The sequence below is a fragment of the Diabrotica undecimpunctata genome, chromosome 6 (genome assembly GCF_040954645.1).
Source record: "Diabrotica undecimpunctata isolate CICGRU chromosome 6, icDiaUnde3, whole genome shotgun sequence".
Taxonomy (NCBI): domain Eukaryota; kingdom Metazoa; phylum Arthropoda; class Insecta; order Coleoptera; family Chrysomelidae; genus Diabrotica; species Diabrotica undecimpunctata.
In genome coordinates, this window is record NC_092808.1 from 107,931,131 (window position 1) to 108,146,978 (window position 215,848).

The 215,848-nt window shown below is 33.4% G+C and overlaps 3 protein-coding genes across 3 annotated transcripts; 2 read left to right on the forward strand and 1 right to left on the reverse strand.

Moving 5' to 3' along the window:
* Positions 1-317: 317 nt before the first annotated feature.
* LOC140443707 (acyl-CoA:lysophosphatidylglycerol acyltransferase 1-like) lies at positions 318-128,277 on the reverse strand. The gene is made up of 5 exons (XM_072535090.1): positions 127,762-128,277; positions 61,051-61,259; positions 33,804-34,018; positions 18,573-18,837; positions 318-10,056 (listed from the first exon to the last, which is right to left on the reverse strand). Exons 1-5 carry the CDS (start codon positions 127,782-127,784, stop codon positions 9,650-9,652), a joined length of 1,119 nt encoding a protein of 372 aa, XP_072391191.1. The 5' UTR covers positions 127,785-128,277; the 3' UTR covers positions 318-9,649.
* Positions 128,278-131,376: 3,099 nt separating this feature from the next.
* LOC140443708 (uncharacterized) lies at positions 131,377-135,004 on the forward strand. Its single transcript, XM_072535091.1, has 2 exons — positions 131,377-132,063; positions 134,169-135,004. The coding sequence occupies exons 1-2, from the start codon at positions 131,859-131,861 to the stop codon at positions 134,699-134,701; spliced, it is 738 nt and encodes a 245-aa protein (XP_072391192.1). The 5' UTR covers positions 131,377-131,858; the 3' UTR covers positions 134,702-135,004.
* A 16,156-nt stretch (positions 135,005-151,160) lies between these two features.
* On the forward strand, positions 151,161-192,249 carry SrpRalpha (signal recognition particle receptor alpha). Its single transcript, XM_072535092.1, has 8 exons — positions 151,161-151,356; positions 152,064-152,466; positions 156,713-156,833; positions 168,790-168,937; positions 173,102-173,539; positions 176,258-176,560; positions 186,054-186,263; positions 191,099-192,249. Exons 1-8 carry the CDS (start codon positions 151,240-151,242, stop codon positions 191,222-191,224), a joined length of 1,866 nt encoding a protein of 621 aa, XP_072391193.1. The 5' UTR covers positions 151,161-151,239; the 3' UTR covers positions 191,225-192,249.
* Positions 192,250-215,848: the final 23,599 nt, after the last annotated feature.

Genomic DNA, 215,848 nt, shown 5'->3' on the forward strand with positions numbered 1-215,848 from the left:
AGAATGACAGAAAATAGAATAGTACGAATAGCAAGAGACAAATCGCCAAATGGAAGAAGATCATTGGGACGACCGAGGAAAAGATGGTCAGACATCGTCGATTGAGGCTAAAAACTGAAGTAAAACAGGCATTGTGCCTATTTATAAAGTAGGAAGAAGAATTATTAACAACAAACGTCATTTTTAAGTCTCAATATAGCAAATAGTATAGCAAATTAGTTTGTATTTAAGTTTGATAAGTCTTCAATAAAATTTATTACTTTTGTTGTTGCCATTTTTCACTATGTACCTTATTAACAAAAAAGAATTAACAATAATAATCTTACATTTTTATTTTTTCATAGTTTCATAAAATATGTACTATCCTGACATTATAGCACCGCTTTGCAAAAATGACATGAAATTGGATGACGTGCAAGAGATAACGTGAAACTTTTAAATATTTAGGATGAACATAAATAAAAATAAAACAAAATTATTGTATCACTTATTTAATCATGTCGTTACAGTTTAAGCATTTTTTGTTGAAACACAACAGTCGACACAACAGTTAGTCATCGTATTGACATCGATTTAGTAAATACAAACGTGAGCCATAACTATATGTTCGGGCGATATAGAATCATTACAAAATATATGCACATTTATTCTCCGGTTCAAATACCGTACACATATTTTATGCCTACCATAAAATTAATCGTTTTTTTCCATAAACTATACAATATAATTATGTATAGCAAATTTGTTAATAAATAAGTATTGTGAGTTTACCTGTACGGATATTAAACAAGTCATTTATTTGAATTTATTAATTAATAAAGCGTATTGGAATAAAAGTTAGCGGTTTTTTCTCATCGTGTTTTTAATATAAATTCTACGAAAAGGACGTACAATGCTACCGACGAAAACGACAACGAGAAATTACAATTTTGACATACTGTTATTTATCGTACTTATTTATTTTTTAGAATATAGGTATTTTAGAATGAAATCAGAAAAAATAAAGAGAGACCTTTAGTGGTGATACGGGAGGAATAGTTTAGAGAGGAAGACAACGATATATGCTTGTAAAAATTTGCAGAACTAATACACTTCTAACAAATACAAGTTCAATCAGGCATTAGATATAAAAATTTAAAAAAAAATGTCTAATTCACTTTCCTTATACACAAAAACATCACTAACGACTATTTGAATATTAAAACTTTTTCTCTACAATACCCTGGAGAATGAAAATCTGAAGCAATATAGACTACAGCGGCGATTCAAGGGCACTGAGAATTTTAGAAAAAAATAGATTCCTACTAAATCTGGTGATTTCCATGAAGACTACATAAAGTATAAAAATTCAATTTTTAAAAATTAATGATAAAAGATATTGTTAAACTAATAAAGAGATCTGTAAAAATCCATTCATTGGTAATATCGAAAAGGCAGAATAGTAGCAATAAATGCTGTTAAAATGAAATGGTAAATCTCATCGCAATTCCAACACAATAAAAGACTGGCTTGAGGAACATAGAAACGTACACAATAGCAGTCGACGCTTAGTGCAAACTTAGTATTGTTTAACTTAATATTTGTAAAATGGTTCTGTGCATTTCTAGTTGTAATAACGAAAAAAAAAATTCGATTTAATGATAAATGCTGTAACGTTGACATTGCCAGCTCTGGCCGCCGCCGGCTTGCCACCGCTATGAGCGCACTTACTCCCACCGAGACCAACCACTACCATTCGATGCGCGCAGGAGAGGAAACACCGGCATAGGTATCAAAAGCTTACATATTGACAGAGAATCGAGTTCTACCAGAGTACTGATCTGGTGTAAACTCCAAACCGGGCCTTTGAGTAGTGATCGTAGGCCAACGTTCCGGAAGTTCAAGCTGGAGTACTGATCTAGTAAATTGATCTGTTGATTATTGTAAGTATTGATTGGTCACTTTCCGTTCCTCGTCCGGAACGAGTAATAATCGATTCGGCCGCCTCTAACCTAGACTAACTAGTGATGAGTCTATTTCTTTCATGTTTGGCTACTAAAGTTGAATTTAATATTGCCTTCATTTAAACATAAATGGCTGCGTATTGTAACAGAAATATTTACAAGCCATTGTCAACTGAAAAAGGCCCTAAAACATTGGAGGTAGATGTAGCAAAATGCAAATTTTGTGAGATAGGAGATCCATCCAATATATGGTCCACTGGCTTCCATCAGCAAACTTCTTCATTCATTACGGTATATATAGCCATCCTCCTCCACGATCTACTGCCAAGGAGAGAAAGAGGTAGAGAATGAAACCTCAATAAATATACTTTTAAACTCCAGAGCACATTATCTGGGAGTACTTAATCGACAAATCCGAACCAAAATCACCAACAAGACCACAGAGTTCAGGACAGTGAGGCCTTAAGAGTAAAGCAGAATAATCAGATCACCATCGACCAACCTGTAGTGGCCAGCATCTACTTCAGATAAAGAATAAAGAGATTTATGATTCCTCTTCAGAATTAGGATATGTACAGACAATTTCTTCTGATGATGATAATGGACACTGGAGCCTCAGGGAAAAGAAGCTACTTGTTTTTACTTTAAAATGGAAAAGTCTTGAAAGATAAAAAGGAAAAGAAATAGACTTGGGATGTGAAACTGATACTTTCATTTAAGATAGAAGCACAGAAAATTAATTTTGCTAATAGACATTTACTACTACGTTAAAAATTAGAGAACCTTTATTGTACTTAGGTAGTATATGTGTACTTTATCTTCAAACTTTATCTAAATCTACTTTATCTAAAGTTCAAAAGAAATTAAATACTTTTGTCTTAAAATAAAACATTTTATTGCTACTTTATTCATATTATCGTATTTAACATTATAATTATGGCATATTGCACATTAGGTACATATTCCACACTAGATACAAAATTCCCCTTTTCCAAATATTATTTTTGAAGATCCCTGTATCAAATTTCTCATTTTTAATATTAAAATTTAATAAATATAATACTAAAGCATAGATTTGAAAGAAAAACTAATTTTTTAAAAACAAATAAATTACAAGGCAAAAAAACAGTGCCGTCCCAGGGGTGGTAGAACCGGGCGACAAATTTTTAGGTGCGGACCATTGTGCTACCATTTTTAGAGGACAGCCAATTGTTAAAATTGAAGAAATAATAAATTATGTTTTAAAGATTATAAAAAATCAATACCACGAGCAGTAGCGGCCAATATACGACTGTAAAAACAAGAATTAAATAAGTAAAACAACAATAAGCTTCATTCGACCGAAAATCAGCAACATCGCCTTCTCATTCATCGCAGGACATGTGGCTGAGCCGGAGCGGAACTACCTTTGCCCTCCGCCTACCCTCCCTTTAATGTGTATTGTCTGTGTTTCTATCTTAGATAATTGTCTAGGCTTGTACTTCGTTGTAGTTTTTAAATCCATTTGGATCAATTGTTGTACAGTGAAGTTTACGTACCCGTATGTGCTAGGTTACCGTCGATTTAAGCTGACTATGAATTTCTCCAGATTAAGTGTTATTATAAAAATAATTGTGTAAGTACAATCATAGACGGTAGAAAACGTCTATCTGGTAGTCAGTACAGGTAAGAGAGAGAGAGGGAGAGAGAGAGAGAGATTGGAACAAAAAAGCTTAAATTCTCCTTAGATAAATTTTTCAAACTGTTACATACTGATATTGACAATATTGCTCAACCTAAAGAGCATACAGCTGCTACAGCTCCCTTTGAGTTTGATAACATTCACCTAGACATAGGCCTATCATCAGCATCTGTCTGCTGCCGCCTCCTCAGTCGGGCGACAGTCACCTAGGCCTATCACTAGCATCCACGTGTGCTGCCCGTAATGTTTTAAAGCTTGTTGAGCTCTTTGGAAAATTTAATTCTGTTTTACAAGAGCACATTAGGAGAACTAGTGGTAGTAAAAAGCAGCACCACTACTTGGGAAAACGTATTCAAAGCAGAATTATTCAGCTCCTCCATGACCAAATCAAAAAGAAAAGTTTAAACTCTGAATCAGCCAAGTATTACAGCATAATTTTAGATTGTACACCTGATATTTTTGGGGTAGAACAGATGACTATTGTTGTACGTTTCATCGTTTTAGGTTCCTGATCACAAAGTGTTAAACTTGTAAAACATTTTCTAGGATTTGTGCCTGAAATGGATACCACTGGCTTGGGACTCACAGAAGTTATTTTGCAGACACTGAATGAACTGGGGTTTGGAAGATATAAGAGGACAAGGGTATAATAATGGAACAAACATGATAGGGAAGAAGTTGGGAGTCCAAAACAGAATTTTACAAATGAATCCTACAGCATTTTTTGTCCCATGTTCTAGCCATTCACTCAACTTAGTCGTGAACGATACTGCTAAAGCGACACAGTTTGCAGTTTCTTTCTTTTCAGTAGTGATAAAAATTTACAACTTTTTCTCAGCATACTACTCATTGTTGGGCTATTCTGAGAAATCATATTTCTAGCCTAACATTGAAACCTTTCATCTGATGCAATTACTCCCATCAGATACCAGATTGAAGAAATCTACGATGCACTTGTAGAAATCATGAAAAATCAAAACACCGATAAAATGGTTGCTCACGAAGCAAACTGTTTGACAAATCAAATCCGTGATTTTACTTTTCTTTGTTCTGTGGTAATATAATATATGATATTTTACGTCACATCAACGTAGTCAGCGAATCACTTCTTCTTCTTAGAGTGCCATATCCCTACGGAACGTCGGCGACTACCATGCTTATAATATTTTTATACTGATCTCGGTCTTGCGCTACGTGTAGCAATTGGTCCGCTGTCAAACCTGTCCACTGCCGCAAATTCCTCAACCAAGAGAGTTTCTTCCGTCCTATCCATTTCTTTCCTTCGATTTTACCGTTGAGAATTAGCCGAAGGAACTCATATCTTGGTCCTCTGCGAATCACTGCAGAGTATTTAATATGTAGTGTCACGAGCTATCAGTTTGTTAGAAAAAAACGGAAATACATTTCAATAGGAGTCAAGGATCGACCAAGTGAAGGGGAGGGGGTCGCCGATCTTGCCCAGAGCGGCAAAATCTCTAGGACCGGACAAAAACCAAACGGTATTTTATATATGGTACATTTAATATGCACCATGTCAGTTTTATTTGAAGATCCCGACTGTAAATGATTTACAATGAACAATACGGAAATACATATGCTTATCTTTGAAAGGTATAGAATTTCAACTGGCGGTATATCTATGAAGTGGACTATACAATCATTAGCAGATTAATATTTGGTGGACCTTTGAATTAATTTATAAAAATCTGAATATTTATTAGATATTCAAAGAATGCAGTTTACAAAATATTGTGGCCGTTACGGGATGCTAGGAAGATGAAAAACATCGTCATAATGTTCTTTTAAAAACAATAATATTAGAACGAAAGTTAATGTATATACAAGCAATGAAAGTGTCCTCTAGTCAAATAGAAAGGCACTCACACAGCAGAGAAAATAAATAAGATGGATCATACCGTTTGCTGTCATGACATACGACAAACGAGTCTACATTACCTCGAAGGTGCGCCAATCGATGCGTCACATCAATAAATGTTAATATAATTTGTTTAACAATTCTTATATAATCCAAACATATACTCGTTAGGGCTCGTATAATAGATTTTATAGAACAACAAAATTATTAAGAAAATAACAATTTAAAGATATGAACGTGCTACTGATCATTGAATCATACAAATAAAACCTTCTGATGTAAACAGAGGTATTTTAGTTTTTACACTATGCTATAAATCACACTGTTATCAACCCACTTTAAAAAAATATCAGTCCTTTTTCAGTTTTTTACATATTTAGCATATTTGAATGTTTGGCGAGATTGATATTCCTTAATGGATATAACTGGAAATGAGTGTTATAAATATTGCTTAAATACACCAATAGTTAAGTATATTTTGCACTTTTTGAAACAAAATTAGTCTTATAGAGTAGCAAATTATTGTAGTTGAATACTTAAATTAAAAATTATTAAGATAAATGAAACAGTTGGTACTTTGCCAGTGTGTCATGTAAAGGGTGCTTATAATCCTTCCTAGCTCGAAAAATGGAAAAAAGTCTGTAGATCAGAAGGTAAATTTCAAAACAACAAGATGCTTTTTATCTTTCTGAACATTTATTTACTTGTATATATTCAATCTTTAGCTGTTAATATCATTTTGTAATTATTTGGATATGTAACGCACACTATACTTTCGTTTATAGGTTTCGCTAAAATACATAACTTCAATTTCTGGTTTTAAGAATTGGTTTGCAATTAACCCCTTGTGGCATTTTTCAAATAATTCATGAATAACATAATAAATATGAAGGGTGGAAAGTACTGAAACATACACGTGGTTACCCGGAATGGAAATTGTGATGGGGCAACCTATCGATGCAACAGCTACGAGATATAGCTTTAACAATAAGTTCACAATTAAAATACCAGGCAGGGAAGGCTAGAATGAACGTGTATTCACAGAAGCTGCTGCTACCTGGTACACAGATGGCTCAAAAACATCGGAGGATGTGGGAGCCGGCATAGTAGGGACAAATCAAGGGATACATTTCCCGGTAAGTCTATCTAAGGATGTGGCAGTTTTCCAGGAGGAAACAACGGCAATCCATTACTGCGTGGAAGAAATAAAAAAGCAGGAAAGAACATTCCGTTCAGTTGCCATCTTCACATATAGTCAGGCAGCGCTTAAGGCACTCAATTCTGTAGAGGTCAATTCTAAGCTAGTATGGGATTGTGTGTGTGCCCTAAATAAACTAGGAGACCGTAGCAAGGTTACGGTAACCTGGGTACACGAGGGTCATAAGGGCAATGAAAAAGAAGATGAAATGGCCAAACAAAGCTCATCAATGCCATTCATTGGACCGGAACCCTTCTGCGGCGTTGCAAAGACAGTAATAGGAACGTCTACAAGGAAGTGGGTAGCTCACAAATCTCTGGAATGGTGGAGGAATTCACCAGGACAAAGACAGGCGAAACAGTTCATTACAATACATTCGCCAAAATTTACGGCAGACCTAATAAGCAAAGAAAGGAAAACAGTCAAAGCCATAGTAGGTCTTCTAGCAGGGCACTGTAAGCTGAATATGCACTTAAAACTGATGGGATTATCAGAGATGACCTGTGCAGATTCTGTCACCTCGAAGAAGAAACAGTAGAGTACATTCTATGTCAGTGTGACAGTCTGGCAAATGTGCGGTTTTTTGCATTAGGAGAAGAAAGTCCACCGTCAAATAGCTACATGGAAGGTACAGTCTCGAAGCTATTAGACTTTTTAAAAAGATTCAGGCTAGAGAATGTTATCTAGGACTAGAGGCCCACAATAGATCTGAAAAGGTCGCAGTGGAATAGGCCAAAATGCCACCTATGGCTTCCTAGGACTTCTACATATTCCCACAACTGAAGATTGTTCCCGCTAGTCAAAACATCAATTTAAGAAGACGTTAGTCGGTCATTTTTGAGAAGTTTAATTCTTTCATTTTTAGCTAAGACAATCATGCCAACATGGTCATCTACAGATTTTCTACTATTCTTTTGCTAGGGGGAAATTTTTAAACATCCCTTATGTTTAAGTACAGCAAACTTTGGAGAATTCAAGGTTGTCTTTAGTATACTTCAAATAAAACAATCGAAACCTATATCACAAGTTTATACTATACTTTAATTTGGAAATTTTACACGCAAGTAATTATTCTTCGAGAACCTACTTACTGTCCACAAAGAGAAAAGGCACATTCAGTCTCAATGTTACTACTTTAATAGAATATACTATTTACGAAAATATTAATGTAAAATAAGGAGGTAAATGATATGTTATAAAACAGGTTCGTCATTAAGAGAATACCATAATATTAAACAAACACGTTTGAATAATTGAATATAAGGATTCCTTTTAGCAAACACATAATGGTCAACTCAAGATAATTGAGTTTTTTTAAACGATGGTATACAGCCAACTACTGGGATTTTCCCATTAATTTTCAAGATAATAGCTTGTGTGAATTTTCTTCATTTTCTTTAAATTATGTTTTTCAAAATATCTTAAATAATAACAATTATTTGTAACAACCTTAAAATCCCTTTTATTGCACAGAATCGATTTATTGATTAATTGGCACTGAAATTAAAACTACAGTCACTAGTAAATATAAACTATATACCTGACAATCATTGTGGTAAAGTGTTTTTTAAAGAATTATTTTATACAGTAAACTCTCTCAAATAAATTTTTTCTAAATTATATTTTTTTAAACTGAAAAGTGTGCAAAGAGAACAGCGAAATTATTTATTCAACTTCACTACTCATGTATACTAAAACTAGTTAAAAAATTTCACGAAACAGGATCAGTAGCTGATAAAAAAAAAAAGTGTGAAAAACGTGTTAGAATTGAAGCAGCAGTAGTAGAAATTGTAGGTTATGTTAATATTCAATATATTTCAAGTAATAAAAAAAAGCTCAAGAATCTGGTTTTCATTTAAATTTCTTCCCTACAAGATAAATTTGCTACAGAAACTAAATGAACATCATTCAGAACAACGACTACAGTTTTGTGAGATTGTGACTGAGAAAAAATAGTAATCCAAACTTTCTATTTAATATTTGTTTTTCAGATGAATGTTCTTTTTTCTAAATTGTACTGCAAATCGACACAATTGTCGTTATTGGGCTGATAAAAATAGTTTTCCACGAAAGACGTACACAATAGTCATTTGAAATTAAACATATGGGCAGGAATTTATGGAGATCGTATCGCTCGGTGATTCTTTTTGCAACAAAATTTAAACATAAGAAGCATATCTAGAATTATTAGAGGACACAGTTGATCCAATTTTGACAAATATAATCGAAAATGAAACAGTTACTCAGAAGATGATTTGTTTTTCGAACAAGATGGTGCGGCGTGCCTTCGCATTATAGCATAAACGTAAGGCGATACCTTAATGAACGGTTTCCTAGGCAATGGCTTGAACGAAGAGGTTTTATCGAATGGCCAGCAAGATACCCCGATTTAACACCCCTGGACTTCTTCCTATGAGGTTACTTTATAAGGACGCTTTATGCAGCATAATTACTATCCGGATATAAAACAGCTATCTGTATATAAAAGAGTGTGCCATGTTCACAATAGACAATATGTTATCGGAACAATGGCGGTGGAGGCATACAGAAAATGCCAACGATCTATAGGACGCTCTAGAATCAGGACTGTCAATAGCAAAGGATTGATAATTCATGAATCAAATATGGTTTATATTACATGTGATGTTGCGAAATCATTTTTAGGTTGTACTATACTTTACTGCTTTGCTAGTATATGCGTACCAGAGAGTCGAATGTGCGTAATTGACACTTTTACCACCAATCACTTTTTTTTATACATTATGACTTATATAATATGTAATTTACATTTGTCTACGTTTACTCTTAAAAACGAACAAAAATTAATTTTCCGACTTAAACAATAAAGATAAACGTTTTATGACACTCCAGTATACTTCCAGTAGATCCTTTAAGCTGATTCTTTACAAATAGTATCTCACCAGACACACCAAATATGCCAGGACGGAGTGCTAATAAACTAAATAATTACAATAATTGTATACTGTCACGAGCATCATTGTGTGCAGATATGTTGAGGCGATAAAAAATATGTGCACTATCGCGAACCTAAGATAATCTTGCTGCACCAATCTTTTAGGACCGATACTTTTTTTACTAAATTCGCACGTAAAGGTACCAGTCCGATAATAGCTTTCTAACATTTTTTCTTTCTCCACCCAACGATCGAAGAGCCAAGTAGTAAGAGTTTCGGTGTCTTGAGGAACATCCTTCTGTGGGTAGAGGCGGTAGAACATGATTGTTTCGCAAGGATCGCGATTTCCAAAGACGATATGGCTTAAGTCTATGGGCCAACCTTTCGGGTACGCTATCGTTATGTCGAGGAACCATTCAATTACAGGGGTCTCCGACTTGTCATCTAAAAATTACAAAATTCTAGATTACAAAATTTTCATATAAAATTTATACATTGAGACGCTTCGTCATGTACTTTAGAATATAAAATATTTGCATAACGCCTAAGACAGATTTGATTTCATTAAAAAATAATTTTTGAAAAATAAATAACACAAGGCGAATTGTTATAACTTGTTTGTATTCAAATTTAAAACCTACTTTATGGTTATCAGAAAATGTTTTCATGAAAATAAAATAAACAGATAATTCTTTAATTATAAAGAAAAAGATTAAAGAAGCAAAAGAATCATGGCTACAAGGTCAATGCATAGAAATAGAACCCCTGGAATAGAAGCATGACAATCTTAACCTACATAAAAAGATCAAAAACTTAACGGGAGGAAACGCATCACGAAGTCATAATTTAATACTAGAAGAGCGCAACAATCTGCTCTACGAAAATGAGAGAATACTTGAGAGATGGAGGCAATACATGGAAGAATTATTCAAGAAAGAGCAAGAGACAGAAGTCAGTGTTTCTGGATGTTCAGGACCAGAAATAACGCTCAGTGAAGTAACATATGCAATAAAAAAGACTAAAAACCAACAAAGCACCTGGACCTGATAACATACAAGCTGAAATATTGAAATTATTTGAAAACAACCAACTCAAACTCCTAACAAGTCTACTAAACAAAATCTATGAAACTGCAGAATTTCCTACAGATTGGCTAGTTTCCACCTTCATCCCAAAAAGGCAAATGCCACCAGATGCTCTGACTACAGAATTATAAGCTTAATGAGCCATGCACTCAAAATCCTTCTTTCTGTTACTCACTCTCACATATATAGAAAACATGAAGAAAACACTAGCAGTGTTCAGTTTGGGTTTAGAAGCTGACTGGGAACGCGAGAGACCCTATTTTCCATACAAGTATTGATACTAAGAGCTCGAGACGTAAATTGCGAAGTTTACGCATGCTTTATAGATTTTGAAAAAGCATTTGGCAAGGTGCAACATCAAAAATTATTTCAGATACTGAAAGAATCTAGTATTGATGACAAAAATTTACGCCTAATTAAAAATTTATATTTACAGCAAAGGGCAACTGTATGAGTAGACAACGAAACCTCACAAGAATTCACGATAAAACGGAGAGTACGTCAGGGCTGCATTTTATCGCCGACGTTGTTCAATACTTACTCGGAAATGCTGTTCAGGGAAGCTATTAATGGTTTAAGAGAAGGTATAAAAATCAATGGTGAAATCATAAACAATTTAAGATATGCGGCGATACGGTTTTGATTGCTGATAATGCGGAGGATCTGCAAACATTAATAGACCGTGTAGTGGAAGCCTGTGACAGATACGGCATGAAATTAAACTGTAAGAAGACCAAAATTCTCGTAGTAAGTAAAAACGACGTAATACAGCACCAATTCACAGCTAATAATGAACCCTTAAAAATAATCGACAAAATTACATACCTTGGATGCAGCCTAAATAAGGAATGGGACCACTCACAGTAAATAAGATGTCGTATAGAAAAGGCGAGAGCTGTCTTCAATCGCCTCAGGAAGATTTTATGTAATATGCATCTGAACATTGATATAAGAACACGGGTCTTGAGATGCTATGTATTTTATATCCTTTTATATGGAGTCGAAGCCTGGACCTTCTTGTCCTACCGCCGCATGCTCAGAATTTCCTATATCCATCATGTTACAAACAACACCGTGATCCAACTTATGAATAAAGATCTGGAAATTATGCGTATCGTGAAAATCAGAAAGATGACATAATTAGGGCATGTGATGCGCAATGAGAAGTATGAACTAATTCAACCAATTTTACAAGGCAAGATAGAAGGCAAAAATCTCAAGGGCGCAGAAAGACATCGTGGTTGAAGAACATCAGACAGTGGGCAGGAATGACTACCATACATCTATTTAGGGCAGCTGTCAACAAATTTGTATGGACCAACGTGATTGTCAACATCCAGAGAGGATAGGCACCAAGAGAAGAAGAATACCTATAATTGGATCCAAACTAAAAGATCTCCGTACAAATTTATTGAGATAACGAGACTGTCCCTCTGAAGATTTAGACATTTACTGTGCACAGAAATCGGAGTGTATCAATTTTACCCTTGACCTTAAATAATGTATTTCTTAGTGTGGACATAAAGAATTCGCAGATTAAAGCTTGATTCTCATTATCCATCTGGACGGCGCGGCGACAGGTAACCGACCATCAGATGTCAGTCAATTTTATGTTGGTGTTTATGTGGGTTTCGCACTATGCAACAGCTAACCATCAGTGTTTCAACAACTTTTATACGAGTAGTGCGGTTTGGCGTGATCTTTAAAAATTATTCACTTACCGATTTAGCCGTTATTGCTGTTTTGCTGGAAGAAGAGGATGAAGGGAAGGAGATATCTAAAAGGAAAGCTAGGAAGACGGGAAAAAGAAAAATATGGTTACATAAAAGTTAAAAGGAAAGGAAAACTGAAGAGGAATTTTTCACGTTATACAAAGAATTATTAGATGATGAAGTAAAATTTCATCAATACTTTAGGATGTCGAAATATCAGTTCAATGATTTGTTGTCAAAAGTCGAACATTTATTAAGAAAAAGAAAAATTGGCACTTGGTTTGAAGTAAGTTTATTTAAAAAAAAAAAAAATAAGTTTAAGTACAAAAGTATCACATAATATATTCTATATATTCTAAATTAAGTTTTATAAAAAAGTATAGGTATCATTACTCGATAATCTCAGTGTGTGAACTTGTACATGACGACAGACTCGAGTCTGTCGTGACTGATGAAAGTTGCTGGTAATAAAAAGTAATGCATGGAAACTGTTGCTGAAGCAAATGAGGACTCGCAACACCCATGTCAACGTAATTATGGTTTTGGGTACTTAGACTTTGGGTCCTGGTTGCTGATACCGATCGTACGCACTTGATTGTTGGTGAGGCCTTACTGGAGTTAAAAGTTGTAGTCCTATATCCGATACAATATTAAATATTTTAGTCTTTGCCACGTGTTGGTACATTGGAGGAAACGTTTTTATGGTTTCGCTAATACTATTCAGAAAAGCGTCTATTGAATTAGTGGTAGTGGGTTGCTCATTTTTGCTTATAACGTATTTCATCAAAGCGGTTGGTGGTGATTTAATGGTTTCAGAATGAGATACTTTCGCTCTTCTCGATTTGTGTGCTAATGGACTTTTAAATGTTTTAGCACGGTTTTCAGGATGTGAAAGCTCTCCCTCCAGTCTCTAATTGAGTACTTGACTCTTGCTCCCTGCTAGATTCTTCTTCATTTTGATTCTCCTCTACAACTGTTAACTCGTCAGATTCATTTTCTGATACAACATTGGATATTGTGTCTCGTTCTTAAAAGTATGGTATTGAAAAATTTAGCTCATCTTCGTATTTCCATTTTTTTTTTCGCTGCCGCGTGACCAGAGACAGTCTTCTTAGTTCTCAGAGCTCTACGAAACTCGTCTCTCAGGCTGAACGATCTTTGTTTACAATCGTTCGCTAAAAAATAAACTTTTATTAATAACCTATATTAACAATTACTTATTAATTATACTTAATAAGAATTTTACAAATTCAAAGGTCATTGTTTTTCAGGTTTTTAGCTTCATGGAATATAATGCGGTCATTAGCTTTTAGTTATGTTGGGGCATTCAAACAGTTTGGTCTATAATCAAAGAAGTTTGCAATGCTATAAATAGTGAAATGCTGAAGGAACAAATGCCACTACGTAATGAAAATGATTGGATAAAAATTGGTGACGACTTTTGGAGAATATGGAATTTTCCCAATTGCCTTGGTGCCCTAGACGGTAAAAACGTCCAGATACAAGCTCCCGCTAATAGCGGATCCCAGTATTTCAATTATAAAAAAAACATTTTCTATTGTTCTTATGGCACTTTTAGATGCAGAATATAAATGTATTTCTATTGATATAGGAGCTTATGGAAACAATAGTGATGGGGGCATGTTTGCAAATTCAAGTTTAGGTCACCTATTCCACAATAATACAATGACTATTCCACCAGGAAGACCTCTTCCAAACACCAATACTAAAATGCCATTTGTAATGGTCGGCGACGGGGCCTTCCCATGGAAAACCTATTTATTACGACCTTATCCAGCATCGCAAATTAAAGTCGAAGCAAAAATAAATTTCAATTACCGTTTATCTCGAGCTCGGAGGCTAGTTGAGAATGCCTTCGGTATATTAGCTCAACGGTTTCAGGTATATCGTTAGAATACTAAAGTCAAAACCTGAATATGCTGATAAGATCATTTTAACCACTTATATTTTACATAATTACATAAGAGACAATTAGATAAGAAGGGGTAATGCTCAAAGAACAGCTTACGAAATACGAGAAACATTTAAAACTTTTTTCTCCTCCCCACAAGGAGCGTTACCTTGGGAAGTAAGATACATCACAGTATGATCGGTCACACTATTTTAAAAAAATCTTGCCAGCGAATAAATTAAAATTAAGTAGTTTCATTTAAAAGTGTGTAGTAAAATTTATGTAGGTACTTAGTAATATAATTTGTAGTTAAATTACTTTTAGAATTAATAAATTTGAAATGAGTAGTACAATCTTACAAGACTTACCTGGAACTCAAAATTCCTCACAATTTTTTTTTCCATATTTTCCCCTTAATAATGCTGTCACTGTAATCTTTATGGCTTAAATTAAACAAGCATTCATGAGTTTGCACTAGAATAATTAATTTTTCATCATCCATTTTCATAGTAATAATCGTTTGCTTTTCACTGACGAACTGCATAATATTCTCACTATCCTCAAGACACGTCACCAACAGGCACCGACAAGTCAAAACATTCTTTCCTACAATTCCGGCTGCCGGCAGGCGGGGGCTAGCCGCGACATAGACGGATAATGCAATTATATGCATTTATATAATCTATGCAACGAGATACCCAAAAATAAAAAAAACATCAATTTTCGTTGATTAGAACGGGAGATATTGCCACTTTTATAAATTTGAAGATATGAATTCAGTTTTTGAAATAGTGTGAATTTTTGAAAAGGAATGGCTAACTCGGGTTCTTAGGATCATACACCATTGCATTTTGTTTTAAATTCGTGTAAAAATGCCAACATTTCGAATAAAAAAAATTAACTTACTATGTTGATGCGTTGAGTTATTTTAAATAACTTAAAGCTTAACAATTTAAAATCGCAGTACTTTTGTACTTAAAAATGGCGTGCAATCTTTTGCATGTTTTGTTATATTATATATTGTTATTAACAAATTTATCAAAAGCAGTTGTAGATACCTGTATCAAAGAGTGTCCTGGAAAAATCGTTAATTCCCTTCGTTTAAAGTTGTTGTTGGTTAAGTCAGCAAAAGTTAAAACACAAGAATTTCAAAGAATTTGACTAATATTGTCAACTTATAACAATATTAGTCAAATACGAAAAGGCTTAAAGGAAAGTTAGATATTCAGCAAACGCCAAGTATGATGTAATAACGTAAAAATGTTGCTAAATAGTATCCTGCGATTCAGAAACACTTGCGCAAACCACTTTCTCACCCACTTAACCCATGCCAATACACTAGATCCTTTTAAACATGCGGAACGAAACTTTACCATGATTGGCGTTTGTTGTAATCGCTTAAGTAAAATATACTATAATGGCATTGCTGATCTTATTTATACTTTTTCCTAATAAGAAATAGAATAACAAACCGGATATGGGTTCTACAAGAACTATAGAGCGTTCCACGTTAAGAAAATAACATTGCGGAGATAGGGCCATGTATTTCTTATGGGCGATAGAAGCGCGGCGATGCCACGAAAAACACAAGCACGTTTCAGGGTTGTATTATTTGTATTTTCGTTTCCGCAGACATGAATTCAATTAATGTTTTTTAACGTAATTGACCAAAAGTGCCCATTCGAAATAAGATATGAAAAGTAGGGAAAATGATTTTAATTAAATAAAGAGTATTTACAAAAGATAATTTTATTTTATCTTATTTTAATTATAGTAACGACAGTTTATTTATTTTTCAGTGAGAATACCATATGCCATGAATCATAGAAATCAGTAGAAAATATTGGTTAGCTAAATCATGCATTTTGTCGGCTATTAAAGATAAGCAATTAAACGGACCGCTTGGAATGCATATATCTAATTACTAATTATAACTTAAAATAATACGGTGTGCGTATGTCGCGATTTTGTCGTTCTCTGACTACATAATGATAATAAGGCTTTGTGGTTCTTTATTAGTTATTCTGACTTTACAGTTAAATGTTAATTGTAAATGGAAATTGAACAATTAAGCCAAGGGAATATCTTGGACATCCGTGCAAAACAATTTGTTTTAAATGTATTTAATTATCATCTAAATTTAAGAAGTGGTGAAAGTGTTAGAAGTTTAACCAATAAAGTAAGTGCTATGACGGGAGTAAGTATTAGTACTATTTCTAAGATACGTAAAGAAGCATACGCGGCTACGTGCCATTGTGCATAGTTTTTTCTTTAAAAATTACCGCCGACATTGAACAAAGTTTTTGCACTGGTTAAAAAAGACAAAGATTTAGAAAACATGTCACGCACAACAATGTGGAGAATACTCCATGAAATGAACTTTGTTTTTTGCAAACGAGGAGTAAAGTCAAGCATGATTGAACGGCCCGATATTCTAAAATGGAGTCATCAGTATTTGCGTGAGATAAAAAAATTTCGTTCTCAAGGATACACTGTCGTTTATTTGGAAGAAACTTGGGTGAATGTTGGACATAGTGTTTCCAAAGACGGTAGTACCTCTCAGTGACTTCAATCAGGGATGCGTTTGTCAAGGGGTTGTCAACAGGCCTAAAACAGCCGACACAACGAGGCCCCGATTTATTATAGTGCAGGCAGGTAGCGAATTGGGTTTTGTAGAAGGTGCCGCTTTTTGATTTTTAGCTAATAAAAATTCAGCGGACTATCATGATGAGATGGATGGTCCTATATTTGAACAGTGGTTTAAGGAAAAGCTGCTTCCTAATCTTCCAGAGAAAACTGTTGTGGTGATGGACAACGCTTCCTACCATTCGAGGAGAGAAGAAGTAATACCAACACAAGCCTTCAATAAAGATCAAATTAAGACGTGGTTGCTGGAGAAAGATATCTTTTTTGAAGAAGATTATTTAAAATCAGAGCTCATGGAAGTCGTAAACACATACAAAGAAAAATACATAAAATATAAAATCGACGAGATGTGCAAAGAGAAAAATGTTGCCATTCCGAGACTACCTCCATACCATTGTGAGTTAAATCCAATTGAAATGGTATGGAGTCAAGTCAAAAGACATATTGCCTCACACAACACAGAGTTTAAGACCGCCGCTATGGAACAATGAATAAGAAATGCATTTGGTGTAGTAACAGTGGAAAACTGGAAAAACTATTGTAAACTTGCTATTAAGGAAGAGCAAAAATTTTGGGTTATTGATGGGTTGATGGACGATATTGATCCTGTGGTAATAAATGTGACAGTTGACAGTGACAGTAATGAAAGTGATAGCGATGATAGAGAAGATGAGGATGATGTTAATATGCAGTGAGTAAATTATGTGATAGTGTGCAAATCGGCGGACACAAAGTGCCAAATCCGAAAAGTCTGTAAATAACAGTTCGACAAAAGTGAAAATTAGCAAATAGTGCGAAAAATTTCATATAATATAACATATATATATATATATATATATATATATATATATATATATATATATATATATATATATATATATATATATATGTAATTGTTGTTATTACTTACATGAAAATAAAATTAAAGCTGCACTTGATTTTTTTAGTTATATCTTATGTAAAGCGTGTTAATAAATATATGTAATGTTAAACAATAGTGAAATTTAACTATTTTTATTAGACCTACATATAATAATTACATACCTATATTTGTCAATTAAAGAAACAAGTATTTATAATGCATTATTTTGTATTCAACTATACATATCTCCTTTTGATGAAATTGATTAACTAGAACTACTACACAGTGCTGAATACGGCTGTAATTAGAATGAATCATATATCGACAATCTAGTAGCAAAACCGGCCTGAGAGTTTTGGCAACACTGATCTCCATAAGCGCAATGTTATTTTCTAAACTTGAAACAAAGTATATAAACACTTTACTGGTGGTCAGTGATTATTCTAATAAAAATACTGCTTCTATAAATGTTTGCTAAATTCTCAATAATGCAATATAATTATAATAAATTTTATTATGACATTATTATTTGTTTTATATTCATCTTTTGTCTGGCCTCGTAGGCGTCACGTTTCACTATATATTTGATGATATGGGTATAAATTTATATAAAACTTCAACGTTTCGGGAGTGAGGTTATGTAGAGTTCAGTGAAAGGATATTTTTTTGAGCAGCCACATTAATTAATTTTACTTAATAATACTACTAATTAATTTTACTAAATAATTTTAATAAATACTTACTATTTACACAATTAGAATTGTTATTCATTGCCGATTTTTTACTAAAAGTGTCCATTATAACCTGCATGGCACCAACTCTCGGCAAAGTGACATTCTCAAATCTTGGTAAGTTCATTTTTTCACAATACCTTTGGGAAACGGCTTTCCTTTTTCTTAAAAATCCACCCTCTGGGAAGAGTACTAACCATTTCCTCTTTAACGGGATGTAGTAATCAAGTAGATGTTGTGCAAATTCTTGGAGGGATTTATCACGTTTTGATTTGCCCTGAAAAAATTGTAAATAGTCAATAATTCTAATTAATATGGTTTAATCACATTTTTTCACTGTTTATTTGATTTAAATCTAATTTATAAATTACAATTGGTAGAAATATCAGCCCATTCTCATTGTATTTATTGTTTATACAACATTACTTATAAGACGCTAGTTGATATTTTTCTGTTGATCTTGATAAGTGTGATCTGGGTATAACAATTACCGAATATTTTGTAACTAAATCCCATATACCCCTAAAATATTCTTCGAAAACGTCAACTGTCATGATACAGTAATTGGATTGAAATAATACGAAAATAAGGTCCGATCCTATAGATTATGTTTGTAAGTCCGTTCATCCATATTTCCAGTCTCAGATTAAAAAAAAAAACTGTAATATATAGCGAAAACTGACGAGGCATTCCGATTCAGCACTTAAAGTTATTACGGCAAAAATTATCAAAACGAAATAGTTCAGATTTTTGAGAAAATTAATAGAAATGGTACCTATAACTAGCAAACGACGATAGATACACTTATTTTGACAGCGGATTTTTGACCAGCCTGCAAAAATGCGCCTAAAAACATGTCTTGGTTAACTTATAAACCGGTTATAAAAATTTTTCACTTCCAGTGAAAATGTTTGTTGACTTTCGAACATGCAACAGTTGTTAAAAATTAAAAATTCTCAGTATTTAAAAAGATTCCGTATTGGATTGAAATAATTTCGAAGGCCACAAATTTGCTTACAAAATAAAAATTCGCACAGAAAAATTCTAGTGTGTAATGTGTGTTGTATAACCTATTTGTACTTTAGTTTTTTTGTTTAGGAAAATACTCAGTATAGGTTATGTACTGAATATGTTATGTTCATAGATATATAATACAAATTGACTGACTGCTGCCATACAGCCACGTTCCCCAGTACGACAGAGAAAACTGACGTAAAGCAGTCCCTGTATATCTTTCTAATGGGCCGAGTTTATCGACTACGTGACCTTTTCATTGGTCATTTAGGTCACGTGGTCGATAGACCTGGCAAATTATAAAGAGATGCAGGGACTGCTTTGAGTCAGTTTTCTCCATCGCACTGGGGGAACAGGCATGTCTTACAGCTATCAGTCTATTTGTATTATATGTCTATGGTTATGTTATGATATATACCTACATATTATGTAATAGGTTATGCAATTGACTTTATTGCTGTTTTTGTTATGGATAATTACAATTAAACAGACAATTACAATGGAGTAAGTAAATATTGCTTAATCATATTATAAATGTATATTATAATTATATGAGGTTTGTCATTTTAGTTTTACGTATATCCGCTTAGAGGGCGCCACCAATAAAACCTTTAGACACAAATGTAACCTCATCTTTTTTGTTGACATTAATCGTGAGTTTTATTTCGATACAAGTCTTGTAAAACCAGTGAATTTTTGAAATTAGCAAGTCGGTCGAAAAATGGATCTAAGCTGAGAAAATTTTCTAGCAATAATTTTTTACAATTTTCGGGGAGGATTATTCCAACAGCAATGTCTCGCTGAAATGGTTTCTGTATTTGGGAATGAAGCATCACACTAGACAAGTATTTCCCGATGGTATTGCGAATTTCAACGTGGTCGCTAGAGTCTCAGCGACGATTCGAGGCCAGATCCACCCAAAACAGTGCCACACAGCAAAACATTGATGCGGTTCGTCAGCTAATTAAGGATAACCGCCGTGTAACATATCGGGGGAAATAGGCATCTTTGAACATTTCAAAGACCTCGATCCAAAAGATCCTACAGGAAGAACTGGGTCTTACGAAGTTGGTTTCCCGTTGGATCCCTCATTTGCCCACAAAAGAGCAAAAAGCGGTTAGCGTCAATTGTTGTCGAAAAACATTTGAACGGTTCAACAAAGGAAGCTCAAAAAACGTTTATAGTATTGGTAGAAGAGATGAATCTTGGATTTGCTCCTACAAACCGGAAAATAAACGCCAATCCGCTGTGTGGGTGTTTCAGGATGAGGAAAAACCAACAAAAGTGATCCGTTGTCGAAGTGTGTCAATGAAAATAGACACAACTTTTGTATCAAAATCTGGTCATGTGGCAACAATTGCTTTAGAAGTTCGAAGAACGGTTACTTCTGATTGGTATATATTTGTTTACCAAAAGTTACCGCGAAACTCCGACAAAGCAACACACAACGGCGAATCATCCTACATCAGGACTATGCAAGTGCTCACGCTGCCCAAAACAACAAGAGTTTTTGGAGCTTCAAAACATCGAATTGTTAAACCATCCACCGTATAGCCCCGACCTATGTCCCAACGACTTCTTGCCGTTCTTAAAGATCATGAATTCAATGCGTGGGCAGCGATCCAGTCGCCAGAAGAAACCATCGATGCCTTTAAAACAGCGATTTTGCAGGTGTCAACTCAAGACTGGAATAACTGTTTTATCAATTGGTTTGAACGTATGCTAAAGTATATCGATCTTGGTGGGACATATTTTGAAAAGCAATTAAGTGTATATATTTTTTGTCTTTATGGCTACATGCAAAACTAAAAAGACAACCCTCGTATCATGTTTTTCATATAAAAATTCTTCTGTGATTTATTTGACCATACAGTGTTGTAGCGTGGCATAGATTTATCCTACAGTGTTCAGTGATCTATATAGAAAAATCTTTACTTTTTAATCCTTTTTCTAGGATGTTTCGGAAGCGAAAATTAAGAGAAAACAATCGTAACACATTGCTGATAATTTATTTGAGATATCAGATATATAATCTGAGCTAGATCTGTTTTAAGAAAGTGACAACCGTGAGGGCTATGATTATGATGAAGATACTTCTCAGTCTTCTGACTATGAACCTAGAAAGGCAGACAGTGAAACGTCTAGTGAATCTGATGAGAACGAATTTAAAGAGATCCAGGAAGTACCTTCTGAAGAATTTATGGAAAACTTGGCTGTTAATCCAATCCTTTGCAACCATGTCCAATGAAGAATATTCCTGTGTCTGAAATGTGAATAAATTTGTACCTACCAATAAAAACTATTCCGGTTGAAAAGGACTGTGCAATATTCGCTAACGTAAATAATCTACATCTGAAAACATTTTTTAAACTGTTTCACCGAAGTCTTATTAGTCAAATAGCTAATTACACAATTCTAAGCCTAAATAAAGCATCGCCCCCACAAAAAAGGGGGAAGCCAATGTTGGTTAAAAAAATTTCATCCTCTAAACTCATGATAGCTTTTAGAATTTTAGGTGTATGCTTATTACGACCTACAATAAAGTAGGGTCATTTCATATGTACTCGCCTTCGAATGAATTACTGAGCAAAAGATCGCTTTAAATTAATTGTTTCTCACTTGTATTTGAACGTGTCTAAAAACCCGATGGCGCATCAAAAATTTATTATTTAGATGTTTCAGCTTTAAAAAAACATTATTCTCAGCTCATACTGACAGAGCTATCCAAAGTATTGACGAGACAATGACCAAATTCAAAGAAAGATCTAGCCTGAAGCAGTATATACGCAACAAACCTATCAAAAGAGGAATTAAATTATCGAAAAGATCGGATTCGGTAATAGGATACGTGTGCGATACAAATATTTATTGTGATAAGGAGGAACAAATATATTATACAGGAATATTACCAGGAAAAGAAGAATCACGGGCTTAATACCCCCAAGGATTCTAAACTACAGTCTAAATTTTTTGACAGAAAGTTAACATAGAACTCACACTTAGATGGTAGAGCTAAAAGAGCATATATTGCCTATGAGCAGTGTCGACGAACGGTCGGACGCACCTGGGGCCTCACGCCCAGGGTGATCGCCTGGGTCTACACCGCTGTCATTAGGCCAATGCTAACTTACGGAGCTATTGCTTGGGTACCAAAAGTGCTACAGGCAACAGCGATTAACAAACTAAACCATATTCAGCGGATGGCTTGCATAAATATAACAGGTGCCATGAAAACAACACCAACTGCTGCAATGGAGTTGATCATTGGCATCACGCCTCTAGATATATATGTCAAAGAGGTGGCTCTAGTGACAATGATGTGACTGTGCTCAGCTGGTGCAAACCTTGATGTAGGAATGGGACAATTGAGAACTCGTTTCTGGCGGGGAGAGCTGGATGCGTTACCAGTACTACAGGCAGGCTGCGACTCAATTGAACCAAAGTTTGTCTTTAACAAACACTACAAAATTGAAACAAGACAGTATATGGAGATAAACGTGGCAAATGCCTATTGCATATACACCGATGGCTCCAAAATGAAAGAAGGCTCAGGATGCGGGATATACTCCAGATCACTGAACCTAAGAATAAAGTGGGGTATGGGCAAAAATGCCAGCGTAGTTCACACAGAACTGACTGGTATCTCCATAGCCGCAAAAGAGATAACCCAAAAAGGTATAGCAGGGAAAACTATAATGATCTGCACAGATAGCAGACAAGCGCTACTAACCTTGAATAGACCACATGTCACATGAGGTTTAGTAATGGAGTGTCACGAGTCACTAACTCAAGCTTCGGATGGTAATACCATCATCCTGAGGAGGGTTAAAGGACACAATAGGAATAAAGGCAACCGCATTGCTGACCAATTATCTAGGAAGGCGGCAGGCCTAAGACTCTTAGGACCTGGGGATCTTTTTGGTTGGTCAACTACAACAATCGCGGAAATTGTCAAATGTCACTCCCATACGCAAACCGTAAAAATATGGGAAGAAGGGAAAGGGTGTAAACTTGCCAGGGTAACACTAAGTAACCTTGAAGAGTCAAAATCAAAGAAGTACTTGGGAATGACCAGGAAGAATCTACGTTTGGCAGTTGGTTTTTTAGCTGGTCATTGTCAACTAAGCAAACACCTCCACACACTGGGGCTAGCAGACACACCTCTATGTAGGAAGTGTGAACGAGAAGACGAAACTGTAGAGCATGTCCTATGTGAATGCCCAGAGTTATCGCTAATACGAGAGTACGCGTTCGGCGAGTCCTGGCCCACACCTGCCCAGATAAAAGAGATGTCTCCTGGTCACTTGTCCACCTTTCTAGAAATGGCAGGATGGACAATGAGCTAAGGGTGGCAGCTCCCTGGGATCATGCACAATGGGTCAATTGTGGCCTAAGTGCTGTGAAACTCGCCCTCCCTACTCTACAGATACAGATACAGGAATATTAGGTGAAAGAGTTGTAAATACGTGTGCAGTTCTATACGCAATAGAATTACTGCTTTATGCATCGATAGATCTTTTACATTAGCTACTCTTTTAAAACAGTTACCTTTTGAGATGTTAGAACCTTCACAAAAAATAGACAAAACATTAAAAACTTCAGTTCCAAAGTCTAGAAAGGGGAAAGTGAAGTCGTGGTATCGAATAACAGGTTAATTGTATTTCTCTGACAAGATACGAAGAATGTTCTGGTTCTTAGCAATTGTCATACAACTGAAATCAACTTTATAAAAAGAAATGATGAAAAGAAAGATTTTACATGATCGGAACCAATATTTTCTAATAAAGTTATGGACGGAGTAGACCGCACTGATCAAATGGTAGGCTTGTAAAGTTTTTTTTTATAAACTGATATTGCCAGCGTTTTCTAAAGCCTATATAGTTTTCTGTAAAATATAAATTAATTGAAGAATCACGTTTATAATACTACTGGGATAAATTTATCCCACACCTTAACACTGCTGGGATCAATACACACCAGCCCTGATTTTTGTATTAAATTAAAAAATATTTAACTGATACATTTTGCAGTTACTAAGGATCCTTACATATATTAATCGATGCCATAAAACAACAAAAAAACTTAATATTTAAAATTGAAAGGGATAAAATATACACAGGTACTTTTATTAATTTTGTTCTGAAACTACTTTTGTCGTGACAACTTAATCATCATTATTATTTTCTTTGCCTTTATGCCTAGAAGGGATCGGCTTGCCTAATTACATTTCTCCATCTCAACATATGCTCTCTCATCTTGGCAGTGCTACCCCGACCCTTTCCCTAACATACTCTTTCTTAATTGTATCCTTTTTTTTACTTCACTCTGAGTGGAAGTTATGTAGAGCAGAACGGTCAATAAATAACAATCCCGGTGAGGTGGGAACCACCTAAACAGCGTGTACAGAGCGGTGTAAAAAGCCAAGGGAATGACTACTACTCTATTTTTCCCAGGAATATCCTTATGACTGAGAAAATAAATGATGGCCCTGAGTATAGGCGCCTCTTAAATGAGGGCAGGGGCAGGGGTGCCAAGAATCTCTCGCTTCGTAAAATTTGATAACTAGTATGAAATGAGTTATAGAATAGGCGCGGAGTTTATATGAACCTGGAAAAATACATAATGATATAAATGAGATGAGAAGACTGCATATATCAATTTTGAGTATAAGTGAAATGAGTGGCCCGGATCTGGCAAATGCAACATGGATAATCATGAAGTATATTATTCAGGAGAAGATAGTAATTATCATCGTAATGGTGTAGGATTCATAGTCTCTAGAGAGGTTAGCAAATCTGTTGGCGCTGTATGCCAGGTATCTGAACGAGTTATAATGATTTAGTTGATAGCGAAACCCAGAAACATAAATTTAATAAAAGAGTATGCACAGACAGCGGAAAGTGAACTAGAAGAACTTGAAAAGTTCTACGCAGATGTAACAACTGTTACTGACCAACTCAAGACTAGAGATCTCACCATTCTGATGGGTGACCGTAATGCTTAGATAGGAAAAGGCAGACAAAGTAAGATTATTGGAGATTTTGGACTGGGCGATAGAAATGAAGTGGGAGACTATTTCGCAGACTTTTGCAAAGAATATAATCTATGTATAATGAATACCTTTTTCAAACTACCTAAATGGAGATTATATACGTGGAAATATCCAGCAGATACAGCTCGTAATATCGTAAGAAATCAAATTGACTACCTAACCATCAGTGAGCATTACAGGAATGCAGTAAAATCTGTAAAAACTTTTCCTGGTGCCGATGTTGAATCTGACCACAGTCTGTTGTTGGAAAATGTGTAGCAAGCAGCTCAGAAAACTGAAAAATTAGAATAGTTGAGAGTCTTATGGGTGAAGTCGTAGACTGGCTGTGTGGATATAAAGATTTGACATCAGTTGCATATCATTAAAAAAGTCTTTTTAGCTAAATGTGCACCAATTACCTTAAAATTACTTACATTAATGTAATAAATACATAATAGTTTGTGCTATTATTAAAAGTTTAAATGTAACATCATTCAAATTGTTTTTATGTTTTATTTAACACGTACCAGTTTACGTGACGATGACAAACTTATGCAATATTCAAATTAGAACTCATCATTAAACCGAGCACGTCCAACATAGTTTATTAACAATGTCATTGCCAGCACAGGTACAAATATTAATGATTACAGAGATTAAAGAAACAACTAATGAGGTACAATTTGTTAAAAAGCACATTTTTTTAAATGGAGTCCAAAAAAGGTGATAGGATTATTAAATCAATCGCGATTTTCTTTATATTAAAGGCCTTTCTAAATCCTTTTTTAACATTTGCAAAAAGCGCCATTATTGTTATAAAAAACAGTCGGTGCAACATATACTAACAACTCAAAGATGATCGTTGATATTGTTTACAATTATGTAATCTTTTCTTAATATATTGTTGGGAATAAATCATAAAATGAAAAGTAAATTCGTTATTTGACGCTTCGACCTCCATATCAGAAGCCATTCGATTGTTATCATGAATACTGTTTAGCCATGCCTTAAATGGTTTAGCCTGGTCGAATATCAGTTCGGCGTTCGATGATCTAAGGTTGTCGAAAGAATTCGACTGGGTTGTGGGAGCGATTCGAAAAGATAGGCCAACCATATATATAACAGTGATTATAATTCAAATAAGTCATTCGAAAATATAAATTTGTACGGTTTTACGGATTATAAGTAAATAAATGTTATAAATTAATTGTGTTTTTAGTGTTAATGTTAAAGACTGTAAATAAATTAATATAAACATTAAATTGCTGTCAGAAGTGGATATTTTAAAGTGGATAAATTATGTAAAAAATAGCTACGAGCGTCAGTGATTTAAAAGTGACCGATTTACGAACTTTAAGATAATGAACTAAATTCTGTCAAAAAAAGGCTGAATTAGTACAACGGCTAAAGGGCGCCCTGAAGGAAAAGAATCTTGTTCCAGTAAGTATTATTTGAGAATAAGAATGCTGATGTGATTTCGTCGATTACATAGTTGAAAAAAAGTTCTGAGATTAGTAAATCTCTAAGATCACTTCTGAGATTTCCTCTATTAACGATAAAATATCTTCGTTGGAAAGCAAAGTTGCCGCCGAAATGTCATCTTAAAAAAAATAAAAGAGATCTAAAAGAAGATGGGGGTAACAGGGACAGCAGACGGAGGAATTCGATCAATTACACTAGAGACAAAATGACGACTTTCGACGGAAAATCGTCATGGAATATTTACATGAACAGTTCAAAACAGCTGCAAGAGCGAATGGATAATCAGAAAAATAAAAGGCCGTAAACTTGACTAGTGCTTTTCGAGGAAATGCCTTGGATGTGCTTTAGACAATAGCCGAAAAGGAGAGGGATGATTTCGAACAACTTGTCATCTTTGGGATATGGTCATGAACACTTGGAGCATGAAGGGCGGTTAGTGCGGTATGCTTATCTAACAGCTCCTGAAGACATGGTGGAAAAGTTAGCTGTTTAAACGTTTATTGATGGTCTTTGTGATCATGAAATGCACCGAACATTGCGATTAGCTTGTCACAAGATGCTCGCCGATGTTCCACCGCCCTCGAATATGAATTAGCTACGGCGGGTACAGTAAAGTTAGGACTGTGAAGATAAGGATAAACTTGACCAGCTCGTTAATCTGATGAAAGCAATTGCATCCAAGAAAACGAAGACCATAAGTTGGTGTAATTGTGATGAGAGCGAACACGTACGACGTTCAAGTAAGCACTCTAGGTACAACAACGGGTAGGCCTTAGGGGAACAGCTTCGACACGGAACTTCCCAAAGATCGTCAAATACTAATAGCTTCTTTGAAATGTCCTGAAGATAGTGTATATGTAGATGGAGAAAAAAAATGGTAAAATTTATACATTGTTGGTGGACATCGGAGTGACCAGGACCATTATACGCCCGATAATTATAAACATCCGTAAGAAACTTTTACCAATGAGGTTTTGACTGCGGGCTGTCACAGGTGAAAATACCAAAATTCATGAAGAAATTCAGATCCAATTAGGAATTGGAACAAAGAAGTTCGTCCATACTGCCATAGTTGCTGACATCGAAGAGGGTTTTATATTAGGAAAAGTAATAAATTTGCACGAATTTTAATTGGATTTTAAGAAGAGGGTAATCAAAGTTGGTAACGAGGAGGTAGTTCTTCATCCACATGATGACAGCACTGTGCAAGCAGCCGCTAAAGAAGATACTGTTGTAATTGTGAGAAGTGAACTGTGGGAGAACGAACACCTGTTATACGGAGCCTTGGAACCATGACGAGGAGTTCGGCCGAGAAATCATAATTATTGGAAAGGAATTGGTTACTTCTGCTGAAGAAATTTTTGTAAGACTTATTAATGTCAATGATTAGCCAGTAACCATCAAGAAAGAGATAAAGGTAGGAGCCTCTTTGCCCGTGACGTCCGTAATCCGTCAGACGACAACAACATCCGATAATTCCAACGACAAATTCTCTCACTTTGTCTCTCTCCAGTGGCATCGTTGCAGTTTTATTTATGATTCATTTAGTTGTACGTTTAAGAAGTTTCATAAATATGTCAAGGAAAAGAATTATAGTCTGTCCCTCCTTGACTTTACAGTACACAATGCAATCTTAATGGGAGTTTTTAGCGCGGCGATGCCGATTTTCTTCAAAACCCTACCAGGGTCCTAAAAATGTAGGGCCCTCGAAATGTTAAATTAAAACTAACCCGTTACAGTCAATAGCATTGTAGTAAAACGATTTTTTTCATTGTTGCAGTTTTTTGTTATTCTTAACGACTGATTTCCACACTGAAATGAATGTCATTATAATGTGTTTACACCTTCATTAAAATTTAGTATAAATTCTAAACTTGAAATTAATTTTAGTTAGTTCATTTTTTAGTTAGTTCATTTGATTCGCTGAAGTTCATTAATTGTTAGTTAGTTCAGTAAGTTCATTTTTTAGTTAGTTCATTTGATTCGTTGAAGTTCATATTGACTATAGTTATTATTGTGTTTTTTTGTGTTATAACGATTGAATTTATTAATGGAGAACAGTACTCTGAAACATCCCCAGGGGAAGGTATTGTCATTAGAGGAGAAACAAATATTAGTGAACATGGTGAATTATCGTGTAAATCAAGAATATGATTCACTTTCAAAAATAGTACAAACAGTGGCAGTAGAAAGTAGAAACCGTCGGAAAAAACAATTTACTCTGTAAGAAAAGAATATTCCTCGGCACTTAGATTACAACCAGCAAAGAGACGATCCAAGAACAAGCTAACTTCATTATCGCGTGATAAAACTTACGATGAAGGAAAAAAGAGTAGCATTCGTCGAATAGTGCATGATTTTTTTCGTAAGAGTACACCCCCAACATTACATTCTTTATTAGCAGTAGTAAATAGAGACGAACATCTACCTAATTTTTCTAGAACTACACTGCATAGACTTATTAAGGACATGGGCTTTGTGCACACAAAACGGGACAGAAAGTCAATCTTGATAGAAAAACCCGAAATTATTTCTTGGCGCCATCGATATTTGCGAGAAATTCGTACATTTCGGGAACAAAACTACAATATTGTATATTTGGACGAATCATGGGTAAATATTGGTCACATTAGTAGTAGCGAAGAGGTTGACACTTATTTAGTCTTTGACGCTAAAGATCAGGGAACTTTTCGATCTGCAGCCTGGAAACGAGAATACAACCCAGACCTATGCTTTGTCTCCACAAATGAAAACAATCAACCCCTGGCAACTTCACGTACAGTACTCCCAGATTTTCCACATAGCCAACATAGACCAGTTGTAATAGAAGTTGGCATCAAAATACCAATAATAACATCTTTTCCTCGACCTAGGTGGAACTTTAAAAAAGCAGACTGGACAACTTTTACTGAGAGATTGGACAAATGTTTGGGATGGATAACCCCAACACGTGAAAACTACATGAGATTTGTTAGCGCGGTTATCTCTACAGCGAAGAAAACTATACCCAGGGGATATCGTAAAGAGTATGTCCCAGGATGGGATGAAAAATGTGAGAAATTATATCAAGAATACAACGAAAGCCAAGACCGAGAAATTGTGGCCGAACTACTGCACAGTTTGGATGTAGCCAGACGACAAAAATGGATGGAAACTGTGGAAAAACTAGACTTTAGTAAATCAAGCAGAAAAGCATGGTCCTTACTTAGAAAACTTGGTAGTAGCAGACACACAACTAGAGATAAAGTACCAATAGTTCCCAACAGAGTGGCCTCCCACATTGTAGCTACCTCAAGAGCACCTAGAGATCGTGACCACACCACCAAAGTAAAGCAAGAACTAAAAATACTGAAGTATGAATGCCCGCTTACATCTCAATACTCTGAAGCGTTTACTCTATAAGAAATTAACTCAGCAATATCAGAAGTTAAGTCTGGAAAGGCACCCGGCTTCGATAAAAATCATCCAGAATTTTTACTCCACTGTGGCAAATATGCTAGGAAATGGCTGGTTGATTTCTATACAGATATGATAAAATCAGGGGAAATCCCCCACTCACTAAAAAGGGCCTCCATTATAGCCATATTAAAACCGGGAAAGGCACATGATCAGCCTCAAAACTAACGACCGATTGCACTGCTGAGCGGTGTCTATAAACTGTTGGAACGATTAATCTACAACAGAATTAGTAATAACATATTTGAATTGATACCTATTGAGCAAGCAGGGTTCAGACCTAACCGCAGCTGCACAGATCAGATCCTATCCCTAACAACACATATTGAAGCAGGTTTTCAAAGAAAGCAAAAAACATCCGTTGCTTTCATTGACCTATCAGCTGCATACGACACCGTCTGGAGACAAGGATTAATCTGCAAACTAATCCGTGCCATCCCGTGTCAAAAGATAACTAGACTCATTGATAGCATGCTCACCGACAGACCTTTCCAAGTCACAATGGGCAACTCAAAAAGTGTCCAAATGAAGCTCAGCAATGGACTGCCACAGGGATCTGTTTTGGCAACCTTACTGTTTAATTTATACATCGCGGACCTACCTAGGACAAATTCGCAGAAATTTGGCTACGCTGACGACTGGGCCATTGCAGCAAGACATAATAACATGGCAGTTACAGAAACAATACTAACGGATGACCTTGCCATTATGGGAGAATACTTTCGCAAATGGAGGCTACGGCCTAATGCGACGAAAACCGAAGTGTGCTGTTTCCATCTAAATAATGCCCAAGCCAACAAAAAACTGTCCGTTCACTTTGAAGACAGACTACTAACTCATAACTCAACACCAAAATATCTTGGAGTGACTCTTGACAGAACTTTAAGTTTTAAAGAACACCTACAAAGAACGGCAGCAAAACTGAAAACGCGAAATAATATAATCCAAAATCTATGTGGTACCACATGGGGGTCCTCAGCCTCCGTACTCAGATCATCTGCTATCGGACTTGTATACTCGACAGCTGAATATACTTCCCCAGTATGGCTCAATAGCAAACACACGAAGATTATTGACACCCAATTAAACCAGACAATGCGAATGATTTCAGGTACAATTAGACCAACACCCAACTATTGGCTTCCCATCCTGAGTCACATTCCACCGCCGAAACTACGAAGAAGTCACTCCCTTCTCAGAGAATATCGAAAAATCCAGTCTAACCATCAACTACCCATCCACCATGATAGGCGTGATATCTAAATGAACAGACTGCGCTCCAGACATCCTGTCATGTTAAGGGCCACTTCCTTACATCCGGAACATTTCGACCTCACCAACGCTTGGAGAAGACAATGGGAGCGCGACTCACCACAGGAAGCACAGCAAATGGCCTGTATCGATCAGAAACCGCCAGGCTTTGAACTGACCCGTAGTACATGGACAACGCTAAACAGAATAAGAACAAGAAGCGGTAGATGTGCTGACAGCTTACATAAATGGGGAAAAGCCCTTACTCCGGAGTGTGACTGTGGTGCGCAACGACAGACCGTCCGTCACATTGTTGAAGAATGCCCCCGAAGACGGTTCCCTGGAGTTTTTGACGAGTTCCTGAATGCGACCGAAAATGTTTTAGACTATATTAATGCATTAGATGTTCGTTTGTAATACTCCATGTAATGTTTTATATTGCTTTTTAAATATGTGTTCTTATTGTATGCCATACGATAAATAAATAAATAAATAAATAATTGGTCACAGTGTAAATTATGAATGGAAGGACACTTCCGTATCGTCACATAGAGATGCATTTGTTCGTGGACTCACTACAGGCTTGAAACCCTCTACTGCACGTGGCAGTAAACTTCGTTTTCCTGCATGGAGGAAGTAAAGATGGTTTTATTAATGGAGCCGAACTAACTTTTTTAGCAAAGAAAAATACAGCAGACTATCATGACGAAATGGATGGACCTCTTTTCGAAAATTGGTTTAAAACTAAACTTCTTCCAAATATTCTCGATAAAACTGTAATAGTAATGGATAATGCGCCGTATCACTCCAGGAAGTTGGAAAGAATTCCGAAGAATTCTGACAATAAGGAAGAAATAAAGGAGTGGTTGCGTTGAAAGGAACTGTTGGACGTTGTAACTCATTATAAATCGCAGTATAATGAGTAAGAATGTGAAGTTGCTAAGATTACCTCCATATCACTGTGAGCTAAATCCGATAGAGCTGGTATGGAGTGAAATAAAAATATTCGTGGCAAGACATAACACAAACTTTAAGAAGGAACAAGTAGAAAATCTAATGCATGAAGCCTACTTTCAAGTTACACCGCAAAAATGGAATAATTACGTGCAACACGTAATTAGCATAGAAAAACAAATGTGAAATATCGATAATTTACTGGATAATATCGACCCAGTTATAACAAACCTTAATGACGACAGTGGCAGTAAAAGTGAGGAAGACGGGAGTATAGAAGAAATGTAAAATACACAGTTTAAATATATTTTAATTATTTATGTAGGTACCTACGTATTTATTAAGGTTTAACATATTTATGCGCTTTAATACATTATTATACAAATATTTTATACAAAATTATTTTTATTTTGTTCACATAACGGTATTTTTCAAAAAAAAAATGTTTAAAAACCCCTGACAGCCACAAAATGTCAATAATATTAATTCCTAAGTTATTTAGTTATCACTGGCATCAAAATTTGGCATCACTGTTCGTCATAAGAACCTGTACTGTAAAGTCAAGGTGGGACAGATTATAGCAGACTCCTTGTAACAGCAAGACTCGATGGCCCAGAATCATTGAAATTCAAAAGTGAGTGGAAAGTCATAAATAAATTAATCCATTTGAATGAGTCAATGAAGCATGGTACAGGAAATGCGAATAGAAGTAAGAAACTTTCAAACATGTCCTTTGTGGATGTGATCTAACTAGTGATATGAGGCGAGTATACAGCGGTCAAATAAAAGTTGCTTGCAGGAATTGGTTCAAAGGTTCCACGACCTTCCCATAAATCTGACACTGAATAAGTCTGGCACTCAAACTATCATGCAGATTAGAGGCTAGGGTAAAAATTTCCTTGTTCAGCAGTTGTTATGTTGCACAAATCTAGATGATTTTTAGAAAGAGTAGCAAACAGCGTTTTCGTGCAAATCGATATATTTTCGTGTGAAAATTTTTAAATAAAACGTAATACAGTGAAAATAAATTTTTTACTTAGCAACAAAATACTTACCGACATTATAAAAAAATCCTTATGCAAAACGCTAACAACACCAAAATTGGTATATTTAAACACACTATCCATTATCCACATGATATTAGGCAAGACTTGCTTTCTCGGGTTGAAGCAAGAAAAGAGTAAAGGCACATCAGCTGTTGACTGGTGGTTTGCTATCACAAGTGTCCTGTCGTTCAGGCATGGGGCTATGTCATCTCCCAACTCCACGACTAAAAGACAGAAGAAGATGATTACAGTTTGAAAGATGAAGTTTACCGGTGATTGAAAAAATAAATAATTGTAACACAAAATGACGTATTGTATTATGTTTGGCACCAAAACAATATTTTTCATTAGTTATATAACAAAGGAATTGGTATAAAGTAGTTAACCGTATACAGAGTTTAGCACAATTAATTAATTAGCTAAAGGATCATAACTGACATCAAAAAAGTGTTTGTGTTTAAATGACTAAACCAAAATTTTGCTTGTTTCGGGATAGAGTGGATCAAGTCCAGTTGACTGGTCAGATTGTGCTCAGTGTATTTATCGTAATCGTTTATGATTAAAAATGGATTCAAATGAAGACATTATTTATAGCAGAACAAAGAATCCTGAAAGAAAGTATCTTAATCCTGATTTAAATATCATAAAAATGTATGATCTGTATGCAACAACGAATGCAAAGTACCTCAGAAAAAAAACAATGGTATCATGTATTTACAACTAAGTTTAATTAACATTTTAAAATACCATCGAAAGATACGTGCGCCAAATGTGATCAACTGTCCTTAAAAATAGCTACAGCAACTGAACCTGAGACATGCAATCGACTTATTGTTGAGAAAAATGTTCACCTAGCAAAAGCACAACAAATTCGAGATGTACTAAAATTGTCTACGTCCATTGCATATTACAAAAGCAATATGTATGTCTATAACCTAGTAATTCATTCCTTCAACAAAAACAACGGCTTTGTGTATGTGTGGGACGAAACAACAGATTGGTGGTAGAGGATCTCAGGAAATATCTTCAATATTGACCATGCATCTGAAAAAACATGCCAAAAATCATAACCACGTAACTCTATTCAGATTCATGTACAGAACAAAACAAATTTTAAAGTGGCTGCCACGTTACTAAATCTTGTTCAAGATCTTTACATAAACATAAGAAAGATAGATCACAAGTTTCTTTTATCTGGCGACCCCTTTTTGCCAAACGACTGAGATTTTGGAGTTATTGAAAAGGCTACCAGAAAATCTTCTCACATCTTTGGGCCAGACGACTGGATTTGTAATAAAAACTTCAAAATTGACAGTGCCTTTCGAAGTAACTAACATAAAAAGGAGCGACATTGTGTGTGCTGATGTCAAGCAGATGTATAGAGCGAGCGATATAGTCCAAGAGATTAAATCCCAACGTCTAATATGGGCTGGCCATGTCCATAGACTTCCTAATAACCGCCTTGCCAAGTTAATATGGGAGGAAGCCCCCACAGGAAAAAGGCACTTAGGACGTCCATGAATGCGATGGAGAGACAATATATGGTCAGATCTAAGAACAATGGGGCTACCCACTGACCCAACTATTATGGACGACCGTTCAAGATGGAAGCAAGTTGTGCAGCCAGCCAAAACCCACCCCGGGTTGTAGTGCTACGAGAAGAAGAAGAAGACATTGTGTCGACAAAGAACATGGAAGATGTGCTTGTAAATAGAAAAAAAAATAGTGATGGAGCACCTGTGAAGTGGTTAGAAATGAGATAGATGAGGTACGAGAGAGAAGATCCTTGGGCTTTAAAGTACAAACTTTCGCTGAATGAAGATTTTCCGTTTTTTACTGTCCCGATGGCCAAAATAAATGTCTCAAAATTCATTGGTAATCAAAGTCATCTGTACTCCACACCTAGACTCGTGACAGAAGCAAAGAAAAAGGACATGCTGTGTCTCCTTCCATATCTGCCACCAGTCACACACTATCATTTTAAAAATATCTGCATCAACACAGGAACCCGTTCACGAATCCAGCAACAAGGTAAAGAAGACGACATAGACGATAATGAACTGGTCTATGATGATTAAAACTAATGCCACTTACGCTGTGAGAGTACCTATTATTGAACATTGTTGTAATAATTTTTTTATTTGTTATTATTTTTTGTAACTAAAATTCCAGTTTTGCCATACTTCGTTTTTGAATCCATTTGTTTCCATAAAATATTTCAGAGTAATAATGGATCAAGTCCAATTTTTTTCAAGTGTCCAGTTACTTCCAAAAAGGTTATCTATTTAATATTACACATAGTTTAATTATTTAAACAACATATTACATAAGAGGTTTTCACTTAGATTAGGTTTATTGGTGTATTATACACACAGCAAGTCAAGAATATGGTTTAGAACTCAATACAACCAAAACTAAATGCATGCTCATCAGCAGAACACAACAACCTCCGATGCAACTGACATTAAACAACCGAAAAATAGAACAAGTGGAGACATACACATACCTTGGAACCACAGTCAACACAAAATGGGACCAGTCAACAGAAATAAGATCTCGAATTGAAAAAGCGCGAAACGCGTTCAACAATATGAAAAAGTGGTTCACGAGCAAAATCTCAATGGAACTAAAATTAAGACTGGTGAAGTGTTATGTCTTCCCGGTCTTGTTCTATGGAGCAGAGGCATGGACCACAACGGAAGCCACCCTGAAGAAACTAGAATCCTTTGAGCTGTGGATATATCGCCGTATTCTTCGGATATCCTGGACAGACCACATCACTAACGTGGAAGTAATGCAGAGAATAGGCAAAAGCAAAGAAATAATCTTCACCGTAAAGAAACGGAAGCTTGAGTACTTCGGACATGTCATGAGGCATACTAAGTACCGGCTGCTACAGTTAATAGTCCAAGGAAGAATCGACAGTAGGAGAGGACCGGGAAGAAGACGACACTCATGGATGCATAACCTGCGACAATGGTTCGGACTAACATCGACCGAACTGTTCAGAGGTGCCGTAAACAAAGTCAAAATAGCCTTGTTAATAGCCAACGTCCGAAACGGATAGGGCAAAGGAAGAAGAAGGTGTATTATGTAATAGTGGAGAGCTTGTTAACTTTAACTCTAAATATCTCTGACTTATGTATTATGGATATGATCCACTATGGTTCTGAACGCCTCATATGTGAAATGAGGCTCAATTTCACACAAAAAATGTATATTGTTCTAAATAAGAGTACATCGTTTTCGAAGTAAACGTATTTTTGTAACGTCATGCATGTCTGTATTTAATTGTTCGTAAAATGGTAAAATATCTATGGTAATTTACTATCACTTGTCAAAATAAAGTTTTATTAAGCTATAGTTCCTCATTCATAAAAATTTTTCTCATTAAGTCAGTAAAAATTTTGTTCTCACAGCCTTATCTCGGACTATTTGAATATCAGGCACCCAAACCATAAAACTATTAAAGCATTCTATGACAGATTGGCAAAATTATATTTTTGGTATCCCAAAAACAGAAATGCAAAAAAATCAAAACTAATTGTTGCGACCACAGAAACCAACACACGGCGTGTTTCTGTTTCGGAATAATATAGTTTTACTAGAATTCGATTTCTCTTACCACGGGACTTTCCGGCAACGATGCCAGTTTATTAGATAGAGATACTTCTTCTTCTTCCTCTTTATAAGCAATTCTGCTTGTTCATTGGCGGATTAATATCGCTATGGAAGGTTGTAACTCCATCTTTTGCGCGGTCATTCGATACTTCTGCCGATTGGTGACTTATTTCTTTCTATTTTGACGACACGGGTCTCCCCCATTCTGCTTATGTGGTTATTCCATTATTTTTTTCTATTTAGTGTCCATTCATTTATACACTGTACATTACATTTTCTTCTAATGTCTTGACTTCTCTTTCGATTTCTCAGCGTATTTCTTGTAATTCTTCTCAGTACTCTCATCTCTGCCGTTTCTGTAGCCTTTGTGTTGTGGCTGCGTCTGGTCTTGTTTCTGAGATATATGTCATTATTGGCTTTAAATCTTACACTGGTTTTATAAATTCTTGACTTCATCTCAGTGTTAATGTGTCTGTTTCGCCATATAGTATTAAGCCATTCAGTATTCTGACTTTCATTTTGTTGTTTTGGCAGATGTTTTCGATAATTTTGATAATATTAAGGGAACTTCTCTATTAACGAATGGTCCTAAAGTTTTGGGAAAAATTTCACCTGGTCTGATTGACTTTCATTTTGTTGTTTTGGCAGATGTTTTCGATAATTTTGATAATATTAAGGGAACTTCTCTGTTAACGTATGGTCCTAAAGTTTTGGGAAAAATTTCACCTGGTCTGATTGAGAAGCAAAATGCATTTAACAAAGAAGGCCATGGAATTGAAATGTCATCAGTTATTGACATTTAATAAACAAAGCAGAATATTTTGGTTTGTGCTCTGCAAAATGTCTTATAAAATTGATATTCGTCGAGGTGTTTATAACATGGTTGGGCGAATGTCGAAACGAGATATTGTTCATATAAGAGAGGCAAGACTGATTGAAGCAGCTAAGAACAAAATTGGGGTCTCACAGCGAAAACTGGCCAGAAGATTTCATGTTGGAAAGACTACAGTATACAGGACCCTATCGAGTAACAATATTATCTACCGGAAAAGAAGGAAAGCTCCAAAATACACAGAGGATCAATTAGAGAAAATTCCGAGATGTTGCCGCGCGTTAAGGCGAGTGCATTTCGTCAACAAGTTGATCGTGATGGACGATGAAAAATATTTTATTTTGTCCAACTCTGAGATGAAGGGTAACGATGGATTTTAACATGAACGATTACGAAAATGTACCTGATGAAATAAAATTCAAAAGTAAGAAAAAATTTGACGACAAAATTTTGGTATGGTGTGCAATTTCTGAGGCTGGCTTTATCTCACAGCCCTACATTGGTGTTGTTCGAGGCGAAGCCTTAAACGCAAATATTTATATTCAAAGATGTCTCTCTAAATTGCTTCAGTTTGTGAACACACATCATGCAAATGATCAAATAGTCTTTTGGCCAGATCTTGCTTCATGTCATTACGCGAGGATCGCAAGGGACTGGTACGAAACTAACAACATTACCTTTGTACTGAAAGCAGACAATATCCCACACCTACCTCAGGCTCGTCCAATTGAAGAGTTCTGGGCAATATTAAGTCGGAAAGTCTATAATAACGGATGGGAAGCACAAAATCAGGAACAGTTAAGACGCCGCATATATACAAAAATTAGAGAAACTGACGCCGAGGTCGTCCAAAGGATGATGAAACGTGTCAGGGGAATTATTAGGCAAATCGAAAATAATGGTCCCTTGTCTGTCATTTGAATTTTGATTTATAATAAGGATAGTTAAGTTAAATTGTTGAATAATTTAATAAAAATATAAGATTATTGTAGTCAGAGTTATATGCTTTTGAAATTTTTCCCAAAACTTTAGGACCATACGTTATACAGATGATGGATTACGTCTTTGAATCTTATTTTATCATATGCTTTCTTTAAGTCAATCACACACAGAAATGCTAGACTACTATAGTCTAGTAATTTTTCAGTAATTTTACTACTAAAACCCTGTTGTTCATCTACTAAACTTATCCTCTGACTCATTAGTTCTTGTAAAATTTTAGTTGTATGTTTTAGGGTAGTATTTAACACGTTTATACCTCTGTAATTGTCTGGCTGTTTTTTACCTACTTTTTTGAATAGTAGAATTAGTTCGCTCGTTCTCCATTCTTCCGGTATCTTATTGTGTTTTATAATTATATTAATTAATGTTAATTGTTCTGTAATTGCTGCTCCACAATATTTTAGTAATTCGTTTGATATTCTGTCTTTACCTGCTGCTTTTCTGTTCTTCAGCTTTTTGAGTATTTTACGAACTCCCTGTATATTTATATTAAGTTCTTCATTTGTGGTAATTTCTGGTGTTTGTATCCTTTTGTATGTGTTTTGGTTTAATTAGTTCCTTTATATCCGTTCTTAAAAGCGCCATATTTCCTTTTACAGACCATACTTAATCGATATAATGTTCTACGATATTTTGTTTACCAATTAAACGACATTTACCAGAAGAGCTGTGTTTAGTTGGCGAAACAGACATATCCAAGGGCACCATTTTCAAAATGAGTTTTCTATTGGTGTGGTGTTCAAGTATTTGGTGTGGAATATTGGATGATTGTATTTTAGAACCATTCGAATTGCAACTAGGTACCTATCTTAATTTTTTTGACGAAACATTTACTAATTTTATTAGAAGATTTGTCTCTAAATTTAAGACGTGACTCTTGTTATATAAATGTAGCTGCCCCACCAAATTATATCCTAAAAGTTGGGAAAAAACTTCATGAAATTTACTATCATACATGGATTGGTAGATAGTTTAAACCCGTGGCTAGTACATAGTCCTGATATAGTCTCCTAGTTTTTACTTTTGAGTCTACCTAAAGTCACCTAACCTAACGTCACTAATTTGTATAGACAAGATAAACAAATGTCACACACTATGGCAGAAGATTGTACAGTGATATGATTCTGAAACCAATACTGAGGGAATAATTTGTTTATAATGCAAGAATAACATCATAACACATATCTAAGAGTAGATATGAAAAGATTAGAATTTGATGTCAATCTAGTGTTACAAAAACACTTAAAAACAGAAGTACGTCGAGGAAGTCGAAACTGTAAACATTTTATAAACATATTTTAGGTTTTATTATAAAGTTATAAAGTTGTTTGAAAATCCAGACTGAAAGTCGAAATATCAAAACATTACAATAATTATCCTGGTATATTCTCCTAAAATATAAAATATTCACTATAGAGGAAGATGCCGTTTTCAGGATCTAGGGAAACTCATTACTGAAAATAGAAAATTTAAATAAAATATTTATATAATGTATTCAACTAAATTGTGAACATTTTCAACCATTATTGTAATTTGTTGTTTTTTTTTAACTATTCGTGTTGTCAATGATTTTTCATTTAATTACCTTTTTGTTTTGTTTTTTTTTATTTATTCTGTTTACTTTGTATGAGTTAATAAAAATAATTGTCGCAATCCGTTGCGTTTTATTTTGCAAAAAGTAGGTATCTACTTTTATAACATACCAAAGAATAAGCGTCTATATTCTTTGAACATACTTAGCACTCCGTGAATTCCGTGCTGCTCTATTATAGTCCAGAAAATGAAGCATTTTGGCTCGCAATTTTTTTTCCAGCATGGATTTACTTAAAATTTTCACAGAAGGTAGGGAATAGCCGAAGGATCATTTTCTATATAATACCGCTAGGGTGTGGGGGGTGGTTGTCACCCTATCTCGGGGGATGGGAAATTTTTCATTACATTTTAACCATCGAAATCGATGGAAAAAGTAATTCTAAGAAAAAAATGTTTTTTACATTTTCTTCGAAAAAACTAATATGTATTTTTCGAGTTATTCGCGGTTGAAAGTAACAGTTTCTCGATGAAAAAATCGACTTTTTTAGAGGGTTTTTTGAGAATAACTCGAAAAATATGCATTTAACCAAAAAAACTGTAGATATCAGAATTGTATATTTTAGAAACACAAACAAAATATTTTTTTTATATAATTGTAGTACGACCAATACAAACCGAGATACGGCATATTATAAGATTAGCTTTTTTCGTCATTCATAATTTGAAATATTCAAAGCCAAACAACGGGAAAACTTTTTTGAGAACATATATCTGTTGCCAGTTTGACCTACATATTGTTTTTGTCAAATGAGAAGCGATATTAAAAGAGAGGTTACGCTCAGCAATAAAACAACCTATATTTACATCACCTTTTTTGGCTGCACCCAGTTTGCAGCCAGCTTCTGAATCTGTCTACGTCCAACCACGAATCAAGAACTTCTTAGTCTAACTTTTAAAACTTTTCTTCCTAGGATGAGTTTTATCAGAATATGTATCACTGCTCATTGTCTTGAATATAAATGTTTTTTCCCGAATAAATCAGCGAAATAATATTACGAACTTTGACCGCTTGCTAAAACTATCTTTTTTACTTTGCCTAAAAGGTTATTTTGTTTGACAAAATATCAATATAAATGTAAGTTTGACACGCTGGTTGTGACCTATTGCGATTTGGAATTAATTATTTTTTACGCAGTTTGAAATTTGGCTACATCACCAAAAGCTAGTAGAAATACTAACTAAAACAGAAATCAGGGGTGTCAATGGCGAAAACAACTAATCTACTGTTAAAACAATAGAGTTGGCAACAGTGCTTACAAAACGAATCAGTTTGGTCGCCCCGTCTAATGTGTAAAATCGTCAGGACTCTTAAGATATGTGTTTTTGACAATAAAATTATTTTTAATTAAATAAAAAAAATGGTGGTACTTTTTACGTAGAAGATTTAAATTAGCTTTAAAATAGTTACTTCCAATTTAATTATAGAAACCCCAATAAAGCCACAGTAATATACTTGAGCTTAACTTTTAAACCGGAAGTATAAATCATTTGCAAAATGTAACAAATATTTCGCCATTGTGAACCACACGCAAATAAAAGATTTATAAACTTTTTTTCTCACGGCAATTAAACTAGTGGAGTCGTTTTCACGGATTAAAGGTTTAAGTGCCAACTAAAGTAGTCTTCCTTCTCCACCTCACTCTAGTAAATCGAGAATCATTCCAATTTACCTAATATACTACACACAAGCTATACAGTGTGTCCGTAAAGTATGGGATAAATTCGATATTTTCCAAATGAAAAGCCTTTTTAAAAAAATCTAAAACACGCCGATTTTTAAGTTTATTGTTCTACATTTTACAATAACATTTTATTATTTACACATTAAGGTGATAACGTCATCGGCTCTTTTTTAAATGTAACACCCTGTATTTTAGGACATTTTTAGATTGATAAAAATGAGCTGATTCCAAAAAAGTATAATACTAGGAGTCTAAAGGATATAATTTGAAAAATATGCGCTTAGAAAATTAATTTTTATTGATTTCTAATATTAATCAATTATAATAAATAACTTGAAAGTAATATATATATATATATATATATATATATATATATATATATATATATATATATATATATATATATATATATATATATCGGTTTCAAAACGTCTTGCGTCGTTGTCCGATGCCTAATTTCCACGAATTTCTATCATTCCATTGTTCTTCGGTCAAGTCTCGGGAGCTCATTGCCTTTGTTATTCCCTCCTTCCATGTTCTTTTTGGTCTTCCTCGTTACGATTTGGTGGTATCCATTTCATGGCGATTTTTGGTAGTCTTGTTTCTGGCATTCTTTGAACATGGCCATACCATATAAGTTGTTTCCTTTCTTTGTCTGTTGCCAGTGATCCATCTACCCCCATCCGATTTCTTATTATACATGACTTTATCTTAAATTTTAGAATTGTAGCCCTTGTTGTATTTGACAGTAACTCAAGCGTTGTACAAATTCTTGTGGAACCGTGTTTAAGGTTTCTTGAGTAATATTGTTTATTTCTTTACGACTTCTTACTATTAAGTCTTATTATAGTCAAAATTACTTACTTAACTCCATATTTGCAGGTTTCGTTTTGTAAACAACATTCTTCAAATGACTCCACATAAAATAATCCAAAGGATTGAGGTCTGGCGATCTCCCTGGCCATTCAATATGTCCACGTCTTCTAATCCACCTGTTCGGAAAAATTTCTTTTAGGTACCTTCGAACATCTACAGCATAATGCGGAGGCGCACCATCCTTTTGAAACCATAAACTTTCATCAAAACCTCCAGGATTAATTGTACTGGGGAATAAATTAACTAAAGTAGGTACGAGATATCCACTTGAAAACTGAAGGTATGCTTGCCTATTTAAATTACCTTCGAAAAAGTAGGGTCTGATGATTCTATTTCTTACAATTACAGCCCATACGTTTCCTTTTTGCGGGTATTGTGTATGATGTTCCCGCATCCAGTTGGGGTTTTCTTTTGCCCAGTATCTACAATTTTAATGGATGACCTCGCCATTTAATGTGAATATAGCCTCATCAGAAAAAATAAATTTTGAATCAAGACAGGGTTTCGGTGGCTGATATCTATTTCGCAAAATTGTATTCTTTTATCTGGATCATCCCCGTTTAATTCCCATTCTGTACAAGTGTGCATCTAAAGGGGTGCCATTTTTCAAGTTTTATTACTTTGTGTACCGTTGTTTTGCAAACATCGATATCACTACTAACCTTACGAACAGAAGTGTGCGCATCTTCTTCAAAAGCAAGTATAACATCTAATATTGTATCATAATTTACAGATAGACAACCTGATTTTCTCGAAATTTCTTTTCAATTTTACTTACTTTTGACTGCGTTATGGATTTTTCTGGATATTTATCATTAAATAAATTACACATTTCCATCTGAGTTCGCGATTTGTCTTCATACTCAATCATCATGAGTATTTCAATTCTTTGCTTGACACTCAATTTCATTTCTACTTCAAATTAATTCTAAGCAATAATACAGAACATTCACGAATTAATACAATTATTTTACTCCTTAATTGTTATTGAACGTTACTAAAAATAATTACATTTCACTAAAAACTAGTAGTAGGCTACTTTTTTGGAATTGATAATAAATAATTTATTTTCTAAGCGGATATCTTTCAATTTATATCCATTAGACCCCCAGTATTATACTTTTTTAGAATCTGCTCATTTTTATCGATCTAAAAATGTCATAAAATATATGGTATTAAATTTAAAAAAAGAGCCGATGATGTCATCACCTGAATGTGTATCACCTTTTATAATAAAATTTTGTTGTAGAATATAGAACATTAAACTTAAAAGTCGACGTGTTTTTGATTTTTTTTAAAAAAGTCTTTTTATTTAGGAAAATTCATAAGGAAATATCGAATTTATTCCATACTTTATGGACACACTGTATACCTTGACCATATCCGCCGCATCCACCAAAAATAAAATTGTGTTTAGCTTTTTAAGGCTTTTCATTTAGGAAAATTCATTAGGAAATATCGAATTTATTCCATACTTTACGGACACACTGTATACCTTGACCATATCCGTCGCATCCACCAAAAATAAAATTGTGTTTAGCTTTTTCAAAATGTTTCAAGATTTATTTAACCCTTTCATTGCTGATTTCATTGTAGCTAAATAAAACTGTTTAAAATGGCTTTAATGATATTCGTTGTTACCTAGAGACCTAACAAAGCGATGGAATTTTTTTTACAGTGTTGAGTGTTCTTGTATATTATGTCTCATTAGTGTTGAATGGTGGGATAAATAAATCATATCAGTAAAGAAATAAACTTTAATAAATAATCAAAATAAAATAATCAAAATAAAAAAAAAAGCAAATTACACAAAAAAAACATTACTTTTTAAGAATAATATGGTAAAAAACTACAAAAAAAAAAGAAAATAAAAAACTTGTGCATTTTGGACAGTAATATACCTGACAAATGACAAAGTGCTGAGCTAGTTCTATTGTACAAAAAAGGAGATCTCCATGAATTAAAAAACTACAGACCTATAAGTTTTCTTAGTCACCTATGCAAACTCCTTACAATAATAGTAACGAATCGTCTCGAGAAAAAATTTGATTTCTACCAGTCAATAGAGCAAACAGCATTTCGTACCGGATTTGGAACAAATGATCATCTACAGAGCATTAAAACGGTAATAGAAAAGACTATCGAATTCAATCGACCACTCGTTCTGGCTATTGTAGATTTCCATAAAGCCTTTGACACGGTAGAATTTTTATATCGATATATAAGGTTAATTTCCAATACATACAAGAATGCAACTATGTCGGTGAAACTATATAAAAACACGGATTACTTTCTTACATATATATATATATATATATATATATATATATATATATATATATATATATATATATATATATGTATATATATATATATATATATGTATATATATATATGTATATATATATATATATATATGTATATATGTATGTATATATATACAGTAAAAGCTCGATATAACGGACTACTTGGGGGGAGGGGGTGTCCGTTAAAGCCGAAAGTCCGTTATATAAAAATATGGTTAAAATAAATCAAAATACAAACTAGAAACAAAATTCTATTTAAGTAATTGTCTTCGGACATTCGTCGTGAAGTGAAGTTGCTGTGGATATCGACGCGCTTGCTGTCGGTAATCCCGTTTTGAACAAGTTTCGTTTGCTCTTTCCATGTTTGCTGTTTTTCTATGATCAACTCCCTAAATACACTTTAATTTAATAATCAATAAATGTTGTTAGATCGTCGATATGCGATCGTACCTCTGATCTTCATTTTAACAGTCTTGTTTTGTCGTCTTGTTTGCTATCTTTACTTCCGTCCTCATTTTTAAGGTTCATAACTTCATCTGCTATTTCACTTTCAGTCATGATGGTATACCCAGGGTCACCTTCATCTACTTCTAGCGATTGTAAAACATCTTCCTCAGCTACATGTTCTCCGGCATTATTACGTATTGTCCTACAGAAATTAGTAACTTCAACCCTTCTAATCTATGTCTGCATCTTGGCCATCAAACAAATTCTTCCAACCATTTTTTAATGTTTACTCTTTCACATTATTGTTCTGAAGCTATTTTCTTGTGGCATTTTAAAGTAATTACTATTTAAATGGGAATAAGCCACAATTAAAGGTTAAAGTACGTTTATTGACGTTTCAATTTCCACTTCGGAAATCGTTCTCAAAATACAAACATTAGTAAATTAAACAAATGTTGTTTTTTGTTGTTTAAAATTTGTTTAATTGACTAATGTTTATATTTTGAGAAAGATTTCCGAAGTGGAAATAAGGACGTCAATAAACGTACTTTAATTTTTTTAATTGTGGCTTATTCCCATTTAAATAGTAATTGCTCTTTCACCTCCTCCCATGCTGCAGTAAAATTAAAAATTGATGATTTTAAATTGTAAGACCTTAAGTTTTGCAAGGTACGTACTCTTGTATCTTCTGCATTATCTCTATCGTACAATACAACCATTACTTCGTCTAAAAACTTTCTGCGATATATTCGTTTGGCTGCCAAAATTATTCCCTGATCCATGGGTTAAATAAGCGATGTTGTATTTTTTGGCAAAAACATACACTTGAAAAGCAATAAACATTTTGCCTCTTCTGACGGTATTCCCAATTTCTCCTCTTGAAATTTTCTCACTGAAGGTACAATTTCTTTGAAAAACCAATTTTTGAAAATATCTGAGGTGAACCATGCCTTCTTAGAGCTATAATATGAAAGGGGCATATGATGCATTATATCTTTTAACACTCTAGGTTCACGAGATTTGCCAACCACTACAGGTATCATGTCCTTGCTGATTTTTCTTCCAGAATCCGATTTTCCATATTTGGAGGCTTGTGCGTTTTCAGGCGAAGTGCGCCATAACAAACTAGTTTCGTCAACATTGTAAATCTAAGATTAAAATAGCATTTCGTTACTTACTTGCTATATGTGCTACTAATTTTTACCTAAAAGGTTCTGTTTCTTCATTAGGTGCAGTTGAAGCTTCACCGTAAATTCTTTTATTCATGATTCCATGCCTTTTACGAAAGCGTCAGAGCCATCCATCACTTGCTATGGTATGTCCATATGATTTGCTAATTTAATTGAAGCAAATTTCAATTAGACTGCTCGGACCAGGATCCCACTAGAACGTTGTTGGCCATACCATTTTAAGATTGCTTCTACCAGGGAAGTTTCACGAGCCAATTTCATTCGTTTTCCAAGATTGCTATGCTCTCATACATCACACATGAATGCAAATTTATTTATTTTGTTTTTGTTTTTTTATGTCCGAAAGTTTGCTTTTTTATGCCATACATATATGAGACGCATGTGTAATATTAACAGTATGTTTTTATTTTTTTTTTACATTTGACCGGATTTTTTGTACGTTATATCCGAAGTCCGTTAAATAGAGGTCCGTTATATCGAGGTTTTACTGTATATATATATATATATATATATATATATATATATATATATATATATATATGTATAAATGCTAAAACATGTATTAAATATTTTTCCTTAAATAAAGAGAAGTCGTACATGAAGTTGTTAATAAATAATGTATGATATGTATAATAAATAATTTTCAATCTATTCCTTTCATTTGTCAAAGTTGGTTTTTTATTATTTATTACTAATAATTTAATTATTTATTTATGTCCTACGCAAATAAAATTTTCCGCATTCATGCGATCTTTCTGTTCGTTTTTATTTATTATTAATGTATTAAAAACTAAAATGCTATATTGATAAGTTTTCATGATTTTTGTGATATGTATATACCTACTAATCAACTTTTATGGCAAAGTCCAGTATGTCTGTTATTATAAGAGATACTAAAAAAAGTTATTTACAAAAATAAGAGGTACAAATATACAGGGTCTTCCATGGCATTGTACCGGATCAGATGTTTTTTTTTAACGAAACACACTGTATTTTATTTCAAATTTAAAATACACTTCACTTCCTCGTTACAAGAATACAACATTGTTTGTGTTATTTAACCCTTTCACCGCTGTGAGGAACTTTATTTCCCGACCGCTAGTTTACGTTTCATCATCATTCTAGCTTTATAACCCTGCGTCAGTCCCTGCCTCCTCAAGAATTTCTCTCCAGTCGTCTCTACCCATAGCCTTCCTCCTCCAGGCACGTATTCCCATATTTCTCGTCTTCATCGATGATATCAAGGGGCGTTTTTATAGTTGGGTAATTTTGTTCCATCCGTAAAGTAGGGTCAAAGTTGACCGGCATTTGCGACGAAGCTGTAAATAATAGGATGATAATCTTTAAACCATTATCTTTTTCTTCCAAAGCTCGGTCTCGAAAAAAAGTTTCATACCTTCAAAATATTTATAACATATATTATAATAACGACTACCCGTTTGTACCTACGGCTTGGAGACAGTAGCCCTTACCAAAAAATCTGCTAAAAAATTAGAAACAACGCAAAGAGCAATGGAACGAATCAAGCTTGGAATATCAATGAGAGACAAGATTAGAAACACCGAGATAAGACGTAGAACGAAGATTAGGGATATTGTGGCAGAAATTACAAAAATGAAATGGCGCTGAGCAGGTGACGTAGCCCGATATAATGACAACAGGTGGACACAGAGGATTCTAGAATGGAGACCAAGGACGACAACAAGAAGCATGGGAAGACCTCAAAAAATATGGATAGATGACATAAGAGCAGTGGCAGGCAAACAGTGGATTAGATTGGCGCAAGATAGAGAAAGATGGAAGCAATTGGGAGAGACATACATTCAGGGATGGATGTAAAATGGTTGACAGGGAGAGATTGTAATAATAAAAACCATCGGTATTGCGCATGAAAAATACCAAAAAAATTAGGCTGAAGAAAATTGAATTTCAAATTTCAAAATCGGTATACGTAATTTAAACTTTCACATTAAAAACGATTGCACGTCACGAAAAATACATTCCCGAAGACGGTATTAGGGCCGTTAAAAAAAAATTGAAGCTGGAGTTGTCTAGTTTAGAAAAACGTACTTGGGTAATCGAAAAGAAGCAGTTTTAAATGTTTTATATCGTTTGTAATGAGAAAGTTTTCAGCGTTTTTTTAGGCATATTTCAAATGACTCATGTTTGTTGCCCAAAATCAAAACCGAAATTTCATGCCCTTTGAAAGTTTGGCGTTAACAATGGAAATTCCATAGTGAGAGGTTAATGGAAAAGTGATTTTAATGATCTCATGAGTAAAAAATGGCAAAAATCGTTTATTTATTTAAAACTTTTATAGAAACTGACTTTAATTGTAGCAAAATTCAAAAACTACATAAGAAAGCTGCACTCTTCACTATAAAAACGATTTGTGATTTTTGCTGACACTTTGATCAAAAGATATATGATCAAATTTTATTTAGAACTGATTTATTTTATTATTTTATGTCATACTAGTTTATTATTGTGTTTTTATTCCTTAGTTACCAACTACGTAATAGTGTACTTTACGCCCGCGCGGGCATAAAGTGTACTTTATGGCCCGCACGGGCGTAAAGATACAAACTTATTAGAAACATCTTTTATTTAACAATATTTCAAATTGGCAATGTTAATATTCTTATTTACGATTAGCGTCTTCTTTACCATTGAATATTTGGACCACACAGAACTCGGAGAAAAGGTTTCGGCTAGATCGGCAAAGTATACAAGTAGCAAGTTTCACTAATGTGTTCTACATGGTTATCTGTCATCCAGTGCTGTAATTTTTCATATTCCTTGTCGTAGGCATCTCTCGTGGTAGTAACTTTTGCGTTCCTTTTTCCGCTTTTTTTAAATTTCGTTAGGGATCTCAAAAATATCTTGCATTTTCACGGTTTAAGCACAGAATAAATAACAATCAGAATGCCCACTCTCAGATGCCGCCTTGGAAGTTCGTCAGTACGCGATCGCCATATTTTAAACGGAAACATAGACTCGAATTGAGAAATTTGTGACAAGCTACGACAGAACTGTAATTTAAATTTTTGAGATTAATAATTTAGTACATTTGAAATAATTTAATCTATTCTTCAACTAAAAGTACGAATAAAATAGTGCATATTATGTCTATAGTTGCCGTAAATAAATTAAACCTGGTTCATTTTTCTATGCACACAAGATAAACTGTCAATGTAGCTGATAGTCCACAATGTACTTGTGGTTAGATGGGTAACCTACAGCATAAAATTTTGGACTGTTCTCTTATATCTAATAAGATTAATAATTTTTTTAAATTCGCTGTATTCTTTGACCGATGTCCACCATCCCATTAATTTAAATTATTTATTAACATTAGAAAACAATGAGTTTTTATATAGATTATTGTATAAACATGTTTTAGATATTAAACTCAAATTGTAATTGTAAATATAGAGTAAGTATTTCTTTGTAATTTGTTAGAATATAAACAAAAAATAAAAAAAATAATAAAAAAAAAGAAAATAAAAAAATAAATAAAAAAAAAGAAGTAAACAATAATAAAAAAAAATAAAAAAAAATAAATAAAAATAAAAAAAAGAGAAAAAATGAGGAACTTGGACAGTCCACAGTAAAGTAGCTATTGAATTAAGTAGATAGCTGCAGAAGAGTTTGCTGTGGAACTCTGAGGACCTCATTATCTATTTTATATATAAATAACTAAAAAGCACTAATAGAAACAAATTACCAAAAAAAGACTATGTATTAGAGATCAATACTACTTAGTAATAGATTTAGGATAAGATTGTATAAGAAACAATGACTAATGAACAAATAAGTAAAAATTGTAAGACTGGCGAATGGATTTAGTGTCCGCAGTCATATAAACCCAAACAAACAACAGAAGTGGTTCCGACTAAAACATGGCTGATTTCGTCTGCGCGAACGAGATGCGCGTATTTTAAGCAGAGTGGGCATTCTGATTAGTTTATTATTCTGTGGTTTTAGTTTGACACGTTTGACAGCGTTTCCGTAGCGTAGCAATATAACACGGAAGATAGAATGTCTATTAGTAAATATATTGTCAAAATGAAATCGAATTTTCAGATTTTTTAGAACATATTTATTTGTAGATGCAATAACGAACTATGACATAAAAGTTTATATGCACCGCGGCTATTAATAGATGTATATGCCCTCGGGCGACTTACAAACCCTTGGGCCAGAGCCCCTCGGGTTTGCAGCATCGTCGCCCTCTGGGCTAAACATCTATTTAATACCCTTGGTACATAAATAACTATTGTTTTTGTTATTTTTGATAGAACCGTTCATTTTACAAAAAAAAGTGCTAATAAATTGGGGAGTAGAAGTAGTAAACTTTTTTTGTATATTTTTGGGGTCCCAAAGTTAACATTCTTAGCAAAACTCAGCTTGTTCGTGTGGTTTTTAGAGGTTCAGTGGCATTTTCGTCTCTGACGACCGAAGTATAAATAAGTTAATTTATTTATAAGAAAACAAAAGCATCTTTATAATTTGGTAAGGCGTTTTTTAGGTGTCTCTATTTAAATAACATTGGATTAAAAAAAAAATGAAGAAAGTTGCTTTATTGGTAGCCGACAAAATATATTTTTGACGTATACCGATTTTGAACTTTTAAATTCAGTTTTCTTCAACCTAATTTTTTAGTATTTTTCACGCACCATCTTGAAGATATGAAAATTGTTATCGAGAACGAGCTCCGAAAGAAAAAGTTAATGGTTTAAAAAGTTTAAATATAAGGCTTTAAATGAGTTAAATCCTATTGTTTATAGCGTCGTCGCAAATGCCGGTCAACTTTGACCGGTTGTATCTCAGGAACCACTGCTTGTATTTCAACTTTTTTCTTTTAAAACAAACGTCTTGCCGGGTCTTTTCCAAGTCCGTTCTCTGAATTTAATTTAAGCTAACAGTTACAGAGATATTCTATTTGTTTATTAGCCAAAAAATTGTTTTTAATTTTAAAACATTCCTGAGGCCGCCCAAATAATCCGATTTCAATTCCATAAAGTACGTTAGATAGAAAAGGTGCTTTTTTATGACTAAAAAAATGGCGAAATTCTATACGGTCTATTTTTGGTTGCGCAAGGTTTAAAAAAAAAATTAAATGTAGATTGCAAAATTATTATTCGAAATCTATTTAATCGATTTTAATGAAATAAAGTTGCTAATTTGTAGTAAGGGAAGTAAACCAAAACATTTTCAACTAGCCGTATTTTATAGAAAATTTAATTGTCGAAATTGAAAACTTCTATATGGTCTATTTTTGGTTGTGCAAGATTTAAAATTAATTTTTTTTTTAATGAATTTTTTTTTGTAAAATTATACTGCGAAATATACTAAATCGGTTTGGTGGGCGGTTTTAATATGTTATTAAAATTGTCTAGGCGAACTATGTAGGTCCTAACTGCAAGCTAAGTGGTTGAAAAACATTGAATAAGAAAACGCTTGTTTCCCCCTCTTTTTTGTATTTATTGCTATTTTGCTGCAAGGCTGGATAAACCGAAACCGTTTCAACCAGCCGTATCTTATAGAAAATTTAATTATTACTATTTTATTTTATTACAACTTTTCTCCAAAATAATTACTATTTAAATGGGAATAAGCCACAATTAAAGGTTAAATTACGTTTATTGACGTTTTTTATTGATTTCCGAAGTGGAAATTGAAATGTCAATAAACGTAATTTAACCTTTAATTGTGGCTTATTCCCATTTAAATAGTGATTACTTTAAAATACCACAAGAAAATAGCTTCAGAACAATATTTGCTCCAAAATGAATCGTTTTAACGTTAAAAGCAAGGAAAGTAGAGAAAAATCGATGTTTTTAGTAATTTTAAAATATTGTAATAGCTTAATTAATGTTCCCGACCTATTTAAGAGAAAGGATAAGTCAATTATTATTACTGAAGTTGTCACACAACTTTTTCTGTAAAAATACGAATGCCACCTCTCACATGCAACTCACTACAGATCCGTCCTGGTATATTCTAGTACAAATTAAGCGATGTCCAGCGAGTCCAAAGAACTAATGAGAACATACGAAACCCTCTATTCCACTGACCCTTTTAGCCAAGAAACGGTTGACTGCGGAGCAGTACTACTCCAACAGCTAAGTCAAGCCAGACAGGAAAAGTGGATTGAGACCCTGGAAAAAATGGACATGACACATATTAGCACAATAGTATGGAACCTTGTAAAAAAACTTAGCGGTGATCCAAAAGAACATAAACCACCTTGCAAGGTTACAGCAAACCAAGTCGCTGCTCAACTCCTTATGAATGGAAGAACTACGAGCCGATATAAGGACCCAATACTAGAAGAAGATTGGTTTCGGAGACAAACTACCTAGGAACTCCGTTTACACTAAAAGAACTCCACGACGGTATGAACAGGTTAAAAAACGGGAAAGCTGCAGGTGTGGCTGATATATGCAGTGAACAAATAAATATCTAGACCAAGGAGCAAAAAACTGGATCTTGCAACTTTATAACACGTGCTGCAAAGCCTGCGAAATTCCAAAATCATGGAGGAAATCTAAAGTAATTGCCTTGTTAAAGGCAGGAAAGGACCTAGAAAATCCCAGTAGCTACAGACCTATTTCGCTGTTTTCGCCACTTTTTCAAACTATACGAGAGACTCATACTCGCTATAATAGAAAAAAATGTCGACAAGCACCTCATCCCACAACAAGGAGGATTCAGACCCGGCAAATCTTGCACCGGTCAAGTCCTCGCACTAACACAACAGATTGAAGAGGGCCTTGAAGAAAAACTTATAACAGGGGCTGCTTTCGTACATTTGACAGCAGCCTATGAGACAGTAGGGCACAAAACATTGCTCCGCAAATTATACGACACTCTCAATTACCACCATCTGGGTAAGGTCGTATATTCCTTACTGCAAAACAGACTGTTTTTCGTTATGCTATGTAAGTAGTTCAAATGAGTTCAAAAAAACGGCCTCCCACAGGAAAGTGTTTTAGCACCAATGCTCTTCAATATATACACAAACGACCAACCTACGCCGACCGAAACCAAGCACTTCCTCTATGCTAACGATCTTGCAATATATGCTCAAGGAAATAGTTTTCAAGAAGTGGAGGAGAAACTCAAAACTGCCTTAAAAACAATGACAAACCCAAGTCTGCGCTTTCCACCTTCGCGCAAAGGAAGCCAAGCGAAAACTCCAAATTGCGTGGAATGGTAATACATTAGAACATACAAACCAACCTATATATCTTGTTAGTAACTCTGGACCGGTCCCTCACCTACAGACAACACTGCATAAAACCGAGAGGGAAAGTAACAACTAGGAACAGCATACTCAGAAAGCTAACGGGAAGTAAATGGGGTGCACGTCCTGGTGTTTTAAGAACAACACCGCAGGCACTGTGTTTCTCAACTACTGTATACGCGTGCCCCGTTTGGGACAGATCTGCCACACCAAACAACTTGATACTGCGCTAAATGTGACATGTCGGATAGTAACAGGGTGCATGAAACCAACGCCACTCTCAAATTTATACAAAGCAGCGGGTTTTGCAGAACCCTCAACACGCAGAGGCGTTGCAGAGCACATAGAAAAAATTAAACAGATCGCGGACGAGCGGCAAGCCCTATACAAAACTCGAACACCACGAAAGCGACTAAAATTCAGGAAAAGCTTCCTTGGAGCAGTGCAGGATGAACCGCATGAGTATTTTCCTCTTCCCCAGGTTCAATGGACCGGCCAGTCCCTAGACTTAAAAACGTGGAAAACTATGAATAGGATAAGAACGGGGGTCGCTCCAGTAAAATCAAACATGGCAAAATGGGGACACGACAAAGTAAAGTAAGTAGTACAAATTAAAGTACATTGAGCTAAGTTTATGATGGTGATATAAAATACAGAAAGATGCATTTAAATATACTGAGCAAATAATACATTTGTGTTTTATCTTACCCTGTATTAGATCGGAAGAGTATGGGGAAAACAATTAATGTTATGAATTTTGACGATCATTTAAAAACTATGGATACAACAAGTCGTTGCTTTTTGTACCCCTTTTCAATTATACAGGGCGTTGAACTTGTTACTATTTTCATTGAAATTTGGTTATAATTTTTTTAATTCCCTGAATACCACAAAACAATTTTGTATTTTTGTAACGAAGAAGTGAAGCACATTTTAAATTTAAAATAAAATATAAGCTGCTTCATTAAAAAAAAAACATCTTTAATGCGGTACAGTATTATGGAAGACCCTGTATATTTGTAACTAGTTTTAGAATGTGAAGCTTACAGCTACCTCATACTTTTGTAAATACCTTTTTTGGTATCTCCTATAATAACGGATATAAATATATCTAGTTATATATACAGGATGATCAACTTTGTCACAAAAGTTTCATCATCCTGTATATATCATCGAGAAACATCATATTTATAAAATCTGTGCACTGATCACACGATCGAAACCAATAAATATACCAAACAGTAAATTATCTAAATTCTATGAAATGAGGGCAAAATATATATTTATAAAGTAATTTTGTAAATGAGCTTTGAATTGCAAAGCACATAATACAAAGATAACCTTTAGTAATATCGATAGATTACTCATTGTAATTATTTTAGATTTTTATTTTAATTTCTATGATAAGTAAGGTTAACATTTTATTTATGTAAATAAAGACGCAAAACAGTGTTCGCCTAATTAATTTTGTGCTTTTTCTTAATGCATGTAGAAAATAAATTGCTAGAGAATTAGTTATAACGTCACGCTAGTACTGATAAGAAAAAAAGCAACAGCGATCCCAAGGAAAAAATTCTTTTATGAAATGTTAAGTAGTAAAATGCTAACGAATTGTTATATGATTGTATAGTACATTATACATAATTTTAGTACATTTAAAAATTTCTTTTCTTCTGTGTATTTTTGTATACACACTTGAGATAAAGTATGGAACCAAGTAAATATCTTTGAAACGAAAACGACTACTATATTCATGAAAGTACAATTAGTCAGGATATGATAGTTTTCTGCTCAGAATTCTTTTTAAGCGAGGAAGCAATGGTTTAACCCAGCCTGATAGACTTGCACACCCCTTCAGTATGACAAGAGGGTAATGCAATTGATTGGAGCGAGTAGGATTAACTCGTGTAACTAGGATCACTTCACCCCGCCCCAATGTTCCAGACCATCCACTTCTATAGGGGCTCTCTTATCAGTAAAGTGCTTGTCGTGTGGGAGTCCTCGGTATAAGGCCTCCCACACGAAATCCTACCCCGAACAATGCAGGCCAGCGTAAAGCACTCTTTCCCGCTATCTCTAGTGACATCATCGATCTGTATAGCTTGCTTGAGCATTGAGTTCCCGCTCTGGGCTACGCCCAGTTCGGTGACTCGGCACTCAAGGATGTGGGCCCCTCTTGCCCGTATTTTTGGGTTTTGTTAGTATTTTTTGTGGCTTGGGCCTTTTTGTTTAGTATTTTATTCATTTTTTTTTGGTGGCCTAAGCCGTTTTTGTGTTTTTTTGTAGATTTTTTTGAGGACTGTCTGAAATATATAAAATCAACATTATTAAATATACTGCCATGCCAAAGTTGAGCGCGTTGTCTTCTTTTGATAGAGCTACGATAATCTAGACTGTATTATATGCTTGCTGTTTGGGTTTTCTGTGCTTCCATCTATGATACAAATTATACCTTAATATCTTTCACAGGATCCGGTTTGGGTGGTCTTCTAACTCAGCGAATTTTGTTCTAGTTTTTTCCTCCATCATATCCAGTACCCTTCAGCGTTCAGCGAAGTATTTGGACACGTCTGCAGCTTCTCTAAGACAGTTGTTGTGTGTTGCTTGAATTTTCTTTTTGTTGCTGGGACTTGTGTGTCCCCATGCAAAAGATGCATATATAATTATTGCTAGTATGATGCTGCTCAGTCGTCTTAATTATGTGTTTATAGCTAATTTGCTTCTTCTTCTTGTAAGTCCTCTTATTGCTGCTCTGGCCATTGCTGTTTTCTGGACTGTCGCGTTAACATGTGGTGTGAATGTTAGACCTTGGTGGATTATCTCCGGTGGCTTAGGTACGAGGAGATGAGTTTTATCATGGCCCCGCTGTACCCATAACTCTCCGTCCGGCTCGCGGAGATAAGAATACGGCCGGGGTCAGAAAGCCCTGCCTGTCGTAAGAGGCGACTAATGGGTAGGAATCGGGAGGTGAAGAGCCGTCGCTTGAGGTGTCGGGTTGGTAGAAACGCACACGGTCGCTTCGGCGACACGGTCACCGGTCTACATTCCTAGTATCCGAGACGAGACTCTCGTGGGACCACTCTACTCCAATTCCAAAAGAGCCTGGTGAGGTTGAACGAGCTGGGCCCGTATATACCTCTCCTGACCTTGGTCAGGCGTGGTGTGGGTGCCCCGGCACGTACCCACCGGGAGATCCAAGAGTGGTAGAGGAGAGATCCTCGGCGGCGACCTGTCTACGCGTGAGGTGGAAATTCCTCCGCCTGCCGAACCTATCCGCCCGTGGTGTGGGAATAACGGGTAGGCAAGGTACTCACAACACAGGTACTACGGGGAAGGTGGAGCCCCCACGGGACGTGTATAGTAGACGTGTCGTGGAAACCCCACGGGGTAACCCCACGGGACGTTTTTGGTATGCGTGGCGTGGCACCTTCACTTTGGTGTCGGACTCGTAGGGGCAGAGGTCTCGCTACGGGCGTATGCCGAAAGGTTAGGTAGCCCAGGGTCCTGCCAAGTCTTTATACTTGGAGGGCACGCACTATAGCAATGTACCCATAACTTGTCATTTTATATGCCAGTCCTTCTTGCCACACTCTGTCGAAGTCTTTACTTACATCCAGAAAGGCTACTCCTATATATAAGTCTGAGTACTTGTAGTTCGCTGGAATGTTGAGCTCTGAATCCAAATTGTGCTTTTGGGATTAACCCTAGCCGGTCTGTCTCTGATTGGAGTCTGGTTTGAATGATTCGCTCTATTATCTTACTGACTGCTGGAAGTAAGCTAATCGGCATGTAATTTTGCGGAAATATGTAGTTCTTTCCTGGCTTTGGTATCATGATTACATGGGCTTCCTTCCATCTGTTTGGTATTATAAGAAGATACTTATAAGAAGGTATTGTATCTATACCATACTTCAGAGCTCTGTTAGTGATTTCATCTTTACCAGGTGCTTTCTTTGGTGAATTTTTTCTGATCAGCTCACTTATTTCTCTTGGTGATGTGGGATTTATTATTTCTTCTTGTTATTCGGGCGTTTCTAGTTATTTTTCTTCGACTTCTTCGATAAAGTCTATGTGTTCGTCTTGGTGATAATTCAGTATACACTCTCTCAAGAATCCTTGTCATCACCTTGGCTTTCTCTTCTACAGAGTAAACGATTTCGTTTTCTCCGTGTAGTGGGGAATAGGTTTTCTATCATTTCTTAAAGTTCTTTGGATCCTCCATAATTCTTGCATATTTTGGCCCCCTTCCTCCATTTTTTTACGTATTTGTCCCACTTTTGGCTTGTATGTAGTGCCTGTTTGACTTGTCGATTCAGTCGGTTTGTCCTATTTTTATCTTCCTGATTTCTTGTTGTTCTGGCTCCCTTTTTGGCTCTGTTCTTTTCCCTTATCATTTCTTTTATTTCCTGGCTAATGTCTCTAAATCTTCCCATGTGAATTTCATATTCTTCTTGGGTATTCCTTAGTGCTTCTTTCTCACTAGTCGTTTGAAGTTAGACCACTTCCTTTTCTTTCTTTTCCTTGTTGTTTTGTAATCTTCTTCCCACGTGCCTATTTCTAGGAGTATAGGGTTGTGGCCTCCTGATTCTTCGTTTAAGGTTCGGATGTCTGTTTATAGTCCTAGGTTTTTAGTAACTACTATATCCAATTTTTTTTATATGCATTCTTTTTATAAGCATGAATTTGCTTGAAACTTTGACGATAGGTAAAAAATAGCTCAAAGATCAAAATCTACCCAATGTCAATATGTGCTTTTCCTCTGAGAGTGGTTACTACCCCAGCTCAAAGGGCGGAACTTTGTTATTAAACATCGTTTTAAAACATGCAATTAGAAAAGCACAACACCAGAATTATTAACAAATGGTTTCGCTGCCCAGGAAGCGAAGGCGCTGTTAGATTTTACTAACGATGTCGACACAATTGCACAATCCACCAGAGATGCGAAAGAAGTTTTTACCCTTTTTGAAAGCGGGGCTACGGTAATAGGCCTAAGTTTAAAGAAAGATAAGAAGAAGTACATGGTAGTTAACAAAAATCCAAGACTAAGAATTTCGAAGTTGTCAAAGAATTCAATTACTTGGGAGCGATGATAACTCCAATCACTCTATGGAGAAGAAAATATAGTACAATACATTAAGGCAAATCGGATAAGATAGGCAGGACATGTACTGAGATCGAATGATGAAAGATACAACATTCTGGGAAAGGGCTGATAGCAGATCAGTTGGTCGCCTAAGAAAAAGACGGAAAGATGCAGTAATGAGTGGTCTACGTAAGATGAGGGTACAATAATAGGAGATTGCTGTACAAGAGTGGCAAGAGTGGAGGAAAATGGTAAACGCTGTAAAGACTCACTTAGAGTTGTAGAGCCAAGAAAGAAGAATTGGTCTTGGTAAATAAATTTACCTATTTTTTAACTTTACTCATGTAACTCATGAACATAAAAACATTTTTGACAAGCTTAGCCCTTAGTCTACAGCTCAGAATCCGAAGAATCAGATGTTACGTTTTCTCTGTTTTGTTATATGGCTGTGAAAATTGGACAATGAACTCTGAAATAGAAAATAGAATAGATGTATTTGAGATGTATATATACAGACGGATGCTGAGAATTCCATGGGTACAAAAAGGTATCAACGGTGAGGTGCTTCGGCGCATCAGAAGCAAAAAGAATTACTAAGCATAGTCAAAAAGAGGAAAATACAATAATTGGATCATGTGTTGAGAGGTGAAAGATATGAATTACTCTAAATCCTATTGGAAGATAAAGTACAGGGAAGGAATATACTCCAATAATCCAAAAATTAGCGAAAGCTTTGCCTTTGGGAGGAACTGCACCGTTTTTCAAGAGTAAAAACAAAAAATGTATGGACAATTAAGAGGAGACTCTGTTACTTTCAGGACATAGCAAGCGAAGGACAAAGCTACAATTGCCATTTGGATCGCCAACCTTCAAAAGGAGACGGTGCAATAAGAAGAAAAAGAATTTTTTAAATGGAAAGTGATTTATTTCTCGTTTTAGCACATTTTTTGTACCAAACTTGATACGTATGAATTAAGAATGACAAAAGTTTTTTAAAACCTTCAAAAATATACAAGGTGTCCAATTTAAATAAACAAATTGTGGGTATTTCCGGTGAAACCGGAATAGGGTAGTAACAAAAAATAAGACATCAGAAGCGTTATTGCAGACAAAGTTTCATGAATATCGTCTTTTTCGTTTCCAAGATATTTACTTTATTCCGTACTTTATCCCAACCCTGCATGCAAGATCGTTTTTTGAGTAATGAAAAATTTGTATATATTATTAAATATCCAAAATCTAATATAATACACCATTTACTATTTAAATGTGAAATATTGAGATAAGAGACAAAATTTAAGATTACCAAATCAAACTTGAATCTGCAATTAGTCTTATAGATATCATCAATTTGAAGAAATTGTGAACTTACTGTCATATCCCGCACTATTACTCCACAGCGTTACCACGGAGAGAAGCCAATGGAAAAACTGGCCCTCTATTTTATAATAAATATCTGGATTAACTTTTCTAAGTGGTAACAAAAGGATCATCCACATTACATACGTAGGTATACAATACAAATTGTTTACGAGAATAAAACACAGCCTTAGGACACTTCTTGGTATTCTGTACCAATTACTGAAAAATAGAAAAAAATATATTAAAATTTGCTATTGGACGATACTGAATTAAAACTAAATATTATAAAATTAATTATAACATAGTAGCTCCTGGGGGTTCCAAATAAGTGAAATAAATCCATCGCAGAACAAATGCATCAAGAGCAAAAATATAAACATATATATATATATATATATATATATATATATATATATATATATATATCCACAGTGGTAAAACGTTATACAGTGCCCTAATATATGAGTGTTTTGAGATACGAGCCGCCGAGCGAGCGATAATTTGCTTTGAGATAAGAGCAAGATTTGAGATACAAAGAATCGTACACTACACCGCTGCACATGACCAAACATGCGTTCCGCATGGGTCTTGCAGCCTCTAATGGTTTCTAATACCCCAGACTAGATCTCAGCCTATGTGTTTGTTTCCCTCGTTTCCGAAGCATTTTTGATAAGTTGGGTTTGCGTTTTTTACTTTTTGTACATTTAAAAAACATTATCACATTTGTTTTTATAGCCATGGGTACCAAAAAGAAGATGATGAAGGTGTGCGAGTAATTGATTTGGCGAGTCATCAATGATATGTACTGTGCTTAAACAGAACAGTTGATAAAGGCTATAACGCCAGCTAAGGGCGTTACAATAATTTCTAGGTTCCGGTCCTCTCTCCATAAAAAAATGGAGAAACTACTGATGGTGTGGGTGACAGAGAAGCAGCTGCAAGAAGAAACCTTAACACAAAGCATCATATACATATGTGAGAAGCTGAAGCAGATCCCACACACTTCCACAAACGAAGAATCGAAAAACTCTCGTTTAAAGCCAATCGGGGCTGATTTGACAACTTTAGGAAAAAGACCTGACTCCATCGCCAGGCAGGGTGAGGCAGCAAGTTCTAATTCGAAGGCAGCTAAGGTTTACATCAAAACGTTTTCCGAACTGATAGAAGCCAAATAATACATCCCCCAGCAACTCTTCAACTGTGACGAGACAGGGCTTTTCTGGAAAAGGATGCCGAATAGGACTTACATAACGGCAGAGGAGAAGACGATACCAGGTCACAAATCCATGAATGATAGATTAACTCTAGCACTTTGCGCCAATGCGATTCGTGACCGCAAAATCAAGCCTGTTCTAGTATACCATTCGGAAAATCGCAGAGCCTTTCAATTCACATAAGTTGGTAAATAAACCTGGTGTTTGGCCATTCTGTTAGAAAATAACTATCTTATTCTCGTCATCGACAATGGCTCAGCTTCTCTACCTACCACCCATCACCACTCCTATCCTGCAGCCCATTGATCAGCAAGGATTTCTAATTTTAAGAAGTTGTACACCAAGCACATTTTTCGGTGCTGCTTTGAGGTGTCGGAAAACACAAGCCTTACTCTTCGAGAGTTCTGGAAGGACTATCTTAACATCGTGATATGCCTAAGAATTATTAATCAGGCCTGTTACAACGAGGACCTTAACATCTGCATGGAAGAAGCTGTGGCCTGAGGCTGTAGCTGAAAGTAAACGTGCTGAAAGTACGTGTTGAAAGTGAAGTAAAAAGCTGAATAGTATTAGTGGTAGAGATTGTTTTTTTGGGAAAATCCATGGGTCTTTAGGCGGATGAGAGAGTTGTGATCAAACTCGTCGAGTCGATAACAGTCTCAGGAGCTGACAACCAAGAAGTTACACGATCTCCATTGTTTCGCAACAGCATACGATGGTTCAACGAAAAAATGATTTTGAAGAGGAGCCAGAGATGGAGGAGGTTATCTCGACAAGAGATATAAAGGAGATCTTGGGAATGTGGAAGAAAGTTATAGAGTTCGCGGATAAAGATCATCTCAAAAAGTTGCAACTTTTCCTGTATCGGAGTTGTTCAACGAAATTTGCTTCATTTTAAATACCCTGAAAGGAGGGAAGAAAAAACATCCTTGGACAGTTTTTGTAAACGATCTGCAGATGAAAATGAGCAAAGTGTGACGTGCCGTTAAAAGGTAGCGAAAGTAAGCTGTATAAAAGCTAAAGCGGAACGAATAATTTAACACAAAACTATTTGAAATAGCCAAGACAATAGTAACAATGGTTACATACAAGTCTTACAAAAAATACAGAAGGGTGAAGCAGTTGGATCAGCCGATATCTCTGGAGAGAGGTAAGGGCAGTGATAGCAGTGTCAGAAACAACTTCGCTAGCAGGTTTGTTAACATAATTATGGAATTTGGATAATGCAAGATGAATGGAAAAACAGTATGTTAGTATTTCTGTACGAAAACAAAAGAAATGTTGAACAATATGCAAACTACAGGACCATAAGACTACTTAATCCCGCCATTAAAAGATGGAAGAGAAAAAACTAATGGTGGGGAAAGTCAGATAACTGAAAATCAGTTTGGAATTATGCAAACGTTAGATGCAATTATAATTATAAAAACAAAAGATAATTGGATAATTAGTAAGATAATTAGAGCAAAGATTGTAACAGCGAAGAAAGCTTTTAAAGCAAATGTTTAAAGCTTACAAACCCAGAGTATCTAGTGTTCATTTAAATACAGAATTAGTTCAATAAAGAGTTTAATTCAGTAGTATTATTTGAAATTTATTTACATAAAATGCTCGATTATCCGGAAAACTCTCATAGAAGTTTTTGAAAAGGAATAGGAGACAAGGACTAACACTTCAATAAAAAGATAGAATTTTCATTTCAGTGTTCGCAAGCATTAGTTTCTTGGTAAAATAAAATATAAAGTAAGAATCACTTTCGTTACTTAGAATGTTTTGCTGTAAGTTTAGTTTGTGGTACCATTTAAATATTCATTATTCGAATTTGTCTATCTTTTAATTATTCTAGAACTAAGTATATACATATGCATCATGAATCTATTAACCATTTCGAAAACAGGTGGGAATGAATAATTAAAAAATTAGTATAAGTACTGTTTGCATTAATTAACATTTGTCACAGATAGATTAATAATACACCAAAAAAAAATCTATTTTTACAAGGCTTAACAGCCCAAATAGTAGCCTACAAATGAGATATCACAATTTTAGAATATTAAATTATATTATAAAAATATGACTATTTATATTTCGTTCATGTTTATAATAATTAAATTATAAAATTACAAAAATGTAATATGTACGGTACGTAGGAAGTTCATAGATGTCCTTTTTGCAGTAAATGGAAAAATGCTTCCGTTCACAAACCAAAGCGAAGAAAAAAATCCGTTAAATTACTGTTTTTTAAATAAATACACAAAAATATCGAATATTTTGGAATTTTCAAATTTTTGTATTTTCAAAATATATTCTGGTCAAGCAAGTCGTTTATTGTAAAATAGAGTTTATTTTAACAATGTTTAATGAACAATTTTAAGTTTTTATGCGGAGAAAATTGTGAAAAAAATAAATGTTTAATATTAGGTAAATAAGGTTATTTTACTCTAAACTTAAATGATAATTTAAATTGCTTAAACATCTGGTTTAAACTGAAAGAAGTGCATGATTAGTAACGAGTATTCCCCCTCTAGCTCTTATTACTGCTTGCATCTTTCTCAACATGCTTGCAAGTAAATTTTGGACATATCCTTGGGAAATTGCATTCCATTCATCCTGTGCAGTAAGCCGAAGCTGCTCTATCGTATTTGGAACGGGATTTCTTTGTCGTATGCTGCGTTTTAGGTGATCCAATATGTGCTCTATTGGATTTAAATCCAGGCTAGACGGTGGCCAATCCAATCTTCGAATTTGGACCTAATCAAGATAATTACTCACTATGGCAGCGGCATGTGGTCGAGCATTATCGTGCATTTACGTGAATCTTTCATATCCAATGTAATCAACATATGACAAAACATGATCTTGCAAAATGTTTTAAATGTAAGAATCGCCAGTCATCCGTCCAATCACTTCTACAAGTGCGGTACGTACCTTCCGACTAATACCTTCCCAAAGAATTATGCCATCAACTCCAAAACTAACGGTCTGGGCGAGACTGCAGCTGGCGAATCGTTCTCCAACTTTTCTGTAGACGTAGTTTTGACCATCTGGCTTCCGTAATAGGATTCTGGTCTCATCAGTGAAAAGAACGTCTTTCCAGTTGTCGATATTCCGCTAAATATGTGTTCTTGCAAATTCCAAACGACGAGATTTATGATTTTCTAGAAGACGTGGAACTTTGGCGGGGCGTCTGGGCTTTAAGTTTGCTTCTTTTGATCTTCGTCTAACTGTTTGTGAACTCACATTAACTTGTCTAACATTTAATATCTCATTTATGAGGTCCATCGATGTCAATGAACGATTTCGTGTAAAATTAAGAACCCAAAAACTGTCATCAATTGCGGTTGTGCACCTTGGGCGTCCTTGACCAGGCCTTCGTACAAAATTTCCTGTTTCGCGGTACCCTTTTAGAGTATTTGAAACTATAAATTCAGTTCTGCTGAGAGGTCGTGCGATACCTTTTTGTGCATATCCTTCCTCGTATAAAATTACAATATGTGCTACTTGGACTTCATCGCAGTGCCGAATTGGTTGGATGCTTGTTTTAAACTTAAATAAATTAAACTAAAAATAACCTAATTAGTATGATTTTTCCTTTACGTGAAGAAGGATTTTTATGATAAAATGTACGAATGACACTAACCACTGAGTTAACGTCAAAATAAACATCAACATATTTCAAACCAGTTGAGTACATCAGCCTAATACATGAGTATTATCAGTAATCTAAAATTATTTTGAAATAATAGTGACTACAAAAAAAAATTCCAAAATATTCGATATTTTTGTCCATGAGTGTATAAGTAATTTCATTATTAAGGAAATTTATAAAATGTATTCTATAAACCATTTTTATTTTATTGTTATTTTAATGTTCTTTATTTTATGACCAAATCATTGTATTTTAATGCCCCATAAATGATTAATTATTGTAATTATGTGGAAATTTAAAAATATATTTACAAAAGGAGTAATTATTATACGTATTGTACGAATTTTATTTTAAATATCTAACTTTGGAATTTCCAATATACTATTATACTCCAAGACCGTTTTGGAGTGTAATTTTTCTTGTCACGGCGGATTTGATTGAAAATTTGTGTTTAGGTTCCTCTTACCCTATACTACACTTTTGTACTCAAGCCCAGAGTTGTTTTTACTTGGGTGGTGAAAGCCACCACTTCTCTAGCAACTAGGGCCCTAGGCAACATTGTAATTCCGGGCCTATTTTTCAGTCATGACACATATTTTGCGTTTGGTAGTTTGGTTTCAAAGCATATAGTATGTAGTTCTATTTAATTATTGGATTCCAAGAAACAAATTGGAATGGTTAAATAAATTCTCAGAATTGTGTTTAAATTTGCTAATGTGGCAATAATATTATGTCTCTTAATAAATGACTACATGGATACAGGAGAAATAATATTTGAAGGGTACAGGTGAAAAACGGGCAAGTTAATTTTTGGCGAATTTTAGATATTGGCGTTATCCTATAGAAAACACGATACGTCAGGAAATATGTAATAGGAAAAATATCATGTACAGGAGAATAACGTGATAAGTCCGTGCGGTACCGGGCAAAAACGGGTTTCTCACTTCTATTCGTGCCACGTGTCGCTATTGTGATGGTTTTCTGTATTTTTGTCAGTATTATTCATGTTTTTCGTTAGTAATCATTGCTAGAAACATTGTTTTACAAACAAATTTTATTACAAACGTTTACAGTGTTCTAAAAAGATTCCAGCGGAGGGTAAGCAAAACATTATAAGAAGTTTTAATCTTTTGGAGTCTACCGATAAACAAAACTCCTATTTATGTGGACTCATTAGTATTGTTCCAGTAATATGCTCGTTTAAGAGATGTTGTAGCTTTTTATAAGATTAGATATTTACATGAAAACAAACTTAATGAAGTAGCAGTTTGTCGAGAGATGAGTTTGTAGCTTTACACGGTATCACAAAACGTATTTACTCACATCTTTAAAAAATACCAGCATGCCTCCAATCGACAAAAGAGGAAAACACTTAAACAGACCCTTAAAACTGTGTGATGATACTCGTAATAAAATTAAATAGCATATATCATCATTTAAAAACAGAGGCAGTTATTACAGTACCAACGACTCTCAGAAGAAATATTTACCCGAAGAACTCAATGTTAAGGAAATGTGGGAAATAATTAAAAAAATGCATTCCGGCAGCGAAGTATCATACGAAATTTACAGAACCATTTTCGCCACAGATTTTAACATAGCTTTTGGTTACCCACGCACAGACACGTGCAGCATATGTGATGAATACCTAACTAAAATGAAATGTCTCAAGCAAGAAAAACAACCAGGTAGGAAGGAAGACATAACTAAAATTAAACAACTGAACACATTACATGATCTTCATTTACGTAAAGCAAAATCATTTTATTCAATTAAAAAGCAATCAAAGCTTTTAAGTCGTAAATCCAACGTAAAAGAGTCAATCTGTATAGACTTTGGTAAAAATGTTCCAATTCCCAAAATTCCTACTAATGATGTATACTACAAGAGGCAGCTGTCCATTTATATGTTCAACGTACATGTTCTCTCTGACTCAAGAACTATCTTTTATGTGTACCCAGAAACCATTGCTAAAAAAGGTAGTGATGATGTTGCTTCTCTACTGAATCATTTCGTATATAACTATTGTGATTCAAACATAAGAGAACTGGAATTGTTTTGTGACTCCTGTGGTGGGCAAAACAAGAATTAAGTACAAAATTTCGGCGCAAAAATTTGCTAACTTACAAAGTTTGAAAAAGTTCTGTGGAAAAGAAGTTCAGGATTATTTTACCTCACTGGTGCACAATTAATTAAGAATATGGGAGACACTTTTTATTTTGTTCGATGAAAAAACCTTTTATAAAATAATCGAAACAATCTTGTTATTTTCTTATAATAATGGATCTATTAATTTTTTAGTTTAACTATTTTTGTCGACGTAAAATTGTTTGTACAATAAAAATATACATAAAAAAACAAAATTGTTATACATTCAGGGAAAAAACGAGCTAAGTCAGAACGAACTTTGAATAACTTCTTGATTTTTCTATCAAAAAAATTTTTTAATGCTTTCAGTTTTTAACCTAAGGATCTCAGATAGTTTAAAAACATAATGGTAAAAAAAACAAATTTTGACTTCAAAAACTTTAGTGTTTGTAGCGTTTTGAACTTTAAAATTGCTTTATCTTAAAATCATAAAATGTAACTTAGCCTGTTTTTCCCCTGTACCCTTCATTTTCTTTACTTATAAAAGTCTTATTGTAATACTTCATTTTTTAGTTCTGCTAGGTTTGAATTTTGTTCATGTAGTCCATTTCCATCATATTGATAGTACATTATGTATGCAAATCCCTAAACTGTTGATACGGGTGACTCAATGAAAAATAGATATTTGTCAACAAGTTTACAGAAGTACATAGGAAAACAATTTTAAATTGAGTATGACCACTAGGTATAAAGGTTGAAGCAGAATAGAATACAATAGTTTTGAGGGTTACTAATCCCTAAATAAAGTTGCCAGTGTCGGAGTCATGGAGATTAACAGGTACTAATGAATTTGCAAGAAATGTAAGATGTTTATTTTATTGGTTATATATAAAATAATTTATGGCCGTAACAGGGGCCGATTTGTAAAAAAATGAATATTATTTTAATCAAATTCCATTTCAGATTCACTGCTTTCTTCAGAATCTAAGGAATCTTCAAGTCCAATGTTAATTATTACCGGTTCCAGTATTGCATCAGTCATATTATCCAAATTCCACATTTTATTTTCTTCCTTGTGAGCATGACTAACAGCATTTTTCCAATTTTCTGGAGTTACTTTTGATAAGGAATGTTCTAATAATTGTTGTAAGTCTTCTAATTTAAAAGTTTTATATAATTTTTAATTATATATTTTTTATAAGCTGCTTTATGTTGCCTTACAATAGGTAATAATTCCTTTTTTGTCGAATTCTCCTTGTACTCAATTGCGTGTTTATCCAACCATTCGATTATCTCTCCTTTTTTCCATGCCGTTGTTGGCAAATTTTCTGCTAGTCTTGAATGGTTAACTAGCATTATCCATGACTATGACAGAATTTTTTGGAATTAAATCCAACATTTGCTCAAAATATTCTTCAAAAACGTCAGCAGTCATTTCCTCGTGGTAATCTTTGGTTGATTTTGAGGCAAAACTTAATAATCCACCATTGGCAAAACCGTATTCGTTTCCAGTATGGGTTATTATGAGTCTGCGTCCTTTTCCAACGGGAATATTGTTTATTCCAGTAGATACACCTTCGATGAATGCCTGACGGGAACTTTTCACATTTGTATCAACCCGTAGATATGGTACAGTATGACCTTCATTTAGCCAAGTCTCGTCCAAATAAAAAATTGTTTTCCCTTCTTCTCGGTACTTTTTAATAGTTCTTAGATAATCTCGTCTCCAACATACAATGTAATCTTTTTCAATTAAAACGGATTTTCTTCTATTCTTTTGCCAACGAAATCTCATCTCTCTCAATAGTCCCCATAATTTTTTGTTGATTATGATTGGTAACTCTTCGTTTTCTCTAATTAATGTTTGGATTTTGTCCAATGTTGGAAATTCTTTGTTAAAAAAAAAATGAGTGGACGCTGCGTCTTATCATGTTTTTATGTATTTCTTCAATTTCCAAGGGTTTACTCCGTCCACTCTTATTGGGAGATGAAACAGTTCCTCCTTTTCTTTCTTTTAGGAATCTATAAATTGTTGCTTCTCCAACCCCTGTAATATTTGAACACATGTTAACGATTTCACGAACATTACTTAAAGGGCGTTGAAAGCACCTTTAAAGCTACACTTAACCGGGATAAAACCTGTTGTCGACGTCATTTTTAAATGCAAATAACAAAATATCGACACCAAAAACGTAGGTAGGTAAGACATGAACAATGTACATCTACAAACTAACTGGAAGATGCAAACAATTTCTAATTTATATTATTGGCATAAGCTGTAATGTGGCATAAAAACTACTTAAACTATCATTAGCCTTATCAGTAATTCCACGTAATCGTTCAAAGAAGGTATTCTTTTTGTGTCAGGCGATAACTTGTATAGAAAACAATAATCACCTTTAAATTACTGTTTACATTAATTTATTTCGTAAAACATTGAATTCTCTCGTTAATCACCCGTGTATAATTAACAATAATCGTGTGGCATATATACCGACGTTTTTTACGCACAAAAAAGGTATAGTGAGATTAGTGGACACTTATTTTACAGAAGATTTTTTAAAAGATAATGAATTGTTGACGGCATCTTAAAATATTAATTTTTTTTATTTATTTCAAAACAAATATAGGGTGACGCCTATGGTTTTTTGACCTGTTGAGGATTTGCATACATAATGTGCTATCAATATGATGGAAAAGGACTATAGCATTTTTATTCCTCTATTGAAGAGTCACTAACATCACTATCATGAAAATTGTTTCAAATTTAATATTAATCACAGCAGATAATGCAGTCAGTGAAGTTTCATGTTCTGACAATTGTTTACGTACATTTTACCAATTAATCGTCCGTTTTGTTATTAGTGTTGTTTGCTTGAAAAATAATTTACAGACCTAATAGTACAGTAAATTGTTGACTTCAGTATAATCGGACTAATCTAATGTAACTAATTTTTGTTGACCCTTCGTTACATCGAATAGATGATTCCAAAGATTCATTCATTTATTGAAGATAAGAACCACCTCTTTTTGATTTTTTGCCTTCTTTTCATTTTTGGATTGTGAAGATGTTTGTGGCGTTCCAGATTCCAACGTAGCCGAAGTGGCTCATGATTGGTTTTCTATATTTAGGAATTTCACAAAGTATTAACTAGGAATCCAAAACAATCTATTTGCAGTCAAGTCTAGGACTTAAGTCTTAATTGTATAATATTTAATCAAAACTAATATTAAATTCAAAAATTTAAATAGCTAGGTTTGACTTTTTAAACTCAATAGGCGCGAGACTATCGTATTTATACACATCGACATCGACACTTGCGGGTGTGGATGCATAAGCGCGGGAACGCTCGTCCACACTGTAGACATTATCAAACAACGATTCGGCATTATTAATTATAAAAATTCCTTTTTTTCAAAATAACTTAATACGAAAAATCTTGAAGACTAAAAAAATATAGGCTTTGTTTTTCTGAACATTTTGGTTATTTTGTTTTTCTTTAAGATAAAAATTGGTTAAAATATTGTTGTTTAAAGTTTGCATACACTCGTGATTAGTGACTCATTCAAGCCCTTTCAACTACAACTCTTTTAAAAATAAGGGTCTAAAAAATATTAATTTAATTGACTTTATTGACCTTAAAAACCTTTTTAAGTCCAGTCGTCAGAGATTTGACCCCTAAAAATCATACGAACAAGCTGAATTTTGCCAAGAATATATTCTGGGACCCCAAAAAAGATTCAAAGTGTTTACTACTTTTAGTCGGAACCAGTGCTGTTCAGTGACATTTTATTATGTGTGCATAAAAAAATTAAGCAGGTTTAATTTATTTACGGCAACTATAGACATAATATGCACTATTTTATTCGTACTTTTAGTTGAAGAATAGATTAAATTATTTCAAATGTACTAAATTATTATTCTCTAAAAATTTAAATTACAGTTCTGTCGTAGCTTGTCACAAATTTCTCAATTCCAGTCTATGTTCATTCGAGTCAAAGGCGGCATCTGAGAGTGGGCATTCTGATTGTTATTTATTCTGTGCCTATACTGTGTCTTATATCTCTATGACCATAAACAAAAAGAAAAATCAATAAAACCTCATTGTCACTCATATCATAAGTCATAACTTATCATTCAGTGTAAACACGATTTTTTAAAACATCATAGAATCGAGAAATCATAACAAATCTCATATGACATTGTCTTATGATAACATCATGTAGTGTAAAGTCGATTTAAGACAACAAAAGGAAAAGTAGTGCCGGGTAAAATTTTTCAAACAACTGTTTTTGCAATAAAAAATGTTTTGAAAAGATATCATGCGAAGATAAAAAAAAACATTTGAATCATTCTGGAAATTGAAATCATTTAGAGCACATAATGCTTTTATTTGTGGTTTGATCAAGCAAAAGAAACCTTAAGTAAAACGTCCTAGGAATCAGTCACGACCAGGTAAGACAATGTCTAGCCAATATTTCATTCATAAACAAGGCGAAACCACGAAAGTATGTAAAAAATACTTTCTTGGAACCTTTCAGATAGCTGATGGACGAATGACACAGGCCATTAATAAGATAAAACAAGGGGAACCACCTGGTTCAGATAATCGAGGCCATGGTATACCAGCCAATAAAATATCTGAAGAACGTATGAACTGTGTCCCGAAAAATAATGAAAATTTTCCATCTTACCAATCGCACTATACAAGGAATAAGACGCTCAATCGTAGGTATCTATCTTCTGACCTTAATGTTACCCTTCTATATTGTTTGTAAAGTGACTACTGTCAGGAACAAGGCACTGTCCCCGTTTCCTGTGATATTTATCGCCGTACATTCAATAATGAGTACAACCTTCATTTTCATGTACCACAAAAAGATACGTGCTCTAAGTGTGATGATTGCAAAATAAAAAAAGCTACAATAACAGATGATAATGATATAAGACAGATTGAAGTAGAGCACGAATTTCATCTTAGAAAGGCCGAGCTTGCACGTACTTCTATGAAAAATGATACAGAAAAGGTCCAGACTGACGATTCTTACTATGAATTCACTTGTGACATCATCATGTCATAAATGAAAAAATGTTTGAACGGAATAAACGTACTATCGTAGGAAATGATGATGAAGATCTTAAGAGCGTAGGCGCAAAATTTCGGGCCAATGATTTTTAAATGCAATCATTTTTTTCGAATCCTGAGAAAACTAACAAATATTTTTGAAAAATTTAAACGCAGAATGAAAGATTACATTATTACCGAGGGCCAAAAGTCCCTTAGAATGAACAAAAAGTTTTTTTTTTAATGAGATATTTGAAATTAAAAATCACACTAAATTTTCTCTTTTTTTTTCACCCCTGTAACTTATTAAAATAAACATAGAAGTTTTCAGGGACTATCGGCCCTCAGTAATAATGTAGTCTTTCATTCTACGTTTAAATTTTTCAAAAATACTTATTAGTTTTTTCAGGATTCGAAAAAAATGAATGCATTTAAAAAGCATTGGCCCGAAATTTTGCGCCTACGCTCTTAACACTTTGCTTTACTTTGAAGGTAAAAATTAAATATTAAATAATAGATTAAATCCATAATAACATTTTTATTTTAGAAAATTCCAAAAACTAGTCTAAACAATGCTACTAATGCATTAGAGAAAAGCCGTGCGAAGATACATAGAGTTTTAAAAAAGCACAACTATAAGCCGTACAAAATTTACCGATGTTCATAAGAGAAAGCGTTTACAATTCTGTCAAGACATGCTTACAAATTTGAACAATGATCCTAATTATTTTTTGATCATTTTAACAGAAAAATAATAGAAAAAGAAAAATTAAGCAAATACAAAATCAGGAAAAAACAATAAATGTGTGGTGCGGAATATTTCAAAACAAAATAGTTGGACCGTTGTTTTATGATTATAAATTAACTGGGGAATCATATTTGGACACAGTCATTACAGAAGTGGATGAGTTATATAGTATGATATGGCAACAAGATGGAGCACCGCCACATAATGTCGTAGCCGTTCAAGAACATTTAAATAATCAATTTAATGTGTGGATCGGCAATAAGGGTACCATTACATGGCCACCAAATAGTCCCGACTTAACACCATGTGATAGCTTTTTATGGGGGTTTTTAAAAGAAAAAGTGTATTTCGATTCAAATAGAAATATTAACACTATCACGGCAAAAGTTAGCGCGGAAATTGAAAATTTAAATGGTCATAATAACTTTGGGGCACTTTGAGCATCTATTGTAATCTTAAATGTAGTATTGTATCTATTGTATCTTAAATGTAGTATTGTAAGTCATTAATTTTGTTAACATTCTAAATATATTTTTTTAGTATAGTATAGTAGTACCATATGCCATTATAGAACAAAACTAATGCTACACTATGTTATATATTTGTAATCAGGAAATGCAGGGCTATTCAAAACTATAAAAAAATACAGGGTGTCCAATTTGAAATATTGAAGATGCATTTTATTGGGCACTCCCTGTATACAAAATTTGGTCTGGTGCTACACTGTTGGTCGGTACAGATAAAATAATACAACTATTATTTGAAACTTGTTTTTGTATTCCCGAAATTAAGGAAAATAAGTGGGGGGTCAAAATATAATGAGAAACCCTGTACATTTACAACTTTGGCTGCCATGAGCTATCTTCTGGCTTAGGCTACATGTATGGATGGGATGAAATAACAGCTTCGAGAGGATCTCAGGAAATCAGTGTCTGTGTCACAAAGCACATAGAATTACGTGCAGCAAATTCAAAACATGTTGTATTGTACAATGACAGCTGGACCGGCCAAAATATAAACTTTAATTTTGCCTTGGCCTTGTTACAGTTAGTTCAAAGTGAAAATAGTAGTATCGAAATAGTTGATCACAGGTTTATGGTAAGAGGACAATCTTACTTACCAAACGACTTGGACTTTGGTTCAATTGAAACTCACTCTAAACGTAAACAGATTTATGTGACTAAAGATTGGTTTTCAGTCATAGTTCGGTGTAGAAAGAAAAAAGCTTCCATTTTCACAAAAATGCTTAGAGAAGACTTTAAAGATATGACACAACTCACTAAATCAATTACAAAAAGAAAAACCAATGCGGATAACCAATCAGTGTCATGGTTAAAAATGCAGTGGATTAGAGTCAAAAAAGATGAGCCATTTTCACTGTTCTATAAAGAAATACTAAATGAAGATTTTTACTTTTCACAAATTAATATCCTTCGAAGCAAGCAGAAAGGAAGACCAGCATGTTGAAAAATATTTAACGGGATTGCCTGTACACAGCACCTCGACCAGTCATGCCAGCCAAAAAACGAGATATGCGTGATTTACTACCATACATTCCTCCAGTCCACCATTCTTATTTTAGAAATCTTACATCATCTGATGAAGTCAATGACGAAGCTGGACCACTTCCTGATGTAGAAGAAAATAATGACTAATAAACTAGTGAATTTACTTTTGATTTTCTAATGTAAAATCAATAAGCATGTTTTGCTTTCTGTACCGGGGTTCTCATTATATTTTGACCCCCACTTATTTTCCTTACTTTCGGGAATACAAAAAAAAGTTTCAAATAAAAGTTTTATTATTTTATCTGTACCGACCAACAATGTAGCAACAGACCAAATTTTGTATACAGGGAGTGCCCAATAAAATGCATCTTCAATATTTCAAATGGGACACCCTGTATTTTTTTATAGTTTTGATTAGCCCTGCATTTCCTGATTACCAATATATGACATTATGTAGCATTAGTTTTGTTCCATAATGGCATATGGTACTACAAAAGGGTAGCCATAGGTGGCTATGCAACTGACATTTCAAAATGAAACAATTAATAATTTATTATAAACTGTCAGTCCTCATACCGAAATGGATTATACTGCAGATGAAAAAGTAGATATATTCTCAATTTATGTAAAAAATAATAAAAACAAGCAAGGGGCAAGAAGAGATTATAGGCTGATTTATCCAGATCGACAGACTCCTTCTGCAAATACATTTTTATATAATTATCGTCATGTCATAAATGAAAAAATGTTTGAACGGAAGAAACGTACTATCGTAGGAAATGATGAAGATCTTAATACTTTGCTTTACTTTGAAGGTAAAAATTAAATACTTAAATAATAGATTAAATCCATAATAACATTTTTATTTTAGAAAATTCCGAAACTAGTCTAAACAATGCTACTAATGCATTAGAGAAAAGCCGTGCGACGATACATAGAGTTTAAAAAAAAGCACAACTATAAACCGTACAAAATATTACCGGTACAAGAACTTACCGATGTTCATAAGAGAAAGCGTTTACAGTTCTGTCAAGACATGCTTACAAATTTGAACAATGATCCTAATTATTTTTATAACATTTTATGGACAGATGAATCAAATTTTTCAACTTTAGGCATTTTTAATAGAAGAAATAGGTATCCGTGGGAACAGAAAAATAATAGAAAAAGAAGAATTAAGCAAATACAAAAGTCAGGAAGAAAATCAATAAATGTGTGGTGCGGAATATTTCAAAACAAAATAGTTGGACCATTGTTTTATGATTATAAATTAACTGAGGAATCATATTTGGACACAGTCAGTACAGAAGTGGATGAGTGATTAAATCAAAGTTATACACAAAATTTATGTGTGGATCACAATTTAATGTGTGGATCGGCAATAAGGGTACCATTACATGGCCACCAAATAGTCCCGGCTTAACACCATGTGATAGCTTTTTATGGGAGTTTTTTAAAGAAAAAGTGTATTTTGATTCAAATAACAATATTAACACTATCACGACAAAAGTTCGCGCGGAAATTGAAAATTTAAATGGTCATAATAACACAATATCTGACGCATTAGAAAATTTGAGACGAAGATATTACTTGTGCATTAATAACAATGGAAGGCACTTTGAGCATCTATTATAATCTTAAATGTAGTATTGTATCTTAAATGTAGTAATGTATCTTAAATGTATCATTTTATTGGGCACTCCCTGTATACAAAATTTGGTCTGTTGCTATACTGTTGGTCGGTACATATAAAATAATACAACTTTTATTTAAAACTTTTTTTTGTATTTCCGAAATTAACGAAAATAAGTGGGGGGTCAAAATATAATGAGAAACCCTGTACATTCTCTTAAAGGAAAAGTGGTGTAAGTCATTTGAACCCTTAAAAACTACCCTTTACATAGTTTAATTTAAACAAAAATGTTAGTAGAGTTACATGTTCTTAATAAATAAAAAAAATACCACAAGCATGTTTATAAATGTTACGTAGATTTAATTAAGTACAATATTTCTAATAAAACCTTTTGTATCTCAAAATGATGTTCAGATGACTTACACCACTTTTCCTTTCACCGCCTCCTTTAAAAAACGCTAATTTGAAGGTTTTTATATGACATAAGTTTATTACTCCCAAATTTGTTTTAAATGCTTCACTTTTTGCTGATAGGCTGATAGACAAAACTGTTGCTTGCCTGGCCGGTTCAGTGTCACAAACAGGGTACTTTTTTGCTTATTTCCTGGCCTATAGACTGAATAAAACGATCGATACGTGAACACGTTTCGAAAAAAATTTTAATCTAGGGAAGATTAAATCTTTTGCTTTTGAAATTTTTTCTCAAATAATAAACATCGATCTAATAATAATATGTAAAAGGAAGAAAAATATTTTCAAATGAGATCTTTTTGATATTTATGATATAAATATATGTTTATAATTATTACGCAAGTTTTTCCTTTTTAAGAAAACATTACTCCAAAATATATCTATTTTTTATTTTTTTAATTGATTTTTTTAAAATAAAAGTTTATAGGTATAAAATCAATTTTCTTCAGTTTATTACAAAATAAAAAATATTCCTGCCTATCTGTCGCAGACAGATTGGTTCGTATTTGAATACATTAGTTATTTATCATCTAACAAAACAATTGAACATTTCACATCATGGCATTCATTTTTTATTGCAAGGTAAAGCTAAAGTCAAGGTTGTTTCGAGGTATTATTAGTCTGATGTGGGAGACTGATGCAAGTTAATATTTTTTTCGAAATATTTGTCAAATTATGTAATGAATTAATCGTCACATAATATGTATCTCAAAACATTTTGTCACATAATAAATCTGTAATGGTTAAGTATTACTTTATGTAAGTATATTATATTAAGATCAAAAACTAACATCCAGTATATTTTTAAGATTAGGAATAAATATCATGTAAATAAAATCTACAAATTGAAAGTTAACGATGTACCGGGCGTTTGTTTTTAATGAATCAGTTCAGTTTCACTTCTAATCAAAATCCATTTCTTGAATTCGTTGATAGTCCAGTGATCAGAGACTTAATCTCTAAAAACCAGACAAATAGGCTGACTTTTGCTGAGTGGCAGCCGTAACTCATTGGCTATGGTACTGGCTTAACAAGCTGTAGGGCCCGGATTTGAATATAGGCACCGAAAAATTTTTCAATTTCTAATTTAACTAAGGTGTCACCGTGCTTGGGAGGGCACGTAAAGCGGTCGGTCCCGACTAAGAAAGTCATGTTAGGGGCGCTTGCGCGACCTGAAAACCCTAACTCTAGACCTTAGACAGAAGGTTACATGAACTTACTTACTTTTTTTGCTGAGAATGTCAATTTTGAGACCCCAAAAAAATGCAATAATGTTTGCCACTCTAAGCCCCGTGATCCTTCCCTAAACCCCACCCCCTAGTAGGGGGAAATAGAAAACGTCGATTTACCAAGAATCTGTCGGCTGTAGAAAAAAACAAGAAAAGTAGCCGAGATAATTTTGAACAAAAATGTTTAGTAGTAGTTTTTTCGTAGAATGAATTCTCTCACGAAACAACGCTTGAAATAACCGAAGATTTTAAAAGTATTACGCGCGCGAAATCAATTTTTTAAATAAAACTTGTATCGACTCGGCGGAAAATTCGATATCTTTTGATCAGAATGTCCTATCGACAAAATTCAGTGCATATTAAAGGAGAAAAGTTCAGCAAATCGTATGCGATTTGCATTTTGCTGCAAAAAAGTCAGTTTCTGTAAAGCTGTTAAATAAATAAAAGTTGCTTGAGTTTTGTCATTTTTTACGATTCTCATGAGATCAATAAAATTTATCACTTCCATTCCATTCCATTTACCATATCCATTGACTCAGGAATTTCCATTCTTAGAGCCTAATCTTTTCTATCGTAAATGGAGGAGATATGCTATTAAATAAATTATCATCATCAGTGGCGTTACAGCTCTTTATGAGCCAAAGCCTTCTTCAGAACAATCCTCCATTCGCCCCTGTCTCTGGCAACTCTTCTCCATGCTCTAATTCCGATAGACTTCAAATCGTTTTCTAGGTTGTCTTGGTACCTAAGTCTCGGTCTTCCTCTTCTTCGTTGTCCGATCGGCCCTCTTCGGTCAAAAACTTTTCTGACTATGGCATCTTCCTCTCGTCTGATTACATGACCTATCCATCTGAGGCGTGCTACCTTAATGAATTTTACAACGTCAGGTTCTCCAAATCATACTATTACATACCATTCTATACAACTCAAAATTGTAACACCTGCGCCACAAACCTTGTTCTTTTATGCCTCCATATATTCGTCTTAGTATTTTTCGCTCAAAACGTTTGAGCAATTCTTGGTCATTCTGTGTTAGTGTCCAAGTTTCTGAACCACATGTTAGCACTGGTCTTATTAGTGTTTTGTATACAGTCAGTTTAATTTTTCTAGGCATTTTTGAGGCCATCTGTCTTCTTAAGCCATAGTAACACTTATTGGCGAGCACTATTCTTCTTTTTATTTCTTCACTGACGTTGTTATCTTTGGTTAGCAGCGACCCCAAGTATATGAAGGTGTCAACACCTTGCAGTTCTAGGTCATCAATTCAGTACAAATTGTCGGATACGCAGATGACATAGACATCACAGGTAGGTCCACAGAATCTCTGACTGAAGCATTTCGGTCGTTAAGAGCATCTGCACACAGAATGGGACTAAATATAAATGTTCAAAAGACCAAATAAATGTGTGAAACTATTTAATCTATGTTTGCAGCAAAGAGAGGTGCCCAAAGAATGGAACAATGCTATTACCATTCTTTTGCATAAAAAAGGAGATAGAACGGACATAAAAAATTATAGACCTATTAGCCTGTTGAACCACATATACAAAATCAAGAATGGAGAAAAAATTAGATTTCTACCAACCGAAAGAGCAGGCAGGATTCCGATCAAATTATGGTACCAATGATCACCTCCATACAGTAAAGACACTCATTGAAAAATCTATAGAATACAACGAACCTCTTGTCCCCACTTTCATAGATTTTCATAAAGCGTTCGACACGATCGAAATAAACAGACTTATAGAAGCAATAAATGACAGCAGGATTGACCATAGATATAGTGAACTTATTTACAATATTTACAAAAATGCCACTATGACTGTTAAGATACACGATGAAACCGACCAATAAAAATAAAACGTGGGATAAGGCAAGGAGATACATTGTCACCGAAATTATTCACAACGGCATTAGAGTATGCCTTTAAGATGGTCAATTGGGACCACAAAGGAGTAACAATAGACGGCGAAAAACTTAACGATCTCCGTTTCGCAGATGACATTCTCCTTACTACAGATAATTTATAAGAAGCCACAGATATGTTGAATGAATTAGACTTTGCATGTTCGAAGGTGGGCCTCAGAATTAACTTGACCAAAACTAAGTTTATGACAAATATATGTAGTCTATAACCATTTAACTATTCAAGGCGAAATCCAAAGACGAATTACTTTAGCGTGGGCAGCCTTTGGAAAACTGCGAGGCACACTTAGGGCCAACATACCAATTAGCCTCAAAAGAAAAGTATTTGACCAGTGCGTATTACCGATCATGACCTATGGGGCGGTAACTATGACTCTAAACAAAAGAATACGGCTTCGAAATTGAGAGTGGCCCACGACGAATGGAACGGTCTATGCTGGGAGTGACGTTGCGGGACCCAATAAGAAACGAAGATCTGCGAAGAAGGACGAGTGTTGATGATGTTGTGGAACGCATGGCGGAACTAAAATGGAACTGGGCATGCCATGTAGCGAGAATGCATAACTCACTTAAAGACCAAGAGCAGACAAACGTAGTAGAGGAAGACCACCTACACGTTAGGCTGACGACATCAGGCGTATCACGAAAAATTGGCAACAAAGAGCACAAAATGTCCAGCAGTTGATGTGATAAATGAAGGCTAAATGATGATGATGATGAGAACCTAATCTTTAACACCTATAACATGAAATTTCTATTTTGACTTTTGGCTACAAATATGAGTCAATTGAAATATGCTAAATTTAAACTTTTACCTTAAAAACAATCTCACGTCATGGGAAATGTTTTCACGAAGACGGCATTGGGCGGAATTTGTAGCTAAAGTTGTGTAGTTTTGAAAAACTATGCAATCGAAAAAATGTGAAAGTTTAAATTCGGTGTTTTTTAGGCATATTTCAAATGCATATTTGTTGACAAAACTCAAAAACAAAATTTCATGCTATAGGTTTTGAAGATTAGGCTCTAACAATGAAAATTCCATAGTGAAAGGTGAATGGAAATGATAAATTTTATTCATCTGATGTAAAAATTTTCACGACTTTAGTATGAATTTATCCATTGAATTATAAAATTGCTGTAATCATTTTTTAAATTTTGTCATTATTGTTTATTTGTTGTTATGAATCATTTTATTGTAATTAAAATTACATATTTTGACGTCTCGTAGTTAATGCAGGGTGTTCCAAGATGCTTTTAACAGCCTATAACTCTAATTCAGGAAGTAATGAATATTTTTACTTTGAATATTTGTATCGGTCAATGAGACCTACAAACAGTCCATCTAATTTACAAACCGTTGCACGTCATCGGCGTCATAGCCCGTGACGTCACATGATACCAACACGAAATATTTAGGCGGTATTGTGTGTTCCCGAGTACACTGGCATTACAGCCACTAGACATATTTTATTATATACGCGTAGAACTAATATTTAAAGATTTCTATTAATGTTAACTTAAAGAAATAGACAACAATATGTTTCATTTAATTTGTATAAATGCATTAAAAAGCGTTTTTATGAAGAACATTTGTTCGGAACACACTGTAACTGTAATCGAACGAAGGTGAAATTTTGGCATAAATTGGTAACACTTATTTGACAGTTGCGGTGTTGACACTTTTTGTACTTTATTATTTTAAATTTTAAAGTGAATACCTCTTGTTTTATATTTTTACCTATTTAATAAAATCTGTTCTTTTTAGAACAAAATTAGTGTTTTATTTCAAAAATGTCACGTAAGAATTTAAATAGTCGTTATAAAGAGTATAATAATAATTATGTGACCTATTTGATTTAAAATGGATTCAGGATTTTTTTATACTTTGGCAACTATGTCAACTTCGATCTCTGACGTAGATAATGACGTGCAACGGTTTGTAAATTAGATGGACTGTACAATCCTATCAATTGATGTATACATGAGATCTGTGACGTCATCACGGTAGCTGTGACGTCATTACAATGGAAAAAATTAAATGGATCATGGGGGCAAAGTTTAGGTCAAACGAAAGTCTTTTTATCGCAAATTCAACGGTGTACCACAATGAGTGTATTAATGTTAATAAATAGGCTACATTTTCAATTTAATGGCGCATTTATCATGTCCAAATTAACCTAAAACTAGCATACTTTTATAGTTTTTACAAATTCACAAGAAAAGCAAATTATCATTGAGATTTTGTTTAAATCATTTTTTGGCAACTGTAAACAGTAACAGCTAATGTCATTTCTTGTGTTCACTCACTAATACATTAATTTTTAGTTTTAAAACAAAATTTTGAAATATCGTGAATTCACGAGCCCTTTCCCATGTCAGTTGGCCCACCTATGGAATTTGCAGTTTAAGTCGATTACCATAAACAAATTATACTTTGCATGTTTTTATAAGCTCCCATATTAATTAATATGGCATTTTTAGTAATATTTATTAAAAATATTACCCTTATGATTTTTTATTTATTTTCAACAATAAAAAATTTCACTAAAACCTGGCTATGTATTCGCTTATGACAACACGTTGATTTTTTCATAATTATGTTAAATCCAGAGGTAGCTATGAAAAAATGACATCAAAATAACAATATTGTCAGTTAATGTCAAATTTATTTTGTAGTATTGTAAAGCTTTTTGCCGTTTGTGGATTGTACAATGGGTCGATGTAAAGTTATCGATGAGAAAATTTGTTCAATCATTATTAGATTTTTCAATTCTGGAAAATCCAATTCGGAAATCGCGAATATGTTGCAATTGTCACGCTATAGTGTAAGAAATATAGTCAGAAGATACAAAACTACAGCTTCAGTCGTCACAAACCCTAGAAATGTACGAAAAATTAAAATAACCGAAGCAAATTATATGGAGTTAAGCGTTTTTTTGGAGTGACGTTATTGGAAGACACGTTTCTAGATCAACATGTCACCGAGAGGCCCACAAATTAGGATTTGGTACAAAGTAAGTTTTATAGTTAAAAAAATTATTACGAATTGTTTTTAATAAATTTCATTTTATTTTGGGCTAAGGAAAAGCCACTTTTAACATTACAGCAAAAGAAAAATAGACTAAGATAGTCAAAAGAGCATAAAGATTGGACTTAGTCGCAATGGGATTCAATACAATGGAGTGATGAGTCCAGATTTGAAGAGTGTGTTGGAGACAGTAGGAGTCGCGTCCTTCGCAGGAAAAATGAAGCTTTCCATCCCGACTGTCTGAAGAGAAAAGTCAAATTTCCTGAATCTGTCATGATCTGGGGCAGCATGTAGTCTAAAGGTGTGAGAAAGTTACATTTTATCGATAGGATTGTAAACACGGACAAATATTTGAATATTTTAAAAAAAATCTCTTTTAGCGATTATGGAACACCGTTTAACATTAGCGGAAGATTTTGTCTTCCAACAGAACGGCGTAGGTTGTCAAACTTAAAAAAAGACTTTAAAATGGATTGAAGACCATTGCATACCACTTCTCGAATGGGTTTCTAACAGTCCCGACTTATCCACGATAGAGACTTTGTGGCGCGAAATGAAAAAGCTTTGAGAAAACGTCCTGCCAGGTCTGTCAACGAATTGAAGGAAAAATGGCAAGAAATATGGGATTCGTTTACATTAGAATTTTGTCAGAACTTTCTAAAAACTATGCCTCGAAGAATTGTGGATGTCAATAAAAATAAAGGGGATGTAACTCCGTGGTAAACTTTCACATTTTTTTTTTCGTTTTTTTAATTTATTAGTATTCTGTTTAATCAATAGTTTTCATTACGTTATAAAATATTTTCTGTAATTGGGAAATTCAAAAATGTTGTTCGATGCATTAAAACTTTACGATGCGCTCTTGTTTTTGTTCTACAAAATTTAATGTTCTTATCAATCTAACGTTGGGCCAACTCATATGGGAAGGAGCTCGTATACAGTAGTAACAATACCTTTCCTATATAATGTAACCATGTGTAACGATTACTCCACATGTGTCCATAAGGTCTATTGCTGCAGAAACTGGAGTGTCTTCAACTACAGATCAAAGGATTTTAAAAACCACCATTACCATCCATTTAAACTGTGTTTGGTTCATGAATTGCGACCCACCGATTTGGATCCAAGACTAACCTTCATCGCCAAAATGCAAGTGATGATGCAAGACACTTTTTAACTATAATTATGTGGAGTGATGAAGCTAGTTTTCATGATAATGGGATTGTAAATCGCCATAACTCCCATTATTAGTCAGTGGATAATCCACGGATTAATAGAAACTTGCTTTCAAACTATATGGGGAATTAATGTGTGGTGTGAGTCATTTAATGGGCATTTAATAGGTCCATATTTTTTTAAGAATATTTAAATGGTCAGAGATATCTGAATTTTCTGAAAAATTAGCTACCTTTGTTACTGGAAAATATTCGTTTACGCGAAAGAGGAGTTATGGTATGGCAACAAGATGGCGCACACCCACAAAACAGCGGTATCGTAATCAATTACCTTAATGCAACATTTCCAAACAGATGGATTAGAACTAATGGGCCCTTCCGATGGCCTCCAAGATCGCCTGTGCTATCACCCTTGGATTCTTTTGTATGGGGCTGTTTAAAAAGAATCATTTATAACGAAGAACCTACAGACAGATGTACACGATTTAAAAAGTAAAATTAGACAAACATGTACCCTGATTACGCCAGAGATGATAAATGCGGCATGTACACGTGAACTGCTAGACGGTTTGACGCTTGTGTTGAGGCAGAAGGAGGTCATTTTGAACACCTCCAATAAAATTATTTCACATTTTGAACGCTATTGATTATTGCTGAAAATAAACATTAAATTGAAAATTTGGCTTACTTTTTTAAATTAATACCCTCATCGTGGTACAACTTTGAATTTGGGATAAAAATTCCTTTCATCTGACCTAACCTTCACCCCCTGATCCATTAAATTTTTTCCATTGTAATGAAGTCACAGCGCTCGTGATGACATCACAAATCTCATGTACAAATCAATCCTTAACTTAAAATTCTGATCTCTAGATGCCTACTGTTAGTTATGTGTTGTATTATTACATTATAGATAATGTTCCTCACTTTACTCTATTCTTTTGAAAACTATGAATGAAAAAGAAAAGAATGAAAAAATTAATTCCTACTTAAAAGGTTTAATGGATAATAGTAGAACTGATTATTCTTTGTGGAAAAAAACCATCGAGCAAAAAGACAAAAGAGTGAATCTAATCGTTATGAAAAGTAGACCAAAATTCAGAAAAGTGGCTTCTTAATAAGGCGAACATAGCCGGGAATGCAAAGGCGCGAAATTTAAACTTTACGACACTTCACAATAATCATACTGTGTTGTAGGGGTTCTAATTTATCTAATGGAATTAGTACAAAGTTTAAAAATTTTAATATAATGATAGTTTTAATTAGGAAAATATTTCATGTTTTTTATAAGGTCATAAAACAGTAGCTATAAAATATTTTTCAGAATGTGTCTTCGACGAGAAAGTTTTAATTAAATAATAACGATAATAATCTAAAATGTGACACACTTGTTAAAAAACTTAATATAAATAAGTTTTCATGTGACAGTTGGGACAAGCAATGACATAACCCAACTAAATTTGATTTCTTAAACAAGGAAAGAGACTCTCTTTCCTTGTTTAATGTGGCCTCTCAAAATGGCACTTCCCGTCTAACAATATTTTTGCCCCCACTACCCTTACATTCCCTCTTCTGTCTTTTTGCTCGAAGAAAAAAACTAATTCTACAAAAAAACTGAAAATACCAAACAAAGTTGGGAAGAACCAGTTCAAGTAGAAAAAGTAATAAGACAAACACAAGAAGTAATAACTGAAATAAAAGAAAACTTCAACACAAAAAAGATCCACGCTATGATTTAATCAATGGTGAGGTAATAAAATCTACCTTGTAAAGGTTGTGCAAAACTTACTAATCTTATTAATGCTGAATTTAGGTTAATGTATGTCCCCCGTGTGAAGGTTATACCTTCACAGTTTCTCCTGCTCATCGTAAAAGGCGATAAATTGGAGCAGCTGTCCGCTGACCATTACCCAAGTACTATCTTGTCTCTCTGTGAAAATAAATACTTCCATCATACGACACCAACCCGTACCCGTCATATATATCCCGATAGCCAAACCTATAGCCAAACCTATACCCGAGGAGAAACCGTCACGAATATAAAAACCAGTGGAGGAAACCACTGAAAACAAACGGATATGCATAGGGGAGGTGGCGAACCTGAGGGGATAATAACCTAAGGTGGGGTAAGGGCGCACTGCCCCATTGTCATGTCATTTACGACCAATAAGCAAAGTATTATTTCACAAGTTGTAGTTAGTCCAGTTACTGTGGCATTTTCCCTTTAAATTTTTTATAACTGCACCGATTTATCTGAAATTTTTACAGTGGGTAGTAAATAACTCAAAAAACATAAGTTATATGGTGCCGATGTGTGCTTCTACCCCTGGGGTGGTTGGCACCCAATCTAGGGGGTTGAACTTTTTACACTCAAAATAACCCCGGGAATTGATAGAGAATCAAATTTTAAACAAAAAAATGTCATATAAATTTTTTTCGCTAAATCAATACTTTTTTGAGTTATACGCACTTGAAAAAGTAAACTTTTCGCAAAAAAAAACATGTTTTCCAATGATTTTGTACGAATAACTCAAAAACAAAGCGTTTTATTGAAAAATCTATAGTGAACAAAAATAAAGCTTATAAAAAAACAAAGAGATTGTTTTTTTATTAAGTTTTATAAGTACAATACTAAGCGATTTGTAATTGTTTGAAGATGACTTTTTATTTTTGGGATACTATACTCGATGCATTTAACATAAAATATCGGAAAATGGACATCTTTTTTGATAAAAACTCATACAATACTTTTTAAAAAGCTAGAAGAAAGCTTTAAAATGAGCTATGTTAAAAGCCATTTCGATGAAAACAAAGCGAAATACGAAGAAAAGAATTTGAATTACTCTAGCGTTAAAAAAAAAACGAGTAGTATAAGTAACACTATTTCGATCAGAATTGAAATTAAACGTATATCTTCTACAATTCATTTTTTTTTAGTGTTATTTATAAGTTTTAAAAGTTTAGCCTGTTAAAAATGCGTATTTTTTGAAAAAATCGTTTAAATTAAAAAATCTTTTTTTTTAATTCTAAAAATTTACATTTTTTCAAAATAAATCTAAAACTATAAGAGATACGTGAAAAATAGTTCTATACCGAAATGTAGTTTTTTTCTTAACAAAAATTTAGATTTTTTTATTTTTGTTGTAGCTCGAAAAATAATAGAGATATAGCCAATTGAAGTTTGAGATACAGCGGCTGACACACCTGTAATCAGCACTTTGGCCCTTTACTATTTAAAAAGAAAGAATTTTAATATATTTTAATCTACTTAGTCTTGTAGCTTTTGAAATTACCTTCAAAATATTTTTTTAATGGACACTGTAGCTTAAAAATTAACGGAGTTATTCTAAAAAAAAATTGGAGCATGTTATTTATATTTTGGAGCATCAACTTATTTTCTGTATATATAAATGCTTTATTCAAGTATATTCGAAAAACTGGTAACAGACACACTAACACTCACACAAATATGTATATAATACATACATACATACATACATACATATATATATATATATATATATATATATATATATATATATATATATATATATATATTGATACGATTAGGGATTATAGAAAATAATTTATAAGTTATATACTACATAATATTAGATATTTGGTTGTTTTAAATAAATTATATACTAGAGAATTTAATAAAAATATATTTATGTGAGGGCATTTTAAGAAATTAGCATATAATAATTGTAAAAATATAATAGAAAAATATAATAAATTGTAAAATAATAGATTTAAGTGAGCCATGTGCCTAGGCAACCAACTATACATACTCCAAGTGTCAAATTAAGAATCATAATACGAATATAAGTGGGGTTATTATAATAATATATTGTTTGAAATGTGTATTTTATTAAATTAGAGTGTTAGTTACTAATTTAATTATATATTCTGATCTGAAAAGCCTAAATGTAAACAAAATTATTAATAGAAAAGAATGGAATTCTCTGGATCTCCGGAGATGGCCATGTTTGCGAAATGGTTTGTTCCAGAAAATTCAGACAAGTATTTGATAGAACAAATTGGAACATGATATCTTACGAGATGGTTCTAGAAATCCAGAAACATATAAATACCCGTGATTTGGATTCAAGATGGCAGTTTTTGGCAGTTTTTTAGAAGTTTTTATTCAGAAGTCAGCAGTTTTAGAAAGTTTTTAGTCTGAAGTCAAGCAGTTTTTGAGTTAGAAGTCAAGCAGTTTATTATGAAAGTTAGTAGAAGATAGACACAATTAATTAGTGAAGTCAATTGTTCACAGTTTTAGTAAATCAGTCAAGCAGTTTTATAAGAAATATGAAAGTTAGTTGGAGGTAGTCCAATTGTTTAATATAGTGAGTTAAATGAAGATTAAAAATTATGCATATAATTTAATGCACATTTATAATTATACACAAATAATTATTGAAGATAAAAAAGGTATATTGGAAGAAATTAAATTATATTATGGTTGGAGATTAGTATAAATCAACTTATAATAATTGGATATTGGTATATTGAAAAGAAGAATAAATATAAATGGTGTTTGCTGGTTTGGTTGGTGGTATATAAATGCTGGTGAAGAAAAATATATCTTAAATTGGTAGAAGCTGATAATTAAAAAAAGAAATTTCACAAAAACAAGGATAACCGAAGTACAAAGACTTTCAGTGGTGATTAGAATATATATAGTGGAAAACAGTTCATTTAGGCATTCAGTGAAAGAAAGGTACAACATTTTGTTAATATAATTTAGTTAGTGTCATAACAATTTCAATTTTGAAGATAGTTTTGTTTAAAATTTAGATTGTCTATAGAATTTAATTAGTTTTATAAGAGTATCAATTTAAAGATAGTTTATTTTAAATTTACATTGGCTAGGTTAGATATATATGTGTGTTTCATAATAGTTATAATAAAGATAATTTAAAAAGTACTTACAAGCTAATTCTTTGAGAACCGCGATAAAAACCCTATATTATTAAAAATACTCATTGCTCATCATTCAAACAAAAAACACATCATAACAATTTGGCACCCAACGCGGTGGCTCTCTATTTAAAAGAATTAGTTTGGGAAGATAAGTGCTCTCATATAATTAAATTAATTATCAGTAGAAAGGAAAAATAATAGATTTTATTATTAATTATATTTGAACAAGTAAAGTCTCAAAATGTCTCAAGGAAAGAAAGGTACAAGAAGCAAAAAGAATGAAGAAGATGTGGAAGTAGAAACACAACCTATACAAGAGGAGAGTTTAGTACAAGTTCCACAAGATACTGCAGAAATGAATCCAGAAAGAGAGGAAAATGTCAATATGGCAACTTTGATGTCATTAATAATGCAGATGAACAAGACAATGGAAGATAATTCAAAACAAATCAAAGAAGCCATAAAAAAAATGGAAGATAATTCAAAAGAAATCAAAGAAGACATAAAAAAATTGGAAGAGAATTCAAAAGAAGTCAAAGAAGACATGAAAAAAATAGAACAAAAAATGGAACAGAATTCACAAGAAGTCAAAGAAGACATGAAAAAAATGGAACAGAAATTGGAAGAGAATTATAGAAAATTAGAAAAGAAAATAGAAGATAATAATAATAAAATTGTAAAACAAATGGAAAAACAAATGGATAAAAAACTTGAAGCTGCAGAGAAAAAAGTAGCAAATGAAATAAAAAGTATACGGAATGACTACAAGAAAAGGATAGACAATGAGAGGACAGAAGTAAAGAGGATTATTCAAGATAATAAAATAGATATAGAACAGAAAATAGAGTTACAGAAATGTAACTTAGAAGTAAAAATTAACGAAGACAGGAGAAACACAGAAGAAAAATTAGACGATATACAACAAAATATCCAAATAAATAGTAATCAAATAAGAAATGTGGAACAGAGAATAGATGATATTTCACAAATGAGAGACATAGGGAGACCTTACTTAAATTTAACAAATGAGACTGGGATTAAATTCTCTGGTAATATAAAAAATTTGCATCCTAGAGTATACATAAATAGTTTAAAACATAAATTAAGATTTGTGAATAATATTAATGATATTAAAGATTATATTAGAATGACATTAAATGATAATGCAGCAACTTGGTTTGCTAGTATTGAGAATGATTTAGATAATTTTCAAACATTTGAAAATAAATTTTTAAATTATTATTGGGGTGAATTAGAGCAAGCCAAGTTTAGAGAAATTCTATATTTTGGAAAGTATAATCAAAATTTAAAATCAAATATGGTAGATTATGCATTGAAATTGATAACAGTTGCAAAATATTTAGAACCACCACTTAGAGAGGATGAAACAGTCTTAAATGTATCTAGACATTTTGATGCTGATGTTGTGCAAACCGTAACTGTACAAAATATTCAAACAATAGATAGTTTTATTAATTTTATTCAAAGAATACAAAGAGGCAATATGACAAGTAATAATAATAACAGAAAAAACAATAGTAACTTTCAATATAATAGAAATGATAATCAACAATATAGACAATCATATAATAATTATAGATATGTTGATAGTTTACAAAATTTTAATAATAATAATAGTAATCAAAATAGACAGAATTTTAATAACAATACTAGTTATAATAGACAACATTTTAATAACAGTACTAATAATAATAGACAAGATTTTAATAATAGAAGAAATACAGAGCGACCTAACTATAACAGACAGGTAAATTGTGTTCGAAGGAATAGAAGCTGCGAAGACAGGGAACGAAGTAGTACAAGGCAGGAAAATGTGAGTAGAAGTCATAGTAGGGAAAGACATAGGACATCAGATCCAAGTGGTCAGATACAATCTGACAATTCTAATAATCAAAATTTTGTGCAGTAAACTTTCTGAATTACAAGTTAGGCCATTGCTATTATGAAAAACCTTCTGAATTTATTTCTTTAGATGAAGAGAAAATTATTGAATCTATTAATTTAATTTATATAAATGCTTTGGCCAAAAATAAAATGATTAAGATTATGATAGATACTGGTTCAGAAAGTACTTTAGTCTCGGAGAATTTTATTTTTAATACATTAAAACTATCAGATATAATAAAGATTCCAAAAATTACAATTATTGGTGCAAATAATAAGAAGTTGGGTGAAATTGATAAACTAGCCAATTTTAAAATTAATATTCTTAATAAAGAAATTAATATGCAAGGATTTATTGTCAAGGATTTATGTGTTGATATATTAATGGGAAATGATGAATTGGAAAAGAAGAAAGTAAAGATAGATTTTGAAAAAAAAATGGTAACTTTGGAAGGGCAAATAATTAAATTTATGCAGAAAGATGAGGTGGAAGAAGGAATAAGAGTTGATAGGATATTATTAAAAGAAAATAGTGATGTTTATGAAGAAGAAATGTATTTTGATGATAGGGATATGTCCCAAAAGAATGTAAAGAATAATTATTGTAGTGAATATTTAAGGAATGGAAATTTTAAGCAGATGGATGCCTACGAGGCGGAGTGCGTAAAATTGGAAGCAAGGAAGAATGAGTACATAATGAAGAATAATGTTATTTGTAAAGAAGAAGATATGATGAAAGTTTTAAATTGCCCTGAAGAATATAAATCAATAGTCATTTCCATATTGCAGCAACACAAGGGACTTGTCAATAAAGAAAATAGAATTGCACAGAATTATATCCATAGTATAAGAGTTAAGGAGGAAAAAGATTTTAAAACAAAATCATACCCAATACCATATAAATACAGAGAAGAAGTAAACAAAACAATTAATAATATGTTAGAAGATGGGATCATTGAGAAGGCAGACACACGTTTTATTAACCCCATAGTAGTAGTACGAAAAAGATCAGGTGAAATCAGGTTATGTTTGGATGCAAGGAATATTAACAAGATTACTGAAAAGCAATTTGAAGCACCAATGAGTATAGATGGAATATTAGGAAGAATTACAGGAATGTCATTTTTCACTAAAATCGATTTACAGCATAGTTTCTGGTTAATACCTCTAGAAAGAAAAAGTAGACAGTATACAGGATTTCAGATAGATGGAGTAGTATATCAATTCAAAGTAGTACCATTTGGACTTCAATCATCTTGCAGTGCTCTATGTAGATGTCTTCATGATATTTTGGATCAATATGAACATTTTGTAATTCACTACATTGATGATATATTAATTTTTTCTAAAACGGCTGAAGATCATGAGAAACACCTAAAAATTATAATAAATAGATTAGACAAAGTTGGACTAAAAATAAATCAAGAAAAATGTACATTTTTTCAAAAAGAAGTCATATATCTAGGTTATAAACTTAACACTAAGGGAATCGAAATGGATCCAGAACGGACACAAGTCATTCAGGAATATAAAACACCACACAATTTAAGAACTTTAAGAGGATTTATTGGAATAATTAATTATTATAAAAGGATGATACCAGATCTAAGTATAAAAGAAATTCCATTACTTGAACTACTGAGAAAAGGTGTAAAATGGAGATGGGATCAGAGAAGAGAACTAGCATTCCAAGAAATTAAAAACATTTTTCTGTCAAATTTGAAAATATACTATCCTGACTACACACAGCCATTCATATTAAGAACAGATGCATCAATAGAGAGATTATCAGGGGTATTATTACAAATACATGATGGGGTCGAATACCCAATACAATTCATTTCAAGAATAACAAAGCCACATGAAAAGGGTTACTCAGTTTCAGAATTAGAACTAGCAAGTATAATACACTGTGTCACAAAATTAAGATTTTATTTATTGGGTAATGAATTTACTATAGAAACAGATCACCAAGCTTTAACGTCTATATTAAATAACAAATATGGAAACAGTAGAATACATCGGTGGAGTCTAATACTTAGTGAATACTGCTTTGAAATCAAATACATTTCTGGAAAATCCAATATAGTGGCAGATGCTTTATCAAGGTTAGAAAATACACCACAAAAAGGGCAGCGAACAATAAAAATTGGATTAAATCAATTAGTAGAAAGTACTGAATTATATTCTAAAGAAGAAATTATAAGAGATCAGATCAATTTGAGTGAAAAACAAAAAGTCCTTAGGAAAGATGGGGTATATTATAAAATAATAAATGGCATAGAAGTATATGTAATAACTAGAACTTTAGCAAAGAAAATATTGAAAAATTTACATAACAATTATATGCATATTGGTTCAAGAAAGCTATGGATGCTATTTAGGGACAATTATTTTGCAAAGAATGACATGAGTATAGCAAAAGAAATTACTACCCAATGCCCAATATGTCAACTAAACAAAGAAAAGAATGTAAAAAAAAAAAAAAAAAAAAAAACTTACTGATAGATCCATTTCATAGATAGATGGTAGATTTCTTTGTTGTGAATAAATGTGACATCATACTTGTTAATTTTGTAAATATGGAAATTGTTTGTGCCCTAAAAATCATAATTTTGGGGTTAGATACAGAATTGATTGTGTAAATGTCTTTCTAATATAAAAAGTGTAAAACTTACCAATTCATATGGATAAAAGCCTGTTGAATTGAAATAATTCCTAGATTTTGTCTATAAATAAACAGAACACAATATAGATTATATTTTTAATTAAGTTATATTTATTCTCTGATAAAGCATCCATTGTTCCATTTGACATGACAGTTTGACCATAGAATAGCCGAACTGTGCTCCGTTGTTCTCTGTTTTGACATAGACAGCGAACAGGGATGTATTTAACACATTTTAAATAAAAAAAAATTGAATTATTAATTTATTAAATTTAATAAGGTATGAGAAAATTAATATTTAAAAAAATAATAAGTAAATTATTTATTTTAAATATTATTTTGGGGTATTGATACGATTAGGGATTATAGAAAATAATTTATAAGTTATATACTACATAATATTAGATATTTGGTTGTTTTAAATAAATTATATACTAGAGAATTTAATAAAAATATATTTATGTGAGGGCATTTTAAGAAATTAGCATATAATAATTGTAAAAATATAATAGAAAAATATAATAAATTGTAAAATAATAGATTTAAGTGAGCCATGTGCCTAGGCAACCAACTATACATACTCCAAGTGTCAAATTAAGAATCATAATACGAATATAAGTGGGGTTATTATAATAATATATTGTTTGAAATGTGTATTTTATTAAATTAGAGTGTTAGTTACTAATTTAATTATATATTCTGATCTGAAAAGCCTAAATGTAAACAAAATTATTAATAGAAAAGAATGGAATTCTCTGGATCTCCGGAGATGGCCATGTTTGCGAAATGGTTTGTTCCAGAAAATTCAGACAAGTATTTGATAGAACAAATTGGAACATGATATCTTACGAGATGGTTCTAGAAATCCAGAAACATATAAATACCCGTGATTTGGATTCAAGATGGCAGTTTTTGGCAGTTTTTTAGAAGTTTTTATTCAGAAGTCAGCAGTTTTAGAAAGTTTTTAGTCTGAAGTCAAGCAGTTTTTGAGTTAGAAGTCAAGCAGTTTATTATGAAAGTTAGTAGAAGATAGACACAATTAATTAGTGAAGTCAATTGTTCACAGTTTTAGTAAATCAGTCAAGCAGTTTTATAAGAAATATGAAAGTTAGTTGGAGGTAGTCCAATTGTTTAATATAGTGAGTTAAATGAAGATTAAAAATTATGCATATAATTTAATGCACATTTATAATTATACACAAATAATTATTGAAGATAAAAAAGGTATATTGGAAGAAATTAAATTATATTATGGTTGGAGATTAGTATAAATCAACTTATAATAATTGGATATTGGTATATTGAAAAGAAGAATAAATATAAATGGTGTTTGCTGGTTTGGTTGGTGGTATATAAATGCTGGTGAAGAAAAATATATCTTAAATTGGTAGAAGCTGATAATTAAAAAAAGAAATTTCACAAAAACAAGGATAACCGAAGTACAAAGACTTTCAGTGGTGATTAGAATATATATAGTGGAAAACAGTTCATTTAGGCATTCAGTGAAAGAAAGGTACAACATTTTGTTAATATAATTTAGTTAGTGTCATAACAATTTCAATTTTGAAGATAGTTTTGTTTAAAATTTAGATTGTCTATAGAATTTAATTAGTTTTATAAGAGTATCAATTTAAAGATAGTTTATTTTAAATTTACATTGGCTAGGTTAGATATATATGTGTGTTTCATAATAGTTATAATAAAGATAATTTAAAAAGTACTTACAAGCTAATTCTTTGAGAACCGCGATAAAAACCCTATATTATTAAAAATACTCATTGCTCATCATTCAAACAAAAAACACATCATAACAATATATATATATATATATATATATATATATATATATATATATATATATATATATATATATGTTATGTATATAATATAGGCACCTCTAAACTGAACATCTGCTTCTGAGAACTAACGAACACAGAGAAGCGACACTCCTTTGAAGTTGCGTGGGCAAGCCGCCAATGAGTGCCAATGACAGGAGTACTTCAGATCTCGAAGACATTTTAGAAGCTGGGAGATACTGTACAATTTTGCTGTATGGCCTTGCCAAAGACACTCACATGAACAAAATGAATAAGGTCGAAGATTATTCATCATTACTTGAACAAATGCGATACGAATCCTTTATAAAGCCACAACTAAAAATAGTGCAGTTAAATTATCATCTCTTGTACCAACTGTAAGTGCCCTAGATGAGCATATCAAAAGAGTTTATTTACAAACTCAGATATGGCTTGGAAACAAAGAGATTGATATAACGGATTGGGGATGGTTCAAGAGTGATGATATTTTACAATATCATCACTCTTGAACCTGCACCAGAAGAACTATTGAAAACGATTTTTTGCAATTGCAAAAAGGGTTGCGGCTCAGCGTGTGGCTATCGTAGACTAGGTCTATTTTGCAATGCTACGTGTGGAACATGCTCTGGCGACAATTGTCAAAACTGTCGTGCAATAGACGAAGAGGTGGAGTTAGAACATGACGAGAATGACGTTTCAGACAATGAATAATTTGATATATTTTATATAATTTTTATTTTTGTATTTTGTATTTAAGTATTTTCATGCATAATTTTTTACAATAAAAACATCATGAGTATACTTAATTTTTTTATGTAGACATTTACCAAAGGGGAATTTGTTTCGTGAGCATAGAGGTGGTTTTTAAGGGTTGAAAATAAGCAACCAATCAAAAAATATTTTATTGATAAGAAAGGAATTTTTGAATATAAATGTACATTAAAAACTTTTGAAGTTGTTTAAAAAGATTTTTTATATATTTTGACATAGGGGGTAGTTTTTAAGGGTTGAAGTGTTGCAATCAACCACAATTATTTTATATAAGCAGAGAATTACATTGTAGATGATATAAATGCACTACAAAAGCGTTTGAACCTGTTAAACGATTTTTTACAATTATTTTTATTAAAAGGGGTGGTTTTTAAGATTATTTAAGGGTTGAGAATGTACACAATATCCATTATTATAATTGACAATATTTCAATTACCTAATTTAACACGATTTAAATCCATAAAATGCTTTAATATAATTATTTTTCATTATTTTCAATAAGGGGTGATTTCACCCCTTAAAAATAAAAAGCTCACCTAGCGCATATATAACTTTTGAAGAGGGAGGTAAGATAAGCCTAATTCCAAATTTTTAGCAAAATCGATTTAGTTATAAAAAATTTAGAGGTATTGACCTCTTTTCCTCCACAGTATCTGGAGTAAGTGTATTTATTTCATATCCTTCCCGTTTTTCTGGTAATCATTTTATGTATGGTATTCCTGCTTTCATCGAATCGTTTCTTTTAAGTGTTTCAGGATCTTTTTGAATGTTAAGTTGTTTATTTTTTTCTATTTTCAGAAATGCTTATTTATAAGTGACAAAGGATAACCATTATTATGTGAATATGTTTTTTCCAAAAGAGCGTTTTAACTGTAGCAAATATTTTTGGTTGTATCATAATGTATCATGATTTTCAATATTTATGTTGTAATTTAAATGTTACTTTAAGTATCAATTGGTTTTTATTAGTTTTTATATGTTGTGGGTTTGATGCAAAAACTCATGAGGTCGAAATAGTTCATTTCGAAACAAAGATGACATTTAAATGGCAACTAAATCATAAACAGGGTTGTATTCTCTAACTTTTCTGACAAAAAATTTATTCACTGGTGTGTTTATAAAAACTTGTTCCTCCAAATTTTCTCCATGTTGTAAATAATCTATGCATTTAATGAGGTTATCGGTATCGAATTACGACAAAAAAATAAACTCTAAGGACAACAGCAATAAATTAATCAAACAAAATACAAAATTTTTGATCTTGAATGTTGAATTACTTAAATCTTACAAGTATGACAGAATACAAATTCAATGATAGCCATAAAATTTTTAATGAGTAAGTAGTATTATTGTTAACATAAACCTTACCTTTATATTATCAGGTTATGTCATGTTTACTGGATGCGATAACTACGTACAGAAAGTATTAAGTATTGACAGTTTACTAAAAAATTTGCATTGTTCAAATCAGAAAAATAATTAATTGAGGCATTAAAATAATACTAAAAAGTTAATTGCTTTTCACTGCCCATATCAGACTGTAAAAATGGTAATAAACAACTTTTTATGAAAGGCACGTATTTTGGAAAATTCTATAATAGTATATTGTTTTATTAGGAGTAAAAATGATACTTTTTGTGGCGAGGTTGTACGTTTGTACATTAACCCGTCATTGGTCGCGTTGTGAGCGCAGCGCTCAATTGGAATAAGGCTACAAAAGTATTTAGAAAACAACCAGCATTCAGACTTGCGTAATCTCTATATAGCCCAGTCTGGTTAAAAAAAAAGGTGGAAAAATGTTTCGCAGATATCTGAAGCTTTTAAGACATAGGTGGGGGATACTAGATGATGAATATATGAAAAGATACTCCTAGTTTTACCTTGCGTTTTTTTAAAGCAATAATTTATGGTCACAATTTGATTTTTTGTCTATAAATTTTTTCCCTTATATTTTAAATAAACAATATTTATGTCATTTTTTTATGTCAAGAATATCTTTATTTTCCCGTTTTTTTAATTAAAATTAATAAATAATTTACAGAGATATTTGCAAAAAAGCAGTTTTTTTGCACTAATTTATAAGTTTTATTAATTTTTTTATTAACAAAATAAAATGGTTTTAATACATTTAAACATCAAGGAATTACCATCTTTTAGATTTGTGCGAAATTTCCCCCCGATCAGTCAAATATTTTATAAGTTATTTAATTTATTTATCCCTGAGGCTAATTATTTAAACTATTGAGCTTGCCCTATGCATGATACTAGACACATTCAGCAAATTTCATAGGATTGTTTAAGACTTAGACTATCTCAGAAGTTAAATGCATATTGAGTTTTCATCGAAATTATTTACAAAATAAACGTTTGAAAAAGGGGTATGTTTTTTACTTATAAACAATTGTAATAACTTCTATATTTTTCAAGCTACAGACTTATACGTACAACCATTGGATAGCTGGTAAAAAAGCTCACATTAAAAAATAAAACCTATGACCAATAGGAACGAAGTTAGTGACTATTTTTAAAAAAGTCATATCTCCATTGTTTATAAACATTAGGAAGTAAAATTTGCACAAATTTTGAATGAAAATCTAAACTTTATATTGAAACTTATAGCTATAAAATTTATCTAATTTTTCGAAACGACGGTACTTTCGAAAGATCGACATAGGAAAGTGGAGAGGATATCTGTTTCAGCTCCGTTTTTTTTCGGCATCGGAAATTCAAATTGCAACACGTAGGAAAAATTTACATTATCTCGGCTTCCTTTGCAGCTGCAAGCCATTTTTTTTTATTCTGGGGTAGCTCGTCGAAATATGAATAACTTCATAGTTTTCACTGGCCGGAAAATATGGGAAAACTCGGAAAAATTGAGTCCATTTAAAATTCACTCTAAATACTTACTGTTTTTTTGCTCGAATTTGCTCGAATAGTCTGTCGCAGTATTAATAATGATGACATAATTTTCACCCCCTTAAATCTCGGAAAATCCCGGAAAATCAACATATGTTTTTTGTATAATGATGTAATAATACTTATATATTTTATAAATTAAATTTCTGGTAATTTTTTACACATTATATTATTATATTCCTTATATTAATTATAATTGTTTGTATTTTTATAATTAACAATATTGATTTTTATTCTATTTTTCTTACAGATATGATATACAATATTAATCGAATCTGCCTTACTGCTTTGATAATATAAGTCGATTTTTTTATCACTTGCCTTATTAAATTTTGCAATATTTATTGAACTTTACTTTTTTTATTTTCTTTACATACATTGGTTTAAAAGTTAAAATTTGGTTCATTTATTCGACTTCCCTGTCAGGTCTGAACCTTTTTGTTGCAGGTTGTTTGTCTTCACTTATTAAGTCAGTCTTTCCATACATTAACATATTAATGGACGATCTTAATGCCAAGGTGGGTCAAGATAAGGTAGGAGAACAAGTAGGAAAATATGGGCTTGGAAACAGAAATGACAGAGGAGATCGATTGATTGAATTTTGCCAAAGTGAAGACTTCGTAATAACAAATACCTTTTTCAAATTACCTCCTCGACGGTTATATACATGGACATCTCCACAACATACCAAAGAAAAAATAGTGAGAAATCAAATAGACTACATTATGATAGCAAGGAGGTATCATAATGCTGTTAAATGTACTAAGACGTACCCAGGAGCTGATATAGGCTCAGATCATAACCCGGTAGTTACTGTGATAGAGGCTAGACCAAAAAAGATTAGAAGACCACACAGAAAGGCACTAGATTTAAATAAACTTAGAAACAAAAATATACAACAAGAAACAGGAGAAGAAATAAATGAAAACCTCCGTTCAGTGCAGCAACAAATTAACGATACAAACAACGTTATTTAAAAATTAAAGTACATAAATACAGCTATACAACCAGCAGGAAAGAAATATGTTACAAAAACAACAACAAAGAATAAGAGGTGGATGACACAAGATATACTAGACTTGATGGAACAAAGAAGAAAGATGAAGAATTACCCAGACAAATACAAAGAAATAAATAAACACATAAAAAAGAGAATAAAAGAAGCCAAAGAGGAGTGGATTAAAGAACAATGTGAAGAAATGGAAACCTATGAGAAAAAGTACGATGCGTTCAATATGCACAAAAAAGTAAAAGAGATATCAGGAAGCATAAAGAAATGCCAAATAGGTAAACTTAAAGACAAAGATGGAAATCTTATTGTAGATCTAGAGAATAAAATAAAAAGATGGACAGAATACCTGAATGAATTATTTGAAGACGATAGAAACAATTTAACTCAGATAATCAATGCAACTGGGCCAGACATATTGAAAGAAGAAGTAGAATACGCAATAAGAAACGCTAAAAATGGAAAAGCAAATGGACCTGATGAAATTCCTACAGAACTGTTGAAGCGTTTGAATGATAAATCCGTAACCATAATATTAAATTTTGCAGCGAGGAGCTAAAACAGTTTCCCCTCCACTTTCCTATGTCGATCTTTCGAAAGTAACTTCGTTTCGAAAGGTTTTAAGTTTCGAAAAATTGGATGAATTTTATAGCTATAAAATTCAATATAAAGTTTAGATTTTCATTCAAAATTTGTGCAAATTTTACTTCTTAATGTTTATAAACAATGGAGATATAATTAACAAAAAAATTGTCGCTAACTTCGTTCCTATTGTTTATAGAAGGTTTATTTTTTTTGTTAAATGTGAGTTTTTTTACCAGCTATCTAATGGTTGTACGTACAAGTCTGTAGCTTGAAAAATGTAGAAGTTATTACAATTGTTTATAAGTAAAAAACATACCCCTTTTTCAAACGTTTATTTTGTAAATAATTTCGATGAAAACTCAATATTCATTTAACTTCTGAGATAGTATGAGTCTTAAAGAATCCTATGAAATTTGTTAAATGTCTCTAGCATCATTCATAGGGCAAGTTCAATAGTTTAAATAATTAGCCCAGGGATAAACAAATTGAATAACTTTTAAACTATTTGACCGATCGGGGGGAAATTTCGCACAAATTTAAAGGACGGTAATTTCTCAATGTTGAAATGTATTAATAACATTTTATTTTGTTAATAAAAAAATTAATTAAATTTATATATTGCTTTTTTGCAAATATCTCCGTAAATTATTTATCAATTTTAATTGAAAAAACGGGAGAATAAATATATTCTTGATATAAAAAAAATGGTATAAATATTGTTTATTTAAATTATAAAGGAAAAAACTAATAGATAAAAAATCAAATTCTGACCATAAATTATTGTTTAAAAAAAATGCAAGGTAAAACTAGGAGTATCTTTTTATCTATTCGTCATCTAGTAACCCCCACCTATGTCTTAAAAGCTTCAGATATCTGCGAAACATTTTGCCGTGAAATCGATGATTTTTGTATAACCAGACTGGGCTAATAGCAGTAGTATGTAGGAGACACTTACGTTAAGAACATTGCCGGCAGTATATATCCCACAACTAAATATTTATTTCTTGTCCGGTCATAAGCTGAGCCTGAGCTAGAGCTTGCGCGCTCATTACGCAAACAACCGTTCAAAGAGTTTGTTGTGTTTTAGTCGTGCGGAGATATAATTGTACTACCTGCGATTTTTATTGTGGATCCAGCCCAAGAGAGACAACTTCTGGTGTGGTTAGATGAAATTGAAGCAGAGAAGAATCAAAATAAACCTGGTTTACAAGATAAAGAAGACACTGATATAGACCAATGTGAAAATTTAGGTTATAATACAGACTCCGAATTGTCAGCACATTCTGATGACAATGATGTGGTTTCTGTTTGTCGTAAAGGTGATCCAGTTTATCTTGGAAAATATGGTATAACAAAATGGGCTGTTCATTCACAGCGAAAAACCAGTCGCACACGTAGGCGCAACATAGTTACTCGTCTATCAGGTGTAAAACAAATAGCGAAAAATATGTTAACATCAACTGAATGCTAGAAATTGTTTTTCTCTGACGAAATGATTAACGAAATTATGCAAAGAATCAATTTTATATCCTCCTTCGTGCACTACGCTTTGACGATATCCAGTCCAGAACAAAACGACGAAAGCAAAAACGACAAATTTGCACCCATTAGTATAGTTTTCGACGAGATTTTAGAAAAGTGCATGTTTTGCTATACAGTTGGGATGCGTTGCTGCGTTGACGAGATGCTTGAAGGTTTTCGGGGAAAATGTAGCTTGCCGATATATACCCAGTAAGCCAGCAAAATATGGAATAAAAATGTTCGCAATTGTTGATTCGCGAACTTTTTATACAGCAAAACTGGAAATATATGATGAATGGTAATAGAATCAATTGCCTATACTGGACGCAACATTACTTGCGGCAATTAGTTTACGTCTATTTTACTGGCTTCTGACTGGCTACATAATTACAGGATAACTCTAGTAGGAACCCTGAGAAAAATGAAACCACAAATTCCTCCTATTTTTGTAGCTACAAAAGGAAGACCACTAAACAGCAGCATTTTTGGTTATTGTAAAGACTGACTTTTACTATCATACGTTCCCAAGAAAACCAAAAAGTTCTGATGTTATCTACGTTTGATGATGATGACACAATTGATGAATATAGAGTTACAAATGCAGAAGTGTTAAGAAGGCTACAAAAGTATTCCGAGGCCATAAAGCACATCAAAACAAGAAAGCTGGAATATTTAGGCCACATTACCAGAGGTGCGAAATATGAGATATTAAGGCTCATAATGCAAGGTAAAATCAAGGATAAAAGATCCATAGAAATACGAAGAATTTCCTGGCTAAGAAACCTAAGAGAGTGGTATAGTTGCAGCTCAGTAGATCTTTTCAGGGCAGCCGCCAATAAGGTACGGATAGCTGTGATAATAGCCAACCCCCGATAGGAGAAGGAACTACAAGAAGAAGAATCTTTTGAATTATAAGCACATTCGAAAAAATTGCATTTTTCGTACTAAATTGTTAATAATTAAAAACCCACGCTGACATTTCTGCAAAAGCCGTATAGGTTTGCTTAATATAGGATGTATTAAATGGGAAAACTCGTCAAATACTATTGAGATAATTGATGGATTCGACCGTTACTTGATGGAAATTCATTTTATGTAACAATAAAACACTGAAAACTTTGTTTTCAAAACTTCCTTTCTCTGAAGAATGAGTTGCAACAAGCATTATCTCTGTTCATTCCTCATAACATGGCCAAGATATTCTAGTTTGCGCTCTTTGATGGTGTTAATAATCTCGCATTCCTTGCCTATTCTACGTAGGACCTCAACATTAGTCACACGATCCACCCATGAAATTCTTAAAATACGTCTGTATTGTCTTTCAATAATAGAAAAACAGATTTTACATACGCACTTCACCTTCTAGATCATAATCATTCTTTTAATGACGAATTTAAAATTCTACACATTCAAAATAAAGGCCTTAAGCTATCTTTGTTAGAATCTATGAAAATCAACAAATTAAAAAACACAGATATAATTCTGAATGACCAGCTTGAGACAAACAGTTGTCCCCTCCTCAACCTATTTCATTAGAGACTATAAAGTGTAAACCCATGCCAAAAACAGATCACTTGATAAAGGCAATCAGCCGAAATAGCTGTAGTGATAAGAATTTAAAATAAATTTTTTGGAAGTTTTGAAAACAAAGTTTTCAGTGTTTTATTGTTACATACTATTGAAATGTTCACTTATTTCCTTGGACTAATTGGTTTTCTAATGTTTTAAATATACTTCAGATCCTCATACGTGCGTTTCTCATTTGGTTAATTTATTAATTTTTTCAAAGAAATATTTTTAATAGGTAAGTATTTCGGGAGTTCATTTTACTTTATAATCATTATAAATTTAGAATTCTTACATTTAGTAATTTTTCTGTAAATTACCACAGGATTGATAAGAACATTCAAATAAAATAATTTTGCAGTTAGTATTCATATCATCTACATATTCATATCACACAATGAATAACTTAGAGCAAGGAATGATAAGAAAAGAGTGTTTTATGTTAGACAAAATATCTATTTTTTTTATTTGCTTCTTTTAACCCATATCACTCCATATTTTCTACGTTTCTAGACAATTAGAGATTTTCCTTTAACCAACCTTAATACACTCGCATCGTCCATTCCGTTATTGGTTCTTCTTTTTCTAATCAATGCCAGGTTATCTTTGGATTCAACTTCGCTTGTTTACAACCGTTCCCATAGATGAAACTATTCCCATAGTGGAAAATTTACTTATTAATAAGAATATTAATAGAGACCCAACTCGTCATATTTTGAGTCTACTTAAATTTTGTTTATCACAAGATTTCTTTTCTTTTATTAATGTCATTTACAGGCTCATTTACAGCTAAAGAAGACCCCAACAATTATAGAGGTATAAATCTACTGAACACCGCACTTAAGCTTACCACAAAAGTCCTAACCGACAAAATCAATAAACTTACAACTTTATCAGATGAAAAAAAAGGATTCAGATCCGAAAGATCCTGCGTAGACACCGTATTTGCACTAAGACAAATCACAAAAAAGGCCAACGAGTACAATAAACCAGCATATCTATGTTTTACAGACCGGACAAAGGATTTCGATCGCATTCAAGTCGAAGACGTCTTACACCTACTGTATAAAAGAAACATAGCAATCAATATTATACAAACCATCGAAAGCATCTACTTCCATAATCGAAAACAGGCAAAGATAAATGGAAAACTAACACAGTGTATATCAGTACAAAGCGGAGTCAGACAGGGTGACTCGTTAAGCCCATTTCTCTTTAATATAATAATGGACGAAATGGACAAGCAGTACGTAAAGGTCATAGTTACAGAATGGGGAACAAAGAAATCCAAATATATGTTATTAAGTAAGTAATTTGTAAGTATTTTTAAACAAATTGTAACAATAAACTTTTTCCAGTCAGATTTTTGTTTTTTGGATCATTATGAACAAAAAAGGTCTGTTTTCTCTAAAGTGGATGGGTTTCGAGTTACAAATAATTTAAAACTTGAAAAAACTCAAAATGGCGATTTTGAGCCTTGTAAAACACTGCACCATGTCTCTCATACTTCTGCCCACTATACGTGTATCGTCAGCGAATGCGAGAATTTGCGTCGATCTATTAAAAATAGTTCCATTCATTCTAATATTTATTTGTCTGATGTCCTTTTCCAAAGCAATATTAAAGAGGAGAGCCGCCAGCAAGTCCCCCTGCATTAGACCATTATTAAGTAATGTCAAAGAACGTAGAGTTTTCTCCTTCAATTCTAACGCATGAGCTTACTTTTTGCATTGTTAGTTGGGTCAACTTAACTAACTTAGGTGGGATCCCAAAGTCTATCATTGCAGTATATAATGCAGTTCTTTTCACTCTGTCATAGGCTGCTTTGAAATCGACGAAGAGATGTGTATCTATGTTATATTCTAGTGACTTTTCTAAAATCAGCCTAAGTGCTTGAATTTGATGTGTAGTTGACTTTCCAGCAGTAAATCCGCATTGATATTGACCAACAATATCCTTTGTAAAATATTAAGTCTTTCTATCAACATATTGTCGAAGATTTTATACGCAGATGCTAATACAGTAATGCCTCTATAGTTCGTACACTCCAGTTGATCACCCTTTTTATGCAACGAACATATTATTCCCTTTAGCCACTCTTTTGGTACCAATTCATTCTGCCATACAAATACTATTAGTTTGTGGATTGCTGCAAAAAGTTGATCGTCACTTTTCACGATTTCATCAATTCCTGTGGCTTTATTGTCTTTGAGTTTCAGGATGACATTTGACACTTCTTCTCTTGTTGGATCTTCACTGTGTAGTTGACATTGTATATTTTGTTCATTTTCTATATTGTACTCTCCTTCAATATCGTTTATATTTAGATGTTCGCTGAAATGTTGTGCCCATCTGTTAAGAACTGAGTTTTTATCATGTAGAATTTCACCGTTAGTGTCTTTACAAATTTTTAATCGTGGTTTAAATTCTCGACGGCTATTATTTAAGGATTTGTAGTATTTCCTCGTTTCATTTTTATCGAATAAACTTTGTATCTCATTGAGAGTGTTCTGTTCCTATTCCCTCTTCTTACGTCGATGGATACGTTTTTACTCTCTTCTAAGATATCTATACTCTTCTTTTTTCTCCTTGTACAACTTACGTCCATGGTTTTTTGATATGCTACGTTCTTTCTATTTGTGGCCATTTTGCACTCATGATCAAACCAATGATTTCTTTTTTCTGACTTGGTTTTGCCCAATCTTTCAACCGATTTCTGTAACACAATATCTCGTATATTTGCCCATAGTTGGTTAATGTATTTTTCTTCTTGTTTATTAATGTCGATTTTTTCTCTTCTTTTCCCGATCTCCTTTTTTATAGATCTCCGATCTCCGATCTCCGATTATATGATCTATTTGGTTAATCGTTTCATTATCAGGAGATTTCTAAGTTCCCTTATGTATATCTTTATGAGTTCGTGTCCCAGCTGTTACCATGTTATTAGACATCGTAAAGTTTTAGGTTCTGAGACCATTATAATTAGAGTCTAAGTGTAGGCTCTCTTTTATTTTGATGTCATTTTTGCATCTAAACATTCTGTATATGTACTTAGCACCTAGGACTTTAACATTGGTATTTTGCGGCACGCGGTCATAATTCAACCAACAGACGGCGAAGTGCTAAACACGTATATGGAATATTACTTTGATGCGAAATTCATATGCGGAATGTTAAAAAATATTCCTGAACCAAAAAAGATCATTTTTATTAAAATCAGTTAAAAGGAGATTGATTAAAAAATATTTGTAATGTATGATTAAAGAAAACTAAAAAAATGCAATAACGTAAGAGCACCGAATTCCGACCGGTTATAAGTGGTATATATAAAATTGTTTGAAAGATCAATTCCGAATCATTGAAATTTAAAGTAATACATTTCTATAAGCTATTTTGTATTATTAATTCTTACTAGAGCCAAATTTATAATAATAACACCAGTCATTTCAACAAAATTGCTTATTTAAGAAACCAAACGCAAACATTTCGCAAATAGCCGTTTTCCGTCCACATGAATGATTTTTTCCCAATACCGTCCACAAGAGTGCCGTTATCCGTCCTATTTATTTAGTTATGACAAAAAACCCTTTAAGAATCATTTTTTAATAAATTTGCAAAAAAAAATGGCCAAAAAACCAAACAGATAATTTAAAAATAAGTTTTATTTAAGTACAAAGTTTTGAAAAGAACTTAATGCCTGCAAATTAATTAAATAATAAAAAAGACGACTTTATTTTTTTAGATTTTCAATTTCTGGAACTTCATAGGCGCCGCGTTTATTTATGAGTAAAGGTCTCGCAATCTGACAAACTACATCATCAAAGTCATAATTTAAAATGTCATTTCTATCTGACCATTTCCAGTACTCATAGTCATACTACAGCCACTCATAGTCATACTTTTAACTCTCAAAGTATCATTGCTTCGTTCCAGAACTACACCAGGGAAATATTCATTGTCGTACTGCACCAACACAAAATCGTCTTTTAAATATATTTCTATATTCTTTTTATTTATGTTTTCCGTATTATTATTACAAGTATTTATGCCGGGTGTGTGTTTTGGAGGACAATTTTTGTTTTTTGCTTGTTGGATCTGTTTTTCTTTTCTCTTTCGGATTCGTTCACATTTCTCATTTTCTTTTTCCTCTTTTTCTTTTTTGAGTCTTCGTTGATGTTCCATAAATTTATCACTTATAGCTACTGTAGGATAAATCTTTGGTTTTTCCTTTCGTTGGTCTTCTGTGCTATTATTTTTTTTCCTTGCATGTTGTTGTAATTTGCTTAAATGGAGTTTTTTCTGGATTTTGTACTTGTCTTTTTTGACCAGAATGAACTATAACTATTGAATCATATTTTAATGGCCTATTGCAAGTAGTTCTGTTTACTACTTTGTTCTTAAGTGGTGTTTTTTCTTGTGGTAAACTTACTGGTAAATAATAGTCTATTTTCTCAGAATCATTGTCCTTGGATAATGATGGACAAGGTTTTGGCGAACTAGAATTGCTATTCTATGAAGGAATTAAGAACAATGCTCCATCTGCTTTGACTGTAGCTTCAATTGTATCATTATTGCGAAACCAAGTTTTCATCGAGGTGTATGTTAACAATGGTCTCGTTAGCAACATTAGTCGGCAAATTGTTTTCCAAAGTTGTATCATGATCGACATTTTGTGGATGAAGACTCTTCCAGAAATCATACAATGCTACATATTTTTCTTCTAGTTGAGCCGCTGATTCAGCAATTCTAAAACGGTTAACAACTTCTGGATTTAAGCGTATATCTACCTCTCGAATTAGTTCGACATCATCAGAACCTTTTTGTTCTATTTGTTTTATTAATTTTAAATAATCAATGCCATTTTCGTTGAACGGAAAGAGTCCACATGATTCAAATTCACTTTTTATTATCGATGTACAGACTGTAGCCTTCAAAGTTTTGTCTAAGAGTTTTGCAAACCCAGCCCGTTGAAGTTTTCTTCCGTTATTCTCCATACGCCAAGATCGAACATCTTTTCGCCAGTTATTTTTAATTGGATTAAAAATACCAACATCTAACTGCGGTAAGTTGCGTTGGGGTAAAATGCTGTTAAAATGATACCTTTTTCTTTGTAGAATTCAGTAATAGGCAGATTGAGGTGGGAAGAGTGTCCATCCAGAAACAATATCACTGGGAGTGGAATACTTAAACGTTTCAAATTAATATCTTCTATAGCTTTTTGGATATTCTTTCGAGGATACTTCATACGATTTTTGTATACAATAGTTGCAGATATTAAAAAACTGAAACAAAAATCTTTTATTAGTAATATTTTATGGGGTCGGATACAGGAGTTTAAAATAGCTCTGTCCGTCCACCCTGGACGGATATAGGACAGAAGGTTCCTGTGTCCGTCCAATTCCTTTAAATGAGTATTTTAATAATTAGATAGTCATTTTAACATACTTGATAATACAAACTGCGAGAAAGAACTACCATAAACATTTTTTACAAATAAAAACTAAACCAAACTTACACATTAAATCTAGAATAGTTAATAAATGCATCCTTCTTGAGTTAAATTTTAAATAGAATTTTCGAATGCACTTAATATTTGACATTAATTTTCTTAAAATGAGTTGTATCTATTATAGGTCGTATTCAGGTTTTTAAACGGAGCAAAATATATAGTATGTTAAAAATATGCTGGATTATATTATTTAACTAAGACTTATATTTAAAAAGCGTTTGAAACTGAAGAAGTTAATTCCTAATACCGTCCGTTAGGACGGTATCAAGGATTCCTTGATATTCTAAATTACCCTAGTCCGTCCACTATGATTTCTGTAAAAAAATCTATTGTTCGAAAATAATGACAAAAATATATGTACATTTACAATAAATAAATATGTAAGATTCTAATAAAAAAGTAAAAACATAACTGTTAAACGTAGTATCTATAAAATATGGAAAATAAGTATTCCTTACCTTTATGCTTTTTTGGAATCAGTATCTCTTGAAACAAAACATGCACTTGCAATGAACCAAGCCACACTGACAGCAGTGAACGTAAAATGTCTGCGTGCTAAAGGTAGGATGAGTTGAGAAATAACCTATCAAAAATTCTACTCGGCCGTCTGATGAGACGAAACTCTGAGGTATAGAGGGCAATTTCTTTGTCGGACGGAATTGGGAGACCGGACGGAATACGGTGCTTTTACGTTAGGAAATAAAACAAAATATATTTAAATAAATTATAAAAAATTTTAAATGTTTAGAATGTAATATTTATGCGAAATTCAATGCCCTTCGCCATGTTTAGTTGCATTTGTTTGATTTGCTGCGATGTTGGATGAAAGATTGTGACGCCTTAAAAATTGCTAAAAATGTCACGCTCAAGAAGTGTCACCAGAAAAATGACATTTTGGGATACTGTTCAGCCGTCGGTCATATATTTGAATCATTTCTGTAGGGCATAAATAATTATTCTCTATTTTATTAGAAATTATTTTTTATTTTCAATAAGAGTATATTTTTTGTTTTATCTTTTTAAAGAAATGAGCTTTTATTTTTAATTCAACCGAAAAAAATTGTTCACATTATTAAAAACCGATACAAATGCACCGCTTTATAAATGTAAGAGTATTTTTATCGAGTTTATGTTCTCTACGAAATGAACCGGGCATAGGAAATAAAAACAAACATCGAGTTCGAATGACAGAGATGTACATTCCATGCGTTGTTACGTGCTACGTGCTACTAAATGATTTTCTGTCTAAAATCTGTTACAACTTGGGTTCTAACAATCAGATCAAAATTTACCAAACACCATTTTGTTCATTTTTTCAAAAAGAACAATTTTCATTTTGGTAAAATTAAACATCTGTAATAGTTTAAAAGACACAATCATCTAAACAATTAAGTTGTCAATAACAAATTATCTGGCAAGTTTTTAGTCTGGTACCCTAGAAAAATAGAATCTACGCACCAAAAACATAAAAAACATCAAGGCAGCTAGAAGACATAAATGTGTGTACCCAACCCCACCTTTCCTGGAGACGATGTTTCTTAAACTAAACTTAAACTATATCTATATAGTATTAGATAAGTTTTCATTATCCATTTTGCAACACAATCTAACTGCTATAAAAACACCAACACTTTAACATGTATGAATAACAACAGTTGAGTTAATGCAGCACATGTCTATTTTTTATTTTGGTTGACCTTGAACTGCTAATATTTTTAGTGGAAATGTTTTGTTTGAGAGGAATATCATAATATAAAGGCTTATCTCTTGCAAAGTCATATTATTAACCTTTTCTATTATTTGTTGCAAATTTATTATCATTGTAAATATAAACCCAAATTATAAAAATAAACTCTGTTTGATATGTCTATGAAATCGTCTGAACTAATAATAAGGTACGAATTTAGAAGTAAATACTTCTTATCGCTCGGTATGATATTTTTGCACAGGTCCGATATATTATTTAGCGGGACGCGTAATATCGAGACTGGTGAAGGAACCTTGCGGTATACAGTAATATACATATAGTCTAGGCGAGATCTGTTTTCGATTGGACATTTTCCATAGGAAGCTATTTTTTTTGCTGGAATCCCTTCAGGATGTGTCCAATATCGATAATCACGATATGCGCCAGTCGCAAACCCTGTGCTAAATTTTTTATTTAACAAAATCTGAAAACAATTGAAAATTTCTCATTTTTTTGCTCCTATTTTCGTTTATAATTCGGAAAATATTGATCCTAGAGAAAAAATTATAACAAGTTAAAAGTTTCGTTATTCAATTCTACACAATATTTCGTTAGCTAGAAATTGAAAATTTAATGTTTATTGTTGAAAAATAGCAATAATTGAAAAAAAAAAGTACAAAAAAATGAAGTTAATCCTTTAAATGTTTTCGACTTTCTAAACTTGACATACAAGCTCCATATTCCGCCTAGAAAAACCTTTTAATATGTTTAAAACGTGTGCTAAATTTTGTTAAGATCGGTCGGATAGGTTTTGCATAATAAATTTGCAACCCAGCCTACTGGAAAAAATCGCAAATTTTCAAATTTATAGTAGGCCCTAAATAAGGCCCTCAGATATGTAGTTGCAAATTTTTTTACACATAAAAGAAGGCTCAAACTTTCAAACGCTTTTTATAAAATTCAAATCGGTTCACTAGGAGAGCTTAGAAAATTTTTTAAAGTTTTAAACATTTTTTATATATATTAGGCTTATAAACAAATTGAATAACTTTACGAGCTTTAAACATATCAATTTCAAAATGTATACACTTAAAGAACATTAAAAGACGCTTCTTTAACCTTTTCACAAAAAAAGATACATTCGGCTTACTGGTTGCCGAGATATTGAAGGTCAAAGTTGACATACATTTGCCGTGTAACCATTAGTGATAGAGGGCTCGTTTTTAAACAAATACCCTCGTCTTGCCAAGTACTTTTTATATGAAAAGTTTTACGTAGTGCTTTTTATGGCAACATCAATAAAAAAGACAAATAAAAAACCGTTTTCGCGTAAAATGTCGCTCGGAATGCATGAGAGGTGGTGGTGGGGGATATTCTCTCGAAATGTGAATCGGCGAGTTCAAAATCATAGCGCGCGCTAAAAATTGCATTATCTCGGCTTCTTGTTAACCAATTTTGCTCTTTTTTTTTAATCGATGTCTCGGACGACAAGGATTTCAAATATCATATTTTCAAATACCATTTTTAATTGCAAAATTGGGAAATTTGCAATAAACAATTGTATGTTAAACAAGTAATTGCATTTTTTCTTCATGCATTTTTTTTGGGCTTGCAATTTATACATTGAAGTAAATTGTTACTTTTAGTAAACAATTATGTATTTTTAAATTGTTAATAAATAATTTAAATTGTTAAAACAAAGGCGAACGAAAAAAAAAATTTTTTTTCATAAATAAACTTTATTTTGACTCAATCTTCAATAATTTTTTTTAAAGTCTTTTTTTTTTGGAAGGACAAGAATGTTCAGGTCTCACCTTGACCTTCAATATCTCGGCAACCAGTAAGCCGAATGTATCGTTTTTTTTTAAAGAAGCGTCTTTTAATGTTCTTTAAGTGTATAAATTTTGAAATCGATATGTTTAAAGCTCGTAAAGTTATTCAATTTGTTTATAAGCCTAAAAAATGTTTAAAACTTTAAAAAAATTTCTAGGCTCTCCTAGTGAACCGATTTGAATTTTACAAAAAGCGTTTGAAAGTTTGAGCCTTCCTTTATATGTAAAAATTTGCAACTATCTGAGAGCCTTATTTAGGGCCTACTATAAATTTGAAAATTTGCGATTTTTTTCCAGCAGGCTTTATTGAAAAATTATTATGCAAAACCTATCCGAACGATCTTAACAAAATTTAGCACACGTTTTAAACAAATTAAAAAGTTTTTCTAGGAGGAATATGGAGCTTGTAAGTCAAGTTTAAAAAGTCGAAAACATTTAAAGGATTAACTTCATTTTTTTGTACTTTTTTTCCAATTATTGCTATTTTTTCAACAATAAACATTAAATTTTCAATTTCTAGCTAACGAAATATTGTGTAAAATTGAATACCGAAACTTTTAACTTCGTATAATTTTTTCTCTAGGATCAATATTTTCCGAATTATAAACGAAAATAGGAGCAAAAAAATGAGAATTTTTCAATTTTTTTTCAAATTTTGTTAAATAAAACATTTAGCACAGGGTTTGCGACTGGCGCATAGCGTGATTATCGATATTGGGCACATCCTGAAGAGATTCCAGCAAAAAATAGATTCCTATGGAAAATGTCCATTATGGTCTGAATTTCTACAGATCCCGCCTAGTCTAATACATTATACGCTTGACGTTAAAAAGTCATTTTATTTTTTTATAACTTTTTTTATAACTACTCGAGAATGACTGGATCGATTTTACTAATTTTGATTTTGAAATATCTATAGAAGTCCAAAGAAGGGTAAAAAGGTGAGAAATATAATGAAATTGTAAAGTAATTGTAACAATTTTATATGGTTTTCACGTGAATGACTAGAGTTCGATTCCCCGTCGATGCGAAATTGATATCATCATTATTATATATTATATACTATATCTACCGCTGCTCTAAAGAGTTCTATTCTGCATTTAAATCTGTAATCATCAACTAGCTTGTATTTGTCCAGTGCTGAATGTAGGCTTCCTGTAAAATTTTCCGTATCTTAAACTTCTTGCGTCCAATATGTGGAGATTCGCTTTACACGAGCACTAACAACTATATGTTGGAACAAGCAGTTATTTTGCGAATATAATACCAATGTACCCAATTTTTTTTTATTTTTTTTTTTATTGTTACTTAATATGAAATTAAAAAAATTTTTTATGATGTATGAAATAATTTTTGCGGCTTAATTATATATTTTATATTGAATACTATTTAATTAATTGTTTGATAATCGAAAACTACTGACAACTAAATATTGTAACCTTTTTGCTTTTCCTCACATTTCTTAAATTGTATCAGCCTGACGGAAAGAAGGCTTTGAAATCAAACATACGAGTAGGTAGTGTGTTGTCAACAATAATTGTCACGCGTCATTTGAGTATATATAATTAACAACCGTCGGTTTTATTACGAGGAAAATATAATAATGGCACGTGGAAAACCTACTGCTCCAAAAGTTCGAGAAATTATTATTTATCAGGAGGTACCATAAAAGGTATGAATCACTAGAAAATATAACATAAGTAAATACATATATGAAAATGTCACCATGCAGATAAAGATGGACGAAAGCACAAAAGCACAAAAACTAATCCCATAAGACTAGAACGGGGAGTAAGACAAGGAGACACCATCTGTCCCAAACTATTTACCCTTGCTCTAAAAGACATTTTTAAGAAACTAGAATGGAACAACAAGGGTATCAACGTCGACAGATCATACTTAAACCACTTGAGATTCGCAGATGACATAGTTTTAATAGCTGATAATATCCAGGAACTAAATGATATGTTACAACAATTAAATGCAGTTTCAGGAGCGGTAGTTTTAAAAATAAACTACAGTAAAACAAAAATACTGAGCCGAAACCAGACAAATATAACAATACAAAATCATACCATAGAAAATGTTGAACATTATGTATATCTAGGTCATGTCAACAAACTAGGAAAACCAAATCAAGATGCTGAAATTAAAAGAACACAACTGGCATAGGACGCTTTCGGCAAACTAGCATATATCTTGAAAAACACCTCCATTCCTGTAAACTTAAAGAAAAAGGTGTATAACACATGCATACTACCAGTTTGTACCTAAGGCTTGGAGACAGTAGTCCTTACCAAAAAATCTGCTAAAAATTAGAAACAACGCAAAGAGCAATGGAGCGAATCATGCTTGAAATATCACTGAGAGACAAGATTAGAAACACCGAGATAAGACGTAGAACGAAGATTAGGGATATTGTGGAAGAAATTACAAAAATGAAATGGCGCTGGGCAGGTCACGTAGCCCGATATAATGACAACAGGTGGACACGGAGAATTCTATAATGGAGACCAAGGACGACAACAAGAAGCATGGGAAGATCCCAAAAAAGATGGGTAGATGACATAAGAGCAGTGGCAGACAAACAGTGGATTAGATTGGCACAAGATAGAGAAAGATGGAAACAATTGGGAGAGACCTACATTCAGAAGTGAATGGAAATTGGTTGACAAAAAGAGAGACCATAAAAGGAAAACAATGCGAGAAATTTCCGTTGAATTGACTGTAGCAACAACTACTGCGTTTAATATAATTAAGAAATATGGTGAAATTGACAGTAATGATGTTCGCGGCAAAAACTCAGGTCATTTTAAAAGCTGTTTCTCAAAGGAGTGTAAGGCATTTAATTAGAATATGTAAGTCGGGAAGAAGAAATACACTACGAGAAGTAACTGCTAGGTGGAATAGAAAAACTGGCATGAATGTTTCCAGAGAATGCTGTCGCAAATATATCCACAAAAGCGGTCTTAGTTTTTATAAGATATGTTTGATCTTTGTTCTTCTTTACGATATAAATTTTATATTTTTTTCGAGTATGCCAAAGAAAAACCATTGTTGACGGAAACTCAAAATAAGAATCGGTTACATTTGGGCTAAATCAAAACTCTCGTGGACCAAACATAACTGGAACAAAGTTATCTATAGCGACGAAAGCAAATTTGACGTCTGTGTGGTAGATTATCGAAAGCGTGTAATTCGGGAAAAAACAGAAGTATTCCATAAAGATTGTCTCAAAAGGACTGTAAAGTTTCCACAGAGCATCATGGTGTGGGGTTGTATGTAGGCCAAAGGGTTGAGAACTTACATTTTATTGAAGGCATAGTATACGTAGCCATTTATCAAGATATTCTTAAACTTCGTTTCTACCAAGTGCGGCAAAGTTAAATTAATCTGGGGATGAAGGCGACGTGACGCCTTATTATTTTATTTTAATTTTTTTTAAACTTCTTGTTCCAATATTTAGTTATCAGCATTTTTTGAATATCAAACAATTAATTCAATAGTAATCAACATAAAATATGTAATTAAACTATAAAAATAATTTCATACATCATAAAAAATGTTGTTAATTTCATATTTACAATAAAAAAAATTTAAATAAAAGAATTTTGGTAAGTTGGTATTTTATTTGCAAAATCACTGCTTGTTCCAACATATAGTTGTTAGGGCTCGTATCATCCGTCTATCTAGTCGGTGGTCGTCCTCTGTTTCGATATGCCTCTTGTCTTGGTCGCCATTCCAGAATCTTTCTGGAACATGTCCGGCTAAAGCCCATGTAGCCATGGCTATTTTTTCAACTGCATCCGAGACTCCTGTTCTTCTTATTGCTAGGTTTAGTACTTTATCTCTAATGGTAATACCTAATATTGATCTTTCCATAGCGGGTTGTGTAACTCTTATTTTATTTATTGCACCTGTGTCAGAGTTAGTGTTTCTGCACCATATGTAAGGACCGGTAAAACACATTGGTTAAAAACGTATCTTTTTAAACAAACTGGAATATTAGACTTGAAAATGTTCAATCTACCAAAGGCAGCCTATGTGAGACCTATTCTTCTTTATATTTCAGTTGTCTGAAGCGAATATGTGCCCTAGATATTTGTGAACTGTTTATTAATCGATGTTATGGAGAAATTTTGTCGTTAAGGTGTTAATTTTAAGACCAATTGTTTTTGATGCTTCATAGAGCGTTTCCGGCATTTTTGTAGCTTTATCAACTTTATTGATTAGAGGTGTCATCGATGTCATCGGCAAATCTTAGGTGGTTCAGATCCTCTCTATTTATATTAATTCCCATATTATCCTCTCGTAAAATTTGCTTGAACATATATTCGAGTAGAACTGTAAACAATTTCGGGGAGATAGTATCACCCTGTGCTATTCACCCGTTCTATTCCGAACTTTTTGGTATCTTCATGAAGTCGGACACAAGCTGTACCAGTTGCGTACATACTCTTAATCAAGACAATATATCGGTAGTCGATGTGACAGTCAGCCACTGCTCGAAGCATTTTATGATCTTTAGTATCAAATGCCCTTTCATAGTCTACGAATATAAGAAAGATAGGCTTGTTGTATTCTGCGCACTTTTCTATTACCGTTTTAATAACTTGTAGATGATCATTTTGTCCAACAAACATTGAATTTAACACATTTATTAACGTTTCTCCTCCCTCTTTGATTTGTTCTATGACTATCACATCTTCTCCAGGTGATTTATTGTTTGTCATCTCCGAGAGAGCTTTTTTATTTCCTCTGTTGTGATATTCGGGATGTCTTTTGAGCCTACATTTTGGACTTTTGGTATTTGACTTTGATTAGGATCTGGAAGTTCTTCTAGTTTATACAATTTTGAGTAAAAAATCTTAAATAATTTTTAAAATGTCTTCCTTATTTGTTTTAGTTTCTCCCTTTTTATTTACAGTTTGCAAATATTTTTCGATCTTTCAGTTATTTTTTTGCACAGAACCTTTAAACTTTTATTTTTATCAATGGTTTTAGTTATCTGTTCAGTGTTGTAATTTCTGGCATCTTTTCGAATTGGTTTTGAGATATCTTTGTTTAACTGTCCAAGTGCTACAAAATTATTTGTGTATTTGTCTTTCAATTCTCTTCTTTTGATTATAAGATGTTTAGTAGCTTCTTCTTCTTCATGTGCCTTGTCCGTTCCGGACGTTGGCAATCAACATGGCTATTCTGACTTTGTTTGCGGCAGATCTGAATAGTTTAGTTTAGTAGCTTGAGTGAGTTTATCCTCCTTGTTTTTTCCATTTTTCTTATATTGTCTATGAGTGTTTTCAATCGCAGTATTTATTCGCATGATTGTCACCTTTATGTCTAATTAATTTTCAATTAGATGTCCTACTTCTTCAAGTTATGAAGTTATGAGATTCTGATAAGGTAATCTTCTATCGATGTCCATTTATTAGAATGCCTCTCTGTTATTATTGCTCTTCCGTCTCTTCTAATGTTGATCAATATTTTTGCACTAACCAACCGATGGTCACTCCCAACAGTGATTTTATTAATTACTGTAACATCTTGGACAATATTGTTTCTGTTTGTGATTATGAAATCAATTTCGTTTTTCGTTATACCATCTGGAATAAGCCACATCCACTTACGTTGTTGGATCTGTTAGAAAAATGTGTTCATAACAGAGCCGATGATGCAACAAAAATTTAGTAGCATATCTTTCGCTCATTGTATCTACCCATAATACCATAGTTACTTCTGCGTTATCTTCTTTAAATCCAAGTTTAGCGTTAACCCTTAAGTACTAACGCCCCGTCTCTCAGACGGCATCGCTTGTCGAAAGTGGGATATCTCCGTACCTTTCGAAAAATTTTGAAGGTCCCCGTTTATGACTTTTCAAGTTGGGTTGTTATTGATTAGCATTGAGATCGGCAGTTTGCTGCAGGTTGTTAATTCCAAATATATTTAGATTCAAAGTGTGATTTCCGTCTAACAGACGGGTTGTTAGTGTTCGTATTTATTTACTATTTACCTGAAAATGGATGAGGGACCCAATACGTCAAATATGGGGATAAAAACTATGAGGAAACTCTTTTGAAATGGCTTGATGATGTAAATGACGACATCAGCGAAGTTGAATCAATTTGTGATGGAAATATTAGCCGATTAGCGAATTAGCCGCACATGTATACAATACCAACAAAAACAATCTTCACAAAGTGAACAAATGCAATCGCATAATGTAGAATTATTTATTGAAAGTATTGATTTGTAAAATTAAAATAGAAATTCTTATTTATGCGTTTTACTCACTTTGTAAGGATTTTTTTGTCGAATACAGCGTATACACCGCATTCCTGGATAGACCGTAAGCTATAGTAGACACGCGACGGTAGACCGCAGAGTATAGCATTACCTAAAATTCTCTTTTTAGTTTCAGAAAATGAAAATGAGGTAGAACAGGCTTATAGGGAAGATAATGTTGACCAAAGCAGTGAAGAAGACGATCCAGAGGAGACAAGGAATTATTTCTATGGTAGAAATAGATACAAATGATCAAAAAATCCTCCCATTTCAAATAGAGACGTGCGTCCACAGAAGAATATAGTTTTGCAGTTACCTAGATTAAGCCCTGCAGCTGAAATTGGAGATAGTGCAGACCCTTTGCAAGTTTGGAAGTTATTATTCAGTGATAATATTTTCAACATAATTCTTAGATGGACGAATGTGAAAATCGGCAAAGAAAGAGCCAAGTACAAAATTCACCTTCTCTCAAACAACTTGACATGACAGAACTTTACGCATTTTTGGGGATATTTAGTATTTACATGCTTATGTAAATCAAACAATGAAAACTTGGATACTATTTTTGCTACTAATGGAACTGGTAGAGAAATAATGAGATGCATTATGTCAAAAGAGAGATGTGCGTTCTTTTTGCCATGTTTGCGATTTGACAATCCCGAAGACAGAAATGAGTGAACAGTGTTGGATCCAGCAGCACCGATTTCAGAAATTTTTAGTGAATTTATTAACAACTGTCAGGTATGCTATACTATAGGAACTTCAGTCTGTATTGATGAAATGCTAGTGGGATTCAGAGGTCGATGTCGCTTCAAAATGTACATCCCGAGTAAGCTCGTAAAGTATGGTATAAAAAGTATGTACTGATGCTCGAACTAGCTACTTATTCAATGCTTATATATACGGGAAAAAATTCTGACGGTACAGGACTTACAAAGATACAGAAAAGATACAGTAAGCCGACACAGGCTGTTATGCGCTTAACTACTCCTCCCTATGGAACCAACAGATCTATATCATTTGACATCTGGTTTACATTGTATAGAGCTGGTAGAGGTATTGAGAAGTAAAGGTCTAACTTGCATTGGAACGCTCCGCAAGAATCGTAAAGAAATTCCTCCTATCTTCTTACCCACCAGACGACGAGAAGTAGGAACGGCAATTTACGGTTTTACAAAACACATTACTTTACTTTCACACACAACACATAAAATTAAGCCCTAATTTTGGTACCATCATCTCATCACGCAGCCACTGAGGATACAGACACTAAAAAACCACACATAATAGTGGATTCTAATTCAACAAAGGGTGGTGTCGATTCAATGGACAAAAAATGGTCCAAATTTACAAGCAGTCGTCGAACTCGCCGTTGGCCTATGGCTATATTTTTCAGAATGTTTGATATAAGTACAGTAAATGCTTATATTCTTTACGAGTCTTTTAAAAATAATACTCATTTAGAAAGGCCCAATTTTATTGAAAAACTGGCATTTCAACTTATCCAACCTCAGCTAAACACAAGACTAGAAAGTTCCTCTTTGCCTAGAAACCTAAAGTTGAGCATATGCGAGATACTTTGTATAGATGAACCTCAACGGCGTCCAGAAGTAAGAGTGGAAAAATTAGAAAAAAAAGGACTGTTCTTACTGTCACTATAAAAAGAAAAGAAAAACAGCTTATGTATGCTTTCATTGTCTAAAACCAATTTGCTTGGAATGTGCGAAAAAGATTTGTTTGAAGTGCGCTACACTATACCAACTTTAGTGACTGTCAGTTTTTTTTGTGTTAACATTTTTTAAAAATCTTATTATTTTAATGTTTCTTACTCGTTGCTTTACCCGATATCAAGATTCTTTATTGTATTTAATTTTTATCAACTTTTTTTCAGGCGTAAAAATGTAGACAAAAATCGATTCATTCTTGTTATAATGTTATTTATTTTAATAAATACAGATAAACTATATTAATTACTGTGTTTTTTAGATAAAAGCTGTGATTTTAGCGATGGCATCCCAGCAGAGTTATTTAAGCACGGTGGAGAGCAGCTCACCAAGGTGATGCGAGAAATTGTTTGTAGAATTTGGTCTGAGGAGCAAATGCCTGAAGAATGGAGCTTAGGCTTAATTTGTCCGTTACACAAAAAGGGAAACCAACTGGAATGCAATAATTACCGCGGAATAACTCTCCTAAATACAGCATACAAGATATTGTCAAATATTTTGCACGAGAGATTAAAGCCTTATACTGCAATGTTTCTAGGAGAATATCAGGCAGGATTCAGGCGTGGACGTTCAACCATTAACCAGATCTTTACACTACGACAGATCCTCGAAAAAGCGCAAGAGTTTAACATAGATATGTATCATATTTTTGTCGATTTTAAAGCGGCATATGACAGTGTCTTAAGACCAAATCTTTACAACGCTATGAATGACTTAGGAATTCCAAAAAACTCATATGTTTGATAAAAGTGACAATGGCGAAGATGGTATCAGCAGTAAAAATTCAAAACGACTCGTCAACCCCATTTCCATTACATAGGGGGTTAAGGCAGGGAGATGCGCTGGCGTGTCAGTTTTTTAATGTCGCCTTAGAAAAAGTTGTACGAGACGCTAATTTAGATAGCAGGGGAACAATATTTAATAGATCAGTCCAAATTCTAGCATATGCAGACGACGTGGACATTATAACAAGAACTAGGGCGAGAACTGCGGAAAACCTAACCGAGCTAGTAGCAGCAGCAGAACGAATGGGGTTACAGATAAATCAAAATAAAACCAAATTCATGGCGACTAACACAAACACAAGAGCTGGAAATGTTGACACAAATTTAATCATCAATGACCAAAACTTCGAAGCAGTCAAAGAGTTCATATATCTAGGGACATCGGTTAACCCCAATAATAACACATCTGAGGAAATAAAAGGGCGAATAATAATTGCAAACAGGTGTTATCAGTACTTAGCTAACAAACGTCTGTCTCAAAAAACTCGTATAAGGCTGTATAGAACACTGATAGTCCCCGTTCTCACATATGGATCAGAGGCATGGACGCTAACGAAAACAGATGAATCCGCTCTATCCATTTTTGAAAGAAAGGTGCTACGCAAGATATTCGGAGCGGTCTGTGAGAACGGAATATGGATGCGTAGATTTAACTTTGAACTGCAGAATATCTACAAGCATACGTTTGGTGGTAAAGATATTACCACTATAATTAAGCTAAACCGCCTGCAGTGGGCAGGACATGTAGCCCGGGCCCCTGAGTCAAACATGATAAAAAAGATTCTAACAGCGCAACCCGTGGGAATGAGAAGACGGGGTAGACCAAAGCTGAGGTGGATGGACGGGGTAACACAAGATGCCGAGAAGATCGGAGTCGGTAACTGGAAAATACAAGCGAGGGACATAATAGAATGGCGTAGAGAGCTTGAGAAGGTCGAGGCCCTCTAAGGGATGTAGCACCAAGACGATGATGATGATGTTTTTTGGATAACTAATACTTTCAATAAGTCACCGCAATATTTTTTTGCATTAAAATATTTAACAAAAAAACAATATCCACTAAAATGTTAAACCCGTCTGTCAGGCGGTTAGTTAGTGTTTACGCCATTGATTTAAGGTGTTAGTACTTAAGGGTTAAAATCGCCCATTAAGATGGTGGTGGGTTTTATGTTTTTCCATAGCTCTATGTATAGCTTCATAAAAGCTTTAGATTTCTTCATCGCTATGGCTCGTCGTGGGTGTATATACTTGGATAATTTTAATAGAGCGTCTCTCGGACCTCGGAAGCTCTGAAGAAGACATCAGACAGGATGTCGAAAGCTCGGCGGAATAACAATCGACGCGGTTCAACCGGGAAGCATGTTGAATTTAATATTAATCCTTGTAATAGTATTAATCTTAGTTATAGGTAGAAGGTATCGGCATAGCTCGCAACAAAGGGAAAAAATATAATAAAATATGTGTATAAGGTGGAAGACAATAGACAGTACGGTGCAGCCAAGTTAGAAATGGAGCATGTTAACTTGGGAAAGGATCACAACAAAAGCAATGCGACCAATTTGTGGCAATAATGTTGGAAGAATCTGACGTTTCCAGAGCAACAACTAACATATCCACGGAGGAAGCTAAGCTACCTGAGGAAAGGAATGCCAAACGTTTAGAATGTTTTAAACAACAAGAAAAAGGTTAATGTGAGTTAATAGTAAAATAAAGTAAATAAAGGTAGAAGGTAGCTATGTACTTAACTAAGCAAAAAACAAAATTAATAACATAACTAACAGTAACGAAAATTCAAAAGCTTTGTTTCTGAGTTTGACAAGCAAATAAATTTACATTTAACATTATATTGTAATTACACCGGTATTTAGGCGGTACGCCCTTCCGGTAGGGATCTATGGAGGAGTATCACCGAGCCGCAAGCCCTTATCTCTTGCTGTACTGCTCCACCTTAGACCGATCAGACACCAGCATATTCTAGTCTAAGCCGCAGATTCATTTAGAATTTTGAACTGTTGCGTTAGCCTTGTTGTTTTCTGTACGCCGAGCTGGGGATCGAACTCACATCCACTGAACCACTCACAGTGAAGCGAATGAGAAGCGGCCGCCCAGCCCGCTTGGATATCTGACCGATTATTGCAATTATCTCCAAAGTATTAATTTTGGGTACAGGAAACGAAATAGTATTTGAAAGATAATTGATTTTTAGTTAAAATCATAAAGAATAGATTGGTTCATTTAAAATTATTGACTTGTGAAAGTTGGGAAAAAATTTAATTTTAAAAATGAATTGCCTATTTATCTACAGATACAAAATAGATAGGTACATCAAAGCTCACTGAATATTTTCCTTGATGAAAAAGTTTGGTTAACATTTTATTAGTATCTATAAGTGAAAAGTACTGTCATAGACCAGTCTATCTGTGAAAAAATCATTGATTTCATGTAAAAATTTGAGGATTCTAAAAAGTATATGAGGGGTAGCTGATGACAAATCCGTGAAGACATATAGCTGATTTTGCTTTATTTTTTTAAACAGCCTTAAAAAGTGAAAAAAATATTTTTTGCCTGTAAAATGTTTCTTATACATTTTGGAGAAAAATGGTACAAATAAAAGTTGTAGATCATAAAAATTTTCTTTACTGTTAAGGGGTTCGAAATTAAAACACATAAAAAATTAATAGATATAATTCCAAAGACCATTATTTTTACAGTAATTTGCAAATGTTAATATCTTTGTTTTTGCATAATGGCATAATATAACAACTTGAAATTGTGACAGTTAATGTGTTATTAAAGAGTGCTCAATTTCAACTAGATCTACCAAATAGTTTATGTTATTTAATTTGTTTATCCTGGAGAGTGATTATTTAAACAACTGTACTTGCCAAAACAGTGACTTATAGGTATTTTGTAAATTGTAATCGATTCTTAAAGCTTCAGTTTTAAGATATATTAAAAAATATTCCAATTTATTAAATTTGTTATTAAAAAACAGTTTGAAAAAGGGCTGAATTTTTAACTTATAACTGTTTATAATATCTTTTTTTTATACCATTTGTGACATTTTTTATGTCACACGCTTGTAAGTAGGCTCACTGAAAAGCTGGTAAAACACTTTAAAAAAAAAACAGAACCTTCATGACCAATAGGAACCAAGATAGTATTTTTTTTCCTAAAATCATATTTCCATTGACTATTAACATTAAGAGCAGAAAATTGAATGGATTCTAAATGAATATAGGTATAAATTTTATGATGGCATATAGAGTGAAGAAGTAAAAGGTTATATCCCATTAGAGATACAATACTCCTAAAATACTGCCAAGGAAAACTGGAGAGGATAACAGTTTGAGCTCCATTTTTTCAAATGGAACTTTAAACTTGACAGGCTCTGGCAAAATTTGCCATATATCGGCTTCTATGGCATGTACAACCTTCATTTTTTTATCTGGAGTTGCTCAACAAAATAATAAGAATTGTGCTATTTTGAGCTCCTGGAAAAATCGGAAAATCCTGGAAATATAGATTAATTAAATTTTTTCATAAAAACTTTATTAAATTTTACTATAATTTCATAATATTTTAATTTTATTGATCAGTGTAGGTATATTATAATAATAATAATTGTAAATTTATATACTTAATATATTTAATTCTTTTATTTAATTTTATAGTTTTTTTTATAATTTAATATAATTGCATTTAATGAAGCTTTTAATATTTTTATACTATTTATCAGTCTGTTTGTAATTTTACTACTTACTACTTACAAACTAAACTTTAAACTTCAGTTCTTACATCCAGTTTAAAAAAAATAATGGTTCTATGTGCCATAGTAACCGAGATATACCAGCAGACAATTCCGCCCTCCATTTTTCTATGGCAGTTTTTTTTCGAATACCATCACTCTAATGTGTTATAACTTTTACTTATTCACTGTATATGCCATCTATAAGTTGGATCATCAAATTTAGATCTTCATCAAAATTCATTCAATTTTCAGCTCTTTGTTAATGTTAATAAACAATGGAAATATGATTTTAAAAAATATGCTATCTTGTTTCCCATTGGTCATAGAAAGTTCTGTTTTTGATTTGTTTTTTGGAAGGTGTGTTTTTTCACCAGATTTTTATTGAGCTAATTTGCAAGTTTGTGGCATACAAAATGTTGAAGATATTATAAATGTTTATAAGCTAAAAAGTCAGCTCTTTTTCAAACTGTTTTTTAATAACAAATTTAATAAAACGATAATATATCTTAAAAATTAAGCCCCTAATAATCAATTGTCATTTACAAAATACCTCTAGAATCACTATTTGGACAAGTCGGTTGTTTAAATAATTGCTCTCTAACATAAAAAAATTGAATAGCTTTAGTGTTTGGTCAATCTGGTTAAAATTTAGGACAGTTTAATTTTAATAACTCATTAGCTGCCACAATTCCGAGTAGTTATATTAAGTACACATCATTATGCAAAAACAAAGTTATTAACATTTAAAATTACTGCAATAATAAGAGTTTTTTGGAATGATCCAGTCAATTGTATATGTATTTTAATTCAGAAACTTCAGAATTAAGGAACTTATTATGATCTATAACTTTTATTTGAAAATTGTTTAATAAAAAAAAACAAAGCAAAATTAGCTGTACCTATGTCTTCACAGAATTGTCAGTAGTTACCCTGTATATATTTCTTCGAGCCTTTAAATAACTGTATAAGATTTTTTAGCTTTTTTTTTCTTTCTTGACAGGGGTATCAACAGTCTTTAATCTTTACTAATAGTGGACAGTAGCTTCTTTGAGCACTTTTGAATCCTAGATGTGCAGTTTTCCATCTCTAACTATACAATAAATTATATAAATGACTAAAATCTTACTTTATTTGGCTAATACATTATAAAAGAATTGTTTTTGTAAACATATTTAGTTATATTCTATAAATATTAATAACTCCCTTTATAACCCAGGTTTTTTTTGTTTTCATTTATTATTTAAGATACTAACTTTGATAACAGTTGAAGTATATTGATTGTAATTGTTGAATTAAAATGCTTATCTCAACCCAGGTACTGATATCTGGCATTTATTAAAAGTAGGTATATTAGTAATTTTGCAGAATATGGAATAGTTTAAAGAACATTATATTTCCTATTGAGTAATATTAGATATGGCAAATCAATAAAACAATATAAACATAAAATAACTTGTATACTTTAAACTTTAGCCTGCAGTTATTAATAATGTGAGAATGTGTTGATACCTCACTTTTTTCATTCAACAATAATCTATTTTTAGGACATTTATTAAATGAATGAACTGGCTACAAAATAAGTAATTATTTTAACAATCTTTTCCTTTAGAGCCGAACTGTTAGACTAGTGTGGAAAAAATTTTATTATATAATGACCAAACACAATTAAATGCATGCTTGAGTAATGTATACAAAAGTGATGTTTAAATAAATAAAAAAAAAATAACTTACCTCAAGGAATTTTGGTTATCCATGTTGCAGATTTTTAATGTTTTCTTAAGTTCATACCTTAATAATTACGTCACCAATGAATTAATAAAATTTTCAGTAAATAATGCACATCCTTGTTTTTGACATAGTCTTTTAAAATAATCGATAATACCGCTGCAGTTTTTTTTATTTTACAAATGCTTAAACTGCACTGAAAATATACCAAGAGAAGTAAAGGAAAAAGTTTAATAATGTTACATTTAACTTGAGATATATCCTTGAAAAATAACAATTAGAAATATCGCACTGTTATGATTATTCAATTTTTAAAATAAAGTAATAAATATAGTGCTGTATTTAATTCCTATAAATATGTTTCATATATCGATAAGTAATGTTAATAATGTATATTAAATTTACAACTTAGTTCACACTCAAGCACTTCTGATCAGACCACTTATACTATCGGAATCAAAACCTATCACAAAAGTTGAAAACAACAGCAGCACAATATGAGCTTATTATAATGTGTTGGTATGGATATTACAAATGTCAACGTCAATGTCTTTGTTGTCATCAACGTCAACGCACATTTGTTGATGTACAACCACAGAATAATCAACAACCAGCACAGATCTCACCAGACGCTATTGCCACTATAGTACATAAAAAAAACCATGCGTTCCATCTTCTCATTGGATGCCTGGATTTTTAAAGCAAACTTCACACTTATAAGGTTTTTCCCCAATATGTGTTCGCAAATGCATTTTTAAGTTGTTTGCGGTAGTAAATTAATGTCTTAAAGCAAATTTCACTCTCATAACGTTTTTCCTCAGTATGAATTTTTTTATGCGTTGTCAACTTGCTTTTATGAGAAAACTGCCTAAGACAAATTCCACACTTGTAAAATTCTTGTTGAATCTCAACTTTAAAGCTGGATTTATAGATTGACGGACTGTAGACGTAGACGCACTGCAGACGTAACAAACGGACTATAAATTTTATTTCAATTTATAAATCGACGGAGTGGAATTTTTTCGCATGAATAGAAACAGTGGCTAGAGTTGGTGACCATGATACTATAATATTCTTTTATTATTTATTATTATTATTTTATAAATTCTTAACGTTCATTGTAACAAATAATCAACAAAATCAAAATTCGATTATGTTGATAAACAACTTTACAAAATGGTGGGCGGGATAGACAGTTCACTTTGGTTGACAGCACAAAATTCTTCCTTTTGATTGGCCAGACGCAAGTAACGCACTGTAAAAGATGAAAGTTGGCCAACTCTTCCGTTGCAGTGCGTTTCACTTACGTTCCGTCATGCGTTTACGTTCATTTATAAATAAGAGTACACAAAATTCTATGTTGATCTTTTTCCAGTGCGTCTACGTTTACAGTGCGTCAAACTATAAATCCAGCTTTACACTTTTGTTTAATATGGTTTCTTGGTTTCTTCAGCATATTGACTTATTTGTTGTTGTTTGTGGTATGAATGTTTAGGTGATGTTTTTTTAGTTTACATTTTATTGCTGGTGTGGGGAAAACCTAAATAAAACGAACTATAAAAATTTGTTTTTTTTTACTGTAAGGAAAAATGTGGGCAGAAAATCAACAACGGGAATAAAAACGCATAAGTCCAAAGAAATATATATATATATATATATATATATATATATATATATATATATATATATATATATATATATATATATATATATATATATATATATATATATATATATATATATATATATATATATATATATATATAAAACATGACTTCATACAAATTTTTAGCTTCCCAAAGCCCATAGAACCGCTTAAATCTAAAAAAAGAAGCTTTTTTCAACTTTATTTTTTTATATTGAAAATTGAGGTCGGGAAAAATCATGACATATAGAATTATTTTAGAATATCCATTATAAATTATCCAAAATAGTTGAAGGGAATATGGTTATTTCCAGAATCTCTGTGAGGAGAATTTCCTTCTATAATTGAAATGAAAATATATACATGAGCTTGCCACGTACCTAAGAGGTGGAGGCCATAAAACGAAAGAAGAAGAATTTGACTTTTTGATTGTGATTGTTATGGTAAAATATAAAATTATTAGAGAGTTTTTAGGCCCTCTACTTTTTGATGTACGTTAAACGTAAAACGTTATACTTGTCATGCGCATTGAGTAGGAAATAAGGGATATCGTTTTTACTTAAAATCGTTTTTGAATCCTTTCAGAAATTACGCTAACACAAATTAACGTTAATTGACATTTGACAAACGTAACCTATAAAACAGCAGTTCGATAACCTATTTTATTTGAAGTAGTGATGTGCTTAGAAGTTATTTTTAAATAACCGTTATAACCGTGGAAGTTATTTTCGGATAACTGTTATTTTAAACAGTTATCAGTTATTTAAGTTATTCAAGTCAAAATCTGACCAAGTTCTTCTTGGAAGTCCCAATATTTATATAACCGGCTTAGAGTTTGTCCTTGAATAAGGGTTATAAAACAAAATTTGTCTATTTTTATACCTCTAGGTAAAAATATTTATAAAATTTTAGATATAACTAAAATTGAATCCTTGAACACATGTTTACGTGTTATTTTAACTAATTAAATGGTTTTTTAAATAATTACAGAGTGGTACAAACAAAAATTACTAATCCATTTATCCATTGCCTGTTATTCTCCTTATTTCTATTATTGACATCATATAACAATACAATGAATTTGCATTGTTTGTTGACATTAATTTTGATTTCGAAATAAGAAAAGGATAATAAAATCCTTCCTTGAATTACATTCCGAATCCGGAAATTGTTTAGAATTCTACCTTTTGCAATGTATCTTTGCAATTGATAACGAAAAAATTTTTTAATGTTTTTTATTTATGTCTAAATATTAAAATTTCAATAATGTTAAAAAGTGCAGAATAATTTAAATTCTGCTGTCTTAAGATCATCAATTTTTTTTTTGCTCGATGCTTAAGATTAATATATACCTATTTTAGTTTGATATTAACAGTATTCAGGTTAGATACATACATACTCCCAAAAAGATAAATAAGTGGTCACTAAATAATTACTACGTATTATGTCGTAGGTATCTACATCTACGGATATTTCTTACTCTCGCTTCTAAAAACGTAATACGTGATTTCGCATTTTAACTGTCTGAATAACCGTGTACCAGAATAACCGTCTATCAGAATAACTGGCTATTTTTTTAATGCTAACGCTAATCTTTCCAGTAACTTACTTAGTAGTTACTCCAGTAACGTACATTAGCGTTAAAATATTGACTGTTATTCTCTGGTATACAGTTATTCACTGGTAGACGGTTATTCAGGCAGTTAAAATGCGGAAAATAGGCATAAGAAGCGAGTAATACCGGACTGAGCTCGGTATGTTGCAATACTATTAACAGAATAATCGTTTACTCAAGTAACTGACTTGATATAAAAAATAACTGAATAACTGGTAACTTATTTATTGGATAACTATTAGTCACTGTTATTTGTCAGTAACCAGTTATTAATAACAGTTCCTGTTATATCGTCACTTCTCTAATTTGAAGTATTTGCCATAATGAAAGAATATATTGAAAATATATTAAGACGACGAAAACACGGAGAACTAAAAGATCACAATTTGATAAAGAGGCTTAATTCTTCACAATATTTTTGATCCTGTAATACCTTTTGCATCAAGACCACATTTTGAGTTGGAAACATTTAAAGACAAATATGGTGAATTAAATTTTCGATTTAAGAAAAGGGATATTCCTCGACTAACTCGGTCCTTACGTATTCCAAATCATATGACATTTAGCTCATAATTTTTTTTTCGTTTTTTTTTACGATTTAGATATATGGAATTTGACAACATTACAAACACGTAATCCCTTAATAACGTTAACCTTATCTTTACCTAAATAAGGGAATACCTTATCCGCTAATAAAGTAATTAGTTATTTTTCTGTTAATGCGCATGAGCAGAATAACGTATAACGTTTAACGTTACTGAAATAAGGGGCTTAAAAACTCTCTATTTATTGAATATTGAAATACGTGGTCATGGCACAGACCATGGTGTCAAGTTTAATAAAATGGAAGTAATAAAACAAGAACTCGGTCCAGACTCATATGAAGTAGAAATAGAGAATAATGGATTGGATAGCTTTAAATATGAAATTAAGGAAGAATCTATTCTAGAAAGTACTACAGATGATACTTATGATTTTTTAGTTTTGAAGGAATTTCCGATAAAGTCTGAAATAGAACAAGATGGAAATAAACTTATCAACAAAGAAGGTAAGGAAATATACTTACATTTCAGTACAAAAAAATGGCAATTACATAAAAAATAATGCTTTCCAGAGAATAAACATTGTACAATCATCGGCAAGTAAAGCAGAATTTATTGAGTTAAATTTCATCTCCGTAGAGATTGTACTCTCTTACTAAACTAGAACCAATGATTTTTTGGTACAAGAGATACTAGGGTACAGTTTTCACCAATTTTTGAATTTTAGTCCATTAGCCAATTGCAAAAAAGACTGAAAAATGCCACTGTAAATGTATGAATAACACATGGATCACTTAATATAAAATGCGAAAAAAAAATCAAAGTGTACACTATAACTGGCAAGGATATGTTTCCTCCAATACAAAAAAAAATAAAAAGCATATTTGCCAAATCTATCTTTTCACTTTATCCTGTTGAGAGTTGCTTTAATTTAATAATGCTATTTTATTATTGTGTTTAGTCTGTTTTTGTTTAGCTTTAGTCTGTTTTTTTATACTTACCAAAAATGCTGAAAATTAGACAGTTAGCTGCCTTGTAATTTATATTCACTTTATATTAATTTTTTAAGTTCAATCAAACAAAGCAACACATTAAAAATAGCTATTCTTCAATATTAAATATATTTTCTTTTATGTTTTATTATATGTCAGACAGGTTTATACTGTTTGGCTCTTATTTGCTGAGTACATTATGTAAGTTTAATAAGAATTAAACAAAACTAACCCTCTCATTCTGTTAAATTTGAAGACTGTCTTCATACAAAAATATTAGTTTGAGAGAAAACTTTTAAAAACAGGATATGGCACCCTGTGAGTAACTGAGGAGGGAAGCATAGCATGGTTTTACAAACAGAGCTACGGTTTTTAATTTAATTCAATGAGGTTTGATTAGATTAAATTTTGTTTTAATTTATTTCTAGTTTATTTTATTAAAAAATACGGTTGGGACTCCATTAGGCATTATGTTTCATTTCTTTATATTTTTGGCACCTTGGTATGATCCATTGCATCGATTAATCCATTCCATCCATAGCCTGTAATAAAAAAGCTATGCTTTTGAAAACATAATAAATAAGTGCAAATATAGGAGAATGCATCCTCACATTAATATCTTAACTATGTTCTAATGTGTACAAAGAAATGGTTGACACTTAAACCGTATTCATTTTACAAATTCCCAATTGTCAATAGACACATGTGAAAGCCAAACAGGGTCATACTGATGTGTATCATATCATTTTTAAAAATATTTACTTTTGAAACTATTAGAGTAAGAATTTCTTGATATTTAATCATTATGTCACAATTAAACTAAACTCTAAAAAATAACACGGCCAGTAAATAACTTAACAATAACTATAACATAAATATAACACAATATATTAACTTAAAAATCAACACAATACAATTTGAATTTAAACATGCTAGCAAGTTTGGATCTGTAACATGAGAATCTGTTTGGCTTAAGGCAATAAATTATATTTAATAGCCTCTTGACGAATGAGACGCGAATATCAACACGTGCTATGTTGACAGATGGGAATTTGCTAAACGAATAAACTTTAAGAATTAATCACTGCTGTAAAAATTAAACTCCTGGGGTTAATATGGTATATAGTTCGAGGAAATTAAAGCTAAACCTTCATAATCTATTCCATTAATGGCATCTCAGAGAACTAGACCAATAGATAGACAAAGACTGAGATGAATTGTCAGTGTAGATGGGATTACTACAAATCATGGTTTACCACATGATGTCAAGCTAAAAGTAATAGGATCGAATAAGAATAAGTTTTAAAATATCCAGGAAACAATGATGATTATGTGGGGATTGATGTTAAACATGGTATACTGTGTCATTTGATATCTGTGATTGACTTATTATATATAAAATATATGTTACTGATTTTCAAAGACTGGCTTAACACAAAGGTGCAACTTATGCATCTACAAGACAGAAATGCAGGTGCCTAAAACATATTTATTATATTATTGGCTACACTTTTGCTGACTGGCATTTTATTATGCTTTTCTTCATTTATTACTTTGTGTCTGGCATCTGAATTCATTTTTCTCTTGTAGTAAATGTTTATAGTTTGTTTGTATTTTAGGTTTTACTGGGAAGAACAAAGGTAAAATAATGAAAACATTGTTTGAACATTTATCCCATAAAGGACACTATATGAGTCAATACACTGAAGGAAAAACTGTAAAAAAACATATAAAAGTTCAGACTAGACAGGAATGTTACAATTGTGAAATTTGTTTCAAGAAGTTTGCTCAAATATGTATATTAAAAAGACATTTGATGGTACACACTGGAGAAAAATCTTATAAGTGTGAAATTTGTTATAAGCTGTTTAGTCAAGCAGCTCATTTGAAAACACATTTGATTGTACACACTGGAGAAAAATCTTATAAGTGTGAAATTTGTTATAAGCTGTTTAGTCAAGCAGCTCATTTGAAAACACATTTGATTGTACACACTGAAGAAAAACCATACAAGTGTGAAATTTGTTTTAAGGAGTTTAGCTTAGCAGGTAATTTGAAAACTCATTTGAGAGTGCATACTGGAGAAAAACCTTACAAGTGTGAATTTTGTTTTAAGCAGTTTAGCCTAGCAAGTAATTTGAAAAGACATTGAGGGTGCACACTGAATAAAAACTGCAAAATTTATTTTAAGTAGCCTGTAGTATTATTAGTAGTAGTATTTTAGCCTGGTTAATAATGTGAAAACACATTCAGCAGTGCACACTGAAGACAAACTGTACAACTTTACAAATTGTTTAAGCAATTTGCTGTAGCAGGTGGTTTGAAAATGCATTTAACCCTTTAAGACAAAACACTTTTTTTTGTGTTGTTCAAAACTTATATTCAGTAAAACTATGTAAAACAAGTATAAATAGAGTAGTAATGTATATTTTTCTCAATATGTTTTTTCTTTGTTAAACAGGAACTGGTGGATTTTTCAACCAAAGGACCATTTCTGTCCCAACAACTTTGAAAATTTCACTGGTTGAAAAATAAACCGCTTGATGAATTAGTTAACCCAGATACTCCTACTGTCCATTAAAACATGCGCTTTACAAATTCCTGTATTATTTGACTTTTACTATTATTTACTAGATGTCACAACGTAGCCTGCTTTTTAAATATGCATCAGTAGTGGTTTGCATTTATCTGCAGTCGACGTTTAGCTAAGTAGGGTGTCGAAAATTTGCAATAAATATTAGCGCATGTGGTATATACAAAATGGATAAAAGGAAGAAAGTATTTTGAGGATACTATGGCATTATTTTTTCAGAAAGATTTAACATTTACTTTCGTTTTGGATTATATTTTACTATAGTTATTACTGTTATCAATATTTATTCTTTTTTCTGGGAAAAATAATGCTCAAAAACGACTGTATGTTATAACATACGGTAGGATAACATGCTACTCAGTCATAACATATTGTAACTTTTTAGTTATTGGACGAAACCATTGACTCTCAATGAGTTATTAGATGAGATTGAACACCTAGATCCATCTTCATTACTTGATGGTATTATTGTCTTCCCTTCATCTGAAAAATATGATACCGACGAAGATTCCAGGGATGAAAACCACATTGACATAAATAACCTTCCAGGTAGTCAATTAGAAGTACAAGCTGAAGTTGTTTTTGATAGTGCACCGTTGGAGGATGAAGGGCAGAATGAAATTATTATTTCGGGTCCAGAAGATACTACAATTGAAGATTCTGATAGTGAAGATAACCTCCTGTTGTCTGTGTGTGTGTGTCTCGCTTTTGTGTAAGTGCTCCACAACCTAAACCGAAGAAAAAAAGAGAGTATTCCTGGAAAAAACAAAATATTGATCCCAATTTTTCCGACTGGAAGCCAGTAAGTGCACCAAAAAATATTCTCACGCCTTTACAGTTATTTTCCCTTTTCATTGATGATGAAGTTGTGGACCTAATTACACATTTTAGTAATCTATCTGCATCTTAACACAATCGCTCTGGAGATATCACTCAAAATGAAATTAGGTGTTTTGTTGGGATATTACTTCTAAGTGGATATTTCTCATTTCCTCGAAGGTCTATGTACTGGGAAAACAACGATGGCGCAGGGTGTAAGTTGGTGTATTCGGCTATATCGCGAGATAGATTAAGTTTTATTATGCAAAATATACATGTTTCTGATAATATCGAATTACAAAAGGCGATAAATTTGCTAAAATGCGTCCGCTATTTGTCATAATCAATAAAAATTTTCATATGTTTTGTACATTTGAAGAAGATCACAGTGTTGATGAAGCGATGGTCCCTTACTATAGGCAGCATGGATCAAAACAGTTTATCTGAGGAAAACCCATTAGATGGGGCTATAAACTATGGGTCGGAACCACAAAACAGAGATATCTCTAGTGGTTTAAACCTTATCAAGGTGCCACAACTCCACTTTCTGATACATACAAGGAATTAGGATAAGGAGCCAATGTCGTATTGTCATTTGCCGATAAATTGCAATCTGATAATCCAGGTGCGCCGTTTCACTTTTGATTATTTTTTACTTCACTTCCATTACTACATGAGCTAACAGCAAGAAATTTAAAATGCACTGGAACAATTCGAGAAAAGCTTGTCCTCTAAAAAATTTCAAGCGTTTCAAAAAATATCAGAGGGGTGTATTTGAATACTCACTCGTAGAAGACGAAAATATTATAGTATGTAAATGGAACTTCAATAATAACGACATTATTGCATCAAATGCTACTTCACCACTGCCAACCCTACAGGTGAAAAGATATTCGCAGAAAGAAAAGAAAAGTATACTCATCCCACAGCCATTTATGATAAAAAAATATAATGAAAATATAGGAGGAGTAGCCGTGCAGACCAAAACATGAGCTTATACAGAATAGGTATCAGAAGCAAGAAATGGTACTTTAGTTTATTTTAGCATTGTCTTGATATGGCAGAGTACAATGCCTGGCAATTGCATAAAAGTAATGGTGGGAAAATGAATCACCTAGCATTCAGAAGATGCATAGCGTCAGGATTACTGGAAATCTATAAGAAAACAACTAAACGCGGACCGTCAAAAAAAAGTCAACTTACACATTTTGAGTCAAGGTACAATAGATTAGACCATATCGTCATTTATCAAGAAAAACAGACAAGGTGTTGTGTATGTCATAAGCAGGCAGCGTCCAGATGTAACAAGTGCGATGTTGCACTTCACCCTAAATCATGTTTTTTTAGTTACCATAATAAAGAATAACTTTAATTTTTATACTTGGTTTCATTTATTGTATAATGAAATCATTGATCCTTAAGTAGCTTGAATTCCTACTGTTGGTTATAACATACACCTGATAACTCAAAAAACGGCCAACCTAAATGAAAAATTTTATTTGTAAAACTCGTATATAATTGAAGTAGACAGCCATTCATAGCAGAATTTAATAAAAATTTTGAGATAAAAAGTTTTAGGAGTATCTGGGTTAAGGGAATTGTGTTAATAAATAAAAAAAACATTTTATAGAACTTTTTTATTCGTAAGAGACAGTTATTTATAAATCAAAATGTGTAAAACATTCCAAACAAAGATCAGCTTATTTGCACATCATGTCATATGTCATGTGAGATTGTTTTTGCATATCATGTGAGATCGTTTTTGGTTTCTTCTCTGTGCTATAGAGGTATCTTTTACAGTTAAATGTTCACCAACCATGGAACTACTAATTACAATGCAAAAATGCAATTTTTGAAAACAAGAGAGGACCTGAAGATTCCTTTTTATATGTAAGAAAAGCATCATCGCTAGCAGTATTATCACCATCGTTGTCATCATGAGTTAAGGTTTATTTCCAATTAAATTGATGTGCTCCATAAATATGTGTTGTTTTATGGTTTAAACTGACCAAAAAATTCCAATTTTTTGACAACTTAAAATTGAAATTGTGTATAAGTACATTTCTAGAAAATTTTAAATGTAACTAGCTGTTTGATTGAATAACTTTGATGGTGAATCCTTCCTTTACTACAAAAAGTTGATGAAAATAAAATTAAATAGTGCCAATAAAAACTTAATGTGCTGATAAGGCTAAGTGGTTCCGAGATTGTGAGTATAGTCCAGGAAGTTTTCTATATTTGTTCTATATTTTACTAAATAAAATGGATACATGCGCCGACTGTAATAACCTTCTTCTTCTTAAGGTTCCATGCATTTCTGCGTAGGCGTCCACCGTACATCGTCTTGTCAGGTGAGATGTTAAATATTCTGGATTAAATAATTCTGTTTTTAGCAGCATTGCGAAGCATTTCATAGCTGTGGATTCCTGTCCATTGTCGAATATTGCGCAGCCATGACATTTTTTTACGTCCGAGACCTCTCCTACCCTCTATTTTCCCTTCGAGTATCAGTTGCTGAAAAGTGTATCGTTCTCCTCGTATAATGTGCCCCAAGTATGCAGTCTTCTTACTTTTTACATAATTAAAAAGTTCCCTATCCTGTAAGCCCGCTCTTCTGAGTACTTCCTCATTTTGACCCTGTCCGTCCATGATATTCTGAGCATTCGACGCAGGCACCACATTTCGAACACTTCAAGTTTGTTAATGGAACTGGCCTTTAACGTCCATGCTTCCATTCCGTACAGGAGAACAGGCCACACGTAACACTTAAGCATCTTGTATCGGAGGTTGAAGTCCAATTTGCGATCAGTCAGAAACTTACGAAGCCTCAAAAAAGCATTTCTGGCTTGTTCAACTCTGCTCTTTATTTCATTCTCGGGGTCCCAACCCTCATTCAGCAAACATCCCAAGTATTTGAATTGCCTGACTTGTTCGATTTCTTCTCCAGAGTCATATATCTTTGCGTTGGGGTAATCATTTCTACTTATCCACAAGGAATCTACGTTCCTGTATTTGGCTGTATACCATATATTAAAAAAATTTATTAAAATCCTTTGTAAAAGGTATATATTTTTAAAAACCCAAACGGGCTGTGTTAGACAAAACGTTTTCGGAATCCATTATTCCATCATCAGCGTCCTAGAAAATATATAACCACTTAATTAAAAAGAACGTGAAGTTAAAATTTTGACCAAGGTTAATGTAAAGTGTGGTTAATACTTACTAGGAGTACATGAATGTAGCCACTAAATACATGGGTAAAAACCCGTTAACAAATAATTAGTTACATTTGTTTTACATTATATTTTATAAATTATTAGGATGTTAAAGTTACCGTTGGATTAGGTAACATGGTGACATATGACTCCACGTTGAAGTTGCAAGTCCTGAGACGGTGTGTCTACGAGGACTTTATGGAAGCAACTGATTGAAATGACAATGTTGACAAGTTATGACGGAACAAGTAACAGAGTAGTCAATATAACTGTATGTGTCTACTTAAGACAAAAGCCAACGTTAATTAAATTTGTTAAAGTAATAGATTTTTTAATATTAAATTAATATAACAGTATCAACCATCAATGTTGTTGTTTTTTTTTTTTTTAATTGATTTTTATGTGTATGAGATGAAATGTGGAGAGAAGATAATGTGGTTATAGTTAGGCAACCAACTATGCATGTGTGTGGTAGTGTAAAGAAAAAGAGATTTTTATATTTAGGCCCTTTATGTTTCTTCAACATTTGGTACCTGGAAAATGGAAAATAGACACATGTAGAAGGTTGAGTTATAGAAATTTTGTTTGATATTGGTGGAAAATGAATGAATATATTTAAAATATGAAAGTGTTCTTACATGAATGAAATAAAACTTTTGTAGTATAATGGTCATGTGAAATTTAACTTATTACTCGATTATAGAAGGCCCTGTATGTCAAAAAAACAACATTTGGTACCTGGTAAATGTAAAACTAATTAAGTTATAAGTACATGAAAATAAATATCTGATAGGGTGTTAACAGACTAAGTGGTATGGAAGTTTTATTATATTATGTGAAATGAATAGAAATTGATGGTTGGGACATGGTTTTTTATTTTTTAATAAGTTAATAGAATGGTACTCAACTTATAACTTAAGAAAGGCCCTATCTGTCATAAGCAACACTAGGTACATGGGAAATATAAAAGGATAAGTTACAAGTTGTATGATTTGCAGGTGTATAATTGTCCAAAATGTGAAAATGGAATGGTTGTGGGTTGGCTCTGTTAGAATTAAGTAAAACAAAAATTATGGGGTCAGCTTTAATGGTAATTAAGTTGTGGGATTTGTTTTTAATTCTTAATGGATATGAAGGTCTTAAGGTGTTCATTAAACTATTATATAAAATAAACAGAATTTGATGGCTGGAGCATGGTTTTGTAGTATGTTGTAAGTATACTACTCAACTTATAACTTGAGAAAGGCCCTATCTGTCATAAAGCAACACTAGGTACATGAGAAATATAAAGAGATAAGTTATAAGTTGGGTGATTTTATAGGTGTATATAAACCTCAATTATGAAAATGAAATGGTTCTAGGGTGGCTCTGATGAAATTGAGTGAAAAATAAGAAAATTATAGTGTTTTTGAAAAAATGTAGGATACGGAAAGAATACAGAAGGCTGAGATCCCCAGAGAGCTGCAACCAAACCCTAGGGGGGTTGTGTGGAAGAGTGAAATGAGGACTGAGAGGTTTGTTTGAAAGAGATGAAGAATAGTATAAGATTTGGAGGTTCCGACAAGAAGTATGGACAACAAAAGGTATAGTGGGTCGGACTAGAAGTTTGGGTTTACTAGAGAGAGATAAGGACTGATTGGGAGTGTGATGTGTTAACAGAAAAGTTTTTTGGAGTGGATTAAAGACGATGAGTATTGGGCGAACAAATAGTGATAAATGTAGATTTTTGTTGTAAAAGTGAGTAGGGGATGAAGATTATGAAAATAGTTGGCGATGGAGAGGGAGGAAGTCTCGATTGAAGGATACATGACGATTGACGCAATTTGGGCTTTTTTGTTTTTCTTTAAGAATTTCAAGGTCTTCGTATAAGTCTAATTTAAGGAAATTTTTTTGGGGGATGTTGTGAATAAGTGAAACGTCTTCTGGGATATTAAGGGTGTGTTTGTGTTCTTTAAGATGTTGAGAGAAAGTGGAAGTATTTTCTCTTTTAGTGTGTTCTAGAGAACGTGAGGATAGTGATCTGCATGTTCTACCTATGTAAGAGGCATTGCAATCTGAACATTTTAATCTATACACTCCACTCCGATCCATATAATTGATGGGATCTTTGGAATTAGATATGTGTTGACCCAAATTGTTGGGTACTTTAAATGACACATGGATGTTTTCTACCGACCGTTGGATGAGATTTCGAATATCTCCAGAAAGACTTTCATGATAGTATGGAAGTGAAACGTAATTGGGTTTGGTGGTAGGGTCTCTGGGGAACGCATTCTCCTGCAGGGTCTTAAGTCGTTTTTTGCGGATGAGTTTGTTGATGATGTTGGGATCATATCCATTGTTGACTGCTATTTGTCTAAGTATGTTGAATTCTTTTTTGTAGTTTATGTCTGAAAGTGGAATGGTTTCTAAGCGGTGGATGTAACTGTGAAAAGCTGCATGTTTATGTGACATGGGGTGGTTAGATGAAAATGGAATTGTGTGATCAGTCTGTGTGTTTATCAACGTTTTGTCTAACACAGCCCGTTTGGGTTTTTAAAAATATATACCTTTTACAAAGGATTTTAATAAATTTTTTTTATATTTCTACTTATAATCATTGATTTTGTCTTCTTGATATTTATTTTCAAACCCCGAGCTTCACTTGCAAGAGTTAGATCATTCAAAAGGCATTGAAGATCTTCGATGTTATCTGCCACTATGGCTGTATCATCGGCATACCTGATGTTATTAATAAATATGCCGTTAACTTTAATACCCTTATTAGAGTCTTCCACTGCTTCTGCGAAGGCTTTTTCTACGTATAAATTGAACAGCATTGGAGACAGTATACAACCTTGCCTTACTCCTTTTTTAATGGAGAAATCTTCTGTTTCGTTGGAATTTTGAAGACGTACTGTTGCTCTCTGATTCCAATACAGATTGGCAATGATTCTTATATCCTTTGCATCCAATCCCAACTCTTGTAGGTAACTGTAATAACCAATTTGACTTTAATCAAGTTTTTGCTTGTGATGGATGCAGAACTGTGCTTTGTATGGAATGTGGTAATCTAACAGCATCTGAAGTTAAATGCATGCAGTTGAAAACAAAACGTAAACTGAAGTTTTTCTGTGAAGAGTGTGAAGTGGGATTTCAGAAGGTACCAGCTCTGGTAAAAGAAGTGGGTGAGCTTAAGGAAAGTATAAATAAAATTCTACGTAAGGAAAATGTCACATCTGTTGTCCCAGGTATAGATGATATTATTTCCTAAATGCTGGAGAGGCAAAATAGGGCTTAGAATATAATTATATATAATGTTAATGAATCTGTTAAAAATAATCAATCGGAAAGTAATGCAGAGAACAAACAAGCGGTACTAAATATTTTGGCTGATTTTAATATTAACAAAAATAATATTAAACTATTTAGATTGGGAAAATTTGCTAACAGAACGAGACCCATTAAAGTAGTATTAAATACAGCTGAAGATGCTAAAACTGTTGTCCAAAATAAAAGATTAATGATAGTGCCGGATGTCAGAATTTTCCTGGATCAAACAAAAGCTCAGCAAGAGTATTTCAACAAAATCAAATTACAATTAGATGATATGGTTAAGAAAGGTGATAATTCTAAAACAATCAAATTCATTAATAATAAGCCTACAATAGTGAAAAAAGACATAATTTTATCTCAAAAAAACTAGTAAGTAGCCCTAGTATATTATTTAATATTGATGTTTTATATTTAAATGTACAGAGCTTGTTAAACAAAATGGATCAAATTAAGTTAAGTCTGCTGTGTTATTGTCCTAAAATAATAGTGGTTAGTGAAGCTCGAGTTACAAGTGAAATTGAAGATTCTGAAATTTCTCTGTCTGGGTATAAGGTGATACGCTGCAATTCATCTAAACAATCTACAGGGGGTGTTGTACTATATGGTCAGGATAACCTTAAGTGTACTGCCGCTAAAACTTTTGTTAAAGAAGATAATTTTTGGTGTAAATTTATTAAAGTAGATATTGGTTCTTACAAGATTGTTTAGGGTGGCATGTATCATTCACCTTCTAGTTCTGATGCAGTATTTTTAGATAATTTAGAGCATATTTTTGATGAATTGTTTAAAAGTAATGTCAATTGTATTTTACTTGGTGATTTTAATTTTTATTTTTTAAGTAGTAGCTTCTACACTCAGAAAATTAAAGCATGTTTTTACAATGTGGCATTAAGCAGTTAGTAACGGAACCTACTAGAATTACGAATTGTAGTGAAACCTTAATTGATTATGTTCTTGTTAATAATGATCTGGTTAGTTGTTTTATTCATTCAACTCCCAAGTTGAGTGATCATTCAATAATATCGGTCAGTTTTAGTAATAGCTTTCAAAATTTTAATGTCTCTAGTAAACGTTACAGATGTCTTAACGAGGAAAAAATATATCAAATCCAAATGGATTTACTTTCTTGTGATTGGGATTTAGATTGTACTGATGTCAGTACTATTTACAATGAATAGTATATACGTATATACATAGTATATACATAGATATTCTATGTATATAATAGTATATACATAGAAATGAGGTATAAGAGGTAAAATACCTCTTATACCTCAAGGTAGTGTCTTAGGATCCCTTTTGTTTATATTGTATTTAAATGATATAAACTTATTTGTTAAATGTGATTTCGTTAGTTTGTATGCAGATGACACCCTACTTGCATGTTTTGATTCAAACTTAGAAAATGCTGTATCTAAACTGAATTCAGCATTGCAGTCCGTTAATAAATATTTAAAGATCAACAAACTAAAGTTAAATGTGTTAAAAACAAAAGCTATGATAATAACAACTAAATACAAATACTCAAATATTTATATAAATACTAGGTATTAATCTTCAAATTGACAATGACAAAATAGAAATCATCACAACAATCAAGTACCTTGGTTTTCAATTGGATAATTTATTGTCCTTTAATGACCATTTTAATTACATACCTATTAAAAAAGATTTCTAAAACATACTTTTTTTCAAGAATATCTAAAAATTTGTCAACTTCAACTAAAATTACAGTTTTTAATGCAATTATTCAACCTTACTTTGATTTTTGCTCGTCAGTTATTTTTCTCTTCAATTTAAATCAATCGACCCAGTTGCAAAAATTACAAAATCGTGGAATGAGAATCATTCTTGGTGGAAGCAGATATACACCTATAGCAACAATGCTTAGCATGCTGCAGTGGGTTTTAGTTCAACAAAGGGTCTTTTACCTTACAATGGTGTTTATTTATAAAATTCTAAATAATTTGGCCCCTGCTTTTGAGTTTATTACACGGAATTGTGATATTCACAATTACCCCACTCGAGGTAAGTGCAATAATGTTATAAATTGATTAATTTTGTATGTATTAGGGCTTTCCCTATTTTTGAATAAATAAACTTCTTCATCTAACTTATTTTTTTTTTACTTGAATATTGAGAGTTCAGATCAGTCAAAGTACCATCAGAGTCAAATGCTGTAGCTTCCTTAAACTGATAAACTAGGTTGTGACCTATCAGGCAAAAGAATACTTTCAAGTTACCATTGGCTGAAGTTTAACAAATGAATATCAGTAATTATGTCTACTACCAATAAATTCAGATGTACATGACAGAGCATTCACATTGGAGCGCCACTAATTCATTTATAAAGTTGATTGGGATCTAGTTCTTGTAGTTTTTCAATCCTGATTCTGGACATTCTGAAACAGAAACTTCATTTATCATAACAAAAATTTTAATGTTGTAATCATGGTCGCTACCAGGATTATTTTCAGGGTGGTGCATTTGCATCTACACATACTATTAACTAATATACAATATGGATCTATCAATACATAGCTATGTCCTTTTTTTCTAGACAAGGGGGTGTAATTGCACCCTGCTACTAATGCCCATGGCTGCTATTATTACCAATACTTCCCAGATTTAGCCATACGGCTCGCACTATCTCTAAGGGGAAAATTCACTCATCCCAGATACTTACGGTATCAAAAGGATTGAGCTCTGGTGGGACTCTTTCCATGTTATCGAGCCCTAGGTGACTTTGTTCTCCCAAAAATTTTCATACACATCTGGACGTCGCGAGGAGTACAGCTTTCTGCATGGCCTTATAGTGATGTTCATGTAGACCCAGCTGTTTTATGTTCTCTAGGAGGTTTTTGGGAATAACACCAGTAGTAGATAGAATAATAGGTACTGTCTAGGTGCTTTTCATTCTTTGTCTCCTGATTTGTATTTCTAGATCTCTGTACTTGGCGATCTTTTCGTTGTATTTAACACGTAAATTATTGGTGTTGGGTATCGCCACATCAATAAGTGTTGTTTGCCTAGTAATTTTATTAACTAGTATGAGATCCGGTCTATTATGCGCCACTGGTTGGTCTGTAAGCACAGTGCGGTCCCAATATAGCTTTTAGTTGTCATTTTCAAGCATTCTGTCAGGGACGTATTGATAATAAGGAAGACGGTCGGTTTGGAGAAGTCTCAGTTTGTCAGCTAGTTCTTGGTGGATAATCTTTCCTAATGAGTCATATCGATCTTTATAATCAGTACCAACAAATGCCTGGCAGCCACCTATAAGATGTTGGATGGTTTCTTGGGCTTGGTATCCATATCGGCATTTGTCATTTTGCACTTGAGGATTTTTAACAATATATTTCAGGTAATTTTTAGTTGGAATAACCTGATCCTAAATGGCAAGTAGGAAATCTTCAGCCCCGGGAACATCTTTCCTGATGTCAACCAATAGTTCGACGCTATATTGTCGACATATTCGTGGCTGATCTCATTGAGATGTCGCCCATGCAGAGGTTTACTCATCCAGATGCGCATTTCTTGTTCCCTCAGTTTAAGTCGCGTTGTATCATCTACTGCGCAAATTGCTCGATGTAAAGTAGCTCTCTCAGCCTGTACCTGAAAATAAGTTTTTAAATTAGCAATTTGTTTATCCAATTGCTCACCTATATCCCTAAGTCCTCTTCCCCCTTGATACCGCTGCAATGTTGTTCTCTCTACTGCACTGCGTAGATGATGTTTTTGTGCCTTTGTGAGAAGTGTTCTTACTTTCCGCTGAAGACCCTCTATATCCGTTTTTGACCACTTTATAATACCAAATGAGTAGCTCAGCGCGGAACAGGCGTACGTATTTAATGTCTTAAACACATTTTTACTATTAAAATATGACCGATTTAGTTGTCTTACTCTTGCAAGAACTCCGAAGTTAGTTCAGTTTTCATTTGTTTATGGTCAATTTTCCGCGCTTGTTTTACTCCGAGATATTTGTACATATAATTTTTACCCATTGCCTCGATGTTTTGGCCATCTTGCTTATCGAAACCTCCGGGCTGAACCTTTCCTCTGACTATATTTAGTATACGGCACTTGTCTAGTCCAAAATGCATACTGATATCATTTGAGAAAGTTTCTACAGTTTTTAGCATCTGATCTAGGTGGTTTCGAGTGGAAGCTATTAATTTCAAATCATCCATGTACAACAGATGATTAAGTTTCGCCACAACAGTATTGTTAATTTTGATGCTAAATCCTGAGTCAGTGGAGTTCAATAGCTGAGATAGTGGGTTCATCGCTAAACAGAACCAAAGTGGACTCAACGAGTCCTGGAAAAGGCCCCGGTTAATTGGGATATCTTCAGTTTCGATATTGGTTTCACCAGGTATTTGAAGGTGAATTTTAGTCTTCCACTCTGCCATTATATGCTTTAAAAAGGTCACTAGATTATCATCGACTTTATATATTTTCAATATATCTATAAGCCATTCATGCGGCACTGAATCAAAGGCCTTCTTGTAGTAATTGAAGGCAGTAAAAAGGTTCCCTTTTTTGGTGTATGCCTGGTTAGAAATGAGATAAAAGTGTATGCCTGGAGTCGATAATATGTTGTTCTTTACAGCCCATGGAGCCCTTAGCGCATCCTTTCTGTTGAGGCTCTATGATATTGTTTAGTGAACAGTGTTGGTAGATACGCCGGGCTACACAGGATGTGACCAATTTGTACAAAGTTTGAAGACAAGTAATTGGGCGGTACTTGGCTGGATCTTGGGTGTTATTTTGATCTTCGGTATTAGATAAGTGGTTCCCTGAGTAAGAAATGATGTATTTCCTGTGAATTAAAAAAAATATTATTAATAAATAGTGTTAAAAGCTCAGGAACACTCCAAAACTTCTTTAGCCAGAAGTTTTGAACTCCGTCTGGTCCAGGAGATTTCCAGTTATGAAGCTCTTTGATAATGTTCGAGATTTCTTCAGTGATGAAAGGTTCATAAGGAATAGTCCTGCAGTGTTGTTAGTTGTTCGTCGTGTCTTTAATCCATCCAGCATTGTTGTTATGAGAAGCTGGCGTCGAAAGTTGGTTTTCCCAAAACTCATGAATTTCTTCTTGACTTGGGTAGGATTTATTTTCATTTTCTACAGTGGAATTCAGTTTCCTATAGAAAGCCTTCTCTGCATGCTCAAAAAGTATATTGTCGCATTTACGGTTATTACTAACTTTATATCTCCTTAGGCGACCTGAATAAACGGAGAGTTTTTGTTTTAATGTGTCTAGGCAGTGTTGAGCTGTGTTGTTTTCTGGATCATGTTGTGAGTGTCTTTGAGTGTTCAGAATTATTTCTTCAGCTCTTTTAATTACTTTTCGACTTCTTACTCCTCGGATGTATTCCGTAATTTGTCCAATATCCCTGCGCAATAATTCAATTTTCCTCAGCAGTCTGTTTTACCAGGATGCAATTCTGTTTTCAATCCTTCCGATATTAGTTCCTTGCCGTGTTCTGATCTTAATGCCCATAACATTAGCAATTGCTGTGGCTGCACAGTAAATCAGTATAAGCAAATATTCTAATGTATGGGCTTCCACGATATAATTGGGTAGGACTTCAGTGTTCATAATTTGTAAAGCACTAAATTCTAAAGCGCACCTAAATTCTTGCAAGAGTTTATTTTTGGTAGCGATGGTCTGCTAAGTGGGTGTGTACCATTGAACTCTTGTACGACACGTGCCATTTCTCTTACTAGGCTATCGTGTAACTCATTGTTGTCCTGCTGCGTATTAACAGATTGAGTTTCTTGTATGAGGGGCTCAGGAATCTGCTCATTGGGGATTTCATTATGGACTTGATCCGCAACTAGTTCTTGGTTATGAATCTCCCGTTCGACTTCGCTTCTGATGGTATCGCGTCTAGCCTCTTGGATAAGATTATTTCTTATAATTACCCGGTATTGATCTGCTATTCGCTGTTCAGATACTTGAATCTCTAGGTACTCCCTGCAAAATTCGGCATACAGTTGTCGATAGCCGATCGTTTCTCGACCGAGGTTCGTCACCTTGTAATAGAAACGCAAAATGTTTTCATTTATAGATACAGTCCATTTCATGCGCTGCCTAGGTCGTCTCGTTGAGTGAGCGCCGGCTGATGTTCCAGCGCAGCACCTTCAGCGGGTGGAGCTCTTGTTGTTTGGCTCACTTGTGGTTGTTGTTGTTGTTGGGCTGTAGCTGATTGTATGACAGGGGCCCGCCTCCTCAACACCCTGCCACCGACGTCCCGCATGCTGTCACGTCCAGCGCCGGCTCCAGACGTGCCCTGGCGATCCACAGGCAGCGACCCTAAACATAAATTAGTATCCTCCATTTTCATGGGTGTGTATTTTATACCTACTGCCAGGTGTCGGTTTTTGTTCCACGGCAGGTAACCCTGCTACCCTCTGGGTATCAGTGCTAAAAATACCTAGAGAGTATCCCCCATTCGCAGGGGGCCGCGCCTGATAGAAGAACTGATAAAAACTCCCACAGGTTACCAATACTTTATAATTATTATTTTTATTACATAAACAAAACAAATAATTGCCAGTTTACTGCAAACTTTATATACCTACTAATTTAGGATTTTATTTTATTTCATTCATATACTGTTTGTTGGTGTTACAATTCTATATTCTTATTCTTATGATGAGTTAAGTGTTGGTACCACCTGTCAGTTACACCAGTGTCAACGTCAACAAGTAGAGTTAAAGTCGACTTTACACTACATGATTTATCATATGATATTTAGTATGATTCCTCGTTTCTATGTTTCAAAAAATCGTGTTTACACTGAATTATAAGTTATGATATGTGTCAATGAGGTTTTGTTGATTTTTCTTTTTGTATAAATGGTTATAAAGATATTAGACACAGTATAGGTAACAACTATTAGATTTTTAAACTATTATAATGGAAAAATAAATCTTTGTTTGCATTGGCTTCCCGAGTTTTAATAATAATACGCCGGCAACAACTGCTTACAGCTAATAGTAAGAAGAAAACGATCAGACGCCTTTGGCCTCACAGGTGGCTCTTACGAAGAAATAGTGGACGGGGTATATCGAATTTAGTGTTTATATTATACCAAATTAAAAATAATTAATAAAGAAACTAAACTAAAATTGTGACTAAAACGCTAAACTAAAAATGAAATAAATTAAATAATCACTGAAAAATACGACACGATAGCACAGATTAGACAATAGCACACAATGACAATAGGCTCAATATCAATGCAACAAACAAAAAATTAATAAATACAGGATGTTGTTTCTCAGTAAGGGAATGTCGCTGAATTGACATAAGAATAAGGCGCGGTATTTTAATTATGTTGGTATTACCGGTATTATTACCGAAAATCATATGATTTTATCATGCGGAATAGGTACCGTCCTATTCTCCTGTGACAAGCTATGACGAGCCTTATGAGTATGACCACCTATGACATGCTTATCACAAATCATGTAGTGTAAAGTCGATGTTACACTATATGATTTATCATATGAGATCGGTTATGATTTCTCGTTTCTTCTTCTTTGCGTGCTATCTACGTGACGAAGGTTGGAATCGAATCAAAACAAATCAAGTGGAATTAAATCGAATGAATTTGATAGAAAGGTTTTAATAAAATGTTATATATAAAAACTTAAAGTACGAGAAAACGAATATCTTTAGTATTTAACAGGATAAAATCACTGGCAACGAAAAAAGAATAAAACATTAACTTAAATATTTTTCAACTTCGTAAATAAATTCAATGATTTATTGATTTATTTTGAAATAACCCTAATAAAAACAACAAAATACCTTAAAATACAGTAAAAAAATAATTAAAGTTTTAATCATACATTAAGATATTCTTAAAATATGAACATTCATAGTAAATATCTTACTAATTTGATATTCGTACCTCACAAATTCACGAACAACAAATAATATCAATCGCACAGAATGAATATTCATAACCAAAAGTTCTTATTTATTCTTCAAACAATTAAAAAACCAATATGTCCATGGGACAAATACACAACACAAATTAGAAATCTTTGGAAAGGTTTTTAAAATTAGGTACTCCATTATCACAGAATAAATAACGATCAGAATGCCCATTCTCAGATGCCGTCTTTGAAGTTTGTCAGCACACGATGATCGCCATATTTTAAACAGAAACATAGACTCGAATTGAGAAATTTGTGACAAGCTACGACAGAACTGTAATTTAAATTTCTAGAGATTAATAATTTAGTACATTTTGAAATAATTTAATCTCTTCTTCAACTAACAGTACGAATAAAATAGTGTATAATATATCTAAAGTTGCCGTAAATAAATTAAATCTGGTTAATTTTTCTATGCACACATAATAAAATGTCACTGAACAGCACTGGTTCCGACTAAAACATGGCTGATTCCTTCTGCGCGAATGAGATGCGCATACTTTTTTTTCAAGCATAGTGGGCACTCTGATTGTTTATTATCCTGTGCCATTATTATCAGTATTATAAAATATATTTAAGAAAATAGAATTACTGATTATGGCGTCATCACTTAATTTCTATTATACTAAGACTCACGACTTCAGAAAATGCCTATGTTATTTAAAATAAAACCACGTGTTCCCGAATAAAATGACATTTTTATTATCAAACTTCAAAGTGACAGTTTTCACAGGGACGTGCTTGTCAGGGGGTGACGTGTTAGTTTAAAAAACAATTACTGCATTGGGCATAATGTTGGATTTATTTACAATTTTTAGTAAAGGAGGCATAGTATTATGGTGCTTCCAAAGTACAAATCAAATATTCACTCCTTCTGTTAATGCTTTAATAAAGAATGTCATTTTACAGGTAAATATTTACATTGTAATTACAAAATATGTTACAAAGTATGGGCAGTATGGGTTCAGTATACTTGATTTTGTTTTGTGTAAAAACTTTAGACATTAGAGTTGCTCTTAAAATTTGGTTTTTAAAAGGATTTAAAAGTTAAAATATATTGCTTAATTTTTAATTGTGCTGTATTTTACTTATATCCTTAATAATTTATTTTCTCTTTGATACCAATTGTTATATATTGTAAGTATATTACTTTTAGACTTATTATAGGTGCTTATAATACTTTATTTAAATTTCTGAAAAAGCAAGACTACATCAATGTAAAACCACTGCTTTTGTTCTGATAAATACATCCCTTCCTTTCTATCTTCCCTTACTTTTATTCAACTTAAAATAATCTCACCAGCTATTACCTTACTGTTCTTACATTTACATGTATCATTATTTCTTGTCATTATTTTAGAATTATTTTGTCTGCTCTTATATGTGATAAGTTGGATTAACAATAGTTCTATTGTTAATCCAACATATCATTTCCAAAATAAATTGTAGTATCAAAGCCTATTTCTCCATGTATCACTTGATACCATCTCATCAATTAACCCACATCTGCATTCAAATCACTTTACAAAGATCATAAAAAGCTTTTCTTTCATTCTCACCCAGACTGATGTAAAATTATTACTCCATAAAAGTTTAATATAAAAATGTATTTTTAGGAAAGGAGTGGTGTAAAAACATTCGACCATGATGGGTTAGTTCTTCAGTATAAGTTAGATAATGAATTTGATTTGGTATTTGTTGTTGCATACCAAAAGATACTGCAGTTATCCTATGTAGACAAATTTCTAAATGATATTCATCTTGAATTCAGAGACAAGTATAAAAATGAGCTTACTGAGAAGTTGTATTTTCAAGATTTCAGTTTTGTGGATACTTATAATTCCACATTAAAGTCAGCTGAAAATTGGTCCAAGGTTCAATTAAAGCAGCCGAAACAGATGAGGACTTTTGAGGAGTCTTTTAAATCTAAAAAGACTGTGTCGTCTATGATAGAAAGGAAGGGTGAAGAAAAACCACAGAAATTAATTAAAAAAAAGGAAGTGAACTTCAGTCCTGAAGGTAATTGCTAAAGTTTTTGTACAAATTTATTGTTACTAGTTATAGCTCCCTAATCTATAGTTTTAATCTATAATTCTAGTGCCACAAGTCCATAAGATAGCTTCATGAAATAACAATCTTCACATGACTTAACAACTCTTCATCAATTTGTTTCTAGTCATCATATATATTTATTCTAAGCAGGTTTAAATTAAAAAGAATTTTAATTATTTTGGTCCCCTCGTCACGTAACCTAGGTATTACAGTTTTCTGGTCTGTATAGTGGTAACAACAAGCCTAGTTACAAAAAGAACAAAACTAGTGATATACAGAACTCTTATCAAGCCCATCCTCACCTACACGTCGGAAAGATGGATGATGACAAAGAGCTATGAAGAGCAATGAAGAACATTTAAGATGCTTTGAACGTCAAATCCTCTGGCATATCTATGGAGGAGTACAGGAGGGTAGATTATGGCGTAGATGCTATAATTTTGAACTTTACTGCCTGTATGAAAAATCCTAATATTATTAGGTCCATCAAAATAAACCAGCTGTGGTGGTTAGGTCACATAGAGAGAATGAATGAGATGAAGCCACCAAAACATATCTATAACCAAAGAATAGATGGAGTGAGAAGAAGAGGCAGACCCAGAGCAGGATTTAAGGATCAGGTGGAGGAAGACTTGAGAATGTTGGGAGTACGAAACTGGAAAGCCAAGGCAAAGAATAGGAGAGAATGGAGACTTATCCTTGAGCAGGCCAAGACCCACCATGGGTTGTGGAGCCAATGATGATGATGATAGTGGTGATTAGTTCTGTATCTTTACCAACCTTCCCCAGTACTTCTTTATTTGTAATTCTATCAGTCTATGATATATTTAATACTCTGGTATAACCAGAGATTGAAAGCCTTGATTCTTTTTAAATTGCATTTTATAATGTCCAATTCTTAGCTTCATATAATAATATTGAAAATATATAACATTGAATGGTCTGATTTCCAATCTTATATTTCTGTGTGTTAGAAGTGTCTTCATTCATATAAATGCTGATCTGGCAATCTCTATTTGCCTGATTATTTCTGCGGTATGAACATAACTTTGATCAATTTTCCAAGTACTGATATTATTCTACTTGTTCTATCACGTTACTATTCATTTTTAACATGTGGTGTGTATTTTTGTGTTGTGTGAATCTGGTGTTTGGAATTATTTTTTATTTGATTTCAACAGTAGTGTTGGAATTATTTTTTATTTGATTTCATTTTTATAGAACTCAATTTTATTTTCACACCTACTAAGTACCTCCAAAAAATATAAACGAAAATATGGTTTCAAAGATATTATTTGGAAAATACCAAATAATATCTTATTTTTAATTAAAAGACTTAATTTTTCGTCCAGTTTAAATTTAATATAATACACCTGCTCCTTCCTAATCCTTTACTAGTACTGTCTTTATTTATTATGTTTTATGAAAGACCAGCCCACTATAAACCATGCAATATGCATGGCATAACAAACTAGTTCTGTTCTGGTGTTTTGTTCGTTACTACAGTGTCCTTACTTTGGCGCCTCGAAGTTGCCAAATAATTTTGTATGAAGCTTTTTTATTGTGGCGTCATAATGCAGTTTATTATTTTTATTGAGAATAAGGCACAATGTGACTTTAAAATAAGGCTTATTGTGATGTTTAGATTTCCAATTTCCAATTCGGAAATCATACTTTATATATATATATATATATATATATATATATATATATATATATATATATATATATATTTATTAATATGAAACATTAATAAATGTTAAATTAAACTTATTGTAAAGGAAAATTGTGGCATATTCCCAATAAAAAACAGTAAGCTGCCATTTAAACCAATTCACCCAAATGTGATTATCTTAGAACATTGTTAAAAAATGCTAAAAAGACAACAGGTCAAATAAAACCAATTCGACTAATGCATTTTCGATGATATAAAGGGCTGACCTAATATACCTCTCTCTTTTTAAATAGATGTTTCTCACTCCATCTCACGTACGGTCCATACCGATCATAAACTTTTACCTAGACTGTATATATATATATATATATATACATATATATATATATATATATATATATATATATATATATATATTTATATATATATATATATATTTATATATAAATATATTTATATATAAATATATATATATATATATATATATTTATATATATATATATATATTTATATATAAATATATTTATATATAAATATATATATATATATATATATATATATATATTTATATATATATATATTTATATATAAATATATATATTTATATATAAATATATATATATATATATATATATATATATATATATATATATATATATATCTTTCTTTCTTTCTCCCCTTCCTTTTACCCTATCAGGGTGTCGGATTTGGGCTAGCTATTTTAATTTCCATTTACCCACTTCTTCCATTCTTTTCTGTTTCCTGCCGTTATTTTCAATTCCTCGAGTGATTTTTGTTTAAGTTTTCCCGCCTCTACTACTTGCTGTATCCATTTTTTTCTTGGTCTGCCTCTTTTTCTTTTTCTGATGTTTTTTGCTTCATAAATTTTTCTTGTTATTCTATTGGATTGCATCCTCATCAGATGCCCATACCAGTTCATTTGCCTCTTTGCTATTTATTATCGGTCCCTGGTTGGCCATTCTCCTAATAGTCTCGTTGCTTAATCTATCCCATTTTGTCTTTCCAACTATCCTTCTTAGATGTCTCATCTCCATTGCGTTTATCCTGCTCTTATGTTTTTCCAGAATTGTCCAGTTTTCACTTGCATAAAGCACAGTCGGTATCACTATTGTGTTATATATTTTTATTCTTGTTTCTCGTGCAAGTTCTCTTTTTCCCATTATTGGGGCTAACGCATAATATAACTCGTTTGATTTCTTTGCTCTATTTGTTATTTCTCAGTCTATTTTTCCGTCATTAGTTATTATACTTCCCAGGTATTCGTAAGTTGTTATTATTTCCAATTCTGAGTTTTTACATTTTATCTTTATTTGATTATCTTCCTTATCTCCTTTGCCGCTGATTATCATTATCTTACTTTTTTCCTCGTTTATCTCCATTTTAAGTTTTTCTATTTGTTCTACCCATACATCCATTAGTTTCTGCATTTTATTCTCGGAATCTGCTATTAGTACTATGTCGTCTGCATACATTAAGGACTCTATTGTTACCGGTTGTAATCTGTTGTATCCTATTATTGTCTGTAGTTGATTAGTTCTGACTCTAGTGTTTCTTATCAATTCGTTCATTACTATTATGAATAGCAAAGGGCTGAGACTATCTCCTTGTTTAATACCTCTCTTCCAATTTAATGCTTCCGATCTTTCCCCGGTTATTTGTACCCTTCCTTTTACCTCTTTGTAAGTACTTTCTATAATTTTTATCAATGCATTAGGTATGTTTATTTTCCTCAAGCATTTCCCTGTAATATGTCTTTCTATCGTGTCAAATGCTTCTCTTAGGTCTATGAATGCTAATACTAGCTTTCCCCCGTATCTATGCTTCTTTCTATTAGGTTTCTAATGATATATATGTTGTCATTTGTCTGTCTTCCCGGTCTAAATGCCGTTTGTTCTTCTCCCAATACCATTTCTACTTCTTGTCTCAGTCTCTTCTCTATTATTTTCGTACATATTTTAAAGCATACCGCTGACAGACATATTGCTCTATAGTTGTCGCAGTTTACATGTTCTCCTTTTTTGTATATTGGCACGATGATATTGTTTGCCAGTCTTTAGGGATTGTTTGTTTTTCCCACGCCTCTTTATATATTTTCCATAGCCAGTTTATTCCCTCTTCTCCCATGTATTTTACCAGGTTTTACCAATTTCCGGTTCAATTTCATCATCTCCACCTGCCTTGCCTTTTTTTATATTTGATAATCCTTCTATTACATCTTCTCTACTTATTTGCTCTGGCTCTGTGTTTTCTTCGCCTTCATTGATTATATTGTCTTCCTTTATCATTTCGGTATCAAATTTTTTCTCTTAATATTCTTTCCATACCCTAGCTATTTGTTCTGGGCTTATTTGTATTTGGTTTGAAGTATCTCTTACTGCGTTTATTTCCTTTCGTTTTCCCTGCCTTATGTGTCGTATTGTCACATAAGGCACGTATATATATGTATATATATATATATATATATATATATATATATATATATATATATATATATATTATATTTCATTACTATTTTAGAAAAAACTCTTGAACCTCCGTCACCTCAAGCTCAGAAGAATGGACTTATTGACGAAGAAACCTTAGCTTTAAATAGAGCAAAATTTGCTAAGAAGATGCAGAAAAAGAAACCAGAAGCAAAGTAAGTTGATTTTTTTAGACTTAGTTCCTCTTAAAACCTCATAAACATTTTAATTACTATTTAGATAGTTAAGAAACATTAGTTTAAAACAAGATTCTAGACGCCTTTGCTCTACCTTTCATATGTCTTTCTCATATCTTTTAAAAGAGTCAACAGTCTCATCGGTTTTCATTTTACTTAACTACTTAACTAGCTAACATTTATTAAAAAAATGTACTAACGAAAATTGTATAAAGTGACTGAGTGCCACGGATCCGTGATGCTAAGATGTCATCAAAAAAATTATATACATAAATGTTAGGTTTATTTATTACACAAACAAAAGAAATTACAATTAAAATGTGCTAAATCTTAGACATTTTATGGTAACACTGTTTTGTACAAAGTTCAGGATTTTCAGGACACAACTCACATTCAAGTATTGTTGCCTTTCGTATTTTGCTGCACTGACGGCAGCGCTTCCTTTGTAGGATGCTGAAATAATTCATTCATCTTTGACAACACTATTGTTCGCCTAATTTCAGTATTATCAGTCCAGATATAATGCAGGGATCAAATTTGAGCTTTTTTCTCTTTTGTCAACTTTCTTATTCTCCTCTGCCGGTTGTTGGGACAAATCATTCAAAATTACAAATTGTTGAAATAGTAAATGTATATATATATATATATATATATATATATATATATATATATATATATATATATATATATATATACAGGGTGAGTACCACTAATGAGACGGAAGATTACAGCGAAACGGTAAAAGATTTTGAAAAAATCTTAAATGTATAGTATGTAGGTTGATAAAGGCTACATTTTAAAATTATTCTGAAATGTACAGGGTGTCACAATAAAGCGCGGCGTTTCAAAGTTATATTTTTTCTTATGGAACACCCTGTATTTTATTGGATTTTCTAATTGTCTGCAAAAAATAAGGTGTAGTTTCATAAGATTTCTCTATACCTATGTACAGAGTGTTCCGATTTATGTCGAATTTTCTTAAAATGTAAAACTTTAAACAAGGACTCATTCTTAATTTATTTAAGCAATTCTAATAAAATTACTCATAGATCTAAATAGCTGGATATTAATCGAATGTATTTCATGATTATAATTATTAAACATTTATTTACAGGGTATTCAAAATTTGTAGTTTCATTATTGGATTATTCAATGTGTAATATAAGTCTTATTTTAAATGGAACACCCTGTATATTAATGAAATATTAAATTAAAATTTTTTTTCTCTTCCGAATGATATACGGATGTCCTATAACTAGGACTGATAGTTCTGCTGTAATTTAAAATTTTGTTAAACGGAAATCGATTTCAAATATTTATAATTGTTACTTTCGATTTTTAAACCCATCATATTGACATATTGGAATAAACGAAACCAGTGTAGTTGTAAATACATTTTTTGTGAATACATTTTTATGTCTTTGGATTTGTATTCGTTGGGAATAGGATAATTAGTATTAAAATATGATGAAAAGAAAAAAAATTTGTTGAAAATCTGATGTTTTTTAGATTTTCTACGATTCATAAAGTGAAAGGCAATTGCGCAGAGGTTACAGTTTTCAAAAATGACGTAGATATTAACGTTATGTTTAATTTTTTGTATTATTTTAAGTATTAAAATAAGTTTAATACTTAAATAAAAATAAAACTGTAAAATATATTTATTTCTTTGAAGTCATAATAATAGATGTACCTATAACTTCTTACGTGCTTACGAGCACACACTCTTTTTTTGAAAGCAATTAAATACATAACGAAACAGAAAGAATTTTAATAAAACAAATAATACAAACTATTACAAAATGAATAATGAACATAAATAATACAAAATAATCCAAAACTTACTATAAGTAAAACATGTTCAGGTATGTAACAGATGTTCAAATTGCTGGCCATCTTGTGCAATACAACAAGCGATTCTATCTTCGAATGATTTATTTACATTATTTCACATAGCTGGAGTTATTAAAGCAAACGCGTTTGTAATTCTTAATTTCATCTCTAGTAGTAGGAGGTGTAGCATATACAATTTTTTTAATATAACTCCATTTAAACAAATCCATCTTGGTCAGTCCTGGTGACCTAGGGGGCCAATTATATGAACCACCTCTACCTATCCATCTGTTTGTAAATTTTCTGTTAAGGTAGTTCTTAACATCACGTGAGAAATGAGTAGGAGCTCCGTCCAACTGGAGCCACATTTTTGTTCGTAGGCTAAGTGGAAGGTTCTCAAGCAGTGTCCAAAAATCTTGTTTTAAAAAATTTAAGAAATTTGTCCCATTGAGATGTCCGTCAAAAAAATACGGGCCGATAACGTACTCGCCCATAATGCCGCCCCAAACATTAACACTCCATCGGTGTTGGCGATCAACAGTTCGAAATAAATGTTTATTTTCTGTGTCATAATAATGAAAATTATGTCTATTTACTAGACCATTATTATGAGAAGTCGATTCGTCTATAAATAATACATTTTAAAAAAATCAGGATTTCCAACTTTATCTAAAGTCCACAAACAAAAATTTAAACGGTTACCATAATCTTGTTCTGTCAAATGCTGGTGAAGTTGAATGTGATACGGATGAAAGTGGTTGGTCTTAAGTATTCTACATACACTAGTTTGACTAATTTCTAATTCACCCGAAATTTTTCTTGTACTAATATTTGGGTTTTCCGTAACAGAAAGCAGGACATTAAGTTCGTTAACGTTGTCACCAATAACTGGTTTATTTTTATTTACCTTTTCGTATGCAACATTACCAGTAGCACGGAATCTATTAAGCAATCTCTCAAAAACTTCCTTTTGTGGGTGTCTTCTATCAGGATACTTTTGAGCATAAACTTTAGAAGCTAAGAGACAATTTACCAAACATTCTCCAATGCAAAGTACCATCGAATCTTTTATGGATAGCGTAATTCTTCATTTTTAGGAACAATGAAAGTTAAACATTACACGCGAATGTTTATATTTTGACAATTACCAGACCGTAATGTCAGAAAATGACAATGCCATACAATGAGATTAACTAACTATATCTTTTGTTTTAAAATCAATATGTACACCGATGAAGAGTTTAAATAATTGTAAATTACGCAAAAACTATGAGACTTAAGTATAGGACATCTTTATACCATTCAAAAGAGGAAACTTTTTTTAGTATTACGATTAATTAATATCCATGGTATTCCATTTAAAATAAGCCTCATATTATATATTGAATAATCCAAAATTGAAACTAAGTTTTTAACACCCTGTAAATAAATGTTTAATAATCAATAATGGAATAAATTTAACCATTACCCAGATTTACAAAAGATGTTACCAGATAATTGGATGCAGTCAGGTGTAGACATTGGTAGTGCAACAAACTATATTAATGCTAATTTATTTTAAGTATAACTGATTTAACTGAACACGAAACTATTCCTACGTCGAAAGCACATCACGAAATGACACTAACTAATTATCAACGGTAAGATAATAACTGGGATTATAGTGTTTTTAACAATTACTTATGAACATTTCAATCACGTTTTGAATATGTGCAAGTTTGTCGGTTTTTCTACGGTACTTTTAATTACCTTTATCATTAAAATACATCCAGCTGATTATTTATTTAGCAAAACTGTCAAAATGACAATATATGAAAATTTCCGTTAAGATCTCATTATATATAATTGTATAAAATATGTAAATATATATTGTAACACAATTTTTTTGTTATAAATAAACTCTATTTCCAGATTTAGCCATACGGCTCACACTCCCTCTAAGGGGAAAATTCACTCATCCCAGATACCTACGGTATCAAAAGGATTGAGCTCTGGTGGGACTCTTTCCGTGTTATCGAGCCCTAGGTGACTTGGTATGCTGGAGTATCTCCCAAAAATTTTCGTACACATCTGGACATTGAGAGTAGTATAGCTTTCTGCATGATCTTGTAGAGATGTTCATTCAGACCTAGCTTTTTTATGTTTTCTAGGAGGTTCTTTGGAATGACTCCAGCAGTAGAGATAATAATAGGTATTGTGTGGGTACTTTCCATTCTCTCGTATTTGAATTTCCAGATCCCTGTACTTGGCAATTTTTTCGTTCTGTTTAATACGAATATTATTGTTGTTGGGTATCGCCACATCAATTAATATTGTTTGTCTCTTTAGTTTATTAACTAGTATGAGATCTGGTTTATTATGTGCCACTGTTTGGTCTGTGAGCACGCGGGTGAGTGCGGTCCCAGTATAGCTTGTAGTTGCCATTCTCAAGTATACTCTCAGGAACGTATTGATAATATGGAAGATGTTTTGTTTGAAGAAATCCCAGTTTGATAGCTATCTCTTTGAGAATTATCTTTCCTACTGAGTCGTGCCTTTCCTTATATTCAGTTGCAGCAAATGCCTGACAGCCCCCGGTAAGATGTTGGATGGTTTCCTGAGCTTGACATCCATATCAGCATTTGTCATTTTGGACCTGAGGGTCTTTGACGATATATTTCAGGTAATTTTTGGTTGGTATAACCTGATCCTGAATGGCCAGTAGTGAACCTTCTGTTTCAGGGAACATCTTTCCTGATGTCAGCCAATAGTTCGACGCTATATTGTCGACTTGGTCTTGACTGGCGTCATTGGGATGTCGCCCTTGCAGAGGTTTACCAATCCAGGTGCGCATTTTTTCATCCTTAGTAAGATGGTTTATGCGCATTTCTGGTTCCCTCAGTTTGATCGGTGTTGTATCATCTACTACACAAATCGCGCGATGTAGAGTAGATGTCTCAGCTTGCATCTGAAAATAAGTTCTTAAATTATTTTTTTTTTGTATTTAAGTAATTTGTTTTTCTAGTTGCTCACTTATATCCATAAGTCCTCGTCCTCCTAAATACCGCGGTTGTTCTTTCTACCGCACTTCGAGGATGGTGTTTTTGTGCTTTTGTGAGGTGTGTTCGTACTTTTCGCTGAAGATTTTCTATAGGTATCCGTTTTTGTCCGCTTAACAATACCAAATTAGTAGCTAAGCGCGGAACATGCGTAGGTGTTTAGTGCCTTAAACAAATTTTACTGTTAAGGTGTGAACGAAGCAGCTGTTTTACCCTTCGTATAAACTCAATAGTTATCTCAGTTTTCATTTGCTTATGATCAATCTTCCGCGCTTGCTTTATTCCGAGATATTTATACATATCATTTTCACCCATGACCTCGATGTTCTGGCCGTTTTTCATATCGAATCTGCCGGGCTGAACCTTTTCTTTGATTATATTTAAGACACGGCACTTGTCAAGACCGAAGTGCATACTAATATCATTAGAGAAATTTTCTACTGTTTTTAGCATCTGATCCAGGTGGCTTCGAGTGGAAGCTAATAGTTTTAAATCATTCATATACAATAGATGATTAAGCTTTGCAACAACAGTAGTGTTATTTTTGATGCTAAAACCTGTGTCAGTTTTGATGTGTCACCAGGTATTTTGAGGTGAATTTTTGTCTTCCAATCTGACATGATATGTTTTAAAAAGGTCACTATGTTATCATCGTATATATTTTTAATATATCTATAAGCCATTCATGTGGCACTGAATCAAACGCTTTTTTGTAGTCGATGAAAGCAGTAAAGAGATTCCGTTTTTTGCTATATGCTTTGTTAGAAATGACAAGAGTCGATGATAAGTTGTTCTTTGCAGCCCATGGAACCCTTAGCGCATCCTTTCTGTTGAGGCTCTATGATATTGTTTAGAGCACAGTGTTGGTTGATACGCCGGGCTACACAGGATGTGACCAATTTATACAGAGTTAGAAGACAAGTAATTGGGCGGTACTTGGTTGGATCTTGGGTGTTATTTTGATCTTTGGAAATTAAATAAGTTGTTCCCTGGGTTAGGAAAGATGGTATTTCCTGTGGATTAGAAATAGTGTGATTAATTATTGGTGATAAGCAATCATGAATACTTCTTTCAAAGGAAATTCGTGTCACAATTTCTAGCCATAAATAATTGCTTTTTTTATCCGATGCTGCACCATATATGGTCAAGGCAGGACCAAGTTTGATAATATTTAAAAATAAAAAATATAACAGAATTGCGGAAGAAATTAGAAAAAACCTTCCATTTGTAAACTCCCTGATATCAAGCATAAAAAAGTATTCCTCAAATCTCCTATAAGAATTCAACTCTATAAAGAAATGCTTCCAAATATTCCACCTCCACTAGAACCCGTTTTAACACGGTGGGGAACATGGTTGGAATCCGCTTTTTATATTCAGACTATTTCGTAGATTTAAAATATATAATTAACGCATTTTACGGATGAAAGTTCCCAAATCTCTGCTAAATGCTAAACAAATTTTTAAAAACAACATTCTTCAGCAGCAATTTTTATTCATTAAATCAAATTTTATTGCTTCAAAAAACTATAACTCAATTAGAATCATCAAAGTTGTCCTTGATGGAAAGCATAGCTTTAATAAAATAAATTAGATCAGCTTGTCTAAATGTTAAATGTCTAAATGTTAAAGGTGGCACTAAAGATTTTTTCAAAAATTGTAATAATAATAATAACAATAATAGAGTTCTGCCCAATTATGTCGTAGAAGCCCATACATTGGAATATATGCACACGCTGATTTACTGTGCAGCAACAACAATTGCGACAGAAAGACCAGAACACAACAGGGTACTAATATCGAAGGGACAGATAACGAGTTGCACCTTGGGAAAAACGGCTGCTAACTAAAATTGAATCATTACGTAGGGACATTGGTCAAATCACGGAATATGTTCGAGGAACAACAAGTAGAAAAGTAATCAGAAGAGCTGAAGAAATAATGCTAATCACCGCAAGACACTCACAATATAATCCAGAAAACAACACAGCACAACACTGCCTGGATACATTAAAACAAAAGCTTTCCGTTTACTCAGGCCGACTAAGAAGATACAAAATTGGTAACAAACGAAAATCTGACAATACGCTTTTTGAAAATGCCGAGAAGGCGTTCTATCGGAAACTTAATTCTACTGCAGAAAGTGCCACTAAATCTTACCCAAGCCGAGAAGAAATCCATGAGTTTCTTTCCACGCCAGCTGCTCTTAACACCAACGCTGGATGGATCGAAGATACAGTGCACAACTGCCAACACTACGTTACTGCTCCCTACGAACCCTTCACTAGTGAAGAAGTTTTAAATATTATCAAAGAGCTTCATAACTGGAAATCTCCTGGACCAGATGGCGTTCAGAACTTCTGAATTTCAGAACACAGACATTTAACATTTAGACAAGCTGATCTAATTTATTTTATTAAGGCTATGCTTTCCATCAAGGACAACTTTGATGATTCTAATTGAGTAATAGTTTTTTGAAGCAATAAAATTTGATTTAATGAATAAAAATTGCTGCTGAAGAATGTTGTTTTTAAAAATTTGTTTAGCATTTAGCAGAGATTTGGGAACTTTCATCCGTAAAATGCGTTAATTATATATTTTAAATCTACGAAATAGTCTGAATATAAAAAGCGGATTCCAACCATGTTCCCCACCGTGTTAAAACGGGTTCTAGTGGAGGTGGAATATTTGGAAGCATTTCTTTATAGAGTTGAATTCTTATAGGAGATTTGAGGAATACTTTTTTATGCTTGATATCAGGGAGTTTACAAATGGAAGGTTTTTTCTAATTTCTTCCGCAATTCTGTTATATTTTTTATTTTTAAATATATCAAACTTGGTCCTACCTTGACCATATATGATGCAGCATCGGATAAAACAAGCAATTATTTATGGCTAGAAATTGTGACACGAAATTCCTTTGAAATGTGTTTCTTGCAAACATAGGATGGATGGATGAAATTTATTTATAAGAAATGGGTATGGTACCCATTTAGGTTCCATTGAATAATAGAGTTAAAAATAGTTTAATTAATAAGTCTCCGAAGAGGAATCGCTAGAATCATCGGTAGAAGTATTACTTAAAATTTGTTCTGTAATTTTGTTTTTAATTCTAGAACAACGGGATTTAAAATATCTTGGATTAACATAGGATGTATTTTCTTTAGAAGGTCTATCAATCCTTCGATATCCTCCGAGTAAGTTCTGGCGACACCGAGAGGATCTGAAGAACCATGCGCATTTTCAAAGAAGTCAATAAGTACCTATCCATTGTTAAAGTTTTCTGTGAAGAATTGACAGGTGCATTTGGTAAGATCTTTTACTAGGTTTCTGTTGTTTTCTTGTTGAGTTTTTGGTTTTTTGCTTCGTGGCTTCGGTTCAGCTAAGGCATTTTTGCATCTCTTATTGGGGGGATATTATTTCAGATAGGTTTCATTTAGGGTGCTGGGATGAGGATGTATCTTGATCAAAGGTATCCATTTGAGTCTCATTGGGTAGGTCGCAACTTATCGGAGTATGCTTATTTGATTGAGAGGTAATGATTTTTCTAGACGTTTCAGCCTCAGTAAGAGAGGATTGTGTAGAGGAATTTATCGACAAAGGAGCTGATTGTTGTACTGTAGTTTCAGTCTCAGTAGGAGAGGATTGTATAGAAGAAATTGTCGAAAGGGGAGCTGATTGGTTGGTGTACTTCCTGTAGAGAGTTTAGATGAACATTATTTTGGGTGTTATTTGAAGGAGTCTGATTATTTTTATTGGGACACTGAGATGCAAAATGTCCTTGCTGCTTGCACAAGTAGAAGCTAGAAATTGTGACGATGCTTTTCGATGGAACAGAAAATTCGATAGTTGTTACCCTCATGGTTAATTAACTGATCAAGAATCAGGTAATTTGTTTAAGTTAGGTGGCGCTATAAAAGTGTATCGTCGGAAACTCAAGATATGCTTGAATGGTGGATTTGAAGTCCCTATCCTGAGAAAGTCAAATTTGGAGTTATTAGTCTCGGGCTTGAATACGTTCTTGATTAATTACTACAATTCCATTGTCGTTTGATAGAAACTCATCGATTTTCTGTTCACTGGTAAAGAAGATACAAATACGATCATTTATAATTTTAGAAATGGAATGTATTTTTCTGGGATCCACTTTAGAAGTTACTGCATTAAGGTAAACTTCAACATTAGTGGTTGGGAGTGAGTGAAGTAGAATTGCTTGTTTTTTGTTTGTAAATTTATTTGTAGGTTGATTAAGAGCTGTAGAATATAATTCTGATTGTTGGTTTACAAGTAGATTGCCAGAACTTTCCGTGGTGGAAGTTCCCGCTGCTGAATCCATTTCCATGCTTGGGCTAAATAACCTGAATACGGCCCTGGTGCTTATAATGAATCATTATCGGAAGGACTGGTAATTAACCTCACGCCAAATCGGCAAAATAGTTGTTTAACCTTGATTTGTTATAGATGAAATAGGTTAGTTTTTAGTCCAGAAGAAGTAACCCTTCACGGTGTACCTTTGTTTAAATATTAGATATAAACAAAATTCTACATTTTAATAAAAAAAAAATCCCTATTTTGTCCAAACTAACAAGCTAATATTAAATATCAATTATCGCTAATTGCTGATATGATTACTGTTCGGAGGTTCGATCGGTACTCCAAGTTTTCATTTGATAATTTGTTAGCGGTATATTTGAATAGATTAATGTACGGCACAAGTTTAAAGTATCATCAATAGAAGAAATTTCATTCAATTAACTGCACGATTATTGCATGGGAGTCACTGATGTTTCATCAATAATTAAAATATTTGTTTTATAATAAAATATACATAAATGGGTATTGATATTATATTAAAATTTAATTATAATATTCTCGTTTTATTAAACGTTAATTTATGCAATCATTAAAATATTTCAAATAACATATCAAATATAGAAAACTATTAACTATTTAGTACCTACAATTTTGCCTCAAACAGAACAATAAACTTTGCCTATATTCATAGATAGCTCTTTGTAAGGTTTAATCCAAGTAGCGACACTACTTATTTTTGGCATTTTAAAATCAAAATAGTTAACAAATTAAACAAGCTCGACTGATGATGCTTAAGATTTCACTTTTACTTTTGAGAACAAAATGATTTGCAAAAGGACAATTCTATTCATACCCCACGCAATAAACTTTTGAAACACCCCTTTATTACGGGATAATAATCGGTTACCTGCTACAATACCAACAATATTAGGTAGTATGTATAGGTACTATCGGCAATATTGCAGACTAAAATATTGAAATAAAATGAACATTTGAACTTCCAGTTACTTATTCATACCATTATCTACGGTTAGATAAATATTATTTAAAATCCGCAATTCGAAATAAATTGACGTTTATGTAATTGTTTATGTAAATGTTATGTTAATTGTTATATAAATACAATATGTTTATGTCACTTTTTGTATAAATATGTAAAATCCCCAGATATTTCATTAAATATGCAATGTATACATTTTGCATGTTTGCCCAAGTCTGATAATAACCTTTAGATGCCTCAGAGCTTTAAATAGAAAATTGAAATGTACAACATTTGCTCGAATGTTAAACAGAAAACTGCTATTACTGTTGTTGTCAAAAAACGTTTCACAGCAGAGCACCTACTTTAGACTATTTATAGTTGGAAGTCAGTATCGTATTTTGATAATTTAAGAACACATGTAAAATTATCGATAATGCGGAAAGCTACTGAGGATTGGAACGGTGGCATCACCATTGGCGGGAAGAAGATTTGCAACTTGAGATATGCAGATGATACTACTATCCTCGCTAGTTCTGAAGCTGAATGGATTCACTTGCTACAACGGATAGAAGACGTAAGCTTAACGATGGGCCTTAAAATAAACAGAGATAAAACGAGAATCATGATAATTGACAGAGCTAACAACAATCAAAACCATCTGGTCATGATAAACAATATCGCTGTTGTAGATAAATTTGTGTATCTGGGCTCATTAATAACCAACAAAGGAGGCTGTACTGAAGAAATAAAGCGGCGGTCAGCAATCGCAAAAAGCGCTATGGCAAAATTAACAAAAATTTGGAAAAGCCATGAAATAACAACCGATACAAAAATGAGACTAGTAAGAAGTCTAGTTTTTCCAGTTTTTACTTATGCATCGGAATGCTGGACCCTTACTGAGAAAGACAAAAAGAACATAGATGTATTTGAGATGTACTGCTGGAGACGAATGCTGAGAATACCATGGGTGGCCCGAAGAACAAATGAATCCATACTGGACCAGCTAAACATAAAGAAAAGACTAAGAACACAAATATCAGAACAAATAATAAGCTATTTTGGACATGTGCTTCGAAGAAATGGTCTTGAAAAACTTACCATCCAGGGAAAAGTAGAAGGCAAAAGAAATAGAGGTAGATCTCCCACACGATACACGGACCATATTGTTGCTACCATTGGTGCCCCATTGTCAGAATGTGCTAGAATGGCAGAAGATAGAAAAACGTGGAGGAACATTGGGAAATTTAGCTAATAGCTTCATGATATTACGATACCTGCATCAGGTTAACAACTAAGAAGAAGAAGAAGTAAAATTATCAAATACACGTCAACGATTCTGTCTGAGATATATGATATACCTAAAATATTCCAATGCAGAATAACAATTTGTCCTACATTACTTAGGAGTTCATGATGGAAATAAAATCCATAAAGTTCCTTGAATTATAATTTACAGAACGAACTTTACAAACCTAATAGACGTCAGAAGTTAGAGACAGGTAAATATTGACTCAGATCTATTCATTGTAGGGGTTAAGTGTCGACAACGAATTTTCAACGCAAAAACGGGCTACTCGACAAAAAAAATATAATTTACATGTTGTAAAAAGTGAAAACAGAGAAACAGTTCAACCAAGAGCGTTTCTTCCGCCTTATCCATTACTTTCCTTCGATTTTACCGTTGAGAGTTAACCGGAGAATGTTCTTTATTATGTTGATTTGTTGAACTGATAACTGTTGCTATTATTTATATTATTAAATCATTTTAGAAAAAGTCCTAAAAGTCCTCCTGCAGAAAAAGCGGGCAAAAAACCCAGGGTATGGGATTTAAGTGGATCTAACAAGGATTTGGATATACTGGAACGGACAACAGATAGACCCGAGGATGCCAGAAGCAATTATACACCAGATGCTGATGTAAGTAATTTAGTATTATTGTAAATTCATATTAATATTTTTTTTATATTTATACATACACTTAAATATTTGGAATATCTGATACTTATTTTAACCCTTTCTTATAATATGTGTTACTTTGAAAGTATTTCGAACTGATGTCATAGTTAGATTAATAAATTTTAACCTCAAAAGGAATATATCTTGATCTGATTCACTATTTACATTTACAGTACCTATACAATTATCACAATTTGTATATACCTGATCTAAAATATTTCCGCATGTGGAAGTCAACCTTGTAGGTGTAAAGTTCCTGGGTGATAATCCATAAGATGCTAGAAGACCAGAAAATCTTTGTGAATTATTTAGTGTCAGAGAATTTACTTTAAAATCGCCTGTTAAAAATATGAATTGATTTGGTTTAAAATTTGAATTTAAGACAAGTTTTTCATAAAATACATGAAATTTACCTTTAGGAGATCTGTAGCATACTAAAATTGTTTGTTGATTTGAATTATAATGCCATTTCAACCCACATACCTCAATGTCTTTTTCAACACAGTACTGATCGAGTAATGATCGATGATCGGCAACCACCCCCCACCGAAGAAGAAATTAGAGAAGCCATCGCAACACTGAAAAATAATAAAGCTCCCGGTTCGGATAATCTCCCTGCCGAACTTTTCAAAAATGGCGGCGACCCCCTCATGAAACACATACATAAACTGATAACTGCAATCTGGCAACAGAAAGAAACACCCACAGACTGGAAGTTAGGTGTACTGTGTCCTATACAGAAAAAGGGAGACATGATGGTGTGTGATAATTATAGAGGCATCACTCTACTCAATATGGCATATAAAGTGTTGTCCAACGTATTGTACAAAAGACTCCTCCCCTACGCCGAAAAAATAGTGGGAGGATATCAGTGCGGTTTCCGTCCTAATAAATCAACAACGGACCAGATATTTACAGTGAGGCAGATCCTTGAAAAAACCCTAGAGTTCGGCGTCGACACCCACCACATATTTGTTGACTTCAAAGCCGCATACGACTCCGTTAATAGAAATAAACTTCTACTTGCTATGGTAGAATTTCGCATTCCGTTTGATCTTGTCCGGTTAACTGAACTTACACTCACAGGTGCAGAGAGCATGGTAAAAATCCAAAACGATCTCTCAAGACCCTTCCATTGCAAAAATGGACTAAGACAGGGTGATGGACTATCGTGTCTCTTATTTAACCTGGCATTAGAAAAAATAATTCGAGAGTCGCAGATTACTACGAATGGTACTATCTTTAACAAATCAGTACAAATTGTCGGATACGCAGATGACATAGACATCATAGGAAGGTCCACAGAATCTCTGACTGAAGCATTTCGGTCGTTAAGAGCATCTGCACACAGAATGAGACTGAATATAAATGTTCAAAAGACCAAATATATGTGTTGCACTAGGTCAAGCAACCCGACACCTACACGAATAATAATTGATGACCTAGAACTGGAAGGTGTTGACACCTTCATATACTTAGGGTGGCTGCTAACCAAAGATAACAACGTCAGTGAAGAAATCAAAAGAAGAATAGTGCTCGCCAATAAGTGTTACTATGGCTTAAGAAGACAGATGGCCTCAAAAATGCCTAGAAAAATTAAACTGACTGTATACAAAACACTAATAGGACCAGGGCTAACATATGGTTCAGAAACTTGGACACTAACACAGAATGACCAAGAATTGCTCAAACGTTTTGAGCGAAAAATACTAAGACGAATATATGGAGGCATAAAAGAACAAGGTTTGTGGCGCAGGTGTTACAATTTTGAGTTGTATAGAAGATTTGGAGAACCTGACGTTGTAAAATTCATTAAGGTAGCACGCCTCAGATGGATAGGTCATGTAATCAGACGAGAGGAAGATGCCATAGTCAGAAAAGTTCTTGACCGAGGAGGGCCGATCGGACAACGAAGAAGAGGAAGACCGAGACTTAGACCAGACTAGAGTATCAAGACAACCTAGAAAATGATTTGAAGTCTATCGGAATTAGAGCATGGAGAAGAGTTGCCAGAGACAGGGGCGAATGGAGGATTGTTCTGAAGAAGGCTTTGGCTCATAAAGAGCTGTAACGCCACTGATGATGATGACTGATCGAGTAAAATGGAACTATCCTTCATACCATCCCTTGCCCAAACTGCAACGCCACCACATTTATTTTGGGATCTACTAAAAGAATTTACAATTTTAAAATTTGGAAAACTATAATGAATCATCTCGCCATCTGCTGACCACGTCTCAGTCATACAAAGAAATTTCAAATCAGACTCCTTATAATCAGTATATAAACAATCCATTTTAAATTGATTTAGTCCCTGAATATTTGATACAAGGAGATCGTACTCATCCCTTCCTTTTCCTGTTTTAAAAGTAATTTCTTCATCCTTCACTTTATATGCGTATGTGTTGGGCACTTCATAAAAAACCTACTTACATAGGAGCCTAGTGGCCATAGTTTTGGGTCTATCGCTATACCGAAATTTTGTTCAAAAATTGAAACTTTAAAAGATGTTAACGACGTACTTATTACTTCTGGAAAGTGTTTTTCCAACATCTTTCAATCATTCAAGATTTTCTGCCGTTTTATGTTGGTCTACTCTAGTAACACGGAGATGGCTAAATTTTGGGACACCCCTGATTTCGGAGTTCTCAATATTACCTATAACAATACGTCCATTCTTTTTGTTATGCCTAACAGTTTTCAATTTTTGCCCACTATTATTTGTAACCGAATTTGTATTCTCAATATTTATCAAATTTTCATCGTTTGTTAAATTAATATCTGAATATTTTGCCTCCGTTTGTAGTCTTAAAATATCAGTTGATAATTGTTTATTATTTTCGATTAAGGAAACAACTTGTTTATTTTTATTGGTAACATTTTTAAACACAGTTTTTGTTGGGGAACTCCTTTCTTTATCAACAGCTAGACTTTCATTAACAGCAATATTTTTTGCCGGTATAGTTTTTTTGTTTTTTGGGTATTCTTTACTACTAGACTGTATCGGTCGTTCAAAATTGAGGTTTCTGTTAGATTCTGAGAGTTCTGTTAGGTTTATTAAATTCATATTGTGTTGAGTAGATAGCGACTGGTCAGTTAATTGCATATATTTAAATAAATCTAGTTGTTTTTTCAGTAAATTTATCGTTATTTGTAGATTTGATATTATTATTTCATTCTGATCAATAATTTTCTTTAAGCACCTGATTTCCTCGAATCCCTGGATCCTCATCGTCAGCTTCTTTATCCAAGATTTCGTTTGCTGAATCACTTAACCTCCCACCTTCACAGCCTATAACTGTTGTATCGTCGATATATTTAATACATTTTAATTGCTTCAGGCAGCCACTATATGATAACATTCCACATGTCGCACATAAAAGACCACTTTGTATAACTTTTTGCAACTTTTTACAGCACTTAACTACCGAGTCGTAAACACAACCTTTTGTCTGAGGAGCCATCAATTAACTGCATCTATGCCTATGCCGTCTTTAACTAGTTTCTTAACTAACAAATAAAGATCTAAAAATTAAAGGTTTGATGTTTAACAATATCCCAGGTGTTATTCAAGAGAAGTTATATACTCACAAGAATATACACAAAAAGTTTGTTTTGCCTATCAGAATATTTCTTGTAATAGATAAACAAACTAAAATTAGCACTTGCGTATAAAACAAACAAGCTAATCTGAGAGAAATTAGCGGAATGCATTCAGCCAAGCTTCTTACAAAACTGATGTCTCGAATATCGACGACTTCTTAGTTAACAATTTGAATTATATATAAAAGTTTCGAAACCAATTAAAAAAGACACATTTAGTAAATTATAATGGTCGGATTAGAGTAGGTTAGGTCTAAAAATAGCTGCGGTATTAAGTGCTGTATGGCAGTTTAAAACCTAGTTAGTTTTATATGCTTCAAAATATCCCTTCAACCAACTAGAACAAAAAAAAAAAATTACACAGTATTCATCAAAATTTGAAGTATTTTATCAATAATTGCTCGCATGTACAAGAGTAATCATAGTGTCTTGTGTAGGTTATTTTAAAGTTTTATTGATTTGGTAATTATACTGACATTTTATTATTTAAAAATTAAACAACTCAAACATTTTATTTTTTAGATGGTTGGTCAAATGAAAGGTGTAATTAAAGATCTAGAAGTGGAATCTTCTGATGATGATTACGAAGACGACGAAGAAGTCGAAACTGTTCAACAGAGCAAACCCGCCGCCAAAGGAGGAATGTTTTCTATCTTTAGAGGTCTAGTCGGCTCAAAGAATCTGACCAAAGCTGACATGGAACCAGTTTTGGAGAAGATGAAAGACCATCTCATTGCTAAAAATGTTGCTGCAGATATTTCGGAGAAGCTTTGTGATTCCGTTGCAACTAAATTAGAGGGAAAAGTATTGGGAACCTTTGATAGTGTTGCTACGACTGTGAAAAATACTCTAACTGAATCTTTGGTACAAATTTTAAGTCCAAAAAGAAGGGTTGACATTCTTAGAGATTGCATGGAAGCTCAAAAGGCTAACAGACCATATGTTATGACTTTTTGTGGTGTAAGTATTTTTTTTTTATTTTATTTTAAATTAAAGTGTGTCGACAACTATGGGCCATTGACACTGGTACAAGTTTATTACAATATATTTATGTTTATATACATATACAATCTGTTTATATAGAAGTTAGGATACATTAACATCTTAATATAATTACACTAAGTAGTAAAGGTGACAGTCTTCAAGGAAACGAATTATGGCACTGTACATGTTTGTAGAACCGAGTAGATCACTTAAATTATTTTGAAAGTTGTAGTAGTCTCTTTGAGGTTTGTAGTGGCCACATTCTAGTAATATGTGCTGGACTGTTAAGGACTCATTACAATGTTCACAGCGAGGATGGTTTTCAGAAGACATCAGATATCCATGAGTAAGACGAGTGTGACCTATTCTGAGCCTTCTGATAATAATATTGTCTTTTCTGCTCATTTGAGGCATGGTGATGGAGGTAACAGTTGGTTGAATTGTGTGTAGTTTTGTATTTTGCACGTTCCAGTGTGTTTGCCAAGTGCTTAGTACGTTGATCTTGATACTGGCCTTTAGGTATTGGTGAAGTTGTATGTTTTCCATATTTTCTAAGGAGCAGGTCAGTTTTGCTGCATGATCAGCAATCTCATTTCCATTGATACCAACATGGGTTGGTATCCAGATGATAGTTATTGAAACACCATTTTTTGACTGCTGTTGGCAGATACTGTGAATGCACTGTACAATGGGATGCATGGAGTATATATTTCTGATTGAGTCAATGGCGGAGGGAGAATCGGTGCATATTGCTAATGATTTCTCATTAGCAATGGGCGAGTCTAATGCCTTGAGTATTCCATTCAGTTCGGCTATGTGTATACTGCATCTGGAGAAAGCCCATATGATGCTACTGTTGTATTTGAGGTACTGACGGCACAACCGACGGCCTGTTCTTTGGAGGCATCTGTGTAGAGAATTTTGTCATAACGCTGTGTCTGTATAAGTTCCTCAAATGCTTGTACCAAGAGAGTTCCGGGCGTTTCTTCTTTTTTGTATCGGTTCAAACTGTTAAGGACAGTAGGTAGCTTTTTGGTCCACGGGGGAATTCTGGACGTAGTAAACGGAGTTGTGAGTTTTAGGTCTGTGTCTTTTAGCAAAGTTTTTAAAATTTGTGAGAAGGAATGTGTTCGAGGGTGACTATTATCTGGGACAGGGTGGGGAGTATTAATTAGTTTAATTACTGGGTTTTTTGGATTAGCAGAAATTCTAGAGAAGTAAGACAGAAGTAAACGTTGCCGTCTTATAAAAAGTGGAGGTTCTGAAGATTCGATATAAAGACTTTCAGAAGAACTTGATTTAAAGGCGCCGAGGCTAATGCGTAAAGAAATGTTGTGAATTGTATTCAGACTTTTAAGGTGAGTATCGGAAGCAGATATGTAAATAATGCTTCCGTAATCCAACCTAGAGCGGATCAATGTTCTGTAAATTCTTAAGAGGACTCTTCTTCTGCCCCCCGTTGATGATGAGCTAGAGTTTTTAAGATATTGATTCTATTTAGGCAGTTTGTTTTTGTATTCTGTATCTGATCTCCCCATGTAAGTCTTTTATCGAATGTTACTCCTAATAATTTGTGTTTATCAACCACTTGAAGAGGAGATCCATTTAGGTGAAGTAGATGAGGGTGAGTGTGATGTTAGATGATGTGTGATGTAGGGCATAAAGAATTATGCCCTACAAGGCAAGGCATGGGAGTACCGGTACGGAACGAATACTTACCTATATACGTTAAGTTTTGCAGACGATCAAGTAGTGATTGCACAAGACCAAGACGACCTCAGCTACATGATGAAGAAACTACAAGAAGAGTATACCAAGCCAATACTTGGGGTTTATAAGCACGAAAAAGGCAACAACAGAGGAAGAAATTACACAAAGATTAGGACAAACAAGAACAGCAATCCGACAACTTAACACAGTATGGTGGGATAGACACCTAAAAATATGAAGACAAAAACACAGATTTATAAAACATTAGTGCGAAGTATTATGACATATGGGGCTGAAAATTAGATCATAAACAAGAAAAACAGCAGTAAGATAGTAGCAACAGAGATGGAATGCCTGCGAAGATGCTGCAGAATAACAAGAATAGATAGGAGAAGTAATGACGAAATGAAGCAAAGAACATCAATAAAAACAGACATACTAACATATATAGAACAAAAAAGACTTAAGTTGGTATGGACATGTAAGAAGAACTAGCGACAGCAGATGGATAAAGAGAATAACCGAATGGAGCCCCATAGGAAGGAGGAAAAGAATTATTTCTTATTTTATGAGGAATTATTGTTTATTTTCAATAAGAGTATATTTTTTGTTTTATCTTTTTAAAGAAATGCGCCTTTATTTTTAAGTCATCCACAAAAAATTCTTTACATTATTAAAAACCGATACAAATGCACCGCTTTATAAAAGTCAGTGTATTTTTATTGAATTTATGTACTCGAGAAATGAACGGGGTATACGTAATGAAAACAAACATCGAAGGACGGAAATGTACATCCTATGCGTTGTTGTAACTTACTAAATGATTTTCTGTCGTGTTGTCGGAGGGGATCGGAGAATTACAATTACCTACTACGAGGCAATGTTGCCGATTTTAGCGCTTTATGTAGTGTGCAATATCTAATCCAAAACGTACTGTATTGAAGTAGTCGCCAATACATTAAACAAATGTTATTACAATTTTAGGTAAATGGTGTGGGAAAATCAACAAACCTCGCGAAAATTTGTTTTTGGTTGATTGAAAATAACATGCGGGTACTTATAGCAGCTTGTGATACGTTCAGAGCTGGAGCTGTAGAACAACTTCGAACCCATATGAGACATCTCAATGCGCTTCACCCAGCCGATAGGCACGGAGGACGAGAAATGGTCCAATTGTACGAAAAAGGATATGGTAAGGATGCTGCGGGTATAGCGATGGAAGCAATTAAGTTCGCTAGGGATTCTAGAATCGATGTTGTATTAATTGATACCGCGGGAAGAATGCAAGTAAGTTATATTTTACTGTTTGCACTCACTGATTTTATTAAGGGTTTTGGAAAGCTAAATTAACCTTTAAGGTTTCTCCACCTATCTCCTATTTCTTGAATGTAAATTATAAAACAAATAAATGTATTACAAATAATAATGAAGAAACATATTTATTTGCATATTTTACAAAATAAAATAGAAATTACACTTTTTACTTTTGAGTCTAGGTAAACAAATAAATAAATTTACAGTTAAAAACTATCAGCCTGACTGTTCGTATTACAAATAATTGTACAGTCACAGTAACTCCTTACAGGAGTTACAAATAATTGTAGTAATTTAATGTTTTTTGCAAGTGAAAGAATTGCATTTAACGCATTTCATGGATGCCGTTGAGCTTTATCTTTCCGTATTACATGGAAGACAAACTCCACGTTTTGGAAGATGAACTGTTTCCTCGTGTTCATTACCAGTTTGTTCATATGTGATTTTAAAAAATTTGTCTATATCTGAGGGTAAATTGGTTAGCTGAGCCCTTGAAACAAGGTGCTCTTTCATTAGACTCAGGGACAAATTTTTCAAAAAAATTCTTCGATCTTTTGGACAATTATCAGAACACGAAAATCTATACAAAAAATGGGCATTTATTCCACTTATGTTCAATAAACTGTAAAATATAACACAAGGTCATCTTTTGGAGATGCCAGAAACTGAGTATATTGCACACATTTTGTCCACCGTATCAACACCCCCTTTAGTTGATTTATAATCCATAATTAGTTGTGATTTTGAGTGTCTGAATGAATTTCGTCATTGTCGTATAAAGTTGAAAGCAAGATTACAGCTTGGGTTTTGCGAAGTACAAAATACACTAGCATCATGTGTTTTTATAATCCGAAAAGACAACTTTTAGTAACTTTTTCCTTGTGAGGTAAAAATTCTGCAGGAATTTCTGCCTTATTTTTTTTCAGAGTTCCAACTAAAGTGATTTCTATGCAGTAAATAATTAGCAAGTGGAATGCTAGTATAGTATTTGTCAGTGGTAAGATTTCAATTGCTATTTTCTGTCGTAAGAAACAAGTCTCTTTACAACGTCAGTTGGTAAGTTCGATGTAACGTACGGATCATTGGGCAGTTTGCTGCAATATATTTGCAGCAAATTTGAAGTATATCAGGTCTTTGCATCACATAAAGCATACATTTTGATGCCGTATTTTGCTGGTTTGCTTGGTATGTATTGTACCCAACTGCAACGATCTCGAAAATGATGAAGCATTTCGTCTATTGTAACGTATCTACCTAGTTTGAGGGACGTTTGAATATTGGTCACAAATGCATAAACAAGTCACCGATTTCAGCTAATTTGTCAATTTTGCGGCTCTGGTTGTGCGATCATCAAATCTCAAGCAATTTGTTGTAAAAAAAATCATTGGTAACTCATAACAGCCCTTGTTATCTCAATTCCTGTTCCGTCGCTTGCCCAAATTTCTCTGACATTTGCAAAATGCGATTTTTTACCCCAATCAAAATCGTTCTGAAGCTATTTTCTTGTGGCATTTTAAAGTCATTACTATTTAAATGGGAATAAGCCACAGTTAAAGGTTAAAGTAAGTTTATTGACGTTTCAATTTCCACTTCGGAAACCGTTCTCAAAATACAAACATTAGTAAATTAAACAAATTTTGTTTTTTTGTTACTTGGTGAAAAATTCTTCTAATAATTTAATTTTACGTTAAATCCTTGTACAATAGAGCCAAAATTGCTTGTTCTAACGAAAATTCGTTCTTGGAGGAAAACTATTTGTTACTTTGTCTGCCTTTTCCTATCTTAGCATTAAGGTCAACCATCAGAACGGTGAGGCTTTTAATCTTGAGTTGGTCAGTAATAGTTGTTATATCAGCTAAGAGCTTTTCAAGTTCTTTAAGTTCTTCTAGTTCACGACAAGTCATACTATCTTGAAGTTTTACAGTCCCCTTTAGACAATCTTTATGATATTCCTAATTTTTACAGCAACTACTTGTTTTCAGTGTTCATCAACATTTGTCTAATTTTGATTCATCACTAAAAATCACTTTTAAATTACCCACCTCAACATCTTTTGTTTTTGTTTTTTTGTCAGCAAAAGGTTTTTTCCTAAGAAAGCTGAGAATTTCTTCAAGACACTTTCAAAATCCTACGTTCCATTCAACCTTGAAGTCTCGTGATTGATTCAGATTTTGACATTTTTGTTCGATATCATTAATTATTCTAGTTTTTGCGTAATTTTTTGGACAGTTTTATGGAATTTTTAATTCCAAGCCGTGATTTTTGTAATATTCTATTTCATATGCCATAACTTGTGACATTGAGTTCATGAATTTTTTTTATTGGTAAAAATTCCACGTGATTTACAAGCGGGACGAAAAAGAGAAAAGTGCCCACTGATAAACAACACTCGCAATCGAATTTCTGTCATTTTTTTCATTCATTTTATTTCTGTCCATGCCAAGAAAAAGTGCAGATTGATAAACTGATACTCAGATAGATAAACTGTCAGTTCTTCTACAATCTATTATAGTACTTATATTTACGTATTATACTAGTATTTAATCTTAGTAATTGTAGCGTTTTACTCACATTATTTTAATATTCTTTTGAAGCTATTTTCTTGTGGCATGTTAGAGTAATTCCCATTTAAATAGTAATTACACATTATTTTATACTGATTTTTAAGAAGGGAACAAGATACTTTTTCCTATTATACTAATGTTGTGAATTTATTAAAAGGTTCAATATTTATAACACTTACGGATTTAATTTATTTCTTTATTTATATTAACTTATCTGACAATAATTTATTATATCCGTACGTAACAAATTCGCGAGCGCGGGTCTTGAGAATTAACTGTCCCTCCATAACCAAAATTCCTCTATAAATATAAAGTCCTGTTATTCGAGAATGAAAACAGTTGTTTCTCGAAACACATCGAACATAGACCGCTGTTTGCTGAAAGGCCTTCTAGACAGAGCGGCGAATTGTTCTCAGAACCGGTATGGTTAAATCGGCTTGTCTCCAGAAGGTTCGAACTGTTATGTTTTTATTACAAAGGGGGACCCATCGTGTGTCAGGTAGGCATTACCTAAAAAATACGTGAATGAATGAAAATATTAGTAATAAATATATTTACGGTTTTGGGTCAGAATTTGTCGTAACATTGCCCCCCTCTTAAAAGATTGTTCCTCCTGGAACCTTGTCGGGACTGGAATCGGAACGGTATGCTGGTATCGGCAACTGGACCCTCTTTTACAACTTCACTACAAGTTGTATAAAAATGACAAGGGACGGTTTTCTCTCCGCACCAGTAACTATGCGGATTGCAACAGACTAACACCTGGACTTCGGTGTCTTTAAAGATCTCTTCCACCATATTTCGGATAACCCTCCAATCTAATTGGCGGCACTTCAACTTTGGCATGGCTAACTTTTGCACGTCGGACTCTAGTACGTGCTCTCTCAATTGAAGTAAGGCTTCCCATACATCTCGGTAGGTAGGTTGGTCACGGGCAGTGTCTTTTGTTACCAGGTAGAAAAGGTAACGTGATGCATCTTGGAGTTTCAAGGTTTTACCGGGAGCGGGCACCTGACATTGCAGTTCTGCAACTCGACCAAACTTCCTTCGAAAGACGGATGCCAACCCTGGTGCGTCTTTGATACTGGCCGGGATGGTAAGGGCCAGCGAGTAGTCATCGGGGAGCGCGAGTAGATCTTGCTTTTCTTCAGTGGTAACACCATGTCTTGCTTTACCGGTACCTCCATAGGCACCCATGAATTCCTCAAACGTGAGGTCAGACACGTCTTGGACTTGGTTTACTTCCACTTCTTCATCTACTTCGTGGTCACCTTCGAAAGACGCCAGCCGGTTATGGTGTACTATCATCGGCTTTCCCCTCGGAATCTTGTTTATTCGGTAGATGACATCGTTGATCTTCTCCATGATGAGGTATGGACCTTCCCAAAACTGCTGCAATTTGGGAGAACAACCTTTCCGCTTCTTGGGATTATACAGCCAGACTTTGTCGTTCTTCTTAAAGCAACCCTTTTCGGCTTGTGTATCGTACCGTTTCTTCATTCGGTCGCTAGCGATCTGAAGGTGGGAACGGACCAACTCATGTACATCGTCCATTCTTCTTCGTAATTCGATCACATAATCTTCACCTGCTACATCTTCTCCAGGTCGACACCCAAACTCTAGATCACAAGGTAGTCGCATTTCGCGTCCGAATAGGACTTTGGCTGGTGTCTGGCCTGTTGATTCGTTAACAGCAGATCTGTAGGCCATTGTGAAGAACGGAAGGTATTGGTCCCAGTCTCGCTGATGATCGGACACCATCTTTGTCAAATACTTGCCAACTGTCCTATTCATTCGTTCTACCATACCATCCGATTGCGGATGATACGCGGTAGTTCTTGTTTTCTTCATGCCTAGTCTATCACATATTCCTTGGAATAGATCGCTTTCGAAGTTCCTGCCTTGGTCACTATGGATCTCCAAAGGCACTCCAAATCGGCTGATATATTCTTGGATCAACTTATCTGCAACGGTGGCGGCCTTCTGGTCTGGAAGTGCGTAAATCTCGACCCACTTAGTGAAGTAATCCATTACTACCAGCATGTACTTGCCTCCCTTTTCACTTTCTGGAAATGGCCCAGCGATGTCCAAAGCTATTCTTTCAAACGGGCTTCCAACATTATATTGTCTCATAGGAGCTCTCCTTTTTCGGTAAGGCCCGTTACTCGTGGCACAAATAGTACATTTCTTACACCAGTCTTTTACATCGTCGGAACTGTTCATCCAATAAAACCGTTCCCGAATTCGCTGAAGTGTTTTCCTTACACCAAAATGCCCTCCCGATGGACTGTCGTGTAACTGACGAAGTACTTCGGCTATTCTGCTCTTTGGGATCACCAACTGTCTTCTCTTCTCTGAACCGTCATCATTTTCCAGGACTCGTTTGAGCAAGCCATCTTCGATGATAAATGAGTCCCACTGGGCCCAATACGTCTTAACTACTGAGCATAGGTTTGATATTTCCTGCCAAGGTGGTCGACGGTTTTCCTCTTTCCATTTTCGGATTTTCTGTATAACTGGATCTCTCTCTTGTTCTTCCCTTATCTTAGTAGGCGTCCAGTCGTCGTTGACAATCGTCGTTCTTAGCACTGCTGCTTCCTTGGATTCCGTTTTGTTGCAGTGGGAACACTCTGCTGGGCATGGCCTTCTGGAAAGAGAATCAGCGTTTCTGTGGCTAACTCCGGCCCGGTGCTCAATCTTAAAATCGTATTCTTGGAGTCGTTCGATCCACCTGGCTATCTGACCCTCTGGATTCTTAAACTGCATCAACCACTTAAGGGCGGCATGGTCGGTTCGGATTAGAAACTTTCTGCCATAGAGGTATTGGTAGAAGTGCTCTACTGATTTAACTACTGCTAGAAGTTCTCTTCTCGTGACGCAATAATTCCGCTCAGGTTTTGAAAGGACTTTACTAAAATATCCGAGGACTCGTTCCTGTCCTCCTTGAATCTGAGACAGCACTCCTCCAATTCCCACGTTACTTGCATCCGTATCTAAGATGAACTCTCCTTCTGGCAGTGGATACCCCAAAATTGGTGCTGTTATTAAATGCTTTTTCAACGTTTCAAAGGCATTTTGGCAGTCTATATCCCAGCGGTATTCTCTTGCTTCCTCTGTAAGTCGCGTTAATGGCTTAGCGATATCTGCAAACTTCTTAATAAACCTCCGGTAGTAAGTACATAGTCCAAGAAAACTTCTCACTTGATGTTTGTCAGTTGGTTTTGGCCATTCCTTAATGGAATCGATTTTTCCCTTATCCACGGCCACTCCTTCTTTACTGACTATATGACCCAGATAATTGACTTTACCTTGAAATAGCTGGCACTTCTTGGGGTTTAGCATCAATTGGGCAGCTTTAAGTCGATTAAAAACGTTTTCTAAATTCCTCAAATGATCTTCGAATGTCTCCCCCAAGACGATTATGTCATCTAAATAAACCAGGCATGTTTTCCAAGATAACCCTCTCAACACATTTTCCATAAGCCTCTCAAATGTCGCAGGAGCATTACAAAGTCCAAATGGCATAACGTTGAATTGCCACAATCCAGATCCTGTGGTGAAGGCTGTCTTTTCTTTATCGACTGGGTCCATTTCTACCTGCCAGTATCCAGACTTCAAATCTAAAGTAGAAAACAATTTACTTCCAGCCAATGTGTCCAATGTGTCATCGATCCGAGGCAGAGGATAACTATCTTTCTTGGTAACGTTGTTCAGCAAACGGTAATCCACACAGAACCTCGTCGTTCCGTCTTTCTTCTTAACCAGGACCACCGGAGAGACCCATGGACTCGTAGAAGGTTCTATCACCCCGTCTTTCTTCATTTCCTGAACAATCGTTTCAGCTTCCTCTCTCTTCGCCTGTGGTAATCGTCGAGCTGTTTGACGAATTGGCTTAGCATTACCAGTATCAATTTTATGCTTAACAACGGTAGTTCTTCCCGTCTTTCCTCCTTTCGGTACGAAAATATCACGATACTGCCGAAGAAATTCCCTTAATTTCCTTTTCTCCATCTGATTTAGAGACTGTCCTGCAACTGCAACCATTTGGTCGAATTTGTCGTTGGAATTATCAGATGTTGTCGCCTGACGAATTATGGATGTCACAGGTACACAAGTTCCTACTTTTGTCTCTTTCTTTATGGTCACTGGGTAGTCGTTGACATTGATAAGTCTCACAGGAATTTCTTTAGCCGAAGTCACCAATTCCTTTCCAATTATGATTCCACGGCCAACCTCATCGTCGTGGTTCCAAGGCTCCATCATAACAGGTCTCCCTTCGTCTACAATTCCCTGTAGTCGCGCTACTATGATCGTTTCGCTTCTCGCAGGCACGACTGTATCTTCTGTAATGGCTGCTTGCACAGTGTTGTCATTATGTGGATGGAGAAATACCTCCTCGTTGCCAACTTTGATTACCTTATTCTTAAAATCCAATTGGAATCCATGCATATTCATTACGTCCATTCCTAATATAACATCCTCTTCGATGTCAGCAACTATAACAGTATGGACAAACTTTTCTGCCCCAATTCCCAATTGTACCTGGATTTCTCCATGAATGTTGGCATTTTCACCTGTAGCGGTTCGAAGTCGTAACCTCGTTGGTAACAGTTTCTTTCGGCTGTTTATAACTGTCGGGCGTATAATGGTTCTGGTCGCTCCGGTATCCACCAACAACGTATGCTTTTTACCATTTATGTCTCCATCTACATATACACTATCTTCACGACATTTCAAAGAAGCTATTAGTATGAGAGGGTCTTTGGAAAAGTTTTGGGTCGAAGCTGCCCCCCTAAGGCTGACCCGTTCTAGTTTTCCTGATGGTGAGTTTCTTGATTTGCGTCGTACCTAGGGTGCTTACAGGAGCTTCGTACGTGTCCTATTTCGCCACAATTCCAGCATCTGATGGTCTTCGTTTTCTTGTATGTCATGCTTTTCATCATATTAACGAGCTGGTCAAGTTTATCTTCATCTCCTTCCTCTTTTACAGTCCTAACTTTACTGTACCCGCCAAAGGCCTGCGTAGCTGACTCGTATTCGAGGGCGGCGGATAGGACATCAACCAGCGTCTTGTGACGAGCTAATCGCAGTGTTCTCTGCATTTCATGATCACGAAGACCATCAATAAACGTTTGAACGGCCAATTTTTCCATCATGTCTTCGGGAGCTGTTGGATAAGCATATCGTACTAATCTGGCAATATCTACCTCATATTCTTGAAGAGCCTCATCTTTCTTCTGTCTACGATTTTTAAGCTGTGACTGATATACATGCTCCAAATGTTCGTGGCCATATCGCATATTTAACCTCTTCTTCAGTTGTTCGAAATCATCGGTCTCCTCTACGGCTATGGTCTGAAGCACATCTAAGGCATCTCCTCGAAGAGCGATAGTCAGGTTTACAGCCTTTTCTTTTTCAGACCATCCATTTGCTCTTGCGGCTGATTCGAACTGTTTCATGTAGTTGTTCCATGATGATTTTCCGTCGAAAGTTGGGACTTTAACATGAATAGAACCTCCACTTCCTTCAAATTTCGGCCGTGTCTCCAACTTAAATTTCGTCTCGTCTTCTTTTATCTCCACTGTAATCGGATTGTTACCTCTCTCTGCTGTCCCTGTTTCTTCCATCTTCCTTTCCATCTCTTTAATCTTTTCTTCGAAGGCCAACTTATCGGCAGCAACTTGGTTTTTTAACGAAGATATTCTATCGTCCAGGGCAGACATCTCAGAAGTGACTTTAGAGATTTCTGAAGAGATGTTAGCAGAAACTTTGCTTTCCAGGGAAGAAATCTCGTTAGAAACTTTGCTTTCTAAAGAAGCGATGTCGCCGGAAACTTTCGAAATATCGCCAGATACTTTGTTCTCTAATGATGCGATGTCACCAGAAACTTTGGCTACATCACCAGAAACTTTGGCTACATCACCAGAAACTTTCGAAATCGACGAGAGGACAGCATCTTCAAATATATAAGTCTCTGGATCTAGTCCTTCTTCTAGCAAAGCGTTCTTTAGTCGTTGGACTAACTCAGCCTTTTTTCCGGTAGAAGCTAATTCTCTGTCTTCAAGATGTCTTCTTAAATTAGTCACTGTCAGCTCATAAATCGTCGTCATTTTCACAATTTACAAATATTCACTTGTATTATTATTATAAGTCTAATTTATGTTCGATCTCACTTCTGCCACCATTTGTTGTGAATTTATTAAAAGGTTCAATATTTATAACACTTACGGATTTAATTTATTTCTTTATTTATATTAACTTATCTGACAATAATTTATTATATCCGTACGTAACAAATTCGCGAGCGCGGGTCTTGAGAATTAACTGTCCCTCCATAACCAAAATTCCTCTATAAATATAAAGTCCTGTTATTCGAGAATGAAAACAGTTGTTTCTCGAAACACATCGAACATAGACCGCTGTTTGCTGAAAGGCCTTCTAGACAGAGCGGCGAATTGTTCTCAGAACCGGTATGGTTAAATCGGCTTGTCTCCAGAAGGTTCGAACTGTTATGTTTTTATTACAAAGGGGGACCCATCGTGTGTCAGGTAGGCATTACCTAAAAAATACGTGAATGAATGAAAATATTAGTAATAAATATATTTACGGTTTTGGGTCAGAATTTGTCGTAACACTAATGTAGTGTAACTATTAATTATACACCTACAGAACAGAACCAAGTTAGTTAAAAAGCAAACATTAAGTACCAAATTTAAAAAAGTGCATGTTTTTTTATATCATTTTCTGATTCATTGCAATCGTATTTAACTTAAAATCCTTTCTCATTTACAATTCCTTATTCCTCAACATCATTTGACAGCTCCATTCTTTCCTCCAACATCCTTAGAATATCTCTATTTAGGAATTATAAAGGAAGATATAACACAAAATTGTTGTTTTAGGATAACGAGCCTTTGATGAGAGCGTTAACCAAGCTGATTAAAGTTAATGAACCTGATCTGGTACTCTTTGTAGGAGAAGCTCTTGTTGGTAATGAGGCCGTAGACCAGCTAGTAAAATTCAATCAAGCTCTTGCAGATTATTCATCTAGTACTAATCCACACATCATAGACGGCATTGTATTAACCAAATTTGACACAATTGATGACAAGGTAAATATTTAAATACATTTTTTTAAATTAATATAGAGCCACAAAAAAAATCGTAATTTAAAAAGCCACAAAATTTCTTATTTCTTCGACTGTTGTAGTGTAGTCACGATGCTGAATGACGTGGCATTAGTGGTCTGACATTGTTAACGTACAGTTTGGTTCGGACTATAATTTTAAAATATTATTGGGAAAATTATGTAAAAATGGTATTCAAAAAAGTATATTAACAAATATTACTTCTTTATAGATGTAAAAGAAAACTGTTAGTCGCAAAACAGTATGAATTGTAAAATGAGTAGTACTAATGATAGTTTAACAGCACATAACCAAAGAAACGATTCAATATCTTTGAGTTTTTTGATGATAGAATAACGAGCAGGAAATTCTATAAATAAACTGAAATCCCATGTCTAACTTGATTTTTAATTAATTTTTAAACATATGTAATGTTTTTGTATGGCCCTTTTATTTATCACTAATTTAAAACAAAATTTTTAACACTTTTTGTTGCATTAGGAAAAGTTTGAATATAATTTTGTTAATAAAAAATTATTTGCTTCTTTTTTTTTGGCTTACCATCATTGGGTTATAACATTTGAAGACCACAGGAAAAGAACTTAATAAGTCCAAGTTTTCACATTTCTTGTTTTTAATTCCACTTTTTAGCTTTAATTACATGGTTTCTAAGAGTAACACAATACAATATAAGTGTTTAAAAATACCCTGTACAGGAAAAGAACTTGATATGTCCATTCCATACATTAGAAAACGTTGATAAGTCCAGGTAATCCTAGTAGTTGGCAACAATGGCATGCGACATTGGGTAACATGATTTCTACAGTCTCTTTGTTTTAAAGGTTATGTTAATGCTTAGTTTGTTTTATTTTAAAGTGAAAGTAATTATTTACAACGTTTGATACTTTTATCTGATAATCAAAATAATCATGGCAGATACGGGTGAGTGTTCCATTGATCAATTATCTTTTGCTTGTGGGAAAAACTCTAAGAAAAGGAAAAGATTTGGGAGGATGCAATATGTTTCAAAGAAACTAGAGTTACAGTATCATGCAACTGGCTTGTAAATGTGCTAAGAAATTTTTTGATTTAATCTCTGAACATGAAAGACAATCTATTATAAAAAAATATGATTTTTTTTTTAAATAATGACGAAATAAACCTACATTTAACGTCATTTGGTTCTTTTGTGCAACGTTTCTTGTTTCTTTCCTGTACAACGAAGAAGGCCTAGAAACCAGAGAATGAGACTGGTTTTCGAGACTGCACTGTCTGTTATCATGTGAAAATAAAACGGAAACAACTGTGAAAGATATCCAGGTTTGCAAGAATGCTTTTGTTCCATTTCATGGTATAACACGAGGTAAAGTTGATTCTTCTTCTTCTCTAAATAAATTGAAAAAATAAAACTCAGCTCTTAGGGACTTACGGGGTTTGCATAAAAATCGTCCTTACCAAATGGACGAAGATTTGAAAAAAGCAATCCATGAGCACATAAGTTCTTTCTCTAGCAGAAATTGTCATGATAGCCTCAAAAAGTCTTTAAGGACCTATTTATATATATATATATATATATATATATATATATATATATATATATATATATATATATATATATATATATATATATATATATATATATATATATGTTTGTTTTGAGGTTTCCGCGGGAGCTATATGTGCTGTCACTATTTTTCCGGGTTTGACGCGGAGTCAAACCCGGAAAAATAGTGACAGAATATATATATATATATATATATATATATATATATATATATATATATATATATATATATATATATATATATATATATTATATAAGGTTCTTGAACTCCTAAGTGGAGCATAGAGCTTCAGTGAAAACGCGCCATCGGGTTCTATTTTGCGCTAAGGCCTTCACCTCATTCCAAGACTTTCCTTGGCCTCTTATCTCGTCTATTATCTTCTCCAAGTTTGTACTGGGCGACCTCTTTTTCTTTTCCCTTGGGGATTCCACTCTAGGGCAGTCTTTGCCGTACTGGAACTATTTTTTCGGAGTGTGTGACCGATCCAAACCCACTTTCTGGACTTAGGACCTATGTAGATGACCCATTAAACATTAAAAAAATGTTTGTAATGTTTAAAGAGAAATATTTCAATTTAATGCAAAAATCCCCTAACTTTTCTTACGAAAACTATAGGTTTATTTTTAATCTTGATTTCAACATTGGATTTGAATATCCGAGATCGGATACTTGTAGCCCGTATGATAGGTATACTGCGAAAAAGAAAACGTTTTTAAAAATAAACGAGGAAAGAGATGCAGATATGCACCGATGCAGGCTTAGTCAAGCACTTGAAACTAAACAAGAAGTTCACTTGAGAAAACAAGCAACTTTTTATGAGAGAAATAGAACTGCTAAACAATATAACAAAATGCTATGAAATCGTCAAAAATAGAAGTCATTACTATGGATTATAACAGGAATTTTCCATGCCCTAACATTGAAACCAACGATGTCTACTATAAAAGGCAATTGTCTGTGTATACATTTAATATACATGTGCTTTCAAGTGGTGATGGCTATCTTATATACTAAAACGCTAAGGCCTTTTCTTGTCCACCACTTTACTCAAAAACCATATTAGATAATTAAAATATTTTTTCGGAATATTATTAGTATTACGTATGAGATTGTCAAGATATACTTTTGGTACAAAAGTTCACTTCCGGTTTTGAGATGACCGGAAGTTAAAATTTACTTTAAGTTTTAGACCCCACAATGTATATATGGATCGAAAGGTCTCGTCGAGACGAATCTAAATATGTACTTCCGGTTGCGATCCGACACCGGAAGTGACCCGATAGAGCAAATCTGACACCGGATTCGTGATCAGCATGCAAAATTAACCGCTAAATGATGTCCATGTCGACATTTGTATATGTGATGAATGTTATGTATATTCTCTTCTATTATATTATTTGTATTGATCTCTTAATTTTTCTCGCAAAATAAAAATTTCATTTAAAAAACTCGATGTCGAGTTGGTCCGCTAGTTTTTATATCTAATCAGAAAATGTTGAAAAGAAAGTGAAATGAAAAATATACTTGATCCTAATGTTGAAGAGCTTTATGTTTTCTGTGATTCGTGCTCGGGGCAAAACAAAAACAGTGCTCTATTCAAGTTTTGTCATTTATTTCAGTTTAGCCTGTTTAAAAAATTGTGGTTTCGCTTGTGTGTATTTATTCCATATAAAGATTGCAATTTATTGGTAACAATAAATAAAAATCGCTTACTTCAGCACAGATGATGTAAAACACTTTCATTACTTGGATGTTGTTAACTTAACTTAAATAGAAATAAACTTTTTATTTACATTTTAAATTAATATAAAAAAAAATAAATTTTAAATCTTAAAACTGACCATTAAGAAAAGTTTCTGCTTTTGAAAAGTGGCTGAGATGAGGAGTTTCAAAACAATGAGCTTTAGCACAACGAGAAAAAAATAGCAGATGTTTCAGCTCAAATCCGCAAAATCTTAGCAAAACATGATGACCAGGTCCATGTTCGAATCAACGAAGTAATACAATAAAGATACCGTATTTTCTGCAACGACAAAATGTAGCTTTGTTACTCGTTTTAAGAACACAAGGGGAACTGTCGGCTTGGTCATTGCGAAAGATCAAATGTTGCAGAATAAATAAAAAAACAAGACAACCAAAATCCTATTTAATCTTATGTAAGCGATTAGAAAAGACCAACTCTGCAACAATATAACGTTTTGTACAAGAAGAATTATCAAAATTTTTTCTTTCTGCTTATCCTGCTCTATTGTCTTTTTTTGTCTGATGCTGCACCATATATGGTCAAGGCAGAACAAAATTTAAAAATATATGCCAACTTATTAGACGTTACTTGTTTAGGACATGGAATGAACAGAGCTGCGGAAGAAATTAGAAAGTTTTATTATATTAATTAGAGTTTTCTTTTGTAAACCCCCTGATATCAAGAATAAAAAAGTATTCCTCAGATCTTCTAAAAGAATTCAACTTTATAAAGAAATGCTTACAAATATTCCAAATCCACCAGAACCCTTTCTAACACGATGTGGAACATGGTTGGAAGCCGCTTTTTTCTATTTAGACTATTTCGTAGATTTAAGAAATATAATTGACGCTTTAATGGATGAAAGTTCCCAATCTCTGCTAGATGCTAAACAAATTTTTAAAAACAACGTTCTTCAGCAGCAACTTTCATTCATTAAATCAAATTAGAGTTTGCTTCAAAAAACTATTACTTAATTAGAATCATCAAAGTTGTCCCTAATAGAAAACATAGTCTTAATAAAAGAAATTGGATCAGCTTGTCAAAATATTGAAAGTTCCACTGGAAAAGATGTTTTTTAAAAATTTAAAACAATAATTCTAAAAACAATGGTTTTCAGAAACTTACTGAGATAGCTGGCAATTTTTGCGAAGAATTAGATTTAGAACCAAATATTTTTGTTAATTTAAAATATGCTCCCATCGCACCCGTTGATGTCGAAATGAGTTTCTCAATTTACAAATATATGTACACAGATAGAAGCCATAAGTTTTTATTGATTTATTATTTCCATAATTCTATGGAATAGTATTTTACTTTTTACCACTTTCATTACAATTAATTAGTACATTACAATTATTACGTACTTATTTTTAAAATTTATTTATATTGCTTTTTGCATCTTTTTTGGGATCCCAAAATTGAAATTCTCAGCAAAATTCAGTTTGTTCTTCTCTGACGACTGGAGTATTTATCTAAACTGCTTGTATTTATATCTATTTTTTATTTTTCAGGTTGGAGCTGCAATATCAATGACTTATATAACTGGTCAACCTATAGTTTTTGTTGGAACTGGACAAACCTATACAGACTTGAAAGCCTTAAATGCAAAAACGGTGGTGCATTCGCTCATGAAGTAATTTATTCGTAAACAGATGCCTTATTATAATTCTTAATCGTTGAAAGAAGTTCTAAGGTGGAAAGATGAGACATTGGATAATTGTGATTTTATGTTCATGTTGGAGTTTTAACGTAATTTATTTTACTCTTTATGAAGTCAGCTCATATATTTCAAACTCCAAGAAAATATATTTGGTATTTTTAAAATTTCAATCATAAATTCATCTTAAATTTTAGAAACGGTACAAAGTACTTTGCATAGTGTGCCATGTATATAAATAAATAAAGTAATAAGCTGTAAAACTGAAAATTAACTTTATTATTAACTTTTATGAAAAATCTTTTTAGGGATAATTTAAGTAATCACTCTCGACACCTAACGGTAGACGAGAAACAATTATGTATATATGTTATGTAATCACTTTTCTATCGTTTTTTATTATAAATTTTCTTAGAGATTTTAGCCTAAGGAATATAAAATACCTAATTTCAATAATATGAAAAGTTATATGTTGTTATTTAACGTACAGCTTACAGTTAATAATATTTGGCACGTTTCAAAATTTTTTAATAAAAATATGCAAGTATAAAAATTTGATGAATGAAATCAAAAATGAATTTATATCATTTCCTTTCGAAAAAACTTTCCTTTACCATTTGATGTATTTAATTTACAGTGAAAGGATTTAACCCATCGATCTTTTGGACATTCTCTTTATATTCTAATATGTCTCCTATTGATACTATTTGTTACAAATCAAGTTCGACCAGAAAGAAAATTTTAGGTATTACAGTATATATTAAATAATTTTTTTACAGATTGTCTCATCTTTCCTACATTATTAAATTTTATATCGTATAATTGTAAAGTTCCATCGGTTTTGTAGGTTATTGTAGAACATTGGTTGTTAAATCATGTTTTATTTTAAAAATAATTTTTTATACTTTTCTGTTACTTTGATTTTATGCATTTTATGGTGATATTTTTGTATTTTGGTTTAAATTATTGTAAAATCTAAATTGTTTTCATAAACAGTAAAATACACCACCTTGTATTTTATTTATAAATTCCAATTCCCAATTACATCCACTACTCCAACTGTGTAATTGTTACTTAATAACTTCTTTATGAAATATTAGAAAATTAAATTAATGTTTTGACCTCCTGCTAAGGAGTTTTTAATTAGTCAATTCAGTCATGTATTCGTGTCCCACTTGCACAAATAAAAATGTTAGCTAACAGCAAGTATCAGCTGGAGTATAGAGGAATCTCACTATCATTAGTAGTTACTGCTAGGTCAGTCCGATAGGTAATTAACCTAGAAAAGAAAAACAAAAATTTTGGAAACGAGGCAATTTATTTTTCAACATAATCTATTAGCTCCGTACACTTGACCCAGCGAAGCTCCAGATCTGCAAATTAGGCTTCCGTGGCGGCGATGACCTCATTCGACTTAAATTTCTGCCCGACGAGTGACTTTTTCAATTTTGTAAACAAAGAGAGGTCGCATGGGGACAAATCAGGAGAATACGATGGATTGGGCAGCGGTTCGTAGTCCAATTTGACCAATTTAAACATGGCGAAGGCGGAGGTGTGAGCCGGTGCGTTATCATCGTGGAAGAGCACTGTTTTTGTCGCCAAATGGGGCCGGTTTATCTACACTTCGGCGTCGAATCGTCCCAATAATTCGGTATAGTGAAGTTATGTGACCGTTGTACTCTTTACCAGGTAGTCGATGTGAATCCCAGAATACGGTGGCCATCACTTTTCCGGCCGATAGAACAGTCTTTACCTTCTTCGAAGCACGTTCCAAGGTGACATCCACTGTTCAACTGTTTTTTGATATCTAGTGTATACCGTTGGATCCAAAATTCGTCAACGGTTAGAAAACGACGTAGAAACTCCTTCGGGTTACACTTCTGCTCTGAAATAGTCTCATGGTTACACTTATTGCCCGGAGTGAGCAAACGCGCCGACAGCTTTCATGTGCCCAAAATTTCATGTAGCATATGATCCACGCCGTCTTTTGAGATGCCTACTGTGTCAGCTATCTCGCACACCTTTAGTCGGCGGTCTGCCAGTACGAGATCGTGAATTTTTGTCACCCTATCCTCCGTGGTAGTCATTTTCAGGGCAGGTGAGCGTGGCCCATCAAAAAACGACGTGCGACAACGCTCATACTCGTTAAATAAATTTTTGATGGTTGCCGTTGAAGGGAAGAGTCACTGTACACAGCATCCAAGCTATTTTTCTTCCCAAAACAAGAATCGAATCATCTACAGAAAAAAAAATGGACACAAATTGGGGTTGCCAGCTGTTAAAAACGCGAGGTATCAAAGATAAAGTATAATAGAGTTAGCGCGCAACGACACTGATTTGACAAGTGATAATATGTATATTATTAACACTATCTATCGACGCATACTTTAAAAACTTCCAAAACTGACTCCTGTCTCTAGTCATGTCAAACCAATGGCGTTGCGCGCTAGCTCTCTTTTATTTCATCTTTGATACTTCGCATTTTTAACAGTTGGCAACCCTAATTTGCGATTATTTTTTCTCAGGCAAACCTATATTATCAGATTAATAAAATAGCTTTAATTTGGTATAAAAAACATGCATATACGTCACTAGCAGCGTATTTTATTAAAAAAAACGGGTGTGGCAGTCCAGTGGGACTGCCGGTAGAAGTTACACTTCTATACACGCATTCGCCGTTACAAATTTATTTGGGAGTCAATCTGCACAATCATTACATATGTAATGCTATAGGTAAGACATAGCAGAAAGAGAAACAGAATTAATAACAACTTACTAACAATTAATAAACAACATTTGACCTGTAATAGGAGTATAGTAAATGAAGGATTGAATCAATATTTTGATGAAAATGTATATTTTTATTTTCATATATGTATGAAAGGAGTTGAATGCAAAATTTTTTTTACACATACTCTGCAGTAAAATTCATTGTTTATTTTGTTATTAGTATAAAAATACAATACAATACACTGCAACATAATTCAATATAATGATACAATACAAATTAAAATGCAATATTCATAAGTATTTAAAGATGACAATAATATACATAAAAAAATACACTACAATACAGTTCAATATAATTCAATATAATAATACAATGCAAATTAAAATGCAATATTCATAAGTATTTAAAAATGACAATAATATACATAACTTTTCTACTTACGCATATGTTTAATTTACCATGTAATAATATTAATAAAAAAGTCCTCCCCGACTGGGAATCGAGCCCCGGTCTCCCGCGTGAGAGGCGGGGATACTGACTACTACACTACCGAGGACATGACACAAACGTATTTCAAAATTGACAGTTCTGGGTCATACAGTGATTTATTGACATTATTATTTTGAAATACAAAAGACTAATATAATTATGAACATTTAATAAATAATACAGAACATATCACATAAATATTAATATTAATAAATATTTTATTATATATATAATATTATATATATATATATATATATATATATATATATATATATATATATATATATATATATATATATATATATATATATATATATATTGTATATAATATATATAATATTAAATATATATACAAAAGGAACATTTTTATATTTGAGAGAGGAAGAGAGAGAAAATATATCTTCTGTCTCTCTCTTACTCAATATCTTACAGATGTAATGATTTCACAGATTCACTCCCATACAAATTTCCAACGTGGAGCGAGCGTATAGAAGTATAACTTCAATAAATATACGAAACTTTTTAAAAGTAATTACCATTCATTGAATTAAAACTTTGCGGCCACTTTTTGACTAGCAGCCTGTTATCAATATATTCTCCCATTCTGAAATGTATGTAAAAATGTAAGTTTGATTAACTACTTTATAAACGTAGCGATCTTGCAGTGGAATCTAATACTATTATATAATAGTAGATTTCTTTTGCGATAGTGGCGTGAGGCTAAGTACTTATCGGACCACCTACGTATTTAGCCGTTATATCTGTTTCGTATATTTTGGAATTGCTTCGTGTCATCAGCATATATGCAATTAATTGATAACCAACGGGAGCTATTCCAGCTTAATTTCTCTATCCTATGAGGAAGTTTGGTGAGGGATGAACAAAACAGTGTAGTGCGATATCCCGGACCCATTTTCACTCTTTATTACTACTAACAAGCAATTTTTCGTTAGTAGTTTCATTTTGACAAGACGCCCAACTTTTGCCCTTACAATTTCCGTTTGTAGCTAACAGGGGTAGCAGTGATGCAATATGTTGATTAGACCACTCTCAAAAATATATTACTAACGGTTTTTTTAATTCTCAAGATATTATCACAAGATTATTTAAATTAGCCGAAAAAATATTTGTCCTATAATATGTAAGGTTTCATCAAAGAGTCCCCCTTTTCAACATGTATCATTAATGAGGTCATGAAAAATAATTACTAATCACCGGATTTTATTTCTGTTGGTTAGTTAATATTTATATAATTTAACACCCACATTGTCTTACAAATTCCGTAGTACTTTACTTTGGTCCTACGTTCAAAAGTTGTTTTAAAAATACCCAATGTAACAATAATTACTATTCGATGAGACGCCCAAAAATTTCCTGTACGAAAATTCTCAATTGTGGTAGCTAACAGTGGTAGCAGAGATATAATGTTGATTTGATAATTCTCAAAAATTTATTACTAACTAGGTATTGTTTTGTTAATTCTCAAAACAATTATTATCAAAAAATATTTGTCTTACAAAATGCAAAGTTTTATCAAAGAGTCAGCATATATCATTAATGAGGTTATGAAAAATACTTAGTAACCATCTGATCCTTTTTCTGTTGGTTAGGTATTCTTTATACAATTTAACACCCACATTGTCCTACAAATTGCATGGTACGTTAGCCTGGTCCTCCATATAAATACTTATTTGAAGTTTGCATTTTGCTATTGGTGATGAGTCACACTGGTACAAGTACTTACAGCTTTGCTTACTGTGTATTATCAACGAATATAGATGTCTAGACCTTTTCATCACAATTTTTTTTATTCATCGACGCAGAGGAATTTTTAGCCATATTCATCTTGATATGAAAGCTGTAAATAGAAGAGGAAAAAATCTTACCATTAGGGAGATATCATTAGACTAATGTTGTACGTAAGAGTTGTCCGCAGTGAGGAGTAATCTCCCTTGTGAAAAGGAACTTGATGAGCTACTAAGGGAACTGAATGAAGAAGGTACTATTCTAAGTCCTATGCGGTCAAATATCAAATATCAAATATTTAGGAGTGATTACTGCACACTTTTTTTCAAAGAAAATTGTAGACAAAAAGTAAAATATACGCCAACTAGCTTGGTTCTTTAGAAGAATCACGCCAACCTTACATCAACGTAGTATATTATCGAACGTTATAAAATAGTTTCAGAAATGCTCTAAAACGTGAGTCAACGTTTTAAGAATGGTTTACACTTATAAAACTTATAATGGAGAATACCTTGTGCACCTACGATAAATAAATCTATAATATTGTATTTCAATTTATAAGAACATACCCTGTCAGATCCTGTACATTTTTCTAATATTGGTTATTTTAATTATAAAATGTATATTAAATTGTTGGACTAATCTTTAAATAAAATATCATAATCTGTTATAAAAGATAGTCTGTTTTCGCAAAGAGGGTGTTAAATTAAAAAGTTATGTAAAAAAAATATATTGCCCAATTTTTTATAAAATTATCTTTTCAATTATGTGTTATATTAGCACTATCCTTAGTTGTATTGTATTAGTGATACAGTTTCATTTAATATTGTGCCATATAATGAAAAAATATAAAATATTTTTTTAAAATATAAGACTAAACATCCTACAGTTAAGTATCCAAGCACATTTTATCCAAATTAGGTATTTTAACCTAATTATAATAATTATTATAATAATAGCAACATACCTAAAATTCATGTTTCGTATTTAAGGTAGTTGGGGGTAAAAACATGCACGGGGCAAAAGAACGCATCTCATTTAAGGTGGTATGTCACAATTAAAATTTATATACTTTTTAGGTACAGTTATCGTCACTATTTCAAAACAAATCTTCAACTTATGATTGTGTACGTAAACTGTACACCTTCTATTTTAATGATATCTAGTTAAAATTTCCAAAGAAAGCAGAAATTTTTTTATAACTGTACTTAAATGAATCCATGTCATAACTTACATGGTAACGTGCCTAAAAATTGGTATTGTGTAATAATTTTTGAACTTAGGTACAAAATAACTACGTTAAATGATTAACTATCCAAAAACCTTTATTTTAAGCAAATGTTCGTTATCCATACTGCCCTAATTTTTAAATTAACTGTACCTAAAGATAAAATTACAATTAAAAGCTGCAAACTAGGGATTTTGTTGATGTTACCATTATAAGTTGGCATTTTGATAGTGAGAAATTAGTTCGGCTATAACTTAATAGATGGGTAAATAAGTTCACGTGTCATTTAGTAGAAGGCAGCAGTGATGTATTAAATAGCGACAAATGCGTGTTTGCCGAATTTAAGAAAAATCTGCAAAACATTGAAACCTAGTTTTGTGGTTATGCCAAAATTGTCTATTTGTTATGCAGTAACCATGGTAATACGAATCGCGTGGTTTTGTTTAGCAAAGCGGCCCCTATCAGTTAATATTTTGGCTTCGTTTGACTTTCAATTATCAAAAAATTTACTTGAGTCATAATTAGAAATCAGATGAAAATCTGAAATTTTCTGAGGAAAAAACTTCCACTGTTAATATTTGATATGAAAAAAATTGTTATTGTGGTGACGCTGTTTTTCAAATGACTAACATATTTTAGATTTCTTAGAAATACTGTTCTTATAAATAAATGGTCTAATTACCATAATCCCTTTTTTGATCATTATTTACCTGCTTTTCAAACAATTCCAAATTTCTTTTCAGTTTGGAATAAATATTTTTGGGCAGATAAAGAATTCAGAATTGTCGTAAATATTTCCAAATGAATGAACGTTTTGTGTATATGTAGTAGTATAAAAAATATCAAGTAATTAATATGTTTACTAAAAAAATTCCCAATCAGCACATCCGGCTAAGTGCTGGTGTAATATAATTAAATTTTACGACCTTTTTCGTCTGAGAATGTATTGAGTATCATGTATCATATTAATAACTGTTAATAATATGTATTAGAATTGCATAGGTACCTATAGTTAGTCGAATTTTTACCACCAGAGCAAGCTGTAATAAAACCACACTTGTGTAATTTAATACAAAAGCAAGTTTGCCGCCATTGGCAGCTAATGTCCAGTTTGAACCTATTTTAGTTACAAACGTTACAGTGTGCCATTGCCAATGTGTTGTTCCAAGTTTAAAGCTGATTCAAGGCGTTGTTTACAAACTATGAGGTAAATATTATTTTTTACTATTACACTGTAATATTGGCATAACAAAATTAATTCGTGATAAAATCAAATTGGCATTTTTCGTTGAATTAGTTTATTCGGGTGTTTTCTTAACTTGATTGTGGGTTATTATGTTAACAGTTTTCGTTTGAGGTTAGATCCTTAAAATCTCAACAAATTTGGCAACAATACGCGAGAGTTATGGGACAAAACAATGCTTATTTTTTCCCCATTATCATAAATTAATTTTGTTCCTATCGGAATAAATATCGGAATTAAATATTCAATTCATCTAAATCTTGGTTTCTGTTTTCCAGAAACTACAAAAGAAAATCAGAGCGCAAGCCTTTGACAGAAGTTATTTTGTGTGAAGCTCGTGAACTTATTAATAATGGCATTTCTATACGTCAGAGATCAAAAGCTGTGGGTTTTCATGGCGGCACTACGGCAAAGGTTAAAAAAAGGAAATGGTTTCCAGTCTTTAGGCAGATTTAAAGCAGTTCTAATCAAGATCCAAGAAAACGAAATAGTTCAGTATTGCAAAGAACTCGACAAACGATTTTATGGAATGACGCTGAAGTCATTGCGTTTTTTAATTTACTCTTATTGTGTAAGAAACCGTATTGAGCATCCATTTTCACCTGTAAATCAGTTGGCTGGTCGGGACTTCACTAGATCTTTCATGAAAAGGAACCGACTATCTTTATGAGTTCCACGAAAAACAAGTTTTGCTAGAACCATGGGCTTTAATAAAGTGTAACTAGCTCAGTATTTTGAAATTTTGGAGAATACTATAAAAACATATTATTTACCTCCCAACCGTATCTATAACATCGATGAAACGGTCATTCAGACAGTCTCAAATCATTTGCCCAAACATGTTGCCCCATTTGGAAAGAGAGATGTAGTAAAAGCTGTAGCTGTCGAGCAAGGAAAAACAATTACGGCTGTTTGCTGTATGAGTGGAACTCAAAATTGAGGGACATTTATCACCACATCGCTCCATTTTTCTTATTTGCTCGAAAACGGATGAATCTTCTTCTAATCAAAGACAGCTCCATAGTCTGCGACATGGCTGTTACTGATAGTGGTTAAATGAACGCTCCCACGTCTAACAAGTACCTGGAGCATTTTAAGAAACATACAAGTCCAATAGAGGAGAACCCCGTTCTTCTGATTCTAGATAATCATGTATCGCACAAAAGTCTTCAAGCCGTAACATTTGCACAAAGATAATTTCATCCATTTATTAAATCTGCCACCACATAGCAGCCATAAGACCCAGTCACTTGATCGGGCATTTTTCAAACCATTAAAAGCTTATTAAGAGAGCGTGAATGACCAGTTCCCATCCAGGACAGGCTCTCTCCATTCACCATGTGGCTGGTCTCTTTTCCACAGCATTTGCAACTGCTATTGTAGATATAGTAACTGAGGGTTATCGGTCTACAGCAATCTATCCACTAGATAAAAATATTTTTTCGGAAGTAGATTTTATATCAGTGGAAGTAACAGAGCAATATTTAGGAGAAGATTTAGACGATGAAGGTCATGTTTTTATCTAGTTTGAGCAAGAAGAAGAAGAACTTATTACTGATGCGATAGAGCCCCAGCCGTCATCAAAATCGAAAGTCAGAATTTCTGTACCTAGTCCTTCAAATATTGAAAAAGAAACTGTTACTGACACGAAAGAGCCTAGCCGTTATCAAAATCAGAACAGTCAGTAATTTCACCTTCATTAATCCCTTCCCTTTCCCCTTCCCTTCGACATTATTTCCTTCCCAAAAAGGAAACGAACCAGGAAAAGTTTGAAGTCAACCCTACTAACATCGACACTTAATAAGGAGTGACTTTTAAAAGAACAAGAAGAGAATAAGAAAGCATAAAAAGAGAAGGAGAGGAAAGCATTACTGAAGAATCAAAAGATCAAATCTCAAAGTGCTAACGTTCGTGCTGCCAAAAGGAAAATTTTGGACGCCTCATTATCTGAATATTATCTGAAGCACTCTCGTATCAAGAAAGTATTATTCTTTTGAAATTCATTTTTCCGATAACGATGAAGATCAAGACATTGATGTTGTACCAAATATTTTACCTGATGACTTTGTCGTAGTGAAGGTTTTTGAAAAACAATCATACAAGTAAATGATGATGGTTATGAAGGCGTATTTTTTAAGCGACTGCCCACATTTCGTTTTCGTGAGACAAAGGAAGATGCCTTTTTTCGAATGGACGATATTGTTTTAAAGCTTCCAAAGCTAATAAAAACCAGCTCTTTCAGATTTTCAAATTCAGTAGGATTCTCTGACGATCTCGCCAAATACAGTTCTCTTTTAGATTAACGTTTTGTATTTTACTTTTGTTTTTTTTTTCAATAAAGATTGGTTTCTTTTATACGCCTACTATCTCTTTTATTTGGGGTTTTATACATTTTAGTTTTGGGGCAAAAATAAGCACTTGCGTACTACTGCCCCATTTTTAGGGGGGCAAGAATATGCAAATGAAAATTTTTTTATAACTTTTTTTTTTCATTTATTAGTGAAATGGACAGGACAGGACAGGACATAACCAGACTGCGTGTTTTTGTCCCCAACTGCCCTAGTACTTATTCATAAAATTTAACATTTTTGCTGTCAGTTATACTTGGTAATAAAGGAAACGTTAATTTATAAAAACTGACACCTAATTATGATACACCTAGTAAATTATTCTTTATGAAATTCACCAAAACAGCCGGCAAGTGTACTTTACATTTGACACACAGATAAACCGAATTAGTTTTACATACTCTGCATCTACGTCATCGACCACCATGTTCATGTTCAATATTATGGTCAATTTGGTTATATCTTACATAAGACGGTAAATTTTCTTTAGAAGGACGACCCCATGCAGAATTTGATAGTGTTGAATCTGTGATTACTTTTACTTCAGAATTTTGTATCGCCAATCTGTTTTCATTCTGCAGTAGTGATAAGAACAGTGAAGAACGAAATTATATTTGCGATATTCGGCTTTCATTAGCGATATTGTAAATTCTCCATGAATTTACAATAATACAGTCAATTAGATTGATAAAAAGGGACCACTACCACTTCTTACCTCTTAGGTGTATTATATAGTTCGCTACTGAATTATTAAGTAGATCGATGCCTTCCATATGCCGTTATATTCATTTATCATATTGGGTTGAGGTATTAAATCTTCCTTGCCATGTTTTCGATTGTATCTTTTTATACTCACTATTTGTTGGACTGTGGCGTGATAATTTGCTCCAGTAACCACGAAATTGTCATTCCACCTTACTATTGTTATCTCTGTCTCATTGTCGAACGCATCATCGAATTCGCTCCTATTTTCTTGCCAATTACCTTTTTTCTCGTACAGTGCAAGTAAAGAAAACTCCCTTTTCTTTAAGACAGTTTTACATTATGCTATTTTCATGCTAGGCAAGAGCCATGCAAGACAGATCATGGAACTGCGCATGCCCACGGGCTATTTCCATGCAATTCCTGTGCTAGACGAAAAATTAGAACATGTTCTATTTTTCATGCTATTTTCTTGCAATTTATCGTTAAAATTCATGTTGCCAACATAACAATTTATAATAGATTACAGAATAAAACATAACCTTATCTCTATCTTTAGTGTATATCATAAATTGCCCTACACACAATGGGAATAAATTGAGATATAGCTGATTCTGATACTCTAAAATTGTACATTAGAGATCGAAACGTTTCACCAGTTGCCAGATACCTTAAAGTTATAATTAATTTTGTCCTTGATGGAATGCACTGGCGAAAATTGGTATCTCTTTTCTGAATTAAGAGATTAATTTTTTCTAGGAGCTTAAGAAAAGTGGACTCGTTCATTCGAAGAAAGTTTTTAAAACTTTGAAGGTCTCTAGCATCCAAGAACTCTTGGGGTAACTTCAAATTTCCCAGTCCTGCATTCAACCAAGGTTTGACCCAGCATTTTCTAGGTTTTCTTTTTTTATTATTTTTCACGATTGTTGCTACAACAGCAATATTCAACAATAACAATGTTTTCTTTTCTTTGGTTGACATCCTTTACCCTTTTAATAACCATAAATAGTGTATATTTATTTATTATATTATTTATTTTAGTACTTAATTATATTTATTTAAAATAAAATAACCTCAAATTGATAAATATTTTCTCTGTTGGCAACAATGAAAGTGGGATCTAAAATTGCACAGAAATATCTCTGATGTAAAAAGGTCAAGCTAGGCAAGAGATGTGCCATGCAAGACGGACTTGCATAGCCTAGATGTAAAGCTGCCTTTAAGAATGTGAAAAAGAGCATAAGTGGAGAAGAAATTATCAAAAAACACTCGATGTTCCGAAAGTCCAAGCACTATAGAGAGCAGATCTATAATTACTGGTGTACCTAGGGTAAATTAATTTTTCTGTCCCTCAGGTTTGGCGTTACCTATCTTAGACGAGGACAGAGGGGACGCGTAATCGTTTGGAATTGACTGATGCCTAAACCGGCTCCAGAAGGATTGCCAGTTCATATTTTATTTCTTCAGTAGATTAACAATAATGGATATATATTAATAAATAGATTTTTTTCAAAATTTATAATTGAAGATATTTAAAAGATAAATTTAAAGATATACCTCAGAATTGCAAAAACACCATATTTTAAAACCAAAACGCACAGGTTTTCCCTTCATGAACATCTTTGGCATAGTGCCGTCCAAAATAAGAAACTATTTGTTCGTCTATTGATAAATTGTGAGAAAACATTCCGAATTGTAAATATCGTTCATTTATAAGTAAAAATAATGGACGTAACTTGGAAAATTTATTATTTTTGTCCAGTTCATTGTTGACGAAGACATAAAATTTTCATTTTATATTCCGGAATGTATTGCGACTCATACCATTTCTCACTAGTTCTACACCTTTACCTAGTGTCTAAATCTTGTCAATTCTTATCTTGAGCATATTTCAGGCTATAATTTACTATCTTATGCATTATATTATTATTAAAAAATTAAGAAAATACTTCAAAAGGCGTTTCCCACTAACATTTAGTTGAATTTGCTCCTTTTTATAAAATGTATTTTTTTAACAAACAAAAAATATTTTGATTTGTCAAAAAAGTATTTTTGACTAAGAAAAGTTATATTTTGATGATTGGTGTACTTTGTGAGATGATACTTTTCTTTTCTTACTACCACTAATAGATGGTTCGGCGACTACTTCCGTTGAGCTTTCAGTTCGACGCAAAAACCGTTCTGTTGCATTCACTTTATGAATCACGCCAAGGTATCGAAAATGAAACATTCATAATGAGGTGTCATAAAATTTTATTACAAACAATAATTCAAATTTTATTAATAAATAACCATTTAGAAATAATTTTATATATCTGTAAATAAAATATTCCAATATGTAATTGAATTGGCGAGTTCGAAAACCGTACATGTCCAAAATCTGCGTTCCGAGAAAACCAATAAAACCTTTTAACACTGAAACTACTCAACATAGACTATCGGCATGCATAGAAAAGTTTTAGGTCTCTTACTTTCCAATGTGTTTTTAATCGTAGTTTTTTCAGAAAACAAAATAAACTAACAAAGACAGATTAAAATGGAGCGACTTGTATGGTTTTTAAACTCAATCCTATTTATGACAAGAAATAATTAAACATTTCTTGATTTATTGAACATTTATTCAATACATAATATCAAAACTGTTATCTCAATCACTTAATCATTATATTTCGAATTTGGGGTTTTCCATGATGTAATGTGGTAATAGAATTCCAATGTTTCAGCTTGGGTATAAGTCATTACCTTCTTGATGTCCAGGATTTTTTTTTCAATAATTGGAACGAGTTCTTTATACGCCTTACTAATGGGCAAAGGTGGACTGTTCATACGTTCTTTGAGCAATTTGAAACTATGGGAGTGTAAACCATCTATATACTCCCACGTTTCATATCCCGGCTTTGAACTATCATAGAGGAACTCTCTATAGTTTGAGCAAATTTTTCTTTGTTGGAACTAGTAACCCGAGAGCTACACGTTTTTTTATAGTAATCAGGCCACCAGTTGTTAAAATCAGTAATATCAAGTGTACCTATCGAACTTGCTTCACAGTAAATGGTTGCCTTGTTCTGGAAGTCCTTATTAAGTCCTTGTATCCTTTTGAAGTATAAATTCGATCATGTTTTCTGAAATTCCGTTTTGCACAACCAAAATCCCGGTCACAAGGCAAGAACGAATGGCCTCTTATTGGAAAATATATTTTGTTGAATCTCTTGGATGCCTGTAATGCTAAGAGGAAACAAACCATTGTTTGGTTTCGGTTCTACCCTGCACATCCATCGAAAAACAAATGCAGTTCAGTGATTTCAGGGGGTATAGTTTCATAATGTAGTCATTAAGGCATATGCACACTGCACCTAAGAATCGGCACATGGAATGTGCAGGGCTGGAGAACAAAAGCCAGTGAAGTAACATCAGAATTCGAAAAGATGAATCTCGATATCCTCGTCACAACGGAAACCAAAAAGAAAGGAAACGGCACGGAAAGAATAGGGGAACTGATCCATTGTTGGAGAGGAGTAGAAAAGAAAGACCGCGCAAAAGCTGGAGTTGGAATTCTACTAAAGAAGAAATGGGAAAAATCTATAGACGATTGGGAAACCATAAACGAGAGAATTGCCAAACTGAAAATCAAGATATGTGGCAGAGAAATTATAATACTAGCAACATACGGTTCAACGGAAAACAGTCCAGCCAATGAGAAAGAACGATTTATCGAACAACTTCAGGAACAAATGGATAAGAGAAAACCTAAACAAGAAATAATAATAGTGGGGGATCTAAATGGAAGAGTCGGAAGAAAAGACAATGACAGAACAGTTGGTCCATTTGGAGAAGACACAATTAACGACAACGGAGAAAGATTGGTAGAACTATGTGAAGTAAATGATTTGAAAATTATGAACGGATTCTACAAACACAAAAATATACATAAGTACACATGGACTCAAGACACAAGAAAACTAAGATCCATTATTGACTACATTATCATGAACCACAAAAGCTCCATCAAAGTGAAAGACACCAGAGTGAAAAGAGGGGCAGAGTGTGGAACAGATCACAAACTTGTGGTGGCATGGATGGAATTCCCCTATATCTGGACAAAACAAAAACATACATCGATTGTTACAACGGGAACGACAATAAACGAAAAGAGGCTCAAATTACATCTATTGCAGGAAGAATCAATAAAAGATTTATACAAAAGAAGACTAGACCAAAAACTAGAAGAATTCAGATATGACACGTTAGATGAAATGCATGAACACATAAAAACCTGCCTGATTTCAGCGGCCTTAGAAGCTCTTGGAGAAGACGACCAAAGGAACACCCATCAGAATATCAAATTAAGGGAAGACACATTGAAATGCATAAAAGAAAAGAAAAAACTACACATAAAATACCTAAACACCAAAAAACAGGAAGACTTAGACCTATATAGAGCGAAAAACAGAGAGGTAAAGAAAAGAGTAACAAATGAAAAGAACGAACGATGGGAACAAGCATGCACAGAGATAGAACGACATATCGGAGGAACGAGAAATTCAGAATCATGGCGAATATTACAAGCACTTCAACGAAATAAGACAGAGAAAACCCAGATCGGCAAAATTAGTGAAAACGAGTGGCAAGAGTACTACGTAGAACTACTTACAGAAAACCGTCCCCAATTTCAGGAAGAGAATATAGAACATGCAGAAAATGAGGCATACGACCAGATAGAAATAAGCCTGGCAGAAGTTAAGAGAGCAATCAAGACATTGAAGAACAAAAAAGCCAAAGGACCCGGAGGAATACCAAACGAACTAATTAAAAACGGAACGGAAAAGTTATTCCGCATGCTACATAGAATGTTCGAAAGAGGACTAAATGGAGAAGAAATACCTGCGGAATGGACAGAAGCATACATTACATCCATACATAAGAAAGGAAATAGGAAAAAATGTGAAAACTATAGAGGAATTAGTATAATATCGTCGGTAGGTAGACTTTACGGGAAAATTATTAAGGAAAAACTAGAAACTGAAATAATAGGAAAAATTGGAGAAGACCAAACAGGGTTCACAGTAGGAAAATCATGCCTAGATCATACGTACACATTAGAACAACTGATAGAGAAGAAAATGGCAAAAGGTAGACCGGTCCATCTGGCCTTTGTTGATCTAAAGAAAGCATATGACTCAATACCTAGAGTCAAATTATGGGAAGCAATGAATGATCTCGGAATCCGACAAACACTAATAAAAGCAGTTAAAGCACTATACAAAGAAAACAAAGTAGCTATTAAATGTGGAAATAGAGCCTACAATCCATTTAAGACGACAAAAGGACTTCTACAAGGCTGTGCTACGTCCCCTACTCTGTTTAAAATATTCTTGGAAAAGACACTCAAACCATGGAGGAGAAAGTGCGAAGGAATGGGCATACCAGTAAGAGACGAATACCTATACACCTTAAGTTTTGCCGACGATCAAGTAGTCATCGCACAAGATGAAGAAGATCTCAGCTTTATGCTCAGAAAACTAGAAAAAGAATATAAAAACAACGGAATGGAAATAAACTTAGAGAAAACCGAATACCTAACAACAGAAAACAAGGATATGAGAAACCTAGAGATAGACGAGGGAAGACAAATAAATGGAACAGATAAATTCAAGTATTTAGGAACCATAATATCGAACCAGGGAACAACAGAAGAAGATATAAACAACAGACTGAGACAAACAAGAAACTGTATAAGACAACTAAACTCAGTGTTGTGGGATAAGAACATTACGATAAAGACAAAAAAGAGAATATATAATACCCTGACAAGAAGTATCCTGACATATGGGTCCGAAAACTTGACAATAAACAAGAGAAATAGAGGTAGAATAAGAGCAGTAGAAATGGAGTTCCTGAGGAGAAGCTGTAGACTTACAAAAAGAGACAGAATTGAAAACGCAGAGATTAAGCGGAGAATGGGAGTGCAATCAGACATAATCGACTATATAGAGGAGAAGAGACTATCCTGGTACGGCCAACTTCAGAAGAGCGGACAGAGGACGCTGGATAAACAAAATCACAGAATAAAGCCCGATTGGAAGAAGAAAGAGAGGAAGACCCCGAAGGTCATTCAGAGATGAAATCGACGAGGCTATGGAGAAAAGAACCCTGCGAGATGGAGACTGGAATGACAGGGAAAATTGGAGAAAACGGTTGAGTGAAGGAAGACAGTGAAAACTGTGGAAATCCTTAGTAGTAGTAGTAGAAACATATGACTAACCTTGTAAACGGGCTATTTTTCTTGCACTGTTTTTCCAACTAGCAACATTCCTTCTTCTTTTTCTGCTATCACTAGTGGTATCAGTAACTTCTTCACTATCACTGAATGACATAATTTTACTTGAAATTTTTGATAATTCGCAAATATTGAGTATTTTGTACAATACGCATACACACGAAGTGAACGTTAAGCGTGTCAATATTCAACTGACCACTATTTTATTATTGAGGTGAAAACCCGGACATGTACGGTTTTTCTCCTCACGCATGACTTACAATCAGCTGTGCTACGTTAACGGCTAAGTTTGTAGTACGATTTTTAGGCCCAATCGGGGAAGGTACAAATTTTAAATAAAATAGCTATTTTACTTTAAAATGTCAAATTTTGTACTTGTACGGTTTCCGAACTTACCAATTCAATTCGTTATGCTTATTCAAATAACTCCGACGTTGGTGGCTAAAATTTAAGGATCCTTGTTAATTTTTTTCAATATTATTTTTTACCGAATATTGACTACATATTAAAACTACACCCTAGAACTTATCTATTTTTATCCCCAAAACAAAAAACTAAACGATTTTACAAAAACACGTATTAAAAAAAATGATAAAAAAGCTTCGTTTTCGAAGCTTTCGCCATTAAAGGGTAAGTCAGATCTTTATAAAGGGTGTTTTTTTAGAGGTATAAAAATATAAGTGGGTAATACTTTTTTAACTGTCGACTATTTTTGACAGCTGTCAAGTGATTTATGTTAAGTTTGGTTTGGCATTTCAGCATGAATAGACCTGACGCCTAAACAACGCAATGCTTCCGAATTGTACAAATTTATTTTGAAAATTTGGTTCTGTTCGAAGTACGTATCGCGCACTATGGCCATTTTATGGTCAACATAATAGTCCACCAGAGCAAGTAATTCGATTAACTATGGAACGTTTTGCAGCACGTTTACTCTAAATGTTAATATGCATCCCCAGACATGTCGTACAGTGCGTACAGAAGAAGTTGCTGTTGTAGAGCGTAGCATACATGAAGACCCGAATCAGTCTATCGACCATCGTGCACAGCAGTTGGATACGTGTACACAGACTTTATATAAGATTTTGCGCAAATATCTTGCTTTTTCTGCTTACAAACTCCAACTCATGTAAGAATTGAAGGTATCTCATTACCTAGCAAGGCATAGATTCGTAGATTCGGTGAGTGGGTCCAAAACGAGATTGCCGTTGATTCCGATTTTCATAAGCGAATTTTGTTTAGCGATGAAGCTCACTTTTGGTTGAATGACTACGTCAACAAACAAAACTGCCTTACATCGAGTTAAGATAATCCTCAAATGTATGTTGAGGAACCATAACATCCAGAAAAAATGCCTGTTTGGTGTGCTTTATGGTCTAGTGGAATAATTGGATCGTACTTCTTCAAAAATGATGCTAACCAGAACTTTACAGTCAATGGTGATCACTATAGAGTCATGATTACTGCCTTTTTCATTCGCCAATTGAACAACTATGATATGCAGGAGCTGTCGTTCCAATAAGATGGCGCAACATGTCACACAGTTCGTGGCACAAGTAATTTATTGAAGGAAACTTTTGGTAATCGCATAGTTTTACGTTTCGGACCGTGAATCGGTCTGCAAGATCGTGCGATTTAACACTGTTAGACTATTTTATGTGGGGATATGTGGAGGAGCTAGTTACACCAATAAGCCTGAAATTTAAGACAGTAATCTTTGTTTGATTCCATTTGAAATTTCCATACCATTAAAAAAATACCCCTTATTTATAATCAGGCTTTACACATAAATTATTAACATATATTGATGAAACACACTGCATATACCAATTTTTTAATATTCGTTGTTTTTAAATGACTATCTGACTAAAAGCGTATTTTGTTTTACTGCTTTCATTGTCACTTATAATAGAATTATGGACTTTTATTAAAATTAATTGTAAATGTTAAACATGTATTTACAAAGCAGATATTCATTACGGCCTAAATGGATCAGAGCAATCCGTTCCCCATTTGTAGTCCATATAAAATATTTGGGTAATTATATCATATCCCTTTGATACAATTTGCATAATTTATTGTTTATAATTGGTTTGAAAAAGTCAATATAATATATTAACATTAAAGAGAATTTATGAATGCTTTATGCTTTTTTTTAATAGAGTTAAACAATAATTCGTTTTTATAATTTTTCAATTTTGGAAAGTTTCGACAGAAACCGAAACGATATTCACTATTAAAATCACCACAACAGCCCATGCGGTTGATTCAAATTGCAGAAAAATTAAAAGTTTACTTTCAATATTAAATTATTAAAATTCTTAGCATCGTCTGTATGATATACATTTCAAAAGCATCTATTCTTTTTTCTGTTTCAGAGTTCATTGTCCAACTTTCACAGCCATACAGCAAAACAGAGATAAGGAATATTAAATTAAGGAAATTTAGGAATATAATGCACGGCTATGCATTGAAATGCGATGAAATCGAAGAGTGCGACAGAAGATATGACTACCACAACATGCACAAAAAGATCAAAGAATTAACAACTAAAAAGAAAACCAATAATCCCCACCCGACACTAATAGACGCAGACGGTAACCTTATATCAGACGACTTGAAGCTCATTGACACATGGAAAGATTACGTAGAACGACTTTTTAACGATAAACGCAGAGCGACAGTGGACCATGATGACGACATGACTGGACCCGAAATACTAAGGTCTGAAGTGGAAAAAGCCATTTCATCGCTAAAAAACGACAAAACACCAGGTCCCGATAACATACAGGGCGAGATCATAAAACTCCTATGCGAAACGGATGACCACTTCCTCGATTTTCTGACAGTCCTTTTTATCACCTTTTACGACAAAGGGGAGATTCCGGAGGAATGGCTTCGATCGACCTTTGTAGCCATACCTTAAACACCAAGTGCAAAACACTGTGATCAACACCGCTTAATAAGCTTGATAAATCACATTACCAAAGTTTTCACCAAAATCATACACAATAGAATATATAACAAATGCGAAGCAAATATATCGGAGTCACAGTTCGGATTCCGAAGCGCATTGGGCACAAGAGAGGCGATCTTCAGTCTGCAAGTTTTAATTCAAAGATGCAGAGACATGCACAAGGATGTCCACTTGTGCTTCATCGACTTCTCCAAGGCGTTTGACAAGGTCAAACATGATAAACTCATGGAAATGCTCAGGAAGATGCATATTGATGGCAAGGATCTGCGCATAATAACCAGTCTCTATTGGAACCAAAGTGCTGAGATAAAGATGGGCAACTTACACAGTGGCAAGATAGATATTAAAAAGGGTGTACGACAGGGATGCGTCCTCTCGCCGCTCCTGTTCAATATATACTCTGAACAAATCTTCAGAGAAGCACTGGGAGAAGTTTCGGAGGGTATCAAAGTAAACGGAGAGGTAATCAATAATATTAGATATGCTGACGACACAGTTATTATCGCAAATGACTGCAACGAGCTTCAAAGACTCATGCAAAGCATACACACAGCAAGTCAAGAATATGGTTTAGAACTCAATACAACCAAAACTAAATGCATGCTCATCAGCAGAACACAACAACCTCCGATGCAACTGACATTAAACAACCGAAACATAGAACAAGTGGAGACGTACACATACCTTGGAACCACAGTCAACACAAAATGGGACCAGTCAACAGAAATAAGATCACGAATTGAAAAAGCGCGAAACGCGTTCAACAATATGAAAAAGTGGTTCACAAGCAAAATCTCAATGGAACTAAAATTAAGACTGGTCAAGTGTTATGTCTTCCCGGTCTTGTTCTATGGAGCAGAGACATGGACCACAACGGAAGCCACCCTGAAGAAACTAGAATCCTTTGAGCTGTGGATATATCGCCGTATTCTTCGGATATCCTGGACAGACCACATCACTAACGTGGAAGTAATGCAGAGAATAGGCAAAAGCAAAGAAATAATCTTCACCGTAAAGAAACGGAAGCTTGAGTACTTCGGACATGTCATGAGGCATACTAAGTACCGGCTGCTACAGTTAATAGTCCAAGGAAGAATCGACAGTAGGAGAGGGCCGGGAAGAAGACGACACTCATGGATGCATAACCTGCGACAGTGGTTCGGACTAACATCGACCGAACTGTTCAGAGGTGCCGTAAACAAAGTCAAAATAGCCTTGTTAATAGCCAACGTCCGAAACGGATAGGGCAAAGGAAGTAGAAGAGAATGCACGGCAAAATTAAAGGCAGAAGATGTAAAATGTCCTGGTTACGCAATCTCCATGAATGGTTTGTATACAATTCAATTGAACTATTCAGGCGCGCAGCCAACAAAATTATAATTCCCAGAATGATTGCCAATCTTCGATAGAAGCGGAAATTAAGTAAAAAGGAAAATTATAGGAGCCAGGACTATGAGCGTACTGTAGAGGAACTTCTTCAAAACTTCAATCTTCTTGGCGCACGTATATCTTTAAAGATGCACTTTCTCTGCTCACAAGCTCACATTTGGACTACATCCCTAAAAACTGCGGATATTACAGCGAAGAGCAAGGGGAACGTTTCCATCAGGACATGGGTTTCCATCGAGTAATGGAAAAGAGATACCAGGGCCACCGGGATGTGAATATACTTACAGACTATTGCTGGTGTCTTAAGAGAGACGTTACAGGTGAAAAACACTCCAAAAGGGCTTTGAAACGATTATTTATTAACAAATAGCTGTTGCAAAAAGCTAACTTTGAAATGAATAGCTAACTTTGTGTATACTATTTTAAAATCTAAATCTGTTTTTAAACAAAAATATCAACCCTACAATGGTACACTGATGTCGCCGGCGACACCGAGCATTTTCGATTAGTTGAGCCAGCACGTTCCTAGAGAGGGAAGGATTAGATCCTCAGTACTCTTACCTCTTTTAGTTTCAAATCAACTGTAACCGTAACTGTTTATCGGGCGCTAATAGCTCTTGTAAAATATTTATCGGTGTCACATACGACACCACAGTACAATTCCCGTTATAATTTTGAATATAGAAGTAAATGTCTTCAACAAGCAAAGCGTTGACTCAGGTTGTGTTAGAAGAAATTGTGCGTGCTTATGAGACTGGTGAGAGTGATGAAGATGTCCTTTTAAATAATACAGCATCTGAATGTTTAAGTGAGGATAAAGACAAAGAGCTTAGGGAAAGTGAATATATAAAGAACATGGTTCAAATCTCACGGTTCAAAAAAACATAGTGCTTCGTCTACCAGGTCTAAAGGTTCACGCTTCAAATACACCAGAAGAGATTCTTGCTTGGAAACTATTTTTCAGCGACTCAATGAGAAACTATATTACTCAATATACAAACCAAGAAATCTCTAAACAATCTACTAAATTTAGTCAAACTCTAAGTTTTACAACAGTTATAAGCAAAGAAAAGATTTTGGCATTATTCGGTCTTTTATATATGAGTGGTGTTCTAAAAACTAGCTACCTAAGTACCTCGAATTTATGGTCAAAAAAATTTGGAATACCAATTTTCAGAGCAACAGTGTCACAAAAACGCTTTGAATTTTTGATTAATTGTCTTCGTTTTGATGACAAAACAACTAGAAAGGAAAGGAAACGTGATTAAAATGAATGAATAAATTTATTGAAAATTGTGAAGCTTATTACACTCCTGGCGCATATTTGAAAATTGATAAAGAGTTGCCCAGTTTTCGAGGCAGATGTCCTTTTAAAGTTTATGTTCCAAATAAAACAAGACAAATATGGAATTAAAATCGTTATGTTGTGCGACTCTAAGACTTTTTATATGTATTCTGCAATATCATATATGGGAAAAGAGAGACGAGATGCATCAGAAACTTTGACAATCAAATACGTTCTTCGACTATGAAAAAATCTCTATGACACCAATAGAAATGTCACCATAGATAATTGGTTTTCCAATTATCCATGGTGCTCAGATCTTCCAGAAAAGGTTTTACAAACAAAGTTGACAATGGTTGAAACCTTAAGAAAAAACAAGTCTGACATTCGCCAGAATTTCTTAAAAAGAAAAAAATTTTTCCAAGTTCTGACTTTGCTTTTGACGAGAATAAAACGTTAGTATCATTTTCTCCAAAACCAAAAAAAAAAAATTGTTCTGTTGCTGTCAACACTTCCTACTTATGGTGTAATTGATGAAGACACTAACAAGCCCTTGTTTTATTTTATAACTCTACAAAAAGAGGAGTAGACACTTATGATCAGTTGTGTCATTCTAAATCCGTGTCTAGAAAAACTCGTCGGTGGCCTCTTAGAGGTTTTATGGCAAGCTTGATGGTGCGGGTATTATTGCTTATGTTATTTATAGCGCAAATAGAACCAAATCAGATCCAAATTTAAAAATTACTCCCAGGAAAGCTTTTCTTAGGCATTTAGCACTAAGTACAGTTGGTGACTCTGCAACTAAAAAAGAGATTAAAAATAACAACTTTGTCCAGATTTTTGCGTTACATGATTTTGGATGTTCTTGGTCAAGAGGACCAGCCAGTACTCAGAAATCAAGAAACTCAACCTCCAACAAAAGATATTAAGTTTGCCCTCGATCTGCCAACAGAAAAGGTAGCGAAACCTGTGCGTTCTCTGTAAAGCTTCCCTGTGTGCCGAACACAGAAGACCAATCTGTCCAACTTGTACCGAAGAAATTTGATTTTTTTTGTTATAAACATGTTGTTTTCTACTTCTTTAGAGTCTTTTTTACAACTTTGCACAATAAACAATGCAAAAAATACCTATGTTTTTGATTTCTTAGTATAAATTAAAACAAAAAAAAAAAAGGTCTGTGGTGTCATATATGACACCACGGTACCACTAATTACCTAAAACATATCGATACCATTCTAGGGTTTAATAATAATTCTTGTACTCAATTGTCATTTATTTCGTTAATTTGACTTTCTGAAAATTTGAAATAGTAAATAAACCTGATATGAATGAGAAAAATAAGTTGCATTTTTGAATTCAGAATGCATGAAATATAAAAGATCATCGATAAACATTAACTATTACTAAAGTAATCTGTCATTTACAACAAAAAAGGACTTTCAGTATTCTTGCAAACTTATTCCTTTTTTTACAAAAAACTAAATGAAATACTCTCTTTTTTGCTGTGTTTGTTTATTGAGTTTTTGTCGACATTCAAAAATATTTATCGTCCCCATGATTTTCCAAAGGGCAAATTGTACCATAACGCCAACTTATATCCGGCTTTCGGATAGAGTTCGATGAGGAATTCGAATACAGTCGAAATGTTCGATTTAGCACATTATCGAGCGGTAGATTTGATGTTTCAGCAGAAATTGACTGGTAATTAACTTATCCTGTCTGAACCGAAATCAATCGGCAGACGAGAACCTCTACTTGCCACTCAAAATAAAAAAGGAACGATTTCGGCTGGATTCGAATGCGAAAAGGAGAAATTTAGGTTTAGAGCGAAGATGTACACCCCGTTTCGGCGTTTCGGTTAGGTGAAAATTTCATTTTCTGAGTGAAATGTTCCTATTACCTATATTCGTATTTTTGAACTATTTGCTTACATAAAAAAGTTTAACAGGGAATTCAACATAGCTTTCAGGATTATTCATCATAGGTATTTATTTGTAGCAACTTGATTGCATAATATTTTCGGCACATAACGCTGAAAACATCTAAAAATTAATAACTTCTTCAAATTAGTATTTATTTAAATGTAATATTTTGGCCAATATCATTATTCAAATTTCTAAAATTTCAGCTATTTTATAGAAATTATCGGATAATGTACAATAAACAGTTTATAAACGTTCCTTTCGAGA

Excerpts from the sequence above, each read along its gene's own strand:
- LOC140443707 (XM_072535090.1), bottom strand. The coding sequence starts at position 127,784 with ATGGATAACCAAAATTCCTTGAG. Across the intron at positions 34,019-61,050 it reads TAATAGTGCGGGATATGACA|TCGTGGAGTTGGGAGATGAC; the intron begins GTAAGTTCACAA and ends TCTGTCTTTTAG. Across the intron at positions 10,057-18,572 it reads CAATTCTAATTGTGTAAATA|ATGACAAGTCGGAGACCCCT; the intron begins GTAAGTATTTAT and ends TGTAATTTTTAG.
- LOC140443708 (XM_072535091.1), top strand. The coding sequence starts at position 131,859 with ATGGAAGTAATAAAACAAGAACTCGGTCCAGACTCATATGAAGTAGAA. Across the intron at positions 132,064-134,168 it reads TAAACTTATCAACAAAGAAG|GTTTTACTGGGAAGAACAAA; the intron begins GTAAGGAAATAT and ends TTTGTATTTTAG.
- SrpRalpha (XM_072535092.1), top strand. The coding sequence starts at position 151,240 with ATGTTGGATTTATTTACAATTTTTAGTAAAGGAGGCATAGTATTATGG. Across the intron at positions 152,467-156,712 it reads AGTGAACTTCAGTCCTGAAG|AAAAAACTCTTGAACCTCCG; the intron begins GTAATTGCTAAA and ends TTACTATTTTAG. Across the intron at positions 173,540-176,257 it reads ATGTTATGACTTTTTGTGGT|GTAAATGGTGTGGGAAAATC; the intron begins GTAAGTATTTTT and ends TTACAATTTTAG.